The sequence below is a fragment of the Grampus griseus genome, assembly GCF_964374135.1.
Source record: "Grampus griseus genome assembly, chromosome: 14".
NCBI classification, from domain to species: Eukaryota; Metazoa; Chordata; class Mammalia; order Artiodactyla; family Delphinidae; genus Grampus; species Grampus griseus.
In genome coordinates this window covers 29704051-29964537 of record NC_139008.1, presented here as the reverse complement: position 1 = coordinate 29964537, position 260487 = coordinate 29704051, and the positions used below count along the sequence as shown (strand labels likewise).

At 48.1% G+C, this 260487-nt stretch overlaps 3 protein-coding genes across 3 annotated transcripts in view; 1 reads left to right on the top strand and 2 right to left on the bottom strand.

Annotated features, from left to right (window-relative positions):
- Positions 1 to 187, top strand: part of RMI2 (RecQ mediated genome instability 2) — a gene marked incomplete at both ends in the record, with an annotated part of 3617 nt that extends 3430 nt beyond the window's left edge. Inside the window, one exon of the mRNA XM_082670613.1 lies at positions 39 to 187. Coding sequence (XP_082526739.1) covers positions 39 to 187 — 149 coding nt within the window. The remainder of the gene's footprint in view (positions 1 to 38) is intronic.
- A 40039-nt stretch (positions 188 to 40226) lies between these two features.
- On the bottom strand, positions 40227 to 184998 carry LOC309832696 (uncharacterized protein; the record flags this gene model as incomplete). Its single annotated transcript, XM_082670680.1, has 73 exons — positions 40227 to 40916; positions 41000 to 41141; positions 41286 to 41402; positions 41643 to 41752; positions 42500 to 42680; positions 42810 to 43015; positions 45649 to 45833; positions 48049 to 48146; positions 48228 to 48412; positions 49694 to 49898; positions 50050 to 50142; positions 50368 to 50552; positions 50971 to 51139; positions 54009 to 54173; positions 55535 to 55696; positions 56319 to 56447; positions 56542 to 56655; positions 58092 to 58232; positions 58820 to 58941; positions 61183 to 61345; positions 63991 to 64128; positions 67485 to 67566; positions 68604 to 68716; positions 70148 to 70314; positions 72926 to 73133; positions 74731 to 74847; positions 74941 to 75084; positions 75973 to 76104; positions 78049 to 78402; positions 79631 to 79990; positions 80862 to 81215; positions 81974 to 82048; positions 82319 to 82432; positions 83192 to 83269; positions 84479 to 84708; positions 85370 to 85678; positions 99147 to 99331; positions 101031 to 101248; positions 104758 to 104850; positions 105976 to 106095; positions 106191 to 106328; positions 108528 to 108614; positions 108731 to 108893; positions 109914 to 110053; positions 110474 to 110662; positions 112289 to 112500; positions 117618 to 117798; positions 123554 to 123712; positions 124912 to 125045; positions 125447 to 125602; positions 126675 to 126861; positions 131190 to 131269; positions 131500 to 131659; positions 133739 to 133902; positions 135223 to 135314; positions 136430 to 136612; positions 137521 to 137705; positions 138296 to 138451; positions 144613 to 144807; positions 147330 to 147454; positions 148260 to 148418; positions 150753 to 150897; positions 152409 to 152561; positions 152689 to 152874; positions 160080 to 160245; positions 162453 to 162556; positions 168688 to 168818; positions 170721 to 170892; positions 171559 to 171702; positions 171779 to 171944; positions 173747 to 173817; positions 178892 to 179052; positions 184944 to 184998. The coding sequence occupies 73 exons, from the start codon at positions 184996 to 184998 to the stop codon at positions 40849 to 40851; spliced, it is 11430 nt and encodes a 3809-aa protein (XP_082526806.1). The 3' UTR covers positions 40227 to 40848.
- Positions 184999 to 214943: 29945 nt separating this feature from the next.
- LITAF (lipopolysaccharide induced TNF factor) lies at positions 214944 to 245505 on the bottom strand. Its single transcript, XM_082671191.1, has 4 exons — positions 245471 to 245505; positions 222249 to 222473; positions 219561 to 219717; positions 214944 to 216532 (listed from the first exon to the last, which is right to left on the bottom strand). Exons 2-4 carry the CDS (start codon positions 222466 to 222468, stop codon positions 216424 to 216426), a joined length of 486 nt encoding a protein of 161 aa, XP_082527317.1. The 5' UTR covers positions 222469 to 222473; positions 245471 to 245505; the 3' UTR covers positions 214944 to 216423.
- Positions 245506 to 260487: the final 14982 nt, after the last annotated feature.

Here is a 260487-nt window from a genome sequence, read left to right as displayed (position 1 = left end):
TCAATGTGAACTTTACCACTGAGCTTTTCTTCTTCTAGGAAAGTATGTGATGGTGATGGGAGTGGTTCAGGCCTGCAAACCGGAGCCATGCCTGCAGGCTGTGAAGATGACAGATCTTTCTGATAATCCCCTCCATGAAAGCATGTGGGAGCTGGAAGTGGAAGATTTACACAGGAATATTCCTTAGAGGATGTTGGAAACGTCGATAAAAACAACCGAAATTCAGAAACAACTTAGGTTCTTATACCGTATGGATTTCATGGACATCACTCAATATGTATTTCTCAAAAGTTTATCAGAGAGCTTTGCTTCGAGGAGTCTGGATGTAGGATTTCTAAATGCTGGGACACTCCAGTGAACTCAGCCCCTGCTGCCCCTTGCTATGACTGTTTGCTGATGAAAAGCAGATGTTTTGTTCTCTTTTTCCTCTCCTTTTTTTTTTTGCTTTATGTGTGTTAATTCTCTCTCTCTAAAGCACACAGAAATCTCATGTTGCATTTTCCAAGTTTTACAAGTGATGATACTTTTTCCATTACCACTGCAACCCTACTTTACGAGGCAGAATTTGAACCTCAGTCATTGTCAGAAGAGAGTAAAGTGTGTGGTTATGGGCAGGAAAAGAGGCTGCATAAAAAAGGAATGACCTCATGGCTCGGCAGTCTTCTCCATCAACAGCTCCGTATCCAGTTTGCAAGTCAAACGGCATTTTCTAACTGCAGGCACTGGGGCCTCTCAAAGACACAGCCCTCTTTCTGCTTCAGACACCACTCAGCCCTAAATGTGTAAGGTCCATTCCCTGCAGATGCGGACGACGATGTCTGCCCTTCTTCCTTCACTTAGGGCTGTTGAAACACTTTCAGAATTTCTTGTTGAAACTAAAAATCAAGACTAAGAACAACTTCCAGGCATGAACTAAACTTCTGCCTCATAACTTTTGGTGAGATGCTGTGAGGAGGCAGCCTCCTGGTTAGAGTCTTTATGTTGTTTTTGGTAGGGAATGTCCTTCTGTTGTGATTGTGTTCAGTGTTGGGTGGCAGCTCTTCACTTCTTACACAACCTTCACTTTGCTGTAAATATCAAGGGGGTCGGGTTATGTTCCTCATTGCTATGGAGTTTTGCTGGATTATTTATCTCTACCACTAGTAAATTGTTTTCTATGCCGTATTTTTTAAAATAGATTTTATTTTTTAGGCGGCTTAGATTTCTAGAAAAACAAAAAAGATCAGAACCTATAGAGATGACCTTTACGTGCCCTCCCTCAGTTTCCCCTGTTATTAACATCTTGCACTGGTGTGGTACCTTTGTTAAAATCGATGAGCCAGCATTGATACGTTATTATTAATTAAAGTCCATTGTTTACTTAGGGGTCATGCTTTGTGACGTACAATAGGCATAATATCGCGTATCCACTGTTACAGTATCATACAGAATAGTTTTGTTGCCCTAAAAGTCCTCTGTGCTCCACCTAATCATCCTTCCCTCCACCGTAACCACTGGCAACCACTGATTTTTCTACTGTCTCCATAGTTTGCCTTTTCCAGGATGTTATAGAGTTGGAATCACACAGTCTATAGCCTTTTCAGACCAGCTTCTTTCAGTTAGCAATATGCATTTAAGGTTCCTCCATGTAGTTTTGTAGCTTGATAGCTCATTTCTTTTTATCCTAATCCTCCACTGGATGGATGTACCCTAGTTTGTTTATCCATTCACTTATTGAAGGACATCTGCTTGATTCCAGTTTTTGGCAATTATTAATAGGGCTGTTGTAAACACTCGTGTGCAGATTTTGTGTGGACATAGGTTTTCAACATACCAGGGTAAATGCCTGGGAGCGTGATTGTTGGTTACACGGTCAGCCTGTGTCTAGCCTTGTGAGAAACGGCCAGACTGTCTCAGACTGCCATAACTAAACACCATAGAGCTGGGGCTTAAAAACATCCGACATTTACTTTTCAAAGTTCTGGAGGCCAAAGTCAAGGTGCTGCTTCCTGTTTCACAGGTGGCTGTCCTCTCACTGTGTCCTCACATGGTACCAGGGGGCAAGGTTGCTCCCTGGGGTCTCCTGTAAGGGCACTGATCCCGTTCACCTCCCAAAGGCCCCACCTCTATACCATTACACTGGGGGCTAGGTTTCAACGTATGAATTTGGGTTAGGGAGAATACATATTCAGTCTATAGCACTTTGGAGGGGACATATTCAATCTGTAGCGCTATCTTCCAACGTGGCTGCACCATTTTGCTGTCCCATCAGCAGTGTACGGAGTTCTTGTTCTGCAGCCTCACCAACATTTGATGTTGTCAGTGTTTTGGATGTGCCATAGTTTTAAACTCTAGCATTTTCTTTTAAAGGTGGGGAAATTGGAAAGTGTGCACTGTTTTTTTGTTTTTATAATAAATTTATTTTTGGCTGCGTTGGGTCTTTGTTGCTGCATGTGGGCTTTCTCTAGTTGCAGCGAGCGGGGTCTACTCTTCGTTGCAGTGCACAGACTTCTCATTGCAGTGGCTTATCATTGTGGAACACAGGCTCTAGGCGCATGGGCTCAGTAGTTGTGGCTCGTGGGCTTAGAGAGCAGGCTCAGTAGTTGTGGCACACGAGCTTAGTTGCTCCGCGGCATGTGGGATCTTCCCAGACCAGGGCTCGAACCTATGTCCCCTGCATTGGCAGGTGGATTCTTAACCACTGCGCCACCAGGGAAGCCCCCAAGCCCTTCATTTGTCATTAAACTTGCTGTGTGACTGAGAGCAAGTTACCTACCTTCTCTGTGCTTTAGTCTCCTTATCTATAAAATGTAGATTATACTGAGCTCACAGCACTGTTGTGAAGGGGTGTGTAAACCCAAGCCCTTCATTTGTCATTAAACTTGCTGTGTGACTGAGAGCAAGTTACCTACCTTCTCTGTGCTTTAGTCGCCTTATCTATAAAATGTAGATTATACCGAGCTCACAGCACTGTTGTGAAGGTGTGTGTAAATCACTTTTACATGTGTCTGGCACATGGTAGGCCCCAAATGATTGTTGCTGGGAAGAGCAGTAAGTTCCTACTCACATCCATTAGTTGCCTCTTTAAAATTTTATATATTTTTATTATTTTTACTTTTTTCTTGTTTTTGGCCACACCACACGGCTTGTGGGATCTTAGTTCCCCGACCAGGAATTGAACCTGGGCCCTCGGCAGTGAAAGTGCAGAGTCCTAACCACTGGACTGCCAGGGAATTCCCTATATACTTTTAGAATAGCTTTAGATCCACAGAAAAATTGCAAAGACAATACAAAGAGTTCCCATACACCTGCACCCTGTTTCCTTTATTAACATCTTACATGAATATGACACATTGGTTACAATTAGTGAACCAACACTGAGATGTTATTAACCAAACTCTATCCTTTATTCAGATTCCCTTAGTGTTTTTCCTAATGTCCTTCTTCTGTTCCAGGATCCCATCCAGGACACCCTATGACATGGAGTCATCTTGTCTCCTTAGGCTCCTTCTGGCTGGGACGGTTGACCAGTTGCTTTTGATTACATTGACATTTAATTTTGATGTAGTCCATGGCATCTCTATTATAGGATTCTTAGGTCAACACTATTCCAAAACTAGTGTGGGTTTCCCAGTAGTAGCCCCTGAGCTGGGTGTGTGGTAGCCTCCCGAAGACCTTGACACCGAAGTCGACCCTACTGAGGTTCCCTTATGTGACGCCTGCTCTTCTGCTAGAAGACTGACCCAGGCTGCTGAGAACCATATCCTGCCCACTTCGTCCTCACCTAACTTCTGGTAACAAATGCCTGATTGAAAATCGCTGATTGGGCCGATATCGTCGCCTGGGCAGTGAACAACCTCAGGAGTGTGGGAGGTGGGAAAACGAGGGTGCCCCATGTTTTTCCGACAGTCCGCGCAGACTGCCGACGGCTCCCGGTGGCTCCGAGCTGGCGGTGTGCCATCTCAGCATGTTAGCTGTTAGCTGAGCTGTTGCGGTTTCCCTGAATATTAAGAACTCTCACTGTTTCGGCTAGCGTTTCCTCCTTGACATCACCAATGAAAATGCATCTCGGGCGGGGGTTTTAGTTTCCTGATGCCAAATCAAAGCTGGTTTATCAGCAAGCTCCCCTCACCAGACAAGGGCAGGCTGTGTGCTCTGGCTGCAAAGCTTCCCTTTTGAAATTGGCTCTTTTCTAAGAACTGAAAATAAGCACCCTGGGCTGTGACTTCACTTTTCTTGGAACTGCTTTACATTATAAGAAAAAAAAAAACAAAAAACCCTCATTTAGCTAGTTTTGGATCACTGAGTTCCCTAATTCTTTCTGTTGCCTATTCTTGTAAAGCTGAAGTTTTACCGCAAAATTCTTATGCATCAGGTGAAGCAGGAAGGAGAAGGAATGGCCACATGAAAAAGTCGAGTGTTTTGTCTCCTGGCCTGTTGTGTGTGATTTAATGGTGAGAAGGCAAAGAACCTGGGGAACACACCGCGGACAGAATCATCTTCGAACCCCAGGGATCCAGCTGCGACTGCACGGCCCTGAAATCCGCTGGGTCACCAGATGGGCTAGGCTGGTGTTACTAAACCTCAGGTCATGGTCCACATTCACTGAGCAGCTGCCTGTGTGTCAGGATGAGGGGAAAACACACATCCTCGGCCATAGTGACCTACATTTAGCAGACATCGTGGAGCCTGTGCAAAGGATGACTTTCAGGGGCCCCTGCCTGCTGAGGATGAGGGAGAGAGAGGCTTAGCCACACCTGAGCAGTCCTGGTCCTGCTCTTGCCTATCTGACCTTGGGCTTTTTTTTTTTTTTTTTTTTTTGCAGTCCGCGGGCCTCTCACTGTTGCGGCCTCTCCCGTTGCGGAGCACAGGCTCCGGACGCGCAGGCTCAGCGGCCATGGCTTCACGGGCCCAGCCGCTCCGCGGCATGTGGGATCTTCCCGGACCGGGGCACGAACCCGTGTCCCCTGCATCGGCAGGCGGACTCTCAACAACTGCGCCACCAGGGAAGCCCTGACCTTGGGCTTGGAGGTCAGTCTGTGAAGTGGATGGTACGTGGTAGGGTCATGGAAACTGGATTAGATGCCCCTTCCCAGTGCGGTTTGTAGACAGACACATAAATTGTTCTGAAATGTCTGTTAGTATCTCTGTCCCTGTCGGAGGGGCCTCCGGTGATGTGACTGTATCTTATTTATCTGTCTCCGTACATGCATAGCACACACGGCAGTCAGTAAATGTTCCGTGAATGGCTGGTTTTTAGGTAGGAAGGCAGAGGAAACACACGTGGAAAGGCACCATGTTCTTGAATTTACACTCAGCACTCCAGAGTTTCCAAATGCCAGGAGCCCCGTGACAGGCCGTCTAAGAGGGCCTTTTGAATCAAGCTTCTTTGGTAGTTTATAATTGGCCTGAGGGTGCATGCCAGAATGTTTGAGAGCCCTCTGAAGTACAAATAGGGAAGACTTGGTAAAAAACATAAAAGGAAAAGGAGAGAGACAGCTGAGTCAAAATAAAAGATTCATGTGGTTTGGGCAGAATCTGAAATTATAGTCCTATGAGAATCATGGAACATCTCTTGATAAAGAATGCAAATTCAAGCAAGGGTTGCACGCCAGGGACTGGGCTAGGAGCTTTCCCTTGTGTTACTTCATTCTGTGTCAGTGCCCCTGGGAGGTGCTTTCCCCCTCCTCTGGGAAAAGTGCCACCAAGGAATGGAGCCCTTTGCCCCAGGACATCTGGCCAGTAGGCTATGGCAGAGACGGGTCTCAGGCCAGTTGGTGTCCCTCGCCGTGGGAGAAGTGGCCAGGGCCTTCATTCTGAGAAACTCGTCAGATCCTCTGGGAACGTTAGGTCTTTACTCTTCGGTGCTAGCACCCTCTGCTGGTCTGTCCCGGGCAGAGCTGCCCCGTTCCATCAGAAACGGGCTGACAGCCAGTGACCTGAATGAAAAGCCACAGAAGGAAGCAAAGGAACAAATGGGGCCACGAGCAGTTTCGAGGCTGTCCACCCCGGCAGTTTCGCCCATTATCGCCAAGCCCTAATGGGGTGGGTAGAGTTTGGCAACCAGATGGGTTCTGATGGTCCCACTTTTGAATCTCAGCCCTGCTGTTTATTAACTGGGTGACCTTGGGTGAGTCACTTCACCTCTCTGAGCCTTATTTCTGTTATCTGTAGAAAAGGGATGGTTTGGGGTCAGAGAGGTGAAGTAACTTGTCTACGTGGCTGTTACAGAATCCAGTCTTAGCAGGTGCTCAAAACATTTTCACTTCACTGTTCTTTCTGTCACCAAGCACTTCCTGAGAAGTTCCAGGCTCGGTGACACGAAAAGTCACATGAACAAAAGACATGTGGTTGTCTCTCTGCCCTCCCACTCTGCCTCATCTCTCCTTCTTACCGCCCAAGAAATTTCCCTACTTTTAAGGACTGCTGTGATTAGATTAGGCTCACCAGGGCAATCTCCCCATCTCCAATCACATCTGCAAAGTCCCCTTTGCCTTGAAAGGTAATGTATTTTTACAGGTTCCAGGGGTTAGAACATGGACACCTTTGGGGCAGGGCATTCAGCCTACCCAGCCTGCCCTCTGCCCCACAAAGATGCACGTCCATCCCAAATGCAAAATACATTCACCTGGTCCCAAGGTCCCCGAAGATCTCATCCCATTTACAGCACAACTCAGTCCCACATCTCAGCCAAATCTCATTATCTAAATTATCTATGTCTGGTGGGGGGAGCGTCTGGACGTAATTCATCCTGAGAGCAGTTCCTTTCCATCTGTGAACGTGTGGATCCCAAGAAACAAGTTAATCTCCCAAAATACAATGGGTGGCAACCCAGAGGGGATGCAGTCTAGCTCTGTCCCTGATCCAAGGGGACCAGAGATGTGTTATGGGCCAGAAAAAGAAGAAGAAAGAAGAAACAATGAGGCTCTAGCACCTGAAAATAACAAAATACTAAGTAAGCTTCTCTTCCACCTGGGCAAGAAGGACGAGGAGAGGAGTTTCTCTGAAGGGTCTGTTAGCACCTAATTCTGTGTCCACTGAGGAAGAAGCAGAACCAGAACTTCTCATCAAACAGGTAGTGCTTGTTTTAAAACGTCAGTCAGACTCAGGCCCTGCCCTGGGGTCTTCAGGGTACAACTGCGCTGCCTCTGGTTGCAGACTTTCCCAGAGAACCGCCCAGCCTGGGCCTCCTGCACGGCAGCCTCAGGGCTGATTACCAGCCCCACTGGGCTGCTTTTAGCCTCTTCTCTACCCACATCTTTATTTATCTATTTAATTGAAGTATAGTTGATTTACAATGTCGTGTTAATTTCTGCAGTTATACATATATATTCTTTTTCATATTCTTTTCCGTTATGTTTATCACAGGATATTGAATATAGTTCCCTGTAGGACCTTGTTGTTTATCCATCCTATATATAATAGTTTGCACCTGCTAATCCCAAACTCCCAATCCATCCCTCCCCCACCCCACCCTCCCCTTGGTAACCACAAGTTTGTCCTCTGTGTCTGTGAGTCTATTTCCGTTTTGTGGATAAGTTCATTTGTGTCATATTTTAGATTCCACATATAAGTGATATCATATGGTATTTGTCTTTCTCTTTCTGACTTACTTCATTTAGTATGATAATCTCTAGGTCCATCCATGTTGCTGCAAATGGAATTATTTCATTCTTTTTTTAAAAATTTTTATTTATTTTTGGCCGCGTTGGGTCTTTCTTGCTGCACACAGGCTTTCTCTAGTTGCGACGAGTGGGGCCTACTCTTTGTTGCAGTGCATGGGCTTCTCATTGCAGTGGCTTCTCTTGTTGCAGAGCATGGGCTCTAGGCGTGAGGGCTTCAGTAGTTGTGGCTCATGGGCTCTAGAGCCAGGCTCAGTAGTTGTGGCGCACGGGCTTAGTTGCTCCGCAGCATGTGGGATCTTCCCGGACCAGGGCTCGAACCCATGTCCCCTGCATTGGCAGGCGGCTTCTTAACCACTGTGCCACCAGGGAAGTCCTTTCATTCCTTTTTATGGTTGAGTATTATTCCATCGTATATATATATATATATACACACCACATCTTCTTTCTCCATTCATCTGTGTATGAACATTTAGGTTGCTTCCATGTCTTGGCTACTGTATTGTAAATAGTGCTGCTATGAATACTGGTCTGCCAACGTCTTTAATTTGAATCCGCATGGGTGGGGCTCAGGAAAATATAAGCATTAGAAAGCTCTCCAGGCAAGTCTTATAATCAACCAGGTGTAGCAGCTGCAGATCTACAGCTTCTTAGCTTGGAGGCACCTGGCGGAAGTCAGAGCTGCCCCCGCACTCGTTGACTGCCGAGCGCTTTGCCTCCTCGGTTGGGGATCCTGCGTCCAGGGGAAATGGGCCTTGGCCAGAGGAAGGACAAATGAAGAACTCGGGAGCCCATAGGACCAGGACCAAGGGGGCCACTCACCTCCCAGCTTCCCTGAAGAGGAGGAGAAACAGAGGGTGGAAAAAGCCAACAGGGAGGAACTGGGCCGGACCACCTACAAGCACTCTTGGACGTCCTGAGGCACCCTCGGTGCTGCACTGCTGCTAATGATGTCGTAAGGTAGTGATATTCCGTTTCCTTTTTTTAAAAGTGAGCGCATTTACAGGAAAATGTTAAGTGAACGGTAGTGGGGGGTGGTACGTGAACAACCCATGTTTGGACAGCCTGTGTGCTTTGTCTTGATGCTGTCCACTATGGTAGCCACTGGCCTCAGGTAGCTACTGAGCACTTGACATGTGGTGGGTACCACTGATAGGGTTGCCAAATTTAGTAAATAAAAATACAGGATGGGCTTCCCAGGTGGCGCAGTGGTTGAGAGTCCGCCTGCCGATGCAGGGGACACGAGTTTGTGCCCCGGTGCAGGAGGATCCCACATGCCGCGGAGCGGCTGGGCCCGTGAGCCATGGCCGCTGAGCCTGCGTGTCCGGAGCCTGTGCTCCGCAACGGGAGAGGCCACAACAGTGAGAGGCCCGCGTACCGTAAAAAAAACCCCAAAAACAAAAAACAGGAGGCCTCCCACTCCTTAAGCACGGGCGGTGTGTGGTAATTCCATTCCAGAGAGGACACCGTCGGGGTGGGGGGAGGAGGATAAGAGTAAACACAGTGGAGGAAACCTGCCAAACACACCTCAACCAGGTGATCAAGGTCAACATCAGCTGTGGTAAGTCATGTTGAAAGCATGTGCCCTTTGGGAATTCCCTGGTGCTCCAGTGGTTAGGACTCTATGCTTTCACTGCAAGAGGCATGGGTTCAATCCCTGGTTGAGGAACTAAGATCCCGCATGCCGTGCTGCGTGGCCAAAAAAAAAAGGAAAGAAAGAAGGCATGTGCCCTTGGTCTGATGTGATGAAAACAGCACTTAACCTCTGTGATCTTCCTCCCCCAAACCCATAACCCCTGGTCTCCTCGTGAGAAAACCATCAGACAAATCCCAGTTGAGGGACATTCTACTAAACATTCTGCAGAACTGCCAAGGTCATCAAAATAAGGAAAGCTTGAGAAATTGCCATGGCCAGGGCAAGCTGGACTGCTCTGGATCCACACTGAGCACTACCACATGTGGCTGTTTAAATCCGGGGGAGCCTAAGGAGGCGTGATGACTCAAAGTAACATGGGATCGTGGAACAGAAAAAGGACACTAGGAAAAAACTAAGGAGATCTGAATAGAGTATGCACTTTCATTAATAATAACATAGTAACATTGGTCCATTAATTGCAACAAATGTACCATATGAATGTAAGACAGTAGTAATGGGTGCTGGGTGTGAGGTACTTGGGAACTCTGCTGTTGTCATTATTTTTCTGTAGATCTAAAACTGTTCTGAAAAATGAATTAGTAAAACAAAATAAGGCTGGCCAATTAAATTTGAATTTGAGAAACGAAAACTTCTTTTAGTATAAGTATGTCCCATGCAATATTTGGGACTTGGTTATACTAAAAAATGATCTATTTACCTAAAATTCAAATTTAACTGGGAGCCCTGTATTTTATCTGGCAAGCCAACTCACCAAACTGAATTTTTTTTTTTTTTTTTTTTTTTGCGGTACGCGGGCCTCTCACTGCTGTGGCCTCTCCTGTTGCGGAGCACAGGCTCCGGACGCGCAGGCTCAGCGGCCATGGCTCACGGGCCCAGCCGCTCCGCGGCACGTGGGATCTTCCAGACCGGGGCACGAACCCGTGTCCCCCGCATCGGCAGGCGGACTCTCAACCGCTGCGCCACCAGGGAAGCCCCTGAATTTTTAATTCTACTTAATTTTCATGAATTTCAATTTAAACAGCCATTTGTGGCTAATGGCTACAGGTAGTCTTGGGTGGCACAGGTGTAGAGCTGTCTGGCTCACCCTGAGGTCAGCAGTTAAAGCAGGTGAGGCCCTGAGAGGCTCAAGACTTGCTCAGAATTTTCTAATTCCAAGGGCAGTCCTCTTCTCACTGCACTTACCTGGTTCCTGCAGAAAAGAATGGTGCTCTAAGGGCCTGTGGGAGCCCGAAGGGGCAGCGTGAGGCCTCGGAGGCCTGGAGAGGCATTGAGCGTGCAGTCTTTGGAAGGTGTGACAGCCGGGACTGGTGCTCCAGGCCATTGGTCAGGGACTGTAGTGCCTCCTAACAAATCGGCCCAAACTCAGCAGCTTCTCTGATGCGGCACCGTTGCATTTGCAGGACTGAGGTCCCCTTCCCCTGCTGGCTGTAATTTGGGGACTGCTCTTAGCTCCTGGGCCATCCTCATTCCTTGCCATGTATCCCTCCCCATCTTCAAACCCCAAACAGTGTCAAATTCTTCTCGTGCTTCCAATCTGATTTCATTTGTCCTCTCAGCCCCGGTTTAAGGGGCTCATACGATAAGGTCAGGCCCATCTGTCTCAAGGTCAGCTGATTTGGGACTTTCATTACATCTCTAAATTCCCTTCACAGCCACACCTAGATTAGTGTTGGATTGAATGACTGGGAAGAAGATGTGTACACACCAAGGGTGGGACTCTTGGGAGGGGGCATCTTAGAATTCTGTCCATCACAAGGACCCACTGGATGCAGCAGCATAAGGGGTCAAGCAGGTTCTAGAGACAGACAACATGGTTTCAGCGCCCAGCTCCACCACCACTCAAAGTGTGTGTGGCCTGGGACACACAGCCTCTTCGAGCCTGTTTCCTCATCTGCAAAAGGGGAATCAGAATGACCTTGTTAGCTCACCAGGCGGCCTGTATCTGGCACTGATGCTCTGGCATTCCTGCTGTTCTCTTTCTGCTGCCAGAGCCGCCCTATCCATTGTCAGACCTACTTTGTAGACGTGAGAATGGTGTTTCCCCTGCTTTCCCCACATTCCCTGCCTTTCTTACATGGCTCTTTAAGGAGAATGAGCTCATGGCTTGGGACCTTGGTCTCCCCTTCTTGGCAGGCTGGACCAGACTTGACAGGGGGTAGAAATGTCAGCAGGGAACATCTTTTTAAAAACGTATGCGCATAGTAAAATGTATATCCAAATCCAAAATAAAGGTAATTGCACGCATTGGACTGTGTTAATAGCCCGAGGTGGGGAACATTTGGTAGGTAGAGGTTAATTTCCATCTCCTCCCTCGTTGCACGGCTCACAGAAGATGGGACTTTTGGCGTTGGGATTCTGGTGTAGGCATTTTGCCATGGTTTATTCCATGTTTAGTCCATGGTTATGGACCTTTAGTACCAAGTCTGCCTGAAAACCTTGTGAACTTACTAATGCAGAAAGAAAGAATGAGGAATCGTGGATAATGCATAAGCGAGTGGCCAGTTTTGCAAAAGTTCCAATATGGGTGGTTTATAACTAATTGGAAAAACATGCCTCTTCTCGGTTGCCTTAATCCTTTTTGCAGTGCTCAGGCCTTAAGTGTTCCCAGAAGGTTTAAGGGGGCCTAATAGGCTCCCAGGGTGGTCATTACGGTGAAAAAGGGGGCAAAGAGCTCATGCCTGCGTCTGAGAGTCCTGCAGCTATTGCCAGCTCGGTCTAGGGGAGCAAAGACCTGGTGGGTCACCAGCCTTCCTGGCGAGGGCCAAGGGGTAGGTGTCAGGCATAGTAGAGAGTAGGGGTTGATTCTGGCTTTAAAGTTAGCCTTTGGAACTGAGAAATCTGGAGGCAGAATTTGGGACCCAGACAGGAAGAGGAAACTGCCGACAGTCCTCTCTGAGCTGAGAAACCCCTGAGCCTTTGATCGTAAGCACAGTGCTTGCGTCCTTCCATTCTTTTACGAAGTTCTTTTCAGAGATGCAGAAGTTGATGGTCCCACGGTCACTTCCTTGCTGGATTTCTCTGTAAGAGAATGTTCCCAGGGACAGATGGTCTGGCTGGGCCCTGCCCCACCAGTGTCCTTAAGAGGGAAGCCTCTGTCAGCAGAGTGAAACTCAGCCCTGGCTGACACCACCGCTCCTCTGGTCCAGGTGCTGTAGAAACAAATGGCCCACCTCAGGCCCCCAGGTCAGAGAGACTCAGCATGTCCCTGTCCCGGCTTTGCTGGCCTCTCTCAGTGCCTGGGCTTCATCTCTCACAGCCACTATGGTGTTGCTTATAAGATGGGAGAATGGGGCTTCCCTGGTGGCACAGTGGTTGAGAGTCCGCCTGCCAATGCAGGGGACACAGGTTCGTGCCCCGGTCCGGGAAGATCCCACATGACGCGGAGCAGCTAGGCCCGTGAGCCATGGCCGCTGAGCCTGCGCGTCCGGAGCCTGTGCTCCGCAATGGGAGAGGCCACAACAGTGAGAGGCCCGCGTAGCACAAAAAAAAAAAAAAAAAAAGATGGGAGAATGACACCCTCCCCTCCCCAGGGTGGTTTCAGGATGAAATGCAGCACATGCAGCTCCCTCCCCCATCCCTCCACCCCACCCCCACCTAGCGTGTCTCTAGGAGGGGGCCGTGGGCCAAAAGGTGACTCTGCTATTAGAGTTATAAGGGTTTGTGGTTTCCTCTCTGTCTTCACTTCCTTCCAGAAGAGGCTTCTCGGGAAAGGAAGGGCCTTTCAGATCCCGGCACGCAGCTGGGAATGGCTTGGAGCCCAGGGTGACTAGGCTGGGTAGTGGGTTTGATCCACCAGGGCCACTGAGGCACAGCTGGCCAACCGCTGGGTGCTACCAGCTATCCTGCAAACTTCGCCTTTGTACACCCCTGAGAGGTGCTCCAACACAGATGAAGAAGATGGTCAGGTCTTGCGCTCAGGACATGCCACTTAGAGTAACACCATAAGGACAGACTTGGTCCTGGGCCTCCCAGGAATTTTTAGCATAGAACGCGTACAACAGGTCCTAGTCCTTTGGCACTGGCCCCTCTTGTTACTATTAATGCCACAGCTACGTGAAACAGACCTGCTCTTGCAGCGGTGGGCTGCCAATCTGAAAATAGTCTCGGGGTCGGTTACCAAGCTGTTTAAGGCTCCATTAAGAAGTGGCTCCGAGACAGTGATTCTAGAGCCAGGGATGGGTCTCCCTGTTGGGAGGGGTCCCATGGCTGGCCAGCCCCTTGTTTTATGGGCACTCTGACCTGTTCCAGTCACCTGAGGACCTGCGTTAAACAGCTCTGAAGCAGGACCTGCCACCAGATTTGGTGGGCCCAGTATAAAATGAAAATGCAGGGCCCCTCATTCAAAAATTAAGATTCAAGGGACTTCCCTGGCGGTCCAGTGGTTAAGACTCCACACTTCCACTGCAGAGGGCATGGGTTCAATCCCTGGTTGGGGAACTAGGATCCTGCATGCCACGCGGTGCAGCCAAAAAAAAAAATTAAGAATCAAGATGGTGACACAGAGCATGCAGGAAAGTGTGCACGTCCTTCTGCGCACAGGGCCCTGGTTGTATACTTGGCTCACCTGTGAAGCCAGCCCTGGTCTGGAGAGAGAGCACAAGGCAGGCAGCTGGTCCTCAGTACTCGGGTGACCACCCTACCCTTTGGGTGAGTGGACACGTCTCTTTTCTAGACTATTGGTTGGGGAAAGCTGGTGAGATGAGCAGAGCTGAGAGTTGGGCTGAGTGTGACATGCAGTGACAAAGAGGGGGCAGGGTTCCAGGCAGCGTCTTTTCTCTAGAACAGAAGGTCCCTGAGCGTGGACACCTGGTCTGATCATCTTTCCCAGGGTTCAAAGTAAAACCAGACAATGATGTGTTACAATTGTCACTCCCCAAGTCAACATTTTCCAAAACCACTTTTTTTTCCTAATTTGTCCTATCTGTGATTTTGGATTATGCATCTTTTTTTTTTTTTTTTTTTTAACCGCTACTGGAGAAAACAGACCAAATTGATGAACTTCAAAAGCAAATCCATTACTGCCAGACCTTACTAACCATGGGCATGGAAGGATAAACTAAAACACGGTAAAAGCACTTACTCCTGGTTTCCTTGGCCTTTGGCCCTCAGCCCTGGGCATTCCTGCTAATGCTTTGCCCATGGCCAACCTTTGTGAAAACCTCAACTTTTCTGTCTTAAGTGAGATTTCAAAATAAACTTAGATTGGCTGGAAAAGGACAGTTCACCTGGAGAGCAATTTGTATCTGAAGAGACTGGGTCAGAGGTTGCTAAGGAAACCATTGTTTGCAAAGTTTGGCATATATAAATTATTGGCGAAAAAGGAAAAACGAGTGCCACTTTATTCTTTCTTGCAGATGGTAAACAGGAAGGGAAGGCTGTTACTGAGTAAAGTGAGTCATTAGTATGGGAGGCTCAGATCTAAGTGGGGCTGCGGGACTCCTCTCTCTTTACTTGGGACCCATTTCTATTTTACCTGCTGGGCTCCAAATTCAAAGGCAAACAGAGGCCTTTTATCTGATTGGGTGGGAGCACACAATAGATTCTCTGGGTGGGTGGATGGGGGGATGAAAGAAGTCTGCAGAAACTGAAAGAGATTTCTTTTTCTTTTCCTTCCTCCTTCCTTTCTTATTTTTTTTTTTTGAAAATCCCTTGTTTTATTATGAAACCAAAATGCCATTTGCAGCCCTTTCCTTCTCCTACTAGTCTTTCTTAAAGAATCGAGGTATAATTCACATAATATACAATTCACCCCTTTAAAGTGTACAGTTCAGTGTTTTTAGTGTATTCATAAAGTTGTGCGACCCTCACCACTAATTCCAGAACATTTCCATCACCCCTGAAAGAAACTCTATACCCATCATCTCCCCACAGTCCTCCCATCCCCCTCATGCCCTGACAACCATGAATCTACTTTCTGTCCCTTTGGGTTTATCTGTTCTGGACATATCCTGTATACGGAATCATATAACGTGGCATTTTGTGTCTGGCTTCTGTTGACCTAAAACAATATAACAGCCGATTATTTTACCAGTAAAATAGGTTTATTAGGGAACAGCAAAGAATTGCAATTCAGGACATGCAATCCATGGCGAACCACAGGCAAGTATAGAGAACAAAAGAGAGGCAGGTTCTTGTATAGAGGAGAAAGGAGAGTTGGGAGGGGCTGTTATAAACAAAGAGTCCTTTGGAGGAAACTGGGAGTTTGAAATGTTGTGGCTTTTCACTCGCTGAGTTGTGACAGTCTCTCATTGGCTGGGCAGTTGCTGGGTGAGGAGAAAATCTTCCTTCTGCTGGGGTAGTAAAGTAGTACTGTGGAGATGCAAGGTACATCCCCTCCTATTGGGGTCTGGGATTGACATCCAGTAGCGAGGCATGAGAACTCCCCCTTCAGGCCTCCTGACTCCATTTTAAATGAGGTTTCTGGTTTAATTTTCACACTTCTTTCACTTAGCATAATGTTTTCATGGCGCATCAATGTTATAGCATGTGTCAGTGCTTCATTCCTTTTTATGATTGAATTATATTCCATTGCATGGAGAGACCATATTTTGTTTATTCATCAGTCAACGGGCAGTTGGTTGTTTCTAGTTTTTGGAAAAAGGGACTCCTAACACCTAATGAAACAGGAATCTCAGAGCTGTGCCTGGCTCCTAGGAAACAGAAACATTTACTTGGAAGTTAGGGAACAGATAGTATAGTATTTGGTATTCCTCATTAAAACAGCCCATTTCTCAGTTTTTAACCATTCCATCCAAAAGTACTGAAGGATAACAGAATATGCCACCCCAAAATATGTTTCTTTGACATAGGATTATTTTGAGCTGATTATTTTGAGAAATAGCAGATACATGAGAAGCTTTAAAAACAGAGCAGAAGTTACCCTTCTGTAGGGAAATTTACATTTTTAAAGGAAATCTCTATTTGTAAGGGTGCCTCCCTCTCTTACCCTTGTTAACTATGCTTTTCCTGGTAACCTCCCCACAACTGACTTCTCCACATCTTTCATCTTTAGCTGAGGATAGCATTTAAGCTGGTGGCTTAGGTCACCTGGGGTGTTAACTCATTTTCCCCCCCAAGTATCTCCCATGTTTACGTGAGGTAGACATATTAATAAACTTCTATTCATTTTTCTGTTGTTAATCTGTCTTTTATTACAAAAGTCTCAGGCAAGAACTAGGAAGGATAGAGGGAAAATTATGTTTTCTCCCCTTCAGTTTCTGGTGACCCAGATGAGACCCACTGGGATGCCCTACTTGCTCTGGAGCCTGAAGATGGGATTCTGAGTAAACTGGCAGAAGCCAGTGGACGATAAAAATTCTTACCAAAGTCAGCTCTTCCAGATCTCTCTGTAGTGCCCAGTCGAGAGAGGAGGGTAAAACTTCTTATCCTTTCCTTCCCAGTTCAGATTAGCAGGAGTAAAACACTTGTAAAAATCAGTTCTTTGGATTGTTTCTCATCCTGTTCTGCAGATCTGGGCTTCCACATAGGATCATTTCTCTTGGATGTGAACAACTTCTTTGTGTGTGTGTGTGCGGTACGCGGGCCTCTCACTGTTGTGGCCTCTCTCGTTGCGGAGCACAGGCTCTGGACGCGAAGGCTCAGCGGCCACAGCTCACGGGCCCAGCCACTCCGCAGCATGTGGGATCTTCCCGGACCGGGGCACAAACCCGCGTCCCTTGCATCGGCAGGCGGACTCTCAACCACTGCGCCACCAGGGAAGCCCTTTAACATACTTTAAAGTCCTTGTCTGCTAGTTCCAACATCTGGGTCATGCACGGATCTGCTTTTATGAACAGTGTGTTCCTGTTTCACACAGCTAGTAATTTGGATTGTATGCTGAGCATTGTGGATAACATGTAAAAATTCCAGATATGTTATTTTCCTCTAAAAAATGTTGAGTTTTGTTCCTGCAGAGAGTTAAATTAGTGACTGATCACCTTTGAACATATCAAGGCTTGGTTTTCAACTTTGTTAGAATGGGTTTCCCACTGCACGTCATAGAGTCTCATTGTATACAGGCATGGTTTAGAATTTGGCCAACGATCTGAGGATCCTCTGTGCAGATTTCTGTGCCTCCTTCTGTGTGGCTCCTTCCCGCTCTGTGCCTTGTCCTGGAAGTCTCAGATTCCCTAGCATCCTTGAACTCTGATCTCTATTTCCTCCAGTTAACAAGACTGCTGCTTTCTATTTGAACTGTACATCCTCACTCAGCCCTTTGGAAAGTGCTCCTTTCCAAAGAAAGCCTTGGTGAGATTTTATCTCATGTACTTCCCTTTTCTCAAGGATTGCAGTTCTGTGCTGCACTGCCCAATTCCTGCAAACAACTGGTATATATATACTGTTTACTTTTAGAGTTGTTTATGATGAGGGAGGGATAATCCTTTGGGGCTGGCCATGCAAACTTCTACAACTTTTTATTTTATATATATATATATATGATTTCTGGGTTTTGAGTCATGCTTAGAAAGGACTTCCCTAACAAGAGATGGTTTAAAAAGTTTCTTCTAGTACTTTTACTGTTTAATTTTTTATGTTTAAATCATCTACTCATTCAAAATTTATTTTAGTGGAAGGAATAAGGTAGAGGGACCTAACAAGTTTTACCCCAGACGCTACCCAGTTGTTCTAGTACCAGTAACTAGAGAGTGCCCCCTCTCCACTGATTTGAAATAAAGTCTTATTTATATACTAAATTTTTGAATGTATTATGTGTATTTGACTTTTTCTTCTGTGCCATTGATTTGTTATACATATGTATACATATACATGCATGGATACTTGTTGGTATGAAATTGTTTTAATTACTGTAGTATAATCTGATTTAGTACCTAGTAGGGTTAGTTTTACTTCATTATTCTTCTTTTCAGAAATTTTCTGGTTGTTTAAAATTTCATAAACTTTATTTTTTTATAAATTTATTTATTTATTTATTTTTGGCTGCGTTGGGTCTTCGTTGTTGCGCACGGGCTTTCTCTAGTTGTGGAGAGTGGGGGCTACACTTTGTTGTGGTGCGTGGGCTTCTCATTGCTGTGACTTCTCTTGTTGCGGAGCACAGGCTCTAGGTTCGCGGGCTTCAGTAGCTGCAGCACGAAGGCTCAGTAGTTGTGGCTCATGGGCTCTAGAGCACAGGCTCAGTAGCTGTGGTGCACGGGCTTAGTTGCTCCGCAGCATGTGGGATCTTTCCGGACCAGGGCTCGTACCCGTGTCCCCTGCATTGGCAGGTGGATTCTCAACCACTGTGCCACCAGGGAAGCCCAAAAGTTTCATAAACTTTAGAATCAGCTTGTCTAGTTTAAAAAATATGCACGAACATATACACACACATGCATGTATATCCCTGTGGGGTATTTTTATTGAGATCATGTTATTTGTATGTTAAATTTATGAAGTTAATTTTTTCTTAATTCTTTTTTTTTTTTTTTTTTTTTTTTGCGGTACAACGGCCTCTCACTGTTGTGGCCTCTCCCGTTGCGGAGCACAGGCTCCAGACGCGCAGGCTCAGCGGCCCTGGCTCACAGGCCCAGCCGCTCCATGGCATGTGGGATCTTCCTGGACCAGGGCACGAACCCGTGTCCCCTGCATCGGTAGGCGGACTCTCAACCACTGCGCCACCAGGGAAGCCCTGAGAAGTTACCTTTTTAATGGCTTTATTTTTATACTATAAAAATCACTCATTTTAAGTGTACGTTTCAATGATGTTTAGTGAATTTAGAGTTGTGCTGCCATCTTTACATATTTTAGAACATTTCCATCACCCAAGAAAATTCCCTGTGCCCATTTGCAGCCACTTTCTCTATCCACATCCTTAGGCAACAACAACCTATTTTCTCTTTCTGTCTAATTTCCTTTTCTGGACATTTCATATAAATGGAATCATACAACATGTGGTCTTTGCATCTGTCTTTCACTTAGCACCATGTTTTTAAGATTCATCTCTGTTCCTTTTTATTGCTGAGTGGCATCCTGTAGTGTGGACATGCTGCCTTTTGTTTATTCATTTAACAGCTGATGGGCGTTTGTGCACAAGTCTTTGTGTGAGTGTACATTTTCATTTCTCTTGAGTAGATACCTGGGAGTGGAATCATTGAGCCATATGGTAAATTTATGTTTAACTTTTAAGAACTTGCTAGTTTCCCAGGGTGGCCACACCATCTTACATTCCCACAAGCATGCGTGAGAGCTCCAATCCCACACACTCCCTAACGCTTGGTATTGATAGTTATATCTTTGTAGTGTTGAACCTTTCTAGATCAGAACATACGCAGTATGGCTTTCTTTGCATTTGTAGTGTTTTACATCCCTCGCAGCTTTTAATAGATTTCTTCACATAGATCGTACACATCTTTGTGCATTTATTTCTGGGAGGTTTACTGAGGAGGGGTGCTGTTGTAAGCGGGATATATTCTTCTGTTAACTTTTCCAGCTGCTTGCCGTTTGTACATAGGAAAGCTAGTTGTTTTGGTCGGTTACTTCTCTATCTGACCCCTTAGAGAAATCTCTCACTGCCTGCCACATTTTTGGTTGCTTCTCTTGGAGTTTCCAGAGTAAACATAATTATTTCACCTCTTTCTTTCTCCTTAAATTGCTTATTTTTTCTCTTGCCTACTTTCATCAGTTAGAAACTTCCAAACAAAGTAGTGGTGCAGGGCATTCTTTTGTTCCAGAGTCTCATGGGAACTTGTTGCTTCCAGCCATCACAAATGATGCTGAATTTAGGCTGGATGTGTGTGTGTTCGTTTGTGTGTGTAATTTTATCATGTTAATGAAGTATCCCTTTTCTGATTCTGTGAAAGATTTTCTAACAAATGGGTAAATATTGTCAAATGCCATTTAACATCTGTTACAATCATGATTTTTCTTCTCTAATATATTAATATAAAGTGAATTAAAAGATGTCCTAATATCAAACCGTCCTTGTCGTACTGTACAAGTCTCACTCGGTTCTGGTGATTTTTCCCTTTTGATGTTCCTGTGGATTTTATTTGCTAATCTTTTATTTTGGACCTTTGCACTGATTTTTACATAAATGAAATTGGCCTGTGGTTTTCCTTTGTTGTGCTATAGTTGTTGGCTTTTGGCATCAGTGTTCTACAGGTTCCTGATCAAGAATTTGGAAGTGCTTCTTCTTCTTCTAGGCCCTGGAGCAGTTTAAATAGCATTGGAGTTAGCATTTAAACTGGCTGACTTCACCTGGGAAACCATCCCTGCCTGAGATCAGGCTCTGTTCCTCACCGCCACCACCACGGGGGCTTGGGGGATGGATGTAGTTTCTTGTAGTCTAGTTAGATACTTTCTGTTTTGGTATTTGTGGGTACTTTTTTTCCCCCTAGAAAATATCCATTTCCTCTAAGTTTTCAAATTTTTTTTGCATAGACAGTCAGCCTTGGTTGTCCCCTTCTCATCTTGATGAGCTCAACACCCCCCACCCCCAATAAAACAACTTTTGGATTGACTTAAGGTCAGCATTTTTCTGTTCATTTATTAATTTGTGAAAACTTTTACATTCAGGAAATGGACACATGCTTCCAAGGAGAAATACACTAAGACACACATCACATCCCAGACCCCCCGGGGCAAAAGGAACTCACTGGAAAGCATCTTTGTTAGATAGTCAAGCGTCTTGCTCCTCTCCGGGCAGCTCAATTCCAAGTTTACTGGCCAGAGTGCTTCAGCGTGACCTCATTTCCACCCACTCCTTCCCTGTCTTTGAAAAGAATTGAAAAGCGAGGTTAGGTAATAAAAGCTGACTAAGTTTTTCATAAGATGTGGGTTGACTGGGTCACTTTCCTCCTCACTTGACAAGGGTCAACATGAACTGTTTTTCCTCTTCCACTTCTGTTGTAAAACTCAGGCTCACACTTAAACAATGGCCACCCTTTAATTTGGTCGTAACCCCAACACATGGCAAGAGTGAGACTGATGGTGGTGAAGGGGAGCAGAACATGGCACCCCAAAATATGCTACTTCGGTGTAAATTAGGTTATTTGGAGCTGAAGGCAGTTGAGAAGAAGCAGATATAAGAAAAGCTCTGCCCTCCCCTTATTCGCCTGAAAGCAGGACGTAATATGTGAATGTGTCTCCCCTCCTCTCTCTACCAGAGGGACAGAGGTTAATTACTGGAGACAACACTAGGCCCTTGTCTGCACAGAGTAATCTACATAACAAATCCTGCCAAAAACTAGCCTTTCTCTACCCCTAGCTCCCCATATATTTACCCTCCCACCACAATTTACTGCCCGTAGACGCTCCAAGTCCTTTTCCTTTATCTGGTCACTTTTCTAAAAATGTATTGTTCTTTTGTTACGATGCTACATAAGCCCAAGTGCTAACCACTCCTTTGAGCTACTCATCTCTGAGTGCTCCCATGTGCATGCCTGATGCATGTGCTAGCAAACTTCTGTTTCTGTCTGTCTTTGCTCAGTCTCATTTACCAGGGCCCCAGCCAATGAACCTAAGATGGGAAGAGAGAAAAGCAATTTTTCCCTTCCTTACACAAGTTTCTGCCAGCAAATGGCTTGCATGTTATTTTCCCTGAAACTAGAACTCCACCTTCAAGTAGGAAAGGGTATTTGCTTCCTCACCAAGCTGCCTCTACCTCCTTCCTCCTCCTCCTCACTCACTGCTGTGTCTACCTTCGCACACCCTCTAGGCTTCTGTCCCTATAAACATGCACTGGTCGTTGCTCCCCAGCCCCTCAATTTCAGAAAAAAAAATCCTTTGAGCCTCTTCATTCCTTTCTTTTTTCCGTTAAAAAAAATTGTAGTAAAATACATATAACATTTACCATTTTAAACATTTTTAAGTGGATAATTCAGTGGCATTAAATACATTGACGGTGTCGTGCAGCCATCACCGCCATCCATCTCCAGAACATTTTGGTTTTCCCCAACTGACACTCTATACTCCTTAAACCCTAAGTACCCTTCCCTCTCTCTCCTGCCCTGGCAACCCTCACCTACCTTCTGTCTCTAAGGGTTTAACTACTCTAGGAACCTCAGATAAGTGGAATTCTATGACGTTTGTCCTTTTATGTCTGGCTTACTTCACTTAGCATAATGTCCTCAAAGTTCATCCCTGTTGTAAGATGCATCAGAATTTTCTTCCTTTTTAAGGCTGAATAGTATTCCATTGCATGGAGAGACCACTTTTTTATTTTTAAAATTTTTATTTTATATTGGAGTATAGTTGATTTACAATGCTGTGTTAGTTTCAGGTGTACAGCAACGTGATTTAGTTATACATATATCCATTCTTTTTCAGATTCTTTTCCCATATAGGTTATTACAGAGTATTGGGTAGAGTTCCCTATGCTATACAATAGGTCCTTTTTGATTATCTATTTTATATATACTAGTACGTATATGTTAATCCCAACCTTCTAATTTATCCCTCTGCCCCACCTTTCCCCTTTGGTAACCAAAAGTTGTCTTTTTGGGTTTTTTTCCCCTAAGTCTGTGAGTCTGTTTCTGTTTTGTAAATAAGTTCATTTGTATCATTTTTTAGATTCTGCATATAAGTGTTATCATATGATATTTGTCTTTCTCTGCCTGACTTCCTTCACTTAGTGTGATAATCTCTAGGTCCATCCATGTTGCTGCAAATGGCATTATTTCGTTCTTTTTATGGCTCAATAATATTCCATTGTGTGTGTGTGTGCATGTGTGCGTGCGTGTGTGTGTGCGTATACCACATCTTCTTTATCCATTCATCTGTCGATGGACATTTAGGTTGCTTCCACGTCTTGGCTATGTAAATAGTGCTGCAATGAACATTGGGGTGCATGTATCTTGGTTTTCTCCAGATATATGCCCAGGAGTAGGATTGCTGGGTCATATGGCAACTCTATTTTTAGTTTTTTGAGGCACCTCCATACAGTTCTCCATAGTGGCTGTACCAATTTACATTCCTACCAACAGTGTAGGAGGGTTCCCTTTTCTCCAAACCCTCTCCAGCATTTATTGTTGGTAGACTTTTTGATGATGGCCATTCTGACCTGTGTAAGGTGGTACTTCATTGTAGTTTTGATTTGCATTTCTCTAATAATTAGCATTGTTGAGCACCTTTTCATGTGCTTTTAGGCCATCTGTATGTCTCTTTGGAGAAATGTCCATTTGGATCTTCTGCCCATTTTTTGATTGAGTTGTTTGGTTTTTTTTTATATTGAGCTGCACGAGATGTTTGTATATTTTGGAGATTAATTCCTTGTTGGTCGCTTCGTCTGCAAATATCTTCTCCCATTCTGTGGGTTGTCTTTTCGTTTTGTTTATGGTTTCCTTTGCTATGCAAAAGCTTTGAAGTTTAATTAGGTCCCGTTTGTTTATTTTTGCTTTTATTTTCATTACTCTAGGAGGTGGATCCCAAAAGATATTGCTATGATTTATGTCAAAGAGTGTTCTGCCTATGTTTTCCTCTAAGAGTTTTATAGTATCCGATCTTACATGTAGTTCTTTAATTCATTTTGAGTTTATTTTTATGTATGGTGTTATAGAATGTTCTAATTTCATTCTTTTATATGCAGCTGTCCAGTTTTCCCAGCACCACTTATTGAAGAGACTGTCTTTTCTCCATTGTATATTCTTGCCTCCTTTGTCATAGAGAAATTGACCATAGGTGCGTGGGTCTATTTCTGGGCTTTCTATCCTGTTCCATTGATCTCTATTTCTGTTTTTGTACCAGTACCATACTGTTTTGATTACTGTAGCTTTGTAGTGTAGTCTGAAGTCAGGGAGCCTTATTCCTCTAGTTCCATTTTTATTTCTCAAGATTGCCTTGGCTATTCTGGGTCTTTTGTGTTTCCATACAAATTTTTAAGATTTTTTTGTTCTAGATCTGTTTTAAAAAAAAAAAATGCCATTGGTAATTTGATAGGGGTCGCATCGAATCTGTAGATTACCTTGGGTAGTATAGTCATTTTGACAATATTGATTCTTCCAATCCAAGAACATGGTGTATCTTTCCATCTGTTTGTGTCATCTTCAATTTCTTCGTCAGTGTCTTATAATTTTCTGAGTACTGGTCTTTTTGCCTCCTTAGGTAGGTTTATTCCTAGGTTTTTTTTATTTTATGCAATGATAAATGGGATTGTTTCCTTAATTTCTCTTTCTGATCTTTTGTTGTTAGTGTATAGAAATGCAATAGATATCTGTGTATTAATTTTGTATCCTGCAACTTTACCGAGTTCATTGATGAGCTCTAGTAGTTTTCTGGTAGCTTCTTTAGGATTTTCTATGTATAGTATCATGTCCTCTGCAAACAGTGACAGTTTTATTTCTTTTCCAATTCGGATTCCTTTTATTTCTTTTTCTTTTCTGATTGCTGTGGCTAGGACTTCCAAAACTATGTTGAATAAAAGTGGTGAGAGTGGACGTCCTTGTCTTGTTCCTCATCTTAGAGAAAATGCTTTCAGCTTTTCACTGTTGAATATGATGTTAGCTGTGGGTTTGTCATATATGACCTTTATTATGTTGAGGTATGTTCCCTCTATGCCCACTTTCTGGAGAGTTTTTATTATAAATGAGTATTGAATGTTGTCAAAAGCTTTTTCTGCATCTATTGAGATGATTATATGGTTTTCACTTTTCAATTTGTTAAGCGGTGTATCACACTGACTGACTTGTGGATATCGAAAAATCCTTGTATCCCTGGGATAAATCCCACTTGATTATGGTGTATGATCCTTTCAATGTATTGTTGGATTTGGTTTGCTGAGGATTTTTGCGACTATGTTCATCAGTGATATTGGCCTGTAATTTCTTTTTTTGTGGTGGTATCCTTGTCTGGTTTTGGTATCAGGGTGGCTTCACAGAATGAGTTTGGGAGTGTTCCTTCCTCTGCAATTTTTTGAAATAATTTTAGAAGGATAATAAGTGTTAACTCTTCTCTAAATGTTTGATAGACTTCACCTGTGAAGCTATCTGGTCCTGGACTTTTGTTCTTTGGGAGTTTTTAAATTACAGTTTCAATTTCAGTGCTTCTGATTGGTCTGTTCATATTTTCTATTTCTTCATGGTTCAGTTTTGGGAGATTGTACCTTTCTAAGAATTTGTCCATTTATTCTACATTGTCTATTTTATTGGCATATAGTTGTTCATGATCCTTTGTATTTCTGTGACGTCCATTGTTAACTTCTTTTTCATTTCCAATTTTATTGATTTGAGCCCTCTTCCTTTGTTCTTGATGAGCCTGGCTAAAGGTTTATCAATTTTGTTTATCTTTTCAAAGAACCAGCTTTTAGTTTCATTGATCTTTTCTATTGCTTTCTTTGTCTCTATTTCCTTTATTTCTACTCTGAACTTTATGATTTCTTTTGTTCTGATAACTTTTGGGTTTTGTTCTTTCTCTAGTTGCTTTGGGTTTAAGTTTAGGTTGTTTGTTTGGGATTTTTCTTGTTTCCTGAGGTAAGACTGTAGTGCTATAAACTTCCCTCTTAGAACTGATTTTCCTGTGTCCCATAGGTTTTGGATCATTGTGTTTTCATTTTCATTTGTCTCTAAGTATTTTTTGGTTTTCCTTTTGATTTTTTTCAGTGATCCATTGGTTGTTTAGTAGCATACTGTTTAGCCTCCACGTGTTTGTGTTTTTTACAGCTTTTTTTCTTGTAGTTGATTTCTAATCTCATAATGTTATGGGAGAGACCAATTTTTTTTTTTTTTTTTTGCGGTACGCGGGCCTCTCACTGTTGTGGCCTCTCCCGTTGCGGAGCACAGGCTCCGGACGTGCAGGCTCAGTGGCCATGGCTCACGGGCCCAGCCGCTCCGCGGCATGTGGGATCTTCCCATGACCGGGGCATGAACCCGTGTCCCCTGCATCGGCAGGCGGACTCTCAACCACTGCGCCACCAGGGAAGCCCAAGACCACTTTTTTCATCCATTCATTCATTGATGGACACTTGGGTTGCTTTCTTCCTTCTTCCCTCCTTCCCTCCTTTTTTTTTTTAAAATTAATTATTTTATCCATTCATTTTTGGCTGCACTGGGTCTTCCTTGCACACGTGCTTTCTCTAGTTGTGGTGAGCAGAGGCTACTCTTCATTGCGGTACACGGGCTCCTCATTGCGGTGGCTTCTCTTGTTGCGGAGCACAGGCTGTAGTCACGCAGGCTTCAGTAGTTGTGGCTCGCGGGCTGTAGAGCGCAGGCTCAGTAGTTGTGGCACACTGGTTTAGTTGCTCCGTGGCATGTGGGATCTTCCCGGACCAGGGCTTGAACCCACGTCCCCTGCATTGGCAGGCGGATTCTTAACCACTGAGCCACCGAGGGAAGCCCCCTCCTTACTTTTTAATTTTTAAAAACTCTCTGGGACAAGAAGCATCATAATATTTATAAAGGAAATTTTAAAAGAAAAATAATCAGCTACAGTGTCCTGCCCTTCTTATATGAACTGTTTTCATTTTCCGCTATTCCCTACCAGCTTTTGTTCATATGCAGTCACTATTAGTGCAGATTTTTATGCTGTCTTGTCTTCTGCTTTACTTGGAGGCTAATCTTTTTTTCATGTTAATACATTGCCTCATGCTGAACTTTTTGACAGATGAGTTCAAGATAATGTTTGCAACTAATACAACTTTAAAAAATCATTTCCCTGTTGGCTGTTTTTAATTTTCCATTATTTTGAATAATGAAATTATTTTGAAATCTTTTGGAATCATTTATGTCTTCCTTCCCTCCCTCGCTTTGGATAAAGGCCCAGGAGTGGGCTTATTAGGTCAAAGGAATGAATGGTTTTAAGACTTTCAAAACATGCTACTGAGGTTGTACTAATTGAAACTGCCCTTTACAGAATTTGAGGGGATGGGTTTTGCTGACAGCCTCACCAGTTCTGGGTGTCATTATTTATGTATCTATTTTGCGGTAGATTAAGTTATAATCACTATTTTCATTCACATTTGATTACCAGCAAAATTAAATTTTCTGCCTAATGTTTACTCCTCAGTTGTATTTTTCTACTTTTGAATTGCCTTCTCCCACACTTTACCAAGTTATCTCATGGCGAGTCAATTTCAAAGAAATTTATCTGTACCTGCTCTTTGTTTGCTGTAGGTATGAATATTTATAGGTATTTTTTTTAACAACTTTATTGGAGTATAATTGCTTTACAATGGTGTGTTAGTTTCTGCTTTATAACAAAATGAATCAGTTATACATATACATATGTTCCCATATCTTTTCCCTCTTGCATCTCCCTCCCTCCCACCCTCCCTATCCCACCCGTCTAGGTGGTCACAAAGCACCGAGCTGATCTCCCTGTGCTATGCGGCTGCTTCCCACTAGCTATCTATTTTACGTTTGGTAGTGTATATAAGTCCATGCCACTCTCTCACTTTGTCACAGCTTACCCTTCCCTCTCCCCATATCCTCAAGTCCATTCTCTAGTAGGTCTGTGTCTTTATTCCCGTCTTACCCCTAGGTTCTTCATGACATTTTTTTTTTCTTAGATTCCATATATATGTGTTAGCGTACGGTATTTGTCTTTCTCTTTCTGACTTACTTCCCTCTGTATGACAGACTCTAGGTCCATCCACCTCACTACAAATAACTCAATTTCATTTCTTTTTATGGCTGAGTAATATTCCATTGTATATATGTGCCACATCTTCTTTATCCATTCATCTGATGATGGACACTTAGGTTGCTTCCATCTCCTGGCTATTGTAAATAGAGCTGCAATGAACATTGTGGTACATGACTCTTTTTGAATTATGGTTTTCTCAGGGTATATGCCCAGTAGTGCGATTGCTGGGTCATATGGTAGTTCTATTTGTAGTTTTTTAAGGACCCTCCATACTGTTCTCCATAGTGGCTGTGCCAATTCACATTCCCACCAGCAGTGCAGGAGTGTTCCCTTTTCTCCACACCCTCTCCAGCATTTATTGTTTCTAGATTTTTTGATGATGGCCATTCTGACTGGTGTGAGGTGATACCTCACTGTGGTTTTGATTTGCATTTCTCTAATGATTAGTGATGTTGAGCATCGTTTCATGTGTTTGTTGGCAATCTGAATATCTTCTTTGGAGAAATGTCTATTTAGGTCTTCTGCCCATTTTTGGATTGGGTTGTTTGTTTTTTTGTTATTAAGATGCATGAGCTGCTTGTAAATTTTGGAGATTAATCCTTTGTCAGTTGCTTCATTTGCAAATATTTTCTCCCATTCTGAGGGTTGAATATTTATAGGTATTTTTAATGGAATCCTTCCCTCTCTGTTTTTCTTTAAATGCCATACATGTGCATGCACACCCACCCACACGCCCCAAATTGCCAAGTGTTGATCTTAAATCAGCCTGGAGAAGGGAGGACTGCTCTCCCTCCTGGGGCACCCACTGTGCCCAGCCCACTGCTGGGTTCCTGGTAAGCATGTGAGGGACAGAGCTGGGAGGCAGGCTGGGAAGTCTGCAGTTTCCTTTCTGGACCAGAAATCGCTGAGCCATTGCACAGCTTTAGAAATCTACAGGTGGTTGCAGACTGTAGGCGCATCTATCTCCGGCCTGCTCAGGCCCCTGCATTCCAGTTTTCTCTTCCGTTGTCTCCTTCCCTCCTCCAGAGCCAAGTTCCCAGCAACAAGGCCTAGCACAGCACTTCAGACAGTTGTGGGTGCATTTCTGCTTGGGCGTCACACGGCTTATGGGCTGTTTTGATGCATATTAGGAAAGGATGAACAAGCACTACACATTATGGCTTGGGACAAGGCTAAAGTTAATTTGACTCTTTCTTAAAGTAAATGGCAGACTACAGGCACACCTCAGAGATACCGAGGTTCAGTTCCAGACCGCTGCAATAAAGCAAGTCACGTGAATTTTTTGGTTTCCCACTGCGTCTGTTATGTTTATACTACACTGTAGTCTATTACGTGTGCAATAGCATTGCTTCTAAAAAAACAATGTACATACCTTAATTAAACCATAACACATATAATAATAATGAAAACGTCTGAAATACTGTGAGAATTACCAAAATGTGACACAGACACGAAGTGAGCAATGCTCTGTGAAAAATGGCACTGATAGATTTCCTCGACGCAGCGTTGCCACAAACGTCCAATTTGTAAAAACAAAAACAAAAACACAACATCTGCAAAGTGCAATAAAACAAGGTGTGCCTGTAGATGGCACAATGCTGTTGAGAATGTAGAAGGCAGATGGTTGTTGTTGGGCAGCCTTGGGGATCAGCGCCAGCCTGGCCATCTGCTAGTTGTGTGACCTTGGGTACATCCCCTGGGCTCTCTGAGCCTGCTGCTTCTATTACATGGGGATCGTCCACTCCTCATTGGGTTATTATAAAGTCTGAGAGAAGAGCAAATGTCTTTCAAAGAGCAGTGCCTGTACTCTGGGATCTTCTAGTTGTAACCATGGCAACATGGCATCTGCTCAATCAATCATGACAGCCATCCCCTCCCACTTCCCTCCAGAGTGTGGGAATGAGCAGGACCGGCTCCCTGATTCCCATTCACTCCTAAAAACTCTAAAACTCTCTAGAGCTCCTTCTTCTAAACTTCACTGAGCATCTGCTGTGGCCAGGCATTTGCGTGTGGGGAGGCCAGGGGCAGTCTGGCGTCTGGCCCTCTGGTGGCCCCATGCCTCATGGCTGACACTTCACCCTTTGCTCTGGACTCTGGACTTGGTGTAGAGAGGGCCCTGGGAATCCCCTACTGGTGGGCAGGTTTCACAGCCACCCAACACCGCCCCCCCACCCCCTGCCAATCTCTCCAGTGATTGGCTAACCCCAGCAATCTAATGGACGTGTTCTTGGAATCTGCCAGCTTTATTTTTTCAGTTGAAAACTCAAGGGAAAAGCCTCCCCCCAAAGAAAGTGAACAACTTTTAGGGCTGTAACTCTTGGGGTCTGAGTGCCCAGGTGCAGAGCACACGTCTGTGGAAACCGGCCCCCTGGAGCATTCAGTCTTAGAGTCAGGCTCTACCCCAAAGAGGGAGGCACCCAACCAGGCTTGTGGTTAAGGGATTTGGGACCATCAGTTTCCCCTCAAGGATCCTCATGCCTCAGGGGAGACCCTGAAGAGGGCAGGGGAAGCCAATCCCAGGCTAGGAGACCCGGGGCAGCCTGGCTCATACAGCTGAGGCTTCCGAAACAGCAGCCAGCGAGTGACTAAATATCTCAGGCAGAACAGTTGCTGGAGTGGCTTCCGCTCTCCAGAGCTGGGCCCGGCAGGCCAGGCTGCCTCCTGGAATTACAGGGCAGGTGTTGAGGGAGGTGGAGCATTACCCAGACCAGTGTGGGCTTTACCGCCCCCAGAAGCATTCTGAAATCAATGCCTAACAGCCCTTCTTTCCTGGATCTGTGTCTTTCCTGGTCTTCTCTGAGTTTCTTGGCATTTCGTGCTGCTTGTCCTGCCCCAGACAGGAATCTTGAGCTTGCTGACGAGATGGGATTGTGGTAGGAGGAGAGGGAGTCTGAAATCTTTGGCAGCCTGGTGCTGGCTCAGGCAAAATCTCAAACTGCAAAGAAAAAAGAAGAGAAGTAAGGCTTTGCTGTGGGCCCAGAGGACAGGGAGCTCCCGCCGTTTCCTGGAAGCGAGCTGAGGGCCCCTGTTATAGCCCCTGGCGTGCTGTAGGCCCAGCAGGGTCAGGCCTCGAGTGGCCCTCATTAAAAGGACATCTCCCCCTTTGGAAGAGCAGTGGGTATGGTTAGATGGTTCCCTGCACTTGTGAGACATGCCCTCACCCCCATCCCAGGAGTTCCTGGCCTGGGAGAGGGCTGAACCCCAGCACGTGATGCTTTGGGAGCATGGAGGGTGCACCCAAAGTGGGGGGTAGAGGGGAGTTCAGGGGCTGAGTCCTGATGAAGAGAGGGTATCCAGGTCACGAAAGCAGCAGGGACATTCAGATGTTTCCAGAACATTTGGTGACATCTGAATGACTTCTCTTTACTTTCAGAAGGAGCCAGCCTTACCCCTTGGATATCCAGCTCACACTGAAGCAGGGACCTCTTCAACTTAGGGGTCACAGACCCAGGAAGACCCTCGGCACCTCTCTGGGCAAGGCACACCATCAGCAGGTAAGGCTTTTTTTGTTTTTTTTTAATTTATTAATTTTTGGCTGCGTTGGGTCTTTGTTGTTACGTGCAGGCTTTCTCTAGTTGCAGCGAGCGGGGCCTACTCTTTGTTGCGGTGAGAGGGCTTCTCATTGCAGTGGCTTCTCTTTGTTGCGGAGCATGGGCTCTAGGCGCACGCGCTTCAGTAGTTGTGGCACACAGGCTTCAGTAGTTGTGGCTCGCGGGCTTAGTTGCTCCGCGGCATGTGAGATCTTCCCAGACCAGGGCTCGAACCCATGTCCCCTGCATTGGCAGGCAGATACTTAACCACTGTGCCACCAGGGGAGTCCCAGCAGGTGAGTTTTAATCTCTGTACTTCATTTCTTTTTCTGGTCTTACTGAGTGTGATGGGGTCATCAATACAATATGTAATAGAAACAGAGAGAAAGAGTGTCTATCTCCTTGCTTCTGATGTTTCTCCATCAACTGTGATGTTAAAGGCTGGATACCAAATACCTCAAGTTACCAGGTTAAGGAAGGTCCCTCCTAGCCCTCATTTGCTTAGAGAATTTTTTGAAAAGAAAATATGAGCATTAGACAATCTTATTAAATTCCTTTTCTGTCATCTGTTGATACGATATCTTTGGTTCTTTCCAGATATGATATTTTTAAAATTTTCTAGTTCCCTGCCAAAATTTTTTTTAACATCTTTATTGGAGTATAATTGCTTTACAATGGTGTGTTAGTTTCTGCTTTATCACAAAGTGAATCAGCTATACATATACATATATCCCCATATCTCTTCCCTCTTGCGTCTCCCTCCCACCCTCCCTATCCCACCCCTCTAGGTGGTCACAAAGCACGGAGCTGATCTCCCTGTGCTATGCGGCTGCTTCCCACTAGCTCTTGGTAGTGTATATATGTCCATGCCACTCTCTCACTTTGTCCTAGCTTACCCTTCCCCCTCCCCGTGTCCTCAAGTCCATTCTCTAGTAGGTCTACATCTTTATTCCTGTCCTGCCCCTAGGTTCTTCATGACCTTTTTTTTTAGATTCCATATATATGTGTTAGCATACGGTATTTGTTTTTCTCTTTCTGACTTACTTTGCCCTGTATGACAGACTCTAGGTCCATCCACCTCACTACAAATAACTCAATTTCGTTTCCTTTTATGGTTCCTTTTGGTTTCCTTTTATATTCCATATATACGATGGAATATTAAATATTCCTTTAATATTCCATTGTATATACGTGCCACATCTTCTTTATCCATTCATCTGTCGATGGACACGTAGGTTGCTTCCATGTCCTGGCTATTGTAAATAGAGCTGCAGTGAACATTGTGGTACATGACTCCTTTTGAATTATGGTTTTCTCAGGGTATATGCGCAGGAGTGGGATTGCTGGGTCATATGGTAGTTCTATTTTTAGTTTTTTAAGGAACCTCCATACTGTTCTCCATAGTGGCTGTAACAATTTACATTCCCACCAACAGTGCAAGAGGGTTCCTTTTTCTTCACACCCTCTCCAGCATTTATTGTTTGTAGATTTTTTGATGATGGCCATTCTGACCGGTATGAGGTGATACCTCATTGTAGTTTTGATTTGCATTTCTCTAATGATTAGTGATGTTGAGCATCCTTTCATGTGGTTTGTTGGCCATCTGTATATCTTCTTTGGAGAAATGTCTATTTAGGTCTTCTTCCCAATTTTGGATTGGGTTGTTTGTTTTTTTGATATTGAGCTGCATGAGTTGCTTGTAATCCCTGCCGAAATTTATGGTCTGTGTTGGATAAACCCATTTCTGAATTCCTGTGGGTTTGTGTCTATTGTCTGACTCTGCTGGTTCTTGCTCTTAGAATTTTGTCTCCTTAAGTGTGTTCGTTTTTTATAATTACAGTGGTTATAAGTTCAGTGTTTAGAGTTGTATCACCATGCCTAGCATATGAAGTAGGTGCTCAGTAAAAATTTTTTAATTAAAAGATTCTTAGTTGTGGCAAAATATACATCACAAAAAAATTGACCATCTTAATAAGTGCACAGGTCAGTAGTGTTAAGTACTTTCACTTTGTTGTGCAACTATCACCACCACCCATTCTCCAGAACGCTTTTCATCTTGCAAAACTGAAACTCTGTCCCCATTAAACAACTGCTATTATCCTCTTAGACCAGCCCATGGCAACCATCATTCTGTGTTCTGTCTCTATGAATTTGACAACTCTAGGTACCTCATAGAAGGGGAATCATACAGTATCGGTCTTTTTGTGACTGGCTTGTTTCATTTAGCATAATGTTCTCAAAGTTCATTCATGTTGTAACTTTTGTCAGAATTTCCTTCCTTTTTAAGGTTGAATGATATTCCATTGTATGTATATATATATATTTGCTTATCCATTCAATTGCTGATGGACACTTGGGTTGCTTATAACTTTTGGCTATTGTGAATAATGATGCTATAATGGGTGTATAAATATCTTTGAGATCCTGCTTTCAATTCTTTTGGGGTATATACCCAGAAGTGGAATGACTGGATCATATGGTAATTTTATTTTTAATTTTTTTGAGGAACTGCCATGCTGTTTTCCATATTAGCTACACCATTTTACATTGCCACCAACAGTGCATGATGGTTCCAATTTCTTCACATCCTTGCTAACACTATTTTCTAATTTTTTGATAGTAGCCACTCTAATGGGTGTGAGTTTATATACCATTGTGGATTTGATTCACATTTCCCTAATGATTGGTGATATCGAGCATCTTCTCATGTACTTGTTGGTTATTTGTATATCTTCTTTGGAGGAAAGTCTATTCAAGTCCTTTGACCAATTTTATTTTTTTTATCAGAGTATAGTTGCTTTACAATATTGTGTTTGTTTATACTTTACAGCACAATGAATCAGCTATATGTATACATATATCCCCTCTTTTTTGGATTTCCTTCTCATTTAGGTCACCACAGAGTACTGAGTAGAGTTCCCTGTGCTATACAGTAGGTTCTCATTAGTTATCTATTTTATACATAGTATCAATAGTGCATATATGTCAATCCCAGTCTCCCAATTCATCCCCCCACTTCTCCCTTGGTATCCATACGTTTGTTCTCTACATCTGTGCCTCTGTTTCTGCTTTGTAAATAAGATTGTCTGTACCAATTTTTTCAGATTCCACATATATGCGTTAATATATGATATTTGCTTTTCTCTCTCTGACTTACTTCATTCTGTATGACAGTCTTTAGGTCCATCCATGTCTCTACAAATAACCCAATTTCATTCCTTTTTATGGCTGAGTAATATTCCATGGTATATATGTACCACATCTTTATCCTTTCCTGTTGATGGATATTTAGGTTGCTTCCATGTCCTGGCTATTGTAAACAGTGCTGCAATGAACATTGGAGTGCATGCGTCTTTTTGAATTATTGCTTTCTCTGGGTATATGCCCAGTAGTGGGATTGCTGGGTCATATGGGAGTTCTATTTTTAGTTTTTTGAGGCACCTCCATACTGTTCTCCATAGTGGCTGTAACAATTTACATTCCTACCAACAGTGTAGGAGGGTTCCCTTTTCTCCACACCCTCTCTCCAGCATTTATTGTTTGTAGAGTTTTTGATGGTGGCCATTCTGACTGGTGTGAGGTGATACCTCATTGTAGTTTTGATTAGCATTTCTCTAATAATTAGTGATGTTGAGCATCTTTTCATGTGTTTGTTGGCCATCTGTATGTCTTCTTTGGAGAAATGTCTATTTAGGTCTTCTGTCCATTTTTTGACCTACACTCTTTTTTTGGCTGTACGTGGCCTCTCACTGTTGTGGCCTTTCCTGTCGCGGAGCACAGGCTCTGGATGCACAGGCTCAGCGGCCATGGGTCACGGGCCCAGCCACTCCACGGCATGTGGGATCTTCCCGGACCGGGGCACGAACCCGTGTCCCCTGCATCGGCAAGTGGACTCTCAACCACTGTGTCACCAGGGAAGCCCCTCTTCTGCCCACTTTTTGACTGGGTTGTTTGGGTTTTTTTGATATTGAGCTGCATGAGCTGTTTGTATATTTTGGAGATTAATCCTTTGTCAGTTACTTCATTTGCAAATATTTTCTCCCATTCCATAGGTTGCCTTTATACTCTGTTGATTGTGTCATTTCATGCACAGAAGTTTTTAATTTTGATGAAGTCCAGTTGGTCTATTTATTCTTTTATTGCTTGTGCCTTTGGTGTCATATCCAAGAAATCAATGGCAAATCCAATGTCATGAAGCTTTCCCTGTTTTTTTGTAAGAGTTTTATAGTTTTAGTTCTTATATTTATGTATTTGATTTATTTTGAGCTAATGTTTTTATAGGGTGTAAGGTAAGGGTCCAACTTCATTCTTTTCATGTATATATTCAATTTTCCCAGCACTGTTTGATGAAAAGATTGTACTTTCTCCATTGAACGGTCTTGACATACTTGTCAAAAATTATTTGACCATATATGCAAGGGTTTATTTCTGGGCTATTTTATTCCTTTGGTCTATATGTCTGTCTTTATGCCAGTACCACAGTGTTTTGATTACTGTAGCTTATGTTAAAAGTTTTGAAACCAGGAAGTGTGAGACCTCTAACTGTTCTTTTTCAAGATTGCTTTGGCTACTTGGGGCCCCCTTGAGATTCTGTATGAATTTTAGGGTAGGTTTTTATATTTCTGCAAAAAAAGCCATTGGGATTTTGACAGAGATTGCGTTAACTCTGTAGATCAGTGAGTAGTATTAATATCTTAATGATATTAAGTCTTTCAATCCATGAACATGGGATATCTTTCCATTTATTTGTATCTTCTTTAATTTCTTTCAGCAGTGCTTTGTAGTTTTCAGTGTATAAGTTTTTCACCTCTTTGGTTAAGTTTATTCCTAAGTATTTTATTCTTTCTGATGTTATTGTAAATGGAATTATTTTCTTAATTTCCTTTTTGGAATGCTCATTAGTGTATAGAAACACAATTGATTTTTGTGTGTTGACTTACATTCTGCAACTTTGCCAAATTTGTTTACTAATTCTAATAGGTTTTTAAATTTTTTTAAGCTTCAGTATTTTCTACATATACATGGTTTTTTAGATATATATGATTGTGTCATTTGAGAACAGAGATAACGTCTTTCTTTCCAATTTGGATGCTTTCTGTTTCTTTTTCTTGACTAATGGTTCTGGCTGGGATTTCTGATACTACTTTAAATTGAAATGGCAAAAGTAGGCATCCTTGTCTTGCTCCTGATCTTAGAGGAAAAACTTTCAGTCTTTTACCATGGAATATGGTGTTATCTATGGGCTTGTCAAATATGGCCTTTATTATGTTGAGGTAGTTTCCTTCTATTCTTAAGTTTGTTGAGTGTTTTTATCATGAAAGGGTGTTGAATTTTGTCAAATGCTTTCTCTACATCAGTTGAGATGGTCATGTTTTTTTTTTTCCTTCATTCTTTTAATGTGGTGTATTACATTGATTTTCCTATGTTGAACCATCCTTGCATTTCAGGAATAAACCCACTTAGTTATGGTATATAATCCTTTTAATGTGCTCTTGAATTCTGTTTGCCAGTACAGTTGTTCCTCAGTATCCATGGGGATTGGTTCCATGGATACGAAAATCTGTGGATGCTAAAGTCCCTTATATAAAGTCCCTTATATAAAGTGACATAATATTTGCATACAGCCTATGTACATTCTCCTGTATAGTTTAAATCATCTCTAGATTACTTATAGTACCTAATACAATATAAATGCTATGTAAATAGTTGCCAGCATGCAGCAAATTCAAGTTTTGCTTTTGGAACTTTCTGGATTTTTTTTCAAATATTTTCAATCCGTGGTTGATTGAATCTGTGGATGTGGAAATCATAGATATGGAGGGCCAACTGTATTTTTTTTTTGATGATTTTTGCGTCTATATGCATCAGGGATATTGTTCTGTAGTTTTCTTGAAGTGTCTTTGTCTGGCTTTGGTATCAAGATAATTCTGGCCTCATAAAATGGGTTTGAAGATGTTCCCTCTTCAGTTTTTTTTTAAAAATATAATTTAAATTTATTTATTTATTTTTGACTGTGTTGGGTCTTCATTTCTGTGTGAGGGCTTTCTCTAGTTGTGGCAAGTGGGGGCCACTCTTCATCACGGTGCGCGGGACTCTCACTATCGCAGCCTCTCTTGTTGCAGAGCACAGGCTCCAGATGCGCAGGCTCAGTAGTTGTGGCTCACGGGCCTAGTTGCTCCGCAGCATGTGGGATCTTCCCAGACCAGGGCTCGAACCCATGTCCCCTGCATTGGCAGGCAGACTCTCAACCACTGCACCACCAGGGAAGCCCCCCCTTCAGTTTTTTGTACGAGTTTGAGGAGCCTTGGTTTCAATTGTCTAAATGCTTGGTAGAATTTACTAGTGAAGCCATCTGGTCCTGGGCTTTCCTTTGTTGGGAGGTTTTTGATTACTGATTCAATTTGCTTGCTAGTTATAGGTCTTTTCAGATTTCTGTTTCTTCATGATTCAGTTTTGGCAGGTAATATGTTTCTGGGAATTTATCCATTTCATCTAGATTGTCCAATCTGTTGTCACACAAGTGTTCATAGTACTCTCTTATAATCCTTTTTGGTTCTGTAAAAATCAGTTTTCATGTTCCCTATTTCACTTCTGATTTTACTTACTTGAGTCTTCTTTTTTCTTATTAGTCAGTCTAGCTAAAGATTTGTCAATTCTGTTGATCTTTTCAAAACACCAACTTTTGGTTTTGTTGACTTTCTCTCTTGTTTTTCTACTCTCTACTTCATTTATCTCTGCACTAATCTTTATGATTTCCTTCCTTCTGCTAGTTTTGGGTTTGATTTGTTCTTTTCCAGGATCCTTAAGGAGTAAAGTTAGGGTGTTAATTTGAGCTCTTTTTTAATGTGAGGATTTACAGCTGTACGTTTCCTTAGTAGCACTGCTTTCTCTAAATTCCATAGTTTTGGTGTGTTGTGTTTTTGTTTTCATTTGTCTCAAGATATTTTCTAATTTATTTTGTGATTTCTTTGACCCATTGAGTGTTTAAGAGTGTGCTGTTTAATTTTGTACAATTTGTGATTTTTCCAGTTTTCTGTCTGCTATTTCTAGTTTCTTTCCATTGTAATTGGAAAATAGTTTGTATGATTGCAGTTTTTAGAGGTTTATTACGACTGTTTCTATGGCCTAATATCTATCTATCTAATGTCTATCATAGAGAATGTTCAATGTACACTTGAGAAAAATGGATACCCTGTTGCTGTTGGGCAGAGTGTTCTGTATATATCTGCTAGGTCTGGTTGATCTTCAATGTTGTTCAAATTCTCTATTTCCTTATTGATCTTCTCTTTGGTTGTTCTATCCATTATTGAAAGTGTGCTCTCTTTTGGTTACTATTTGTATGGAATATTTTTTTCCATCCTTTCACTTTCAACCTGTGTGTGTCCTTAGATCTAAAGTGAGTCTCTTGAAGACAGCACAAATTGCATTTTTCAGCTCCAGAATTTGTTTACTGTAATTTCTACATCTTCGTTGATATTCTCATTTCTCTCATATAGTGTTTTCCTGATTTCACTTAGTTGTCTGCCATCTTTCTTCTCCTTCATCTGATTCAGCATATTTAAGACAGTTGTTTTAAAGCCTGTCAATAAGGGGCCTATGTTTCTTAAGAGTTAGTTTCTGGAGGTTTACTGTGTTCCTCTGAATGGGCCCTATCTCACGGTTTCTTTGTATGTCTTGTCATCTTTTGTTGGAACTGGGCATTTGAAAAGACATCCACCTCTCCCATTCTTTGCAGACTGTCCCTGTGCAGGGGAAGGCCTTCACTAATCAACCTGGTATGAAAGCTCAGGGTTCTCTCAAATACTTTCTATGGGCGCATCTTCCCTGGGCCTGAGTGTGTGCTTTAACTCCACATCCCCAGTAGACACAGCTGCTTTTAAATGTCCTAATTTCCCCAGCTTTCACCCCTGCTTCTTCTCAGGGGCTTAGATATAGTATTGTATTCCTCTGTCCAAAGTCTTGCTCCCAGTCACCTACAGGACTGCAGACTCCCTGCAGCTGCCTCTGGCAGCAGCACCCACTCCTGCTTTCAGCAATCACCCACATGATATCCAGACTATGCCACCATCCTCATCATCACTAAGTCAAGAGAGACCTGTTCCTCTGGCAGGTCCCAGACAAGTCAGAACATTGCAAGCAAGTTCCACTCCTTTCCTTCCCTCCCAAGGGACGAGCCAGGAGCTAGCTAGCTTCTTCAAAACTGTATTGTGGAAGGCAAGCACAAATGCCATGAAATTTCCTGCATTTAGAGTGAGACGTTTTCTCAATCAGGCAGTCACTTGGTTGTTGCTGTTGCTTAACTGGTTTCTAGGGTTCTCACAAAGCTACTTTGGTCCATATATTGTTCTATATTCAGTGTTTCCATGGAGGACTGAGGATTTGTAGATTCCTAGCCTGCCACCTGTTGATGTCACTCTCCTGTCTTCCCCTGGATTTTGATCCAGATATTTCCAATACCCCATTTTCTCTATCTTGTTTAACATTATTAGATATCCCACCAGAAGGACTGTTTTGAATTACCTAGTTTAAATTGCCTACTTTATTTAGTACACTGTTCTTAAATACCATCCTTGGGTTCCAGAGATTACTTCCAATTGGTTAAGATGTTTTCTTAGCTTATGTCTCAACATATTTTTGAATTTCACTAACAAACATATTAGTAACATCTACGTTCAAGTTTGCAGTTGGGCTTCTAACTTTCCCCTTGTGTTGTCCTTGGGTTTTTGTCTCCCATAAGATAACACTAACTTCATTAAAATGAGGTAGGAAGAGGAAGGTTTCCTTTTTATACTCTGGAACAGTTATAGTAAATTATTACAACTTGCCTATAAAACTGTGACTCTGATGTTTTATATTTAATTTTAAAGCCTTTTTATTTTAAAATAATTATAGAATTGCAGGTAGTTCAAAGATAGTACAGAGTGTCCTGTATTAGCTATACCAAAATTTCATCCCATTTCCCCCAATGGTTAAATCTTCCATAATTATAGTACAATATCAAAACCCAGACATTGACATTGGTAGAATGTGTGTGTGTATAGTTCTATGACATTTTGTCACAGGTGTGGATTCATGTAACCACTACCACCATCAAAATACAGAACTGTTCCATCACCACAAACATCTCCCTTTTCCACCCTGTTGTAGTCACACCCACTCCTCCTCCCAGTAGCTGCTACTACTAACTGTTCTTTTGCGAGGTTCATGAATAATTGCTCTGTTATCAGGGGGTCCACTGCCGTTGTTTGTTGCAGTCGCCAACTTCTGTGTCTATGTAGTGGGACTTCAGTGTCTATGTAGTGGGACTTCAGCTGTGGGAATCATGCACGACCTTGGTTTCAGGTGTGCCCAGGGGTTCCCAGACCTTGTAGGGCGTGTACATTCACACCCCTTAACAGCAAGTCTGTGGTTCTGAGTTTTCAGCAGCTGACTTCATAGCTGCCTGACCTCCCCGAGCTCTCGTCTCCTGTGCTGTATGTCACAGGGCTCACTGGACCTGGGGTGGAAGGTGGAGGTTGTGGCCCTCTTTTTCTCTTTCTTAATAAGTACTCCTTCACACATACTTTGCTTTGACTCTTAGCTCACTGTACAACAACTGAGTACCTGTCCTCTCGGCGGAAGCTAAGAGAAAAGAATTGGTTTTCCCTCTGGGATGGAAGGCAGAGGTCAACCTTCCGCCCCCAGGCAGGGGTCAGACTGCTTACCGCACTGTGGAGGAGGGTCCAGGGGCACGAAGCCCCGGGCACACAGGTGGATGTAGGCGGCCGCCAGGTTGCAGGCAGGTTGGCGCTCCTGGGTGCCACAGGTGTCCTGGACACATAGGCTGAGGAAGGGTGTGGGGTCCACCTGAAATCCAGCACCCATAGTCAGTGTCCTTGCCCACCACACCCTGGGGAGCAGCACAGAGGAGGGCTATAGGCTAGATCAGGGCAAGGGCCTTCTCTGTCCTGCAGTCCACCTGCTGAGTGGCCTCTGCAGCTGCACACTCACCACCCCGAAGCAGTTCCCCAGGCTGGAGCGGGGGTCCTGGAAGAAGGCCCGGCAGGTGAGGCTCTGTACCGGGCATGCCAGCCGAGTCTTCTCCATGGCCCTGCAGTCACCACCCACCTGGGGAGACGAACCCAAGACTCAGGCTCCTGCCTGGACCTCCTTTCTCCAGGCAGCTCCACTGGGGGCTGCAGCCCCAGGAGGGAACCACCACCCCCTCAGGTCCACGGCCAATCCACACAGAGGCTTCCCTCTCCGGGGCGCGCCCGGGTCACACCTGTTCCCCTCTCCATCCACAGCCACAGCGTCCTAGTGATGACGCCCGGCCCTGAGGGAGGGAGGGCTGGCTAGCCAGCTCACCTGCCAGGCGGGGGTGACCTCCTCCAGGCTGCTGGCCACCGTGCCGTCCGGCAGCATCAGCTCATTGCTTGCCTCGTTGTCGTTGGTGCCCAGAAGGCCAGCGGACAGGCCTGTGGGGCAGGAAAGGCTGTGAGAGCCTGCTGGCCAGGGTTGCCGGGGGGCATGGCCAGACCCTGCACCCTCCACGCCTGACCCCCCAACACCGGTCCTGGCTCTGAAACTTCACCAGAGGGAGAGGAGAAAAAGGACTGAGAAAAGCGTTTGTTCCCTCCCCCATCCACCAGCCCCATCCTGAGTGGTCGGGATGCAAGCTCTTTACAAGTGTTCCTGGGGCTGCCCAACCAGATCAAGGGGAGCGGCACGTCCCAGAGAAGGGGGCAGAACGTGGGCTCAGAGCTCTGGGCTCCAAGCCTGGCCCTGATGTTCGTGGCTGGAGGAGTGGGGGGGCCCGTAAATTAGCCTGAGTCATGTCACGTGTCCCAGGGGACAGCAGCGGGAGGATCACGTGAGAAGGAGCAGGCCGTGCGCACTACAGAGCCTGAAACGGGGCAGCGGCCAACCAGCGGGGCTGCAGCCAGAGTTGCGCTGCCGCTGGAGTAGGGGCTGTCCCAGCGCTGGACGTGATCAAAGCCGGGAGAGATGGCCTTTGACCCTCTTCCAGTTCTGAGCTGTTTGGGCTGTTCTGATACCCGCTCGGGTTGTCAGCCCCGAGGAGCAGCAGAGGCCCAAGAGTGTCCCCGGGCCTCCTGCCCACAGCCTCCCAAGGACTCGGAGTGCTGCCCACTGGGATCAGTCAATCTCAGCCCTGGAAGCTGACCGCACTGGCTCAGAGGCCGCCAGTGGGGGCCCAGACCCACCGTGCTGCCAGACGCTGAGAGTCAGGCTGCAGAGGCTGGCGTGGAGGTCACAGACCACAGAGACACCGTCCTCACTGGTCAGCTCGATCCTGGGGATGTTGTTCCTCCTGGTCTTGGCGGGAGGCAGATCCAGGTCCAGACAGCTCTCCCCAGGCAGGGAAGAGTTGTACAGCCTGTAGGTCTGTGGGCCAGACAGGGGCTGAGCAGGACAGGTGACAGTCTCCACAGGGCACAGGTGTGTGGACGTGACAGGAGGCAGGAAAGTGTCTGGGCGATGTGCCCCCCCCCCCCCCCGCTCTTGCAGGCTCACCTTCAGGCTGGGGTAGAGGATGAGGGTGGTGTGGTTCAACTCCACAGTCAGGGACGTGAGCCCCGAGCCCGCCCGGTTTAGCGTCAGCGAGAATGTGTCGTGAGCGAAGTCCTTGGCCAGCAGCAGGCTGCTGCAGCGGGCACTGATGCCCCACACCTGGCCGTCGAAGGTCACCACATGCCTGGTGCCGGCCACCACAGCGTGGTCTGCAGAGAAGAGGCCGGATGCAGGGGCAGTGGGGCCCGCTGTGCCCGGGACCTGAGCCCACGGGGCAGCCCAGCCTGTCCAGAGCCTGCTCCCTGGCCCATGTCCTCATGGGCAGCCCACGTGGGAAGTGGGGTCTGTCCCCAAGAACCTCTGGCTTCAAGATGACTTGAGCTCTAGGGGTCCCCTCAGGTGAATGAGGTGTGATGCACGCTCCAACACTGACGAACCTCAGAAACTTTACGCTGAGTGAAAAGCCCGTTATAAAAGGGCACGTGTTACGTGACTCCATTCATACGCGGTGTCCAGAACAGGCAAATCCACAGAGACAGAAAGGAGACTGGGGGTATAGCTGAGGGACGGGTACACAGAGCTAAGGGATGTAGGGTGTCTTTTTGGGGTGATGAAGGTTCTGTGATGGACGCACACTAGCCACTGAATCAGACACTTTAAATGGGCAACCTGCAGCCTCCCAAGGCACCAGAAATAAAACCAAAAATAAACAGATGGGACCGAACCAAGCTTACAAGCTTTTGCACAACAAAGGAAATCACAAACGAAAAGACAAGCTACAGAATGGGAGAAAATATTTGCAAACGATGAGACCAACTAGGGCTTAATTTCCAAAATATGCAAACAATTCATACAGCTCAATATTAAAAAAACAACCCAATCGAAAAATGGGCAGAAGACATAAATAAACATTTCTCTAAAGAAGACGTACAAATAGCCAATAGGCATGTGAAAAGATGCTCAACATCGCTAATTATTAGAGAAATGCAAATCAAAACTGCAGTGAGGTACCACTTCACACTGGTCAGAATGGCCATCATTAAATGTCTACAAATAACAAATGCTGGAGAGGATGTGGAGAAAAGGGAACCCTCCTACGCTGTTGGTGGGAATGTGAATTGGTACAGCCACTACAGAGAACAGTATGGAGCTTCCTTAAAAAACTAATGACAGAACTACCATATGACCCAGCAATCCCACTCCTGGGCATATATCCAGACAAAACTCTAAATCAAAAAGATACATGCACCGCTATGTTCACAGCAGCATTATTCGCAATAGCTAAGACATGGAAACAACCTAAATTGACTGATGAATGGATAAAGATGTGGTACACAATGGGATACTACTCAGCCATAAAAAAGAATGAAACGATGCCAGGTGCAGCAACATGGATGCAACTAGAGATTATCATATCACTTGTATGTGGAATCTAAAATATGACACAGGGACTTCCCTGGCAGTTCAGTGGTTAAGACTCTGCACTTCCAATGCAGGGAATGTGGGTTTGATCCCTGGTCAGGGAACTAAGATCGTACATGCCATGGGGCAACTAAGCCCATGCCCTGCAACTACTGAGCCCTTGCACCACAACTAGACAGCCTGTGTGCCGCAACTACTGAGCCCGTGTGCTCTGGAGCCCACGTGCCACAACTAGAGAGAAGCCTGTGCGCTGCAACGAAAGATCCTGCATGCCACAACTAAGACCCAATGAAGCCAAATAATAAATATTTTTGTAAAAAAGAAACAACAGAATGCCCCCACAAAAGTCAAATGTCTTCATTAAAAAAAAAAAAAAGTACGGCCAAAGGCTCCATCCAACAGGAGGGAGGTGCCGCGTGGGCCAGGCCCAGCCCGCTTCACGGTGGGCAGGAGGGGGCCCGAGAGAGGGTAGTTCGGACCCCCTGAGCCAGCGCTGCTGCGGAGCAGAGGCTTGCGTGGGGGTCGGGTAAGAGAAGCCCCACCCGTTGAACACACGCCCAGGCCAGGTACCCGGCAGCTGCTGGCCCGTGCCAGCCCATGATGGCCTCACGAGGAGGGCACTAGGAGCCCCTTGTCAGGTGTCAGAGCTGAAGGTCACAGGCCAGTCCCAGGTCGCACACATGGAACCCAAAGACCAGGCTGTTTCCAGTCGCCACGCTGCCTAGTGGACAAGTACCCCCAGACTGGGGGGGGCTCCCACCTGCCCAAGCCTCTGCGTTCCCACCTGTGAGATCACAAGACCTGATGCTTGCTACACCCCAGTCCTCGCCAAGCTTTCCCACTGACTTGAGACCCTGCCGGGCACCAAAGGCGCACGCTCGTTACCACACCGGTGAGCCACGTTGCCCCCTCCAGGTGACAGGAGAGGAGACTCACCAGAGCGCACTCAGGGCAGCGGATGCAAACTCCAGGGGCTCCAAGCCCCCAGGGCCCCCAGAGCTGCGTCTGGTCCCAGCACTGCCTGTGGCTCCGGGCCTTGCCTGACGGACAGTCTGGACTCAATTAGTGGCCTTGCAGCTGCAACTGGAGGTCTGCCTGGTGCTTCTCCTGCAGAGTCTGCCTGGAGGGAGCTGGCCCTGGCCCTCAGTCCCTCGCCACGCCTCTGCGCTGGGTTCCAGGCTCAGGCTTTTACTTTCTGGCCAAAAGCCTGGATCTGCAGCCCAACCCTCATCCTGTTTGACGTTGGGAAGCCCAGTAACCTCTGGAATCAGCCTGGGATCAGATGGGCCCAGCACTACAATGCTAAGGCTTCCCTGTACTACTAGGGGATGGTCCCACCGTCTATCTGGCCCTGCCAGGTCCTGCTGCCATGTTCCAAAGGGTAGAAGGGTCCCGGGGAGGAGGGCGGCGTAGGACTCACATCCAGAGGGGGCCCCCAGCAGACGGTGTTTGAGCCGGTGGTACTCGGCCAGCACGCTGGTCCCATACAGCTCTCGGAGTGGCCGCAGCAGCTTCTCCTCCACCAGGTGGCTGGTCACCCGGGCCACGTCCAGGGGCTCGTCCCCTGCAGGCAGCATCGGCAGTGTCACCACCACTGAGTGGTCCCTGGAGGGAGCACAGAGGAGCTGGGAGACCCCAGCACAAGTCGTGCCTGTTGGAGCCTTATTTTCTGCGGCCACAGGATGGCCATGTAAGGGTCCAGCGCAAGCTGACCTCCACGGAACGTCAGCCTCTTAGGCAGGGCACAGGCTTTGTTTGTGAGGTGGAGGCTGGGGGTAGAAATGACTGTCCTATTTTAAGGACGCAGGCATCTGATCTCCTGCCAGGGGCCTGAACGTATGTGCCTTGGCGGGGCCTCCGGCCTGTGTGGGGAAGGGGCTCCTCAGGCCTGTCCCTGAAGCTGGCTCTGCTGCTCCTTCAGGGCCAGTGACGCCTCCAAAACCTCCAAATTGCTCTACGGCCCAGGCCTCAGAAAGCTGCCTCAGTGGGGTGTCCTGATGGCGTCTCAAACTCAGCAGGTCGGAAAGAGCTCCGGACACCCACTCCCACCACAGCAGGCTGAGCGACAGCCCCAAAGACGCCCAAGTTCCTGGAACCTGTGACTGTGTTATCTTAGGAGGCCAAAGGGACTTTGCAGGTGTGACTACACTAAAGATTTTGAGACAGATTTCCAGGTGGCCAATGGAATCACAATGGACCTTATAAGAGAGGCAGGAGGGTCAGAGAGAAGATATAAGGACAATAGTCAGAGGGGAGAAGATGCTGCCCTGTTAGCTTTGAAGATGGAGGTGGGGGCCACGAGCCGAGGCAAGCAGGCAGCCTGCAGGGGCTGGGAAGGGAAGGGCTATCCCCTGAGCCTCTCGGAGGAACCTGCCATTCATTTTGAATTTCTGACCTCCAGAACTACACGAGAACACAGCTGTGTCGCTTAAGCCACTGAACTTGTGGTAATTTGCTGTGGTAGCCACAGGAAACCAACAGAGCTCCAAGCTGCTCCCTGCACACCAGTCATCCCCATTACTCCGTAGATGGACCCTCCATCCTTCCAGTCATCAAAGCCAAGACCCTGGGAGTCATCCCTGGCTCTTCTCTTTCACCACCTACATCCAATCTGTCAACCAATCCTACAGGCTTGTCCTTACAACACCCGGAACCTGACTGCCTCACAACCCCTCCGCGGCTGCCACTGCTTGGCGCAGCTACTCTCCCATCTCGCCTGGACCATTCTAAACTGGGCTCCCTGCTTCTATCCCCCTCCCTGCCCCCAGTCTTTATTCTCAACACTGGGGCCAGAGGAATCTTTTTAGATGAAAGGTAGATCATGTCCTTCCTCAGCTCAAAATCTCCTGTGTGTTCCCATTTCAGAGTAAGAGACAAAGGCCCCAGGCTGCCCGGAACACGTTACCCACCCACCCACCACTCCGCAACTCCTCCACTCCAGCCCCCTGGCTTCCTTCAGATTCCTCAAGCAGGAAGTACACTCCCACCCCTGGGCCTTTGCACCAGCTGTGCCCTCCGCCTGGAACGCTCTTCCCATGATGTGCACCCGGCTCACTCCCTCACCCTTCAAGCCCTTGCTCAAATGCTACCTTCTCACTGAAGCCAACCACAGCCTCACTCTTTATAATGCCCCCATCGGGGACTTCTCTGGCGGTCCAGTGGTTAAGACTCTGCGCTTCCACTGCAGGGGGCACGGGTTGGATTCCTAGTTGGGAAACTAAGATCCCACGTGCCCCCCAGCCAAAATAAACAAAAAGATTTAAAAAATAAAAATAAAATGCCCCCATCAACCCACATGTCCTGCCTTTTTTTTTTCTGTAGCACTTGGTACCTAACATACTAGCTCAGAGGTCAGTAGACTGTGGTCCGTGGCCGAATCCAACCTGTGCCCTTTGGAATGGCCTGCAAGCTAAGAACGGCTTTTACTGTTTAAAGGATTCTTAACAAAAACAAAAAACGAAGGCTACGTGAGAGACCATCGGGCTACAAAGCCTGAACACATCACTCTCAGGCCCTTTATAGGAAGGCCTGCCGCCCCTGAGGGTAGATAACCTGGTCGTTGTGTTCAGTGACCGTCTCCCTGCTCAGCCATGGCCCTCGTGAGGGCCAGGATCTATCCCACTCGCCGCTGTGTCTGCAAACCTAAAACAGCGCCTGCTCAAAGACAGTGCTCATAAAATATCCGCGGAATGAAGAATAAGCCTCAGTTTCCTTATCTGTAAAATGGGCTGAAAATGTCTCTATGGAAGGGCTGTCAGGGGAGCAGATGAGACGGAGGGTGTGCCTGGCGTGGGGCAGGACCGCAGAGGGGACAAGTTACCTGGCTGAGAAGCTGTACAGGTCCAGCAAGGGTTTGCAGAGCCGCCTCAGTGCCTGTGAGAACACAGCTTCAGCCCAAGACAGCATCTGGTGGGTGGCCTGGAGCAGGTGCGGGCAGTGAGAGCCGTCAGGGCCATCCCTGCCCGCAGGGCCGCCGCCCTCCCCCTCGCCCCACCTCACCAGCTCCAGGGCGCCCCTCGTGGCCTCCAGCACCGCCGCGATGGGCCCGGACCCCCAGGTCCCCGGCGTCCCGGACACCCAGGCCTGCAGCCGCTGCACGGCCTCCTCGGCCCGCTCCTGCCACACCTTGTCCAGGGGCTGCACTGTCACCTCCAAGTAGGCATCCTTCAGCGTGGCCAGGGGCCCTGCAAAGGCAGCCACCACCCACCGTGAGGCCTCCCGGTCCTGGTGGCAGGTGAGATGCCGCTACCCGCATCCCAGGCCCACAAAGGAAAACCAGCCCCCCGACAACCCGGGCCTCCAGGAAGGAAATAGGACCTGTGACCTGGAATGAGGTGGTGGCACTAGAGACTGGAAAAGTTAGCCCGGCAGGCCTGAGACTGCCCAACTGCAAGGCCTGTTCACAGGGTCAGCCCTGGCTGGATTCTGGGGGGTTCCCACCATTCTCAGACCTGATAAGAGGGCCTCACTGTGCCTGGATTGCACGAACAATGTGGTTTACATTGAACACCCCCTTTCCTTCTGCGAGTCTGGAATGTTGGTCTGTGCCAGGCAGAGGCTCATACGTGACCAGCCCCCAGTGAGAAGCCTGGGCGCAGGGTCTCTAACGAGCTCCCCTGGCAGACAGCGTTTGACACATGTTGTCACAATTCAAAGCTGGGGGAGTGGAGGGCGTCCTGTGTGCCCCACTGGGAGAGGAGTCTGGAAGCTCGTGCTTGGTCTCCCTAGAACCTCCCCTGCACCTGTCCCTCCGCCACCTGGCTCTGTATCCTGTCCTTGTAGCAAATCATAGCCGTGGGTGCAACTATGTCCTGAGAGCTGTGAGTCCTAGTGAATCACGAGGCTGGGGGTGGCCCTGGGATTCTGACAAAGGGACACAAGCAGGGGTGAGAGTACATTTAATAGCCTGTCTGGCCCGAGCACTGGCCAGTCAGAGGGACGGCCGCCCTGGTGCTGGGCAGGGTCCTGGGGCTCCCTGCTGGGCCAGCTGTCAGCCCTGGTGCTCCTGGGAGAGGCTGGGGGGGTCCCAGCACCGCCAGGAGGGCGCTCGGGACAGCAGCCTTCACGACCCGCACGGTCTCACTTGTGCTTATCACAGAACCAGAAATAGGCCCTAGAATCTACGGCAGTGGACCTAATAGAAGTAAAGCTATATGCCCAAAAGAAATCAGGCGGGGACTGAAGAAACTTGGGCAGCAGTTCCAGAAGAGGTAAGGCAGCAGGCATGAGGGATATGAGCTTGGAGACTGACAAGAATGGACACTGTTCCAAAAGTCTGAAGGCTCTAGATCCATGAGAAATAAGGCAGAGGGTCTAAAGGAAGTTGGGCTGCAGGCCTGCCAGAAATCAGGTGGCCTTTCTGGTTGAACCAGTAGCCCAGGCCGAGTGTGAGGGGCCTGGGGTCGGGGGCCCTGGGATCAGGTGTGGATCTGGGTGCACGGTCACGCCCTGACTCCTGCACTCACGTTCCAGCTCATCCCGCAGCTGCTCCAGCCCTGCCTGCAGCCTCTCCAGGTAGAGCGGCACGCGGTGTGTCAGCCCCTGCCTGGCCCGGCTCTGGTCCCACAGCGCAGCCACGGCCCGGCCGCTCTCCCGCACGGCCCCCAGCCCCGCCTGGCACAGCTGCAGAAGGGGGCCTGCCACGCCATCCAGGGCACCCGCCGGCTGCACCTGGGCAGGGTAACGGGGGCACAGAAAGCTCCAGCAGACCCTCATGTCCATGAGGGAGGCCCGGGACGAGCCAGAGGGGTGACCTCCCACAGCCTCACGCTCCCTCCCGTTCTCCAAGGGTGCCCCCGACAGCACAGTGCACTCTACCCACCAGGCGCTGGAACCTTCTCACGTAGGCGTCCAAGCCACGGATCTTCTCCTCCAGCCGGGCTTGCACCTGGGACCCAAGAGCAGCCACCCTGGACTGCGGACACAGAGGGACAGGCTGGGCCTCACGGGAACAAAGTGGACAGAATGCTCGGTGCCGGCAGCAACGCCCAAGGACGTGCTGGCCACGCTACGGGCTGTCTGCCTCTGGTTTCCTTGGTACTCCTGGACTTAGGGATCCTGGTCCTGTGGCCTCTGCCTGGGCAGGGTGGGGGTGGGGGGTAGGAACAACACCCCTCCCCCCAGCCCTTGGCCCTCTCACCTCCACGTGGCCCAGCAGGGTCCCCTGGCAGCCGTGTGCAGCCAAGCAGAGGCTCTGGTTGGCAGCCTGCAGGGTCAGGCGTCCCAGGGGCCGGATGGGCTGCCCGCTGTCCTGGAGCAGGGCCTCCACCTCCGCAGTCCGCCTGTGGGCACATGCCCGCAGCACCACACTCTCCTCTTGGCTCCCTGGGGCCAGGAAGGGACCCGCCGTTGTACCCAGGACTCGTCCCTCTGCCTCCCAGCTGCCCACTCCTCCCGCTCTCCACAGCCTTCTGTAGCTCCCCACTGCCCACAGGCAGAGTCTCAAAGGCCCAAGGATTTGAGGGCCTTGAACTGAGCTGCCTAAATCAACCTCCAAACCCCTGAGGCCTGGTTTCTGCCCCATCCCCCAGCCCACACCCACCTCTGGTCCAGACTTACCCAGCCTCTCCTGGCACCACAGGTGACCACAGGAAGCTCATCATCACCTCCAAGCTGGGGGTACCACCAAGTCCTACCAGGGTTTCCTCTGACTTCGAGCTCTCAGCACCCCAATCTCTGTCCACTCTTGGGCCAAGCTGGGGCCTTGGCCAGGCCGCTGAGCCACACCAGTACCTCCACTCACCTTCCTTGTGGGCCACCGAGGCCTGGAAGCAGTTCGGGGCCCGGGACACCAACAGCCTCACTTTCTCGTCCCCGTCGTCCACATTTCCCTCCAGCTGGACCATGCTTCGAGAAGCTGAGGTGGAGACCCGACCCAGCAGGCCAAACTGCTGAGCCTTGGGGCCGCGGAGCTGGGAGGCAAAGGGCAGAGGCCTGAGTGCAGCCTGGCCTCTGGCCTCTGTTGGCCCCAGGCCCAGGGAGAGGTGGCTGAGGAGGGTGAGGTTGAACCTGCAGGGAAAAGGCAATGCCCACCCGCCTCCACATCTTCAGGGGCACTGGGTCCCCCCACTTTACACCCCTGCCACAGGGCTCAGAATCCTACCAACTGCAGAAAATGCTTATTAAAATCCACATCCAGGGACCTAACCAAGCGCAGCGCACAGCATCCAAGTAGCTTAAAAATTCCTGCTGCCGAGGCCTCACCCCAGAGATTCGGACTTAACTGATTGGGGGAGGGGCTGGGCACTGGCATTTTTACGTTCCCAGTGCCCAGGTGTCTCCCCCTGCAGGCCAGGTTTTCCATGTTTGCATGAGAACCACTGCAAATGTCTCCACAAGTTCAAGGAAGACATTGTGGGTAGCACCTAGCATAAAGGCCGGCACTGAGCAGTTCATCCCAGCCCTTGCAGCCACCAGCCCTGAGGGAAGGGGACACAAGACAGGGGGGTTTCGAATGGGGTGGGGCAAAGGCAGGAAAAGCCTCAGAGGCCTTAAGAGAAGGAACCCTAGGGAGACCTTGCAGGGGGGAGGCCAATGGGCTGATTAAGAAGCCATTGTAGGGGAGGGGAGCCACCTCTGGCCTGAATTCAGCTGCTCTGTATTCTAGTCCAGATATTGCAGCTAACAAGCTGTGCAGCCTTGAGTAAGTGTGTTACCCTCTCTGGGCCTCAGGTTCAAAATCTATAAGATCAGATATAGAATGGTGGTTCTCAAAATTTATCAGGAATCTGTGTGTGTGTGTGTGTGTGTGTGTGTGTGTGTGTGTGTGTGTGTGTGTGTGTGTGTGTGTGTGTGTGTGTGTGTGTAGGAGGTGTGTTATGGGCTTATATTCCTCAAAAAGATCTGTTGAAGTTCTAACCCTTGGTACCTGTAAATGTGACGTTATTTGGAAATAGGTTCTTTGTAGATGAAATAAAATTACGATGACGTCATACTGGATTAGGGTAAGCCCTAAATCCAATAACTGGTGTCCTTATAAGAAGGCCACGTGAAGACAGAGACAGAGATTGGAATAATGCAGTCACAGCCAAGGAACGCCTGGATTGCTGGCAGCCCCCAGAAGCTGGAAGAGGTGAGGAAGGACTCTTTCCTGGAGCTTCTGGAGGGAGCATAGCCCTGCTGACACCTTGATTTTAGATTTCTAACCTCCAGAACTGTGAAAAAAGACATTTCTGTCGTGCTAAACCACTGAGTTGGGGCCAATTTGTTACAGCAGCCCTAGGAATCCAATTCAGGGTGCTCACTGAACATGCAGCTTCCTAAGTGGGTGGGAGGGGTGGAGCCCAGGAATCCTTAGGGGATTTCACAGTGCATGAGGTGAGCCTGAGGGGGGGGTCCTGCAGACCACAGCTGAGGTGTCCGTCCTAGTCACTGTCACTGAGTGGCGAGCGCCCCAGCAGCCGGGGTGAGTGCCTGACCTCCCGAATCTGTCCCTCTTCTCCACCGGGTTGGTGTAGAGACCAAACAAGGCTGTGAAAGGCCTCTCTCCACACCACGGACCCCAAAATGGGGCAAGCAGAGAGGGGGTGGGCAAGGGAGAAGCGGTTAGAACCAGCTGCGCACATGCTCGGGATGGAAGCAGGAGGACCAGCCACTCCCTGGCCGCCCACCGCGGGCTGGGCCCCACGGGGCTCACTCCCAGTCCTCCGATTCTGGGGAAGTGAGCCTTGGGGCACCCGGATTACAGGTGCGGGAGTGGCTGGGGGCCTGGCTGGCAAAACAGGGAAACGAGAGCCAGCCTTGGCGAAACTCAGAAAGGAAAACTCTTTTGAAACTGCCACCGCTCCTGGGCTCGGAAACAGGAGCTGAGTGAGCTCCAGACACAGAAATGCCTCATCCGGCGTTGGATGCTGGAAGGAAAATTCCATCTCATGAGCACCTACTGTGTGCAGGTGCTGTGCAAACTCTGTTTCTTTTCCTCCCAACAATTCTGCAAAGGACATGGGATTTGTTCCCATTTGACAGAGAAGACTGAGGCTTGAAGAGGGAAAGTCACAAGGTCAAGGTCACCCAGCCAGGGAGACACAGAGATGGGTGGATGACAGCACTTATGGAGCCCCTCCTGTATGCCCGTGCTGTGTGGGTGGAGGGGAGGGGTGCCCAGAACCCCACTGACCACCCTGTGAAATATACCTGATCCCCACTTACAGATGAGGAAATGGGGCTCAAAGAGGTCCCTTCCCAATAGCCCTTGGCCAGATGGGAGCAGAGCAGGTATTGAACCCAGCTCTGCCCCCTTCTACCTCCCTGGGCTGCTGGGAGGTGGAAGGGGTAGGAGAAGACTCGGCCAATAATAGCTAATAATAATAGCAGCTAATACTTACTTAGTGGCTGCTTTGTATCAGGCACTATTCTAAGCAATCTATACAAATTAACATACTTAATCCCTGCAATATTAATGCCATGGGAGGTAGGGTAGGTGCAATGATTATCCGCCACTTTACAGGCGAAGGAACTGAGGCACAGAGAGGCAAAGTACGTTGCTAGCCAGGAAGAGGTTGGGCTGGGATTCAAACCCTGGGAGTCCAGCCACTGCCTCTCGGTTATAGGAAGGGCTGATGTTGGGGCAGCAGAGGAGCTGCTCAGGGCGGGGGGCCAGCCACAGGGGGTCCCACCTACAGTTAAGCTCAGGTCCCCACTAGGGTGCCAGTCTGCAGTTCTAATACTGGCCACTAGATGGCAGAGCCACCCAGGCAGTGGTGGTCCACTGGGCAGAGAGAGACAGAGGGACATCAGAGTATCCTGCCTATGGGGTGGGCAGCCCCGACCCAGCCACCTTACCTCTAGCTCCCCGGAGAAGTCAGGCATCCAGGGCCTGCTGTGGTTGCGGAGGGTCAGGCTGAGGTGCAGGCTGTGGTCTGGGTCTGGAGCGAGGCCCAGCTGGCATTTGGAGTGTAGCAGAAGCCCACCGCTGCCCAAGGTGTGCTCCCCGGAGACCGAGAGGGCCTGGAACGAAAGGGTGGGGTGTCAGTGGTCAGGGAGGTGCAGGAGCACAGCTTCCTCTCCCTATGCCCTGGTCCAGGCTACTATCCCTCATGCCAGGACTGTCACAATAGCCTATCAGGTCTCCCAGCCTCCATTCCTGCCCCAGCCCACAGCCCCTCCTCCACTTGGCAGCCAGGCTAAGTTTTAAAAAAATGCAAATCAGACACTGTCCCCCCGGCTCAAAGCCTCTGCCTTCCCATTGCGCTTAGAGGAGAAGCCGGTCTCCTTGGCGGGTCCTACGGGTCTGCGTTATCTTCCTAACCTCGCCCTCTCGCTCTCTAAGGGCCACCCTGTGTTCCTCAAACACTCGAAGCATGCTCCTGCCACAGGGCCTTTGCACTGGCTGTTCCCGCTGCAGTTTGCATTCGTCAGCAAGGCCCCCTGCAGTCCCCTGTCCACTCTCCCTGCTTCATTCCTTCACAGCATTCACCACACCTGACTGCATATCGTGCATCTTGTCTGTTTTTTCTTCTTCTACCCACTGGACTGTGAGCTTCAGGAGGGCAGGCACCTCGTCTGTCCCTTTCACCGTCCTTGCCCCTGCACCTAGAACAGAGCCTGGCAGAGGTAAGACTTACAAATGCTTTCTGAATGGATGAACAGATTGGGGGTTGGCAAACTATGGCTCATGGGCCGAATCTGGCTCACTGCCTGTCCTTGTAGATAGATTTTTATTGGGAGTGGCCATACCCATTCATTTACATGTCATCTGTGGTGGCTTTCATGACACGATGCCAGAGTTGCAACAGAGACCATATGGTCTGCAAGACTTAAAATACTTACCATCTGGCTCTTTACAGAAAACGTTTGACCCCTGGGATGTGGGGAATGGGAGGATGGAGGGATGAATGGATGGAGGGATGGGAGGGAGGATGGGAGGGTGGGTAGATGGATGGATGGATGTTTGGATGGTTGAGACGATGGGTGGGTGGGTGGGCGGAAGGAAGGGTGGAAAGAATGCAGGAAAGACCAATCAACCAGCTAACAAACTCGGGGGAATGTTGGGGGGATAGGGGTCCCAAAACCTCCCCCTAACAATAATGACGAAAGCAGCAGCTTTTGTTTATGCGTTGAGCACTCTCCCAGTGTCACATCTTAAATTTCACAATCACCCTACATGCTGGAACCAACTGCATCTTCCATCCTTCAGATGAAGCACTGGATGTTCAGAGAGGAGAGAGCCCTGCCCAGGGTCGCCCAGTGGCATGTGCAGAGCTGTGATGACGGCATCCAGCTCCCTCACTCACACCCCTGACCTGGGCGGGCACCCTCCTCTCTCCTCACCACCAGAGTCCCTGGGCCTTTCCCTGGGACAGACTCACCCTGGGCAGGTGGCAGAGCCCCAGATGCAGGGAATGGCGCAGCCAGTGGGCATAGTCAGTCTCCACGACTCCCTGGAAACTCTGCGTGGTGCAGGAGGCCGTGAGGACGCGCTCCAGTGTGGCCTCTGCACGGATCTTGTCCGGGCGGGACGGCTGGTGCCTCTGGAAGGAGAAGGCACCGTGGGATGGGGGTTCGTCCCAGAAGAGAGAGTGCCCATGGCCAGCGGCAGTCAGGAGACCCTCACAAGAGGAGGGAGATGCCAGAAATGCCACCATCAGAGCCCTGGTCAGCCCCACAGCAGCCGTTTACACTCTGAGCAGGACTTCTGTTGGGAGACTGAGGGGGACTGGGCCTAAGGAGACCCAGAAGGGGCAAGGGGACTTCCAGGGCTAGCTGTCCCTGTCTCTCCATAGCCCATCAGGAGCCCCAGGCAGGTGGTGCTGCTGGAGAGACCTTGACCCTGACACCTCTGGAAACCTGACCTCCCGACCTCCCCCCACCCCTCCCCAGAAGCCCACTGGCATCACCAGCTCCTTCCCCGTCTGCTCCCCAAGTGCTTGCCTCATGCTGGGCACCTTGCTTTCCTTACCTCTCAGAGCTCTCACTACACTCGTCAGGAAAGATTACTGCACCCATTTCACAGATGAGAAAACCAAGGTTCACAGTGGAGAAATGAGTTGCCCGGGATCCACAGCACAACTAGCACTTACACCCAGGACCCTAGGGCCCCAGAGCCGGGCACTTCCTGAAGCAGGTGGGGACCCCCAACCCCCCAGGCCTCACCTCATACGTCAGGTTCTGCTGCACCCGGCGTCCGTCCCAGGACAGATCGAGCCACTCGCTGAACACAGCTGGGGTCTGTGTTAAGGCCCCACAGGCCCTGAGGGCGCCCAGGCCCCAGGTGTCCTGGAGCTGAAGAGGATGGAGGACGTGACTGGGGGGAGGGGGGGCAACACAGGGCTCAGAGAAAGGCCTGTGCCTGATGAGCAGGGCAGCCAGTGCCTACCTGCCCCGGGGAGGTGGCCACGCAACCATCCCAGGAGGTGCTGTGCGCCAAGGACCTGTCGGCCCAGGTGAGCTGCAAAGTCGCAGGCTGCCCTCCATTCCAGGCAAGCTGTACCTGCAAGGAGGTGGGGCCCGTGGCGGGCGGAGGAGAGAGGTGGGGAGTGGAGACGGTGCCTCCTCTTGCGTTCGTGTTCGTAAGAGCTTAGAGCCACGCTCAGGCTGGGAGGCCAGAGGCGTTCAGATGGAAAACTCCTCATTCTCAACACCCAGACTCATCATTCCCAAAGACAGAATGAAATCTGAGTCCCTCACTGGGGTTCGTGGGGCTGCTGTGGACTGACTCACATCACCCCACAAGTTCATATGTTGAAGCCCTAATCCCCAATGTGACAGCATCAGGAGGTGGGGCCGTTGGGAGGTGATTAGGGTTAGATGAGGTTTGGGGCGGGGGGGGGGGTCATGATGGAATGAGTGTCTTTGTAAGAAGGACCCCAGAGAGCTCTCTCCCCGACACGTGAGGACACAGTGAGATGGCTGCAGGCCAGGAAGAGAGCTCTCACCAGAACCTGACAGTGCTGGCACCTTGATCTTGGGCTTCTAGCCTCCAGAAGCGTGAGAAATAAATGTCTGTGGTTCAAGCCACACAGCCTGGACTATTTTGCTATGGCAGCCCGAGCCAAGAGAGGGGCCCTGCGGGCTGCCCCTCCCCTGACCTCATCTCCCCTCTCGCCTGCCCCATCGCTTCCCTGGTCCTGGTCTTAATTGCCTCTGGCTCTCAAGCACCCAGCCCGTTCCCACCTCGGGGCCTTTTCGCTTGCTGTTCCTCCTGCCTGGACTGCGCTGTTTCTCCAGCTTGTCACAGGCAGCTCCTCCCCATCCGCGGGTCCTCAGCTGACAAACCACCTCCTCCAGGAAGCCCTCGCTGTCCACCCCATCTAAAGCAGCCCCCCACACTCCAATGTTTCTCTCTCTTAGCACCCTCCTTACTTTCTTTATGGTGCTTACCACAACTCTTAATTTCTTTATTCATTCATTTGCTTGAGTTTTGGTCTTTTTGCCTGTTTTGCCTGGCACACACTGGCCTACTGTCTTCCATTTCACAGAAGAAAAAAACTGAGGCTTAGGGAGGTGCTGTGAGCTGCCCAAGGCCTCCCAGTCAGATGCAGAGTCCAGCTGCCCTGCTCAAACCCCTGCAGTGACTGACTGAACAAACGGACACTTCAGTGATGAACTGGACATGCTTGTAACTGTTTCTCCCACTAAAATGTGAGCTTTATCAATGCAGGGACTGTGTCTGCACCTCAACACTGCCTGGCACACAGTAGGTGCTTAATAAGGTACCGATGAAGGAATGAAGGAATGAATGAAGGTCCCTTTGGGGTTCCAAGCTTCAGGAATCTGTGATTCCAGAGATGTCCTTGTCTCTGATGAACAAATGGGATCCTCCTCCCCCACATGTGGTCCCAGATGCCCCACCCGTGGGCTCAGCCACGCAGCTCACCAACCCCCAAGACCCCTCCACCCAGGGCCCCTCAGATGCTCCCTGCTCACCTGCCGGCTCTGCCTGCCACCCCTGCTCTCAGCAAGGCCACTGGCTTCGGCCCGCCACCAGGAGAGGCTGAAGGGGTGAGCCAGGGCCAGGTGGGCGGCCAGCTTGCCCTTTCCCAGACGAAGAGAGGAGGACAGCACCACCTGGGGAGGGGACAGGCTGAGGGGGAGGGCTCCCCCAGAGAGGCCAACCCCCTCCCCACCACCCAGTGCAGGCAACCTTCTTCATCAAGGTCATGGGAGTGAGGGCTGCTGGCCCAGCACTGTGGGAGGCCCTCCAAGAGCTTCAGCCCATTTTGCAGAGGAGTAAGTTGAGGCACGGAGAGAAGCAGATGGGGACAAGCATATGACAAAGATGGGACTGGGAGTGACACATTGTGGTGGCTGGAGGCATTTCATGGGTTCAAATCCCAGCCCTGCCTTCCAGTAGCTCCGTGACTCTGGGCAAGACCTCATGCCTCTCTGAGCTTCAATTTCATCTTCTAGAAATGGGGCTGATGTACCTGGCACACAAGAGGCCTGCAGTATGCGTCAGCCACTGGTCTTCCTGTCCCAGGTGGTGCTGGGACCCAGGTTTCCTCCTCCCACCCAGTGCCCTTCCGATGGTCCCTTGGGGACTGGGGCCCAGCCCTGTTGGCCCTGTAAGGCTCCTCGGGCAGGGCAGCGCCCCAAGTGCCCCACTCAGGCCACAGGGTGGGCTTCCCAGGTATCCTTCCAGCCCCAACGCCTACCTGGTTTTTGCCATCCCAGCCCACGACCAGGTCATCCTGGTGGCTGCGTCGCGAATGCTCAGAGGCAAGGCGGAGGCTGCAGTGCCGAGGCAGGGGGAGCGGCAGCGGGTGGGTGAGCTCCACTGGAGGCAGGGACACGGGGAGGGGCGGGAACATGAGCTGAGGACATCGGCTCGAGGCCGAGAGGGTATAGGGGGCCACTTTGGGGCCACACGCTCAGGTAATCTGCACAAAATTCAGAAGCTACACCCTCACTTGGTCCCCATACCACTCAGTATAGTCCCTCAGTGTCCCCATGAGAACCCCAAATCTCTACTCCTGCAACGAGGCTTTGTACCTCCTCCATCAAGAGGTGGAATTTGTTTCCCTGGCCCTTGAACCTGGGTTGGCCTTGTGATTTGCTTGTAGAATTTGGTGAAGTTGACACTGGCAAACCCAGCCTAGGCCTAAAGCGTCCTCAGCTCCCACTGGCTCTCTGGGATCCCTGCCCAGCCACTGTGAGAACAAACCCAGGCTGGCCTGCTGGACAGTGGCACCACACAGAGGAGAACCTGAATGTTTCGGTCGAGGCTGTCCCAGACCAGCTGACAGGCAGCCAGCCCCCGAACACGTTAGAAAGCCCAGCAAAGATCAGCAGCACCACCTACCCAACTTGGGGCTGACTTTGATGCGTGAGTAAGACCAGAAGAGCTGCCCAGCTGACCCACAGGCCCATGAGCAGTGATAAATGCTTATTACTATAAGTCACTGAGTTTGGGGTCATTTGTTACACAGCAATAGCTGACTGATACAGTCTCCTTCTTGTATCACTCTCAGGTCCCTCACACTCATGGTTGCCCAGGACTCTTTGAATGTCCCACACCTACCTGGCCACACTCACCTGCGCTATGAACTCATTCCACCTTGGGGTGTGACACAGGTGGTACCTTCATAGCTGAGGCCTCACAGAAGACAGTCTCCTTGCCCTAGATTTTCTTCCTTCATCCCTTAAGGCTGAGTCCAGCTGCCCTGACCTCCTGCACCACTTGATCCCATCCTGTGAGGCCACCAACTGGTCCTGCCTTCCTAGACCCCCAGAGCAGGAGTCCACCAAGACCCCATTGCAGACAACAGCCACCGTGCTGCCCTCTGAGCCCTCTGGAAGGGGTGCTGCCTGTCCCCACACAGACTCTGGGGAGCTGTGCCCAGAGACGGTGGCACCACCTGGTTCTCAAGGCATCATCTGGTCACCAGTCCAGGGAGCACTGACCACATTTGCATGCCACATGCAGAGCCACACCCCTCATTCCCTCCACCCCTGACCTGCTGGCTCCTATGCTCTGTGAGCACCTGGCAGGGTCCACGGACTGCTCCGCCCACCCACGGGCCCCCGAGCACGCACACGCTCACACATGCACACGAGGGCATCACACATGCACACAAGGGCACACACACACCGCCCTGGCATGCTGAGGGTCTTCTCATTTCCTCTGCCTTGCAGGGCACATGTGTGGCAACCGTGATCATGGGGAACTCCACTGGGCCACTCAGCAAGCCGTCCCCCGGGGCCGGGGTCTGCACCGTGTCTCCCGCCTGGCAGGCCAGCAGGTCGGGCTCTGCTCTGTGTAAGGGGCTCCTCAAACACTAACTGACAGTCTGTGTGCACAGACCCTTGGGGACAGGGTTGTTTCCTGGAGGGCCGCAGGGGTCACGGGTGCCACCATTGGGGCTGCACTCACCTCCCCTGCCAACCTTCAGTCTGTCGGCCTCCGCTCTGAAGCCTCTCGGGGATGCTCAGAGTTGGCACACCTTCCACGCCCTGGCCCTACCCTCCTGTCTTAACACACTCAGGTAAAACCCCGACTCCTTGTCCGGGCCTGGGATCCTGTGTGACCTGGCTCCCCTGACCTCTCCCACCTCATCTCCCCCTGCTCCTCCCTTCAGTCCACTCCAGCCACACTGGCCTTCTGCTGTTGCTCCAGCCACAAAGCTTGTTCCCACCCCAGGGCCTTTGCACCTGCTGTTCCTTCTGCCTGCAATGATCTCCCCAGAGCTTCACCTTCTTGTCACTCGGGGCTCAGCTTAAACATCACCTCCTGAGACAGCCCTTCCCCGACCACCCCACCTGGAGGAGCTCCAGGCCCCCAAAGCAAGCCCTGCTTGTTTTCTCAGCCCTTCTCTCTAGGAGACACCCTGACGTTATCTTGTTCAGTATGTGTCCCTGCTCACAGCCTGCCTCCCTGAAGGCGGGGACCTGGGCCATCTTATTTCCCAGTGGATCCCCAGCACCTGGAACAGCACCTGGGATAAGCAGGTGCTCAATGATGGTGCTCTGAGTGACTGGGTGAATGGGCCACCCCTGCTGCAGCCACTGGGAGACTCACCCTGCAGGCTGAGGGTCCCGGTGGGCTTGAGGAAGGGCCCGGAGAGGCTCCCGTTGATGGCCATCTCCTGGCCATCCCAGAGCACCATGTGGTGCAGGACACGGGTGCCACGGGCTCGCTCGTATGAGGTCTGCAGGACCAGCTCCCCAGGAAGGGTGTGGAGCTGGAAGAGAAAGATGGAGCTGGGTCACAGGGGAACCCGGCCCATGTTCCCGCTGAGGGTAGGAAAGGAGAGAAGCTTTCAGAAGAGGAAACACAAGAAACAAAGTTCTAACAGTTTACTGGGCTGGGCAGATAATGTAAGGGAGGGGAGTGAGGGGGTGCAAGGGGTGTGACATAGGAGACCGACGCCCCCTGTAAAGAGGACAGCCGCCTCTCAGCTCCACTTCCAAGTTGTGTGGCCTTGGGCCAGTTTCCCAACCTCTCTGGGCCTCATTTCCTTGTGTATAAAATGGGGTAAGAATAACAGTGCCAACTTCGGTGATATAATGGGTGTGATGTGCTCAGCCCAGGGCTGGACCCATGGACAATGCCATGTGGGGCTGCTGCAGTTGGTAGTAGGATTTCTCAAACATTTAGTGAGCACGTATTATGTCCTTGACCCAGTGCTGGGGGTTGGGGTACAAAGATAAACAAGACTGGCCCTGGCCCTTCAGGGCCTCCAGGCTGGTGGGGAGACAGTCACAGAGACAGAAAATGGTGGGACAAGGTGACAAGAGTAGCCACGAAAGATATTAGAGGGACAAAGAAACACAAAGAAAATAAGTGGACAAAGCAGGGAAGGGCATTCTAGGCAGAAGGAACAGCCTGTGCAAAGGCTCAGCAAGGAGCACTCTCCCTGCTGGTGGGTGCCACAGGTGGAGGGTGGAGGGGACTTTTGGTGGGACGAGGGAAACTGACTCTTAAATGTCTCTAAAGCCCATCACTACTGCCCCCACCTCGGTCCAAGACATCATCATTCTGGCCCTGCCCACTGGCTTCTTCACTGTTGTCTCTGCTGTCCCCTGTAGGTCCCTCCCCACACAGCAGCCAGAGGAATCTGAAAGCACCCCTTGGATAGTGTCCTCAAAAGGCGTCCAATTTCAGAGAGAATAAAATCCAAACTCCTCCCTGTGGCCTGACATGCCCTGCATGATTGGATTCCCACTACTGCCCACCATTTCCCCCTCACTTACTCTGCTCCAGCCCAGTGGCCATTCCTCAAATATGCCAAATTCATTCCTGCCCAGGCCCTTTGCACGTCTTGTTCCCTCTGCCTGGAATGCTCTTTCACTAGATTTTCTTTTCTCTTTTCTTCTTTTTTTAACATCTTTATTGGAGTATAATTGCTTTACAATGGTGTGTTAGTTTCTGCTGTATAACAAAGTGAATCAGCTATATGCATACATATATCCCCATATCCCCTCCCTCTTGCTTCTGCCTCCCTCCCTCCCTCTCCCACCCCTCTAGGTGGTCACAAAGCACCGAGCTGATCTCCCTGTGCTATGCGGCTGCTTCCCACTGGCTATCTATTTTACATTTGGTAGTGTATATATGTCAATGCTACTCTCTCACTTCGTCCCAGCTTCCCCCCGTCTCACTTAGCCCTCCCAGTGTCCTCAAGTCTATTCTCTACATCTGCGTCTTTATTCCTGTCCTGCCCCTAGGTTCATCAGTACCATTTTTTTTTTTTAGATTCCATATATATGTGTTAGCATATGGTATTTGTTTTCCTCTTTCTGACTTACTTCACTCTGTATGACAGACTCTAGGTCCATCTACCTCACTACAGATAACTCAGTTTCTTTTTATGGCTGAGTAATATTCCATTGTATATACGTGCCACATCTTCTTTATCCATTCATCTGTCGATGGACACTTAGGTTGCTTCCATGTCCTGGCTATTGTAAATAGTGCTGCAATGAACACTGTGGTACATGACTCTTTTTGAATTATGGTTTTCTCAGGGAATATGCCCAGTAGTGGGATTGCTGGGTCGTATGGTAATTCTATTTGTAGTATTTTAAGGAACCTCCATACTGTTCTCCATAGTGGCTGTATCAATTTACATTCCCACCAACAGTGCAAGAGGGTTCCCTTTTCTCCACACCCTCTCCAGCATTTATTGCTTGTAGATTTTTTGGTGATGGCCATTCTGACTGGTGTGAGGTGATACCTCACTGTGGTTTTGATTTGCTTTTCTCTAGTGATTAGTGACGCTGAGCATCCTTTCACGTGTTTGTTGACCGTCTGTGTATCTTCTTTCCACCAGATTTTCAAATGGCTGATATTTGCTTGTCATCTCCGGCCAGCTCAAATGTCATCTCCTTAGTGGGGCCTTTCCTGACCACCTAAATAGCTCCCCAGTAATTCCCACTCATATCACCCCATTTTGTTTTTTCTATAGTATGTATCATCATCTGGTATATTTTCTTATTTGATTTTTTTGTTGGTCAATCTCCCCACTAGACTGTACACCTGGTGAGAGGAAGGACTCATCAATCCTGTTCTAAGCAACATCCCCAGTTTCTGGAATAGTGTCTGGTCTGGCACCTAGTAGATGCTCAATAAATAATGTGGAAGGAAGGAAGGAAGGAAGGAAGGAAGGAAGGAAGGAAGGGAGGGAGGGAGGGAGGGAGGGGAGGGAAGGAGGGAGGATGGATGGATACAGAGGCCAGCTGAGAATCCACTACCAGCAAATTTTGCCCATATCACAGCTCTGCCTGCATTGGATCCTCCCAGGAACCAGGACAATTCCTCTTTTCTCAAAGGGCTGCCCCAGGAGCCTCCCAGCCTGCCCTAGCCCTGGCTCTGGCCTCCTCCACGCACCTGGGGGAAGGTCTGTTCCAGCGTGATGATGTTGGTGAGACTGTTCTTAGCAGCCACCAGCCTGGAGCCAACGTGGAAACGATGCTCCTCCACCATCAAGGCAAATGTGCTCTCGGCTCCACCCTCAGAGTATCGTAGCTGGGCCAGAAGAAAAGCAAGTCAGATCTCCTCATCCAAGTCTCTGACGGAACACTGAGGAAGATGCTGGCTCCACACTAAGCAAGCTCGGCCTCCCAAAGCCCCGGGCCCGAAAGACGCACAGCTCCCTGGATGGGACAAACTCTGATGACACGAGGGTCCTGAAGCTCAGTTTAGACCACCAGGTGTGGCCATGACAACAATCTCCCTGTGCCCTTCATGCTGTTAACACTGACTTGTAGATAGCTACCAGCCTGGGGCGGGCAGGCAAGAATTCTAGTTGTATTACCATTGTGAACAGCAGGGGGCAGTCTACTGCAGAGGACAACACACAAGCATTGCATTAAACAGACCAGGGCCCCAATTCGGGCTCTAGCAGGTATGGGATGAATGACCTCTAGCTAGTTCCATAACCACCTTCACTTTCTTATCAGATAAATTGGGATAATGATCCCTACTTTATTAATGGGTTGATATGAAAACTATATGAAATAATGTGCTAACTTCCAGGCTGGCTGAATAGCAGAATCACTTAGGGCACCTGCCGAAAATATAGATTCTGGGCCCCCACCCAAGACCTATAAAAACAGAGCCTCTGGAAACTGGGTCAAGAACTGGTATTCTTAAGAGCTCTCCAGAAGCATCATTAATTTAGTGATGCCCCTGTCAAAAACGTTCAACCTGAATCATGTCTCACACAAACAATCTGACAAATTCAAATGGGGGATTTTTGCAAAACAACTGCCTGAACACTGCAAAATCATCAATGCAGGAGTTCTTTTGAAAACTTAACTATAGCGTATTTACAATATTGTGTTAGTTTCAGGTATACAGCTTCCGATTCTTTTCCATTATAGGTTATTACAAGATACTGAATACAGTTCCCTGTGCTACACAGTAAATCCTTGTTGTGCAATGCAGTTCTTCTTTAATGTGGTTAATGACAATGAAATGCTTAGGGGCAAGTATATCAATATCAGCAACTTACTTTGAAATGCATCAAAAATTAAGAAGGATGGAGAACTATGTGATAAAGTAGAGCAAAATATGAATGAAAAAACCTAGGTGATGGGTATGTGGGTGTTCACTATAAAATTGTTTTAATTTTTCAGTGTCTGAAAAGTGTAATAATAAAATGTAGGCAGTGGGAAGAGAACTTCTAGATCAGGGGTCAGTCTTTGGGCCAAATTTGGCCCACTGCCTCATTTTGTAAATAAAGTTTTATTGGAACACGACCATGCCCATTTATTTACATACTGTCTATCGCTGCTCTTTTGTTACAATGGTAGTAGTTGCGACAGAGAGGGTATCGGGTGTAAAGGCTAAAATGTTTATTATCTGGCCCTTTACAGTAAAAGTTTGCAGACCTCTGTTCTAGATTAAGAAACTAAAGAGATTTCGGATTAAGAAACTGAATTTCTAGATTAAGAAACTGAATACCCTGGATGATCCTGATCTGCATTCCGGATTTAAAACAAACAAAACAAAACCGCTCGAAAGAACATTATTGCAAAAGAATGCGACAACTGGGAAATTTTATGATGAACCATATATTCGATAATGGTATTATGTCACATGTTAAATTTCCTGAATTTTGTAATTCTGTTGTGTTACACAAGAAAATACCCTTGTTATAGGAAATACTCGCTGCAGTATTTAGGAGTAAAGAGATGCCTCCAGAAACAACTCAATATTAACTCACAATAATACAGAAAATACGTGTACGAATATACAAATGTATATAACATATGTAAGTATAAATAGAAAGATGTGGTAAGATATTAACACTTGGTGATATAAGATAAATACCAGGGATGTATGTACAGCAGGATGACTACAGTTAACCCTGTTGGACGGTATATTTGAAAGTGGTTAAGAGAAGAGAAAGGTACAAATGAACCAATTTACAAAACAGAAACAGATGCAGAAAACAAACTTATGATTACCAAGGAGGAAAGGGGGGGAGGGATAAATTGGGAGATTGGGATTGATATATACACATATATAAAATAGATAACTAATAAGGACCTACTGTAGAGCACAGGGAACTCTACTCAATGCTCCGTAATGACCTACATGGGAACAGAATCTAAAAAAGAGTGGATATATGTATAACTGATTCACTTTGCTGTACACCTGAAACTAACACAACATTGTAAATCAACTATATTCCAATAAAAATTAATTTAAAAAAAAAAGAGAGGAGATTCTAAGAGTTCTTATCACAAGGAAATAATTTTTTTTCCTTTTCTTTTTCTGTATCTCTATGAGATGATGGATGTTGACTAAACTTACTGTAGTTATTTCACAATAGATGTAAGTCAGATCAGTATGCTGTACATGTTAAAGTTATACAGAGCTGTATGTCAATTACATCTCAATAAAACTGGGGAAAAAACCGATTGGTAAATGTCCACTGTCCTACAATAACTTTTCTATAGGTTGGAAATTATTCAAAATAAAGATTAGGGGAAAACTAAGAGGTTCCCCAAATGATGGTGCAGTGAAATCTGGGGAGCACTGAGATTCTGTGTGATGTGTGGGTACAGGGCCTGGCACACAGTAGGTGCTCTATAAACAAAGGCAGCCTGGCCCAGGGCAGGGAGGGCTTTTAACAAAACTGGGTGGCTGGTGGGATAATGAAGTGACCAGCTGGTGATTGTAATCACTCACTCATTTACACATCCTGTCATTCATTCATTCATTCTTTCTTTCTTTCATTCATTCACTACACACACCTACTATGTACTGGGCCCTGTGCCAGGTGCTGGGCACACCCTCCAGGATCTCCTGATCTGGGGAAGAGGGGCAGACAGAAATAAACAATGGCAGCAGCACGGAGGGAGGGGGAATCATGGGTCTCATGGGTCCTCCTGTCTTCCCCCAGGACCTCCAGATGCTACACACAGGGCAGATGCATGAGTGCGGGAGATGCTGGGGGTTCCAGGTAAAAATGGGATTTGTGGACACAGGGCACGAAGACACGCAAAGACCCGTGGGAAGGCAGACGGGACACCTGGGAGGTGATGCTGGCTCAGCTCATCTGAGGCCGTGTCATCTGATCCAGCGACCGGGAGCGTGCCAGGCCGGGTGAGGCGGCACCAGGCACCAGGCGGGCAGAGCCTCCCCTGGCTCCTAAGGGTCTCGTGGGCCTGGCTGGGGGCCGCAGGGGCTATAGCCCAGGAATGTAAACCTGGGCCTGTTTGGGAAAGCTGGAGCCAGGGGTTTCCGAGCGTCGCCCACGGGGGCCTGTGCAGCCGGCAGACAGATGTGGATGTGTTAACACTCTCCACACCCGCCTAGGGCAGGGCACCTGGAACCAGTTAGGAGCTCGCGGGAGGCGGGGACACAGTTACCTTGGTTGAGGCTGAGGCTCTGCTGGGGCAGCAGCCTAGGAGGATGGGGAGGTGATGCCGGCCTGAGAGCCGCAGCTCTTTGCTGGAAAGAAAGAGGATGTGAGAGGCCTGGCTTGAGCGCACCCTGTCCACGGCCTCCAGGGCCGGGTCAGGACCAAGCCAACCTCCCCAGCAGAGGGGTGGAGACTCAGGAACCCAGCAGCAGAAGAGCCGATAAAGGGCTATTCACACGCCCCGAGGCCTGAGGGCCATGGGTTGTAATGGTCGGGGCTGCAGCCTGCCCCCAGGCGACCTGAGTTTGAATCCCAGCTTGGCCTCTGCCTGGTCCTGGGCAGGGACATTGGACAAGTCCCTCCGTTTCCCCTTCAGCACAGGGGCTGGGTGGTACCGGGAGGCACGTCTTCTGGAGGCCCACCGACGGGCCCCCTCGGGCTTGGCCAGTGGAGCCTCAGCAGAGTGGACGGTGGGATTTAAACCCGGGCTCCCTCCCAGCACCCCTTCCTTGCCTCTTCAGGCTGGGGTGCTCATGTCTCCCCACTGCTGCCAGCCCTGGGGGCTGTCCTGGCCCGGTGGTGCCTCTACACCAGGGTGTCTCACCCTCAGCGCAGCTGACACCTTGGGCCACACGATGCACTGTGGTGGGCTGACCTGTGCGTTACAGGGGCCTGGCAGCACCTCTGGCCCCCGCCCACTAGGAGCCAGTAGCATCCCATGCCGAGTCGTAACAACCAGACATTTCCCCAGACATTGCCAGACACTCCTGGGCGGGCACACTCGCCCCCAGGTGAGAACCACTGGCCACCTGACTTCATCTGACTGTAAGACCCCCGACCCCGGCACCCAGCAGGTCCCTGGATTGAAGAGCCGTAATAGTTACTAATATGTACTCGAGGCCTGGGATGCATTTAGTTTGTGAGACCAAGAACTCCTCATCCATGTCCTGCCCCCAGAGGTCAAAGATATTTTATCAGCTGTGTGACCTTGGGTAAGTCACTTGGCCTCTCTGAGCCTCCCTTGTCACACTTGTGCAGTGGGGCTGTAGGTCAGGAGTGCTCAGCTGTGGTCTCCCTCACTCATTCCTCTCCTCTCAGGGCCCCCAGAGTGTAGAGAACCCCTCACCTGAGCGCCCGGTTCTGGCCACGGATGTTGAAGACCAGGCAGGCTTGAGAATCACAGGTCAGCTGCAGGGAAGAACTCATCTCCTCCTCTGTCCAGAGCTCCCAGAACATGAGCTGAAGAGGGATGTGGGGGAAGGCTGTGAGGTGTGGGGAGGGTAGGGGCCTGAGGACCCTCACAGGCCAGGCCATGCTCCACAGCCCCAGCATGTCCCTGTCCCCCCCAGCCCGGCGTGGCAGACGCCTATCAGGCCTGGCCCCATCTAACAACCTCTTGGACGGTGAGGACCCTTGGGCAGGGCCTGGACTGGCTCCCTCACTGCAGCCCAGGTTGCCTACCGTGGGCCCCCAGTGCAGACCTGCGCCCCTGATGTCGGCAAAGAATGACCTCCCCACGGGTCTCCCATCACCCGGTCCTGAGGCCAGGAAAAGGGGATTCAGATGAAGTCAGGGTAGAAGGGAGCTCGGGCTGCTCCGTTGTGGGTTACAGTGACGCAGATCCTCTGCGTAAACAGTGACATCCTGGCCCTCCAGGACTCCTCCCACGGCAGAGTGCAGTGAGGGGCAGGGGGATTGCTGGATAGTCCAAAACAGGAGGTTGGAAAAGAGGCTTTGATGCGTGCGCTCTGTGACTCATGGGGGAGTGGGAGGGCCCAGCCAAGCAAGGTGAGTTCACACCACACGACAGTGGCTGGAACATGGCCCCATGCAGTGGGGCCACAGCACGTTTCGTTTCTCAGGGGTTGTTGGCGGGGAGCATCTCATGGAAGGGCCCCGTACCAAGCCTGAGTCCCTATCTTGATGTCTACTTGTTATGTGACCTTGGGCAGGTCACCTAGGCGCTCATGTGTGACCCAGAGATGATGATGATGATGATTAGTTACCACCATCATCATCACCACCAGAGCAGCAGAAGCTTCTAAAGCATCTGCTTCAGCCACACGCCGTCCCAGGTGCATTCCTGGTATTCCTCGCTCCATCCTCACAACCCCCACATTATCGACACAATTATTATCCCCATTTCACAGATGAGGAGATGGAGGGCACAGAGAGGTTAAGGAATTTGCCCAAGGCCACACAGCCAGCAAAAGGCAGAGCTGGGACTGACCTCCGGAGACGGCATTCCGTAACAACTGTGCCGCTCTGCCTCTCGCTGGGGTGTCAGGTGATGAGTCAATGCATATAAAACCCTTAGCATGGTGCCGAGCACGCAGTAGGTGCTCTACAAATGGAAGCTGAGCTTTGATTTTGCTTAAAAAGTGGAAGGGCGGAAAGGACACAGCATCAGGAACTGGAACACAGAGATGCAGGGGGCCAGTCCACACCAGCCCCACAGCTGGGAATACAGAGGTCACTCAGTAGACACTGGTTACAATTATTACTATTATTAATAAAGCCTTTACAAACTGTAAAGTGCTGGAGAGACACAAGGCAAGAGCATCCCGGTCAACTGTGCACACAGTGGTCCTCTGCTCCCGGGAACAGGATGGGAGTTGACAGAATTAGGAGGGAGCCTGCCCCCGCCCAGGCTGGCCACCCACTCCTCACCTGGCTGGCGAAGGGCAGGCCCAGCCTCCGGAGAGCGGGCGCCGTGTGGCTGACATTCACCACCAGCTCCAGAGGGCCGTTCACCGGCCAGGCCACCAGGGCTGCCACGTCCACGCTGATCCCGCCATCCCCACTTTGGAGGACCACATGGGCCTGGGTCTGGGTCTCTAAAGGCAGAGAATGGCAAAGGCTGCTAGAGACTGGGGTTCACCTCCCTTCCCAGTTTAGGGTCGCACCCTGAGGATACCAGTGGGATTGACCCTGGGCAAGTGTTTCACCTCTCTGAGTCCCAGTGACATCATCTGTCATGAGGCGTCCCCCAATCTAGGCCTGGCCAGTTCCTTCTCTCATTGGAGTCGCTGCTGACAGGACAACTCCTCCGAGGAGCCCCCCATGACTGCCCATCTAAAGTACCTCCCAGCGCTTCCTGCTCCCTCCCCTGCCAGAAGGTCAGCTCCATGATGGGAGGGCCTTTAGTCTGTTTCATTCCCTGCTATAACCCCAGCACTTAGCACAGCCCCAGCCAGACACATCATAGGTGTCCGGTACTTGTTGAGGGAATGAACAAACCAATGATGCATCTCTTCAGGGTCAATCAAATATCAAATCAATATCAAATAATACTGACCTGCAGCTTGCCTGGCCCAGGCTGGAGGGTCTCTGTCCCCTTCCACCCCACAGGGGCATCTCTTCCAGTCCCCTGCCTCCCGCTGGGCTGCCCCTCATCTTCGCAGCAGGTAAAAACTCTCCAGAAAAGGAGAGTCCAGGATCTGGCCCAGCCCCGTCACCTGCCACTTGGGCCTAGCAGGGTGGGTGGCCCTCTCTGGCAGACACAGACAAGCCTGGCAGCTCTGAGCCTCAGTCTCCTCACCTATAAAGTGGGCACAGCCCGCCCACCTCGAGGGACATTGCCAAGATCAACTGAGATTCCACATCTGCGAACACCTGTGCATGGGGCACATAGCAGGTCTCAGGAAGGGGTCATTTCCTTCCTTCATCAGGCAATGTTCAACCACGTGCACCTACTATGTGGGGGGGGGGGCATGAGGAACGAGGGGACACACAGTGAAGGGGACCAAGTCCTCTTGCCCGGGGAGGTTCCAGATTGTGGGAAGTCACCAAGAATGCTGATGCCAGGCAGAAAATGCCCCCCGAGGGACTGGGATGGCAGTGGGTGGGGGGTGAGATGTCACCCTGGCTGGAGGCCAGCACACCAGGCCTCCTGGCCCCGGGCAACTGGAGTGTGGAAATTATCCCTGGGACGACTGTCCCATTACTTTCCCCCCACACCCCCTACAAACCCTTCCTCAGAGCAGTCTGTGAGGTCAGCGCACACCGAGACAGTCGCCTGTCTGACCCAGACCCCGCTCACACCACAGGATGCTGAGAGCCGAGGATGGAAGAGTTTGAAACCAGAAGAAGATGACCCAAGGGACTCGGGGACACACAGGGATCCTGATCGCCACAATCTACACAGGGGTCAGAGGGTGGCTCTGGAGTCATACCACCTGGATTCATCATTAACCAGCTGTGTAGCCCGGAACAAGTGACTCAACCTCTCTGTACTTCTGTTCCTCCCTTGCAGAATGGGGATGGTGTTACTAACCCCTCTCTCATATGTTCACACATTCACTCAACAGATGATTAATTGAACACCTACTACCTGTCACTCTGCAAACAAACATCATCCCCGTCCTCGTGGAGTGTACATTCTAGTGTGGGGTGAGTGGAAGACAGGCAATGAGAAATAAAGATATTTAAAAAGTAAGTTACACGGTATGTTAGAATGACAAAGCCAGGGAGAGGGATGGGGAGAGCTGGAGAGAGGTGGGGGTGCAAATAAATAGGGGGAGCAGGCAAGGCTTCACTGAGGAGACGACATTTGAGAAATACCCAAAGGAGGTGAGAGAGTGACTGTGGGGAAGAGCATTCCGGGCAGAGGGAACAGCCTGTACAAAGGTCCTGAGGCAGGAGCAAGCCTCATGCGCTGGAGGCATATCAAGGAGTGGACTGAGCAGGGGCCAGGAGAGAGGTCAGAGGTTAGGGTGTGGCTCCTGAGGGCCCGAAGGCCCCACTGGGGGCTTCAACTTTCCCTTGGTGTGCATGGGATGGCTGAGCAGATTCCCTCAGCTCCTGTGTACTGAGGACTTGCCTGGTATGTACGCAGTAAGCATTCAATCAATGGTGGCTCTTATCACTGTCATCTTCCCTTCCTCCTCCAATATGGGTTAAACTGTTTCCCCCTAAAAATTATGTTGAAGTCCTCAGTCCCTGACCTGTGAATGCAGCCTTATTGGGAAATAGGGTCTCTGAAGGGGTAACCAAGCCAAGATGAGGCGCTAGATTAGGATGGGCCCTCGTCCGATGACTGGCATCCTCATAAAAAGAAGAGAAGAGGCAGAGACACAGGGGCAGAGATCACAGTGATGCGGCCACAAGCCCAGGAACCCCTGGGGCCACCAGGAGCTAGAAGAGGCAAGGAAGGATTTTCCCCTGAAGACTTTGGAAGGAGCATGGCCCTGACAACACCTGATTTCTGACTTCCGGCCTCCAGAACGGCGGGAGAATAAACTTCTGTTGTTTTAAGGCACCCAGTTTATGGTACGTTGCTTTGGCGGCCCTGGGAAGTGAATAGACGCTCCCTTAGGAGTGAGGCTCCAAGGCCAAGGGTGTCCTGGTTAGTCCTGGAGCTCAGGGTCAACTGGGCCTTAGGCTGGCGGGCAGTCCCCACATGGGGGAAGCCAGCTCTCATCCATGGGCAGTGCCTGGCGGCCTTACCGCGAGTCTGCAGCTCGGCGCTGATGCGGGCCTCTGCTGGGAACCCCGCCTGCCATAGGGCCTGGCTGTCGTGCTCACTCCAGCCAGAAAGCTCCAGGCGCCCATCGCGGTGATGGCAGCTCACGGAGTAGTTCAGAGACGTGGCCCCTGCCGAGACGCGTCCCGAATTCTCAAAGCCAGAGTCACTGTCGTGAACGTCCACGGAGACCTGGAATGACACCCAGGAGATGCTGGACCACCCTGCACAGAGAGCGTCAGCCCAGCCCAGCGGGCACCAGCTCCCACAAACCCTGGGGTTTTGTACCACCCATGCCGCTGGGATGGGAAGAACCGGGACCCCTTCAAGGAAGCAGGTTGGAGGTTACACGTGGCCAACTACACGTGTGCTGTTTTGCTGGTGGCGAGGGGCTCTGCCTGCTGAGGAGTGACTGCTACCAGGTACAGGGTTCCCATCTGGGGCGATGAAAACGTTCTGAATTAGAGAGTAGTCACACAAATTTATGAACGTACTAAGTGCCCCTAAATTGTACACTTTAAAATAGTTCAAATGGTCAATACATATTTTGCCACAATAAAAAAGTTAACAATAAAATTTTTTCAAATTTTTTCAAAAAGTTAAAAATACACACCTTGGCCCTCAAAGGCCTTTGAGTTCGCAACCTCCCCACCCTATGTACGTAAGTTAATCACTGGAGCCACGACAGCACGGCAGCCATCACTGGCCGAACACGCAGTGCGTGGCAACAGGTGGCGAGGCCCCTCCCTGCTTTATGTCACCCACTCTATAAAGTGGGAAGTGTCACTCCATCATTCAACGATGCTGACTGAGCACCTACTACATGCTGGGCCCTGTTAAACCTAGGGATGCTGTCATGCACACGACAGACAGAAATGTCTGACCCCGTGGAGCTTAAACACCAGCAGTGGGAGACAGACCAGGACAAGGTCAAAGGCGTCACGTGTCAAACAATGGGAAGATGATGGAAAAGAGAAAGCTGGGAAGAGGCTAGGAAGGGTGTGAAATAAGAAGAAAGATGTAGATATAGATGTCTCTGCCCCCGGTTCCTGCTAATGTTTGGTCTTTGACCCCAGTCCGACACAGAGCCCCTGTACCCTTGTAAATTCTTGAGTGATGGGGGTGACAGAAGCATCTGACGTGGAGCTCCTAAGTCCCTTAGAATTTCCTGGATGATAGGAGAGTCTTTTGTGCTAATGAGGTGACTCTTGGGGGGCTCCTGGGTGGAGGCTGGTCAATCCAGGTTGACTTCAAGGGTTTGACTGCACGACTGGAAGGATGGACGAGGTGCCATTTGCCGAGATGGGGAGACGGGGAGGGGCAGGTCGGGGGTGTTGGCCTGTCTGGTTTGGAACAGTCAGGTCGGAGGTGCCTGCCAGGCATCCGAGTGGAGATCCAGCAGGCAGGTGGGCCTACGGGTCTGGGGTTCAGTGGAGGGAGAAATGGGGGACATGGCAGTGCAGAGACGGCACTGGTGTGAGACTGGATGAGCGCATGAAGGGAGTGTGTGTGGAAAACGGGGAAAAAGAGGGCTGAGGACAAGCGCCAGGTCTGCTGGGAGTGCGAGGAGCTCTGGAGGAGGAGAGTGTGTAACAGCCCCGGGGCACATGGCTGGGCAAGAAAAATGAGTATTAGCACCCCCAATTTCCAGATGAGGAGACTGAGGCTCAGAGGGAGGTCCGAACCTTGTTCTACCATCCCCTTGTCTCCGAGGTATTTCCAGAAAGGTTTGTTGAATGAATGAATGAATGAATGATTTCCACTATCACTGGTACTTGCTCAGGCTGACCTGCAGGCCCAGCTTGTCCTCCACCCACAGCGTCTGCAGTGTGGGGATGTTGTGCTGGAACGTGCAGTCTAGGGAGATGTGCTCCGGCCACCTAGTGAAGGTCAGCTCCTCAGACACCTGTCAGGGTGGATGACCGTGGGACTGGGGCCATTGGGCTGGGCCATCCCCACAGCCCCCAGCCCTCCAAGGCCCCGTCAGCAGAGCCCCCACCTGTCTGCCATCCACTCCAACCTGCAGGGTGTGTCTGTAGCTGGGCCCGAGCCTCTCGGTGGTCAGGTCCAGCAGGACGTGGGCTGGGAGGGCCAAGGGCTGAAGCAGGTTGTGTGTGAGCAGCAAGTTCACCTCCTGCTGGGTCTACAATAGAGCAAGAGAAACCAAGACTCGTGTGAGATATCATGAAGAGATATTTGTACACCCGTGTTCATAGCAGCACTCGTAACAATAGCCAAAGGGTGGAAGCAACCCAAGTGTCCACTGATGAATAAATGGCTCAACAAAATCTGGTCCATCCACCCAATGCAATGAATGCTATTCAGCCTTAAAAAGGAAGGAAATCAACAGAGCTCGGGGGAGGGGAAAATGAGGAGTTATTGTTTAGTGGGTATAGAGTTTCAGTTTTGCTAGATGAAAAGAGTTCTGGAGATGGATGGTGGTGATGTTTGCACAAAAATATGAACATACTTAATACCGCTGAACTGTGTACTAAAAAGCGGTTAAGATGGTAAATTCTGTTATGCATATTACACCACAATAAAAACAGTTTTAAAATAAAATAAAAACACGTGTGTGATTAATTAATACAATAATATACAATAAGAAACTGGACACTGTCCAAGTGCTAATGGATAGGATAGATAGATGAATTGTGATAGAGGCACGCCATGGAATACTATACAGCAGTGAAAAAGGATAATCAACACAGAGTGGGGGAATCTCACGAACATAACGTCGAACAAAACAAGGCAGATGCAAAAGGGAGCACGCTGTGTGCTTCCATGAACGTGACATTAAAGAAGTCGTGTGAACGGTGGGTCCTGGGGAGTTAGGAAGGGGAGAGGACAGCTGAGGGACTTCTCCTTGGAAGCCTCATTCCTCTACTCATGGACCTTGACGCTCTCATATGCCAGGGTCCTCTTTGGAGCTCAGTGGGTATCGAAATGCTTCTCCTCGGGCCTCGGGGGCACATGGCCTCAGCACCCCTTCCCAGGCCACCCTGGGTACCCCACCCATCCACACCCTCACCTCGGTAGTATTGAGAATGAGCAGCCCCCGTAGTGTGTTGGCATCCACGGTGACCAGCACCTGGGCGTCCACAGCCATGGAGCTCACCATGATGTAGCCGGAGCCATCCACTCGACCCGGGACCCCCAGGGCCTGGAGGGGTTTAAGGAGATGGAAGCAGGGCTTCTTAACTAGGGTGGGGTCCCAAGTGGGCATCAGGGGTCCTATAATCCCCCTTGAACTGACCACAAAATGGGGCATGTGCCCATGAAAGTCTCTACAGGAGAGGGTTTGTGACTTTGATCAGGTTCCCAGAGTGCCCAAGGTCCCCACATCGGTAGCCCTGCACTGTTCAATGAGCTTCCCCCACCCCCTTCCACCTCCCCAAACTACGAGGATCGCATCTTTATACCCAAGAGAACCACATCCTGTGAAACCGACTGGCCAAGAGTCTTCCAACCACTGGCAGCTGTGAACGTGCATCTCCCCACCTCTCCTCCCCGATCCCCTCCGCCTTCCCAGGCGCACAGAACTCAAACACCTGCTCCCAAAAGGCAGACGGGAGCCTGTCCAGGAAGCAGCCTGCAAGGCTGGCCCATGTGGGCATCTCTCTCTGCTGCTCCCGCAAGCACATCCCAGAGCACATCGGTAGTGTGGTTTCATCTAATCCTGAGAGTGGAGGAGGCCTTTGCACCCCGTTTATGATGATGAAACTGAAGCCCAGGGAGGAACAGTGATTTGTTCAAGGTCACCAGAGACGGGGCAGAATTGCCATTCAGAGTCTGGCGCTTCCTGGCCTCAAAGGCGGCCTTCCCAGCACCCAGGTCGGCTGCCCAACTCTCCACCTGTCTGACACAGCATTTGACTCTGGTAACCCTTCCCTCCTCTTGGAGTCCTTTCCTCCCCAGCCTTCTCCCTTGGGGTTTCTCCTCCTCTTGGCCTGTTCTTCTTGGTACCCTTGGCCACTTCCTTCTCATCCCTCCAGCTGTGCAGCCTAAGCGCTTAGTCTCCACCCACCCCACAGCCATGTCAGCCAGTCTGTGGCTTTAAATGTGACCACTTAGAGGTGGAGCCCTCCAGTCCAGACCACAGCCGACCTCCCGACTCGAGAGCTGCCCCCAACATCTCCACTTGAGCGTTTAAGAGCCCTGTCAAATTTAACACATCCAAAATAGGCCTGGAGTTGGTGACACCACTTCCCCAACCCTCCTCCTCCATCCACCATTCTCCCCACTCGGAGAACAGCAGCCCCAAACCTCTCATCATGTACGACAAAAGCACAGTCGCCATCCGCTCCCCTCTTTTTCTCACACCCACATGCAACTTCTATCCAGTCCTCTGTGATGGATCCCGAATCCAAGTGTGCTCCCACCCCATGGGCTTTTTATAAAACAGGAGTCAGCAAACAAATGGCCCACAGGCCACATCCAGCCCACTGCCTGTTGTAAATAAAGCTTTATTGGAACACAGACACGCCCACATAGTGCATATCGTCTATGGCGCTTTGTACTACAAGAGCAGCACCGAGCAGTTACAACAGCGGCTGAACGGCCTGCAAAGCCAAAGATATTTACTAGATGAACTTTTATAGAGATGGGTTGCTGACCCCAGTCCTAGAGAATACCCTTCCCTCTCCAGCCCTGCCTCAGGGCCTTTGCACTGGCCATACTTAGAATACCCTTTCCCCAGACACAAAACAATGCTACTCCCTCCTCTCCTTCAAGTCTGTGCTCAAACGTCATCCTGTCTTTGGGGCCAATCTTGACCGACTATAAAATTGCAACATGTGCCCTGTTTTTTACGCCCCCCTTTCCCACTTTCTCTCTCCCCTTAGCCCTCACCACTGTGTGATACACTCCACAGTTCAGTGATGTATTCTGGGGGTTGCCAGTCTGCCCCAGGCAGGCATTCATATCTGCTTTGTTTATGGGCGTATGTCCAGGGCACAGAGGAGCTCCTCAATAAGTATCTGAGGAGTCCATCCCTCCAGGGTTCACCCAATCTCTCTGGTTTGGGCAGTGGTCAAAAAGGAGGCCCCTGTCCTGTCCCCTGGAGACTCTGGTGCCCACCCCTCCTGCTCACCCCTGGCACACCTACCTGCAGGGCCTCACAGGAGCTCTCGGACAGCACCCGCCACTGCAGCCAGGGGTCTAGCTGCAGCTCGCCGCTGCCCCAAAGCTCGCAGGCCCCCGTGTGCAGCTCCAGGCCCAGCTGGTGTCCGGCCTCCCACCCAAGCTGGACGGTCAGCGAGGTCTCTGGGGGAATGGAGTGCAGCGAAAGCAGCGTGTGCCTCATCTTCGCTCGAAGTGTGGCCTCGGATGGGTGCAGGGCCACCGCCAAGGTCAGGGAGGCAGTCTGGCCGGCCGCTGCGAGGACCCCTGAAGCTTCTGCTTCCCTACCTGAGGCCTGCAGGGAGCCACTGAGCTGTACCCCTGCTGGGAGGCCCAAGCCCTGCAGGACCATAGAGAGCGGGGTCGGAAGGTGGTTCCACATCAGGAGTGACCCTGATTCTCCATCTTCTACCCTCATACCCACAGCCCTGCCTACCAGCTTGTGCCCCTCCCCCGTTACGGTAACAACACACTGCAGCAGCAATCGTCATACACGACAATTGTCCATCGTAGAACACTTGGTACGTGCACAGCCTCATGCTAGGTAACTCACAAGAATGTCCTCTTTTCACGCTATTTGATGGCTCTGAAATGGGCAGGTAATATCCCCATATTACAGATGGGAAAACTGCAGCTCAAAGAGGCGAAGTGATTGTCCAGGGTCATATAGCTAGTAAGCAGCAGAGCCAAGGTTTGAACCTGATCTGTCTTCAGTCTAAGCTTCAGACTGGGGCTGGTTCAATTTAAATTAAAAGAAAGTAAAAGAAAGAATTCAGGTTCTTCTGTAGCACTAGTGAGCCCATTTTAAGCTACACATGGCTGGCAGCTCCTGTCCTGGATATCAAATAATGAAACATTTCCATCATCATAGAAAGTTCTAGTGGGCAGACCTGCTTTATCCCGTGATGCACTACTCTCTCATGGCCCAATCCTGTGTTGACCTGATTAACACTGACAGAGCATCTGTGGGCACCCAGCCCTATGCTCAGGGATGCCGAGTGGACCAGACCCTGTCCCAGTGCCCAGGAAGCTCCGTCAGGAGACAGGGGAGTGACCTGTCCCACTCGGACGAGGGCACCAGTCCTCTCTGCTGACCCAGACTCCAGCGTCAGGGATTCCCCTCCCCCAAACATCACAGGACAATTCTCAGACCATCTCTCAGCTCAGATAAAACGCAGCCTGTGGTTTTTAACAGGTTATGAAACCAAGATGTGACTGTTCCCCACTGTCAGCTGAGGACAGCTTCCGTCATTCCCTTCCTGCCCTCAGAATTTTACTAAGAAGACAGACTTTTATAAGAGTTTATATTCAGAATTTATATTCTGAATCTGTGGTCCTTTAGTTTCACAGCGCGCCTCTCATCTCTCCCAGCCTCGATTTCCTCATCTGCCGAATGGGAATGTGGGATTAGTGATAAGAGGAACCAAGTATCCGACAGGGTTTTTGGGAGATAGTAGCTGGGGTCTTGGGAAGCCCCTGGAGGGGAGTGCCAGCCAGGCTCAGGCCTCACGCTGACAGGGGCTCTGGAAGCTGCCTCTCCAGCCACTTTGCTGGCCCGCCATACGCACCTCCAGCAGCAGGCAGCCCGGCTCAGTGGTCAGTGTCCATGTGCTGTGGTTCTCAGCTTGCTGCTCCAGCACACCCCGCAGCTGGCACGGCCCCATCCGGAGGGCCAGGGAGCCGCGGCTGGTGCGGGGGCCGGGCCGGGCAGTCAGGCTGATGGCGCTCCCGGGTGGCAGGCCCAGGCGGCCCAGAAGGGGCAGGGAGTGGGTCAGGTGCCCCAGGGCAGAAGGCTGGGCCCCGCAGGTACGGGCCAGCTGCAGGTGGGCGTCTCCGTGGTCACTGCGGAGGCCTGCGGCCAGGTCGAATTCACAGGGTCCCCAGCTCAGGCGGCCCTCGGAGTGCAGGGCCTGTGGGATTCCAGTTGCCTGGAATATGGGGAAAGTGGTCAGGTTTAGGGGCAGCTCCAGAAGCCAAGGTGGGGGAGCTGGAGACGGGCCTGGGTGCGAAGAGGGCAGCGGTGGACCCACAGCCTGAACTCTACCAGCACCTCCCTCTGCAAGGTGACTGATACCAAGGGTATCCCATGGAGAGGTTCGGGCTCAAGTTCTGGCTCCACCACTAACCCAGTTGTTCCAACCTGCAACCTCAGCTTACCCATCTCTAAAATGGGAGTTGATTTATAGCAACATAAGTTGCTGGGAGATGTAAGAAAGTTAATACTTGTGAGCCCAGAGCCAGGCACCCAGAAAGCACCGGCTATTGGAAATACATCACTAACATCAATGTTCACTGGCTGGAGGGTAGACACCTTAAGCAACTCGCTCCCCTGGGGCCCACGACGCACTCCACATGGGGGCAGGGACCCAAGATGGGAATGAAAGGAGGGGTACAAGCAGCCCCTTCCTCCCAGGGCTGAGGACCGAAGGGGCCTCAGAGGGCACTCAGCGCACGTGCCTAACGAACACCAGCTGCTGCTTCGTACGATTCTCATTCTCACTCCCAGAGTCTCAACCCCAGGAACGGGGCAAGTGAGATGTGAGAACAGAATCAACTTGAGCCCCAGAAAGGAAGCGAACCGGTGTCTCAGGAAGGCCCTTTGCAAAAGGGGAGAAAATTCAGTTCTGGTCCCATCTTTGGCTCAAAGCTTTGTAGTCAACGAGTCCCCCAATTCAAGTGACAACGGCAAAAAAAGACTGAAGTTTCTCATGCTGAGTGCAGAGCTGGGCATACAGCAGGCGGTTAATAACTTGTGGAGGGAGGTGGGAACCTACATTGACCGGTGGGGTGGGGGCTTACCTCCAGCAGGGGGCAGTGATTCACCAGGGCCAGGGTCCAGTTGTGCATGGCGTTGGCCTCTGTCCTGACGTCCCCATGAGCAGTCAGGGTGCATGGGCCCAGGGCCACCTCCAGCTGGGCCCTGGGGGGTTCGTCTCCCCCAACGGACACTCGGATGTGGTTGTCGGGGGGCACCCCCAGCGCTTGAAGTGGAGGCCATGTGTGCTGGAGGCTGGTGTCCAGGCAGGCATGGCGGCCGCCGGCTGTGTGGACGTGGGCCCGGGCGAAAGTGTCCCCAGAAGATACCTGAGCCGCCAGGCTGGCCCCAAAGGCGTGGACCAGGAAGGAGCCATTCAAGGTAAGCACAGCTGGATTCTGCCACCAAGAAAGGCAAGGTGAGCCCGAGCGGGTGTCCCTACAACACCCCACCAAGTGTGTCCACCGCCTGCCTGTCCACAGGTGGTCAAGGGAGCCCCCATGCCCCAGGGGCACCCACCACCACCTCTTAACAGGTGATGCTCATGTGAAGCACTTCTCTCTGAAGAGCTGAAACCGGCCTCCCAGGGAGTCAAGAAATTCGACCGTTCAGAGCACTTTAGGGCCCCTGATGCCCGCTCCCCCGCTCCCCATGAGGCCTCTGGGTCCTCCCTCCCGTTTCCTCCTCTCTTTTCCATAATGGAACCTCGGGCCTCTCAACCTCTCTGGTCTGGACACGTCCCGCTTAACGCCTCGAATGGAAGTCACTGCATCTCTAAGTAGTGTACCTGGGGGTCCTGGAGTGTCTGCACGCCCGTGACAGAACCAGGAGCTGCTCTCAGCCCTTTCCTGTCACCCAGTGCTCATCTGTCCACCTGGGGTGGGGACGGCACCACTGACGACAGGGTGAATGCACGTATCACCCCCACCACAGCTAAATGGAGGCCACAGAGGAGCCACGGAGCTCGGGGTGGCCGCCCACGGGGCACAGCCCACGGATTCTCCCGCCTGGACGTTGCTGACCTGCTCTAGGACTAAGGAATGCCCAATTTCCAGCCCTTTCCTGGAATTCCAGACCACGGCTCTCGGAGGGAAGGGCCGTCCATTCATGGCTCTTGTCCTAACCTTCCCGCTCAGTTAGTCTTTTCCGAAGTCACCCTCGCGCCCAGCCCTGAGTCTTTCTCGCAGGTGTAGCTGCTAACTCCACGTGCCCCCTCGGTCTTAGGTTTCCTCTGGGGGGAGGCAGCCCATCTGTCTAGCTCATTAAGACCCTTTCAATCCTCATCCTCAATTCTCTTGGCTAACCCTCCTACCATTCGGGCCACTGTGTGACCTTGGGAAGGTGACTTCACCTCCCTGAGCCTCAGTTTCCACATCTGTAAAATGAGATCATGATTCCCTGGTAGCTGAAACCACGCCAAAAGAGAGGATACCAAATTGAGATGGGACCTGACATGCGCTGGCCCATTTCATGCTCGACAGTGCAAGGTAGGTGTTGCCACCTGCAGTTCACTGATGACGAGGCTGAGGCTCACACCAGCTCCCAGGACCCCCAGGCAGGGCCCCAGGCCAGACACCTTGCAGCATCCGCTCAGCACCTCCAGGCTCATGTCTGCCTGGCCCCAGAGCAGATCCTAAAGATCAGAAAAACCTCTGTCCTCCTCCTCCAGGCCGTCCTCAGGGCTGTGCTCACGGGCTGGCCCCCCAGAGCCAACTGCACTGAGAGCTCAGCTGAGCCAGGCCTACCACAAGCTGCCCACCCAGCTGCCCACAGGGCAGCACTGACAAGGTCTGCAGGCAACCCCAGTGGTCGCCCCACGTCCAGTTCACCCACAGCTCTTGGCCCAGGAGCCACAGGACCCCGCTGGAGATCAGGGAGTCCAGGCCTTGTGCTCAGGTCTCCCAGCCATGCCTTGCCTTCGAAGGAGAGGACCTACTATCCACCTGCACCCTGGCCCGGGAGAGCTCGGAGCTACTTAAGCTGTGCTGTGCCCCAGCCTGGGCAGCATGCGTGCCTGTGAGCCCCACGGTCTGTCTCCCTCCAAAGACCCAGATATGCCTGTCACCAGCCCAGCTCACAGCGGCAGAGGCTGGCTTGAAACACTTGGATTCTGGGTCACTGTCTAAGTGTGCTTACAGAAGGGACCACCCATCTGCTGTCAGGTTGGGCTGGGTCCCCTCAGGGCTGGGAGCCCAGATGCATGTTACTGGGGACGTGAAGGGCTTGGAGGAGGGGACCATGTGGGTCGGCCTGGCAGTGGCCACAGGCCCCAAGCCATCCAGCAGGCAGCCCCTGGTGCTCAGCCTGTGACCCCCCCCCCAGAGGCAGACCACCATCTCCCACCCTGCCCTGCCTGTGACAGAGACCCTTGTACCTCGTGAGGCCACCCAGTGACGTCCCCCCAGCAGAGCCCTGACATCTGGGCAGGCGAAGCGTCTCCACTGCAGTTGACCTAGGGAGACAAGCAGGGTGGGTAGGGGGCATGTGTAGGCATGAGGTGTCTCTCCCCGATCTTAACCCTGGACAGAGTACTGAGATATAGCTTAGCTTGACCCCATCTCCCTTTGTGAAGGCCTCCCTGGGAAGATAACCCCCAAAGAGAGGTTTGTGCAGACCTAAGTGCTAACCCACAGAATCGTCAAAAACAGAAGTAACCAGAAAAAAACAGAAGTAACCTGAGTGCCAGGTTCTAACTGGTTCCTCATCTGATCCTCAAGGTAAACGTGGGAGGCAGGGATTATTAACAGTCCCATTTTGCAGATGAGAACACTGAGGCACAGAAAGAGTAAGCAGCTGGACTAAAATTGCACAATTGGTAAGTGATGAAGCAGGCTGGATTCGGGCCGCATGGCTGGCTCGCTCACCCTGACACTCGGACACATTGGATGGTTTAGCCACACCTGTGCCAGGCCCAGAGGTGGTTTCCTGCCTTTTGTTCTTGAGAACAATGCAAAAGACAGCTGTGTGTGTGTTTCCTTGTCTAGTGCTCCGGGTTTCTCCAGGGGAGGTAACCAGGAACACGAGCTGAAGGGTGAGAGTCTCAGCAGTTTTCATTTTACTAGATAGACCCAGAGCGCCTCTGAGGGAGCTGCCTCAAATACACTTCCATTTATGAGGGCAGGGGAGGGAGCGTTGACAGAGGGACAGGAGGACAAGTGGACAGAAGACAGAGAAGAAGAGTAGAAGGCAGGGTGGGGAGGAAGGAAGGGAGGGTGGATGGATGGGAGGAGAGGGTGGGAGGAAAGGAGAAAGGATGGATGGGAAAGGAGGATGGGAAATTTGGTGAGAGGCTGGGAGGGAAGGTGGGAGGGGCTGGGACGGTGAGAGGGGCAAGCTGGTGGGAGGGGCTACGGAGGTGGGAGGGGCAAGCTGGTGGGAGCTGGGAAGGTGACTAGAGAAGTTGCATAGGCAGTGGGCCCCGCCCAAATGGGGACTTTGGGTCATTTACCTGCAAACTTGAGAGGCCGTGGTGCAGCCCCAGGGCCAGCCCCCAGCGGCCGCCGGCTCCCCTCCTCTCCAGGGCTACACGAAGCTGATCGCCATCCACGTTCACCACCAGCGCGACCGCCAGACTGGGTCCCACGCTCTGCGAGAAGCAAAGCTGTGGGTGTCTCTCAGGCCCACTGCCCCCACGGGGCCCGGGCCCAGCCCCCTCACCCACCTGCAAGTGCCCGCGGCCGTCCACGGAGAAGGGGAGGCCCCAGCGCCTGAGGCCGGGCACCGTGTGGCCAAGGCTGGCACGGAGCCGGCTGCCCAGGGCGCTGGTGACCAGGCCCTCCAGGCCAAGGGCAGCATGCAGCTGCCGCTCTGCACTACGCAGCATCACATGCACTGAGAGGTTGGAAGCCACGTGGCTGTGCAGTAGGAGCATCTCTGCCTGGGAGGGGAGTCCTGGGGATGAGAGGAACCAGAAGATGGCACACAACACGGGAGCCAGAACAGGGTCACTGACAGCCCTCCTTCTCTCTGGAGGGTCCCCTGAGCCCTGAGGCAGACAAACCCCCCAGCTCCCACCTACTACCTACAATGGCCACACCTAGCAAGTGATAGGCCCCGTGTCCCCTTTGGATTCCTACCTCCCCAAAGACAGGGCATGGGCTCTCAGAAAGCACGAGGGGAACAGAGGTCTGATCCTGTGCTCTCCTCTTGTTGCTGCACCTTTGGGCCCCCCCAGGTCCCGTGGAAATGTCCCCAAGAAGCTAGAGCTGGGGGTGTCCAAGCTATTTCTTAACCACAGTGCCGAGAACATCCTGGAGGCCCTGCTAGACCAGGCTTCCAAGCTGAGAAGCCAGACTGGGGGCAGAGTCCTGGGGGAGGGGCCAGTGGCAGGGGCGCCTGCCTCCAGTTTGGAGGTGTGTCTGTACTGGGTAGCAACCAGTATTCTGGCTGAATAACAGCCCAGGGAAGATGGAGGCACTGGGAGAAGCTGGTAGGGGGAGGAAATAGAGCTGGAAGGTGGGTTTGGGGACTGGGGGCTCCTTTAACTCCCTAGGCTTCAGGCCCTAGGAGTCTTTGGGGGAGGAAGCCATTGGGCCCTATCCACCCCTCCTACCTGCCTCACGCAAGGTGTTGATGTTGTGACTCAGTGTGACCGAGAGCTGGCTGTGCCCAGGGCCCCAGATGCAGACTCCACCCAGAGCTAGGCTGACCGTGTCAGCATGGAGGCTGGCCTGGCCCTCAAGGCTCCCCGTCTGGGCCTGCAGTCGCCCCCTCAGCTGGAGCTCTCCTGGCAAGGCCTGGCTGCCATTCTGGACAAGGATGCAGGTCACACTGTGCACACTGGTGCTGTTCCCTGCCTTCTCATGCTTGTCCCGCAAGAGGAATCCCAGCACAGCTGAGCCGGCAGTGACCTTGATGGTACCTGCAGAGGATGGGAGAGAACCCATACAAAAAAGGGGGTCAGCCCAGGGTACTGGGCTGCTTTGGGAAGGAAGGCAAAGAATCCTGGGGCAGGAAGTTCCTAGATCCATGATAAAATTCTAATTCATGTCGGAGAGAGCATATCTGGGAAATGGACCAAATTAAACCACCTCTCCTGCAGGATGCCCCAAGGACCAAGCAAGCTAATTCACAAATAAAAGAGATTTGGCCGAAAAGCAGCAAGCCTGATGAGGCGTGTCTGTTGATACCAGTGCTGAATCCTGCTCAGGAGAGTCACGGATCAACGTGATAGAAAGCCCCCATTTTACAGACAACAAAACTGAGACCCAGAAAGCCTCGAGGGGTCCAACCTGGAATTCTACGGAGAGAAAAATTGCTCAGAGGTCTCTTCCACCCACTTGAGAAAAAGATTCCACACCCTTAAGCTAGTCCCACACACCCTTAAGCTAGTCCCATTCCAATACATAACTCATGCATTTAGAGAAATTCTTGCTTTTATCAGAACCATTTACATCTCCTCACCCCATGGGGCTCCAGTAGGGTCTTGACATGGTTCAAATGCCCTCATACCTCTCTCCTTTCATTCAAGGTTTGACTCGGGGGTCACCACCTCCAAGAAGCCTTGCTTGGCCTTTCTGCACCCCCAGGCTGGGTTAGACACCCTTGTTCTGTGCTACCAGACATAGAGCTCTTGCTAACCTCTATCACAGAGTCCAGAGCACTTTCTATACAGACGGGAATTTCTCGCAGAATCTTGAAATCATCTTTTTCAAATTCCTTACATTTTAGGGCCCTATGTCACCATGCCCTACAAGATGTTAACCAGTGTGAAATAATGTCAATAGAACAGTGTGGAATCGAGGAATAGACCCATACACAAATTGTCAATTGATTTTTGACAAAAGTGCAAAGGTAACTAACCGGGAAAAGGATAGTCTTTTTAATAAATGTGCTGAATTGTTTGGAAATCCACATGTGAAAAAACTATCGTGAACTTTACCCAAACAGATACACAAATTAATTCAAAATTAACCATATAAGAAAAGGGAACCCTCCTACACTGTTGGTGAAAATGTAAACTGGTGCAGCCATTATGGAGAACAGTAAGGAGGGTCTTGAAACATATAAAAATAGAGTTACCATATGATCCAGCAATTCCACTCCTGAGCACATATCCAGGAAAGATGAAAATTCTAATTCGAAAAGATACAGGCACCCCAATGTTCATTGCAACAGTATTTACAATAGCCAAGACATGGAAGCAACCTAAGTGTCCATCAACAGATGAACGGATAAAGAAGATGTGGTGCATATATACAATGGAATATTAGCCATAAGAAAAGAATGAAATATGCTATCTGCAACAGCATGGATGGACCTGGAGATTATCCACATTATATTAAGTTAATTAAGTCAGACAGAGAAAGACAAATATCATATGATATTGCTTATATGCGGAATCTAAGAAAAAAATGATACAAACGAACTTATTTACAAAACAGACTTAGAGAACGAACTTATGGTTACCAGGGGGGAGGGTGGGGGAGGGAAGGATTGGGAGTTGGGAACTGACATGTACACACTACTATATTTAAAATAGATTACCAACAAGGACCTACTGTATAGCACAAGGAACTCTGCTCAATATTCTGTAATAACCTAAATGGGAAAAGAATTTGAAAAAGAATAGATACATGTATATGCTTAACTGAATCACTCTGCTGTGCACCTGAAACTGACACAACATTGTTAATATGCTCCAATATAAAATTAAAATTTTAAAAAAATAAATAAAAGAAAAGATACATGCACCCCAATGTTCATAGCAGCATTATTTACAATAGCCAAGCCCTGGAGGCAACCTAAGTGTTCATCAGCAGATGAATGGATAAAGAAGTTGTGGTATAACAGATGTCGAGGACAAACGTATGGACACCAAGGGGGGAAAGTGGCAGGGGTGGTGGTGGTGGTGTGATGAATTGGGAGATTGGGATTGACATGTATACACTGATGTGTATAAAATAGATAACTAATAAGAACCTGCTGTATAAAAAAATAAATAAAATAAAATTTAAAAAAAAAGATGTGGTACAGATATGCAATGGAATATTACTCAACCATAAAAAAGAATAAAATATGCCATTGCAGCAGCATGGATGGACCTGGAGATTATCATACTAAGTGAAGTAAGTCAGAGAAAGACAAATATCAATATCATATGCGAGCACTTATATGTGGAATCTAAAATATGACTCAAATGAACTTATTTACAAAACAGAAGCAGACTCACAGACATAGAAAACAAACTTATGGTTACCAAAGGGGAAAGGGTGAAGGAGGGATAAATTAGGAATTTGGGATTAACAGATACACACTACTGTATATAAAACAGATAAACAACAAGGTCCTGCTCTATAGCACAGGAAACTGTATTCCATATCTTGTAATAACCTATAATGGAAGACAATCTGAAAAAGATATATATATATATATATAAAACGAATCACTTTGCTATACACTTGAAACTAACGCAACATTGGAAATCAACTGTACTTCAATAATAAATAAATAAAATTAACCACACACCTAAACTTAAAACCTAATATCATAACACTTCTAGAAAAAAAATATGAGAGAAAAATTTGTGGCCTCAGCCAAATATTTCTACCTCCACTTTTCAAAAGACACCATTAAAAAAATAAAAAGACATAGATCAGGAGAAGATATTTTAAAACCCCTGATAAAGGACTTGTATAAATGGTTCCCTAATTCAATAATAAAAAACAAGCCACTTGATTTTTTAAATGGGCAAAAGGTTTGAATAGACACTTCACCAAAAAAGATTTACAAGTGGCAAATAAGGCAATGAAAAGATGTTTGACAAAATTAGTCATTAGGGAAATGCAAATTAAGACCAAAATGAGATACAACTACAAAAACAATTCGACTGATCAAAGAAACAAACAAACAAAAAAACCCAAAGCCAAAAACTGCCAGTACAAATTGCTAGCAAGGATGCAGAGCAACTAGAACGCTCACACATCGCTGGTGGGAATGGACAATGGTGCTGCTACTCTGGAAACAGTCTGGCAGGTTCCTATAAACATATACTTGCCACACAACCCAGCAATCCTACTCCTAGGTATTCACCCAAGAGAAATGAAACCATATGTTCCCACAAAAACCTATAGACCAATGATTATTGAAGCTTTATTCATAATTGGAAATTACGGGAAACAACTCAAATATCCTTCAGCTGTGAATGGATAAACTGCAGTATATCCATAGAATAGAATATTACTCACCAGGAAAAAGGAAAAAGAACTACTGATACATACAACTTTGATGAACCTCAACCACATTACGTTGGGCAAAAGATCCCATACTCAAAGCTTACGTGTTGTATGATTCCATTTCATGTGACATCCTGGAATAGCCCAAACCATAGGGACAGACAACATCTCAGTGGTTGCCAGGGACAGGGGGTGGGGGAAAGGCTGATGACAATGAGCAGCAGGAAGGAAATTTTTGGGGTGATGGAACTATTCTGTATCAGGACTGTGTTGATGGGTACACAACTGTATGAGTTTATCAAAACTTGAAGGGGTTTTCCCCATATGTAAATTGTACCCCAAGAAATTATACCTTAATAATTGCCTTCAAAAATGTGGGCCTCCCTGGTGGCGCAGTGGTTGAGAGTCCGCCTGCCGATGCAGGGGACACGGGTTCGTGCCCCGGTCCGGGAGGATCCCACATGCCGCGGAGCGGCTGGGCCCGTGAGCCGTGGCCACTGAGCCTGCGCGTCCGGAGCCTGCGCTCCGCAGCGGGAGAGGCCAGAACAGTGAGAGGTCCCCGTACCGAAAAAAAAAAAAAAAAAAAAGAAGCAATGTGGGACTTCCCTGGTGGTCCAGTGGTTAAGACTCCACCCTTCCACTGCAGGGGGCACGGGTTCAATCGCTGGTCAGGGAACTAAGATCCCACATGCTACATGGCATGGCCAAAAACAAAAGAAGCAATGTGTGTTAAGAGATCAGCATGAGGGTCTGTTAGTTATCAGCTGCAAATGATAAACTTCAGAAAGATGAAGGGGAGACCATCGTGTAACTCAAAGTAAACTTGAGGAGAACAGCACGCTGCTTGATTGTATTTAAATTTTTTCAAACCCATGTCATTTGATCTTTAGACAGGTATTTTATTATGCAATTTGGTTTTGCCACAATTTAACCAATTAGGAATTAGGAGGGTCAGTGTTAATATTAAGATTAGAGAATGACACTATTCCCCCAAGGTAGGTGGGAAAGCAGAGTCTTTAGATTCTGAAACACAGGGCCCTGGACAGATGTCCAGCTAGGGTGCTACGGTCAAGGATGCTTGGGCAGAAGATCCCATTTTGTATAATTCTGACTTTTGGAAACTTGTTAATGTTTCACATAATCAAAAAATAAATGCACAAAATCAGTAAAGATAGGGGGAACCTGAAAATGGAATACAAACAGAAACCAGTGAACCAACTGTACTTCAAATGATTTACAACATCACACGGGGTGGGTGGGAGATTAACTCCAACTAACATTTAAACACCGTGTTTGCGGACTTTCCTAGCGCAGTGGATAAGACTCCACACTCCCAATGCAGGGGACCCAGGTTTGACTCCAGGTCAGGGAACTAGATCCCACATGCACGCCGCAACTAAGAGTTCTCATGCCACAACTAAGGAGCCCGCCTGCTGCAACTAAGGAGCCTGTGTGCCGCAACTAAGATCCAGCACAACGAAATAAATAAATATTTAAAAATAAATAAACACCGTGTTTAGATTTATACCCTCAGGCCAAAGACAAGAAGAACTCTAAACAAATATTGAATTCTAGTTAAAAGGGTTTATTTCCTCAAAGGTATAGGTTAGTAATTCTGACTACTTTCTATGTATCCTAGGGCTGAAGAAATAATTAAATATGTTGTGAATAATTGGAGCCAGGTTTCTTACTGTTGAAGAAGGGGATAAGAAATATGAAAAGGGGGAAGAAACAGAATGAGCTTTTTGATGATGGACTGGAATTAAGGACTAATGGTTGTAAACTTATTTACCTGTAGATAGACAGATATAGTTGTGTGTGCATGTATGTACACACATATATTTTCTTGGTCTGTCCATTGAGAAGGCCTAGAAAGACAGATACTTCAGTAGGAGTAAATACACCTAGAACCCAGATCTTAGTTTCTAAATACCGTTTTGCACAAAAAGGAACCAGGAATCCTTGGAGAAATGACTTATTCCATCTCAGGGAAAATACAACATGAGATTGAAACATCTTTTTGGTCATAAAGGAAGGAAGTGGTCAAGGAATGATAGGGACATGTCAAAAGGACACAGGAGGAGTTCTAGTTCCATGAATGGTGGAGACACTTAAATGGACCAACCCTCCCAAGGTAACAATTGTACACTCTGGACAAAATATATGAAACAGTTACCTGAAGTGGCTGGAGACTGACCATAAACAGGCAGACAGTGGAGGGGAGTTAAAACTTGAAGGAAAGGACCAGCAATAGTTGAGTTGTATGTTTTTACTCTTTTTTGGTGCCATGCAGGGTGAAGGAAACTCACACAGAAATCTATGGTCTTACTGATTAAAGAATCAAAGAACAGAGTTCAAGGTGACAATAGCAAATGGAAAGTGAAGTGGGAAATTCCAGAGAGAGCCACATGGGGGAATCCCAAATTCTACCTATAAACTCTCTCCAAAGCTAATCCTTGAACTTCACAAGGGTAGTACAGACTCCAAGCAGACCAGCTAAGATAAAAGAGCTGAAAATTATTTCCACTGCAGCCCACCAGAGGAAAGACAGAGTTTGGATTTTGAGCCCAGCCAAGTTAACTGCATGCTAAAATTTTTAAAAATAACAATACTCTTTAGAGAAATATAAAAGAATCAGAGTCTTAACATCATTCAAAATGTCTAGAATACAATCTCAAATTACTAGACATACATAGAAATAGGAAAATGTAACCTATATTTAAGAGAAAGGGCAATCATCAAGGGAGATCAACCCCAAGATGACCTAGACATTGGAATTAGCAGATAAGGATTTTAAAACAGCTCTTACAAACATGCTCAAAAATATAAGGAAAATATAAATTAATAAAAAGAGCCTAGTGGTGATTTTAGAACTAAATAAAATACATAAAATCTGTGATTGAAAAGAAATTATTGGATGGTCTTAACATTTTTATTGGCTGGTGTTTGGAGAAGAAAGATTAAAGAGCCAGTGAACTGGAAGATAGATTGATAGATATCTGAAGAAAAGAGAAAAGAGACTGAAAAGGTCAACAGATCCTCAGAGATCTGTGGAACAATATAGAAACTTCTAAAGCACATGCAGTTAGAAATCCCAGGAGGAGAGGACAATGAGAATGGGACAGAAAGAAATCTTTGAAGAAGTAAATATGAAAAACTTCTAAATGTGTTAAGAGATATACATATGCATTTTTAAAATATCCTTCAAGAATCAGGGCAAAATAGAACATTTTCAAATAAATGAAAACTAAGGGAGTTCATTGTTGTAAGCCAGACTTACAAGAAATGCGAAAGGTGATCCTTTTTTTTTTTTTAATTTTTATTGGAGTATAGCTGCTTTACAATGTTGTGTTAGTTTCTATAAAGGTGATTCTTTATACTGAAGAGAAATGATACCAGAAACTGTAAGTAGAATGTGAAAGAACATACAGAAACATAGTTGAAAGAGCAACAGATAAATTAACACTGAGTTCTAAAATTTTTTAAAAATCAGCCAAAAGAAGGCAAAAAAAGGGTAACAGAGGAACAAAAAAATATATGGGAAAGTAGAAAACAAAACAGCAAAATAGTAGACGCAAATCTAATCATATCAATAATTACATTAAAGATAAATCAAGTAAATACCATAATTAAAAGGCAGAGAGGGCTTCCCTGGTGGCTCAGTGGTTGAGAGTCCGCCTGCTGATGCAGGGGACACGGGTTCGTGCCCCGGTCTGGGAAGATCCCACATGCCGCGGAGCGGCTGGGCCCGTGAGCCATGGCCGCTGAGCCTGCACGTCCGGAGCCTGTGCTCCGCAACGGGAGACGCCACGACATTGAGAGGCCCGCGTACCACAAAAAAAAAAAAAAAAAAAAGGCAGAGATTGTCAGACTGGAAATAAAAGCAAAATCCAACTGCATGTGGGCTACAAGAAATGTACCTCAAATATAGGAAATATATATTTGAAAGAAAAAGCATGGAAAAATATATACAGTACAAATTCCAATAAAAAACAAAAGTGGCAACGTTAATATCAGACAAAACAGACTTCAAGACAAAGAACTGTGTGAGAGAGAAACAGTCCACTTCACAATGATAAACAGGTCAATTCATCAAGAATGCATAATAATCATATTTGCTTATGCACCTAATACTAGTACATCAACATACATGAAGCAAAAATAGACTGAAAGCAAGAAATAGAGAAATCCACATAGCTGGAGAGTTTAACACACTTCTCTCATTAATTGATAAAATAACCAGACAAAAAAAATCAGTAAAGATATATATCAGAGCAATACAACCAAGGACCTTGACTTAACATTTATAGAACGTGACACCCAACAACAGCAGAATACCAATTCTTTTTAAGTGCATAAGGTATGTTCACAAGATAGATATAGACTGGCCCATAAAACAAGTCACAGCAAATTTTAAAAGACTTATCCTACAGAAGAGATCCTCTGATCACAATGAAATTAAATATTAAAAAACTGTCTAGAAAAATCTCAAATATTTGGATATTAAGCAACATACTTCAAATACATGGGTCAAAGAAGAAATCACAAGTTTGAAAATATTTCAAAATAAATGATAATGAAAACACATGACATAAAAATTTGTGGGATGCAGCTAAAGGAACTTAAGAGGAAAATGTATGGTTTTATATGCTTATATTAGAAAAGAAAAAAGGTCTAAAAATCAATGGCTTGAGGATCTGCCATAAATAAACTGTAAAAAAAGAGCAAAAGGGTCTTCCCTGGTGCCGCAGTGGTTAAGAATCCGCCTGCCAATGCAGGGGACACGGGTTCGAGCCCTGGTCTGGGAAGATCCCACATGCCGCAGAGCAACTAAGCACATGCGCCACAACTACTGAGCCTACGCTCTCTAGGGCCTGCGAGCCACAACTACTGAAGCCCGCGTACTCTACAGCCCATTCTCTGCAACAAGAGAAGCCAGCGCAATGAGAAGCACTCTCACCGCAACAGAGTAGCCCCCACTCGCCGCAACTAGAGAAAGCCCACGTGCAGCAATGAAGACCCAACACAGCCAAAAATAAATAAATTTATTAAAAAAAGAAGAGTAAAGTAAACCCAAATTAAGTGTAAGAAAGGAAATAATAGAGATAATGGCTGAGATCAATGGAACTGAAAAGAGACAAGAGAGAAAATTAACAGATCCAAAATTTGGTTCTTTGAAAGGATTAACAAAATTGATGAAATCCAAGTTAGACTAATAAGGAAGAGAGAGAAGAAACACAAGTAACAACTATTAGTGATGAAAGCAAGGGTATCACTATAGATCCTGCATACATGAAAAGGATTATAATACATATAATGAACAACTATGCCAATAAATTAGACTACTTAGTGGAGATGGACAAATTCCTTGAAAAATATAACTTACGCAAACTGACGCGTGATGAAATAGAAAATCTGAATAGCTTTATATATCTATTCATTTTCAAAAAAAAAATTTCCACAAAGTCCAGATGGCTTCTCTCCTAGAGTCCATCAGACAATTACGGGAGCATTCACACTAATCTTATACAAACTCTTTCAGAAAATAGAAGGGAAGAAAGTACTTCTCAACTTGTTTTATGAAGTTAGCATACAAAGGGGAAAAATGCTTAACAGTGAAGAAACTTCGCAGACATTACCTTAATCAAGTGATCAAAACTGATGTCACCAGTAGCACTGGGACAAACTGACATCAGGTGGTATTCTGCCAACGAGGCTTTTTTGAAAATAGTCATGAGGAAGCATCTAACAAAGCCCAAATGAGGGATATTCTACAAACTTTGAAATATAATCATGAAAGAGAAAGAAATACAGAGGAACTGATCCAGAATAAAAGAGACCAAAGAAACAATACGACTAAATGTAATGCACAATTCAGGATTTTCTTTTACTATAAGGGACATTAATGGGATAACTGGTGGAATCTGAATAAGGTTTGTAGATAACAGCCTTATATAAATGTTAATTTTCTGATTTTGAGAACTGTACTGTGGAATGTAGGAGAATGTCTATTTTTAGGAAATAAACATTGAACTATTTAGGGGTGAAGAACTATCATGTCTGCAGCTTAGTACAATACAGTTCAAGAATAAAAAATTTTAGGGACTTCCCTGGCGGTCCAGTGGTTAAGACTCTGTGCTTCCATTGCAGGGGGCGCAGGTTCGATCCCTGGTGGGGGAACTAAGATACTGCATGCCTCATGGCTTGGCCAAAAAAAAACTTACATGCAAATAATAATGTCTTATACACACACACATACACACACACACACACACATACACACACACACACACACACACACACACACACACACACATAGAGGGAGACAGAAAAACAAAGAGAGAGAATAAAAATGATAAAGCAATTGTGATAAATGTCAATAATTGGTGAACCTAGGTAAAGAGCCTATGGGATTCCTTGTAATATTCTTGCCACTTTTCTGTAAGTCTGAAATCATGTCAAAATAAAAAGTATTAAATGTAGCCACTCTGAAAAACAATATGGAAATTCCTCAAAACGTTAAAACTTGAACTACCATATGATCCAGCAAATCCACTCCTGGGTATTTATCTGAAGAAAATGAAAACAGTAATTAGAAAAGATATATGCACCCTTACGTTCATTGCAGCATTATTTACGATAGCCAAGATATGGAAGCAACCTAACTGTCCATTGACAGATGAATGGATAAAGAAGATGTAGTGTGTGTGTGTGTGTGTGTGTGTGTGTGTGTGTGTGTGTATGTCTATATATATATATATAAAATGGAATACTACTCAGCCATAAGAAGAATGAAATCTTGCCATTTCCGACAACATGGATGGTCCTAGAGGGTATTATGCTAAGTGAAATAAGTCAGACAGAGAAGGACAAAAACTGTATGATTTCACTTATATGTTGAATCTTAAAAAAAGAAACAAATAAGCCAACAAACATAAAATGGAAACTGAGTCACAGATTCAGAGAACAAACAGGTGGTTCCCAGAGGGGAGGTGGGGGGGGGAGGAAGAGAGAAATAGGTGAGAGAGATTAAGAGGCACAAACTTCCAGCTGCGAGATAAATGAGTCACGGGTCTAAAATGTACAAGGTGGGGAACAGAGTCGACAACTGTGCAATATCTCGAGATAAATGAGTCATGGGTCTAAAATGCACAATGTGGGCAACAGAGTCGATAACTGTGCAATATCTCGAGATAAATGAGTCATGGGTCTAAAATGCACAATGTCGGGAACAGAGTCAATAACTGTGCAATATCTTTGTATGGTGACATATCATAATTAGACTTATCGTGATCATTTGAAACACAGAAATATTGAGTCACTATGTTGTGTAACAGGAATTAACACCGTGTTGTACTTCAATTATACTTCAAAATTATACTTCAAAAACAAACTCATAGAAAAAGAGATGACTTCAATAAATGGTGGAAAAACTGGACAGCTACGTAGAAGAATGAAATTAGAACACTCCCTGACACCATATACAAAAATAAACTCAAAATGGATTAGAGACCTACATGTAAGGCCAGACACCATAAAACCCCTAGAGGAAAACATAAGCAGAACACTCTTTGACATAAATCGTATCAATAGCAATATTTCTTCGGATCCGTCTCCTAAAGCAAAGGAAATAAAAGCAAAAATAAACAAATGGGACCTAATTAAACTTAAAAGCTTTTGCACAGCAAATGAAACCATCGACAAAACAAAAAGACAACCTACTGAATGGGAGAAAATGTTTGCAAATGATACGACTGATAAGGGGTTAATATCCAAAACATATAAATAGCTCATATAACTCAATATCAAAAAAAACTCCCAAAACCCACAAACAACCCGAGTAAAAAATGGACAGACATTTTTCCAAAGAGGACATGCAGATGGCCAATAGGCACATGAAAAAGATGCTCAACGTCATTAACCATCAGGGAAATGCAAATTAAAACCACAATGGATATCACCTCGCATCTGTCACCAAAAAGAACAAATAACAAATGTTGACGAGGACAAGGAGAAAAGGGAACCCTCGTACATTGTTGGTGGGAATGTAAATTGGTGCAGCCACTATGGAAAACAGTATGAAGGTTTCTCAAAAAGCTAAAAATAGAATGACAATATGACCCAGCAATTCCACTCCTGGGTATATATCCAAAAAAATGAAAACACTAATTCGAAAAGATACATGCACCTCAATGATCATAGCAATGCTATTTACAATGGCCACGATATGGAAGCAATTCATCCATCAACAGATGAATGAATAAAGAAGATGTGGTATATATATACAGTGGAACACTACCCAGCCATAAAAATGTAATGAAATTTTGCGATTTCCAGCAACATGGATGGACTTGGAGCGTATTATGCTAAGTGAAGTAAGTCAGACAGAGAAAGACAAATACTGTATGATGCCACCTCTACGTGGAATCTAAAAATTAAACAAACTAGTGAATATAACAAAAAAGAAACAGACTCACAGATATAGAGAACAAACTGGTGGTTACCAGTGGAGAGAAGGGGGGGGGGGGCGACGGGCAAGAATGGGGTAGGGGATTAAGAGGTATAAACCATTATGCATAAAATTAAAAAGCTACAAGAATATATTGTACAACACAGGGAATACAGCCAATATTTTATAATAACTTTAAATGGAGTATAACCTTTAAAAATTGTGAATCACTGTATTGTACACCTGTAACTTATATAAAATTGTACATCAACTCGAGTTCAATTTTTTTAAAAAAGATCAATTTGTAGTTACCAGAGGTGGGGGATGGGCAGGGATTGGATGAAGGCAATCAAAATGTACAAACTTCTTGGTGGGAATGTAAGTCGGTGCAGCCGCTGTGGAATACAGTATGGAGGTTCCTCAAAAAACTAAAAATAGAATTACCATATGATCCAGCAATTCCACTGCCGGGCATATAGCTGGACATAACTCTAATTCAAAAAGATACATGCAGCCCTATGTCCACAGCAGCACTATTCACAATAGCCAAGACATGGAAACAACCTAAACGTCCATCGACAGATGAATGGGTAAAGAAGATGTGGTACATATGTACAGTGGAATACTACTCAGCCATAAAAAAGAACAAAATAATGCCATTTTCAGCAACATGGATGCAACTAGAGATTATCATGCTAACTGAAGTAAGTCAGAAAGAGAAAGACAAATACCATATGATATTACTTATATGTGGAATCTAAAAGATGACACAAATGAACCTATCTTTGAAACAGAAACAGAATCATGGATATAGAGAACAGATTGGTGGTTGCCAAGGGGGAGGGGGTTGAAAGAGGGATGGAGTGGGAGGTTGGGGTTAGCAGATGCTTTTATATACAGAATGGATAAACAACAAGGTCCTACTGTATAGCACAGAGAACTATATTCAATATCCTATGACAAACCATAATGGAAAAGAATATTTAAAAAAAGAATGTGTATATACGTATAACTGAATCACTTTGCGGTACATCAGTAATTATCACAACATTGTAAATCAAGTATACTTCAAAAAAAATTTTTTTTAAAAGGTACAAACTTCCAGTTATAAGATAAATAAGTACTAGGAATACAATGTACAACATGATAAATATAATTAACACTGCTCTGTTATATATGAGAGTTGTTAAGAGAATAAATCCTAAGAGTTCTTACCATAAGAAAAAAGTTTCTTTCTATTTCTTTAATTTTGTGTCTATGTGAGATGATGGATGTTCACTAAACTTATTGTGATAATCATTTCCTGATGTATGTAAGTCAAATCATTATGCGGTACACAAACTTATACAGTGCTCCTTGTCAATTACATCTCAATACAACTGGAAGAGAAAAAAGTGTTAGAAAAAATTTGTTTGGGGAACACTGCACCCAACTCTCCTACCTGGATATTTCCAACGTCCATTAGCATGTTAAGGCTCTGACAAGTCCTGCACAAGGAAGCCTGTTTGGTATTTAGAGAGCAGAAGATTCACTTTGTCTGAACGGGTATTAATTTCTGACAGAGGGGTTTCGCCAGTGTGTCAGACACTGGAACAGAGCATCAGTGGACTTGAAAATGTATAGGATTTCATCTACGCTGTGGACCCGCAGAAAGTATTTGCCAGATCCCCACTGTCCCTGCCCCATGGCGTTCCCCAGGCTCTCACCTTCTGTGAGTGTCTCCTTCTGCTTCAGCACACCTGTGAGGGTCAGAAGACGGGGCACGGCTGCCCAGGTGTGCTGGGCTTGGCTCTGCAGGGTCAGGACCTGGCCTCCCCTCTGCTCTTCAGATGCCTTGAAAAAAAGCTGCACTGTGTTCTGGTCTAGCAGTGCCTTGGAAAACAGCCAAATCCTAGGAAGGAAAGCGATGGGGGCATGGAAAACGTTGGCATCTATCCCTGCAGGCAAATGGTATTTTTCCTCTTCAAATAAGCAGGCCAGCCCATAACAGGTGCATTCCTGAACCCCACTGTCCAGACCCATCAAGGGACTGCCTTACTGGCCCTCAGCCCACAGGGATACAGGGTAATAGGGGGTTAAGATCATGGGCCTTGAGGTCAGTCAAACATGAATTCGAATCCCAGGGCTACTGCTCACTCACTGTGTGGCCTTGCACAAGGACATGACCTCCCTGAACCTCAGTCTCGTCTTCTGTAAAGTGGAGGCAAAAATGGAACAACTGATGTTGATGAGCTGACACTGCTAATGAGTTATCGATGTATGTTGTTAGGGTGAGGGACAAGGGAAAAAACAGCCCCAGGAAGCCTGCTGTTAAACTTCCTGGAGCACTGGAGCAGGGGACATGGTCCCTATCATCCCTGTGGTATGTTATTGACAGGATACCATAAGAGATACTTCCCTCAAGTACCAAGACCAGGAACAAGGTCAGCCATGCTTTCCTTGGTGAACATTCACACAGGTATGTGAGGGGGCGTGTGTTTTCCCATAAGGAAGGGCACTGTTTGCAAATAATGCCATTGGTTGGTTTCTCTTTTTGCACTGGCTACTAGGAAGCCCAGAGACAAATCTTCAGCTCCACTCTAGAAAATGGCATTTGTTTACCAATGCCACTTTGAGCACCTTCCCATTTTTCCTTCCCTTCACCCTAATTTCCTTATGTATTTTTTTTAAACCCAGAACAAGAGTTGGCAAGCTATGCGCCTGTGGGCCAAAACCAGCCCACCCCCTGTTTAGTAAATAAAGTTTTATTGGAACTCGGCCACACCCATTCATTTACATAAGTACTTGCAACAGAGACCACATGGCCCACAGGTCCAAAAGTATTTACCATCTGGCCCTTTCCTGAAAGTTTGCTAATTCTTGACCTAGAACAATATATATTTTCACATCTGCCTCAAACCCTTTTTAGATTGGGAATAAGGATGTGCAGATGGATGAATAGGCAGGTGGACACACAGGCGTAGATGGTAATTCCAGGGACAGGGTTATCTAGGACCATGTCCAAAGCCTTAAAGCAGCTCTATGGCAGCTGGAAGCGAACGTTCTCGCTGGCCAGAAGCTGGTTTGGAATTCACACGTGCTGTCCAATTAATTCTAGGACAACCCTAAGAAGCAGGTTGAGAAACTGAGGCACAGAAGGGCACAGTGTCTCACCCAAGGTTCCCGAGGCAGCAATGGCAGAGCTGGGATTTGAACCCAGGCTGGCTCCCTATCCCAGGCCATATCATAGTGAACATGTCATTATGTGAAAATATAGTCAGAGATGACAAACTGGAGGGAAATACACCAACATATTCCCCATGACTGCCTCTAGTGATTTTTGGTTTACTCCTTATTCATTATTATAATCTTTCAAGTCATCTAAAATGAATGCTGTTGTAACTAAAAAAGAAAACAGATCAAAGTGGAAAACTGAATGCCTCCTCCCTTCCATTCCCTCAAAGCCTTAAAAATCAAGAATGGCACAAACGGGGGTAATTCAGGCATGGTTCCAGAGGAACCTCTGGATGATGATTTTCCATCTCCCAGGACGCCAGGCCTTTGACCTCGGAGGCCCCCTCACCCCTCACAGGCCACTTGGGGATGGGTACCTGTCTGGGGTAACCTTGCCGGACAGCTGCAGCTGAACAGCTCTGGGGGCACTAAGGACCTCCTGGCGGAGAAGGACGTTCATGCCCCAGCCCTGGCTGCTCCTCCAGGTATCCTGGCTGGCAGTGGCCTCCAGCAGAACGAGCGCCTCACCAGACACGTGCACAGACAGGGAGCCGTTGAGGTTGCGCTCTTTGTAGCGCCCAGCAGCTGCCTGCACCTGCAGGGAGGCAGGAGAGAGCTCAGAAGTGGAGGGGGGACAGGAAGGGTCTGTGGGAGCTGGGAATGCAGAAGGCCCCTTCTTCCAGGAAGTCTTCCTGAGCCACTCCAGCTCTGAGCATCATCAAATGCAGCAGACTGCAAACACTCAGGAAGAGAAATGAGACAGAGAGAAGAATAGGGGACAGCCTTCCCTGACCCCAGCTCCTGGACCAGGAACAGAGTCTCATCTTGTCCTTTCCACCACATATCAAGTGGGATTACTTTCTTACAAATGGGGGAACTGCAGCTCAGAGAGGGTCACATATTCAACCTGGGCCTGCCTGGCTCTAAAACTCATGCTTGTGCCTGAAAGGGGGCTGCTGGAGAAAGCAGAGGACCCCTGTGCAGCTCAGTTACAGAAAAGGATGCTCCTAACAGTGTGCCCTGGGGCCCAGAGGACCCCTAGAAGCTCTGGAGGTCAAAGGGGAGAGTGCCCAGTGCATAAGGAGAGGGCCACACCTGGGGTCAGGCTTGACCAGGGCAATGGTCGGGGGGCGGGGAGGAGTGGGGGTGGGAGCAGCGAGGCCCACTCCTCCACCAGCTCTGCAGGACCTGAAGCCCCTTTCCTGATCTGGGCCTCAGTTTCCCCATCTACGGGGTAGAAACTGGCCTAGCCCGGTCTGCACATTACAATCACATGGGAAGCTTTTATAAGTAAGCCTGGTCCCTCCATATTTGAATTGATAAACTGTAGATCCATGCAATGCAATATTATTCAGTGATAAAAAGAAATGAGTTATCAAGCCGTGAAAAGACATGAAGGAAATGTAACTGCATATTCTAAACGAAAGAAGCCAATCTTTTATTTCAAGGCTACATACCGAATGAGTCCAACTGTATGACGTTCAGGGAAAAGGTAAAACCAAAAAGACAGAAAATGGCTCAGTGGCAGCCAGAGGTTAAGAGAGAGGGAGGGAGGAATCGGTGGATTGAGAAGGACTTTTAGGGCAGTGAAACTACTCTGTATGATACAGTAAAGGCTGATATACGATGTTATGCATTTGGCAAAACCCACAGAATGTACGACACAAAGAGTGAACCCTAAACATGAACTATAGACTTTAGTTAATAATAAATTAACACTGGTCCATCAATTTTAACAAAGGTACCGCACTAATGCAAGATGTTAATAAGACGGAAAACTGTATTGTGGGTAAAGGAGGTATATGGGAACTCTCCGTACTTTCTGCTCAATTTTTCTGTATACGTAAAACTGCTCTAAAAAATGAAGTTTATTAATTTTTTAAAAAGTGTGTCTGTGACCCCCTGACTAATCAACTCAGCATCTCCAGGCTGTGGTCCAGGTAGGTATGTTCTAAAAGCTCCCCAGGTGATTCTTTTTTTTTTTTTTTTTTTTTGCGGTACGCGGGCCTCTCACTGTTGTGGCCTCTCCCGTTGCGGAGCACAGGCTCCGGACGCGCAGGCTCAGCGGCCATGGCTCACGGGCCCAGCCGCTCCACGGCATGTGGGATCTTCCCGGACCGGGACACGAACCCGTGTCCTCTTCACCGGCAGGCGGACTCTCAACCACTGCACCACCAGGGAAGCCCTCCCCAGGTGATTCTAACATGCAGCTTGGGTTGGGAAGGTCCAGGGTACACCGTTCCCTCTGATTGGCTTCTGTGGGCCTGAGGGGTCCTACAGAGTGTGCGTTCTCAACAGGGGCAATATTGCCCTAAATGCATAATTGGTTCTTAGCAGGTAGGTTAAGAAAAACAACAACGTCTTATATAAGGCATAGGTATACATCAGCACATAACAGAAATACAGGACATCTGTGGACTTAAGTTTTCATAAAAGGGACGGTTAGAGGAAAAAAATGTCTAAAAAGTCTCCTTGGGCAGGGAGGCAATAATGAAAATTAGGTTGTGAAATACCAGTGGAAAGATACCCCGGAGGGATTTCAAGAGGGAGGATGGGGTTGAGAAGGCCAGGCTCCTGCCCCCATCCCCAGCCCCCATTCAATCACAGAGATAATGTGAGCAAAGGATTCTGCTGCTTTAAAAAGTAATAACAAAGTACAAACCCGTTAGGTGACCCAGCATCCAAGCTTCCAGCAGGACCACCCACCCACCACCTGCCTTGAGTGCCAGAGGCTGCATGGGCTCTGCAGCCAGACTGCTGGGTCCCCATGCAACATCCTGCACTTATGCGCTCCATGACCTTGTACAGGTCACGTCCCCTCTCTCTGTCCCAGAGTCTCATCTGCAGAATGCCGAGACAGCAGCACCACAAGGCATCCGTGAGATGATCCACATAAAGGGTTTAGAACAGAGCCTGGCACACAGTAAACACTCAACGGACATCAGCTCCCGTTACAACTGATGACAGCGACGGCACGGTTTCAAATCCTAGATGCCAGCTGCCCTCAGATGTGCCATGATTTTATATATTTCCTTGAAAGTGAAAAGGCTGCTAATGAAACAATGAACCAGCGTGGATTTGAAGACACATCTGATTTCACAGATGCCGACATGTGAAAAAACGTGCCTCTGAGAATGATCAGTTTCCATAATTCAGAGCCCTTCTCAGGCTCCACTCAAGTTTTCAAAACCCACAGGCACAGCAGGCATTTAAAAATTGCTATCGAGGGCTTCCCTGGTGGCGCAGTGGTTGAGAGTCCGCCTGCCGGTGCAGGGGACACGGGTTCGTGCCCCGGCCCGGGAAGATCCCACGTGCCGCGGAGTGGCTGGGCCCGTGAGCCATGGCCGCTGAGCCTGCGTGTCTGGAGCCTGTGCTCCGCAACGGGAGAGGCCACAGCAGTGAGAGGCCCACGTACCGCAAAAAAAAAAAAAAAATTGCTATCGAATTCCAGTCCTCATCCCTGTTGGGATTACCCATCCACACCTCCATCTCCCCAGCCCACGGCCTAATTCCTGCATACACAGCACACACAGCTTCCTTAGGGAAGCAACCGACGTGGGGGGCTTTCTAAGGAGCCAGCCCTGGAAGAGCAGAGCACAACCTTCCCACCTGGTCTCCTTTCTCTGCCCCTTCCTTTCCTTGTAGAGTGAAACCCTTTAGTGTTTCTACCCCACACTGGGTAAAATACTCTGGGGTTGAAAAAGCCATTCTGAAGGATCATACAGCTTCTCCCAAATCCAGCTACAGGACAGGGTTTGAGGACAATTCTGCTTCTCTCCATTTTCAAGGGTGAAATGTGATCCTTTCTCTCTCTCTCTCTCTCTCTCTCTCTCTCTCTCACACACACACACACACACACACACACACACACACACACACACACACACACACACACACACTGAAAACCCTTCTTGCCTGGACAATCACTTCCAAATGTGGAGGGACTGTCTGGCTAAGCTTAACATCGTGATGTGGCCCTCCCTCTGCTCCCTCCCCAGGGTCTCCATCCTCCTTTCCTTCCACCCCGTCTCCCAGCAAGCTGGCTGCTTGGAGACAACACTTGGCAGGTAGTTGAGGTCATCCCAAAGGGACCACCATCCATACCTGTAAGTTTGGAGGAAATGTTGGTCTGTGGGGATGTCTGAGCTGGAGGGAAAACACCAAGTGGGAGTCAGACCCGTTCAGCTGGACTGAGACCTGTTGGGAGGGGGAGTTGGAGAAGCACGGTCAGAGGGAGCAGGAGAATGAGATGCAGAATCCCAGAAGGTAGCTCGCTGGCATGGAGGAGGAACAGGTCATCCCAGAGTCTGCCCCAAACCCGGGCCCCACAGCAGATGCCAGAAGCCACCATCCTCCCTGGATGGTTCTCAGCCTAAATCTCACTGAGGCTGCATTACTCGGAAGCTTGAGAAGTGAGGCCCAAGACACGGGGCTGGGAGGACAGCTCTGGGACCCTGCACCCCCTCCTTCACCTGCCATGGTGCCTGCTCGTGCCTCCCATGTCCACGGCTGCCATTTATTTGACCCTGGCCATGAACTAGGCACTGGGAAGCTGGCTTTACAATTATCGTCTTATTTAATCATCACCCCTGCTCTCATATGCTGGTATTACTATTCCCATTTCACAGCTGGAAAAACTGATGCTCAGAGGGGTTAAGTAATTTACCCAAGGTGACACAGCAAGTCAGCAGTGGAGCTGGGATTTGAACTTGAAAGTTCCTTGGAGATGGGAATAGAAACACAGTCATCTGTGCAGCCCTGGTACATCACACAGAGCCTGGCACACAGCAAAGACAATCTGTATATGGTGAATTCATGAATAGACCTACAGTGGCTGCTATATATTTACCAAAATGTATTTCCTTTCCCTCCAGGACACATGGCTAAAATTACATTTCCCAGCCTCCCTTGCAGCTGGGTGAGGTCATGTGATGAGTTCTGGTCAATGGACTGTGGGCAGGAGTGGCATGGACTACGTATGGGCCTGGCCAATGAAAACCTCCTGCATAATTCTCACCCTCTTTCTCACCATCCACCAGCTGGGCAGAGCCACAAGGTGGAGGGAGCCTGGGTTCCTAGTTGACTGTGGAGCAGAGCCACACTGAACCGTGACGTGACTGGGGAATAAACTTCCACAGTAAAGCAAACTTTTATTACAATAGTGCATCTGATTCATCACATGCACACTGCCAAAATAAGGTCTGTGCTGTCAGTTTGCCAGGGCCACCCTGCCACCTCCTGTGCTGTCCCATACTGGACACCTGCTCGCTAACATTAAAGCCCCTCCTCCCTCAGCAAGGAGGCAGAACTCGGTCTTCTGACCTGGGACGTGACATTGTGGTTGATGGCAGCCCGTGCATCCACACCGCAGTCAAATGCTCCCTGGTGACTCCGCCTGAAGACAATGTCCCCATCCAAACTCAGGGCCTGGGGGAACCTCAGCTAGGAAGGAACAGACAGTACCCTTTACTCTCACCAACAGTCAAGTTCTGCCTGGAGGCCACCAACCAGCATTTGCCCGATGCGGGGATAGGTACCTGGGAGGAGTGAGCCACCTCCAGGGCCAGGCTGTGCCAGACTTGCCCACGCCGAGATCGGTCATGGTGCAGACCCCTTAAGTGCAGCAAGACTTTCTGGTTGACTTTCAGAGTGACCTCAACGTCCTTGTTCCTGGCCTGGGTGTACAAGAACCAACGGCCCTGAGAGAGGGGACTTCCCATCGCTGAGTGCCCGCAGAGGCCACCCATGGAACCCAGTTAAAGTGGTTCCCAAGATTGATGGGTGAAAGCACAGTCTACACTGTCCTGCTCACAGGAGAGGAAGTGCAGGGCAGGTACACATGGAGTCTTTGAACAGGTATGATAAACTCCAGAGCCCACAGGTAGGATGAGTGGGGTGGGCTTGAGGGCCTGTGTCTCATTCACAGGGAGTGTCCTGGTATTAGTCTGTTCTATTCACTGCTATATTCCTAACACTCAGCACAGGACCTGGCACATAGTAGGTGCTCAATAAATATCTAGAAGAACGCAGAATCACTAGTTGTAGTTGTAGCCTGAAACCCCAAAGCCACGCTAAGTGGAAGAATGTTTAACTCACAGTGTGGCAGGCAGAATAATATTCGCCCTCCCAAAGACATCCATGTCCTCAACCCTGGAACCTGTGAATTTGTAACCTTACAGGGAAAAAGGGACTTTGTGGTTAAGGATCTCGAGATGGGGAGATTATTCTGGATTATCCAGTGGGCTAATCACAAGGGTTTTTTTTTCTTTGTTTGTTTTGGGTGTTTTTTTGGCCATGCCATGTGGCATGCAGGACCTTAGTTCCCCGACCAGGGATTGCACCCGTGTCCCCTGCAGTGGAAGCGTGGAGGCTTAACCACTGGACTACTAGGGAATTCCCATCACAAGGGTTTTTATAAGAGGGAGGCAGTAGGGTCACAGTCAGAGAGAGTGGAAGATGCTACTCTGATAGCTTTTAGCAAAATGGACCATGAACCAAGAAACATGGGTGGCTTTTAGAAGCTAGAAAAGGCAAGGAAACAGATTCTCCCCTGGAGCCTCTAGAAAGAATGCAATCCTGGCAACACCTTGATTTTAGCCAAGGGAAACCCATTTTGGATTTCAGATCTCCAGAAATGTAAGATATATTTGTGTTGTTTTAAGCCGCTAAGTTTGTGGTAATTTGTTATAGTAGCAATAGGAAACGCATACACGTAGCTAATCACTTATTCACCCAACAACCATTAGCTTCTGCGCACACAACGTACAAGTAGCAGGTTGCCACCTTTTCCCATCTGCGCTGACTGAGAAGTTAAAAATTTCTTGCCACAGAATTTTATCATTGGTGTACATCTTTAAAAGAATACACAGCTTTATTTTAGAGCCTGGATGGAGGGAGAATAAACAAAGGTCCAAGAGAAGAGAAAAATGTGTGTCATTAAACAAAGACAGGGTTTTTAAAAGAACGGACAGTCAAATTAAACTACATTAAAGGATCCCCATCTACTTGGGTCTAGCCTGTTGTTGGCGGGTGGGTCAGATCTTCCAATTTTTTTAAAATTAGAAGCAGAGATCCGGGTTTTACTCCCAGTCTTCTGATTTTAAATGTTGATAATTTATTATTTTTTTAATTTAAATTCTGACCAGGCCAAACAAAACACATCTGCAAGGTTGGATTCGGCCCATGTCACCATTTTGCAATGTCTGGTTTAGAAAACAGTACACATCACTGGGAAACATTTCTGCAGGTGTTCTGGGTGGCCATCCTGCCCGCTGTTTCCCCTCAGGAGCTCCAAGAACTTCAGCTCCTAAACCTGGAGGCTGCTTACAGCCCACTTTAACAAGCGGGGAAGTGAGGTCCCAGAAGCACAGGTCTCCATACTCAACAGCTGGCCCGGTTTCACCCTCAGGCCTTTGGATATCCCACAAGGGAGAAACCACCACTATCTTCCTTGTCCAGGGCCCAGCACACAGTAGGTGCCAATAAATGCTTGCTGGAGAATGGAGTCACCTCCCAGAGATGCTACTCCTAGAGGGGTCAGGAAGGAGACTTGGATGAGGGCCTATGGCCATGTCGTAAGTACTGGAGAGAGATCACTGTACTACACTTTGATCCTCAGAACCACTGTGTAAGAGGGTTGCTGTCTCCATTGTACAGACGAGGAAACTGAGGTCCAGAGACAGGAGATAATTTGCTAAGGACACAGAGGCAAAATGAGTTTCACTCCTAGGAAGACTAATGTCAAGTAGGTTGGATCAGGCAGAGAAAGTGGAACAGAAAACTCAGGCAGGGGAATGTTTTGTTCATCCAGCTGAGAGATGACAGCTTGAACTGGGGACTGCTGGGGTGAAAAGGTCTCTGGGATCCTCACTTACGATGTGCCGGTTCCACGTAACCACGCACCCCTCCAAGTTCCTGGGGATGGCCTTGCCGTTGTATGGGTGGGTCAGGCCCGCGCAGACCTGGGAGGGACAACCACACACACACACATACACACACACACAGATGGGTCAGAGGCAGGTGGGGCCCTCCCTCCCGCTCTCAGGCCCCTTCCCACTGCACCCTGGAGCCCACTCACGTATGGGTGCCCGGCCTGGTAGCCCAGGACTACGGTCTGCAGGGTCTCCTCCTGGCCATCCAGAACAACCCTTGTCTCCAGGGAGTAACGCTGGTGCTGCCTGTCCGCCGTGAAGGTCTCTTGCAGGAGGATGCTTTGTGGGATGGGCAGAGTCCACGGGTGCCTGTTGTGGAGAGGGGGAAACAGGCTGAAGTCATTAACAGGCTGGCAGGGTCAGGGGACAACTGTGGCCCAGGGACTCAGACTGGGCCTGTCACTGTCTTGCAGAGTTAAGACTTTGTCACAGACAGGAGAAGAACATCAGGACACACATCAGCCCTGTGCGTTACATTTGCCAATCAACACCCATTCACCATCCCGCTGTGTCCTCTCGACAACCCAGTGAGCTGGACACAGCTGGGGTCACCACTTGGCAGCAGAGACCCAGGGTCCAGGCAGCACATGGGGTCTGGGGTCACACAGACTGGGGCTGGAATCCAGGCTCAGCCTTTCACTAGCTCTGTGACCTTGGGCAGCAAAGGACTTGATTGACTTCTCTGTACCTCAGTCTTCCCATCTGTCAAGTGGGGGCTAAAATAATAATACCCAACTCACACAGCAGTGGAGTTATTAGGGATAATGTATGTGCCATGAATGCAAACACCCTAGGGGCAAGGATTTCTGTCCTTTTTATTCTCTGCTGTTCTCCACAGGCCCAGAAAAGTGCTTGGCACATACTAGGTGCTCAATAAATATAAATGAAATAAAGAAATGAATGAGACCTTTGCAAATGACAGTGGCTGTTAATTTTGGGTTATTGCTGTTGTTTTGACAGTAGATGGCTAAGGTCCCTCAGCTGGTCAGTGCACAGCTTGGACTTCAGGCTGTTGACTCCAACCCTGTGCTGTTCGCCCCCCACAAAGAACAAGCTTTTTAACCCCTGTGCCTCCAAGAACTGAAATGGTTCCCCAGAGCAGCTTTCAGGCTGGGGTGATGAGACTGATTTCTGTGCCCACCGTAGCACACTAATGGAAGGGGGTGAGGGACATGGGGGCAACTCGTCTCTGAGCTCTGGGTTCTGTCTGGGCCCCTCTGGCAGCACTGCACACCCTGCTCCCTGGTGATCCTCCATGCTGGAGAAGGGGAGACCCAGGCCGGCACCGCACCTCAGGGGAATCGGTCTGGGGGAAGGGGCCAAACATACCTAAGGAAGAAAGTCCCCTGCTTCTGGTACAACCTCCTGTCTTGCATTAGCTCCTCCAGTTCGCCCTCCAGCTGCAGGCCCTGACGCTGGCCCCCGGCACTGGCCCCCAGAGCCGTCAGCAACAGGTAGCTCTTCCATGGCTGCAACGAGGACCAGGCGGATGCAGAGGGATGCCCGCAGGGTCCAAGCTGCTAAACACCCTGCGCTGGGGGTCACCAGGGGCAGCTCCCACTGCCCGCTCATCACCCTGGGGATGACCACCCGAGAAGGGCTGCTGCCTCCACCTCATCGGACCACGAGGTGGCACAGGGACACTGCCATGGCCAGACCTCCCCAGGTGCCCAGCAGGAACGAAGGACTTGGGCTTCCAGCTCCAGGTGGCTGACCTTTGCTCTGAGGTCTGTGCTAATATGGCTGGGGCCCATTTTACAGATAAAGAAACTGAGGCTCAGGGAGGCCCAAGGTCATAGGCCAAGCTAGTAGCCCTTTCCCATCCCAGGTGATGGATCTGGGGTCTCTGGGTGGCAGAGCCTCCAGCACGGGCCGCCTGGACCCCTTACCTGCTCTGTATGCCTGTAGGCCACCGTTAAATTCAGCTCCTGCTGGGGGCCCTTCAACCAGCCGTGAAGGATCTTCCGGTCCTGGCTGTTCTCGGCATGGATCTCACCCTGCCCGGCTGCACTCCAGGCTGATTCTACTTTACTCCAGCTGCGAAAGAGGCTCTGTGCCACGGCTGTCACTGTGGAAACCTGCAGTGAGGGTGAAGAGGCTGACCAGGGTCTTTGTACACCCTATTTCCTCCTCCTGGGATGCCCTTTCTCCCCAGTCCCACTTGGTGAACTCCCACTCATCCTTCAAAACCCCTCCAATGCCATCTCTGCGAGGTCTTTCCCGATGGGTCCAAGCAGAATTGGTTGTTCCGTACAGGGTCATGAGGAAAGAGGAAAAACTGCTCTCTCTCTCTCAACCCCGAACAGAGAGTGAATCTGAGTTATCAGAGAAGACCATCCCTTCCTCTCTCTTCCCTTCAGCTCAAGGAAGGAATAGGATCTACTGAGCCATTGTTATGAGCAGGCAGGGTCTCTGTGTCTTGAAGGGCACACGCCTGCAGGTGGCTTTCTGTCCCTGCATCATCGTCATGGTGTTCAGAGCCCTGGGAGGAGTGTTACTTTGGCTTGCGCTGGGGCTGGGGGAGGCACAGCACTTCAGCCCTGTGCTGTGCTGTGTACCCCAGCACAGTGCCCTTGGCACAAGCCCTACTAGGAACATCAAGGTGCCTCGTGCCCGGCTGGCCTCTGTCCCTTGTTCACGCAGCTCCCTCGGGGGACTCACGAGGAGAGGTGACAGGGCCAAGATGGGCTTTGGGAATTACTGAACCTCCTGACAAATACTAGAACTCCCCAAGACCTTACCCCCTATGTCACCGACCTCAGGTCACCCCCAGAACCTGCAGACCCTTCACTGCTGGCTTCCCCATTTCAGCAAACGGCACCTGCTTCCACCCAGCTGCTTGAACCAAAAACTTGGGGTTACTCGTCTTTTCTTCACCCCCTCCCCCAACCAATCCATCAGCAAATCTGTCAGCAAATCAGTCAGCTACACCTTCAAACCACCAGGCCACCATCTGCCCCTCCCTGGGCTGGGTCATCTGAAGGAACAGGCTGGTCAACCCCACCCTGTATCCTGTCCTGGGTCTATCTGTCACACAGCGGCCTCCTCAGGGTCCCTAAGCTTGCCAGGAGTCACCTGCTCCTTCCGACTCCACTGGTGCCACCTGGCCCCTGCCTCAGAGGGGACTGAGCTGTCCCCTAGCACGCCCACCGAGCTGCCTCCTTCTGGGCCCCAGGCCTGGACCACACTGTGTCCGCTCATCATCCCAACACAGGGAGAGGCTTGATGTGCCAGGTTCCCATGTGTGACACCAGGGAAGTCCTTCTCTGGTTGGTTTTCTTCCAAACTCTGTTATGCTTCTATGGCCAAACGATCAAATGTGTGCAAAGAAGCAGACTTACACTGAGCAGGTGGTGGGAAACTGACCTACATCCTTGAAGTTTCCATTCTGGATTTAAGCAAAAGCCTGATGTCTACCTGTTTCCGAGGTACCACTTCAAACTACTTTAATATTTTACTTTATCAGCTGCTAAGCAAGAATATGGGAAATTGAGATTTATTTTGTTTCCCTCTCCCAAACTCACTTGGCAACAAACTCTGAAGAATGTTAATAGCGTGAGCCAGATGTCACACATCTGCGACCTGTTACCGACCCCGGACCTCGGTTTTAACCCCCTGCACAGAAGATCTAAGCCGCAGGAAATCAGGCTCCCTGTCTGCGGGGGCGGGAGTGAGGGGCAGGTGGTGTGGCCCAGCATGCTCACCCGGAGGTAGGTGGTAGCTGGGGTGTAGACGTGGACCTTGCCCTCCCTGTGGAGGCCCTGGCTCTTGCAGGCCATGTTCATCACCAGATTCTTGAGGGTCCAGGCCTTGCCCAGCGTCAGCTCCACAACAGCCTGGAACGTGGCTCGGTGGGGCCAGTACAGCCTGTGAGCCGCCGAGACCATCAGCCATGGACTATCCAGGTTCAAGGCTCCTGAGAGAGGCAGAGAGGAAGAAATGGCATCCCCGGCAAGAGGGGAGCTTTTGAAGAAGGGTGCGCAGGCAGCGAGCTAGAGGCTCCCATAGTCTCATCACGGTCACTCTGGGTGTATCTCAAAACTTGGAATGGGACGGAGCATGAGGGAACTTTCTGGAATGATGATAACGTTCTGAATTTTGGCAGGCGCTTGGGTTTCACGGGTCTGTGCACCTGTCGAAACTCATCAAATGGTACCCTGGAGATGTGTGCAATTCGCTCTAGCTAATGATATAATACTGAAATGTGTAGGGGTGAAATTGTACTGAAGTTTACAACTTAATTTGACCTGCACCAACAAATAAGATGGATGGATAAGTGGGCAGATGTGTAAGAAGGCAGGTGGAGTAAAATGTTAATGGTAGAATCTAGGTTGAGAGTATGTTGGTGTTCAATGTACAACTCTTTGCACTTTTCTGTATGTTTGAAATTTTCTCATGATGACATATTAGACAAAAGAAATGCTGGGACAGTTGGAGAGGGGGCACTGGGGTGTGGTAATCAAGAACATGGCCTTTACTCTTCCAAGCTGTGTGACCTCTTCGAACCTGTGCTTCCATCATCTGTAAAATGGGTACAACAGTACTGATCACTGGGTCTTGGGATAGAGGAAGCACCCATTCAGAAGAGTAAAGACCAATCGTCACCATCATCAAAAAGTTGACATTTTGCGGGCTTCCCTGGTGGCGCAGTGGTTGAAAGTCCGCCTGCCGATGCAGGGGACACGGGTTCGTGCCCCGGTCTGGGAAGATCCCACGTGCCGCGGAGCGGCTGGGCCCGTGAGCCATGGCTGCTGGGCCTGCGCGTCCGGAGCCTGTGCTCCGCAACGGGAGAGGCCCGCGTACCGCAAAAAAAAAAAAAAAAAAAGGTGACATTTTGCATCAACTTTTGCCCTTCCATGATGAACTAAAACCAGGTTGCTGGACCCCTCTCATATTTTGTAATAAATATTCCCAATCACTCAAGGACTAACTCAGTAAATATTGCTCGAGACACTTAGGACTCGGCAGTGAACAGGGAGGCATAGTCACTGCCCTCGTGGAACTTGCAGTTTGGGGGTGGTAAGGGGATGCGGGAGGGATCGCGAACAAATAAACATACACTGAGACCCACCTAAGTAGAAAATGCTGAGTGCTAGGAAGGAAAAGAAAGAGGGAGTTAGACTAAGGTCAGGCAGGTCAGTGAAGGCTCCCATAAACACAGAACCATTGAGCTGAGCCCTAAATGAGAGGCAGTGGAGTGTGTCAAAGGGAAGAAACCCTCCCTCACCTCCTGCTGGAGATGGGAGACTCACTATGTGGGGAAACTGAGGCGGAGAGGCCAGGATGCAGGGAGATCCAACACAGTGAGGGCAGTGGGTGAGCTGCCAAGTTGAGAACAGGGAGATACTGAATAGAGAGCAGCTCAATGCCCTGCCCTGAGGTACCAGTCCCACAGGAGATGGGAAGGTTGCTCCACAGAAGAACAGAACAACTGAAAAAAAAAAAAAGGTCCACAGATATGGGCCCCAGGTCCTCAGGGAGAGCCAGGACCCCACCCAACCACGCAACAGGGAAGCCCACCAGTCAACAAGAGCACGTCCACACGTACATATATACGACGGAATACTACTCAGCCATAAAAAGAATGAAATAATGCCACTTACAGCAACATGGATGAACCTAGAGATTATCATACTAAGTGAAGTCAGAAAGAGAAAGACAAATACCATATGATATCACTTATATGTGGAATCTAAAAAAATGATACAATTGAACTTATCTATGAAACAGAAACAGACTCGCAGACACAGAGAACAGACTTGTGGTTGCCAAGCGGGTGGGAGGTGAGGGAGGGATGGACTGGGAGTTTGGGACTAGCAGATGCAAACTATTATCTATAGGATGGATAAACAGCAAGGTCCTACTGTATAGCACAGGGAACTATTCAATATCCTGTGATAAACCATAATGGAAAAGAATACGAAAAAAATGCATATATATGTATAACTGAATCACTTTGCTGTACAGCAGAAATTAACACAACACTGTAAATCAACTACACTTCAATAAAATAAAGTTTTTAAAAGACAGCACCACCCCCACACACATAGAGCATCCTTCCAAACAAGTTCCAAGTGACCAACTCTTAAACAAAAGCACATATCCAAGTCTTGCCTGGCATGTGGGAAAAGCCACTAGCAGGAGCTTCAGAAATAAAAAGAAAAAAGAAACTCAGGGAGAACAGACCAAAGCCCCCCAGTTCTATAACTTATGCTCTCAGAGAAGAGAAGATAATGCATTCATGGAGCAGGACACTCTAAGAAAAGAACTTTCAGGAACAAAAAATGAGCTCTTGGGAATATAAGCCAGCTAAAATTAAAACAACAGTACAGGGGCTGGCAGATGAAGTTGAGGAAATCAGCCCTCACAACAGAACAAAAGGGCAAAGAGACAGAACAAAGGAGAGAAAAGAAAGAAAATTAAAGGCTTAGTTTGAGGAAAACATCTGACCAACAGGAATTCCAGAACACAGAAGGAAGGAAATTACCAAAGAAACTGTACAAGAAAATTACCAAGACCCAAATGGCGTGTCTCCAAATGGAAGGGCCTAAGTGCTCAGTACGGTGAATGAAAAGAGATTCACGCCAAGGCTCATCATCATAAGATTTAAAGACACTAGGAATAAAGAAAAGCTCCTGGAAGCTTCCAGAGAGTGAGAAAAGGGTCATAGACAAAAGATGATGGATCACAAATAGCACCAGACCTCTCAACTGATTCAAATCAACAGTGGAGCAATGTCTTCAAAAATCCCAAGGGAAAATAACGTCCAGCCTAGAATTCTCTACTCAGCCAAATCAAATAAAGACAGTGTAGGGACCTCCCTGGCGGTCCAGTAGTTAAGAGTTTGCCTTCCAATGCAGGGGGTGCGGGTTCCACCCCTGATCGGGGAGCTAAGATCCCATATATCTCGCGGCCAAAAAACCAAAACATAAAACAGAAGCAATATCGTAACAAATTCAATGAAGACTTTAAAAACGGTCCACATCAAAAAAAAAAAAAAAGAGTTTAAACATTCAGGGTTTCAAAATGTTTATATCCTGTTATAGGTTGAATTGTGTCTGTCAAAAAGATATGAAGTCCTAACCCCTGGTACCTCAAAATGTGACCTTATTTGGGAATGGGGTCATTGCAGATAAAATTAGTTAAAGTAAGATCATACTGGAGTAGGGGAGGCCCTAAATCTGATATGAGTGGTGTCCTTATATGAAGAGAGAAGTTTGGACACAGACACACACACACAGAGCACCATGTGACAACAGAGGCAGAGATTAGAGCAATTAGAGCTACAAACCAAGGAACATCGAGCATCAGTGGTCACCACTAGAAGCAGGAAGAGGCGGGAAGGATTCTACCCAGGGTCACAGAGAGAAAGTGGCCCTGCTGACACCTTAATTTCAGAATTCTAGTCTCGAGGACTGTGAGAGAATACATTTCTGTTGTTTAAAGCCACCCAGTTTGTGGTAATTGGTTAAAGCAGCCCTAGCTAATGAATGTATCTCCCATGTACCCTCTCTCAGGAAACTACTGGAAGATGCACTCCATCGGAACAAAAGAGTTAACCAAGAAAGAAGATGACATGAGTGCAAGAAGCAGGGGCTGTGACCCAGAGAAGTGGAAGGCACTTCCAGGATGATAGTGAGGGGATGCCCTAGGACTACAGCTGTGCAACTGGTCTACACTGGAGCAGCAGAACAGAGGCTCCAGGAAGAGGGTCTACAAGAAAAATATGAGAACCGATTGAAGCTGATAAGTGATCTGACGTGTTCAACAACCTGGAGAAGAATTTTGCATTGTTGCTAAAAATTCTGGGAATAATCAGTAGGAGGAAAATAGAAAACTAATCAAACAGGGAAAAAAGGCTCTTATAGCTCCAGGAAAAACAAAATGTTAGAATCCTAGTATACCATGTGCCTCAGCTGTGAGGGACATTTATCACCACAATGATGTAAACATTGAATATTAACAAACTATAACTCTTTTAGGGGGATGGAGGGAAATAGGCATGTGAAAAGGGCTGGTGTAAGAGTTAAATTTTCTTCCTCTCTAGTAAGAAATATATTGAGAATGCCTATGAAAGAAAAATCAAGAAATAAGTGTGGGGCTTCCCTGGTGGCGCAGTGGTTGAGAGTCCGCCTGCCGATGCAGGGGACACGGGTTCATGGCCCAGTCCGGGAAGATCCCACATGCCGCAGAGTGGCTGGGCCCGTGAGCCATGGCCGCTGAGCCTGCGCGTCCGGAGCCTGTGCTCCGCAACGGGAGAGGCCAGAACAGTGAGAGGCCCGCGTATCACAAAAAAAAAAAAAAAAAAAAAAAAAAAAAAAGAAGTAAGTGTGATTATTTTAAAAGATGGAGGGTCTGACGAGAAACAGCAAAAAGAATTTACAGTGCTTGCCATTTTCAGCAAAATTTGGGATTGGAAGACGTGAAGCAGAAATTACTGTATTTGCTATAACTTTAACTTTTAAAAACTTAAAATTTTTTCAAGTACATATTACATGAACACAGAGAATATTATGAGCTCCCATATAACACTCAGCCATCTTCAACAATTACCAAGTCATAGTCTAATTCACTTTTTAAACTATGTATTACTTCAATAAAAATAAAAATTAGTTCAAAAAATTAATTCAAGGATAAAACCATGGTAAATTCATTTTCTAAAGGAGAGAAAGAGTGTTCCAGGGAGAAAGAACAGCAAGTGCAAAGGCCCTGAGGTATGTCTGGGGAACAGAAGAGAGGCCAGTGGGGCTGCAGGATGATGGGCAATGGGAAAAGTAGGGTGAGATAAGGTTGGAGAAGTAGGCAAGGCCCTGTAATGTAGAGCTCTATGGGTGAGGGTAAGAATGTGAGGGTAAGGACGTGAGGGTAAGGATGAGAGTTTAAGTTTCCTGGGCCGCATGTGAGGTCTGAGTCTTGAATTACCCAGGCAAACAAAAGGGAAGGGTGTTCCAGTTAGTGGGCATGGCTTGAGCAAAGGCTCAGAGGGCAGAAATCTTCACCACTAGCCAAGGACACTCCCTAGATGACACTCACCTTCCCACTTCCACAGGGTGGCCCTGGATGTGTCCTTCCACTGCAAGCCTGCCACAAAGGGCAGCCGCCCATTGTACTGCACCTTCAGGTATGTGCTGCTCTCCACGTGGGGCTGGCGGAGGCTCAAGTGGTGCAGCTGCGTATGGAAATCCACCTGCCTCGCGGGCACCTGCAGCACAAACTGGAGGAGACCCACACCCAAGATGCAAATCAGATCATGCTGTTCCTGACCTAGAACATTCCATTGGCTCTCCACCGCAACCTGAGATCCCTGGCTACCAGGAATTGCCCCACCCCACCCCACCCCAAAAAGAAACCCTGCACTCATTAGCAGTCACTCCCCATTGCCTCCTTCCCGTAGACCCCGGAAACCTTTAACCTACTTTCTGTCTCTCTGAATTCACCGATTCTGGACATTGCTTACAAATAGAATCATACAGTCTGTGGCCTTTGGTGTCTGGCTTCTTTCACTTAGCATGATGCTTTCAAGGTTCATCCATGTTGTAGCAGGTGTCAGAAGTTCATTTTTATTACTGAATAACGTTCTATTGTGTGGATAAATCACTTTATTCATCCATTGATGAACATTTGGGTTGTTTCTCCTTTTGGGTTATTATGAATAATGCTGCTATAAATGTTTTGTGTGGACATAAGTTTTCAATTCTCTTGAGTACCTAGGAGTAGAATTGTTGGGTCATATGGTAACTCTGTGTTTAACATTTTAAGGAAACACCGAACTCTTTTTCCAGTCACACCATTTTATGATCCTACCAATATGAGTTCCAATTTCCCTGCATCCTCACCAACACTTGTTATTGTCTTTTTTTTTTTCTTCCGTTTCAGCTATGCTAGTGGATTTGAAGCAGCATCTCACTGTGGTTTTGATTTGAATTTCCCTACTGACTAATTAGGTTAAGCAACTTTTCATGTACTTATTGGCCACTTGTGTACCTTCTTCAGAGAAATATCTATTCAAATCCTTTGTCTTTTTCTTGTTGAGTTGTAAGAGTTCTTCATATATTCTGGATACAAATCCCTTATCAGACATACGATTTGCAGATGTTTTCTTCCCTTCTGTGGGCTGTTATTTCACTTCCTTGATGGTGTCCTTTGAAGCACAAATGTTTTTAAGTTTGATGAAGACCAAAGTATTTTTGTTATTACTTATACTTTCAGTGTCATATCTCAGAAACCCTTGCCTAATCCAAGGTCATAAAGATTTACTCTTATGTTTTCCTCTAAGAGTTTCATAATTCTTAAATTTAGGTCTACAACCTATTTTGAGTTTGTTTTTATATATGGTATGAGGTAAGGGTCCAACTTCATACTCCTACACGTGAATATCCATTGTCCCAGCACCATTTGTTGAAAAGACTATTCTTTCCCCTCTTCAATTATCTTGGAACCCTTGTCGAAAATCAACTAACTGTAAATACGAGGGTTTATTTCTGGATTCCCAATTCTACTCTGTTGGTCTATATGTCTATCCTTACAACACTGCCATAATACTGTCTTAATTACTGTAGATTTGAAGTAAGTTTTGAAATCGATAAAAGCGAATCCTCTAACTTTGTTCTTCTCTTTCAAGACAGTTGTGTCTACTCTGGGTCCCTTGAAATTCCACATGAATTTTAGGATCAGCTTGTCAATTTTAGCAAAAAGATAACTCGGGGTTTGATAGGAATAGATGGGGACCATTGAATCTGTAGATCAATTTAGGAAGTATTGCCAACTTCACATTAAATATTCCAATCCAAGTACATGGGATGTCTTCCCATTTATTTAGCTTTTCTTGAATTTCTTTCAACAATGTTTTGTAGTTTTGAGAGTATTAGTTTTACCTTCTTTTGTTAAATTTATTCCTAAGTATTATTCTTTTTGATGGTAATGTAAATGAAATTGCTTTCTTAATTTCATTTTCAGGTTTTTCATTGCTAGTGTAGAGAAATACAACTAATTTTTGTATATTAATCCTGTATCCTGAAACTTTGATGAACTCATTTATTAGCTCTAATAGATTTTTAGGTGAGTTCATTCGGGTCTTCTATATACAAGATCGTATCATCTGTAAATAGAAATAGTTTTACTTCTTCCTTTCCAATCTAGATGCCTTTTCTTCATTTCTTTTTTCTTTTTCTTTTTTTCTTTCTTTTTGGCCTAATCACCTTAGCTAGAACCTCCAGCACAATGTTAAATACAAATGGTGAAAGCAGACATCCTATCTTGTTACTGATCTTAGAGGGAAAGTACTTAGCCTTTTGCCGTTAAGTATGATATTAGTTGTGGGTTTTTCATAGATGGCCTTTATCAGGTTGAGGAAGTGCCCTTCCATTGCTAGACTGTTGGGTACTTTTATCATGAAAAGGTATGGCATTGTGCCAGATACTTTTCTGTGTCTATTGAAATGATCATGCGGTTTTTGTCCTTTATTCTACTAATATGATGTATTACCTTGATGGATGTTCAAATGCTACCAACCTTGCATTCCTGGGATAAACCCCATTTGGTCATGTTGTGTAATCCTTTTTATATATTGCTGAATTCAGTTTGGTAGTATTTTCTTGTGGATTTTGCATCTGTATTTGTAAGAGATAATGGTCTTTAGTTTTTCTTATGATGTCTTTCTCTGGTTTGGGCATCAGGATAATAATGGCTGCATAGAATGAACTGGGAAGAGTTTTCTCTTGACAGATCATTTAGTCCATTATTTTATAGTAAATTTATTTTATAGTAAATTAAGTCTGGCACTATTCAGTCCAGCCAAGAGCCTGAGGTTTGAAAGGAGGCAGACTGGACTTTCAATCCCAATTCTGCCACACAGTAGCTGTGAGACCTCAGCTAAGTCTGTTTACACCATTTCTCTTCTGTAAAGTGAGAACAGATAATTCTTGCCTCACAAGGATTAAATGAGATAATACAAACAAGGCCTCTGACACATAGTCTGGCAATAATTAATGGCTCACCATTGATCACTCTGCCTTTCCCTCTTCTACTCACTGTCAGCTTCTTAAAGATAAAGATTATCTTACTCATACCTGTCTCCCCAGAACCTAGCATGGTGTCTGCCACACTTATGAAGGCTTGCAGAAATGCTGCCACAAACCTCTAATCTCTTCACTAAAACCCTTGAAGCCAGATGTTTTCCAGAAATAAGAAACTTCTTCTGCTTCTGTTGACAGAAGCAGGGCATGATCAGAGGTAGGTAAGGTTATCCAAGGATGGCTTCAATCAAGAATATGATTCAATAGGGGCTTCCCTGGTGGCGCAGTGGTTAAGAATCTGCCTGCCAATGCAGGAGACATGGGTTTGAGCTCGGATCCGGGAATATCCCACATGCTGCGGAGCAACTAAGCCCATGTGCCACAACTACTGAGCCTGTGCTCTAGAGCCCGCGAGCCACAACTACTGAAGTCTGTGTGCCTGGAGCGTGCTCCGCAACAAGAGAAGCCACCGCAATGAGAAGCCCGCGCACCACAACGAAGAGTAGACCCTGCTCGCCGCAACTAGAGAAAGCCCGTGCGCAGCAACGAAGACCCAACGCAGCCAAAAATTAATTAATTAATTAATTAACAACAACAACTCGTGAAGTTCTCCAAGGTCCATTGCTAAAGGACATACAACACGACTCACCAAACAAAACTAAGTGCTTGTGACAGCTCCACAGAGCAAACGTATAGAAAAAGATCTCCTTTCCAGTTCTCCAGATTATAACCATGGTTCTCTCCAGGCAGCTGAGGAGGGGACCAGGAAAAGGGATGGTAACTGTGAAAGGGAATTTTAGCCTTACTTTAAATGTTATATTTTTTCACAAGGAGAATTTATTCATGGAGTATTGGTATGATTTAAAATCAACGTAATACTTAGGAATGAAGTTAAGCAGGGAGGCAAAAGACTTGTACACTGAAAACTACAAAACATTGCTGAAAGAAATTAGAGAAGACATAAATAAATGGAAAGACATCTTGTGTCCATGAGTTGGAAGACTTAATATTGTTAAGGTTCAATACTACCCAAAGCAATCTACAGATTTAACGCAATCCCTATCAAAATCTCAACGGTATTTTTTTGGAAGAAATAGAAAAGTCCATCTTAAAATTCATATGGAATCTCAAGGGACCCCCAAATAGCCAAAACAATCTTGAAAAAGAAGAACGAAGTGGGAGGTCTCACAAAGCTACAGTAATCAAAACAGTATGTTGCGACATAAACGACAGACGCATAGACCAATGGAATACAATAGATTGCCCAGAAATAAACTCTCACATTTATGGTTGGGGGAAAGGACTGTCTTTTCAACAAATGGTGCTGGAAAAACTGTATATTCAATGCAAAAGAATGAATATACACAGTTTAACTCAAAATGGATCAGAGACCTAAACATGAGAACTAAAACCATAAAACTCTTAGAAGAAAACATGGGATTGAAAAGCTTCGTGACATTGGATTTGGCAATTGATTTATTGAACATGACACCTAAAACACAGGCAACAAAAGTAAAAATAAATAAGCTGAACGACATCAAAATTAAACATTTTTGTGCAACAAAGGATGCTACTCATAGAGTAAAAAGGCAACCCACGGAATGGGAGAAAATATTTGTAAACTATATATCTTATAAGGCGTTAATATCCAGAACATATAAAGAACTACAATTGAACAACCACAACAACAAAATCAAACAACCTGATTCAAAATGGGCTAAGGATGTGAATAGACATTTCTCTAAAGATGATAATTAAACAGCCAATAAGCCCATGAAAAGATGCTCAACGTCATCAATCACTAAGGAAATGCAAACCAAAACCACAAGATCCTCATACGCATTAAGATGGCTACTATAAAAAAACCCCAGAAATTAAGAAGTGTTGGTGAGGATGTAGAGAAACTGGAACCCTTGTGTGCTGATGTTAAGATGGTGAAATGGTACAGCTCCTATGGAAAAGAGAATGGAAGTTTCTCAAAAAATTAAAAGTCGGATTATTGTATGATCCAGCAATTCCACTTCAGGATATACACCCCAAAGAATGGAAATCAGGGACTCATACAGATATCAGTACACCCATGTTCATAGCAGCACTATTTACACAAGCCACATGTGGAAGCCAAGTGTCCACTGATGAATGAATGGATCAAAAAAACGGGGTCCATCCATACAATGGAGTATTACCCAGACTAGGAAGGAAATTCTGACTCATGTTACAATGTGGATAAACCTTGAGGACATTATGCTAAGTGAAATAGGCCAGATGCTATACCATGGTATACCATGGAATGCTATACCATTCCACTTATATGAGTTTACCTAGAGTAGTGAAATTCAGAGAGACAGAAAGTAGATTGGTGGTTGCAGGGCCTAGGGGAGGGAAGGATGGAGAGTTACTGTTTAATGGGTACAGAGTTTCAGTTCTATGAGATGAAAAGGTTCTTGAGATAGATGGTGGTGATGGCCGCGCCACATGAGGGTGCTTAATGCTGCTGATCTATATGCCTAAAAACGGTGAAAATGGTCAACGTCATGATACGTATATTTTACCACAATTAAACATTTCAAAAAACAATTGGGAAACTCAGAAAGGTAACGTGTGCCTTATAAGAGCACATACCCGTTCAGGGGCTAAGTACTCAGTTACTCCTGATTTACCAAAAAGAGCTCACCCTCCAGGAAAACCTGCAAGTGAACCGTTTCCAAAATGCATTTTTACGCTGGAAATCTGTATTTCCCAAGCCCCTCTTGCAAACTGCCCCTTGGCACACCAGCAAATGTTTAACTGCCCCAGGGGCGAGGGGGCTGGAGATGCCACAGGTAAGGTCTCTGAGCCTGAGTTTTAGCTCCTGCGTCCTTGCAACCAAGACCTGCAGGGACAGGCAGTGGGGCTGCCCAGCTGCCATGTGCAAGCTGAGCCCCAGGGACGCGGCTCTGCGGAGGCTGGACTCACCTCCATGAAGTAATTGCTCAGGGCTGGGCCCGAGTCGTTCTGGAAGGTCTGGTTGATGCGGAGGTGCCTCTTGTTGCGGCTGTCATCCCAGTGCCTCCCATAGCTCGCCTCCAGCTCCCAGTGGAGGTGGCCTGAGCCCTCCTCATGCCTCAGCTGGACCTGGGACACCCCACCAGGGAGACCCCCAAGGAAGCCTTGTGTACGCAGACCTGAGCCTCCTCACAGCCACCCGCCCTGAGATGCAGGCTTGCTTATCTGGGGTGACAGCTCTGTAGGAAGCACAGATTTTTTTGCACTGGCTTTGATCTTGTAAAATATTGCGTTAGAATACGATTCACCTTCACAGTTTCTGGTGTCCCCTTAAATTCTTAAATTCCCGAGGTGAAAAGCTAACCTGCCCCACGCTGGTCCATGCTCTGATAGGGAGTAGAAAGAGCCAGCTGCCATGGGAAGATGACTCCTGATCTGCTTCATATGAACCCCAAATCTCCCCCTCCCCTCACTCTACCACAGCAGCCTCCGGCTCCCTGGACAAATCCTCTGTGGATCAGGCCTTCCCACCTGTGGGCTCCTGGCAGCCACTGTCTCCTCCTACCTCTGAACCACAGGTCGAGGCAACACAGGCTCATCCATTTATTCACTCACTGAACACGTTTTCCCCCAAGTACCAAGTAGATACTTCGCTGGGCACTAGATAGCCAGGAATGAAGAAGCCAGAAGCCCCCTCCCTTGTGGGGGCAACAGTTCAGGGGGAGAAGCAAACTTGTAACAATTAACAAAGGAACAGTCACTTCTCCCTTTTGCTCACCCCACCAGCCACTCTGATGAACTACCAGTTCTTTAACCGCTCCAATCACCCTCCAGCCCCAGGACCTTTGCACTTGCTGTTCCCTCTGCCTGTGGCACACTTCCTTGGGAACAGAACTATCTCGTATTTTAATTTTCAGCTTAAAATTCATTTCCCCCAAAGAAGCCTTCCCTGCTGCCCTGTCCAAATTAGACTCCCCTGTGCTACGCTCTCTCGGCCTCTGCCCTGTTTACCACCCATGGCACTTACGTTTCCCTTGATTTGGTCCATGTCTCTTGCTCTCTACCACACACCCTCCCCCAGCAATGGAATGGCAGAGACTAGGTGCTGTCTTAAGCACAGCTCTCCCCCAGTGCTGGGCATAGAGTAGGTATTTAATAAACACCAACTGAACAGGGGAAAGATGAGACTAAAGTTCCAATTCCTAATCCGTTCCCATTCACAACCTTGAGTAAATACATCTCTCTGAGGATGGGTTCAGGGTGCTCACCCACCACTTCCCTAACCCCGGGGGCTCTCTCCAGACCCCCCGCCCAGCCCCGGCACCCACCTTGTGGCTGAATGCTGGGATCTGCGTGCAGTGGAGCTCGTGGTCCAGCTCCAGCTTGTAGGTGGCCTCTGAGCCACTCTCCACCCGCAGCTTCTGCCTGGTGCTGCACTCCTGTGCCAGCTGCTTCGCCTGACCTGTGCAGGGCAACCCAAAAACCCCTGCCCTTCCTCTGCCAGGTAGCCCTCCATCCTCATTCCAAGCAGAGGAGCGTCCAGTACAGCCCAGCTTCAGCCAGCCCCCTGGATCTGCCTCACCTAATGTCACTCATTGGAACCTGCCGATGGGGAAGTTTTAAGAGACAGATTTATGTCCCCCCCCAACACACACACACACACACACACACGTAGTGTTTTTTGTTTGTTTGTTTTGGTTTTTTTTAACAGGCAGGTGCTCAGCTCCACACAAAGCCAGTGGAATGACTCACTAGCTAAGGAGCCTCACGGTGAGGCCAAAACACCCGAGGTGACAGTGGCACCTTAGCCCTCGGAGCCACAGCCCCAGGAGACTCGCCTGCAGCCAGCATGCGGTGCCGTACCCAGGAGGCCGTACTTGATCCCCAGGGAGCTGGTCCAGAGGCGGGCCCGCTGCTGCAGCAGGCCTTGGGTGCGCAGCCCCACAAGCCCTGGCACGAAGAGCTCGCCACCCAGGGCCACCACCTGCTGCCCTTCCTCCGCCTTCTTCTCCAGCAGTGCTGCGGGGAGAGCAGGCATGTTGTGGTCATGGCCTGCGCCCCAGAGACTGACACCCTACCCCCAGCACCGGGTGAGGAAAGGAAGTGGGAACCGCCCAGGTGGGTATCGCGATAGAACCAGTGCCTGAGTCTCCGCCAAGGAATGCTGCCATCAGGGCCACTGACGGTGTTTTGCACTGTCCAGGTGGCAACCCCAAAAGTCACTTTTGTGGGTCCAGACCAAAAGTTTTAAATAAAGTAGAACAAAATAGAATGGACCAGAACATAAATGACAGTGTATCAGGATCAGGTAAATTTCACCTTCTGAAACTTGTTTCTGCTACACTGATATTCAGCCAGATCACACAGGTATAGCCATGAAGGTTAAAATATCAAAAATGCATAGGCTTCCCTGGTGGCGCAGTGGTTGAGAGTCCGCCTGCCGATGCAGGGGACACGGGTTCGTGCCCCGGTCTGGGAAGATCCCACATGCCGCGGAGCGGCTGGGCCCGTGAGCCATGGCCACTGAGCCTGCGCGTCCGGAGCCTGTGCTCCGCAACGGGAGAGGCCACAACAGTGAGAGGCCCACGTACCGCCCAAAAAAAAAAAAAAAAATGCCAGCTAGTCAACAGCCCTAGCCACTCACATCACTCCCCTGGAATCTCCGAGAACACCCCACAAGCAGCATCGCCAGGAGGGCTCCAAGCCAGCTCTGGCACCAGGGTGGGCATCTGGTCAGATTGGTCAGTACCCAGGCCAGGCTGTGTGTTCAAGATACAAACAGTGCCCCATGCAATTCGGGTCAAAATGCGAAATGTGTTTTTTACACATTGTGTAACATGTAATATGGGTCAGAATCCAAACACCCCAAAAGGTGCTGGTGGACGGTTCCTGCAGAGCAGTCGAGCGCGTTGTAGGGGCATCTGGGGGACTCAGGCAGAAGCTGCGAGCAGATACAGAGCCTGGATTTTCCTTGGATGGAATGTGAATACTGGGGGATCGGGTGATGGGGACTCCAAGTGGGGCACTCCGCCCTCCCCTCCCCAAGCCTGGCCATTGAAGAAAAGTGGCAGAAAGGGGTCCCTCCTCCTACCTGACACGTGGGCCTGGTCACTCAGCAGGTTGCTCAGTGACATGGAGAAGGCCAGCCTGCTGCCTGCCTGCCGGCTGAGGTTCCCGGCGAGGACCACAGGGCTGCCCGATGTCACCAGTTTCACCTCCAGCTGGGCCTCGATCCGCTGAGCCTCACCACCTGCTGCTGGCCACAGGTTGCTCCGGCCCTGGAAAGGCCCCATCATCCCTTGAGGGGACAGGCTCTGCCAGCAGGCTCCACCCGGACTGCAAGAACCAGGACCGGACAGAGGGCAGGAGACACAGCCTGGCTAATGGGCTTCTAGGCTGATCCTGCTGCAATTTCTTAAGCTCAATATTGTTCAAAATAGGTCATCTCTGTTACAAATTCAGACGTAAGTTTGAAGGACCCTTCCTCCCTATCCCCCCAACCTCAACACCCCGTCCAATCTATCAGGGACTCTGGCCAGCTCTCCCTGCAGAATATTCAGGGACCCGACCACTTCAGCCACCTTCACCACTGCCCCGGCTTGAGCCCGCTCATCGCCACTGTGTTCCTGTGACATTCTTCTCCCGGCTCTCCTGGCTCCCACCCTGGTGACCAGGGCAAGCCCTTCCATAGGATCATGGCACACCTCTCTTCCTCAGGGTAAAAGCCAAAGTCCTTGCAAAGACCAACAAGGCCAAGACTTTCTCTGGAAGTCAGCAGTGCAGCCCTGGCCAGACGCAGGCAAAACTGCCCACAGACACCGGGAGGCAGGACACACAGATGGCCCCAAACATGCTCTGTGTCTCCATCATTGAGGTTTTCCAGAGCAACTACAGCCCATAGCAATGGCACCTGTCATCTCTGACGGCCACCCTAACTGTAGACCAATCCCAAGGACCTCTCTGCTGCTGCCAGCTGATCTGTTTACCCAAAAGATGTAAAAACGACCTCACTATTTCCAGACTGTCCACTACTTTATACTCTCTTGTAAATCCTGTTTTTGCCTTTGTTGCTTGACAACGGTCACAAATCACTCTCTTCTGATTACTCTTTGGCAAAGCCTTACATGATCTGTCCTCCCACCTTTCTGTCCCTTCTCCTATTCCACTCCAAGCACATGGGGGCTCAGGCTGTGCTTCTGTGCACTTTCCTGCCCCAGAACCTTTGTACATGTTGTGCTCTTTACTTGCAATACCCTTCCCCCAGAGAACCACATGGCTCTCTTCTCCACACGCTTTATGTCTTAGCTAAAAGCTATCTTCTCAATCAGGCTTAACCTGTCAGCCTATTTTAAACTGAAGCCATGGGACTTCCCTGGTGGTCCAGTGGCTAAGACTCCACACTCCCAATGCAGGGAACCCGGGTTCGATCTCTGGTCAGGGAACTAGATCCCACATGCCGCAACTAAAGATCCCGCGTGCCGCTACTAAAGAAAGATCCCACATGCTGCAACGAAGATCCCGCGTGCTGCAACTAAGACCCGGCGCAGCCAAATAAATTTTTTTTTAATAATAAAAATTTAAAAAAATAAAACTGAAGCCAACCCTCAGACCCTTCTTCTCACATAACTTCAGACCCCTGGATCCAGCTCACGGATTCCCTTTTCCTATAGTGCTTACACTCACCTGTCACGACAATTTGCTTATTTATTTTACTGATTATCTCTCCTATGAGAATGTAAGCTCCAAAAGGAGAGAATTTTGTGTGTGTATCTCTTTTGTGTGCTGTCTTCCCTGCACATCGTAGGTGCTTGATAAACAGTCGTTGAATAAATTAATAAAGACAATGAAAAATATAGGTTTCGTTCCCCTTCTTGGTCTCCCAGTCTCCCTCAAGGCAACCACTGTGTCCACTTCTTGGACATCTTCCAGAGACAGCATGGGCCTATACGTATGAGTCTGTATGTATGTGTGTATATGTGCGTGTGCACGCACGTGTGTGTACGTGTGCACTCCATCACACACGTGCACATTCCCTCTTACTCTGCACAAAAACAGATGCAGGCTCTCCACTCTCCTCTGCTTCTCTCACTTAATGGTGTGTCTTGGAGATGATTTTCTCTGGTTTGTATCAGAAGCTTCTCGGCAGTAGCTGTAATTGTTCTCAAAGTGCAGCCCATGAACAGGATGACTGTAGAATTTCTCATCCAAACCAGGACACTTAACGGTTAAAGAGACCACTAATCATATTGAGCTGGGTCAACGGTAAACTGGGGCTCTCCAGGTAACCTGGGACTTGGGGATGCTCTATCATTGCACCCAGCGGAGGGGGCACTGAAATCTAACACTTTCCTCCACGCCATCCTTAAACCCCATAAACACTCAGCTGAGTCGAACCCAGCTTTGCTGCTTTGTATTCCTGAGCTCATCTGCCTTAGTTTCCTCATCTCCTATGGGCTTACCAAGAGGACTAAAAGAGGGACCCGGGGTCAAAGTCACCCGTGGCCCCCCACCCCGAGAACAGGCTTTGGAAAGTTCCAGAGCCCCAGCTGTTACCGTTAATCATGACGGCTCTGAGGCAGCTAGAACTGGAGTTTCTCTAAAGGCCAATGTTTCCAGGCTGCAGACAGCCCTCTGGAGAGCGGCAGGCAGGTCTGCAGGGAGGTGCAGGCAATCAGCACTTGTGCGCTTAGTGAACAGGGGTTGCTCCGAGGGCTCCCGGGAGCTCTGAAAATGATTTGTAGTCTCGGCCGTCAAGCAGCTGGGGCTTTAGGGGGAAGATGCTCTCCCCTGATACTTGGTCTTCCCACCCGGACAGGAAGCAGATCTAGGAGCTGAGAGTGTGTTTATGTAGCAAAAATTCCAGCCCTGGCTCCAGATTTTCAACCCAGACCTCTCTGAGAAATCGCTGGAGACCGAGGCAGAATCATCAGACTCACGGCCAAAGGGGCCCAGAGGTCCTGCTTGGCAGGAGCGAGTCTACACCTGCTGTTTTTGTCCTTTTTGGAGTCACTGACCTGCTTGAGCATCAGATGGAAGGTCTAAACCCTCTCCCCAGAAGGGGGACAGACACAAAACTTCTGCACAATTGCAGGGGCTTCAAGGGACCCACTGAGTCCCATCCAGGTCCTCCTGGTTGAGAACCTTAAAAAGTACCTATAACGAAGAGAAAAACGCACACACCTTTGCTCCAGGAATTCCACTGCTAAGAATTTACCCTGAAGATGGAAGGGTGATTTATAAGACCAAGAACCCGGGAAAAACTCCAGAGCCCTCCACTACGGAACCAGCTAAATAAATTCCATCCCATTGACTATTATGCGGCCATTCAAAATACATGGTAGACATTCTTGTTTTTAAAATAAAAGATGGGGGGGGAAATATATTGATATCTATTTGGGGATTGTGGGCATAGACGATTTCTAAGAGGAGTCCCAGAAAATGAACAATGATTGGCTTTGAGGAGGGGTGTAAGGGAAAGTTTTTAACTCTATACCTGTGCTGACCCATAGAACTTTCTACAATGATGGGAAAGTTCTAAAAAGTGGCCAGTGCAGCTGAGAAACCATATCTTTAACTTTCTGTTACTCTGACTCACTTAAATAGTCATGTGTATAGGGGCCATCGTACTAGACACTCAGTTCTATGCCCTTCTGTACCTTTTGAACTTGGAATCATTTAAATGAATTACCTATTTTTTTAACTAAATTAAATTGTACCAGTATGTGCTGGTACAAAAAGATATACTTTTGACTGAAAAAAAAAAAAAAAGCAGCATGCAAAGAATAAAACAAAAACTAAACTCAAAACTGAAAGGTTTTATAAATCTATGAACTGTATTATGGGTTGAACTGTGCTCCCCCTCAAAAGAAGTTGAGGTCCTAACCCCCAGGACCTGTGAATGTGACCTTACTTGGAAAAAGGGACTTTGCAGATGATCCAGTGAGGTCATTAGGATGGACCCTAATCCAGCATGACTGGTAAACTTACAAAAAGAGAAATTTGGACACAGATACCTACAGAAGGCAGACAATGTGGAGATACAGAGAGAAGACAACTATCTACAAGCCAAGAAATGCCTGAGGCTACTAAAAACTAAGAGAGAAGCATGGACTAGATTCTCCCTCACAGCCCTTAGAAGGAACCAACCCTGCCAACACCTTGATTTTGAACTTCCAGCCTCCAGAAGTGCGAGGGAAAATTTTCCATTGTTTAAGCACCTCCAAATTTGGGGCACTTTGTTAAGGCAGCCCTGGGGAACTCATACAGACTTCTTGGTGTGTGCACTGACATTTCTTCTGGAAATCTGGGGAGTGGCACTCTTTTACTTACCTTTTTATACCTTTCTCTACTCTGAATTTTTTAAAGCATGCTCCTGTGTTACTAATATTATCAATTTATGACATCAATAGTGGTGAGATTTGAGCTCATTTTTTTCTTCTTCCTACTCTTCTGGGTAACAAGAAGTCACAAACGTTATTGGTAGGTGAAAGGAGAAGAACAGCTAAAACACCAAAGGAGGTGGTGATGAGTAAGCAGGGACTGGGGCTTGAAATGCCCAGGGAGGTGGCAGGAGCCAACGCCGGTGGGCTGAGGACAGGGAACAAACCTTGACGTAGTAGACGTCCCTGTCGTCCAGTATCAGTTCCAGGTGACCCATGCAGCCACTTTGCAGAGTGTCAATCTTTCCTGGGAGACAAAGCGAGAGTTTAGAGACCGGGGTTCAACATCCTGGATCCGCCCGTGTTCACCAGGGGATGTCCTGCTGGTTTCCTAATCTCCGAGCCTGTGGCTCCTAGCCCATAAAACGGGGCTATATTTAGTGCCGACCTCAGAGGGTGGCTGAGGAATCCACAGTGAGCGGGCTGCATCTGGCACATGGCCGAGGGCACGGTGATGGGTAGGAACACTGTCATTACCGTCCAACTCAATTTTCTTCTTGGGATGGAGAAGCTTGAGCCGGAACTTCCTCTGGGGCCAGCTGTAGCTGACATCCACCCCGACGTCCCTGGGCACTTCCGACCCGGGCGTGCCCATGAAGACGTGGGCTGAGGCTTCTTGAGGGAGCCAGCAGTCCTTCTGGAAACACAGCAGAGTCCTCAAGATCAAGAACCCATCCAGGCCCCCCACCTTCAAAAACTTGAGTTCTTATGCTTATCCTTGTCCTGCTAAGAACAGATAAGAACCCCCAAACCAGGAATTTGGGGATCCATATCCTGGAGGAGAGTCCTACAGGACAACTCAGGACCCCAGGGACAGGATCTCAGTTTGTTCAGCAAACAGCCAGGGAAGGAGGCTTATCGTACACCATCGGCACCCTGCCCAGATCCCCTCGGACCCTTGACCAGCTCAGCATGCTCATCTCCCAGCTTCCGTGCACTTTGCTCTTAACCCCTGGCACCTGGGACCTCCAGAGCATTGCCCTCTGGCACAGGAGGGAAAAACATCCCGGCTCCTTAGCCTCAAGGGGACCAAACTCTGAGATTAACTCCTGCTCCAGGGCTGCCCAGGGATCACGCTGAGGCTGCCACTGCACCTGCCATCACTCCTGCTCAGCTTCTTCCCCTTCCCTACCCTATTTTCTCCACCCTCTTCCTGGGTCCTCCTGGAGTCTTTTCTTCATCCACACTTTTACCCAAATCCTTGGCTCCAGTCTGCTTCTGGGAAAACACAGCCTAAGACACGGGCCCCCTTTAAAAACCTGCATCAGGGACTTCCCTGGTGGTGCAGTGGTTAAGAATCCACCTGCCAATGCAGGGGACACGGGTTCGAGGCCTGGTCTGGGAAGATCCCACATGCCGCAGAGCAACTAAGCCCATGCGCCACAACTACTGAGCCTGCACGCTAGAGCCCATGAGCCACGACTACTGAGCCCGCGTGCCACAACTACCAAAGCCCACGTGCCTAGGGCTCGTGCTCCGCAACAAGAGAAGCCACAATGAGCAGCCCACGTACTGCAAAGAAGACCCAACGTAGCCAAAAATAAATAAAAATTAATTTTAAAAAAAACCAACCCTGCATCATCGTCATTCATTTAGTACCAATAAATGTTGACTACTGTGTGTGAGGCACAGTTGCAGGCACAGGGAATGCAACTGAGTGTTAGACACAAAGTCCCGCCCTCTTGGCACCTACATTCTAGAGGGGGAGGCACAGGACCTCCAGACACAGAAGTAGGTAAGACAGCAGCTCACCACCACCAGCTGCTGAGCGCTCTGCTGACAAACTCAGAGGGTCAGGGGCCCCGACAGGGTCATTGTTCTGGACTGGGTGGTCAGGGAGGGAAGCTGCCTCTGAGGAGGGGGCATTTGATGAGACTTGAAGGAAGCAAGGAAAGGAGTTGAGTGGATGTCTGGGAAAGACTGTTCCAGGCAGAGGAAACAGACAGTGCAAAGGCCCTGGGGCAGCAATGCACTTGGCATTTAATAAAAAGGAGGTCGGTGTGTCTGGAGAGCGGTGAGCCTGGTAAACATTTGCGGAGATGGGGAGGAGAGGCCGGCATGGCAGGATCACTGAAAGCCTATGGGTCAGGGTGAGTGGGTCCTATTCTGAGAGGAATAGGAGCCACTGGAGACTTCTGAGCAGGGGAGGGACACAGTCATTTTGGGATTTTGGAAGGTCTGTCTGGCTGCTGGTGGAGAACATATGGTAAGGAGACAAGAGCGGGAACTGGGAAATCAGATAGGGGGCTGCTGAGTGCCCATTCTGTGCCAGGTGCTGGGGACACAGGGGTGAGAAAAACAGGCACTGTTCCCAGGAACTGAGTGACTAGTGGGGAAGACAGATCTTAACCAATTGGTTTCAGTAATGAACACAAATGTGATCTAAAGGGAAGGAACATGATCGTACTAGAACACTAACAAGGGAATATGACCACTTCGGGGTAATCAGGGCAGGCTTCACTGAGGAGGTGACCCCCCTAAAGTGAGCTCTGAAGATTGATTCAGAGTTACAAGTCATCAAGCCAGGGACAGAGGATCAGCATGTGCAAGGGTCCTGAGGCAGGAGGGAGACTACAGCAGGACCAGCCCAGCTGGTCCTGCTCCAGGGAGGAGGCCCATGTCTTTATGAGTGATCCCCAAGGCTGAGGCCTGAGTAGAAGACCTAGAGAGACCCAGAATCTGGCTGGGAAAGGAGGAACCATTCCGTAGGGCCTACCGGGGGGTGGAGGGTATAGGCAGCTTCCAGCAGATAGCGTTGGAGCCCCCGGTCCTGCTTCTTCAGCAACACAGCCGCAAACACAGGCACCGAGAGCAGGTAGGGCTGCCCGGCTGGAGGCCAGCTCACTTCAGTGCACAGCTGCCAGCCCCAAGTGCGGGACGCTGTAAGAAAGGGAGCAGGCAGCATGGTCAGTAGAGAGCCAGAGGGCTCGAGGCAGGCCATGGATGCGTCCATCAGCAAAGAAGGAGCATCTCTACATTCTTTTGAGAAACAGTATTGTGTAGACATTAAATGTATGAGGCGGTACTGTGTAGACCAGGGTTTCTCAGCCTTGGCGCTATCAACACACTGGTCTGGAAAATTTCTTGTTGTGGGAAGCTGTCCTGGACTCAACCCACTAGATACTGGTAGCACCTCCCGCACCAGGATGACACCCCAAAATGTATCCAGACATCGCCAAATGTCCCAAGGGGCCAAAAATTGTCCCCAGTTGAGGACCCCTGGTGTAGACTATCAGAGTGTCAGGCAGTACTGTGTAGGACACAGGCTCTGGAGCAAGAATGCCTGGATCCACATTCCAGTTCTGCCACTTCCCAGCTGTGTGACCTTGGACAAGTTACTTAACATCTCTGTGCTTTGGTGTTTCTCATCTGTCAGCTGGGAGTGATAACAGTTCCAGCCCCATGGTGTAGCTGTGAGGATTAACAGCTCAGCAAGCATTTAGGACAGAATTTAGCCTAAAGAAATCATTTAAGTAGGCCCCTCCCCCACCTCAGCCCCAACATGACTGCAAGATCTGTGACTGTTTGGTATACCTCCTTCCCCTCTGTTTTCAATTTTGTTGCCTTTCACCTGATGTTATTATCAAAAAAATTTTCTCGTGCTATTAAAACATGTCCTTCATTACAGAGCTTAAAAGTTATGGGATATCTCAGTACTTTACTAAACCAGGAATTGGCAAACGTTTTCTGTAAATGGCCAGATAGTAAATATTTGAGGTTCTGCTGGTCACACAGTCTGTTACTCAACTCTGCTGTTGCTGAAGAAAAGCCACAGGCAACGGGCGTGGCTCTGCACCAATAAAACTTCATTTATGGACACTGAAATATGAATTTCACAAATTTCTCATGTTATGAAATAGTCCTTTTGATTATTTTTCTGCATTTGGAAATGTAAAAGTCTATTCTTAGCTCAAAGGCCCTTACAATAAGCCATTCGCCTACTGTTGGATATTTGAGTTGCTGCCTATTTTTTTGCTCTGTAAATAATGACGCAACGAACATCTCTGGGCACAGGGCATTTTAAAATGATTTTGGTTTATTTTCATAAGGTAGAGTTCTAGAAGCAGCATCATTGAGTTAAGGGGCTTAAGTACTTTTAGGGCAGAAGAGTAACTCTGGAATTTGGACCTTGCATCTTAGCCCTCAGCCCCCAGGACAACCATCTCGGGACAATGACACGGAGGCCATGCTGGCACCTACCTTCCTTGTCGGTACAGGATCGGGCCTCAGAAGGGACGTGAGCATGACTGAGGCTCCTCATGCCATCCCCAGTGATGAGAAACAGCTGAGAGCTGGGTGGGAAAGGAAGAAAGGGCCAGGCGAGCTGTTTTCACTCAACCATAAAGCCACCAGGGCAAGGCACTAGGGCAAATCCCACTATCAACAGGACAGGCCTTTGGGGAGTCTGCACACTGGTGGGGGAGACACTCCATGAACACAGAGGGTGACAAGCACTATGAAAAACCTAAAATGGGGCACGGCATGGGCATAGGGTCTGTCCTGGAGACAGAGCAGGACGTTCTTCAGCTCAGGGTTTGGAAAGGACTCTCTGTAGGGGTAACATTCGGTCAGAGAATCAAAGGATGAGAAGGAGCCAGCACTCCAAACAAAGGGAACAGCAGGTGCAAAGGCCCTGGGGTGCGAGAAAAGGGGGCTCTTTGGTAGCACAGATAAAAGGGTGGTGAGAGGGGGTCAGAAGGGAAGGGGGTAGCGAGGGGCAGGAAGGAGTGACAGGAGACAGGTGAGGGGGGTGGGCAGGGCCTCCATCGGGCAGGAGAATCATGTGGAGCTGGGTTATCCTAGAAGCAAGCAAGGGATTTTAAACAGGGGAGGGGGGAGCACGATAGGACTTAACTGACATTTTAAAGGACCCTACTGGCTGCTGCCGGGAGAGGGTCAGGAGGGCAGCAGCGCCTCCAGCAAGGGTGGGACACAGGGAAGGAGGCAGGTGGAGGTGGGGGCAGCCTGGCTTCTCCCGTTTCCTTGGAAATCACTGTTCTCTAAGTGTCACCTCTCGAGGGGGCTGGGGACAAGCAGGCCTCAGGAGGGACCCCCATAAATTGCTGAGGAGTGTGGAAATCCCCACCTCTAGGCTGCCCTCAGTCCCTGTCACAGACACACCCACCCCACCTTGACACATGTGCACACACACGCACGCCCACGTGTAGCCCACTCACTGACATGCGCACACACTCTCACAAACACGCCCACAGACACACATTCACATACACAGACTCACAGGCACATCCTTAGGCACACACACTCACAGATACACGTGGTCAGACACAGGTGCACATGCAAGGTGATCGTGCACACACTCTCACAGACACATGCACCCACACCTGTGCCCAGCCTGGCTCGCACACAGGTGCACTCACGGGCTCCCTCTCCAGGTGCGGGAACCCACCTGAAGCGGAGCAGCTCCACAGCCTCCTCGGGTGTGTTCAGATGCACCCTGAGGTCCTGGCCCTTCTTTATCCGGATCCCTCCATCCAGGCTGGCGGTGCCACGGACGCCGGTCACCCACCTCAGCCCAGCCTGCCCCAGGGTGCCCACTGTGCCCATCTGCGCCGAGATCTGGAGCAGGGCGCTGAGGAAGAGGCACACAACTGCATCCTGCCGCCCCAGGCAACGGCAAAGCCAGCACCAACCCACCCGGCTGCTCTCCGTGGTCCTGAGCCAGAGCTGCCCTTCCACCATGAACACCACTGACACGCACTCCATGTGTGCCAAGCACTCTACACATCACCATCGAACTCTCACCATCACTAGTCTCATTTTACAGATGGGGAAACCGAGGCTCAGAGGTGACACCAGCTGTGTGGGTCCCACAGTCGGGACATGGAACAGCCAGTTCTGGAGCCCAAACCCAGGGTCTCCATGCCAAAAAGCAGCCGTCACAGGACACCCACATACCCCACATCAGACCCAGAAACCAAGGACAGGTCGGCTTAGTGGCTGGGACAGTCGCCCAGCAGGCCTGGGAAGGTGAGCATTGTCAAATGCTGCTCAAAATCCTTCGTGCCATGTGGCCCTGGGTCAGCTGTGCACGCATCCTGAGTCTCAGTTTCCTCAACCCTTAGTGGGAAGAAGGAAAGCGTCCACCTCGTGAGTGGCCATGTGAGTTCAGTGGACTCAGAGCCCGTGTGCCTTAAATGCTTTTCCCTCTCTCCCATCTCCCCTCCCCTCGGAGGCAGAGGGGGCAGAGGGAAGAGTGGAGTTGTGGCACGAGACGAATCTCAGCTGCCTCGCACTGCTGTGCCACCTCGGGCATGGAACCTCACCTCGCCAAGCCTCAGTCTTCTCACCTGTAAAGTGGGTGTAGCCGCCCAGGTTCTCCTCAAAGTCTCTTGGCACAAAAAACACTCCATCAACAGTAGCTGATATAACAGGTGGTCAGCAGAGCGGGGCTCCCCTCCAGCCCATGCTGATGCCCCAGCGCTCTGCAGGGGGAGGCCCCCACCCACCCACCTCCCCCAGCTCTGAGGAGCCAGCTACCTGGGCTTGACATAACCATTCACAGAGAAATCCGAGCGCTGCTGGAAGTTGGCTGTCCCTCCGACCTGGATGTTGATGGCAGCCGAGGCGTTTAGGGTCAGCTGGGCTAGGAGTCCAGACATGGTGGGAAAAGTGAGCTCCTCCATGGCCAGGTTCAGCCTTCGGTTCACCTGCACTTCCTGCCCCTGCAGTCAGAGAACCATAACAGTGCATGTGACGGCCTCACTTAACCCTCACATAGCCCTCAGAGGGGACCTTATCATTGTCTCCAGTTTCCAGATGAGAAAACAGAGCCCACAGACAGATAAAATAACCCGGCCGAGCCCATGTAGCTAGAAACAGGAAGAGCTGGGGTTTGAACCAAGATAATTTACCAAGGGACATGGTCAGAGGTCAAGCATCCAGGGTCAGCCAGGTAAGGAGGGGTGTGGGCCCTGCCTGCGGTACAGAGCACTTAGTATGTGCCAGGCACACTCTAAACGTGTTGTTGCATTTTTACTGCATGAAGTCACTTGATTCAACAGCTCTATGAAGTAGATATTATTATACTATTACTATTCTATCATTCCCATTTCACAGATAAAGAAACTGAGGCCGTGGCAAGTTCAGCAACATGCCCAGGGTGGTAAGTGGTGCAGCCAGTTTTTGAACTTGGGCAGTCTGGCTCCAAATTCCATGCTCTTAAGTCTGAAAGTACTTTAGTATTTCCCCAAAGCATCAAAGGAAACATCTTCAGACCAGACGACAGGGAGGGGCCGAGCCCAGCCTGAGGTACCTTCAGAAGCTTGACAGCAAGCTCGGCCAGGTTCAGGGACTGGCGTGTCACATGACTCCCCATCGCCCCGCAGTTCACAAAGCTCAGCTCATGCCCAAAAACCTTCATGCTCAGCTTACACTGCAGCGCCCGCCGCTCCCGATGCCTCTGGGCCACCTGTGACCAGGAACAGGTCTGGGTTAGCCGGGCAAGGTACCTGGACTTTGGGAGGGGGAAGGGGCACCTGGAGAGAAAAGTGAAGGGCTTGTGGGGTCCAGAGCAGGGCTTGCAAAACTCACGGCCCAGAGGCAGAATCTGCAGATGTGTTTTCTTAGACCTGCACAGTCTACTCAATGCCCAGTGCAGTGTGTGTGTGTGTGTGTGTGTGTGTGTGTGTGTGTGTGTGTGTGTGTGAGTGAGAGAGACAGAGAGACAGAGAGACAGAGACAGAGTTTTAGCAAACTTTATTTTGGAATAATTTTCGACATACAGAAAAGTTACTTCCCCAAAGAAGACATACAGATGGCCAAAAAGCACATGAAAAGATGCTCAACATCACTAATTATTAGAGAAATGCAAATCAAAACTATAGTGAGGTATCACCTCACGTCTGTCAGAATGGCCATCATCAAAAAAAATCTACAAATAAATGCTGGAGAGGGTGTGGAGAAAAGGGAACCCTCCTGCACTGTTGGTGGGAATGTAAATTGATATAGCCACTATGGAGAACAGTATGGAGGTTCCTTAAAAAAACTAAAAATAGAACTACCATATGATCCAGCAATCCCACTCCTGGGCATATATCCAGAGAAAACCATAATTCGAAAAGATACATGCCCCCCGGTGTTCATTGCAGCACTGTTTACAATAACCAAGACATGGAAGCAACCTAAATGTCCATTGACAGATGAATGGCTAAAGAAGATGTGGTGTACATATAATGGAATATTACTCAGCCATAAAAAGAACAAAATAATGCCATTTGCAGCAACATGGATAGACCTAGAGATTGTCATACTAAGTGAGGTAAGTCAGACAGAGAAAGACAAATACCATATGATTCGCTTACAGGTGGAATCTAAAAAGTGGTACAAATGAACTTATTTACAAAACAAAAATGAGTTACAGATGTAGAAAACAATCTTATAGCTACCAGGGGGGAAAGGGAAGGCAGGGATAAATTGGGAGATTGGGACTGTCATATACACACTACTATATCTAAAATAGATATAACTAATAAGGACCTACTGTGCAGCACAGGGAACTCTCCCCACTATTCTGTAATGACCTATAAGGGAAAAAAAATCTAATAGAGAGTGGATATAGGTATGGGTATAACTGAGTCCCTTTGCTGTACACCTGAAACTAACACAACATTGTAAATCAACTCTACTCCAATAAGAAAATATTTTTTGAAGTTGCAAAGATAGTACCGAGAGCTCCTATGGACCCGTCATCCTGTTTCCTCCATTGTTAACATCTTACATGACCAGGAAACATGGTGAAAACTAAGAAATCAACACCGGCATGTTATTAACTAAACTCTGGACTTTATCGGACTTTTCCATCCCATCCTCTTTCTATTCCAGGATCCAATCCAGGTGCCACATGGCATTTAGTATTGTGTCATGTCTCTTCAGTCTGCCCTGGTCTGTGACAGTTTCTTGGTCTTTATTTTTCATGCAGTGTGTATTTTTAAATTTATTTCTAATATTTAAAAATTAGGAGATTTTCTATAAAATCCACATAGCCAGCATCTCAAAAAAGAGAAATATTGGCCTGTCTCCCCCTCCCTCCCAGCCCGCACTCACAACAAGGGGCAACAAGTGTTCAGAGCTGAGCAGTGGCTGCCACCCTGAGCTGAGGCCTGTGCTACATGCCTGACTGCCATACTCCCCACCATTCCCTGCTGTCTCTCCAACACTCAGGCCAAGGACTGTTGCCATTCGTCACTGTGCTTGTGCAAAATATATCTTGGGATGTGAATCTATCACAAGGGAGAAAACAACAGACCAAAGGGATTGTGGATTCTAAGAAAAAACATTTATATCCAGCCCACCGCCCTTATTCAAGTTACTTGCTGGCCTCAGATCTGGTCCAAGAGGCTTTTGATGGTAGGGACCACGTCCTGATCATCTTTGTGCTCCTGGGCCCTGGGGTCACAGTTGGTGGTTAGTAAACGTGTTAATGTTTGAACAAATGCCCCAGCCACCACCTTGATTACCCCCAGATGTATGTGTAAATGACATTTATAAGAGCAAAAAGATGCTAACGATTTCACTGTCTATTGTTGGGGCAACGGTTATGTAAAGTGAGATCCCCACCCACAGAAAGGGTGTCAAAATGTATGCGTACAATGAGTTTTCAGTAAGAAAATCCTCAAGTAACAATATGAAGTGGGAAACCGGGAAAGCACACACACACCCTAGCAGTTGCACTGCTGGGTACACACTGGACAGAAATGTGCACATATATTCACCAAAGAGACATGCACAGAATGTTCACTGCACTACCCATAATAAGCCAGGAACTGGAAACTACCCAAAAGCCCACCAAAAGTAAATGGATAAAGAAACTGTGTTATATTCACACCATGGGATGCTACACAGCAAGGAGAATGAACAAGCTGGAAGTACACACAGCAACACAGATGGATCTCATGAACACACTTTAAGCAAAAGAAGTCAGACACAAAAAAAGAGGATGCGAGCAGCATTATTCACAGTCGTCACAAGATGGAAACAAACCAAAAGTCCATCGGCAGATGAAGGGACACACAAAACGTGGTCCATCCATACAATGCACTGTTATCCAGCCTTAAGAAGGAATGAAGCACAAAGACAGACATAGAGATCAATGGAACAGAATAGAGAGCCCAGAAATAAACCCACACACCTACAGTCAGGTAATCTATGACAAAGTAGGCGAGAACATACAATGGAGAAAAGACAGTCTCTTCAGCAAGTGCTGATGGGAAAGCTGGACAGCCGCATGTAAATCAATGAAGTTAGAACACGCCCTCTCACCATACACAAAAATAAACTCAAAATGCCTTAAAGACTTAAACATAAGACATGACACCATAAAACTCCTAGAAGAGAATACAGGCAAACATTCTCTGACATAAATTGTAGCAATGTTTTCTTAGGTCAGTCTCCCAAGGCAAAAGAAATAAAGGCAAAAATAAACAAATGGGACCTAACCAAACTTATAAGCTTTTGCATAGCAAAAGAAACCATAAACAAAACAAAAAGACAGCCTACGGACTGGGAGAAAATACTTGCAAATGATACAACCGACAAGGGATTAATTTCCGAAATATATGAATAGCTCATATAGCTCAATATCAAAAAAACAAACAACCCAATCAGAAAATGGGCAGAAGACCTAAGTAGACATTTCTCCAAAGAAGACATACAGGTGGCCAAGAAGCACATGAAAAGATGCTCAACATCACTAATCATTAGAGAAATGCAAATCAAAACTACAGTGAGGTATCACCCCACACCAGTTAGAATGGCCATCATCAGAAAATCTACAAACAACAAATGCTGGAGAGGGTGTGGAGAAAAGGGAACCCTCCTACACTGTAGGTGGGAGTGTAAATTGGTACAGCCACTATGGAGAACAGTATGAAGCAACCTTTAAAAACTAAAAATAGAACTACCATATGATCCAGCAATCCCACTCCTGGGCATATATCCGGAGAAAACTCTAATTCAAAAATATACATGCACCTCAATGTTTACAGCAGCATGATTTACAATAGCTAAGACATGGAAGCAATGTAAGTGTCCACTGAGAGATGAATGGATAAAGAAGATGTGGTACATATACACAATGGAATACTACTCAGCCATAAAAAAGAATGAAATAATGCCATTTGCAGCAACGTGGAGGGACCTAGAGATTATCATACTAAGTGAAGTCAGAGAGAGAATGACAAATATCGTATGCTATCGCTTATACGTGGAATCTAAAAAAAATGATATAAATGAACTTATTTACAAAACAGAAACAGACTCACAGATATAGAAAACAAATTTATGGTTACCAAAGGGGAAAAGGGGTTTCCGGTACACCGGAAACTATCACATTATAATCAACTATACTTCAATTAAAAAACTATTTGTGCAATAGAAAAAAGAAAGGAATGAAGTACTGATACATGCTACAGTACAAATGAACCTTAAGAACGTGCTCAGTGAAAGAAGCCAGACACAAAAGGCCACATATTGTATGATTCTGTTTATATGAAATGTCCAGAATAGGTAAATCTATAGAGACAGAAAGCACATTAATGGTTGCCAGGGGCTGGGAAATGAGGGAATGGGGCGTGACTGCTAATGAGCGTGGGGTCTCCTTGGGGTGATGAAATGTTTGGAACTAGACAGAGGTGGTGGTTGCACAACATTCTGAATATACTACGTGTCACTGAATTGTATACTTTAAAATAGTTAATTTTATGTTTACGTGAGCTTCACCTCATTTTTTTAAAGAGTACACGGTGAATGATTCCATTTATATTAAGTTCACAAAAGAAGCTGGATGTGACCTCTGCTGTCAACCATATTGAAGTAACAAGGACTGGATTTATCTTCCCACGTGGAGCAACAGATGAAACAGAAGAAACAAAAGTTCCCAAGACATTAGACATCAGGTAATGTGAGACGATGAACCCAAGAGATGGGAAATAGCAAGGTGAGCCCCAGCTTACTGCCTGGAGAGAGCTCAGGCTGAGGTGCAGGGAGGGGAACAGTGGGGCATGACAGACTCTCAGGGTTGAGGATCTGGGAGTCCAGGGAAACCAAGGTAGCTGGACTTTGCAGGGCAGAGTACAAGAGAGGAAAGAGCCACACAGAGAAAGAACTCTGGAAATCTCCAGAGGGTCCCAAGGATCTCTGTAACATTGCATTAGGCAAAGATTTCTTAGATGTAACACCCAAAACTTTATGCGTAAAAGAAATGGATAAACTTGAGTTCATTGAAATCAAGAACATCTGCTCTTCAAAAGACACTGTTAAGAGAATGAAAAGACCATGCCATACACTGGGAGAAAATATTTGCAAGTCACATATCTGATACAAGCCTTGTGTTCAGAATAGAGCAGGAATTTTCAAAACTCAGTCATAAGAAGCCAACCGAATTTTTAAAAAAGGATAAAATATTTGAACGTACACTTCACCAAAGAGGTATGGATGACAAGTAAGCACCTAAAAGATGCCCAACATCAGTAGTATTAGGAAAATGTACTTTAAAGCCCCAAGATACTACGACAAACAATTAGAATAGCAAACACTAAAAAGTCTAATCCTACCAAGTGTTGGCAAGGATGTACAAGAACTAAAACTCTCATACACTGCTGGTGGGAATGCAAAATGGTACAACCACTTTGCAAAACAGTTTAGCTAGCTCTTACACAAATAAACATACAACTACCGTATGATCTAAGCCATCCCATCCTTAGATATTTACCCGAGACATGAAAACATATATTTATATGAAGATTTGTACACGAATGTTCATAGCAGTCCTACTTGTAACAGCCCAAAACTGGACATAACACAAATATGCACCAACAGGTGAATACACACTGTGGTTCATCCACACCATGAACCACTACATGGCCACAGGAAGAAATAAACTATTAGTATACTCTACAACATGGATGAATCTCAAAATACTTACGCTGAATAAAGGAAGCCAGGCCAAAAAGGAGGACATGCTTTAAAAACAAAAGTATACGCTGCATAATTCCATTTATGCAACATTCCAGAAAATACAAACATCTATTTTGACAGAAGAAGCCTATCACAACAGGGAGCAGGAGGAAGGGATTAAGAAGCACGAAGAAAACTTTGGGGGTGATGGATATGTTGACTTAGTTGGTGATGGTTTCATGGTATATACATATGTCAAAACCTATCAAATTGTACACTTTAAACACATACCATTTATTGTAGTTTGATTATATCTCAACAAAGCTGATTTTAAAGTAGAGTTCATTGATGCACTTAGGGGTCAGAACAGTGGTTACCCTTGGGTATGGGTGGGTAAATCAGAAGAGGGGGGCCGAAGAGGGTGTCTGGGGAGCTGATGAGGGTCTGGGCGCTCGTTGTAAAGATGTGTTCCACTGGGGGAAACACACGGGGTGTGCACTTCTCTATGTATGTGATACAGCTCACTACTGAGATCTGGACCGGAAATTTGCTTCTGTAAGGGGGTGGGAGGGCGGGGTCAGAGTTCATGGACACCTGGGTCCCCCAGTCCCAAAGCCCAAGCTGACACCTCACGGCGTAGAGGAGTGGGCGTGAGGTGGGCTTGGGCGCTTCCCTTACCTTCCGCTGCAGGTCTCTCATCTTTCTGGACCTTTCTCCTGGACAGGCGGGGTTGGCTGGCTGCGGTGTAGGCCCTGGTCCTGGCTCTGGGGGCTTTTCCGCCTGGGCCTGTCTCTCCTCTTCCTGCCCCCAGAACGACTTTGGGCCAAATAGCCTGCCGGCTATTTCCTCAGCATTTTCCAGCCGGAGCCCCAGCTAGGAAGGAAAGCCAGGGGCTCAGGGAGGAGTATCCCAGTCACAAGGTTGACCAAGAGCTATGGGGTTGGGAGCTTGAACAGGGGGCCCTGGGCTCCCCAGGGTCCATCCAGGCCCAAGGGCCAAGAGGTACAATCTTAGAAAGTCATCAAGCTCCAGATCTACCTGGCAAGGGCCACAAAGCAAGAATTCCTACTGATTCTTTAAGCCCTGGTTCAAAGGTCACCACCTCTGGGAAGCCTTCCCTAAATTCCCATATCACTCCCTTCACACAGTCCCCCTCCCCTCCCCCAGCCAAATTTATCACTCCTTCCTCGAGTGTCAAGCACACTACTCCAAGGTCACACTCAGACTAATTTGTGTCTCTCTTGCAAGATCCTGAGTTCCATGAGGGCAGGGACCTGTGTCTCATTCACTAAGCACACTCAACCCCTGGTGGTATGGTTAATTCTGTGTCTACTTGATTGGGCCACGGGGTGCCCAGGTATTTGGTCCAACATTATTACAGGCGTTACTGTTAGAGCATTTCTGGATGGCTTTAACATTTTAGATCAGTAGACTGAGTCAAGCAGATTGCCCTCCATAATGTGGGTGGGCCTCATCCAATCAGTTGAAGGCCTGAATAAAACAAAAGTCTGCCATTCCTCCAAATAAGAGGGAATTCCTCCTGCCTAACTACCTTCAGACTGGCACACTGGCTTTTTCTTGCCTTCAGACGGGAACTACACCATCAGCTCTCCTGGCTCTCCAGCATGCTGACTGCAGGTCTCGGACTTGTCAGCCTCCATAATCCTATTGAAATAGTTCTATGTCTCTGGAGAACCCTGACTAACAGATGAGCTGGTTGATTCTCAAAATCTGATGGATGAATGAACAAGTCCCTCCTTCCTTCCATCTGCCCATCCATCCACCCATCTGTTCACTCACTCTTGCATCCCTTCTTTCCATCCTCCCATCCAAGTGTCTCTGAGAGCATTTGCAGAGAAATCACCAGAGGGTCAGCCTTGAGCCCCGCGGGCAAATTGGATGATAGGTTCCCTGTTCTCCATAAATTAGAAAGGGTTGGGATACGGCACAGAGCACCCTCCCTCAGACAAGCTACAGGGACCTGGGGGGAAGAGATGGAAGGGTCCCAAGTCAATCCATTACTTTAAAGTTTGCTGGACAATAAAGAAAAATCAACACTTGCCAGACGCACACACACAAAATAAATAAAAGTAACGTTTGCTGGACATACGGCCTCAGAGATTTTCCCTCTTCCGCTGCTGCCCCCCACAATCCATTTTCCACACAACAGCCAGAACGTTCAAGTTATCACTTGCCAACTCAAAACCCTTCCTCGACACGGCCCTACTCCCTCACTGTGCTCCCACGTTACCATTCTCCTGCACTTACTGTTCTCTACTCTATTTCTGTTCCTTAAACACACCAAGCCCTTTCTCTTCTCAGGAACTCTGCACATACTGGGCCCCCTCCCTGGAAGGCTCTTACCTCAGCTTTTCACATGACTGCTTTTGTTCATCCTTCAGATCTCAGCTGAAACTTCACCTCCCTAAACACACTACTTAAAGTTGCCATCGTTTTATCAATGTGTCTACTCATTTCTTATCTGTCTACCTCTCTGGGCTGTGAGCACCAAGCGGGCAGAGATCATGTCTCTCTTGTTCATCATCATATTCTCAGAGCCCAGCACAGGGCCTGGTACATGTCAGGTAGAAGATGGATATTGTCCAATGATGACAGGTGGATAGATGGATGCAAGGATGGATAGATAAGTGGGAGAACAGATGAAGAGATGTGTGGGTGAGGAGACTGATAGATAGATGTATGGGTGGGTGGAAGGGTAGGTGAATAAATAGGTGAATGAGAGAGTAGATGGAGAGATGGGTAGACAAGTACATAAATGAATAGATGGATGAGGACAGAAGGATGGATAGGTGGATGGATGGACAGAGAAGAGGTATAGACGTATGGAAGAGCAGGTGGATGGATGGGTACGTGGGTAGGTGACTAGGTGGATGGAAGGGGGGATGACTGAGAGAATAAATAGATGATTGAGTGAAAGTGTAGATGGAGAGATGTGTGGGAGGGTAGACGGATGAGAGGGATTAATGAGATGGATAGATGAATAATGGATGGATGACAGATGGGGTGTGAATGGATGGGTGGGTGGGTGGGTGAAAGGATGGATAGGTGAGTGGACGGATGATAACTGGAAGAATAGATGGGTAGGTGAGAAGGCAGATGGAGAGACGATGCAAAGTACATAGATGGACGAGATGGATGAGAAGGAGGGAGGGAAGGAGGGATGGGGTGGGTGGTAGTTGAATGGATTTATGTATCAGTCAGTAGGTGGGTGAATAGATGGGTGGATAGGCAGACAGACGGGTGGGTAGACGTCAAAAGCTGGAAGTATAAGATGTGAGAGTAGATCTATAGATACAAGAGGTGATGGATGGAAAGATAGATGAATGGCCCCAAGCCCAGGAGAGGCCCTGAGGAGAAGCAAGGCCCCCTCTTACCTCTAGGAGGTTGAAGGCACGACCAAGGGCATGGACAGTCAGGTTGGCTGTGGCAGAACGGGGAAGGAAGGAGGCCGGAGAGAAGAGAAGGGTCCCCTCCAGGTTGGCTCCCAGGCTGCCCGATGCTAGAACAGACAGAGGATCAGTATACACCACACCGTTAACCGGGTGGGAGCTGGCCACCAAGGGGCCATCGCCGGAGACAGGGCCAGACACACAGTGCATCCTCTTGGCCAGGATAGGAAGCTCAGACCTAAGCCTTACCAAGGGCAGAGGGAAGGTCAGAACAGAAGGGTCACAAATGTACCCACACCTGCTGATAGGCAGAGAGGGGGCAGCCAGAGCACCCCACCCCCAGACTTGCTGAGCAGTTGAGGGGGTTTGGGTACCTAAGCTAGAACAGGGTCCCTTTTTGATTCTGATTAATTACAAGGAGGCAGCTGTCTCTCTTCGATGCTAATCTCCTTTTTTCACCCAGGAAAAAGCAGTTCTCAAATTCACAGCCCTCGGCAGGCAAGGATCCATGAGAATTGAACAACAGTGTTTCACGGATACTGCATTTCTTTTTAGGATAACCCTATTTTTACAGAGTTAAACTGATCTTCCACTAATGGTAGGAATAAAAGGTTTCCTTTTAGAATAAGTGTAAGTTTAAAAGAACCAGTTTAGAGAAAAAATGGAAGCGCTATTCAGTCGAATGCTATGAAGTGGCTCACACTTAACTATTTTTTAACTCTTCCAACAAAAATGGCAGGTGCTATTTTGGATACAGCAAAAAGATAAAAATAAAAAATCAAGCAAGTGGCATGTGAATATTTGACATTTGGGAAACGGTATCTTTGATCCACATGTCCTCAGGAGTTAGAATTCCCAGGTCCCCAAGCCTTTGTGGTCCCAGAGCAGGACAATACCTGCCCAGGATGCCCGTACCTGAGCGGAAGGTGACGTCAGAGTAGGACGAGTGTTTCCAGGTCTCTGGATGGAACTCTTGGCTGACAATGTCCTCAGGGATGGCCTCCCGGAGGGCCCGTTTCAGGGGGTCGCCTGTCTCCAGCAGCTGCAGGAGGTGACTCCACACAAAGGAGCCCACTGGAGTCCCAGCGCAGCCAGTGGGGAGGGGAGGGGAGGGGGGAACGGTGAGGGAGGACCCGGAGCTGGCACAACCCAGAGAAAAGACCCTGCAACCCCCCTTCCTGGGTCCTGCTATTTCCACCCACCAGGGGCTTCTCAGGAGCCTAGCTACTGAGAACCACGTCCTCTTTGAAGAAACGGCGGCAAAGAGCAGTGCCTTAATGGAACTTAGAAATCTAGCCTGTGCAGGGCATTCTGACATGCTTTCCAGAAGGAAAAGGGGGGTATTGTGGGCAAAGTCCTGGTTTGAAAGTCAGCCCCGAGTCTGAATCCCAGTTCCACCATTTATGAGCTGTGTGACCTTGGGCTGGTTACTCCACCTCTCTGAGCCTTAGTGTCCTCATCTGTAAAATGAACTATAATGACCTATCTCTCAGGGCTGTTTGTGCAGATCAGTCAAGGGCAGAGCCTGGACCTAAAGGACTGAGTATCTTTCAGTGCTGGGAAAGGGGTGACATGCAATCCACGATGGGGACCCTCTGAGGCTCTCTAGAGTGGTAAAAATGAAATGAGAGCACCAATGAGAAAGTCCAACAGAGGGTATTATTCTAACTGGGAACCCCAGTCCTCTTGCCTGTCCCAGAGGATGTCTCAGAATGCCCAGCAGGGAGCTTCTGGAAAAATCCACATGGAACAGAGCTGAGTCTGCCTTTTGTTTCCATCAGGCAACATGCAAGCCTGATACCCCAGGGCCTCCATCGAGGCTGTCCCTTGGCTGATCCCCTCTGAGGGGCTTGGCCCAGTGGCCTATTGATGCAGAACAGGCCCCTCTCCCACCCCCATTCCACCCCTGAACCTGCCAACAGCGGGCTGCAACTTCTAGTAGCACCATTTCTTTTCCTTTTGGCAAGGGGGCGGGGTTTGCTGTTTCTTTAGAAGGTAGTTTAGCAGTATCACTTCAGACTTTTAAATGTGTGCCCCTGGGCTTCCCTGGTGGCGCAGTGGTTGGGAGTCCGCCTGCCGATGCAGGGGACGTGGGTTCATGCCCCAGTCCGGGAAGATCTCACATGCCGCGGAGCGGCTGGGCCCGTGAGCCATGGCCGCTGAGTCTGCGTGTCTGGAGCCTGTGCTCCGCAACGGGAGGGGCCACAACAGTGAGAGGCCCGTGTACCGCAAAAAAAAAAAAAAATGTGTGCCCCTTTACGTTGACTACTTTTCCTCTGGCTAGATTAGCACAAGGGCCCAGGAGTGGATATATAGAGAGATTCATTTTGGTTGTTGTTCCTCATGGCAGAAGGCCTGAAACAATCTAAGTGCCTATCGGTGGGGCTGGTAACGTCGATGACGGTTAAGCTCCTAGTGGAACACCGAACAGCTGTAGCTCAGAGTCCAAGTGTGCCGATGTGGAAAGAGCCCCCAGATGCACTGAGGAGCAAAATGGCATGTATAACATGATCCTGAGTTGCTACTGCTGTTAAGGAGATACACGCCCATGTTCATACGTACACTACACGTTCTGATGGGACACACAAGAGAACTGGTCACGGTCAGTACCTTCAGGAAACAGGACTTAGGGATCAGGAGACATGGAAGGCAGACTTTAACTTTCCATTTATATTTTGCCATCTGCTTTGAAATTTTGGCTACATAGTAATAACAATGGTGATAATAACATTAAAAGTAACAGCTGTGCACACAGCTCTTACAATATTCTAAATGTCTTCCTGTACCAACTCATTTTATGCTTCCTCTGCGAGGGAGGTATTGTTATTATGCCCATTTCACAGATGAAGATGGAGGCTCATAAAAGTTTAGTCACTTGTCCAAAGGCACACAGGTAGGAAGTGGCTGACCTGGGATTTGAACCCAGGCTGGTAGGCCCCAGGCTCTCAGCTCACTGAAAATTATGTCAACTCACTGTACATTATGTAAAAACTTTTTGAAAATTAGTTGAACCTATTTTTTGAAGTTCCACCCGTTTAAAGGGAACTCTCTGACCCCACAAGGGATCTGAGATTCGGAGACACTGTCCCTCCTCTGCCTCGAGTCTCTCCTCCAGGTACTGTGCCATGACCTGACCAGGGCTAGAAGGGAACTCAGCGACTTCCACCCCACTTTACAGATGAGGAAACTGAGGACCACAGAGAACCAACTTCTCCAAGGTTGTTCAATTGCCACGTGGGGGAGGGGAGCATGCAAAGCCACTTGTCCAGACAGTGTGCTAAGAGAAGGGGAACGGGAAGGGGACAGAACACCTGACGGATGGAGCGTGAGCATGCCCCTGAACCCCTGCACCCACCAGGTGGCACCAGGCCAGCCCCAGCCCCCCAACCCCGACCTGCAGCTGCTCACCCTGGGTGGACGGCTCTCCTGCCTGGGTGCGCCGCACCTGGGCAAACACCTCCTCGTCCGGGCACCTCATCAGTGCCAGGTAGGCATTGATGCGGATCTCAGCATCCTCCTCGGGGCTCTGGTACAGGCTGGAGAGCACGGATCGCTGCCTCGGGCAGGGGGAAAGTCATCACTCAGGGACCACCCACCTCCACCCAGGAGGACGATGTCCCCTCATCTGCACTGGCTTCAGCAGGTGGCCCCGATGCCCTGCCCCAGCTCTCCTGACGTCTCCAGAGCTGCTCTAGACACTCTCACCTGTGGCCCGGTTGTGGGAGGTGGGAGGTTCCCCAGTCACTGCTAATCCCCATCCTCCCACAGGCCAGCCAGAGCCTCATCAATTTCCACAGGTAACAAGGGATAGACAAGTGGGCGTGGCTGCATTCCAAGAAAACTTCATTTACAGGAACAGCACAGCACAGCAACGGACACACAGGAGGTATTCCCGACCCCCCTTCCTAAGCAAGCCACCTCCCCTACCCCGTGATTCTCTGCCCCATCACCTGTTGGTTTCCTTCATAGCACAGCCATTTACCCATCCACTCATGCAGCAATATTTACTGAGCACCCATTATGTGCCTGGCAAGGTGCGAGGTGCTGGGTGACAATTATGAACAAGACAAACCCAGCTTTTATCCACCTGAAGCTTACATTTTAGTGCAGAGACAGACACTAAATAAGGTTAATATGTGAAATATATAATACGTTAGGTGATAATAACTGCTAAAGAGGGAAAAATAAAATGGGGAAGCCGGAGGCGTGGGGGGCTCGAAGAGGTCCATTTCAGGTGAAATAGCCAAGGAAGACTGACAGCAAAGTGATTTCTAAGTAAAGGCCTTCTAGAGGTAAAGGAGTAAAGCCTGGGGATATACAGGGGAAAGGAATTCCAGGAAGGGAGAACAGCACGTGCAAATGGCCTGAGACAGAAGGAAGCCCTGCAGGCTTGAAGAACAACAGGGAGACCAGTGTGGCTTATGAGGAGTCGGGGGGTGGTGAGGGAAGTAGGAGGTGAAGCCAAGAGGTGCTAGTGGGTCAGTGGTCAGACCACAGGTCCTGATAAGTCATTATAAGGACTCTGGCTTTGACTCTAAGTGAGATAGGACCCGCTAGTACAGGGGTCAGCAAACTTTTCCTGTAAAGGGAAAGAGTCAATTTTTTTTGGCCTTTGCAGGCCATGCAGTCTCTCTTGCAAACTACTCAACTCTGCAGTCGTAGCAAAAAAGCAGCCCAGACTGCACATAAATGAACAGGCACAACTGTGTTCCAACAAAACTTTACATACAAGATCAGGCAATAAGCTGGACATAGACAATGGACCATGTCTTGCCAACCCCTGAACCAGAGCGTTTGCAGCACAGGTGGCTTATATATAGTTTGTTTGTAATCATATACTTATTTGTATATTTATTTGATAAATATATGCCTCCCACATAGACACAGGCTCTATGAGAACAGAGACCTGGACACCTGTTCACGCAAGTACCTACTACAGTGCCCAGCATATAACAGGTGCTCGGTACATGTGATGAATGAATGAGCAAATAAAGAAGTGAACAGTGGTTTGAGACCCACTACTGCCCAATGCCAACCACAATGAAATAACATGCAGAAGCTCACGTTTGCAGAGCAGGGAACCCTCCGGAAGGCCTGGATGGCCCCCAGCCGGATCTCAGGGGGGCAGCTCCTCAGGGACGCACAAGTGCTCAGCTTGGGGGTGAGAGCTACGGCCGCCAGGCCGGCATTGCCAATGGCCTTCAGCACGAGCTGGAGCTGAAACAAGATGGTGGTGGGGCCTTGAGGCCTGATGGGTACGCCCAGCCCACCCATTCAGGCTACAGCTCGCCCACTTGACAGGGACCCCATCAAGGGGCCGTGCCCAGGATGGGGCTGTCCTCACCTGGTCAGCATCTGAGGGCTCCTGGAAGGTGCAGTTGGCACCCAAGGCGTCTTCCAGGATCCTCATGAGGGAGCCAACACCAGGCAGCTGCCCGCAGGGCCCGTCCAGAGACACACAGAGGTTATGCACCAGAGCTGAGATGCCCAGGAAGGCGCTGGGGCTGGCCTCTGGGGTCTGAAGCAGTGGCTGGGGACAGAAACCGGCCCCCCGACCCCAGCCGAGAAGCCTGGTAAGGGGTCCTTCACAGGTCTCGCCATGTGCAGATCTAGGGTGCTTCCTAAAAATACAGAGGCCCCGGCCCCCCACCCCTGAGGGTCTGAATAAATTGTCCATGGTGGGACCTGCATGAGGCATTTCTTAAAACACCCCAGATGACCATTCATGTGCATCGAGGATGGAGAACCACACCTCAGGGTGTGGGGACAGGGGACATTTGGCAACGTCTAGAGACGGGATGTTGTCACAGATGGGGGACAGTGCTGCTGGCATCTAGTGGGCAGAGACCAAGGATGCTGCTAACCGTCCTCCAAGACAGCAGACAGCCCCACATGTCAACAGTGCCAGGGCTGAGAGACCCTGGGCTACATCACCAGTCTGGGGGAGCAGGGTGGGGGTGGTGAGGTTCTTCTGGGTGGACTATGGTGAAGAACCTCCGACAAAGTGTCAGGACCCACCCCGGGTGGGCGGCACGGCTCTGCCACCTCCCAAGATGTATGAAACGTGTAAGAAATAAAACCAAAGTTCTCTCTCTGTGATCAATGGGCAAAACAAGTAAGCCAGCTTTTTATGCCCTTCTGTAAAGCCGCACGAGAGACCAACCATCTCTTCTGGGACCATAGGATCCCCAAGTAGTGGCCACAGTCCCCTGTCTACAGCAGGGGAGACGGAAAGCAGACAAGCTGTGTCCTGCCGCCCAGCCAGGCTGGTTTTCTCCAAACAGCATCACCCGCCCCCAGTTCTGGGAGTGAGAGGGATGAACGGGCAAGGGCTGGGACAGCTCCCAGGCCACTGTACCTCCCGCCTGTCAGCTGGGGCGACTGGGACCACGCTGTCCTGGACCTGGTGGGGGCTTGAGGGCACCCAGCATTGGCTTTGCTCTTCTCCCAGGGTCTTGATAGGAAGTTGGGCAAAAAGGTGGAAAGAGGAAAGGATGTGCTCTGAGTGGAGACTGTCTTTAACAGAGGTGGCCCTGGGTCCAATCCAAAAGAACCCAAATGGAAAGGCACGGCCAGTAGCATTAGTGTAAATGGTGAGCAACTGCCCAGCCGACCTACTGACGAAAGCAGCTCTTTTGCCCCTTTCCTGTTCACCCATTTCTGTCCCCCCTCTAACCCTAAAAGCCTAATTATAGGAATGAGATCACTAAGCAGTTAAAACGGACTCCGCCTGACTTACGCTTTTCTGAATGCACACCATGCCTTGCCTAACCTGTCGATTCTTTTCCTAGATAAAAAGAAGTAAGAAGAAAGTAAGAACAAAGAATGACTAGCTCTCTACCCCCAACAGCCCCCTAAGGAGTCCGGCAAGCAGATCACGCGGGCAAGATAACATCTAAAGAGAGAGTCAGCCAGTCTGCATGCACAGAACAATGCAGAACCCAATCTCCTGCCCCAGTGATTCACTGAGATTCTCCCCCCGTGTTTCCCTTTAAAAACTGTCATGGCTGAGCAGAATCTTCAGAGTTGGTCTCAACACACAAGTCCACCTTCTCCCCAGACTGCCGGCTTTTCTGATTAAAGCAACTTTCCTTTCTACTGACACTTGCCTCTCAAATTATTGGCTTTTTAGTGGTGAGCAGCTGAACCTGAGTTTGGTAACAGACCCAGGAAATAAGAAAGTCCCTTGTGTATAGTGCTTGCCAATTTCCATGGTGTAAATGCTCCCACCCTGGCGATTTAAGCTGAGTCACTACAAGGGATCTGGGAAGAGATGGGGAGTCAGCAGCAGGCACATCTCCTGTGACTGGTCCACACACGACACAAGCAATGCAAATAAGCCTGAGGGTGTGGACACGGGACCGCATAGTTAAGAGCATTAGAAATTAGCCATCTCTCGGGGCTTCCCTTGTGGCGCAGTGGTTAACAGCCCACCTACCAATGCAGGGGACACGGGTTCAAGCCCTGGTCTGGGAAGATCCCACATGCTGCGGAGCAGCTAGGCCCGTGCGCCACAGCTGCTGAGCCTGCGCTCTAGAGCCTGCGAGCCACAACTGCTGAGCCCGGGTGCCACAACTACTCAAGCCCGCCCACCTAGAGCCTGTGCTCCACAAGAGAAGCCACCGCAATCAGAGGCCCGCTCACTGCAACAGAGACCCCATGCAACCAAATATAAATAATAAATTATCCATCTCGTACCTTTATTTTAATATGATTTCTCTAACTGCAAGCTTAGCTCATTTAATTTTTAATAATGGCTATGTTTATCAATCAGCTCGAAAACTACCTGAAAATCAAGACTCTCCCACAGCACATGTTGGGGCCCTTTTCGGTCTGGTTCCCTGAAGAGCAGGAGGAGACCCAGCCCTCCTTTGGGGGTCAGATTGCCCAACCCACCCAGCTCAAACAGGCCCCTCTCTTCCGGGGGCCTCACAGTGGCAGGGACTCAGCCCAAGCTGAGTCGGAGGAGGGTCATTCCAGCTGCTCAGCAGAGCTCTCCCAGACGCTCAGCCACCCTTACCCCAGGGCACTGAAGCTTTCAGCTGAGAGGAAGACAAAAATGGGGGGGTGGGGGGCTCAGAAGAGGGGAACGCTGGTTCTAGGTCTCTCGGAGGAAAACCAAGAAAGACGTATTTTATTTAATAAACACACAGCACTCCCTATGTGCCAGGCTCTGCGGTTAACAGGGCACACATGTCACCTGCTTAGAGCCTGAGACACAGAGAGGTTAAGTAACTTGGCTAAGGTCACTCAGCCAGCAAGTGGTAGAGCCAAACTTGACCCTGTAGGGTCTGGTTCCCAGGCTGGGCGCTCCCCCTGCACTCACTGTTTCTCAAAATACATATTCTGGGCTCATTTGTGAAAACCAGACCCGGGCACTGGGCATCAGACAGTGGCCTCGATTATTCCTACAGCCCAGAGCAGGGACCGCCTGGCAGCCTGGGGGAAATACAGCCTCTGCACCAGCTGTTCTTCCCTTGGGTTCATGGTCTTAACCAGGTCTGTGTGTCCACGCAAGGGTATCTGTGTGCGTGCATCTCAGTGTGTGTGTGTTTTAGAATCGCAGTGTTTGTGGGTGTGTGCATTCCTGGGTAGGTGTGCACGTGTCTCAGTGTACATGCATATCCCAGGGCACATGTCCCAATGCGTGTGTGTGCACTCATTCGAGTGTGCCCTTATGTGTGTGTGCACATGTACTGACGTGGGTGTGTCCCCGTATGTACACATGCAAGTCCCAGTGTGAGAATGCACACTTGTCCCAGTTTATCCTGGGGGCGGTGTCCAGGTGTGGGTGGATGTCCCTACTTGTCCCTGTGTGTGAGTGTCCTGGTGTGTGTGTGTACATGTATGGCATGTCTGTGTGAGTACGTCTGCATGTCCAGGTACACGTGTGAGCCCTGGTGTGTACGTCTCAATATGTCTCAATATGTGGGTACGTGGGGATATGTGTCCCCCTGTGGGTGTGTGTCCCCATATGTTCCCACGTAACCATCTTCAGGGTATACGTATGTGAGTCTTGGTACGTGTGTGTGTGTATGTGTGTGTGTGTTTCCTTTGTGGAAGGAACGGGGAACGGGGACCTGTGGCTTGGAAAAGCATGTGCAATGTTATTCCAGATTTGGCAAATGAAAACAAACACTCTGTTTTCTTAACACAGAGGAGGGAAAGCAGGGCTCGGCTGGGATGCAGGGGTTATGAAAAGATTGCGAGAAGCCACTCAGACCTGCGGGATGAGGGTTCCTGCCTGCCAGAGGCCTTCACCTCTGCCCGCTCTGCCCCAGGAAGGCTGCCAGCAGGAAGGCAGGGCAGACTTGGGCCCTCCCAGGGCCAAAGATGGAGCCAGAAGCCTGGGAGGGCTCTGTGGGGAGGGCGGGACAGCTGGAGCCACTTGGTTTGCTGGGAGCCAGGCCCCACCTGGGAGCTACAGGGCCAGGACAGCTGGGCCAGTGTCAGGCCTGGGCTCTGAGAGAGTCCAGACAGCAATGACCCTGCTTGTTTGACGGCTGCCCTGGGGGTCTGTCCAGAACTGCCAGCCTCCCTCAATTTCACAAGAGTCAGAACACCAGATCTTAATGCCAAAATCTCTGACTTAAAAAGGTTTGGTTCGGGAGCTTCCCTGGTGGCACAGTGGTTGAGAGTCCGCCTGCCGATGCAGGGGACACGGGTTCGTGCCCCGGTCCGGGAAGATCCCACATGCCGCGGAGTGGCTGCGCCCGTGAGCCATGGCCGCTGAGCCTGTGCGTCTGGAGCCTGTGCTTCGCAACGGGAGAGGCCACAACAGTGAGAGGCCCACGTAATGGAAAAAAAAAAAAAAAAAAAAAAAGGTTTGGTTCGGGACTTCCTTGACGATCCAGGGGGTAAGACTCCACACTCCCAACGCAGGGGGCCCGGGTTCGATCCCTGGTTGGGGAACTAGATCCCGCATACATGCAGCAACTAAGAGTTCGCATGTCACAACTAAGACCCAGTGCAGTCAAAATAAATAAATAAATAATAAATAAAACAGTATTTTAAAAAAATAATTCAATTAAAAGTCTGCTTCAAATATTCAACTCTTTTTTTAATCTTTAAAGATGGAAAGATGAAATCATCCCTAAGCCTATGACCACTTTTCCAATGTGACTTTAACACCCATTCATCTTGTCCCAAACCCAGTTCCTCATATCCAAACCAACCCTCCCCAAAACGCCAAGCAATTAAGCTGGTAGGAAAAAAAAAACATAGGAAGCACCATGACCTTGGGGAGGTGAAGCACTAGCTGGAAAAGACTGATCAGCTGGACTTCACCAAAATGAAGAACTTCTGCTCAGCAAAACACACCATTAATACAGCCCAGCAACAGAACAAAGTCCCGACACACACGTGTGCATGCACACGCGTCACGGACAGAATCTCACAGAGAACATGGGAGAAAGAAGCCAAACTCCAGATGCACACGAGCCCATGGGTGTGAATGTCAAAAGCAAGCAAAACCTAGTGATGGTCAGAAAAGTCAGAATCACCGTGACCTTTGGGGTCACCGACTGGGAGCTGGAAATGTCCTATATCTTGTCCAGGGGTGGTTACACAGGTGAACACGGATGCGAAAACATCAAACTGGATACTTAAGAGCAGGGCAGTCTCCTGAATGTATAGTTTAAGATGTAAGAACACACACACCCTAACTGTAACGTAGGACCCTGGGCGGGACCCTGGAACAGACAGAGGACATTAGTGGAAAAAGCAGTAGGATCTGAACAGCTGGAGTTGGTTAACAGTAAGGTAGCAAGGTCTGTTTCTTAGCTGTAGTAAACACTTTCTGGTGATTTAAGATGTTAATAATGGGGGAAGTGGGGAGGGGTGTACAGGAACTCTGTACTATCTGCAACTTTTCTGTAAATCTAAAATTATCCTAAAATAAAAAGTGTATTAAAATAATCTCTTGCTGGGCTTCCCTGGTGGCGCAGTGGTTGGGAGTCCACCTGCCGATGCAGGGGACACGGGTTCGTGCCCTGGTCCGGGAAGATCCCACATGCTGCGGAGCGGCTGGGCCCGTGAGCCATGGCCGCTGAGCCTGTGCATCCGGAGCCTATGCTCCGCGGCGGGAGAGGCCACAACAGTGAGAGGCCCGTGTACCGCAAAAAATAATAATAATAATAATAATAATAATCTCTTGCCTTCCTCCCTCCCCCTCCCTCCTCCTCCCCCTCCCTCTTTTTCTTACCCCCCTCTCCCTTCCATCCTCCCGCTTCAGGCTGCACAAAGCAAGCCTGCATCCCCAGCACATGCCCAGCTCAGCACATGTGCATCCTTGTGACAGGTTGAGAGAACAAGCAAATACAGTCCAGAGAGGTGCAAGCTCTGGTCTTGCAGGATGAGAACCTACGAGAAGCAGGTGAGAGAAGATCCTGGGCTCCGAGACAGCCGAGACTCCCACCTGCTCTGCTCACGGCGTGTCCCTGGCAAGTGGTCACAGCAGCGACACCAGTGCGTACATAACACTTAGCCCACGTCACAACAACTATTAGTCTGCACCATCACCCTGCGAGTTACTCCCACCGCACAGACGGGCACCCGAGGCACAGAAGAGTGGAGCATCTTGCCCAAGGTCGTGCTGGTAGGGACAGGGTTGGATTCTGAAGCAGAGGGATCAGGCACCAGAGTCTGTGCTTTTGGCCACTGCATTCATGCCGAACAAAGAAAGAAGGAATAGGGAGCCCGACCCTGCCCAGCACTGGCTGAGCCTCCGCAGGCCCTGGATGGCGCTGACGTCCCTATGGTCAGAGTGTCACCTGCTAGGCCATGAGCTATGGGTGATGCCCCTTGGGGCCTGGCCCTCGTCTGGCTCCAGGTCAGTGCCCGATTCCCTAATGAATGGAGCCAACCACACAGCCTAGAACAGCCCCACTGCAAACTCTGGAGGTGTGGGTCAGGGGTCAGGCCAGGGGTGAATGCTCCCTACACTCCAACTGGAGAGCGGCCAGAGCCCCTCCAGCATGAAGGACTGAAAGATCCTGCTGGAGACCCCCTCATCAGCCAGCACAGGGGTCCAGGGACCCTGGCTGGCCCATCACCGCTTCCACTCCCCACTGGTGACCTCTGAATCCTGGCCCACTACCAGTCTGGGACAGCAGGGTGAGGACTGACAAGTGACCCCACCACCAGCTGAGTGCGGACACCCCCCATGGTCCAAGGGAAAGGCACAGCAGCTGCATCACCCAGCTACCCAGCCTCCTTGGGCCTCAGTTTCCTCATCTGTAAAATGGGAGTAATAAAAGCACCTACTTCATAGAGGCAACGGGCGGGTTAAATAAGACCTCCTTGTGCTGTCAGAAATTATTGGCCTAGTTTCACATGCTTTCCTAATCTCAAGATTCATTAAATATGCTTGATTACAGGAATAATAGCAGCTCTAATTTAAAGCGCTTGGACTCTGTGCCAGGCATCGGGAGAACTGCTTCACATTCAGCATCTCATTTCTCACCATGAGCCCAAGAGGGAAGTACTGCTCCATCCCCACCTTACAGATTGGAAAACAAGCTCAGAGAGGTCAAGTCACTTGCCTAGGATCACATAACTGGGAGGGACACTGCTGAGACTCAAACCCGGATTTCTCTGACCTGCCTCCACTGGTCCCACGAGGCACCAGCACAAAGCCCGGAGGACAGAAGTTTCCCCCACCCCTCCCCACCGCATCCAATCAGCAGTGGAGCAGGGGAGGGATGACACGGGGCGGGGTGGTATGCAGAGGCTCACCAGCAGCGCGTGGACCATAGCATCTGTGGGCTGCGGGACAAACGCCAGTGACCAGAGCCACGCCTCTGTCTCATCTGCCTCCAGCTCCCCGGACACAATGAGCTCCGCCATGAGGCTCACGCAAGGCTTGGTTCCACAGGAGGGCAGGGCATCCACCAGCGGTCGCCTGAGATGGAGAGAGGTCCAGGGAACATCATCATGGCGGCCCACACACCCCAGGAGCCTTCCAGGACATCTCTTGTGAAGCCTCAGGTCATCCGGGAGCGATCAGAGGCTCGGAGAGGTACAGCAGGGACCTGTCCACACTCACACCCCCGGGAAGGGGCTGAGCCAGGCCTGGGAGCCAGGCATCCTGGCCGGGGGCCTGTGCTCTTAGGGCCACAGAGACACCAGCAGTCCAGTCTAAACCCTTGCAGTGCTGCCCACCCTGGAGACACAGCGGTTTGGGGCGACATGAGTCCCTGCCCACTGCTCTCCAGAAACCAACCATGGTCACCATGTAGGGTGAGAACCCCTTGCATAGAACAGGAATCAACAATTAGCAGGTTGCCTCCCATTAAACCTCTAATGCTCTCAGCCCAACATCAGGATCTTTTCCCTTTTTTTTGTTTTTAAGATTACCGAAAGGTTGAGAAGTTCCAGAAAGGTTTCCAACCTTTGCACAATGATAGGTCTAAACAGGAAAATGATGACTGAACGGGGGTGGGTGCATAGGTCGCAGTAGAAACGGGAGGTTCCCAGAGCTGGGGTCACACGAGGCAGCAGGGCACACGGTGGGGGGGTAGATTGGGACCCCCCCCCACCCCATCAACCCTGATGAGTGGCATCCATGGCCACAAAGGACCAGGCACCCCCACTGCCCCGCTCCACACACACCATCTGCCCATAAACAGTCTCTGGCCTCAATTTGCTCATCTATAAAATGGGAATGCTGATGACAAGACCAGCCCCAAGATGAGCGTGAGCCCTCAGGAACACAGGCCACTTCATCTGAGGAATGTCCTACCTGTCCTTCCCATCTCTCGCCCTTGTGTTTCCTCTCTTTTCCTCATAGATTTGGGCCTTGGAAAACCAGCCTCTGGGCAGAAATGGAGGAGGAGGTGAGGGCAAGAAAAATCTCTCAAGAGTGTCAGTCCTCTTGGAAACTTCTAGAGCTGGGGAGGGTCTCCCCTCTCCCTGATTCCCGACATCTAGGTAGACAAGTGAGACACAGGGGCTTGTGGGAAAATCCCGAGTGACAAGTAGGGTGAGGCAGCTCCCCAGGAAAACTCAGGGGCCCCTTCCTACACCAAATATAATTAAAACGTCCCCGAGTCAAATATCATTTATCTTTAAGCCCATAAGAATTCAATGGGGAGGGTGGGAGGGAGGGAGACGCAAGAGGGAAGAGATATGGGAACATATGTATATGTATAACTGATTCACTTTGTTATAAAGCAGAAACTAACACACCATTGTAAAGCAATTATACCCCAATAAAGATGTTAAAAAAAAAAAAAAAAGAATTCGTTGGAGCAGCACAGACCACCTGGGTCAAAAATCCCGACTCTGCTGTGTAACCTTGGGCAAGTGTCCTAACTGCTCTGTGCCTTGGTTTCCTCCCACAGCTGTAACATAGGAATAATAAAACCACCTACCTCATGGGGTCATCGTGAGGATTAAATGAGTGAATAAGACATAAAACGCTTGGAAGGTATCTGTGCCTTATTAGTTACTAAGTTTGGTGGTCATTCAATTAGCCATTTGGTAATGTTGATTTGGGGATGGGGGTCTTTCATAGTTCCAAGTCGACAAAATTTTTTCAGGTCTCAAAATCTTTTTGAGAGCCTTTGAAAAGCTCACAAGCCTGAAATCCGGATCTCAGGGGTCCAGTGAACGGCTGGACTCGGGGAAGGAGCCACAAGCTTTCCCCTGCACAGCCCTCAGCCGATGGAGTTAGGTCCTCAGAGGTTCCCCTCCACGCTTGGGGGTCTCTCTACACCCCTTGCTGGCCTCACATCAGGCAGGTCCCAGCCCTGCCCAGCACCCCTCCACCCCCAGGAGAAGGGTACCCAAGGCGCATTGGAATGCTAATTCCAGCTCTCAGCAAGAGGGTTCCTGTGTGGGGAGGGAACAATGCCTGTCTTTATCCGGCCAGGTCCTACAGCCTCTAGTCTCCCGAAGCCCCCGTGGGAACCCTCCAAGCTCCCCTCTTAATCGCCTTCTTGGCAGACGTCCCCAGACTGAAGGACGACAAGTCAGTATCACAGGGATGAGCTGAAATGTCGCCATCCATCTCTCAATGGGGACCTAGGACAGCATCAAGACTACCCAGCCCACCAGGACCCCCAGGCAGCTCCTGGCCCAGCCCCCGACTCGGGGAGAGGCCCTTACCAGTTGTCTCGGCATTTGAAAAAAGAATGTTCCCAGAGTTCCATGAGCTCATCCGCAGAGAGGCCCCGGAGCTCAGACACCAGCGTCAGGAACAGCTCTGCGGCCTAGAAATCAGAGAGGAAAGTGTGAGGCCCCAACCGCAAGGGTCACCTCATCCATCTCCTTGCCTCCAGGCATGGCTGGAAACACTAGGATCTCCTGCCTACGGTGTCACAGACCCAAAGAGAGGAGGCTGCTAGTCTGGGCTTCCTTCCACTGAATCCCAGCTCCTGGCACACAGGCTGGCCCATTCTTTTTCTTTAATTTAACAAGCATTTATTGGGCACCTACTACATGCCAGGCATGCTTTAGGGGCCAGGGATGTGCGGGTGAAGAAGAGACACGGCATCTGCATTTGTGGGCTTTATACTCTAATAAAAGCTCAATACATGTTCACTACGATTATAATCTAGTTATTATAATGAGTCAGCATATTTCACAAAGTTAGTGAGATAGCCATCTTTTCTGATATTTTTAATGAAAAAAATATGTGAACGTTTTTCAGAGTTATGAGCAGTGATGGCTAATCAACAGGGGTTTGCAGTTTTTGCCCCTTGTCTGCAGGTCTGAGCAGCACAGTCACCAAGTCTCCAAAAACCCAAGGAAATAAAGGGCTCTATTCAGAGCCCGCACCTCTCGGGTTTCAGGAGATGCTTGGCTTGGGATGCCGGCCCCACATCCTGCCTTCCCTCCCCGGTGCCTCTTCAGTCTCAGATTCGTTGCCTCGGCCCGAGCCCAAAGCCACAGAAAGAGTGACGAGGTCCTGGCTTCCCGCTGCGCTTGGCGAAGGCCAAGAATGAGCCCTCACCCCACCCAGTCAGGGGCCCACTATTGCTGGGACGGGTTTGCCTCACCTCAGGCCTCCTCCGCTCTGAGCAGCTGAGACTGAGTCCCCGTGCACAGAGCTTGACCTCAGCAAGACGCAAACGCGAAACAGGCCCCTCACAGGCCAGCGTAACCCACCCTCCCCTCCCTTCTCACCAGCACGTCTGCCCCCAGGGTCTGGGCAGCATCCCCATCGTATGCCTTCTGCCGGTGGAGCCGATGAACCCTTCGTTCTGCCTTTAATTCCTCATGCAGGACACACAAGCAGCCCCCTGTCGGGGCCGACCACCACCTTTAGAGTGGCCCTGGCCAGCATCGGCCTAGTTTGGGGCAGCTACCCCAGGAGCCCTGCTGCCTTCCGGACAGGCTCGGGTGCATTTCCCTCCAGCTGGTGGCTGCCTTGCCCGGGCATCATCTGTGAATCCCTAGACTCGGAACACATCTGCTTCTAAGACCTCCAGCACGTGTGCAGCCGCCGGGCTGGCTGGGCATCCGCTCAGGAGCAGGCCTCCTGCTCTGGGAGGCCTCAGGCTGCAAGCGTTGGCTTCAGGAACAGCTTTCCAGGGCCAGACACAGCAGGAGGGGCTGTAGCAGCTCATCCCGGAAGGCTTGCGGGTGGAGGAAGGAGGCTGTCATTCCTGCCTCCTGGGCGAGAAGCCCGTCCCCACCATCGCCACTAACAACATCTATGCAAACGGTAATAACAACGGTTACTTTGTCTGGAGCCTCAGCTGTGTGCCAGGTGCTGTTCTAGGCACTTTACAGGGACCATTTCATTTGACCTTAACCCTGTGAGGGGCCGTCATTATCCTCACTTAACAGAGAGCATTTAAGTCAGGTGCCAGTGGACACAGAGCTACTAAGTGGCAGAGCGAGACTTGAACCCACACTCTTAACCAGGATCCTACACTCAAGGCCATGGGAAAAAAAAAAGCCAGCCCTGTTTGCCAGTTTCCGAGGTGTGAATACTCCCACCGCAGCCCATCACCAGCGGCCCATGTGCCATCACTGAACGCAGACGTGGGAATCACTGTGCAGAAGCACAACACTGCATCACAGTTCCACCCTGCAGTAGATGCAAATAACCTCCAGTGCAAAGATTAAAATGTAGTAAGATAACTAGGTAGTGATGATTTTGAGCATTCATTACCTTTGTTTCGAGTATGATTCATTTTCATTGTAAGTCGGTATAACTTAGTCTCTAGTAATGTCGGTTTAACAACCAGTCTGCAGGATTTCTGGAATCTAACCATTGGCTCTGGCAAATCGGTACAAGCCAGCCTCGCACACCACAGTCCACACTTCGCTGTACACAGTCGGTGCTGAAGCAATATCTGTGACTTGGGTGTCCTGTTACGAGCAACCTGGATGGTGGTCAGGAGCTGTGCCCTCCCCAGGCGTCCTCCCTGGCAGCCCTGGGAGGGGGTGGGGCCCGACCCGCCTTGCTTCTCTCCCCATCCTCTCCTTCACTCCATCAGGCTCTTGGCCATCCCAGCCCGCTGCCCCCCACGTGGAAACTCGGGGGGCCTCTCTGCGGAGGGGTCAGGCTGGGGAATTTGCTCTCCATTGAGTCCTGAGTCCTGGTTTTGTTTCCAGACTGAAAAACCAATCTTGTCTCCTGCCCATCAGCAATGGGGAGGGGGCAAAGGCATTCTTAGCTGAAGCCCACGGGGTCGGTCCCCCCGGTAACCGACGGGCCCTCAGTCCTCCCGGGGAGGACAAGACACTGCTTGATGTGCACCAAAGCATCCCTGAAAAGCCATTTTCAGGAACAAGGTCCTTGGTAATTCACCCCCAGCCCAGGGGACCTCCCTAGTGGGAACAATTTGCTTCCTTGTTAGCATTATAAATACAGGGCAGCCGCCCTGCACCCTCTGGGGCCGGCATTGCCAGTCTCCAGGAGGGGAGACACAGGCCCACAGCACGCCTGGCCCCGAGCCACCTCTGTCGGGGGAAATGCCCAGTCAGGGGGCCAGATGGGAGGAGGCCGGTTAGGACACAGGATGTAGAGCGGCGGTTCTCAGTGGGGGTGACCGTGCTCCCCAGGGGACGCTGGCAGCCTCTGGAGACACTCTGGGTTATCATGACTGGGCTGCGGGTGATGCTGGCATCTGTGGGTAATGGTCAGGAATGCTGCTGAACATCCGACAGTGCACAAGGCGGCCCAAGGGGTCAGGAGGGCCAGGGTGAGAATCCCTGCTGTGGGCTGGTTTGCCTGGACTAACAGCCCGCTCTGTCAGCCACTAGCTGGTGGGCTTGGACCGCACCTCGCAGGGCTGAGGGCCCTTTCCTTGGGGCTGCTCTCTGACTCCCGCGAGGCCCACGAGATCAAGGATTCCAGAGAGCGATGAGCATGGGGCTTGGCTCCCTCCCGGTCCCTGAAACAGTGAACAGCCAGCTGCACACGAGTCTCTGCTATACACACGCAAAATGTGTGATGTGTGTGTACATGTGTGAGTGTTCAATAGGCATTCGGTATGTGCATATATACTAGTCTATATTTACTGATGACATATTCAACATATTTTATACATATTCAACATATTCTTAGATATGTTTTTTTCCACGTTATATCTGAATCTGATTCTTCTCCCCACCCCACCCCCGCTATCACCCCAGACCAAGCCTCCTTCTCCTCCTACCTGTGTTACTGTAACAGCCTCTTAGCCTGTCTCCCGACATCCCATTGGCCCTCAGTCTATTCTCCACCCGCAGCCAGAATGTGAGCATTGAAATATACATCAGATCACAACACCCTCCAAGGTTCCTCATTTACCCTGAGTAAAAGCAATCTGGGGAATTCCCTGGCGGTCCAGTAGTTAAGACTCTGTGCTTCCACTGCAGGGGGAGTGGGTTCAGTCCCTGGTCGGGGAACTAAGATACCGCATACCGCACGGTGAGGCAAAAAAAAAAAAAAAAAAGCAATCTGTGTGCCCCCCTAAGGGGGCGACCCTGTCCCCTCTCACCCTCCCACTCCGCTCCAGTCACAAGGCCTCCTTGCCACTCAAACTGGTGCTGAAACTCGCTCACCGTGCAGCTCCTGCCCTGGCGCACGTGCTGGGCCCGCCCCCTCTGGCAGTCCCCCCCCACCAAACCCCTATCCACCCCACTCACTCCTCACCTCCTTCTGGTCCTTACTCAACATCACCTCCCCCGTGAGGCCTTCCCAGGCATCCATCATTTAAAACTGCATCCCATGCCTCCCCCACCTGCCCCCTTCACCCCTGTTCCCCTCTCTACTTGTCTCCCCAGCCCCCTGGGGCCCATGATCCCAGGCGCAGTGGGACCTGGCTCTGCTTCCTGCATCTGAGCAGGACACAAGTGTCTGAGCCATCTCAGCCCAGCCCCCCAGGGACCGAGGGGGGCTAACCCCAGTCTGGATGCCCCCAGCCCTGTTCTCTTCTGAACTAAACGCTTCGCCTCACGCAGCCAGAGGCATCCATGAGGGCCTCTGGTGCTGAGAATTCCGGATGGAGACATTTCCAGCAGTAAAGGCACTCCCGGATCTGAGGCTGGGGCTGGACGGGCACTGGCCTCACAACATCCTTCTCCACTGACTTCACGTGAGCTACACCAAGAAACACAAAGCTTTGCACCCAGATGCCTGGTTCCCAGCCCAGACCTGCCAGGCCAGGACGTCAAAGGTTGGGGTCTGGGCATCCATATATCTGACAGGCCCCCTACCCAAGTGCTGCCCGGAGGGCAGGGGGTGTGCCTGGCACACCTGGCACCATGCCTAGAAGTGGGGCCGCACCCAGCCCTGTCCACACCTGGAACGACCTATTTCTGTCCAGCTAGGCACATGACAGCCCCCAAGTCCTCGGTCCTATAAAAGCAGCCAGTGAAACAGGCATTTATAAATTTGCGGCATCCCAAATCAACAAGCAAGTATACTTTGAACCCTCCCAGGCTGTTGTGGGATCAAAGTAAAAACACCCCATGCTTCTCTCCTTGGCACACAGGCCCTGGGACTTGAATCAGAAAAATCCCAGCATCTTTAATGCCTTCCAGGAAAGGCTAGGGTTCTCACGCTGAAGTCATCAGCAATGCTGAGATGGGCAGAAATAGTGGACACCGTGAAAGTCCCCAAAATGTCACTGGTGACATCCAGCCCTGAGCTGTGGATGGCAGGGATGTTACAACAAAGATTACTATGGGCCTAGAATGTTCTGGAAGGCATCCTGACCACGAGGCCCTGCAGGACCTGACCCCACCGGTTCTCACCGTCGAGCTCCAGCCAGGCTGAGCTGCGTGCTCCCCAAACACGCCCAGCGAGGTTCAGACTCAGGACTTTGGCCCTGGCCAAACCCTCCTTTTGGAGCACTAGTCCCCTGGATTCCCAAGGGACCAGCCCAGGTCTCAACTCCAGTGTACCCTGCTAGACCCCTGGCCTAAGGTGGCCACTCAGCCACATCCCCGCTCTGTTCTCTCAGTGCCCATCAACAGCTAAAACCCTTGTACATTTGCAGTGGTTACCATCCATCTCCCCCACGCTGGATCTTAGGCTCTGGGAAAGCGGGGACTATTTCTGTCTCATTCGTCATAAGGGCACAGAGTAAGCCCCTCATCTTGCTGAACAAACCGAAGAGTTCACAGCCTAGGCAAACCAGGGCCCTGCCAATAGGAACACTGTTCCTGTGATGTGGACGGTCCCATCAGGAGGAGAACGTGGGAAGGCAGGCTCCACACGGAGCCCAGATGCATCATTTTCTTTCCCCAGGGAGGGCGTTAAGCCTTCCTCAGGGCTCTCTTACAGGCAGGTGGAGGGCTCTGTCTCAGAACAAAACAGGCAGGGAGAAGGCACATCATCACAGCATGGCCTTGGTACTCTCAGAAACACTGTCATCAGGCACAAAGGAGGGAACCAGACAGATATCTCAGAGACCTCTGAAACTCTCTGAGCTATGAGACCTCGACATCATGTCCACCCCTTGACTTTAAACAGCTGGGAATTCCAAGGAAGGCCTGGGCCATGTGTTTTTGACTTGGTGGAAACTCCTCAATGCTGAGGCTTGGGTATGGCTGGAGATTTCCTGAGAGACCTCTAGGACAGGCCAGGTCCAGAAGGTTAGTCCATGAGCCCAAAAGGACCATTTGCCCAAAGACAGACAGAGGAGAAAAAGGCCTCCTCTAAGCTCATATCCAACCTGCACTAGGCCAAGGCTTGCACACACCAGCTAGATTTCTTCCCCTTCTTTGCTTTCACAACCAGGCATAGTTGTGCAGTGCATAACCTACCCAACAGTACACAGCAGTCCTGATACTGAACATCTGAGCAAGTAGACCGTAAAGGATCTGGTAGGAAGAGGAAGGTGTCCCAGGGAACCAGGCCCCAGGCAGACTCTGGCCTGTGGCTGGAGAAGCCACTTACCTCGAAGCTTGTGGTCTGAGCCAGGCACAGCTTCCTCACTGATGCAGCCACCATGGCCACCGTAGCCTGGGACGGTGTCTCCTCCCATTCGTACAACAGGCTGCTTGGGGTTAAGTCTCCATCGTCTGGATCTGAGATGGGAAGTGCTGGCCAGGGATGACCGCATGGGGGACATGCCAGAGTGAGTAGAAGGACCCCTGGGAGCCACCCCCTCACCCTGCCAACGCTTCCTTCAACATGTTTCTGGCAACAGGTGAGGGGAACATGCATAAGGAAAATCATGGCAGTGTTACTGCTAACAGCAAAAGACGGGCAACAGCCTATGTGCCCATCAGTAAGGGATGGCCAAATAAGCTGACTCCAAAGCCCTCTTGGGATTGACAGAGAAAACATGAAAACTTCATCCATGCAATGGAGGGTTATTCAGCTGTGACACATGCTACAACATGCATGAACCTTGAAAACATTCTGGGAAGTGAAAGAAGCCAGTCATAAAAGGCCCCATACTGGGAACTTCCCTGGCGGTCCAATGGTTAAGACTCGGCACTTCCACTGCAGGGGCCACAGGTTTGATCCCTGGTCGGGGAACTAAGATCCTGCATACCACACAGTGCGGCCGAAAAAAGAAAAAAAAAAGTCACATACTATATGATTCTATTTACATGAAATGTCCAGAATGGACTAATGAAGAGAGTAGATTCGTGGTTGCCAGGAGCTGGGGGAACAGGAGGTGACAGCAAATGGGTGCAAGGTTTCTTCTGGGGTGATGAAAACGTAGTAAAGTTGATTGTGATGACAGATGCACAACTCTGACTCTACTAGAAGCCACTGAATTGTTCACTTTACTTTTTTTTCTTTTTCTGGCCACGCCACACGGCTACGGGGACCTTAGTTCCCCAACCAGGGATCAAACCCAGGACCCCAGCAGTGAAAGCACCGGGTTGTAACCACTGGACCACCAGGGAATTCTCTGAATTGTTCACTTTAAATAAATGAGTTGCACAGTATGTGAATTACATCTCAACTACAGCTGTTTAAAAAATGTATGTATGAAAAGGTCATTCCACTCAACGGGGAACCACCAGGTCCTGACACTAGATGTCCCAGTCACTGCCAGTGTCTGTGCCTGAGGGAGGGCTCAGGGGGCAGGTCAGCCTGGGATCTCAGCCTGGGCTCCGTGGAGCCAGAGGGAATGCTGGGAAGACCCAGGGCTTCAGTCCCCACCTGCTGGGTTCTCCCCAGGGTGGTGCAGGCAGGGAGTCTGTCCTCCGAGGCAAACATGATTCAACCTACCAGGGCTACAGAAAAGACCCCGGGGGTCCAAGTCCCAGCTCTCATTAGCTCTGTGACTTCAAACAAGTCATTTTATCTCTTGGAAACATTTTCCTTAAATGAAAAATACAACTAATAATAACAGTAACTTCCTAATGGGGTCATGATGAGAATTAAATTAAATAAGCCCCATAAAGCCCTCAGCACAGATACTGGCCCACAGTAAATCCTTCCAAACTGTCGGCAGTAAGAACTAACTACCCTTATTTCATTATTCAGGGAAATAGCCATTTTTCCATCATGGAAAACAAGAACAAAAACAAACAACTCTTTTCCTCAGATGCATGCCTTGCTTGTTTCTTTCTGTGCGAAATCATAGAAGGGATCCAAGCTCCAGGGGAGGCTACGTGTTGGCAGGAATTTTCCAGAAAATCAGGAAACCTGAGTCAGTTTGCCCCCAAAATGGTCAGGTTGAAAGGTCATCAGATGTAAGGTGGATTCTCCCACAAAAGCTGGGAACCAGAAGATTCCATCTCCACTGAGGACCACCCAGGGAGGAGGCCAAGACCAAGCCTGGGCCATGTGAGCCGAGAGAAACTTCTAGAAAGAGAGGCTCACTCTCCTGACGATGGCCACTTTCAGAAACAGTTCAAGAGTGTCCAGACAGGGACAGAGGGATGGAGCCTAGGCTTGCTTGAGCCCCTCTGGCCAGGGGAGGCTGTGAGGCTCAACTAAGGGTCCCTGTACCCACCCTCATTCACCTGCGACAGCTGGGTCCTGGGGCATCTCATACAGCAGGGTGAGCGAGGAAAGGGTCCGCATCTGCACAGCACTCGCCTCCCCGGAGAGGGGACCCACGGTGTCCAGCTCCATGCAGGATGCCTCCCCCAGCACTCCGGCCTGGAAACTCTGGACACAGGTCAGGCGGAAGGCCTCCTGGACCATGGGGGGAAGAGGCGGAGGCTCAGGCCAGGCCTTGGCAGTGAGGGAACCCCCCCCCAGGGCCCCTGAAACCGGCAGCAAGGGCCAAGGCTGTGGGGGAGCCCGCTGCGGGGGAGCCCTCTGGGGGCTACCTTGGAGCTTCAGCACCCCCCTCCCCATAGAGAGAGGTGGAAGGCCAAGAAAAGCAAGAACGTGCAGTAAGCAGTAACCTCAAGGAGAGGAACGATAAAGCCTCAGCTGGAAAATGAATAACAACACCAGAGTGCAGTCCTGCATCAGCCTCTAGATGCTGAGGCTTTGTCCAATCGTGTTAGCAGTGATCATCCCTTATCCTTATACAGTTGCTTACTATTTACACAACACTTTCACCTGCAGGGAGCTACGGACCCAAGAGGAGGAGAGGGGAAGAGGAGGGGAGAAGAGGGGGTAGGGAGAGGGGTGGGGGGAGAGGAGGATGAGAGAAGAAGTGGAGGGAAGGGAAAGGACAGAAGCAGCGGGAGGGGAGCAGAGTGGTGGGCAGAAGGGCTGAGAGATGGAGGGGGGAAGGGGAGCAGAGAATAAAGAGAAAAGGGAAGGGGGCTAAGGAGGGAGGGGGGCTAAGGAGGGAGGAGGGGAAAGAAGGCGGCACTGCAAAGAGGATGGGAGGGTCTCGGGCACAGTACTCACCTCCGCTGCGGGCAGGGCCTGGGAGCGCAGGGAGGCGCGCACCCTGCGCAGGGAGCATCGCGCCAGGTCCTTGGTCTTGTGCAGCCTGGTTCCGCGTTGCTGGTACATGGTGGGACACCTGCCCAGGATATCCTCCTGGGCGAGCGGGGCCCAGTCAGCCCCCTGCTCCCCCCTCACTCGACCACCCACCCCCTCCAGGCTCGAACCTCACCTCCTCGACGGTCTGGGGGCTGCGGGTGCCCGGGCGACCCTGCAGGAGGCTCAGCACAGCGCGCTTCACGTTCAGCGTCCAGCGCGGCTCGGGGTGGCCAGGACACAGGCGTGCCACGCGCCCTGCCTGCAGGACGAAGCGCAGCGGCACGCGGCCCAGAGCGGCACTGCGCGGGGACCAGGCGTCAGGGGGACCCCTCCAAGGTCCCAGGCCACCTCTTCCGCAACAGGGCCAGAACATCCCTGACCCTCCTGCGCACCACCCCATAGGTCAGTCCCATGGGAAGCACCCAGGTACCCCCATATCGCCCCAAATGGTCTCGCTTCCCCTCCTCAGCTCAGCTCTCCAGCTACTTCTCAAACAACACAGGAGGCAGCCAACTCTCTGCTCCAAGCTGCTCCCAACCTTGCGGCCACTTGGACGAAATGTACCTGTGTCAACCCAGCTTGAATAAGCAAAAAGCTGAGCTTCCAAGGGCATCCTGCATTGCAAAGCTTCTCATTCTCCCAGCTCACCAGGGAGGAAGCAGCCCCCACTCACGCTGTATATGAGGAAGCTTAAGGCTCAGAGTGCACAGCTGGGATTCTAACCCGGGCAGGATGGCTCAGTCACAGGTCTCAGGAACCCTGAGCTGGAAGTGTCTGAGACTCCAGTACTGTACAGAGGAGGAAATGGGGTGGAGGGAGCTACTGGAGGCGATCACACAGCCAGTCTGCGAGGAGCTGGGACCAGAGTTCAGCCCAATACTCTCTTCCCGCCACCCCTAGCCTGACAACAACGAGGTATGCAAGCCGGGCAGCGTCTGGTATGGCCTGGTGAGGGAGGCTATGGGGCAGGTCGGGGGTGAGGGCTGGGGGAGTGCCCACCTTTGCGGACAGTGGATGGAGGTAGAAGAGAGAGGTGCCCCACGATAAAGGGGAAACTGCTAAAACCCCAAACCCCATCAGCTAGCCAGCAAGCAGAATCTTGAGGGATAAAAGTGGCCCTATTGAATCTCCCAGGGGAGGCTACCACCCCCTCTCCAGCTCCCAGTGGAGTCTGAGGCCCCCAACCCTACCCCCACTGGAGGCAGCCCCCAGGGCCTCAGGCTAGAGAAATGCTAATGGCGCCCGCCCCTTCCAGAATAGCTAGTGTCAGTCTGGTCTCTCAGGAGCTGACAGCCCTGCCCACTCGCATTTCTGATGAGGCGTCCAGGGACAATAGCCCAGGCTGTCCCCTCCGAGAAGACCACCCTAAGCTTTTCAGTAGGCCTCCATCTGCCCCCACAGCGGCACCCCCCACCCCTGTATGCCCACACAAAGGCTTTATTTTTTCAACAAATGAATTTGCAATAAAAAAGGAAGAGGAATCTGTGGAGATGGGCTTGTCCTCAGGCTGGTGGCTGGACTGAGCTTTGAGGCCACTGAAGCCGCTGCCGGGAGCCCTGGGAAACACAGCCCAGGGAGAATTCCAGGCTTGGCTGGGTCACAAAGGGGAGCTTGGCTTGGGAAGGGAGAAGCTATGGGTCTCCAGGAAAACCCCCATCTTAGCGGGGGTGGGGAAGGAGAAGGGCAGACCTCAATGGGTGCCCAGTGTCTTCCAGAATGTTCTTAAGGATGAAGGCCAGAGGGTGCTGGGCAGACACAAAATCTGGACACGCTGGGCGTGACAGCCAGGAAAATATGAGGTGAGTTCCCTCCACCAGATGAGGGAAGGCCGCGTGAGGCAATGTGGACTCATTCAAGGCTCCCACATCACGACAGCTCACAATGGTCCTCATCAATGGTCTGGTCTGAGAGTTTACACGGTCAAAACAAAGGTGGAACCCTCTTTGAACTTCAGTCCGAGACAGCCTCTTTCTGCTGCAGCAGGGTCACCCGAATCGGGTTCTTCCAATATAATTTGATGCACCCAGTGCCCGGCGGCCGTTGGAAGAGGGAGCAGGGCTCACATATCCAGCCCCATCGGGAGCAAGACCCAGCGTCTTACCTCAAACTCTCTGACTCCTTCAGAACTTCCACCTTGGACCCCAGGATGGATGTCACCTGGAAGTGTTGGAGCTGAAGCAGAAAGCACGGAGAGCTGGTGACCTCTCCTGGGGAATTCCAGGCCCGCACCAGCACTGGCACCACCTAAAGTAGTTCTGGGACCTAGCATGACCCATGTGGAGGGTTAGGCAGAGAGATCCATCCCTTGAGCGGAAGAGTCTAGTGTCGGGCTGGTAGATGCCGAATGTCTCTAGGGATAAATAATTTAAATAGCCAGGCACCTCTGCTCCCTACTCAATGTACAGAAAGTTCTCATTAGCTTCTCGTTTTGCCCCAAAAGGCCCTGGAACTTTGAGAGATTCATATGGCTCCACGGTATAAACAAAACTAAGTTAGGATTGCAAAGCAAACCAAAAAAAAAGCGTTGTCATCTTGAATAAAAGACTTGGATGTCCCAGTACAACCATGGTTGCACGTGTGTGTTTGGGAGGGTGAGTGTGTGTGTGTGTGTACTTATTGCAAAAGATGGGCTCTCTAAAGATGAATAAAATCACCCCTAAAACCTGCATCCCTAACCTGACTGGTTTCATTTTTTTTTTAATTAGAGTATTTTTAGAGCAGTTTTAGGTTCATAGCAACATTGCGGGGAAGGTGCAGAGATTTCCTGCCCCCAAAGATGCACAGCCTCCCCATTACCAACATCCCCACCAGCGTGGAACATTTGTTACAACTGATGAACTTACACTGACACGTCATCATCACCCAGAGTCCGTAGTATACATATGGGTTCCTTGGTGTCATACATTCTATGGGTTTGGACAAATGTATGATGACACGTGTCCACCGTTATAGTATCACATGGTTTCACTGCCCCGTGATTTCACTTCTTCAAAGTAACTAGTCCTCATTCATCTTGTCTAAAACCTAATTCCCCTGTCTCCTCAACACCAGCTCCCCTCCCCCGACAGAGGGTCTGTCACCTCCCCAGTAACCCAGGCTTGAAATCTTAGGGTGAAATACAGTTCCACTTGACACTGAGATGTGGTCCAGGACAATGAATCCCTCGGCCACATTACCAATATCGCTTATGACTGACCACTTGCTTGAAAGCTATCCATGATAACTGTATTTTTAAAGCATATGTTTTAAAAGTTTAGTAGAGACAGGAGAGAGATTTTTTTTTAAAAAAACTACTGAACTGCACACTTTAAAAGGGTAAACTGGGGCTTCCCTGGTGGCGCAGTGGTTGAGAGTCTGCCTGCCGATGCAGGAGACACGGGTTCATGCCCCGGTCCGGGAAGATCCCACATGCCGCGGAGTGGCTCGGCCCATGAGCCATGGCCTCTGGGCCTGCGCGTCCAGAGCCTGTGCTCCGCAACGGGAGAGGCCACAACAGTGAGACGCCCGCGTACCGCAAAAAAAAAAAAAAAAAAAAAAAAAAGGGTAAATTGGGATTTCCCTGGTGGTGCAGTGGTTAAGACTCCACGCTCCCAATGCAGGGGACCCGGGTTCTATCCCTGATCCAGGAACTAGATCCCACATGCATGCCACTACTAAGAGTTCGCATGCCACAACTAAGGAGCCCGTGTGCCGCAACTAAGGAGCTCACCTGCCACAACTAAGGAGCCCATGTGCTGCAACTAAGAAGTCAGAGAGCTGCAAATAAGGAGCCTGTGAGCCACAACTAAGGAGCTTGCCTGCCACAACTAAGACCCGACGCAACCAAATAAATACATAAATAAATAAATATGAAAAAAAGGTAAACTTTATAGGGTTTTTACAATAAAAAAATACAAACTAATTTTTTAAAAGGGAATGAAGTCCTGGGGACTTCCCTGGCAGTCCAGCGGTCAAGACTCCATGCTCCCAATGCAGGGGCATGGGTTCGATCCCTGGTCGGGGAACTAAGATCCTACATACCATGTGGTGTGGCCAAAAAATTTTTAAAAATAAAACTATACACTTTGAATTAAAATACAACACCAACATATTTTAAAAATAAAGGTGGGGGTGACTTCCCTGGTGGTCCAGTGGTTAAGACTCCACACTCCCAATTTAGGGGGCCCAGGTTCTATCCCCGGTCAGGGAACTAGATCCCACATGCATGCTGCAACTAAGAGTTCACATGCCACAACGAAGAAGCCCGCATGCTGCAACAAAGACCCGGCGTGGCCAAAATAAATAAATAAATATTTAAAAAGAAACAAAGCTGGGAAGTATCATATTAAAAAAAGGGGGGGTAATGACGTTCTGCTACATGCTACAATGTGGATGAACCTTGAAGACCTTATAAAAGGTGAAAGAAACCAGACACAAAAGGTCACAGGTTGATCATGAGTTGTTTGTGATAAGTGACTGCACTTACATGAGACCTCTGGAATCGGCAAATTCATAGGGACAGAAAGTAGAATAGAGGTTACCAGGGGCTGTGAGAAGGAGAAAAGGGGAGTTAGTGTTTAAGGGGTACAGTGCTTCTGTTTAGGATGATGAAATGTTCTGGATACGGAGAGTGGTGATGGTTACACAACATTAGGAATATACTTATTGCTACTGAATTGTACACTTGAAATGGTTAAAATGGTAAAGTTTATGTTATGTACATTTTACCCCAATAAAAAAAATTTTTTTTAAATCAAAATAAAAAGCAGCCAGGCACAAAAGAGAATATCCTGTATGGTTCCATTAAAGAGAAGTTCAGGGACTTGCAGGGTGGTCCAGTGAGTAGGACTCTGAGCTCCCAATGCAGGGGGCCCAGGTTCGATCCCTGGTCGGGGAACTGGATCACACGTGCCATAACTAAGAAGCCTGCATGCTGCAACTAAGAGTCCACATGCCGTAACTAAGAAGCCCACATGCCGCAGTTAAGACCTGGCCGCAGCCTAAATAAATAAATAAATATTTAAAGAGAAGTTCAAAGGCAGGCAAAACTAATCTATGGTGCTAGAACTCGGGAGAGCCTTTGGCAGAAGTGACTGGAAGAGAAAATGAGGGCGGTTATGGGGGTTTCGTGATCTGGGGGTGGCTACAGAGGAGTGTTTAATCAGTGAAATTCATTGTTCTCAATACTTATTTTCACCCTTTTCCCTCAAAAAATATATTTAATTGATTGCATCCTGAGTGGCTGTAAATTTTCCATTTACGTCACAAATAGATTTTTTTGTTTTTTGTTTTGCTGCACCACGTGGCTTGTGGGATCTTAATACCCCGACCAGGGATTGGACCCCTGCTCCCTGCAGTGGAAGCGTGGCGTTCTAACCACCGGACTGCCAGGGAAGTCCCTGTGCCACAAATCTTTGAAATGAGCCAATTCTTTCTACCCTTGCCAACATTAGACATTATCAATTTTATTAATGCTAAAAACAAAGCAAACAAGCAATTAAAACCGCAGTACACGATTTGCCTTGTGAAAACTGGCCCTGCAGAAAAAACAACTACTAGTGTTTTGATAGACATTAAAGGACAGCAAAGACTAGTAAAGTAGCAGCTCTGACCAGGACTAACATTTTGGATAGTTTAAGAATTCAGAGGCAGCTCAGAGCCACCCCATAAAAGACCCCATCCGGAGGTCTACATGAAACATAACAAAAGAGTTTGGGTTTTGTTTTTTGTTTGTTTGTTTGTTTGCCATGCGCCGCCCGGCTTGCAGGATCTTAGTTCCCCAACCAGCCCTGGCAATGAAAGCGCCAAGTCCTAACCACTGGACAGCCAGGGAATCCCCCAAAGCAGTTTTGAGAAACTCTTGTCAGCAAGTGCTCCAGCCAGCTCAAAAACGCTTCCCAAGTAGGACATAAGACTTTAATGAAAACTAAGAGACCATTTAGGCAGGGTGGGAGGGTTTGTCCAGGAAACACATGAGAGTCATCAGAAAGGGGACAGAGAAGAATGGGCAGGCATTTCCACTTGCAAGAACATGGAGGAGCTTCAGGAAAATCTTGATGAAAAAGAAACCTACAACCACCAAGAGAATCTAGCTCATAATTCCACCTTGACTGAAGCCAGTACTAACACCACCACTGCCCAGTATAGGCATACCTCGTTTTATTGTGCTTCCCAGATATTGCTTTTTTTTTTTTTTTTTTTTTTTTTGCAGTACACGGGCCTCTCACTGTTGTGGCCTCTCCCGTTGCGGAGCACAGGCTCCAGACGCACAGGCTCAGCGGCCATGGCTCACGGGCTTAGCCGCTCCACGGCACGTGGGATCTTCCCGGACTGGGGCACGAACCCATGTCCCCTGCATTGGCAGGTGGACTCTCAACCACTGCGCCACCAGGGAAGCCCAATATTGCATTTTTTATTGTACAAACTGAAGGTTGCATCAAGCAAATCTATCAACACAACTTTTTCCAAGAACATTTGCTCATTTTGTCTCTGTGTCACATTTTAGTAATTTTAAAAAGATTTCAAACTTTTTCATTATTATTTTGTTAGCATGAGCTGTGTAAGTGATCTTTAATGTTACTATTAGATAGTACAACTCACTGATGGCTCAGATGATAATTAGCATTTTTTAGCAATAAGATACTTTTTATTTAAGGCATGTACTTTCTTTAGACATCATGCTATTGCATACTTAACAGACTACAGTATAGTGTGAACATAGCTTTGATATGCACTGGGAAACCAAAAAACTTGTGTAACTTGCCTTATTTCAATATTTGCTTCGTTTCAGTGGCCTGGAACCGAACCTGTAGTATCTCCGAGGTGTGCCTATACAAAGGAACCCAGGGGAGGCCTGGAGGCCCCAACCAGGTCTTCGGTGTCCACCCTAGTCTGCTCCTTTGTCTACAAGACCTTAACTTGCTCTGACTTTGCTCACCCCTGGGACTTGCAGCTTCCCCAGTTGTGACTCTCAGTCCTCCCAAGGACACAGCCTGTCCCCATCCTGTGGCTCTACTTGCTCCAAGAAATACCCTTCACTCCTTCTTTAACCCCCGCTCCTCCCCCCACTGGACCTACCATGGTACCTCCTCCAACCAAAATGACACCACGTTCTCATGTTACTCTAGAGCCCCCACTCGCTGAATTTGAGATTCCTCAGAAAGCTCCTCTCCATTTATCAGACAAATGGGAAATTTCAGGGGACTGTGGCTTCCCCTTGGCCGTCCCCCATGTCAGTGTGACCTCCTGGTTACCCAAAGATACTCACCCGTAAAGCCATCTGGCAGGGGCCAAGCACATCAAGGGTGACCAAGCCTTGGAGACCAAGGCCACTCCCTTCCTCCTGGGCCCCCTGCAGGCTGGTGCTGGTGTTGGTGGAAAAGTGATAGGTGTATCTGGTGCCCAGGGGGAGGTGGGGATCAGCTGAACCTGGAGGGCAGAGGACGCAGTGTCACCTTGACAATCCAAAACCTTTTGAGACTCAACTCCACCTGGACTACTTAGCCATCCTCACTGCCACCTCCCTCTCTCCTTTGGTCTATGAGCTGCCTGCTCCCAGCTCAAGGGAAGGCTGGGTGGCTGCAGACCCCAAGAGAGTGAAGGAGAAAATAAAGATAATAACAATAAGTGCTTAATAAATGTTACCCAGTGTTTCATGTTCTAGGCCCTCTTCTGAGAGCTTTACACACATCAGGGTTTTCCAGCCTCGGCAGTATTAATATTTTGGGCCGTGTAATTCTGCTGTGCACTGCAGGATGTTTAGCAGCATCTCCAGCCTCTACCCCCTGGATGCCAGTAGCACACCCCAGTTGTGACAAGCAAAAATGTCTCCAGAATTTGCAAAATGTCCCTGGGAGATACAATCATCCTTGTTGAGAACGACTGATCTATTTTATATTAACTTATGGAAGCCTCATAACAACTCTGAGGTGGGCACTCTTATTTTGTCCATTTTACAGAGTTGGAAACCAAGGCTAAGAGAGGTTAACTAACTTACCCAAGGTTGCACAGCTGAGATCCAAACCTTGGCAGTCTGATTCCTCACCTACTGCCTTGGTGGTTATCAGTGGGGGCAGGAGGTGGGTTGGAGAGATTAGCCTGATCTTTACAGAAAACAGAGCTGTAGGGCTGGACAGTCTGGAGGTATTGGGGAGGTGAAGTAGGTGCTCTGGGGAAGATCAGATCTAGGGAGCAGTCTTCCTTCCTTCCTTCCTTGCTCCCTCCCTCCCTCCCTCCCTTCCCTCCCTCCCTCCCTCCTTCCCTCCCTCCCTTCTTTATTTTTTTAATTGAAATCTAGTTGATTTACAATGTGCCCATCTCTGCTGTACAGCAAAGTGACTTGGTTATACACATATAGACATTTTTACATATTCTTTTCCATTATGGTTTATCAGAGTCTATGATTCTTGAACCTTCTATTTAGACCAGCGGACCAATTGCAAAATACTATTAAATTACTAATTATGACACCTCACCCTTTTCCTGGGCTTGGAATTGAATTAACATATTCATGTTAATTTCTTTGTGCTCAAATATAACCACATCTCACACATTACCAAAATGCTTCTTTCCAAACAATTTGCCCCAAGTTTCTCTAATCTACTCCACCCCAAGATGCAAATAGAATCACTTGGCTGAAGTCTTTTACTCCACCTGGAGACCACAAGGTATGAGGAAAAAGCCCAGGGGCCTTAGGGCTGGGATGGCTTAAGGCCATTTTAAGCTGAGGGTGCTATTTGCTTCTCTAAATGCTGGTGACTTGGTGGCCTTTGCAGAACGGGTCTTGCTCCTCCCAAATGGCCTCCCTGGGAATGTGGCCAAGGCCCTCTGGGGTTGTCCCTAATCACACCTGGCAGTGGTCAGCTTCGCCTCCCCAACCACCTACCGGCCCTGTCTCAGGTTCAGGGTCACCAGAAGTGTGATAAGGTCTCCGGAGAGACTTGCTCACCTGAGCATGAAGTCATGCAGGAGGCCGCCTGCTCCACCGGCGAGCCTGGAATTTCTGAAATCACAAATCAGATGGAAGCAGGGCAAGGCCAGGAGGAGGCATGCGACCGCCCCACCCCGTGGGCTGCTGACCTGCTCTTGAAAGAGGACATTTAAGGGTCCGGCGGCCAAGGGGACAAAAAGAGATAATTCCAGCTCTCCTCTCTCTCATGGGGCTGGGAGTGACTCCCTGCCCCGTCCCCACCCTGCTCTTCCCCATCTTGGGCACTGGCATCACCGTCACCCCATTGCTAGAGCTGGTACCTGGGAGTCGTGTGTGCTTCCCCTCTTTTCCCTTATCATCACCCCAAGTCCCATGTGCCAGCAAGTGGTGCCAATTCCATCAGGCCTCCCTCCCTCCCTCCATCCATCCCCCCCTCCCTCCACCTACCCATCCATCCCCCCCTATTCATCCCTCCCTCCCTCCATCCCCCCTCCCTCCACCTATCCATCCATCCCCCCTCTATTCATCCCTCCCTCCCTCCCTCCATCCCCCCTCCCTCCACCTACCCATCCATCCCCCCTCTATTCATCCCTCCCTCCCTCCATCCATCCCCCCTCTATTCATTCCTCTCTCCCTCCATCCACCCCTCCCTCCCTCCATCTACCCATCCATCCCCCCCTCTATTCATTCCTCCCTCCCTCCCTCCACCTACCCATCCATCCCCCCTCTATTCATTCCTCCCTCCCTCCCTCCATCTACCCCTCCCTCCCTCCATCCATCCCCCCTCCCTCCCTCCATCCATCCCCCTCCCTCCCTCCATCCATCCCCCTCCCTCCCTCCATCCATCCCCCCTCTATTCATCCCTCCCTCCCTCCATCCATCCCCCCTATTCATTCCTCCCTCCTCCCACCTACCCATCCATCCCCCCCTCTATTCATTCCTCCCTCCCTCCATCCATCCCCCCTCTATTCATTCCTCCCTCCCTCCCTCCCTCCATGCCCCCCTCTATTCATTCCTCCCTCCCTCCATCCATCTACCCCTCCCTCCCTCCATCTACCCATCCATCCCCCCCTCTATTCATTCCTCCCTCCCTCCCTCCATCTACCCCTCTCTCCCTCCATCTACCCATCCATCCCCCCCATTCATTCCTCCTTCCCTCCCTCCATCCATCTACCCCTCCCTCCCTCCATCTACCCATCCATCCCCCCCCTCTATTCATTCCTCCCTCCCTCCCTCCATCCTTCTCTCTCTCCATCTCCATCACCATCACTCTAGGCAAAGCCACATCTTCTCTCACCTAGACAACTGCAGCAGCCTCCTAATTATCCCCCATGTCTATGGTTCATCCCCCACAGTTAGTCATGTTTTAAAAGTCTAAATCCAGTCACATCTCTCCCTGCTTAACAGCCCCTAAGTCTCTCACCCCACCCACCCCAACCCATATGCACTCATAATAAAAGCCTTCCCATGAGAGCTGGCCTCTGTCTGCCCCTCTGGCCACATCTCACCCCCACTCCTGACCTCCAGCCATGCTGGTCCTTCTCCAGCTCAAGGCCTTTGCACATGCTGTTCCTTCTGGCCTCAACACTCTTCCACCTGCTCTCACATCCTAGGCTCCTTCAGGCCTCAGCATAAACATCTCTCCCCGGCGACTTCCCTGGTGGTCCAGTGGCTAAGACCCGCACTCCCAGTGCAGGGGGCCTGGGTTCGATCCCTGGTCAGGGAACTAAATCCCGTATGCCACAACTAAAGATCCCACATGCCTCAACTAAAGATCCCACATGCCTCAACTAAGACACAGCACAGCCAAATCAGTCAATCAATCAATCAATAAAACATCTCTCCCTGACCTCACCTCTCAGTGTCTATCTCTGATACAGACCTGGTAGTCTATCTTAGCATCCTATTCTCTTCATAAGGCTTGTGAAACTTTAATGATTTCATTATTTTGGTCACCTTTGTCAAAATTGTATCCCCCAGCTCCTGATCCCCAGGACAGACTGGAATGATTAAATGAATGAATACAACTAACACTTGCACAGCAGTTACCGTGCGCCAAGCACTGTTCCAAGCAATTTATACATTAAACGCCTTCAATCTCCTGAGAGTCCCCTGAGGTAAGGGCAAGTATTACTCCCATTTTACAGATAAAGCCACTGAGGCATAGAGACTGAGAGCACACAGTTAGGAGGGGAGCCAGCATTTCAACCCAGGCACCCTGAGTCCACAGCCTTAACCACTACATTATCATGAAGGAATGAGTGAGTGAATAAAGGAACAGGTGAACCAACAGTGGCAAGACCCAGAGGCTACAGCAGTAAAGGACGGTTATCTAGTTTGGTTCCCCAGCAGATCTCGTAATACCTCATTTAGCCACCATCTAAGCTGCAGAACAACCAGAGTATGAACAGAACGGCCAGGGACCTCCTCAGGCTGCTGAGGACACTCTGCAGGGGATCCTCAGACCACCTGCCTGGGAAGGGTCAGCATCTCTCCATCTGCCTGTCCCAACGTCACCTGAAAGCCTCCCCCTTTCCACCTACTGTCAACTCCTCATCTGTCCTTCCTTCCAGCCACACGCCTGGGCATTTCCTGGGCATCACCCATACCCTTCCAGAACAGCCTTAGCCAGGGGTCCATCTGCAGGCATTTTCATACAATGACGTTCCAATAATACCATTTCTATCCTCAAAACCACCCCACTGTGCCTCAACTGGTAATCATTACATATACCACCCTGTTTAATCCCTTAAGAAAAACACACTTGCCCAGAATGGGGGGAAAGTGCATTTTATACCATTCCATTTAAACCCTTTGAAATAATAGAACATGTTAGGGTATTTGGCAGGGTTTCCCCCCCCCCCCGAATGTTTTGGCTCATCCAACAAAATGCTCTTTGCATTAAAGTAGAATATCAATGGCTAAAATCACATTTCAAAGACATTTCAGTCAATCAGTCTCCCTTTCAACTTTCTTTCAACTCTGATCACTTGGACCCGGGGCGTCAGATTGAACATGTGTGTGCATAATCTTTAAACTCCCAGTTGTGCACAGACCCAGCCTTCTGGCTTCTTTGCTCCACCGAACCTCTACATCTGCTTTTCAGCCCTGCTATGCGAGGGCAGTGATGCCTACAAGCCCAGGTCCAACACGAGCTCCCAGGAGTAAAGTGTGTTCTCAGAGCGTTCTGCTCGAACCAAGTCTGTTTCCCCTCCATTTCTCAAGCACTTAAAAAGACATATCTAACGTTTAAAAAAGGTTTCAGAAAAACAAAGACCATTGGATGATCCTACTAAATAAATCAACCAAGAAGGGAAAAACAGTGAGCGCTGGGAGGTAATAAATCTTTCCATCACCTCTAGGGAGAGATCTGAAATGGATTGAAATTGATGTCATCTCATTTCAGAAATGAAATCAAGTCTCATTTCAGCTTTCTCAGATGTCAGTTGTGATCCCCGTTCATGTATATATCCAGCCAGCACAAGATTCACTAAACACCAGCTGTGTGAGAGGCAAATAGGTGAAAATACAGTGAGTAAAACAGCTGTGATCAGACCTGCACTGTCTGGGACAGTAGCCACCAGCCACATTTCACATGTGGCTGGTGTTATGAAGAAACCTTTAATTAAATTTAAATTAAAAACTGTGCTCAAGTCAGTTATTGGAAAATTTTAAGTATGTTTGAAACAACTTAGTATACAAAAGTACTTTTTCAACTTGAAATTTTAAGAAATCTAAAAAGAGATCAAGTATTTGCAATGAAAATTTGGCATCCAAATTGAAATATGTTCTAAGTATAAAGTACACACTGGGTTTCAAGGAACAGGAAATACATCTTGTTAATACTTTTTATATCGATTACATTTTCTAATGATATTTTAGATATATTGGGTTAAGTACAATAATTATTAAATTAATTTCATTTGCTTTTTTTTTTTTTACACTTTTTAAGTGTGGCTGCTTGAAAATTTTAAATTACATATTGGCTTGCATTGTATTTTTAATGGATAGCACTGTCCTGTACCCTCCTGCAGTAAATAGACAACAAATTAAAGTTCATTCCACATTGTTACCCTGCATCGGAGTATTAGTATCCCTGCAGACAGCTAAGCATCCCTGCACCCAGGCTCAGGAGCCTGGAAGTCAGCATTTCCTCACTCAGGATTTCAGATCTGGTCTCAGTTTCCAGAGGATGTTGGTGAAAGTTGGGAGTGAGAGATGAGGGATCCACCTGTAATCTCTCCCTCCTTTTCCCCATGAAAGGCAAAACCAAGGGAGGCAGCAGAAGGACAGGTAAACATACATTTGGCTATAAAAACACTGTCCCCAGTGCATCTGGGCTGCCGCCATTCCACCCCGGAAGGAATAGGATTGCAGCAGCTTTACTTACTCCCTGAAGTCGCGGCCGTCAGCACCCAGAGCAGGACCAGACCAAGGAGCCCCATGGACGCTGGCACTGCCGCTGGCCCGAGGGAGACACAGCCAGCCTCTCTCTCCAGAGCGGCTCAGAGCAGCCCAGAAAGGAACCTTCTTTCCCGAAGCGGAGGGCTTAGCTTCAATTCACACTCCCAGCACAGGAGTTGGGGATGGGAAGGGGCGGAGGTGGCTTCCAGGGCGAAGACCCAGCCAGTCGAGAGCCTCCAATAAAGTTCTTAGCACGGGGAGGGAGGGAGGGGCTTCTGACCAGTGAGGGGGGAAAATCCCTTTTCAGCCTGGGGGAAAAAAAAGGGTTTGCCTCTTCAAGCCTTGGAAATGAAGCTCTCAGGGCAGAAGGCAACATAGCATCGTTTACCTTTTTGTGTGTGTGGTCTAATAGATATAAAATTTACCATTTTAACCATTTTAAAGTGGCGATTTGGTGGCGTTGAATACATTCACAGCATTGTGCAACCGTCACCACTATCGAGTTCTGAGGTCTGATTTTGGGCTTGTCTTTCCCAGCACTCATGGTGGACGAAGCAAAGAGAAGGGCCAGCCCAACCTCGGAAACGGCTCTCAGCAGCTGAGGGGTGTTTCAATCCTTCAGGCCCAAGGCCTCCCTCCTGCACACATTAGGACCACCAGCAGAGAAGGGATGCAAGTCCTCTGGGAGGCCGGGGGTCCTCTCACACGTGATCCCAAGCCCCACATCTACCTGCACCCTTTGGTGTTTAGGTTCCAGGCAGCAGAGTTCCTCAGCCACCACCTCCGTCAGGCCCTGCAGGCCTCGTGGACCAGCCCCTCCCCTCTTATGCACCTGCTTCCCACAATAAGTGTGCTTTTTTATAAACCACTTTATTGAGATAATATATCACACAATTCTCCCATTTAAAGTACACAATTCAATGGATTTTAGTATATTCGCAGACTTGTGCAACCAACACCAGAACCAATTTTAGAATATTTTCATCACCGTAAGAGATAATCCCACCCCCCATAAGCAGTCATTCCTCATTCCTGTCACCCCAGTCCCTGGTCACCACTGCTCTGCTTTCTGTCTCCATGGGTTTACCTCTTTGGGTCATTTCATAGAAATGGAATCATTCAATACGTGGCCTGTCGTGTCTGGCTTCTTTCAGCGAGACCATGCTTTCAAGGTTCAGCCATGCTGTAGTGTGTGTATTTCATTCCTTTTTATAGCTGAATATTGTGTCATCAAATGGATAAGCCACATTTGTTTGTTCGTTCATCCCTCAATTAACAGTTAGATGTAATTTTGTTAAAGTTAAATTAAGACCCACTTGACTGGTTGACACATCATGTCTTATGGAAATAATTAATTATGCTTTGTCTTTTTTTTTTTTGGCCATGCCACGTGGCTTGTGGGATCTTAGTTCCCTGACCAGGGATTGAACCCGGGCCCTTGGCATTGAAAGCACTGAGTCCTAACCACTGGACCACTGGAGAATTCCCTAATCAGGCTTTTAGACTTGGGCCATTTTCTTTTATATTTTGAAACCAGTAATTTCACCTTCCCATCCTCCAGCTCAAATATCTTCACTGGCTGAGCGCAGAAACCCCCATAGGGCTGAAGATTCAAACAGCCCTTCAGCTTACAGCTGCCTGGGGGCCCTCGATGTGTTCTGGGGGGCTACTAAATGCTTTGAGGAAAAGCAGAAAACTACATCTGACAGGGCTGGCCTGGAGGAGCTAAAATTCTTGAAGGGAAATGAGATGCACGTGCAAAAAAACAAGAAATGTACCAAGGAGAGCTCTGGTTAGAAAGGAATGGTTATTGTGTGGGGAGTCACTGGGAGCAATTTACAAAGGAGAGATTTCCCTGGGACTTCAAAGAATAGATAATAATGTTACTAGAAAACTGTATACTTGCAACTAGGAGAGAAATAAGTCCTGGAGACCTAATACACAGTACAGTGATTACAGACAACAAAATGGTATTGTAAACATTGAACTTGCTAAGAAACTAGATTGAATTTTTCCCAACACTAGATGATAATTATATGATGCAAGAGAGGTGTTAGCTAATGCTACGATGGCAACCGTATTGCAATATAAATGTATCAAACTAATATGTTCGAGGCCTTAAACTCACATAATGTCATATGTCAAATATATCTCAATCAAAAAAAAACTGGGGGCTTCCCTGGTGGCGCAGTGGTTAAGAATCCGCCTGCCAACGCAGGAGACACAGGTTCGAGTCCTGGCCCGGGAAGATCCCACATGCCGTGGAGCAACTAAGCCCGTCCACCACAACTACCGAGCCTGCGCTCTAGAGCCTTTGAGTCACAGCTACTGAAACCCTCACACCTAGAGCCTGTGCTCCGCAACAAGAGAAGCCACCGCAATGAGAAGCCCGCGCACCACAACAAAGAGTAGCCCCTGCTCGTCGCAGCTAGAGAAAGTCTGCACACAGCAACGAAGACCCAACACAGCCAAAAATAAATAAATAAATAGATTAAAAAAAAAAAAAACTGTATGGGTACAGGGCAAAGCACTCACTGAATATCAACTCATTCAGTCAAACCTCCCCGCCTGCCCGCCCACCCCCACTAACAACAATCTGCAAAGTTGAACTAGCAGCATCCCATTGTACAGACAAAGAAGAGACACAGAGAGGTTAAGTCACTTGCCCAAAGTCACACAGCTTGTGAGGATTTTAAACCCAGTGCTGCTCCAGAGTCCCTGTTCTTTTGACTTAGGCAGCTTCGCTCAACGGTTATCACTTCCTCCATCTCTTCCTCCTGGAGACTCTGGTCTCTGCCCACAAGTCTGGATTCCTTCTCCTTTCACAGTCAGGAATCTGAAAGAAAACCGTGCAACCTTCCATGTGGTGTTTCCCAGTTAATACAGCGACATCACAGTCTAGGCCTGGAAAATCAGAACCATGGTGGGGGGCGCCTCCCCCCAGGCCCTTCTCATGACCATCGGGGTCTGCCGATCTACCGGAGTTGACGGGGGTAGGGCTCCGGGCATCTCTGGCCTCCCTTCCCCGTGTCTGTCATTACTGGACAAAAATCTGATGCCCTGATAGGATGGAGCTCCGGGACTCGAGGACTTGATTCACAATCAGATCCTCCTAGACAAGCCTTCCCACCTCTTCATCCTCCGACGAAAACTGGGTCCTGCTTCCTCCTTGAAAGAATTTGCAGGATTGGGTTGGCAGACAACTGGAGGCTGGGCTTCCACTTCTGAAATAAGGCAGAGGATAAACTAAGGTCCATCACACCCAAGTCAGAGTTACCAAAAATAAGAAGACTTCTTTTTAAACCATCAAAAGACGCTTGATTTTGCAGAGCTGCCTTGAGAGATGCCCCATGGCAGAGAAGACCTGACCAGTAGGGGGCGCAGTGAGCTCTTCTTACATGGGTAGAGGATTTCACAGAAGATTTTGTCCTTACAGCCATATTTTGTAAGACCTTATTCTTCAGAGCAGTTTTAGGTTCACGGCAAAATTGACAGGAAGGCATAGAGATTTCCAAAATACCCCGTGCTCTCGTGCACGCACAGCCTCCCCCATGGTCAGCATCCCCCATCAGAATGGTATTGTACATTTGTTACCACTGATGAACCTACACTGACACATCATCATCACCCCAAGTCCAGAGTTTACCTTAGGGTTCACCCTTGGTGTTGTATATTCTGTGGGTTTGGAGATATGTATGATGACATATATCTACCATTATAGTATCATACAGAGTATTTTCACTGCCCTAAAAATCCTCTGTAATCAGCCTCTGCATCCCTCCCTCCCCAAGTCCCTGGCAACCACTGATCTTTTTACTGCCTCTGTAGTTTCGCCTTTTCCAGAATGCCATATAATTGGAATCACACAGTACATAGCCTTCTCATATTGATGTCTTTCACGTAGCAATATGCATTTAGAGTTCCTCCATGTCTTTTCATGGCTTGATAGCTCATTTCTCTTTAGAGCTGAATGATATTTCCTTGTCTGGATGTACCACAGTTTATTTCACCTATGGAGGGACATCTTGGTTGCTTCTAAATTTTGACAATTGTAGATAAAGATGCTATAAACATCCATGTGGAGATTTTTGTGTGGACATAAGTTTTCAATTCATTTGGGTAAATACTAAGGAGCACTATTGCTGGATCATGTGGTCAGAGTATAAGTAGTTTTGTAAGAAACCACTAAACCCTATTCTAAAGTAACTGTACCAGGAGTTGGCTGGTGGCCTAGTGTTTAGAATTCTGGGTTTTCAGTGCTGTGGCCTGGGTTCAATCCCTGGTCAGGGAACTGAGATCCTGAAAGCTGTGCGACTCGGCCACAAAAGACAAAAAACAAAGTAGTCTTACGATTTTGCATTCCTGTCAACAATGTATGAGAATTCCTGTTGTTCTCCATCCTCACCAGCATTTGATGTTGTCAGCTTCAGAGCCCAGCCACTTAAATAAGTATGCAGTGGTATTCATTGTTGTTTTAGTTTTCATTTCCCTGCTGACATATGATGTGGGTCATCTTTTCATATGCTTATTTGCCATCTGTGTATCTTCCTTGGGGAAGTGTCTGTTAAGGATTTTGGCCCATACTTTTTTTTTTTTAACATCTTTATTGGAGTATAATGGCTTTATAATGGTGTGTTAGTTTCTGCTTTATAACAAAGTGAATCAGCCAGACGTATACATATATCCCCATATCTCCTCCCTCTTGCGTCTTCCTCCCACCCACCCTATCCCACCCCTCTAGGTGATCACAAAGAATGGAGCTGATCTCCCTGTGCTATGCGGCTGCTTCCCACTAGCTATTTTACATTTGGTAGTATTTATAAGTCCATGCCACTCTCTCACTTTGTCCCAGCTTACCCTTCCCGCTCCCAGTGTCCTCAAGTCCATTCTCTACATCTGCGTCTTTATTCCTGTCCTGCCCCTAGGTTCTTCAAACCAATTTTTTTTCTTTTTTTAGATTCCATATATATGTGTTAGCGTATGGTATTTGTTTTTCTCTTTCTGACTTACTTCATTCTGTATGACAGACTCTAGGTCCATCCACCTCACTACAGATAACTCAATTTCATTTCTTTTTATGACTGAGTAATATTCCATTGTATATATGTACCACATCTTCTTTATCCATTCATCTGTTGATGGACACTTAGGTTGCTTCCATGTCCTGGCTATTGTAAATAGTGCTGCAATGAACACTGTGGTACATGACTCTTTTTGAATTATGGTTTTCTCAGGGTATATGCCCAGATAGTGCGATTGCTGGGTCATATAGGAGTTCTCTTTTTAGTGTTTTAAGGAACCTCCATACTGTTCTCCATAGTGGCTGTATCAATTTACATTCCCACCAACAGTGCAAGAGGGTTCCCTTTTCTCCACACCCTCTCCAGCATTTAATGTTTCTAGATTTTTGATTATGGCCATTCTGACTGGTGTGAGGTGATACCTCATTGTAGGTTTGATTTGCATTTCTCTAATGATTAGTGATGTTGAGCATCCTTTCATGTGTTTGTTGGCAATCTGTATATCTTCTTTGGAGAAATGTCTATTTAGGTCTTCTGCCCATTTTTGGATTGGGTTGTTTGTTTTTTTGATATTGAGCTGCATGAGCTGCTTGTAAATTTTGGAGGTTAATCCTTTGTCAGTTGCTTCATTTACAAATATTTTCTCCCATTCTGAGGGTTGTCTTTTAGTCTTGTGTATGGTTCCTTTGCTGTGCAAAAAATTTTAAGTTTCATTAGGTCCCATTTGTTTATTTTTGTTTTTATTTCCATTTCTCTAGGAGGTGGGTCAAAAAGGATCTTGCTGTGATTTATGTCATAGAGTGTTCTGCCTATGCTTTCCTCTAAGAGTTTTATAGTGTCTGGCCTTACGTTTAGGTCTTTAAACCATTTTGAGTTTATTTTTGTGTATGGTGTTAGGGAGTGTTCTAATTTCATTCTTTTGCATGTAGCTGTCCAGTTTTCCCAGTACCACTTATTGAAGAGGCTGTCATATCTCCATTGTATATTCTTGCCTCCTTTATCAAAAATAAGGTGACTGTATGTGTGTGGGTTTATCTCTGGGCTTTCTATCCTGTTCCATTGATCTATATTTCTGTTTTTGTGCCAGTACCCTACTGTCTTGATTACTGTAGCTTTGTAGTATAGTCTGAAGGCCAGGCGCCTGATTCCTCCAGCTCCATTTTTCTTTCTCAAGATTGCTTTGGCTATTCGGGGTCTTTTGTGTTTCCATATAAATTGTGAAATTTTTTGTTCTAGTTCTGTGAAAAATGCCAGTGGTAGTTTGATAGGGATTGCATTGAATCTGTAGGTTGCTTTGGGTAGTACAGTCATTTTCACAATATAGATTCTTCCAATCCAAGAACATGGTATATCTCTCCATCTGTTTGTATCATCTTTAATTTCTTTCATCAGTGTCTTATAGTGTTCTGCATACAGGTCTTTTGTCTCCTTAGGTAGGTTTATTCCTAGATATTTTATTCTTTTTGTTGCAATGGTAAATGGGAATGTTTCCTTAATTTCTCTTTCAGATTTTTCATCATTAGTGTATAGGAATGCAAGATATTTGTGTGCATTAATTTTGTATCCTGCTACTTTACCAAATTCATTGATTAGCCCTAGTAGTTCTCTGGTAGCATCTTTAGGATCCCCTATGTATAGTATCATGTCATCTGCAAACAGTGACAGCTTTACTTCTTTTCCGATTTGGATTCCTTTTATTTCTTTTTCTTCTCTGATTGCTGTGGCTAAAACTTCCAAAACTATGTTGAATAATAGTGGTGAGAGTGGACAACCTTGTCTTGTTCCTGATCTTAGTGGAAATGGTTTCGGTTCTTCACCATTGAGAACGATGTTGGCTGTGGGTTTGTCATATATGGCCTTTATTATGTTGAGGTAAGTTCCCTCTATGCCTACTTTCTGGAGGGATTTTATCATAAATGGGTGTTGAATTCTGTCAAAGGTTTTTCTGCATCTCTTGAGATGATCATATGGTTTTTCTCCTTCAATTTGTTAATATGGTGTATCACATTGATTGATTTGCATATATTGAAGAATCCTTGCATTCCTGGGATAAACCCCACTTGATCATGGTGTATGATCCTTTTAATGTGCTGTTGGAGTCTGCTTGCTAGTATTTTGTTAAGTATTTTTGCATCTATGTTCATCAGTGATGTTGTTGGCCCATACTTTAATTGGGTTGTGTGTTTTCTTATTGTTGAGTTTTAAGAGTTCTTTGGGTATTTTGGATAATAGTCCTTGATCAGATGTATCTTTCGCAAATGTTTTCTTCCAATCTGTGGCTTATCTTTTCATTCTCGACAGTGTCTTTTGCATGGCAGACATTTTAAATTTTCATCAATTCCAGCTTATCAATTTATTCTTTCATGGATTATGCTTTTGGTGTCATATTTAAAAAGTCATCATTAAATCCCAGGTTATCTAGATTTTCTGTGTTATCTTCTAGGAGGTTTGTTGTTTGTTTGTTTTTGTCTTTTAAAATATTTATTTACTTATTTGGCTGTGTCAGGTCTTAGTTGAGGCACGAGGAATCTTCATTGCAGAGCGCAGGATCTTTGTTGCAGTATGAGTGATCTAGTTCCCTGACCAGGGATCGAACCCTGGCCCCCTGCACTGGGAGAGTGGAATCTTAGATACTGGACCACCAGGGAAGTCCCTTAGGAGTTTTATAATTGTGTTTTACATTTAGGTCTGCAATCCATTTTTAAATTTTTTTTTGGCCATGCTGCGTGGCTTGCAAGATCTCAATTCCCTGACCAGGGATTGAATCCGCATCCTCAGCAGTGAAAGCACAGAGTCCTAACCACTGGACTGCCAGGGAAGTCACTACAATCCATTTTGAGTTAATTTTTGTAAAGGGTGTAAGTCCTGTGTCTAGACTTTTTTTTTTCACATGTGGATGTCCAGTTGTTTCAGCACCATTTGTTGAAAAGGCTATCTTGGCTCCATTGTGTTGCTTTTGCACCTTTGTCAAAGATCAGCTGAGTATATTTATGTAGGTCTATATCTGGGCTCTCTATTCTGTTCCATTGATCTATTTGTCTATATTTTCACCAATACCACACTCTTAAATTCTGTAGCTTTATAGTAAGTCTTGAAGTCAGGTTGTGTCAGCCCTCCAGCTTTGCTTTTCTCCTCCAATATTGCATTGGCTATTCTAGGTCTTTTGCCTCTCCTCAAACTTTAGAATCAGTTTGTTGATATTGACAAAATAACTTCCTGGGATTTTTATTGAGATTGCATTGAAACTATAGATCAAATTGGGAAGAACTGACATCTTGACAATAATGGGTCATCCTATCTATGAACAAGGAATCTCTCTCCATTTATTTAGTTCTATGATTTCTTTCAGAGTTTTGTAATTTTCCTCATGTAGATCTTTTACATATTTTGTTGGATTTATACCTAGGTATTTCATTTTTGGAGTGCTAATGTAAATGGTATTGTTTTTAATTTCAAGTTCCACAGGTTCATTGCTAGTAGATAGGAAAGCAATTGGCTATTGTATATTAATCTTGCATTCTGCAACCTTGCTATAATAGCTTAATAATTTCAGAATTTTTTTGGTTGATACTTTCAGATTTTCTATATAGATTATCATATCATCTGCAAAGAAAGGCAGTTTTATTTCTTCCTTCCCAGTCTATATACTTTATATATCCTTTCCCTATATTTTTGCATTAGCTAGGACTGCCAGTATTATGCGGAAAAGGAGTAGTGAAGAGATGTTCTTGTCTTGTACCTGATCTCAGGGGAAAGCTTCTAGTTTCTCACCATCAAGTATGACATAAACTGTAGATTTTTATAGATTATCTTTATCAGTTTGGGGAAGTTCCCCTCTATTCCTCAGGGTTTACTGAGAGTTTTTATCATGAATGCATATAAGGTTTTTGTCAAATGCTTTTTCTGCATCTATTGATATGATGTTGTGATTTTTCTTCTTTAGCCAGTTGATGTAATAAATTATATTAATTTTCAAACGTTGAACCAATCTTGCGTAGTTGAGATAAACCCGCTTGGTCATGGTGCACAATTCTTTTTATACATTATTGGATTTGATTTGCTAATATTTTGTTAAGGTTTTTTGCATCTATATTGATGAAAGATACTGGTCTGTAATTTTCATTTCTTGTAGTGTCTTTGTCTGGTTTTCATAGTAGGGTAATTCTGGCCTCCTAGAATTAGGGGATTATTCCCTCTGCTTCTATCTTCTGAAGGAGAGTGTACAAAATTGGTATAATGTATTCTTTAAATGTTTGGTAGAATTCATCAGTGAACCCACTGGGCCTAGTAATTTCTGTGTTGGAAGGTTATTAATTATTGACTCAATTTCTTTAACAGATATAGGTCTGTTCAGATTGTCTATTCCTTCGTGGGTGAGTTTTGGCAGACTGTGTCTTTCAAGGAACTGGTCCATTTCATCTAGGTTATCAAATTTATGGGCATAGAGTTGTTTATATTCCTTTACTATCCTTTTAAAGTCCATGGGATCTGTAGAGATGTCTCATCCCTCATTTCTGCTATTAGCAATTTGTGTCCTTTCTCTTTCTTTCTTAGTTAGCCTGGCTACAGGCTTGTCAATTTTACTTATCTTTTCGAAGAACTAGCTTTTGGTTTTGTTGATTCGCTCTGGTTTCCTGTTCCAACTTCACTGGTTTCTGCTCGAGTTTTTATCATTTCTTTTCTTCTGCTTTCTTTGATTTGCTCTTCTTTCTCTAGTTTCCTCAGGCAGAAGCCTATTGATTCTAGATATTTCTTCTTTTCTGATATATGCATTCAGTGTTATAAATTCCCCTGTAAGCACTGCCTTTATTGAACCCCACACATTTTGATAAGCTGCATTTTCATTTAGTTCAAAATACTTAAAATTTTCTCTTGAGATTTCTTTTTTGACTCGTGTTATTTAGAAGTGTGTTTCAATCTCCAAGTATTTAAGGATTTTTCTAGCTGTCTTTCTGATATTGATTTAGAGTTTAATTCCATTGTGATCTGAAAGCAGACACTGTATGACTTCTATTTTTTGCCATATCTTTTGTCTTTGAAATAAAGTCTGCTCCATGTTGGCTGTTAGTGAGACTGGAAACGCCAGGGTTTGAGGGGAGTGCTAGCTCATCTCTTTACTTTTTCAATTAGCTGTGTGATCTTAGAAAAGTCACTTGATATCTCTGGACTCATTTATTCATTGGCAAAATGAAGGGGTTGTAAATTACTGCTTAAGTGTCTTCTGCCTCCATATTATGTTCAAGTGGAAAAGAGAGAGGCCAGAAAGGAATCAAGTACACATGGGAATTATCACGTGATGAAAATAGCATCACACATAGCTAGAGAGACAGATTATTTAATAAATGGACAAAGTATATGAGCATCCTGTTCACAGAAAACAGTGCATAAATAGATTTTCATCCAACGAAAAGAGGCTCAACCCCAGGCATAAAAGAAATATAAAATAAAGCTACCAAGTGAGTTTCTTCAAAAGTCAAACATACACCTGCCATTTGACCCAGCCACTCCATTCTGAGATATTTAACCAAGAGTAAAGAAAGCACATGCCCATGCAAAGACTTGGACACAAATATTCATAACAGCTTTGTTTGTAAAGCTCAAAACTGGAAACAGGGCTTCCCTGGTGGCGCAGTGGTTGAGAGTCCGCCTGCCGATGCAGGGGACACAGGTTTGTGCCCTGGTCCGGGAAGATTCCACATGCCACAGAGCGGCTAGCCCCGTGAGCCATGGCCACTGAGCGTGCACGTCCGGAGCCTGTGCTCCGCAATGGGAGAGACCACAACAGTGAGAGGCCCGCATACCGAAAAAAAAAAAAAAAAAAAAAAAACTGGAAACAACCCGAATGTCCATCAACAGGTAAATGGATAAACGTATTTAGTACATCCATACAATGAAACACTATTCAGCCATAAAGAGAAACAAACTTTTTTTTTTGGCCATGAGACATGTGGGATCTTAGCTCCCTGACCAGGGATCAAACCCACGCCTCCTGCAGAGGAAGCATGGTGTCCTAATCACTGGACTGCCAGAGAAGTCCTGAGAAACAAACTATTGGTACATAAAATAACATAGATGAACCTCAAAATAATTATTCTGAGGGACTTCCCTGGTGGCGCAGTGGTTAAGAATCCGCCTGCCAATGCAGGGGACACGCATTTGTTCCTTGGTCCGGGAAGAGCCCACATGCCGCAGAGCAACTAAGCCTGTGTGCCACAACTACCGAGCCTGTGCACTAAAGCCTGTGAGCCACAACTACTGAGCCCACGTGCCACAACTACTGAAGCCCACGAGCCTAGAGCCCGTGCTCCGCGAGAAGCCACCGCAATGAGAAGCCTGCACACCAAAACGAAGAGTAGCCCCCGCTCATCACAACTAGAGAAAGCCAGCACACAGCTGCGAAGACTCAACACAGCCAAAAATAAATAAATAAATTTATTTTAAAGAAAAAAGTTATTATTCTGAAAGAAGCCAGGGCAGGGGCAGGGAGTACCTGCTGTATGTCTCCATTTATATAAAATTCTTGTCTTTTGAAGTTTTTTTTTTTTAATATTTATTTGGCTGTGACGGGTCTTAGCTGCGGCATGTGGGATCTAGTTCCCTGACCAAGGACTGAACCCAGGTCCCCCTGCATTGAGAGCGTGGAGTCTTAGCCATTGGACCACCGGGGAATGGGGGTCCCTATATAAAATTCTAGAAACTGAAAATTTGGAAAGCAGATCACTAGTTGCATGGAATGGGGAATTTACATAACAAAGAATGCGGAAGCTTTTGCAGGTCATGAGTATTTTCCCTACCTTGATTGTGATCATGGTTTTACCAGTATAAACCGGTCAAAATGTATCACATTATATTCTTTAAATATGTGTGGTTTGCTGTATGTCAATTATATCTCAATAAACTCTTTTAAATCTACCGTGTGATATCCTGTTCATCCACCAGATAAAGATAAAGCACTGTGACAAATGGTCTTCTGGCTGCACTGTGGGGAAACAAGCATCCCATGCACTACATCAGGGCAGAAATCAGCGCAAACTTTGAGGAGGAAATTTAGCAGCTGCTAAATTTAAATATACTTACTTTGGACCCACTTTTAGAAAACATTTTTTTTTTTTTAGGAATTTACCTAGTTTTTTTACTATTGCTATAACACATATTACCACCACTCGAATGGCTTAAAACACCCGCTTATGATCTCAAAGTCCTGGAGGTCAGAAGTCCAGGTGCAGCAATAGCTCAGCTGCTTCAAACCTCACAGGCTGAGATCAAGCTGTTACTTGTCCCTGGTGGACCCTTCCTTCCAGGGAATTTTACACGTTGACAAGCAAATCCTTGTATTTTCTCTCTTCCTTCTGTCTTGTCTTTTAACATACAATGGTGCCCTAAAATATGCAACACTGTGCCTGTTTTTTCTTTAATAAAAGATCACAGATCTGACTTGTTCTTTTCTGCAGCTGCGTACTACTCCACCGTGTGCTTCCATGTGCCATTTATGTAATCCGCCAAGGACTGTGTTCCTTTCTGGAGGCTCTAGGGATTGTCGATGAAAAATTAATCAGTTGATTTAAGAAAGAAATGGACAATTTTATTCAAGCCAAATTTGAGGATTATAACCCAGGAAGAGCATCTCAGAAAGCTCTGAAAATTGTTCTGCCTGTTAGAAGTCAAGGCACAGTTATATAATATTTTTTTTTGACAGAGGGCTGTACATCAAATGACATATTATTGACAGATTATAATCCAAATCTAAGCATCATTGTGGGTCATGTGACCCCTTACAAGATTTCGAAGGAATGTTATCTTTTAAGGAGTTGTCTTGGTGATGCTGGGAGCATGTGGCTTTTTATGGTTGAGCAGGTATTCCTGCTGATGGGGGAGGTTTGGTTGAAACACAATGCAGATACACGACGCACTGCAGGGAGAGAGGAAGCCAAAGGACAGAGAAGAATATTTATGCTTGAATTTTCTGGTCTTGCCATAAAATATGAATTTTATTTCACTGGATGAATCTGCTTCCAGTCTCATTCAGGTTGTTGACAGAACCCGGTTCCTTGTGATCGTGGGACTAAGGTCTCTGTTTCTAGCTGGGAGCCTGGCTTTTCTCCCAGAGGTTGCCCACATTCCTTCTCAGGCCTTTCTCGTGGCCCCTCACATGCCTTGATTATTTCCTTCCATTACATCCTTCTGCTTCCAGCCAGAGAAAGTTCTCTGCTTTTAAGGGCTCATGTGATAGATTGGGAGTATTCGTTTCCTATGGCTGCTGTGACAATAAATTACAAGAAACCTAGTGACTTACAACCACACACATTTATTCTCTTACTGTACTGGAGGTCAGATGTCTGACAAGGATCTCACTGGACTAAAAAAGACCAGGTGTTGGCCGGGCTGATACCTTCTGGAGGCTCTGAGTGGAGAGAAGCCACTTCCTTGTCTTTACCAGCTTCTGGAGGCTTCCTACACTCCTTGGCTTATGGCCCCTTCCTCCATCTTCAAGTGCATCACTCCAATCTCTGCTTCAGTTCTGGCACACCTGCTGCTCTGATTCTGACTTCTCCTGCCTCCCTCTTTTAAGGACCACTGTGATGACAGTGGGTCCACCTGGATAAGCCAGGAGACTCCCCCATCTCAAGGTTTTCACCTTAATCACATGTGCAAAGTCCCTTTGCTATGTAAGGTAACATTCACAAGTTGGGGAGATCAGAATGTGAATGTATTTGGGGGCCATTATTCAGTTTACCACATTGAAACCACCCAGATAATCCAGGAGAAGTTCCCTGTGTTAAGGTCTATAAACTTAATCCCACCTGCAAAGTCCTTCTGGCCTTGGGCCATGACATATTCGCAGGCTCCAGAGACCCGTGCGTGGATATCTTCAGGGGCCACCTCCCCACCACATTATCCTACAACTGTACTTGCTTGTGGGGAAAACAGGAAACCTGTTACCCGAAAACTGGGTTCGCCTCTTGGTGGGCATCAGGCCAAGAGACACAACCAAGCCAAAGAGCAGGAGAAGGATTTATGACTTTATCAAGTGAGGAGAACACCAGGGATCTTTCTCAAAGCAGTGTCTCCCGAAGAGCAAAATTGGAGAAGTTTTAAACTGAGGGTACCTGCATATTCATGAAGGGGCTTGAGCAGAGGAAAATTCAACATAGAATTCCTCGACAAGAGTCCAAGCTTTAGCTGATTGAAATCAGGAGGGTCAACATCATTCCATCCACCACATGGGTGGGGGCCTTAGTTCCTACAGAAATCAAAGACTATCAGAATGTTACCTACCTCCCTTGAGGAAGAACTAGGATTCAGTTTTATTGCTGAACTATCGTTTCTTGACTACTTTTGCTTTGTTCCTGCACTTCTTCACTTCCCTTAAGATGATTAATTACTGAGACCTGTTCAAGGGCAAGTCTTGTGGTCAGGCTTAGATCACAAAATGGCTTAGGCCAAAAATGGCTCCTTTTATGTCAAGACAGCCACGCCTGGTGCTTTCTCCGGGGACCCACTATCCTATCTGCTTACAAATCCACAAGATCTTTCACAGCGTTATTGCCTGTGATAGCCAAAGACTGGAGACCATCGCCATGTCCTTCGTACGAGGTCGGGTGAATTACACAAAGGACATGTATAGCCACACAGTGGAGCTGTATGTACTACAGACAAAAAATGGGCCAGATCTGTAATATTTTGTTAAAGCAAAGAAAAAGCAGGATTCAGGGTGTTGCATGTTATCTGCCACCATTGTATGTTAAAAGATAGAAGAGAGAAAATACCCTTGTTAATGTACAGAACTCTCTGGAAGTGAAACAGGAGGGAAGGGGGCAGGGCACAACCTTTGAAAGAATGACAGCCCGAGGACATGACATAAACTGATCAGAACCAAATGGGTCCAAGATGGCGGACGAGTAGACTTCCACTAGACCTGGAGCCTCAGTGTACACTCACTGTAACACATCAGCAAGCGAAATGACACACCCACAGACGCCATGACAGTTCCAAGGCCGACCACAAAGATCAAAAGTGGGCACTGGCCCAATTTCTGGAAATCCCCGCCCCTTCCACTAATACTCCTCCCACACATTAGCCTATAAAATTTCCCACCCCTATAAAAACTGACAACCTCATACCCTGGGGCCGGTCTCACCTTCTGAGATGGCCCATGCTCTGTCTGTGGGGTGTGTTTCTCTCTAAATAAATCCACTTCTTACCTACCACTTTGTCTCTCACTGAATTCTTTCTGCCATGAGACATCAAGAACCTGAGCTTCATTAAGTCCTGAAACCAGGCGAGTGATCTCAGTTGGAAGACCGTGGGTTTTGGCCGGGTTCGAGTCCCAGCATGTGGGTTCAAGTCCCACTGTGAGTTGCACGGTTTCAGAAGGACCCACCAGGAACTGGTAACAGTGGTTTTGTCTGGGGTAAAAAACTGGATGAGGGGCCAGAGGTGTAAGGGAGTCCATCTTCACTGTACTGATCTCAGAGAGGGAGAAGTGAGCCGTGTTGCTAAGCGAGATCTTATTTCCCTGCCCAGGAACTGAACCTGCGTAGCCTGGATGAAAACCAGGAATCCTAGCCACCAGGCCAGCAAGGGCTAGAGGCCAGAAGCTATTCTTCCCTGGCTCTTGCCCCCAGTGAAAAATTCATTTCTCATGGAGGCAAAAACTGTAAAAAACAGGTACAAAGTTTATTATTAGAGACACAGCACAACAACTAGTGGGAGAGCACACAGAGAAACAAGTTTGTTTAGCTAAGGTAGAAGCAAGGCAGAGACGCACACCTAGAGAGAAAGGGCGTGGGCGTCCTCCCTAATGAGGGGGAGTGCAGTAAGGAGGCGGTTAAGTCATTTATATAGGGCAGGAACTGACACAAAGGCATCTGGAAGAAGCAGGACTCATTATGGCCCCCAAGGAGCTTTCCTGCACACGTGTGGTGTCTCCCTTACCCCAAGGTGTTGGGGGGGGGGATATGTGATCGCTTGATCCTTTACTCAAACAGGGTTTTGCCCCTGTTCCTGCCATGACTGTTATATTAGGGCATCCACAAGAGACAAAGCCTGGCTGTTTACCCTGTTTCAGTGGTTACTTCCATTTTGGAGAGCAAACAGGAGGCTGATGGTAAATGCCTTACCGGGAGCCCACCTATCTCCTGTCTCAGGAAATGCAAACAGGAGGCTAGTTGTGAGTGTCCAGCCTGAAGCCCACTTTTCCTGCCCTATGAAATGTAAGGAGGCCAATTATAAATGCCTCGCCTGGAGTCCGTCTATCTCCTGCCTCAGTACCATTTGAATTTTGTTCTGGGGCATATGATGTTTATTCAAAAATAAATTGTTAGGACTTCCCTGGTGGCACAGTGGTTAAGAATCTGCCTGCCAATGCAGGGGACACAGGTTCAAGCCCTGATCCAGGAAAGATCCCACATGTCACGGAGCAACTAAGCCCATGCACCACAACTACTGAGCCTGCGCTCTAGAGGCCGTAAGCCACAACTACTGAGCCCACGTGTCACAACTACTGAAGCCCACACGCCTAGAGTCCATGCTCCACACCAAGAAGCCACCACAATGAGAAGCCCACACACCACAACGAAGAGTGGCCCCCGCTCGCCACAACTAGAGAAAGCCCACATGCAGCAACGAAGACCAAACGCAGCCAAAAAAGAAAGAAAATTTTAAAAATAAAATTTAAAAATTTTTGTAAGTGAAAGGGCCAAGACGTCTGGATGTAATATTGGCAGCTCCTGAAGGATGAGGACACAGTGCTATCAGGGAAAAGAAATGTGAAAAGGTGTTTGGACGTTCTGCAGGTGAAAGTGGGGAGGCCCATAAAGGCCATGGATATGAAACACTTGACAACCGACAGTATATCTTGTCAAGGGCGAAGCCCACCCCTCCCTCTAGTATTCCTCATCACAGGGTCAATTGTGATGAGAAAACAGCTGTTTTGAGTTGTTGCCTAATGCCGACTGAAAAAAAATGCACAAACTAAAAGTTGCCAGTTATGTTTTATTGTGGGGACTTTACTAAGGGCTGTAGCCCAGGGCAGATAGCTCTGAGGAACTGTTTCAAAGAGGTAAGGGAAGAGCCAGGATATATAGGAGTTTTTGCTGAAGAAAACATGTAATAGAATATCAAAAGATTATTGCTAATCACCAAAAGCAGACATCTCAAGTTAATGATTTTAGTACTTTTCTATATATGGGAAGATGCAAGTCTGGGCTCACTGAAATTATTCCTTTGATATGCATCTTATCTAGGGCCAGTGTTGTAACAGGGAAGAAAAAATTTTACCCCATATTGGATCTGTTTCTTTTACTTTAACCTTTGTATTCTATTACTTTAGCTACAAGTTAATCATGAAAGAGATGTTGCCTATAAGCTTAAATTACAATGGCCCATCTCTGGGAACCCTGCTCCCTTGTAATGAGCCTTAAGCTGTAACACCTTTGTTTATCTGGCAGTAAACCTCCTGACCAGGCCCACCTGTGAATGGCTGCAGGAAGAAAGAAATTAACAAGTCCCCTCCGGAGCCTGAACAGAACCAGAAATTGACCCTCTCCTTTTTTAGTATAAAAGAAGCCTGAATTCTAATTCAGGGCAGATGGCTTTTGGACACTAGTTCACCATCTTCTTGGTCTGCTGGCTTTCCGAATAAAGTAAAGTCGCTGTTCCTTGCCCCCCAAAACTCATCTGTTGATTTATTGGCCTGTCGTGTGTGGAGCTGATTTTCTCCACCCTGAATTCCCCTCGGGGGCAGCTACAGTGGCTGATAGCTTGGCAGGGGGCAACATTCTCTGTTTAATGAAATAGCAGGCAACATTTTTTTTGTCCACACCAAACTTTTTACAGCATGACAACCCTGCTCACACCAGGAGTCCAGCCTTGTAGGATCTGAGTTTAGGATTCCCCTCCCCTACACCCACCAACCCTGCCAAGCTCCTGCTTTGTTTCTCCCAGGGTGCTTTGAAAAATAACCACTTAAGAGTTGAGCGTGAGAAAAGTGAGTGGCCTTTGCCCCAACCACAGGCCGTAAGTCATAGGTGCTCACGGTCTATCTCCCAACCCCTCTGACCTGGGATGGAAGACTGCCCTCCCCACAGCTGACTGCAATATCACCTCCCCCACTGTTTCTGTCAATAATACATTTGTGACTTTACTTCCTTGGTGTGAAAGTACTGAAACTGTCCCTTTAATCAAAACGACCCTGGGGTTTTCACTTCCCTAAAGTGGGAGCTACCTGAGGACCCAAGTGGGTGGCTTGTGCCAATTTCAGGCAGTCACAATCTGCATATTCTAAATTCAATACACCAGCTCCGTGCCACCCCACCCGCAGACATCATTGCACAATCAAAGATGCAGCAGCCCTTCCAGCTGATGTCGGGAGCGCGCGGCTTCAGTTTGCAGAGACCTGGCGAAGCTGCCTGGTGTCAGAGCAGCCAATTCATGCAACAAGCCCAAAATGAAAGGAGTTACACTTTGCGTCACTTCCTACAGTGGGGAAAGCGCTGACTCCCTTTGTTCCACTTCCCCCCAGGGAACTGGCACCCGTGGAGGATCGGGGGATCAGCCCAGACGTGCGGCTTTTCTCACTTATTGAGGGAGCCTCCCAAAAAGTCTATGGCAGTTTTATGGACCCTGAGCTGGCGGGGGTGGGAAGAGGAGTGGAAGAGCATCTTCAAGGGTCCCCTCCTCCCCACCTATAGCACAGGGAGGCCTCAGCAGGGACACCTGAAGGAGACCACCGCCTGAGGCCTCAGATAAAAAGACCTAGGAATGCAGGTATGCAGAGCAGTGTTGGGGGGCTGGGCCCTCGTCTGCAACTCCCCTCAGAGGCTGCAATTCATTGGCTGTCACCAAACACGCCAGGGAGGGCAGCTGCCTTCCCCCCTCCCCCGGCAGGGGTCGGGGGCTGCCAGGTACAGCCTTTGAAAGCACTTGGCCAGGCCTGAAAAAAATCACACTTAGGTTTCTCGAGGACCCTGAATCCTCAGCCCAGGGCCCGCTGAACAAGGCCATTCATCATTCTCACTTGGCCCAGGAATGAGGGCATCTGTACCTCGGGTTTGCCCAGCACAACCCTGCTTCACAGGTGTTGCCCAGTATAATCATACATAGCAGCCCCTTTCATCCTCCAAAGTTCCAACCTTGATTTGCTACCATAATAAAAGATTTTCAAAGAACACAGAAGGAAACTAATAATCATTTTACGGACAAAGGGCGCACAGCTAATTCTTTCTTGAACAGCCACTACAATGAGTAGCCATTTTAGAACCATGAATTCCTTAGAAAAAGGTAGCTATCAACAGACGAACGGATAAACAAGATGTGATATATCCATACAACGGAAGACCATCTGACCGTCCAAAGGAACGAAGTACCAGTACATGCTACAACATGGATAAACCGCGGAAACATGCTAAGAGAAAAAAAGCCAGATGCAAAAAAAACCACACACTATACGATTCCATTTATATGAAATGTCCGGAGTGGGAAACTCCAGAGGCAAAATAGATTAGCGGTTGCCTAGGACTCGCGGGTGGTGAGGTGGGGTAGATGGGTGGATGATAACTAAAAGGTATGGGGTGTCTTTTGGGGGTTGATGAAAATGTTGTAAGAGGGGTTGTAGTGATAGTTGTAAAATTCTGTGAATATACTAAAAAACTACTGAATTGTACACTTTAAATGTGTGGATGGCATGGTATGTGAATTTTATCTCAATAAAGCTATTACCAAAACAAAAAAACACATAAGTTCTTACCTAGAAGCCCTTTTTCAGTGGCTGTTGGCAGAGGAGATTCTATAGTGGAGTCTGAGCACGTCTCTGTATTTGGAGGCCTGCTTCTCCCAGAACCTTCTCCCCCGATGCCCGCTACTCACAGACCCACCAGCCACTGCGCCGGGGCCTCAGCTTTATATAAACCTGCTTCCAAGCTCCACCGCCTCCAAACAGACACACCTGCCCAATATTCCATTCACATCCGCTGCAAGGTAATAAGTGAGCTCACGTGAGGACTATAAATCATGCCCAAGCATTCATTTGCTCCTGCTTCCAAGGAATGGGCTCCATTAATCATGACCCAGGGAAGAAACCCTTCACCTTGGGTCAGTGAAGGTAAGAGAGTCACTGTAAACGTGGCATTCTCGGGCCAGCCAGGGAGGGAGGCGGCCCCCATGACCCCCCCTGTGAAAGGAATGCGGGGGCTTTCAAATGGCTGCAGAGGTGCCTTCATCCCCATGGTAAGCCAGGCGTGCTGACACAAATGCTCACACCTGGCGGCAGACGGCAGGAAGGGGACCCAGGTGCCAGTTCTTGTGGTTTAGTCTCCCTGCTTGGCTCTTCTGATCCTGCTTATCAAAGCTGGACACTGCCCAGTCCTAACTGAGACTCTTGGATGCCAAGCCTGTGTCTTGATGGGTCTCCTGGCTCGCCCAGGAGTTTGCCTCTGATACCCCCAGAAAGCCAGCCCCTGGAACGTTCCAGCATGTTGGGGCATGTTCCAGACCCTTCTCTCTGATCTGCCCATGTCCCAGCACAGACGTTTAGAGCTGGAAGGATCAGCCTGCCTCTTTTTAGAGAAGAGAGGACCTCAGCCCGGGAAGTTGAAATGATATGCGTTGGCCACACGGCAGGTTGCGCGCCCCAGGCTCAGTCAGGTTCTTAATGGAACTGCCTTCAGTTCTTTTTGCTTCTCAAATTCATCAAGCTCACACTGCATACTAACTCTCACCCAGCATCGTACCAGTTCCAAAGACAATAGTACTGATGTCCAACCCTCAAAGTCTACTCTTGCTTTTAAAATATTATTTATTTGTATGTTATGTTCTTATTATACTTGTTAATGGTTATGACCTCATTTAAAGGTCCAATTTACGCTGCATTCACAATTCACTCCACCCTCATCTTACCAATTGTCACAGTAAATTATACAAACTGGCACTTTTTTTTTTTTTTTTTTGAGATATACGGGCCTCTCCGGTTGCGGAGCACAGGCTCGGGACGCGCAGGCTCAGCGGCCATGGCTCACGGGCCCAGCCGCTCCACGGCATGTGGGATCTTCGCGGACCGGGGCACGAACCCGTGTCCCCTGCATCGGCAGGCGGACTCTCAACCACTGCGCCACCAGGGAAGCCCTCTCTGCCTTTTAGTTATGGTATTTACTTGATTTATCTTTAATGTAATTATTGAATCACTATGTTGTTCACCTGAAACTAACTGTAAATCAACTATATATACTTCAACTAAAAAAAAAAAAAAGACAGGCCCTCAGCGAAACTAGGGAAAGAATCCCTAAATCACATCATCACAGGCAGCAGTGATCAGATTCAGCTGATGAAGCCGATGAATTCAGAGCCTCCACCCGCCACCCCTCCCCCACACCCTCCCCTACAGCTGCTGGGAGCTCCTTGTTGTGCTAAGAGTTTCAAGTTCAAGCATGTACAGAAAGGGGAGACCTCAACCCACCACCTCCCCATCAGGCTTATGATAAGCTTTTTTTTTTTCTACTACTTTAATTTCAGACATGAACAAGAAATGCAAATTATGGCTTAGAAAACAACCCTAAAGAGCTATGAGCATTTTTTTACCATATGCTCCTTTCCCGGTTCTCTCTGCTGGGACAGGCCCCAGCCCTAGAACAAAGCAAAAAAAAACAATCTCCACTGAAACAAAAAGTGATTGTCAAATGTTTCACTTTCCCTTTCTCCACAGTGTCCTTGCTGGGGATGCTCAGATGAGCTCAGGTTGGAGAGGGGATCACCGGCAGACGCCTGGGAAAACCCTGTGGCCCGCCAGGCAGATGGAACAATTTCTACTGACCACACGCACCTGGAATCCACCCACTTACTTGAAGTCAGCCTTGCCCTTCCTGCTTATCAACAGGAAATCTGGGGACAAGAGCTAGAGTAAAGGATTAGGTTTCACTCTTCCAAAGAAAATGGAAGGCATCCAGGGATTCCCCCCAGAGAGGGAGACAGAACAAATGACATCACATAAAGACACAGAACAGAAATGAACTTTCCTAACACAGTTTTCAGACTCATCAGGTAGTGAAACCTAAAGGCTGCCCCCTAAGCAGGTGAAAACATCAGAATGACTTGATAATTTGAAAGGATGAGGTGCCCCTCCCCCAAAATACAATCACTACAAAAGTATCTGGCTACCCTGCTTGCACACTCCCCCTGTAGCTGATATACTGAGCTTGCAGCATTCATTTTGCCACAGTCCCCACCACTCCCTATCATCACACACTAGTCCTGCTTCACTCACAAATGTCCCCTGCTGACCCTTTAGGCAGCTGGTTTTGTCATTTCGCCTTGTTGAGGTTCCTGAAAGATCCTCTGATCCAGACTAGAAAATTGAGGCCCAGGGGCTGGAGAGGAGAAGGGGTCACACTTCAAGTGGGGTCACACGACTACAGAGGAGGCAGATTTGGGGTGGGGACCAGGTTGCTTGACTCCTGTCTGGTTGACTTCCTATGACCCCAGGCTTCTTCCTGTGTGAATTGTTCAGAATTTATTATCGTGCCTGACACCAAAAGTGACTCTCTGACCTTGCTGTCAGTCTACTCCCAAACAGGTGTGCATTAAAACACGGGGCAAAAACAAAAAATAAAACAATGAGGGGCATAGGGTCTGAGACATAAAGGCTGGAGCCGTTGGGGGCCAGGACGCTTATTAATTTGAACGCTATTGTATTCTCTTTCCCAATTCCGCTTCACTAATTCAGCAAAACCAAGTCCAGGAAAAGTATAGCAAAACCTCAACAGCAATGCTCTAGGAATGTGAACTTCCTGGGGATTTTTCACTTTCTGGTTAACAAGGGTGATCTGGACGTCCTTTTTTTGTTTTTAAACTTTAGAATCGTAGGATGTTTCTTGAGTGAATGAATGAAGGAATAGGTGGAGCTCGCGAGGGCCTCAGGAGGTGAAACTTTCAACCACCCATTTTTTCAGAAGAGAAGGCCCAGAGAGGCACAGTGACTTGCTCACAGTCACACAGCAAGTTAGAGGTGGAGCCGGTACCCTGTTCTCTTCAGAACTTCCAGACCTGTTGCAGGAAACCCTCAGCCCACTTTCTTCCCCCGGTTAAGGAGAGCTGAGGGGTCAGACTGAGCCTGTCTTTGCTCTCGATGACTTTGAAGGGCCGAGAGTTGTACCATCTGGTCTGGGAATGAAGGTGGCTATGGATTAGGACACACAGGCCTGGCATCGAGCACCTGGCACGTGCCAACACCTGTGCTGGGCACTGTGGCTCCAGCAGGGACTCTGCCTGACCGAGTCCTGCCTTCACAGAACTCACAGCCACAGCTGTCTGTCAAACAACCCAGGGAAAACAATTCTGTTTCACTGAGGAGTCAAATGAGATTTTAATAAATGGGCTTCAAATGTACACTCATCTCTTGAAAAGGTGAATTTGCAAGGTCTTCCTTTACTCAACAGCTGGTTCAGAAGGGGCACCGGGGTCTGAATTCCCTGAAGCTGAGCTCCGCCTGCTCCACGGGGACCCCTCCACCCTCCTCTCTGCCTGAGCAGCATCCCCAGGCCCTGCTGCAACCCGGGCTTCTGCCCCAGGTCTGTTCGCCGAACCACATCATGTCCCCTCACCGCTGAAATCCACTAGCGGCTTCCGAAATCTTTCCCAGCTTCATTGACATGTAAACGACATATTTAAGAAGTACAGTATGATCAGTTTTAACATATGTGTCCACCCAAGAAACCGCAACCACTAATCAAGATAGTGAATGAATCCATCACCCCCAAAGTTTCCTCACCCCCTTGGTCATCCCTCCCTCAACCAGGCACACACTGATTAGTTCGTGGTTTCTAGAATTTCATATAAATGGAATCATATACCATGTGCCCCTTTTTTTGTCTTGCTTCTTACACTCAGCATATTTGTTCTGAGACTCGTCCATGTTGTCGCATTCATCAATAGTTGGTTCCTTTTTATTGTTGAGTAGTCCACTGTCTTTCCCATTGTGAGCTGAATAAAAGTCAGGCCTCTGACTGGCGTTCCACAAGCCTGCACCGTCTGCCCTCTGCTCCCCTCCACAGCCTCAGCTCCTCCTCATTTCTCCACTCACTATGTGCTGACCGTCCTCTATTTTTCTCCATCCCTTAACACACCCAGCTCTGCCTGCCCCAGGGCCTTTGCACTCACTGTCCCCACTTCCTGGAATACTCTGTGTGTGTGTGGATGCAGCTTGTCATTCAGGTCTGAGCTCAAATGCCACCTCCTCAGTGAAGCCTGCCCTGGCCGCTCTACCTCACCTCCCATCTCTGTGACTGTCCCGTTACCTTGTTTTACATACTTCACAGAACTTATCACCACCTGAAATCCACAAGAGCAGGATGAATGAATGAATGAAACTATAAACAACCCATGTCTGTCATGATGTTTAGGTGTAGGTTAAAAACTCCAGTACGATCCCAATAAGACAAAGACGAAATTATCCATCAACTACAGAGTTTGAAGAAACCTCAGAACATCTAGTTAGATGTCCAGACTTGAGCCAAGTAGTGCATTTAATTCCCACTTCGGGAAGCAGTAAATAAAGAGCGGTAACCTGAACCCTCCCCAGACTCAAACCCAGCTCTAGGGCTTTGTTCACTCCTACTGCCTGCCATCTTATACTCAAAAGGCCTAGCTTCATCCCACTGAGATGATCCCAGAAATGTGACCCTTGTGCCCCCAGGATCTGTTTCCTGGGACACCCCCCCACCTCCACATTCTCCCTCAGTTGTGGGTTTGATGATGCCCACCTCATGGCCCACACAAGGGTCAGCCAACCTGGAACATGGGTTCTATTTATCATGTCATTTTATGGAAGTGGAAAGTGAGGCCCAGAGGGGTTAAGAATCTCACCCATAGTCACACAGTGAATACATGGCTGAGGCAGGATATAAGACCAGGTGTGTGACTTTAGGGTCTGAACCGCTGCCCCCAGCCTCCCAAATAAGAGAAGAGCTATTGTTTAGAGTGGACCTAGAGTTCAAGAGGGATCTTGTAAGGTCATTGGCCAATCACCCCCTGCAGAGTAGTCTAAAGGAGCAGAGGACCCCATAGCCTTACTCTCCAAGCAGCTGACCTGGGGGGACAGCATTTCTCTGTTCTCTGCTAACAAATAGCAGTAATAATAATAATAATTGGAGATAACATCTTCAATGCTTGCGAGATGCCTTACAAACACGCTCTCGGAACGGAACTCATTCTTATGTAGGGGACTTACTGTACGCTGTTTTCCTGCACTTTTCCCTCCTGGTTTGTAACAGGTTGGAAATGTTAGGTTTTCTTATTTGGTGTCTCTCTTTCCCCTTCCACCATCAATTCCATGAGGGAGAGGACAGTGTTTCCCACTTTACTGTTGTATCCCAAGCTGGGCATACAGGTAAACAAAGGACAAACAGTTGAACACCTTAGAGGGTCCACTCAGAGGGGCCGAGATGCACCATCCACCCTTCCTCATTTTTCAGGCTCAGTGGGACCCCCAGAGGATTGAATGGGGTTCAGATCAGCTGAGGAGTGTGGGCAGGACGGCAGGGGGAGCAGGTCTTCCCGCTCCAAATCCAGCTCTGTTGCCACCAGGCTGCTCCAAACAGCTCTCACTGCAGAAGAGGGCAGAATTCTCCAGGGCGGGGCGGTTCCAAATGGTAGCCTGTGCCAGATGTGGCTTTACAATAGGACACATTTCTTTGAGAAGCCATCGGGCAGCTCCTCAAAGAGTTAAACTGAATTACCATGTGACCCAGCAATTCCACTTGTACGTATATACCCAAGAGAACTGTAAACATACTCTCACATAATAACCGGTAAACAAATGTTCACAGCAGCCTTAATCACAATCACCAAAAGGTGGAAATGACTCACATAGGCCATCCATAGATAAAGGGATAAACAAAATGTGGCATGTCCATACAATGGAATATTATTCAGCCACTAAAAGGAATGAAGCCCTGACACATGCTGCACTGTGGAGGAACTTCAAAAACATGGTGCTCAGTGAAACAAGCCCAACACAAAATGTCACATATTATGATTACGTGTATATGAAATGTCCAGAATAGATAAATCCAAAGAAACAGAAGCAAATTGGTGGCTGCCAGGTGCTGGGGGTGGAGGAATGACTAGTGGCTGCTTAATGGGTGTGGAGTTTTATGCTGGACTGATGGAAATGTTTTGGAACTCGATACAAGTGATGGTTGCACAACCCTGTGAATCCACCAGATGTCACTGAATTATACACTTTAATGTTACATGATGGAGGTTGAGATTGACATATACACACTACTATATATAAAATAGATGATCAACAAGGACCTACTGTATAGCATAGGGAACTCTATTCAATATTCTGTAATAACCTATATAGGAAAAGAATCTGAAAAAAAATAGATGTATGTATATGTATAACTGAATCACTTTCCTATACAAGTGAAACTAACACAACATTGTAAATCAACTATACTCCAATATAAAATAAAAATTAAAAAAAATAACGTTACATGAATTTTAGCTTAAAACAAAGAATAAAGAAGACACCAGAAATGTTGGCAGTGTAGTTCTAGGCCCAGTGCTCACTTTTCCCGGGCAGGGCTGTGTCTGGTATCCAAGCTATACAATGCCTTGAATACAGCAGGAGTCAATCAGTGGTACATGAAAACCACAGATGTGCCAGACCAGAGGTTCCCAGATGTCGCCCTTGGCACTCACTTTGCACTGTGAACCCCCTGTAACAGAGCAATCTTCCCAGGACATACCCTCATGTCCTCTGCCTGCCTCTTGTATATAGAAAAACTTTGGCCAAGGAATACATTTAATCAGAGAAGCGAGAAACTACAGAAGCAAAGGAAAATAATCAAACAAGACAAAATATTGGGTTGGCCAAAAAGTTCGTTTGGGTTTTTCCATGATGTCTTATGGAAAAACCCAAACGAACTTTTTGGCCAACGCAATAATAATAGTTTAGCCATTAAATGAAGTCAAGGACCTTTAGTTTCTCCTCAAGGGCTATCAATAATATTCCGAGCCATATCCTTTGAGCTGTTTTGCAGATACTAAATAAAACCCCCACCAGGTGGGTTAACTACATGATGACCAGACTGCAGCCGTCACATAAGCTGCTCCATCTTACACAATCCTGAGAACTGGCCTCATAACAAACCGACCCTGGAATTAAAGATGAACTGTACCTAAAACAACCGTGATGACGCTGATCAGGCCACCGCACGACTAATTTCAAAGGGATTGTCGGAGCTGACTGTGCTGTTCTGCATGTAGCCCCCTCCCCCAACCCAGAAACACCCCCTTAAAAGCTCTTGCCCCCGATTGACAGTGGGGAGTTGGTTCTTTGGGTCATGAGTCCACCTTCTCCCCAGGATTACCAGATTCCTCAATAAAGCTATCTTTACTTTTACCCAACACTTGTCTCTCAGTATTGGATTCTTGAGCAACGAGCAGCCAAAGCTGAGCCCGGTAACCACCCCCCCCAACACATACACAACTATATAAACACAGGTTTCACAAACAATACTGTGCTCTCTGATGACACTGATGTTGGACACACGAGCTACATTGATGTTGCCCATTTGGGAAACCAGGTACCACATCACTGAGACACTGCAGTACTGAGAACAGTATAGGCACTTACATGTATGGCACATCCAAAGGGATATTATCTGAATAATAAAGAAATGAACTACCCAGCCATGAGAAGACATAGAGAACCTTAAATGCGTATTGCTAAGTGAAAGGAGCCAATCTGAAAAGGCTATGATTCCTGTATATATGCTTCCAACTCTGCATGATTCCAACTGTATGACATTCTGGGAAAGGCAAAACTATGGAGCCAGTCAGATCAGTGGCTAGGGGCTAGTGGGGAGGGAGGGATGAATAGGCAACACATAGATTTTTAGGGCAGTGAAATTATTCTGTATGACGCTATGATGGTGGATACATGTCATTATACATTTGCCCAAACACACAGAATGAGGCAGTCCAGTGGTTAGGACTCAGGGCTTTCACTGCTGTGGCCCCAGGTTCAATCTCTGATCGTGGAACTAAGATCCCAAAAGCTGAGAGGCATGGCCAAAAAAATAAATAAAGAAACACAGAAATGTACAACTCCAGGAGTGAACGCTAACGCCAACTATGGACTTTCGATGGTGATCAGATGTCAATGCAGGTTAATCAATTGTAACAAATGTAGGGGATGCTGATGATGGGCAGGCCGTGCATGTGTGGGGACAGGGGATGTATGAGAACTTCTGTACCTTCTGCTCAATTTTGCTATGAACTTAAAACTGCTCTAAAAAATAATTTAAAAGGGGGAAAAAAAGGTATTTCAACGTGTGAACACTTTCCTAATACTGCAGAGAACAGTCACAAAACAGTTAAACGCACTAGACTGTATACTTGGCCATGAACTTTTTTTTTCCTTCTTTTTTTAAATCTTTCCAAGCCTCAGATTCTTGTTTCTTTAAAATTCTTAAGACAAAAAAAAAAAAAAAAAAAAAAACCTCCGGGTTTCTCTCTTTCATCGCCCTTGCTGGATCTACTTTCAATTCACTGGTGTGCCCATGAAAAACAGACAACTCATTATAAACATCTGAGTCATAAATGCAGGAGATAACTTTAATAGGATCCAAAATGCAAATCAGAATTCTGTTAGTAAAATTCCAACGTCTACACTTACTCCTAAACAGAGATCTTTGAGCTCAAAATTCAGAGAAGGATTTTAATATCCCAAACACGAGAGGTTTGTTACTGGGGAGAAAACTGAGGCCAAATTGTGTCTGAGTATATGAAGCCACATTTATAAATAGTTCAGGGCCCAATAGAAGTGTTCTCGGTAGCAACTGGGAAGCCAGTTGTCCCAGAGAAAACATTTTCATGGGTAATGTTGTGGTCAGCCAGGAATCAGTCATGTGCTCAAAGTTGGCTTAAACAGATGCAAAAACTGAATTCTTTTTGATAACAAGACACAAACCAACACTTGTATGTGTACAAGGCCTAGATGGACTAACAGTGTATAAGATGTACAGCCATTTTGGGTTTGAAATTGGTAAATATTCTTCTTTGAGGTCCAAGTAGATATAAAATAAAGCTCTCGCATTAATTGAATGTGATTCAGTGTTTGCAACAAACTCCAAAGTCCCCAACAAACAGGGGAAGAACAAAAGAGCCTTTTAATTTGTAAAAATATATGAATAAGTCCGTATTTCAAAGAATAAAATAGAATATCTGACGAACACTTCATGCTCCAGGCATCTGATGTTATTTTTAAAGTTTCCCAGAGTATATATATATATATATATATATGTATGTTACGGTCCTCGAAACAGGGCTCCTGTTTTGAAGACTCTGCATATGTAATTGATAACAGCTTGAGACCATTTATACGCCACCATCTGAGCAAAACTGCTAAATATGCATGGCCTTCAATTTTGTCAAATGCAAGAAAAACACATGCTCAGGATCGGCTGAGGGGCAATTTTTTAAGACCAGAAGTTAGGGTTTAAATGACAAAGTCGCACCAAGGTAGCATGATTTTCCGGCACCTTCCAAAATGAAGCTTTATCACCAGGTAGGAAAAGAGGATGACATTCATATTCCCGGCGAGTTACAATGCCCTCCTTCTAGCATCTCGCATCTACCCGGATCAATTAACAAAGCATGTTTTGTTCGGAGCATGAATGAGGACGGCTTTCTTCTGTGCATTTTATTAAAATTTGAAAGCTATGGCTTGCTGCCACTGATGACGCCTATTGGGTTCCAACAGCCTAATGTTCAAATACGACTGGCTAGCTATCCACCCAACTCAACATCGGTCATCTTGACATCGGGGGATATTCAGCAGGCCTGTAGTTTTTATCATGAAGGATTTTCTACCGTTATGGAACAAATAAAGGGTTCTTTGTACCAACGGCTGGAAACACAACATGAGACCTTTCTTCACACCGTAAGAATTGATGAATAGTTCACAGAGTGAACAAAAGACTTTATTTTTGAAAAGCAGATAACACCAAAGTACTATGTAGTATCCATAGTCATTGCAAAAATAATTACTGGAACTTCCGAAACATCAAAAGAATAAGCTGAATCAATGGGTTACGACTATAATTTTGAACCAATATACAGACTTTCGATCAAGGCCTAGGCTTGATTTCTACATAATATTATTCACATGCATTCCCTGTGTCTATTTAGTATCAAAACGGGGACTCTTGAAAGTCGAGCCCGGCTTTGTCTTGATTTCAAAGATGACACGGCAGCGCACAGAGAACTCTGGCTTGCTGCTTCAGTCCTAGAAATCATGTCTTCGATGTTATACAACAAATTGATTTCTGAAAAATAAAATCCAGACTTCAGATGCCTTTGAAACAGTCAGGTCCCCACACTTTTCAGCACCATGATACTCAGACGTGCTCAAACATGCTTTCCTTCATCTTTCCACATATCCACCAGGAACCCAAAAGGGGACCCGCTTTAAGAGTTCCATTATGGAGGTCTTTAGGAACAACACTAAACCCAAGTAAAGGCAGTAGACGAAATTATCCCCGTTACTTTTTCTGTTAAGAAAAAAAAAAAAAAAGTGAGAGTGCATTGGCAAATGGGAAAATGATACCAGTCATACATATGGTTAGGGATAACAGTTCGATAAATCCCTCCTTTCAAAATTATGTTCAAAGGTGTTTAAGACCAAAAGGAGGTCACAAAAACTGTTAATACAAACAATTCCTCTACCAAAAAAAAAGCTCTTTGTGGAAAGTGGCTGAGGATCTGGTCCAAAGAAGGCAGATCAGTGAAAAGACCCAGCCTTCTACTCCTAGCCTGCGTTTATGACCTCATGGCTATGCGTCTGATGGGTGTGAATGACCCCCCCCGTACTTAAAAATGAATTAAGAAATTAAAGTGAATTTGTGTGCTATTTAAAGGCCTGCAGTCACAGAATCTGAGAGCCAAGCCCTTAGACTGTAAGGCAAGATTTTTGTCATCAGAAGTGGAAACAGATGGCTAGGACGGTAGGCACTAAAGGTTGGTTCAGCCGTTCTAGGGCCAGAACAGTTTAAAAACTAAGGCAATCTGGGGCTTCTCAGTTTGAGACCACCAAGAGAAAGGCCCACTGAGGCCAAAAAATCAGTGGCAAATCACCAGAAGATACTCAGGACAATGGTCACAGCTGGATGGGGTGACTTGGGGTCACAGACGGGGAGGCAGGAAACCCTTGAACCAGCACTCAAGGAGAATGTCTTTGCATGTCCTGTGCACGACACCAAGCAGCAATTTCTGGGGTTTGGAGGTGTGTTATTTTTGCGACATTTTCCCCCCAAGAGAAGACACGAAGGTGGAGACCCTGGAGAGATGAGACCACCAAGATGGAGCCTTCACCAGGGGTGGGGCTGGGTGAGAGTCGGAAAGGCCTTCCTGCAGCACACGGCTCCCTTCAGGTCTGGCTGAGTCCTACAAACGCTTGTAGGTGCCCAGGAGAGCTTTGCAGTTGGGACAGTAGTGGTCCACATCCTGCAGGGCGTCCACACAGAAAGGGATGAAGCAGCAGCCCACGACGCACCTAGAACAAAAAAGACCACACGTGGAGAGCGTTACAGACTGTAGTCATTTGGATGACAGCCGCCAACAAGATATGTCGGAGTCTTAATCCCCAGAACCTAGAAATGTGACCTTATTTGGAAAAAGGGTCTTTGCAGATGTAATTAAGGATCCCAAGATGGGATCTTCCTGGATTATGAGGGTGGGCTCCTTAAACTCCAAGACAGGGATCCTGATAAGAAGAGAAAAGGACACACAGAAATACAGAGAGGGACAAAGCCCACGTAAAGACAGAGGCAGAGACTGCAGTGAGGCACCACAGCCAAAGAACACCCAGACTACCAGAAGCTAGAAGAGACAAGGAAGGATTCTGCCCTTAGAGCTTTTGGAAGGAGCATGGCATCTTGATTTTGAACTTCCGGCTTCTAGAATGGTGAGAGAATAAATTCCTATTGTTTTAAGCCACCAGGTTTGTGGTAATTTGTTATGGCAGCCCTGGGGAACTAAGACCCCAGCCATTGCCAAGGCTGCTCCCACAGACAGACTGCTCTGCGTGTATTATCAAGTCTTGGGACACTTAGGCATCTTTCAAAGTGTTAGATTGGAATCGGTGAATTTCTTTTGTAAAGGGCCACAGAGTATGTATTTCAGGCTACATGGGTCTTGTTCTGTCACTGGAGCATGAAAGCAGCCACAGATAATCCGTAAATAAAGGGCGTGACCTGTTCCAATAGAACTTAAAATAGGCTGGATTTGGCCCTGGGGCTGTAGTTTGCCGACTCCTGTCTTGGACTGATCACTTTTCCAGACAGCCTGCTTCTCACAGAAACAATCATATAAATTTCCACAAATCACGTCTCTGAACCTACATAATCCATCATCAGCGCACGCAGGCAGGACCTCTATACAGCCTGAGGTGTAAGAAGAAATATATTTGGTCTTTGGTTCTCGGCACAGAGCTCCAAAACCCGTGGAACGTCCTGAGTGACAGGAGTGTCTTCTGTTACTCACAAAGAGCCCCTTTCAATCACACCTGAGTTTATGCTAGTGAGGTGACTAGGGTGGGTCCCTACACAGGCTTGGGATGGGCTGGTCACCAGAAAGACCAAGTGACTAGAGGGCTGGAACTTTCAACCTCGACTACAGACCTCTGGGGTGGAATGGGGGGATGACGATTGGGTTATAAAAATACTTGAACAGCTAATTTGGAGAGATTCTGGGTTGGTGAATCCGGCATTTATGTGCCGGAAGGGTGGTGTACCCCAACTCCAAGGGGACAGAAACCCCTGCACTCAGGACCTATCTGGATCTCGCCCTGTTACCTCCTCACCTAGCTGTCCATCTGTCTGTCTCCTGTATGATAAACCTGTAAATGTAAGTAAACTGCCATGCTGAGTTCTGTGAGCCATTCATTCTAGCATATGATCAAACCCGAAGAGGGGATAGCAGGACCCCTGATCGGTCAGAAGTTCAGGGGACCTACGACTTGTGCCTGGCATCTGAAGTGGGGGGCAGTCTGTGGGACTGAGCCCTTAAGCTGTGGGGTCTGCAACTCCAGGTAGTGTCAGAGCTGAACTGAAACACTGACACGCAGCTGGTGCTGGAGGCTTGGCCAGTGTCAGAAAACACCCCACAGCCTTACAACCAAAGTTTGCCAAAAAACATAGTTTAAAAAAAAAAAAAAAAAAATCAACATTTTACAGGAAGACACTGATTTATATAAAGCAGAATCAGGAAATATCCTGAAGAGAATACTATCTCATGAATGGAATTTCCTATTGCCTAAGCTTACCTGAGTTCAAATAAGGGCAGCCAGTGCATTTAGCGATCATCCTATCCTCCCGCCTGACAAGTGCGGGCATGGCTGCAAGAGGCGATGCACACACAGCCACCTACTTTATCCTCAACACCCCCGGAGGTGGGCGTTAGTACAACCCAGTTTACAGATGAGGAAACTGGAGCACAGAGAGGTGAAGTCACTTGCCCAGAGCCACACAGCTGTGAGAGGCAGGATCTGAACACACAGTACTGCATTTAAGGAAGAAAAGGAAGAACGGATAGAAAAAGCTGCCTCAATTTGAAAGCGAGAGGCCAATATTCGACAAAAGTTTCCATTTTGTCCTTCCCTGATTTCAAAGACAAAAGTTAGTTTTAACAGGAAAGTCCAAAGGACGATGAGTTTTTATGTAATGTTTTCTGTCTCCTTTCTTCCCCTCTGAATGCAAGTCCTCAAGAAAGTTAATTAAGCTCTCAGGGGCTTTGAGCCTCTCTTCAAAATTAGGAAGAGAACCATGATTCCCCCTCCACCTAAGTCATGAGCAGATAATGAGGAAAGAGCCAGGCAAGGGCCTCTGAAAAGAAACCCACAAACACGGTTGCCTTCGAGGAAGCAAACGGAGCACTTATGGTTTTCTGAGTGACTTGCATGGCCAGGAATAAGGAGGCTGCCTTTATCTGTTTGGAAAAAAAAAGTTAAATGGTGCTTCCTCAACTTTCTCCCGGAACAGAAAGTATTATCTCTTTCAACATAATACCCTTGGTGCAGACATAAATTTATTGACACATTCTCCTTGTGTAGGCAACAGAAAACTACTGGGGGTCCTAAAAGGGTAAGAAATTTTGAAGAGATGACTATAAAATATTTTAATGTACAGATTGTTTAAACTTCTCTTAGAGTCAAGCAAACATTATTAATTAGGTCATGAAATTCTACAAAAAGAAATCCCCAAGGGTATCGCTGTACACAGATACAAATGGCTGCTATGCTTGTCCCTACACGCAGGGAGTGGTCTGAGAAGAAAGGATGGGACAGCAGCTTCCAGGCGCTGATATGCTCGAGGGCAGTGGTTCTCAACTGGGCATGATTTCCGGTTATGACAACGGGGGCAGGGGAGCTCCTGGCATCTAGTGGGTAGAGACCAGGGATGCTGCTCAACACCCTACAGGGCACAGGACAGGCCCCCACAACACAGAAGTAGGTGCTGAGGCTGAGAAATCCTACAAGAGAGGAATTCGGGAGAGCCTGGGGTCTGAGTGGACCTCAGACTTACCCCAACAGGCACAGGCTCCCGCAGGAGAGCCAGGTGAGGGCGCCGGCATTATAGGACAGCTGAGTCACGATCATCTTGTTGCAGGAAGGACAACACATCTGGACTGGGCGGTCGAAAAAGGAGATGGGCTGCTGCACGTAGACTGTCTGCACAGCAACTGATGGAAGGAACAGAACAAACCGGCCAATCAGTAAATGAGGAAGACATTCATTAAATGCAAAACAGTAGAGGCAGGATCTGGACAGATATTTGCTCACCCACGTTCAGGAGAGCACTGTTCACAAGAGCCCAGAGGTGGAAGCAACCCAGCGCCCATTCATAAATGAATGGATGAACAAAATGTGGTCCATCCATGCAACGGGTTATTAGTCAGTCTTAAAAAGGAAGGAAATTCTGACACATCTTATAACATGGATGGACCTTAAGGGCATCAGGCTAACTGAAACAAGCCAGTCACAAAAAGACAAATACTGCTGATTCCACAGACAGGAGGCACCTAGAGTAGTTGAATTCATAGAGATAAAAAGTAGAATGGTGGGTGCCAGGGGCTTGGGAGAGAGGAGTGAAGGGGAGTTGCCATTTAATGGGTATAGAGTTTGTTTTGTATAATGTAAGAGATGGAAGGTGGTAATGATTGCCCAAAAATGTGAACGTACTTAATGCCACTGAACTGTACGCTGAGAAATGCTTAAGGTAATCAATCTTATGTTATGTGTTATTTTACCACAATAAAAAAAATTGGGGATGGGTGAGGAGGGAGAAAAATGACAAAAGGGGAAGAAAACAGTGGCAGATTTCCAGAATTACCACTTGAGGGGCTCTGGAAACCTCCACACACGAGATGGGGGAAAGGACTGTGTGTTTCTGGAGGCGATTTGGCCCAGCTCCACCAGGCTTTCAAACGCAACTGTCTCTGGACTCAAGTGCGGAGCTTATTAAGAATGCAGATTCCCTGGTCCTGCCCTCAAGACCGTCTGATTCGGCAAGTCTGGGGCAGGGTCCCCAAACTGCTTTTTAAGCTCTTGAGTGGTTCTACAAAGGTGGTCTGCAGATGGTAATTTCAGAAACAGTGATGTGATGGGTTTTAGCCTCAATTTTCTTCATCCGTAGATTAGTGGTTGCCGGGGGCTGGGGGGATGGAGGGTGACGGGGGTTTCTTTCTGGGGTGATGGAAACGTTCTGGAATTAGTGCTGATGGTTGCACAGCTCTGTGAAGATGCTAAAACCACTGAATCATATACTTTAAAAGAGTGAACTTTATGGTATGGGAATTCTATCTCAATAAAGCTGTTTTTTAAAAAATGGAATAATAAGGGTTGTCGCTAGGATTAAATGGGACAAAGGCAGTAAAGAACCTCACCCCGTGCCTGGTACAGAGTGAATCCTCCATAAACAAGCCTGCATTTCACACGGTCTCCTTAGCAAACTCCAATGCCCAGTAATAAGGCTGGCGTTTACCAAGCCAGGGGATACTGGCCCAGTTCTTTACAAGTCGGGGGACCATACTGATACACGCAGTGGGTATATGAAATCGTGCTAAAAGAGAAAACTATGTGAAAACACACGCGGACATGCACAAGCATTAGAAGAGCACCTAGGGTGATGGAAATCACAAAGCCCTTAGAGCTTAGCACATTCTTTTGGTTTTCGGCAAAGTTGTTTAAGCTCGTAGTTCTGTCAAAGTGACTTTTTTCTGTTTTTATGTTATTGAGATGCCATTTCTGTGATCTTTGTATTAGGGGACATGAACTGTTACCCAGAGCTAACCAGACAATATTCCCAGAAAGACCTAGAAAGCACCCCCACCCCCTGCAGAAGAGAAGCATCAAAGCATAATTCAGCACTTACACGTAAATTTTAATAAGGGTTATGTGGGGTACAAGAATGAGTTATTTATTGATCAGAGTGTGATCTAAAAGAGTCTGAAGTCGTTATCTTGTCCTCTTCCATCTCAAGGAGTCAAAGTCACTTGAGCACAATGACAACAATAGTTCACATTCATCCAATGATTACTCATGGAACCTTACTTAATCTTAACAGCCGCCGGTTGTAGGTACTTGATGGGCCCCATTTTACAGATGGGGAAACCGAGGCACAAGGAGGCTGGTGAACCCAGGCAGTCTGTCTCGCGGGCCCGCTCTCTGAGCTGCCTGTAATACTGAATCAGCTACATACCTGGGTGCAGACGGGCAGCAGGAAGTACCAAAGGGCAAGGACATGAAGAAGTTGCTGGAGGGCAGGGGAGTCACCTGCACTAATGTTGGGCTGGGGGTGGGTTTCAGCTCACCCATTCCTCACTCACGGCTGCATCCTCTCCCTCTCCTACTCCAGCCCTGGCCTCGGGGCAGGGGTTCTCCCGCCAAGCCTCAGCAGGAAGGGCAGGAGCCCCCGAAAGCAAACTCCCATTCCCAAATTTCTCTGGGACGGTTCGTTGTGCCTCTGTGATAAGCAGCAGAGGCTCGGTTTACAGTGGACGTGGGAAAGTTCATACACTGTGCTTCATTATGGAAAAAGCAAAGCCTCACTGACAGGGAACCCAAGACTAGATGTGACATTTCAGGACACGGGGGAAAGTTGGACTGACTGGCACTTTGCTTAGACTGTGGGGCACAGTCACTACGGCCACTCTCTGGAGTCCCAGGGCTGAGGGCCAAGGAGAGGTAAGGGGGCCAGGGAGGCCGTACGTACTTGCATTGGCATTGGGGATGGGCACTGGCTGGGTGTAGTACCCAGGCGGATTCATGCCCTTTCCATCTGGGCCCGTCATGAGCCCCGTGGTCGGCCCAGGCATGGGTGCTGGAGGTGTGGGGTAGTAACTGTTAACAGAAACTGTCTCTTCATAGGATGGGGGCGCAGTTGGCACCGAGGAAGGTCCAGCAGCCGCCTGGTAGGATCCTGGAGCAGACATTTTACCTAAAGCAAAACCAGAAGACACCAGATCAGAAATTCAATGGACAGGGGCCTCCCTGGTGGCGCAGTGGTTAAGAATCCACCTGCCAATGCAGGGGACACAGGTTCGAGCCCTGGTCCAGGAAGATCCCACATGCCGCGGAGCAACTAAGCCTGTGTGCCCCAACTACTGAGCCTGCGCTCTAGAGCCCGTGCTCCGCAACAAGAGAAGCCACAGCAGTGAGAAGCCTGCGCACCGCAACGAAGAGTAGCCCTGGCTCGCCGCAACTAGAGAAAGCCCGTGTGCAGCAACAAAGACCCAATGCGGCCAAAAATAAATCAATTAATTAATTAAAAAAAAATTCAATTGACATCTCCCCATCTCTCTTTTCCACTCTCAATCCTTTTTTTAAAAACATCTTTATTGGAGTACAATTGCTTTAAAATGTTGTGTTAGTTTCTGCTGTACAACAAAGTGAATCAGCTATACTTATATATATATATATCCCCATATACTTCCCCACCTTGAGCCTCCCTCCCACCCTCCCTATCCCACCCCTCTAGGCCGTCACAAAGCATCGAGCTGATCTCTCTGTGCTATGCGGCTGCTTCCCACTAGCCATCCATTTTACATTTGGTAATGTATATATGTCAATGCTACTCTCTCACTTAGTCCCAGCTTCCCCTCCCCCTCCTGTGACCTCAAGTCCGTTCTCTACGTCTGCATCTTTATTCCTGACCTGCCACAAGTTTCATCAGTACTGTTTTTTTAGATTCCATATAAATCTAAATACCATTACCATCTGGTATTTGTTTACCAGATATCTGGTATTTGTTTTTCTCTTTCTGATTTACTTCACTCTGTACGACTGACTCTAGGTCCATCCACCTCATTACAAATAACTCAATTTCGTTCCTTTTTATGGCTCAGTAATATTCCATTGTATATATGTGCCACATCTTCTTTACCCATTTATCTGTCGATGGACATTTAGGTTGCTTCCATGTCCTGGCTATTGTAAACAGTGCTGCAATGAACATTGTGGTACATGTATCTTTTTGAATTTCTTTCATTTTCTAACTGACAAACAGACAATTAGGAAATGACCTGTGTCCAGTCTTGTCCAAAAGCCAGAAAGGGAGTTAACATCATCCCTTCCAGACCCAAGAATGAGAACCTTAACAAAAGATTCCCTACATAAAGGTAAAAGGTAGGGGGACATCCCTGGCGGTTCAGTGGTTAAGACCTCAAGCTTCCACTAGAGGTTCAATCCCTGATTGGAGAACTAAGATCCCACATGCCGAGTGGAGTGGCCAACAGAAAACAAAGGATTGCCTTGGGTATTGCTCACCCTTTGCATTTCCATTTAAAAAAAAAAGAAAGAAGGTAGATGATGACAAGAGAAAATTACCCAAATCCCCTGGGCAAACATCCACCAAATGTGAACATAAATTTTTTCACACTTGAAACCATCACCCAACCAAGACCTATCTTTCATAACTAATGTTTCTTCTTTTCTTTTCTTTCCTCCTTTTTTTTTTCTTTTTTTTTTCAAATTAACCGCTGCAGTTTTTACTAACAGTGTTTCAAGTGACCAGAAAAGACAAAGGCCTTCAAAAGCCAACCACAAACTATGGCAAATACTAAGCAAAACAAGCCAGAGGCCAAGAAACCCTCCCGGTGAATGCCATGTACCCGAAGTCCAGAAGCAGGAAAAGGAATCTTGGGGGTGTAAGTTAAGAAAACGGTTACTCTTGGGAGGGGAAGGAGAGTCTGGAAGAGGCTGGTGGGTGAGGGTGTCTAGTCATGTTCTCTTCATCTGGGGGTGGTTACACAGGAATGTCCACTTTGTGAAAATTCGAGTTGTTCAATTAAGTTATGTGCCCTTTTCTGTATATATGTTATAGTTTTTAAAAAGTAAACACACACAGGGACACACAAACCAACCAGTTCTCATTTTGAAAAGTGAGAATCAGAGCAGCCAGGCACATATTTCCTTTTGTGAGGGCAAAGAACCGTTTTTTTTTTTTCCCTGCAGAACTGATGCCCGCCTAGAATTACATGGCCTGGACCCAGGGTGTGTTCCTGTCTGCGGTCCCATGCTCGGCAGCCCCCGGGCAGCTGGAGAAGGACACAGTGCCGTCCTTTGTCTGCTTCTGTTTTTCCAACGGGGCAGGGCTAACGCTGCATTAGAAGATCCATTCAAACCTGTCTCAGGAGAAATGGAGCACGGAGCTCTGAGGGCAGCGAGCCACAGTCCGGGGGCTTGGCCGGGCCTGTGCTGCTTCCCACGCACCATGCCTCCTCTTCTAGATCCCGTGGGAAGCAGAATCGATTCATTCTGCTGTGGGGAGAAGGGGAGAATCCTTCAAGGACGCTCTGCCTTTCAGCCCAGCCCGAAAGAGGAGATTTCTCTGGGGGAAGAGATGAAAGGGCTTTCAAAGTGGAAAGAGAGGCATGGGAAAACGACCATGCATAAAACAAAATCCATAAATAAAGCCAGATAGGTTGGAGCTGGGTTCTAGAAAATTGTGGAAGCCCTATGGAGATGTTTGGATCTCATTCTATAAGCCTGGGGCTGTCCAAGGGAAACTTTCCAGAAGGATGGAAATGGTCTCTATGTGGGCTGTTCAATATGGTCGCCAGCAACCACACCACACCACACCGCCAAACACTTGAAATGCGTCCGAGGAACTGAATTGTTAAATTATATTTATTTAAATTGAAAATCGAATACAGGGAATCCCTGACGGTCCAAGTGGTTAGTACTCTGTGCTTTCACCACTGAGGGTCCGGGTTCGATCCCTGGTTGGGGAACTAAGATCCCACAAGGAAAAAAAAAAAAAAAGAAAGAAAAAAGAAAGAAAGCAAATCAAATACACAATTCATTTACTGGAACATTTTTATGTAAGTCTGGGACTCCTTGGGTATGTGAATCTGCTTTCTCAACAGCAAATTTAAGGAACTCTGAATTGAGATCAAATGTTTTTGATAAAATTTTAGCATCCAATTTGGGATATGATGTCAACGTAAAATACACCTTGGATTTCAAAACATTTTTAAAATGTTAATGTGAAACACCTCGTTCGTAATTTTTTATATCGACTCTAGATTGAAATGATAATACTTTAGATAGCCAGAGTTAATATGCTGTTCCAGTTCATTTCACTTGTTTCTTTTTACTTTTTAAAATGTGGTTACTAAACAGTTTTAAATTGCCTATGTGGCTCCCTTTCTGGTTCTATGGGACAGGAACCATGGGAGGTTACAGAGAAAAGGAGAGGTCCAACCCTAGACAGGCTAGATGAAGCAGAAGGTCTGGAAAGGAAACAAGAAGCAAAGCTCGGAAGGCCCCTGTGTGGGGGTGGAAGGCCCAGGGTTGGGGGGAGTCCACAGTGGGGGGTTGACCCCAGAACATCTTTGTGAAAACAGGCTCAGGGTTTAAAACAGACTGACTGTGAAAAGTGGTTAAGGTATATAACTGTGTCAATTTCCTCTCACCCACAGGAACAGAAATGCAGAAGTAGGAGGGAAGACGGGCCACAAACATCGGCCCCAGGATGCCTCTCTACCAGGCTCACCTCCAACGCTGGCTGCTGTCCCCTCCCGGCTTGCCCCAGACCTCCCCACATCCGCACACTGCGCTGGAGGAGACTTCAGCTGGGGGAAACACGGCCGCCTCGTGCTCCCGGGTATTTTACATCCGTGCAGAACGTCAAGGACTCACTGTCCCTTCCTGTCTCAGGAAAGGCAGACCCAGAGCTGCCAACACGATTTATTATGAAAACTGAGTCATATAAAAAAACCCACAAGAGCAGAAAGCACTATGCGTCCAGAAAGCCTAAAATAGCACAGTTTGCTGTGGCTGCAAACGGAGCGCTTCGGGAGGGGAAACAGAAGGTCCTGGGGTGCCCCAAATTCTGCAAATAGTTCGGGTCAAACCATTGCCTCTCTCCTCCAAAAGGGAAGAAACTCAGAGATTGTGAATTGTGCTGCTGAGAGCGAACACACAGGTGTTAGGAAGCTGGGGGGAGGTGGGGTTCTTGCCAAGACATCTAAAGGAAGGAAGGGTCTGAGCTTCTGGTTCTGGAAATTAATGTCTACCCACCCCTGCCCCTGTTTTAATTGACCATCATCATCTTTCTTGTGGTCACATCCTATTTTCTGGAACTTCAGGACACTCTCTCTCGGGAACATTGCTTTTGGATCAAACAGACACATAAACACGCTCATAATTCTGAAAAGAACAAGAGCAACAGTCTAGAATGGTTTAAGGAAAAGAAGGAAGGAAGGAAGAAGGAAGGAAGGGAGGAAGGGAGGGAGGGAGGGAGGGAGGGAGGGAGGGAGGGAAAACATATAACCAGCTGCTTTGAAATCTTTCTAAATAAATTCCACAGCTTGCCTTCCCCCAGGCCCCAGGCCAGGAAATGCCACTTCAGTCAATCCCATTTCTCTCCCTCTCTTTTTTCTTTTCTCTCCCCACCCCCATTTCTTTTTAATTTGGTTTCCCCCAGGGGCAGGAGGCCCACCTAGCCAGCCACTAAGCCACCCTTCCAGAAAGGATGTGCTCAACTGGCCTCCACACTCCCCTCCTCACCCCCACAATGTGAAATTCTTAAGGGCAGACACACATGTGGACACAGACACACAGACACACTCCACTGTCAGCAGAGAACCCTGCATCCCTCCAGAGCCGCCTGTGTGCTGAGGTACTAGCACAGTTCCATCTAATACTTGTGACCCATTTTTCTGGGACAAACTGGAAACCACAGGAAAGTGTCTTTTAGTTTAACAAAACAGAAAAGCCACAGTTTTGCCACGTAACAGCACAGCCTTGAGAATCCTTTGGTGGCCCTGGGTGGCTGGGGTGCAGCCTCTGCAGAACCCAGGTTGCCACAGTTACGGGGAGCTTTGTGGGGGGAAATAAAGGAACAAACAAGGGGGTCTCCCTCCTCCCTCCCCAGTTGTTTAACTTTCTTATTAAGCCCCTGAGAGTGGCTTTTCTCGACTGTCTATTGAAAAGGACACATTGAAGGCGATTCTCCACCCACCTTCCACCTGCCCCCGCAGGAATCGAGGAAATGCTAAGGGCTGGAGATTTCTGTTTCCACCATCTCATAATGACTCTTATTAGCTCCTTCCAAATGCAGAGAGAGGCATTCCAAACCCCTTTTTTTAAATATGGAAAATTTGACCAGGGCTGACCTCACGGGCATGTGACCCGTGTAGGCCCACGGGGCCCTACACGCAGAAGGGCCCCCCAAGCTCCGTTGAATGCTGCCGCCATCTTGAAATTCCAAATACTTCTCGAACCAGAGGCCCTGCCTTTCCACGCTGCACTGGGGCCAAATGTTAGGTAGCCAAATCGTGACCATTGGTTACAGAAAAGGAAAAGGAGGCATTTCTGATGCAAGAAGAACAAGGCTGGGCTTCCCTGGTGGCGCAGTGGTTAAGAATCCGCCTGCCAATGCAGGGGACACGGGTTCGATCCCTGGTCCAGGAAGATCCCACATGCCGCGGAGCAACTAAGCCCATGCGCCACAACTACTGAAGCCCGCGTGCCGCAACTACTGAAGCCTGTGCGTCTAGAGCCCGTGCTCTGCAACAAGTGAAGCCACTGCAATGAGAAGCCAGCGCACCGCAACAGAGTAGCCCCCGATCGCCGCAACTAGAGAAAGCCCGCACACAGCAACGAAGACCCAACACAGCCAATCAATCAATCAATCAGTAAATAACTGAATAAAAAAGAACCAGGCTTGGACTTGGAAGTTGGCCCATGACCAGCTGCGTGATCCTGGGCCCCACTCTCTCATCCGTAAATATGCCAATTGGAAGTTTGGGGTCCCTAGCTGAAAACATCCCTTGTTCTGAGACAACGATTCGCTGGGTGAAAGATGTTCTCTTAAATGGGCAGTGAGGGCTACACGGATATTTATTCCTGGGCAGGCCTACGGGAATGAGTCTGGGAGTAGCTCCTTCACTGAACCCAGTATAAAACAGGATTTCCCAATCTTGTTTTCATTACAGCCGCCTCCCTCCCTCCCCTCCTACCCCTGGCCCCCAAGGAAAAAAATTAAATTATATTTAAATTCAATTAATTAACTTGAATATAATTTAATTTCTACCTAACAAGAAAAATTAAATGCTAAGAAATAAGATTTTGTTGGGCAGGGTTGAGTTTTGGAGGGCCACACACCACTGTAATAGTTCAGATTTTTTTCACCTCTCCCCTCCCCCAAGAACCAATTTTCATTCCCTTGGATCCCCAGTGAGAACTCACTGTTTGGAAAGAGGTAGTTGGGCCCAATGAGTTCCGCCAATCACCCACATTTGTTCATTGAGTATTTCTAAATTATGACTCCTCCTTTCTTGGTGTCATAAACGCAATTGTCCGAACTCAGTTTTTAACCTTTTAGGGACCAAGTCCTAGGATCCCTTATATCTGCATGTTCTTTTCAAGGCATGCCCAGCCCTCTCGCAACGTAATCTCATGAGCCACAAGGGAGGGAGGTGGACAGGGGTAGGGTGATCAGACGGAGGGACACTTCCTTCTGTTGTACTGGGGCCAAGCAGGGCTGGGCTGGCATCCACTTCCTCCTGCACCCATCACTCCTCTGGGTCTTGAATCTGCTGGGTTCTCACTCCAGGAAGAAAGTAAAGGGTGCTCAGGGGTTCCAAAGACTGTTTACACCTTATTTTGGCATCTCAGAGTCCAGACGTCCTGGCCTGATCAGAATCTACTACTCATCTCACAACTGCTACTCCGCACCCCATCCCAGATTCACAACTGCATTAAGATGAACCGTAACGGGCTCTTAACTTTACCGCAGCGGGCCCTGTAATTCACGCCCTTACATGCATCATCCCATGTCATTCCCACACCACTGAGTCAGAAATTATTGTTGTCATCAACCCGATTCACAGATGAAAAAACTGGGGCCCAGAGAGGTTGAGCGGCTTATCCAAATTTACACAGATGGAGTGGTTTGAACCCATGCCCCTCAGACTCTGGAGCTCTTCAGAACTCATCAGAATACCTCCCAGGCTGGGAGATCCAGACACAATCAGCAACTCGTTTTGCACACTTTGCCCCCCGCAATGAAACGTGAAAGGAAAAATCAATTCTCAGTGGACGCAACATATCTGAGCCCAAGGCGACAGGTCACCCCCTTTCTCTCTGCCTTCCTAACACCCATGAAGATGCATATACACAGACTTTCACACGACACACCCAAGACAAGATTTAAAAAACGACCTGCCCATTATGGACTTCAACTAATTTTGTCATGAGGACTTTGCAGTTCAAAACGATCTACTTCTTTAATGAGAATCAGGGGTCCAGGAGGTCAGTGATCAGCCAGAGTTAGATATCCACAGAGCAATTCCCGCTCATCTGGGGGACACAAGCAATGAAGGGAAGATCTCAGAACTTCTGAGATGCCACATTTGCTTCAAGCAGCAGTGGGAGGCTGGGATATCTCTGCCACCTGCTGCAGCTCCCAGGGAAGAAAAGGCAAAGGCCATGCCAACCGAGTCTCAGAGCAGGCTTTTTAATATCGCTGTTGAAAGACTGTCGCAAAAAGCCCTCAAAATCCTGGAGAGAAGCCACGCCGGTGGGCGCAGTGATCTTCGCGCCTTGAGCTGAGATTAATGAATTGATCCTGAAACCTCGAGACACAGGAAAAAACTCCAAGTCACTTTCAGCAACAGATTTGTTCCTAAAAAAAACTCGGCCTAAACAGTCTTAGAATTCCCGGAAACACCCCGGTGGAGCTGCTATTCCGGGCCCTCACACAAGCTCTGGGAGTCGTCGTACTCGGTCTGAGCCTGCACCAGTGTTCACTGGATAACTTGGGGTCCCAGCCTGGCAGCGTTTGCCTGGAATCCTAAATGCAGAGGCAGGGGGCTGACTTCCGGGAAGCCTAGCGATGGCTGGCCGACCAGCTCGATCACTGATACAGCGGTTCCAAAACATCGCTGGGATGAACCTCGAAAACATGATCCTAAGTGAGAGAAGCCAGACGCGAAATCATCGTATGATTCCATCCATGTATACGAAATGTCCAGGATAGGTAAATCCAGAGACGGAAAACCAATTAATGGTGCAGCAGCTGGGGGTGGGGAGGGGAGGGTACTGGGAGGAAACAGGTACGGGGTTTCTTTTTAGGGTGATGAAAATGTTCTGGAACTGGACGGAGGTGATGGTTGCAAAACACTATGAATGTACTACTTGCCACTGAACTGTACACTTTCAAATGGTGAATTTTATGTTTGGTGAATGTTACCTTAATAAAAAGAAAAAAAGAAAGAAAGATAAAAGCAATTTGAGTCTCCAAATCCACCACTAGCCTTAGTTCAATGCATTCAGTGGCCCGTTTACCTAAAATTGAGACCACTGGGGTGTTTCTGACACCGGCCAACGTGTCCCTGACTAAGGTGACCTAAGGTCCTGAGTTGCCTGGAATGGAGGGGGTTCCCAGGACACGTTGAACCCCTAACTCCCCACCCTGCCTCTCACTTCACCTCCCACCACAGTTGCAAATTGATGTGTCTGCAGCCTGGCTTGGATGTCCCCAAACATGCCCCAAGCATGCTCTTTCCTCTTTGCCCCCTGTTTCCTTCCTTCCCTATGGGTTTGCAAATTCCTCTCACCCATCATATCCCTGCTTGGCTGCCACCTTCTCCAAGAGGTGATCTCTGGCTTTCCCAGAGGAGAACTAATTCCTCCCGAACCTCTCTCTACACAATGCGGAAATCAAGGGTGCAGGGTCTGGAGCCAGACAGCCTGTGGTCGCATCAAAGTTCCCCTGGGCATGACTTTGGTGCCTCAGTTTTCCCATCTGTAAAATAAGCACACTGGCAGCTTCTTCCTCATGAGGCTCTTGGGAGGATTAAACGAATCCACTTGCGAAGAGGACCCAGAGCCACGAGAGACAACATATGTCCTCAGCACGTGCTAGCTGTCATTAACATACCTTTCTCTGCTGTACTTGTCACAGGGCACCTTTCTCGTCTAAGACGTCTTCCTAACCAGTCTGTGGGCCCTTTAAGGGCAGGGATTGAAATTATTAAAATCTGCACCCCCAGCACCTAGAACTAAGCTCAAAGCATCATGGGTGCTTCATAGGGTAACCCACTGTCCCAGGTCGCCCAGGAAAGACGGATTTTCCCGGATACAGGATTTTTTGGTACCTAAATTGGGAAAGTCCCTGGCAAAGACCAAGACAATTTGGTCACCCCGATATTTCCACAAATGTTTGGAGAAAATGATACCTATGTGTAAAAAGGACACCAAGACCCATCTTGGATGGCATCAAGATTTGGAAGCAGACATAAATGGGAGGGTCTTACCCTAAGAGCCTCAACTTAGAATCTGACAAAAATGAAGTTTTTTTTTAATAGGAAGATGTTCCTAACAACAGGTCTCAATAACAGATGGCCTCGCAGTTCAGCTCACGGCAACATGAGGGTTTGGCCAAATGTGCTCCAGAACTGGAATCACTTAATGGGTCTGGAATCCTTTGTTGCCTCCAGAATGCCCTGGGGAGAATGGTATCTCTCAGCAGGGCACTCTGTGATGTCCAGGCAGAAGGTCAAGGTGTGGGTGGAGGGACTTCCCTGGTGGTGCAGTGGTTAAGAATCCACCTGCCAATGCAGGGGATACGGGTTTGAGCCCTGGTCCAGGAAGATCCCACGTGCCATGGAGCAACTAAGCCCATGTGCCACAACTACTGAGCCTGTGCTCTAGAGCCTGCGAGCCACAACTACTGAGCCCGCGAGCCACAACTACGGAAGCCCCCGCCCCTACAGCCCGTGCTCCGCAATAAGAGAAGCCACCACAATAAGAAGACCGCGCACTGCAACGAAGAGTAGCCCCCGCTCGCCGCAACAAGAGAAAGCCCACGCGCAGCAATGAAGACCCAACATAGCCAAAAATAAATAAATAAGTTAATTAATTAATTAAAGAAAAAAAAGAAAGAAGGGCTGTCCTCACACCCTTTGGGGAAAAAAAAAAAAGATGTGGGTGGAAAGAACTTGAAAAGGGAAGCCTGGAGGCAAGTAAACACAAACAAGACAAAATCAGAGACAAAAAAAGCCACAGTCTCTAAACTTCAAGATCGGTTCATTTTTACTCTTTGATGCAAGTTTCTGAGGCTGCTCGTCCCCGGGCTCTGCAGAAGGCATCCCTGAATTTTGCCGACAACCACTGCTGGTTCTTGTTGGGGTTTCAGAAGAGAGCGAGAAGGAGGTACTTCCTGCGGCTGCACCATCCGTCCAAGATCTGAACTTATTAGCAGGCTCCTCGCTGCCACCAGCCCAAACTCAGTAACACCTGTCACTCCGTGTTCATCACCTGGTCCTTGGCATGGCTCTGAAGCCACTTGTTCTACATGGATGGTGTGTCAACCATTCTCCAAAAATGACAATCTTTTCTCATGGGTGTCAAAAAAATTCAGAGGCTCTAACGAGCTTCTACCCCAAGATGCCATAAACATCAGCAACTGCTGCTGACACATGTGGACAGGAAGTGGGGGGGACGGAGTTCACACCTTTGCAGCATTCCACCCTCAGTGCTTACCTACAACCAGCACGGATGGAAGGGGGACTCTTAAGGAGTCTCAGGTGACTTTTTTCTCCCCACTCCCAATCCTTTCTGGTGAAATGACCGACAGGCAGGCAGGGTCCAAAAGCAAAGGAGGAGGAGGACAGAGAGGTAATGCCCGATGCTGAGAATTCTCCTTGGGCAATTGTACAAGACACATGGGCTTCACAGGCGACTCTGATCAGGAACTGACCTGGTGGAGAAGCAAGGCCATGGCCACTGAGCTCAGAAATGTTACAGGTGGGATGTCTCTGCCTGGTACCCAAGATACGGTTGCATGTGGGGTTTTCAGAAACACCTGTGTGTGTTGCCTGTCATTTACAAGCATGGGCGGGCACCACCCACCTCTCAGGGGTCAGTAGGAATGACGTGGACCACGACCTGGCCTGCTGAATACCCAACAGTGATTTGGAGAAAAGAGAAGACATGGAAGAATGTGAGCAGATGGGGCACAGAGAGGGGAACAAAAAAGGCCCAAAGAAAATTAAGACAATAGGATTTTAAGGTAGGTTGAATGTTTAACAGCAGTAACTGGGACCAAACTTCCTTGGTTCAAATCCCAACTCTGCCATGTCTAGGCTGTGTGAACTTGGGTGAGTTGCTTCATTTCTCTGTGCCTTGGTTTCCTCATCTGGAAAATGGGCTAACAATCGTACCCACACCTTCACAGTGTTGCAAGTTGGATGTGCCCAGAACACTGGGCACGTGGGTCACTACGAAAGCATTAGTTCTAATTACTTACAGGGAAGCAGAGTAAAATCCGGGGAGGGGGTCACTTGCCCTCAGTGACACAAGAGGTCTCACTGCCAGGAGGCAGGAGGACCCAAGCACAGACCCCATCACACCACGTGCCCCTGTTCTGAGGCCTCTACCTTCACGCCTTTACTTGTTTGTCCAAACCCCCTACAGTCTGACCCTCCCAGCCCCACCTGCAGTACATAGACAGAATAATGCCCCTTAAAGCTGTCCACACCCTAATCCCCAGAACATGCCTTAAATGGCAAAAGGGACTCTGCAGCTGTCATGAAGTTAAGGCCCTTGAGATGAGGAGATGATCCAGGTGGGCCTGAGGCAACCACAGGGGTCCTTAGAATAGGGAAGCAGGAGGGCCTGAAAGAGAGAAGAGGCCCATTGACTTTGAAATTGGCCCACGGAGCCATGAACCAAGACATGCAGGCGGATGCTAGATGGATTCCGGCCTAGAGCCTCGAGGAGAAATGCAGCACCTTGTCACCCAGTGACACCCATTTTGGACTTCTGAGCTCCAGACTGTAGGATAATAAACGTGTTATTTCAGCTACTAGGCTTGTAATTTGTTACAGCAGCCAGAGCAAACAAACCTGCCCCCTCCGAGCTAGGTTGCCCAATCCCCCTCTGGCCCTGCAGACTCCCAAGGGGGCTCTCCCCCTCCCATGGGGGGTGCCCCCCACCAGAGGCCTGAGCCCCTCAACCTCCCACCCCAGCTCCCAGGCATCTGTCCACCCACCCTCGGTACTGAAGGAGCCCTTCTCTGGTTCAAACTCCACTTAAAGTCCACAAGTGTGGCCACCCCGCCACACCCCGCCACGTCCGGGAGACTTTGCTCCAACAATGACCCCTCCTGCCAACCCTGCCCTCTCAGCTGGCTTCTCTCCTGATCTCTAGGCTGGTTCAAATCTTTCCTTATTAAAAGATAAAAACCAGGGCTTCCCTGGTGGAGCAGTGGTTGAGATGCAGGGGACACGGGTTCGTGCCCCGGTCCGGGAAGATCCCACATGCCGCGGAGCGGCTGGGCCCGTGAGCCATGCCGCTGAGCCTGTGCGTCCGGAGCCTGTGCTCCGCAACGGGAGAGGCCACAACAGTGAGAGGCCCACGTACTGCAAAAAAAAAAGTGAAAAAAAGGTAAAAACCAAAACCCCTCTCTTCTCTCAGCCTGGGTCCTCAGTCCCTCTGGCTCCCTGCTTCTCTTCCGTGTCCACGGATTCACCCCTGACCACCAGCCTCCCTCCTCCCTTGGCCATGACCCCTCCAAGCCCACTTCCCGTTTCCTGTCCTCTTCTCCCAAGGCTGCTGGCATCTCCTCTGGAAGGACTGCCTCACTGGCCTGGCCCTGCACCTCTACCTTCAGGGGCTGTGCCTCCCCGTCAGCCCGTCCACAGCAGGTCCCCGGGGACTCGGGGGTCTGCACGCAATGCCCACGGTCCCCTGAACTCCTCAACCCCACACCCATCATGCTGACCACGACCCACCCCTGGACAGCTCCCCCCCACCCCACCCCACCCCGGCCAAGCCAGTCTTCATACAGAAAGATGCTTGTCTCTCTCTAAAGCAGGGAGATGCAGTTAAAGCGACTCAGGGACAGATGGTCAAGCTTAATATCATCAGTGAGGAGTCATGTGGACATCACGCACCTGCTGATCTGACGGAGTGAAAAGGGCACTCTGGCTTGGTGGTCCTGCTCCCCAAAACCCCTGACCCCAGGCTCATCACAAGAAAACCTCAGACAAACCGAAATTGGGCGACTTTCTACAGGGGACCAGGCCAGAACTCAAAACAGCCAAGGTCATGGAAAAAGGAAAGCTTGAGAAACTGTCACAGACCAAAGGAGAATGACAGGTGACAACCAAACAAAAGGTAGGATCCTGGATTGGACCCTGGAATGGAATCCACTGGAAAAACTGGTGACACTCAAAACGTCTGGAGCTTGGTTAACAGGAAGTCACCAATGTCAGTTTCTTAGCTGTGGCGAATGCACCCTGATGATGTAAGATGCTAACAGTAGGGGAGGCTGGATGGAGCATACGGCACCTCTGCGCCGGCTCTGCAACTTTCCTGTGTATCTAAAACTATTCTAAAATGAAAGGTTTGATAGACAGAGATAACAAACTTACGGTTACCAAAGGGGGAAGGTGGGGAGGGATAAATTAGGAGTTTGGGATTAGCAGGTACACACTAATATACACAAAATAGATAAATAACAAGGACCTACTGTATAGCACAGGGACCTATATTCAATATCCTGTAATAAACCATAATGAAAAAGAATATGTGTATATATGTATAACTGAATCACTTTGTCACACGCCAGAAACTAACACGTTGTAAATCGATGATACGTCAATTAAATAAATTAATTAATTAAATGAAAGGGCTGTGTTTAAAAAAATCCACAACTGATACCCAGATCTTTTTCACCCATCATTAGATTTGCCATTTTCACCCTGGCAAAGAGCAGAATGTTTGATTGTACACAGAGCTGGCCTGGACGTGGATGAACAGGCCTCTCTCCCAGAGCCGGTAGGAAGGTAACCTGAGTCTCACACAACAGAAGCATCTACCAAAATTTAACATGCATGAGTCCTTTAACCTAGCAATTCCTCCTCTAGGAATCTGTATCAGAGCTGACCCCATGCCTGGGTGCAGTGACAAAACGATGAGCACACAAGGGTACTCACTGCAATGTTGCCAGAAACCACCTAATTGTCCATCAGCAGAGGCCTGGGTAGACCAGTTATGGCGCATCCACACAAGGGAATAGTATGCAACCATCAAGAAAGAATGAGGGGGCTTCCCTGGTGGCACAGTGGTTAAGAACCCACCTGCCAATGCAGGGGACACAGGTTCGAGCCCTAGTCCAGGAAGATCCCACATGCTGCGGAGCAGCTAAGCCCGTGTGCCACAACTACTGAGCCCGCGTGCCCAAGAGCCCGTGCTCCGCAACAAGAGAAGCCACCACAATGAGAAGCCCGTGCACCACAACGAAGGGTAGCCCCAGCTCACCGCAACTAGAGAGAGCCCGTGCGCAGCAGCAAAGACCCAACGCAGCCACAAAAAAGACAGAATGAGGAAGTTTATGTGCAGAAACGCAGTTATCTCCGAGATGTATCAGTGCATGACAAAAGCCCAAATGGTGTTTATCGTCATAGGCCATCATTTGGGTACAACGAAGAAGGATATACGTATTTCTTTGTAAAATATACATAAAATGCCTCCAAATGGATACACAAGAAACTGACAACTGGGAATTCCCTGGCGGTCCGGTGGTTAGAACTCAGCGCTTTCACTGCTGCATGATGTGGCCAAAAGGAAGAAAAAAAAAGAAAAGAAGAAACAAAGAAACTGGTAACAGTGGTTGCCTGTAAGCAGAGGGGGCAGGTGCACTGGGGGATGCAGCCAGACGAATGCTTTTCACTCTTCTACCCTAAGTTGATCTTTTGTATATTGAGCCATAGCAAGATTACAAAATCAAAAAATTAAATTAAGAAAAAATTAATAAGTTAAACATATTTATAACTTTAAAAATTTACAGTTCTATAATCTATAATTTATTTATATTAATTATGATGTATTTATAAAAAATAAGTTTTAAAATTAATGAAATTTAAAATAAAATACACTAAATCTTTTATTTTAATAAATTTATTTTATTTATTTATTTATTTTTGGCGGCATTGGGTCTTCGTTGCTGTGCACAGGCTTTCTCTTGTTGTGGCGAGCGGGGGCTACTCTTCATCGCGGTGCGTGCGCTTCTCATGGCGGTGGCATCTCTTGCTGTGGAGCACAGGCTCTAGGCGCGCGGGCTTCAGTAGTTGTGGCACGCAGGCTCAGTCGTTGTGGCTCACGGGCTCTAGAACACAGCCTCAGTAGTTGTGGTGCATGGGCTTAGTTGCTCTGCAACTGGCATGTGGGATCTTCCCGGACCAGGGCTCGAACCCATGTCCCCTGCATTGGCAGGTGGATTCTTAACCACTGCGCCACCAAAGAAGTCCCAAAACTTCTTTTTTTTTTAACGGGGAAAAAGAGCCTCTTCTGCAAACCCATATTTGCCCTCCCCAGGTTGGTCTCTCTTGTCCTCCCACCTCTGGGTGAAATGACGTTATCATTAAAGCTACTGATGACTTCTCTGGTGAAAAGCTGTGCACTCCACCGTTTCTGCTGTATCAGCCCCAGATCTGTACTAACAACATCCTATTGGCCAAAATAAAATTCTTCTCTTCCCATTTTACGCTATGATCCATTTTTCAGGCGGGAGGTTCTGAAGGCTGATGGCGGATGTGGGATTGGGGAGGCATGGACCCTCCCTCACTGGGCTTAAGGAACCCATTTAGGGAGGCAAAGTTAACCAACATGGGGAGATATGGGAGCAAACGCAAAGGGGAAACTGAGCCCAGATTCTAAGGCAAATGGAGGGTCTAAGACAAGAAAAGGACACAGGCAAGGGCAGAACAGGAGGTGGGTGAACAGTGTGGCAGAAGGCACAGAGGCAGGCACACCTGTGTCCTGTGGGGGCGTGAGCAGTGGTTGTACCTGTGTCCTGTGGGGGCGTGAGCAGTGGTTGGCCAGGAGGGTGGGGTCGGGTTACAGGAGCACTTTCTACATCAAGAGCCTGGCCCTGGGACTTCCCTGGCGGTCCAGTGGTAGACTCCGCGCTTCCCACTGTAAGGGGAGCAGGTCCTATCCCTGGTCGAGGAACTAAGATCCCGAATGCCGCACAGCACGGCCAAGAAAAAAAGAAACAAAGAGTCTGGCCCAGGTGAGGTGGGGACCAGGCTCCCAGGCTGGACCTTCTGGGGAGGGACCCCCACGCAGGTTCTGTTTCATTAACCAGCAGCCCAAAAGTGACTTGAAAAGCCCCCCAAAGTTTTCAACCCCTGCCAGGGAGAATTCAGATTCTAAAAATAAGCCTCAAAACCTAGAATACCAGGAGAAAGCAACCAGAGCAGAAGCCATCCAATAACTCCCCATCAGTATAAACACACATCCAAGGCCCAAAGACCCGTAGCCAAGGGGTCCTCTCCCCAGATCACGTCTCAACACAACAAAAACTCCAGTCTCATAACTTCTGGTGTTGCTTCATTCTGATCGAGGCCCCTTTTTCAATATCTCTCCCCTGAAAATCTCTTAACCATTTTCTAAAATGATCCCCTATTATTTCTCTCTGCCTTCTTAAAGTCAAGAAAGAAAGGAAGAGAGAGAGAAAGAGAGGGAGGGAAGGAGGATAGGAAGGAAGGAAGGAAGGAAGGAAAGGAGGGAGGGAGGGAGGGAGGGAGGGAGGGAAATGCTTGTGTCAGCATCTTGTGGTTCTGTGATACCCCAGGCTGCTGGCAGCCCCCATCCTACTCCTCCATTTGCTGCTTCAAAGCTTCCGAGGACTGGAAAACCAGAACCCAGTGTGTAAGAACTCTGTGTAAAGTAAGAATTACTAGTTTCCTTCGGTGCCTCCCATGAGAAAAGTAAACAAGCTTGGGCATTTATCTTGATGATAAATACCTGCGTTACTTGGGAGACTCCTATTTGCTTATTTTCTCAATTCTGGCCATAGTCCAGATGACTGTAGGTTTTATAACTGTCATACCTTTGAAAGTTATACCACAGTCTTGCCTTTAGCAAGACTTAAGGTGAGAACAGGGTGGTAAACATTAGCTACTGCAGTCTTTTAAGGCATGCCCCGCTTCCCCTTGCCTATCCTATACAACCCAGCCCTGGATGACAGAAGCCTTCCCACTGTGTCCTAATTGCTTCCTGTCTGCAAATTAGATTCTGTTTCTCTAACTGGACTGCATTACACTCCTCCAGGGAAGGGCTATCTTCCATGTTTCTCTGGATCCCCCAGAGCTTTAGCGAAAGCAATGCACAGACAACCTCCTGGCAGAGCTGAGATTTCATGCGAACATATGGCGTATATATATCCCATATACGATGGGGGAATCTATAGTGCACGCTCTTTGAAAGAGTGTATTTTTTGGGGGTAGTTTTCGTTTCCAGTTTGAGATATAACTGACATACAGCACTGTGTAAGTTTAAGGTGTACAACATAATGATTTGCCTTACATACATCACGAAATGATTACCACAATAGTTCAGTGAACAGGCATCCTCTCATAAAGATTCAACACTAAAGAAATAGGAAAAAAATTCTTTTCCTTGTGATGAGAACTCTTAGGATTTACTTTCTTGATAAGTTTCATTTATAATGTACAGCCATATTAATTACCTTTATTATACATTTACATCCCGAGTACTTACTTATAACTAGAGAAGTATTTCCTAAATAAAGACAAATCTTCCTTACAGAAGAATTCCAAATGATATGTGTAGAAGCCCCCTCCCTCCAGGAGGTGGAGATTAATCTAGCCCCTCCCTCTCCTAGGTGTGGGCTGGATTTAGTATCTTGCTTTTAAAGAATAATCTAGGAAAAGAGAAGAAGACTATCTACAATGGAGAAAGCTGGCAAACACCACCTTAAGCTAGAGACAAAGGTTAACATCATTAGCAATGTCACATGGGTATCATGTACCCCCTGATGTGATGTGATGCAAAGAGCCCTTCATCTCTGATGCCTTCTTCCCCCAAACCCGTAACCCCAGTGCAATCATGAGAAAAACAACAGACAAACCCAATGTGAAGGAAATTCTATAAAATCTCTGCCCAGTGCTCTCCAGAAAGTCATGAAAAACAAGGAAAGGAAAGACTGAGAAACCGTAGTAGACCGGAGGAGACTGGGAGATGGGGTGGTTCAATGCAGTATGGTACCCTGGGTGGGATCTTAGAACGGAAAAGGGACGTTGGCGGAAACACTGGTGAACTCCAAATAACGTCTGGAATGTGCTTAACAGTGAGCTACCAATGTCAGTTTCCTAGTTTGACAAATGTCCTGTGGTGATGATGTAAGATGTTGCGGGGCGGGGGGTAGTTGGGACGACTGGGTGAGGGGTAGATGAGAACTCCCTGCCCGAACTGCCACTTTCCTGCAAACCTAAAATTAAACTATAAGATGAACTGGAGCAGGCAGGCCTCACTCAAAAGCATTCAAGTTCAGTTTTTAAAAACAAAAGCAAAAAAATGTTAAGGTTTACTTTTTTAAGTTTTTTTTTTCTCAAGTGTATTTTGGTTAAATGGGAAAGGTTCAGTGGAGGTGGGGGTGATGATCAGGGTTTCTATTATTTCTCACTGAGGATGAGTGGATGGATACTTACCTAGGTAGATAGATAGATACCACCATATTTAAGCAAATGGGCCTTAGAGTTGAATGAATCTCCAAACCTCCCAGCTGAATGCACACTGATTCTCGGCCACAGATCTGTACCCCCTCCCTTAAGATAGATTTAAAACTCTCACAAAGTGGTTTTAACCACAGGTAGGTGATAAACTCTTCTAAAAATATATCCTCCTGTTTTCTAGATTTAGGTATCAGATCAACATACAAAAGGGCAAAGCCTTCAGAGAGAAGATAAAGCAGCTTTTTCACCACCAACTTAATCCTCTAAGATCAGTTCTTTCAGGAAGAAAAAGAGGAAGACTATTCAATTCCACTCTCTGCCCCCACCGTGCGGCCCCAGAAAAGAATCTTGCTCCGGGTATACGTGCATCACAGAAATGACCCCAGGATAAAAAGGCATTCCTTCAGCAAAAGGAGGACACACACACACACATGCAAATTGTCAGGTCCCCTAAGAAAACAGTGTAGTTTGTAACAAGGTGGAGAACCAGCTGAGGTCAAAGAGAGCTGGTCTTTCACAGTCGCTAGAGAAAAATGTTCTTTACAATAATGTGAGCACAAGTGAAACCTGATTTCAAAAACCCTAACGAATTATCTGACTTCTACATTTAGTCCATCAAATATTGTTCAAAGTTCTTAAACTAAAGGCCACTGGCTAGCAATCTTTAAAATACAAAGATTCTGCGACGCTGTGTTTGCTGTAATGTAATTTAACCCGTATACGGCACCAGAAAACGTCCCAGGCAAATGGTGCTTCTTAAGCTCTCAGTCAGTAAGGAGGAAGCATTTAGACAAAAGGGGAAATTGGGATCTCCAACTCTCTTTGGGAAAGGAAGTGAGAAATTACACTAAGGTTCTTAGGCTAATGGACCCCAAAACACATTCAGATTCGGTCTCCCTCAGTTAAAAAATACCAAAGCTCACAGGGAAAGATTTCAGAGACATGTTTTCAAATGACATCTTCTAAATTCAGTCTGTTTCACAAGTCAAAGATAAAGTGACCACAATCTGAGAGCCAGGTTCAAAGATGGCATAACTACAGATTACAGTGATTTGTAGAATGGAAAATCCTTCCACTGGGGAGCTGGGCTGCTCCCCCACAATCAGAGAGGGCAATTTCCCCCTGGATTCCTGGTGAAACCACATCCCCAGTTTCCACATGAATGATAGTTTTTGATGAAACAGCACAATGAGAACATTAATGGGACTCCATCAGGAGACAAAATGACATGTACCCTGATTACAACTTCATAAAAAAACAGGCACCATGACAAAAGATAAAACGGCCAAATAAGGAAAACAGATGCTAGTTGTTTCATTCACAGGGTGAGATTATACCTGATAATCTTCTTTATCTTTCACGCTTTCTGTAATATTGTTATTTTTTACATAACTTTAAAAGCTATCAGTGCAGCCTTTATGAATAACCTCCCTGGACTCAAGGTTAGGGCAAGTCAATGCTAAGCTCTTAAACTGACCCCAGGAACACTGTCAATTCTAAAACTCCACGAGCTAAGTAAGCTTCAATTCTCCATCGTCATTTTCCCTGAAGTTACCTTCTTCACCCACAAAGAAGAAAGTGCCTCTGGCTTTTCCGATCTTGGTGAATTAACCTCCTACCTACTAGGTGAACAGGGAATCACCACACAGACACCCTTGATATTTCCTTTCTTCTGTCCAGGTCTTAAACCCTATGAAACGACACACAGTTCTCCTACTGAAATAACCTGCGGCTAAGGGACAACTTCATTAGCTACGAAAGTGTTATCCTGACTGCCCGGAGTGCAAACAATAAGATGAAATTGTGAGGACCCGGGAAAGTACCACTTAGAACTCAAATAACAATGTTAAGATAAGTAAACACCAGTCCAGTTCAGAACAGGCCATACGGGGGCCACATGGGCACCAAAGACACCATAAACACGTCAGTACTAAGTCTGGCAGAGTTAAGGAGGACTTATTTGCATGTTGAGATGGACCACCTCGCCCACTGAGCTATTTTTGTTGCAGTGAAAGCACAAATAAGGACAAGTCACCGTGCCAAGACTTTGGACTTCGTGTCAGATCTTGCTTTTTCCACCATCACTGTAGCTGGGGTTGATTGATCTTCGGTGGGAGAATTTTAAGTCCCTGAGGGCATACTCCCGTTCTCACAGTGGCACCATAGCACCTCTGGTTGTGGGTAATGGCAACAAATCATGCCCTATCTCCTTGAAAATGAACTTAGGCCTTCCGGTTCCTTTGCTCTCAGTGGTTCCCCTTTTACTGTTCTCAGCTATGGGCTAGTCCGTGCCTCCTCCGAAGCTTTGCTGAGCCCCTCCTGCTCATTCGGAATGCTGCCCATCTAAGTCCACATGTACCTTCTGCTACCTGTACTCAGGCCTCTGCTTTGCTATGAAACTTTCCCCGACTAACCTGGCCCCCAGCTCACAGCTCCCTCCTTTCCATTCCTTTCAATCCTTCCAGAGTCACAGGGGCATTGCTGAGCATTGGCTTTTCACCTTTGTGTGTTTCCATTTTCCACCCACAGCATAAACCCCTCAGGACCGGGAGCCATTTCTTCTGTGTCCTTTACAAGGCAAGGGTAGCACTTTATTTCCCCACAGCTATCGCGTAAAAGCGACCACAGGAACAAAGGGAAGTTTACTCGCCAGAGCCAGCGAAATGACTTCTATCTAGTATTTTAAGAGACTTCAGAAATTGATTCTCCATCTCAGATCAATCACCGAGTCACTTAATCCACGAAAACATTACAACAAGGATACTTTTACAAATTTGAATAAAAGCATATATTATTCATGCCTTAAAGTAACAGGAAAGAGAGAAGATGGACCTCTCCCATCGTAGAGCTACAATAAATGTTTCTTAGAGAGTCTGGTGCACATTTACATTCCAGAGCAAGGACTGGCTGAGAGGTAAGCCAAGTGCAGCATGGGTGTTATTCTATGCCAGGTAGAGCAAGTCACCTGCTCGCTGGACTCCGAGCCAATTGTGATAAAACCAAACATGCTGGTCGAGTCTCAAATACCAGTTCATCCCACTACACGGCATCCAGGTTAGTCCCATTTTAGAAGAGTCACCCAGAGACGTCTTGGGGTGGGAGTAGGAAGGTAAGGGAGGCAGTCAAGCACACACTAATGCAAACCATGTCTTTCCTTAAAAGGGCCCCAGGGGAACGGCAGGGCCAACCTGCATTCCAGACAGCGCCTGAACCAGGGCCAGCTCACCAGGCCAAGGATTTATTCCCCTTGGGAAGGACGGGTGGGAGAGTCTACCCTGACGGGCTAAGATGGGAAGGTCCTGTGGCTTCCAGAAACTGGATTTCCCAGCCACCAAAGCTCGGTCCAACAGGCAATGACATCAGCCCCACTTATCGGAAGCACAAAAGCCACCAGAAAACTATTCAAAGACCAGCTGGCCTGATCCCTGGAATGCACAGCCCTTCCAGAATACACCCATTTCCCATCACCTCCTCTCCCTGACCCTGACCAAGGGCTTCTGGCACAACAATTACCCCACTGCCCAGATCGACAGGGGCCTGTACAGCAGACGGGAGGGGGCAACCTGCCTATCTTGGTAGGGAGGGGCGAGGTCCACCTCGCCGGCATGTGCCACTGGCATCCATCCAGCACCGGCAGTGGATGGGGTCCCGGCCCAGCCCTGCACTCACAGGGTGCCCACCTTACCCCCCCATGAAGGGGTAGCCAGGGCCCAGGCTCCCTTTGCTCTGTGTCCCGGATTTTCATCTGCTGGGGGCTCCCTAGGCCCTCGGGTGTCCACACAGTCACCGGCTGAGAGCCGTCCTGAATCCTGCGGGGAACCCCCGGGGTCAGGGGAAAAACGCAGATGCCGTGGCCCCTAGAAGTCGAATTTCTGGGACCGGCGTCCGGAAATTCGTCGGGCTTTTTTGTTTGTTATTTGGTTTTGTTTCTGAATCACCGGCTGATGATTCTGGAAATCTCAACTTTGAGATAGCTGCCACCAGAGCGAGTTGAGACTTTCCTGAAAAGCCTCGGGGAGTTCTCTCCGGGGAGGCGGCCCCGCGAGTAGGAAGGGGCGCGCTTTCAGGTTGGGGCGGGACGACCCCACCGCGCGCGATCCGCGGGCGATCTGCCCACTTAGCAGAGCAGGAACGGAACCAGCCTGTCCCGCGGCGGGAACAGGCGCCGAGAGGCTGGAAACCCGGCCTCACCGGCGCCGCACAGAAGATCGAGGCGGGACCTCGACGCCTTCCACCCCACCTCGACCCCGGGGACCCGTCAGGGTTCCCGGCCGCCACGACCCGCGTGGAGCCCGGAGCAGGTGCTCGCGCCGCACGGAGCCCGCTCGCTCCCCACCGCCGGCCCGGGGTACCCCCGATTCGCGCCCCGGCCGCTGCCCGCCCCCATCCGCGCCCCCCACCCGCGCCCCGACCGCCAGCCCTCCAGCGCTGCACTCACCGCCGCCCGCGCAACCAGTCGAGCCGGGAGGTCTGAGCTGGCGGTACGGGCTGGCGGGCTGGCGGGCGGGCGGCGGGGAGGAGCTCCCGGCGGCGGGGGCGGGAGCTGGACCGGCCGGGGCGGGACGCTGCGGCTTCGGCTTCCGGCTTCTCCACGCCTCCGCGCGCGGTCGGGACCCGCGCCCAGCCACCTGCGGGGGCCGCTAACCCGGGCCTGAGAGCCCGCCAGGGACCTGCGACCCTCCGGCTTCTGCCTTTCCCCTCCACCCCTCCGATCTCCCACTACCCTCGAAACACCCCGGGTTACACCCCAGACCCCGTTCACTCCCTGGAACCCCCAGTTTCAGCCCAGACCCCACTCGCCCTATACTGGTGTTTCCCCTTTCGGATTCTGCCCCTGCTCGTCGATCCCCGCCACGTGCCCGGACACCCTTGAATCTCCCCTCCTGATTTCCACCCCCTGCTCTCCCCGGTTCGCATGGGTCCCCCATCTCTGGCATTCCTTCTTCCCCACCCTCAGACTATGCGGACCCCCACCCTCGAGTTCCAGATCCCGCGCCAAGGGATCCAGTGCTCCCTGCCCTCCGGAGGGCGGCCCTTCTCTCCCCATAACAAATTTCTGTACATTCAGACGCATACAGACAGCCCAAGATGCTCTATGTGCCTTTGGCCAAGTGCCCACTTTCTCTGAGCCTCAGTCTCCTCTCTGTAAAATGGGCATAACAGCGCATATCTCATAAGATCTACGGCAGAATTAGGTGAGCTAATGCAGGCAAAGCATTTAACACAGATTGCGTTAAATAAAACTTACCCTATGTTATAAAGCAGAAACTAACACCATTGTAAAGCAATTATACTCCAATAAAGATGTTAAAAAAAAAAATTACCCTATCTGCTAACTATTGTACTTTGTATGCCCCCAGGGTGGCCCCTGGCCCCTAGGTACTTTCTCACTCCATCACTGAAAACTGGAAATCAGTAACTACTGTTTCAGCAAAACCCTTTGCCCCTAAACAGGTGCTGCGTATCTGATAAGAGCCCCCATTATGCTGCTACAGTAATAATAGCAGCCCTGATCCAGCAGGCCCCCCTGGGAAGTCATTACAGGGTACTGATGAGCTGATGTGGCTTTGAGAGTACAGAGTCCTGGAGAATGGGTGGAACCCTAATGTGGCTATCTAGAGAAATGCCGGAAATTCGTCGGGGTTTTTTGTTTGTTATTTGGTTTTGTTTCTGAATCACCGGCTGATGATTCTGGAACCTGGGCGGGGAGCCTAAAATCCCCCTTGCGGATTCATAGACCTGGATCCCACAACTCCTCTGGTGGTGGAACCCTCCCCCGCTTTACACTGAGACCCAGGCAGAGAGTGACTTGCCCAATGTCTTATAGTAAACTGTCCCCTTCTTCCCTGCCCAAAGCTCTTACCACCTTTCACCACGTGGACCCAGCTACCAGCAGCCACGTATTACTACCAGCCCTGGACGTATTACTCAATTAAAGGAGGGGATTTCAAAGTTCTCCCCAGCATGAGAAGTTGCCACGTAGATGTTATTAGTGATGCCAATCTTTTCTTGTTTTAAAACTATAGAGAAAGCTGGATTGTGCCCAACACCTGATGTCTTGACATTAACCCAGAGTATCACAGACCATTGATAGCAAGAGGTGAGCCCTACAGAAAATATTTCAGAGCAAAATCTTGAAGAAACAGCCTTCCTGCCTTCCTTCCTCCCTCTCCCCCATCCTCTTCTTTCCTTCTTCCTTTCTACTGAAGGAAAAGCAATCGCACACCTGAATTTCCATCTCTATTACTCATTGCTAAGCCATCTTCATTCGTTTTTCTCCCCCCAACTGCTGAGCCACAGCAGGAGCTGGTTTTGTTTTCTCATCTGTCCTAAACACTTACTGCATCCGTGAGTTTGCAATTATTTATGGGGAGAGCTATAAAACTGTAACCCTTTTTTGACCCCTGAAAAAACCACAGAGTTGAAATTTCCAACCCAACGCTTCCAAAAAGGGAAGAAAAGTAAACCAGCCACATGATCATCTTTTTCTGTGTCATCAATAGACACAGAAAAAGCATATGACGAAATCTGAAACCTTTTTTTCAGTTTTTGGCCATACCACACGGCATGTGGGACCTTAGTTAGTTCCCCAATCAGGGGTCAAACCCGCACCCCCTGCAGTGGAAGTGCGGAGTCTTAACCACTGGATCGCCAGGGAAGTCCCCCAAATCCAACACCTTTTCAAGGTATAAAGACACTCAACAAACTTGGAATAGAAAGACACTTCCACAACCTGATAAGGAGCATCTACGAAAATCCCACAGCAAACATCATCTGCATGGTGAAAGACAGGATGCTTTCACCCTTGAGATCAAGTACAAGCAAGGATGTCTGCTTTCACAACTTCTATTCAACACTGTACTAGAAGTTCTAGACAGAGCAAGTAGGCAAGAAAAAGAAATAAAAAGCATCCAGACTGGAAAGGAAGGGGTAAAACTATCTCTGTTTGTAGATGACATCATCTTGTATATAGAAAATCCTAAGGAATCCACAAAAACTTAGTACAAATAAACAAGTTCTGTAAGGTGGCAGGATACCAGATCAACATTTAAAAAATCAGTGGCATTTCTATACACTGGCAAGGAAAAATACAAAAACAAAATGCAGAAAACAGTTTAACTAAGGAAGTTGAAGACTTCTTCACTGAATGTTGCTGAAGGAAATTAAAGAAGACCTAAATAAATGGGAAGATATTCATGTGGTATATCGGAGTTCTATCAGAGAAATGGAACCAGAGATAGATAGATACATAGACACATAGATACACAGATATAGATACGAAACTCCTGAGCAGGAGCTGAAGCTCTAGTCCATAGGTGGAATTCTTCTGGGAAACCTCAGTTTTGCTCTTAAGGCCATTCAACTGGTTGGATAAGGCCCAAATTACCTAAATAATCTCCTTAAAGTCAACTTGTTGTAGAAGTTAACCACATCTACAAAATGCCTTCACAGCAACACCTAAATTAGCGTTTACTTGAATTACTGGGTACTAGAGCCTAGCCAAGTTGACACACAAAACTAACCATCATGGATGGTAATACTCCCCAAACTTATGTAGAGATCCAATATAATCTCTATCTAAATCCCAACTGCCTCTTTGGCAGAAATAGATAAGCAGACACTAAAATTCATATGGAATTGCAAGGGACTCAATAACCAAAACAATTGTGAAAAAGAACACAAAGTCGGAGGACTCACACTTCTAAATTTCCAAAGTTATTATTCAGTACAAACCTACAGTAATCAAAGCATGTGTTATGGGCATAAGAATAGACATATAAACCAATGAAATAAAATTGACATTCCATATATAAACCCATACATCTGTGGGCAATGGGTTTTTGAGAAAGATATCAAGACCATTCCATGGGAAAAGAGTCTTTACAGCAAGTGGTGCTGGAACAACTGGATATTCACATGCAAAACAATAAAGCTGGGGCTTCCCTGGTGGCACAGTGGTTGAGAGTCCGCCTGCCGATGCAGGGGATGCGGGTTCGTGCCCCGGTCCGGGAAGATCCCACATGCCACGGAGCGGCTGGGCCCGTGAGCCATGGCCGCTGAGCCTGCGCGTCTGGAGCCTGTGCTCCGCAACAGGAGGGGCCACAATAGTGAGAGACCCGCGTACCGCAAAAAAAAAAACCAAAAAACAATGAAGCTGGATCCCTACCTCACACTACAGAAAAAAATGAATTCAAAATGGAAAAACTATAAAACTCTTAGAAGGAAACAAAAGTGTAAATCCTCATGATCTTGGATTAGGCAATGGTTTATCAAATATGACATCAAAAGCACAAGCAACAAAAGGAGAAAATAGATAAATTGAACTTCATGATGATTAAAAACTTTTGTGCATAAAAGCACACTAACCGCATACTTCGGCTATATTATGGGTTCAGTTCCAGACCACCACAACAAAGTGAATATTGCAATAAAGTGACTCACACAAATTTTTTAGTTTCCCAGTGAATATTGAAGTTATGTTTACACGCTACTATAGTCTATTGTGTGCAATAGCATTATGTCTAAAAAAAAAAGTACATACCTTAATTTAAACATACTTTATTGCTAAAAACTGCTAACCAAAAAAAGAAAAACAAAAAAACTGCTAACCATCATCTGAGTCTTCAGCTAGTCTTAGTAGTAATGTCAAAGATCACGGATCACAGATCTCCATAACAAATATAATAGTAATGGAAAAGTTTGAAATATTTCGGGAATTACCAAAATGTGACAGAGAGACACAAAATAAGCAAATGCTCTTGAGAAAATGGCTTCAATAGACTTGCCTGACGCAGGGTTGCCACAAACCTTCAATTTCTAAAAAAAAAATGCTATGTCCACAAAGCACAATAAAGCAAAGAGCATAAGATAAAGTACGCCTGTATCAAGAGAGTGAAAAGACAAGCCACAGAACGGGAGAAAATATTTGCAAATCGTACACTTGATCAGGATCTAGTATCCAGATTTTATAAAGCACCCTTACAAGTCAACAACAAAAAGACATCAACCCAATTTTTTTTTTTTTGCGGTACGCGGGCCTCTCACTGTTGTGGCCTCTCCCCTTGCAGAGCACAGCCTCCGGATGCGCAGGCCCAGTGGCCATGGCTCATGGGCCCAGCCGCTCTGCGGCATGTGGGATCCTCCCGGACCGGGGCACGAACCCATGTCCCTTGCATCGGCAGGCAGACTCCCAACCACTGCGCCACCAGGGAAGTCCAACCCAATTTTTTAAATGGGCATTGGGATGGTGAAAAAGTTCTGGAGAAAGGCAAAACCATGAAGCCAGTAAAAAGATCAGCAGTTGCCAGGAATTGGGGTGAGGGTGAGGGTCAGGCTGAAATGAATAGGCAGAGCACAGAGTAATTTTAGAGCAGTGAAAATACTCTGTATGATATTATGATGGATACATGTCATTATATTTGTCCAAACCCATTGAATGTCCAACATCAAGAGTGAACCCTAATATAAACTACGGACTTGGGTGATGATGATGTGTCAGTGTAGGTTCATCAACTGTAACAAACATATTGTTACCGATCAGGTTCTTGGCCTTCCCTAATCGATAGAAATTGATAAGAGGCCAGACAAGAAATTTAGGTAAGGCTTTATTGGGGCTCCTGCTGCAGCAGGAGGGAGTGAAAACAAGTAACAGATGCCCTTGGTCGCTCCCCGAGGTGGGTGGTAGGCTGATTCCTGCTCTGGGGTGAGGGTAGGGGCGGGGCCAGGGGTTGGGCAGAAGGAGTAGCTTAGGTGGTTTGCCCACGCTTTTGGTGGTGGTGTGTGCAGGGTGCATGCACAGTACGCTGTTTTTTCTCAGGACTCTTCAGAAGTGGCAGTTGGGTTTTTGGTCTTTTTGTATCTTGTTGTCCATAATTTGCCCCAAGTGCACATGCACACAGCTAATTTTAGTCCCATATAGTTTCTTTGTATTTTGTTGCTCAAGGAGACGTTTGTCCAGGTGCAAGCACTGCAGCAGAGGGCCCCAAGTCCCAGGCCCCAGCCTGTCTCAGTACCACTCTAGTGGGGGACGTTGATAATGGGGGAGGCTACGCATTTGTGGGGACAGGGGGTATAAGGGAACTTTCCGTGCCTTCCTCTTAAGTTTGCTGTAAACCTAAAACTGCTTTTAAAAAATAATCCTTTTTTTTTTTTTGGCCGTACGCGGGCCTCTCACTGTTGTGGCCTCTCCCGTTGCGGAGCACAGGCTCCGGACGCGCAGGCCCAGCGGCCATGGCTCACGGGCCCAGCCGCTCCGCGGCATGTGGGATCCTCACGGACCGGGGCACGAACCCGTGTCCCCTGCATCGGCAGGCGGACTCTCAACCACTGCGCCACCAGGGAAGCCCAAAAATAGTCTTTTTTTAAAAAAAAGTTTTAGAGATGGATAGTGGTGATGATTGCACAGTATTGTGGATGTACTTGATGCCACTGAACTGTACACTTAAAATGGTTGAAATGATAAATTTTATGTTATGCCTATTTTATCTCACACACACACACAAATTTAACTTAAACAAAAAACTGGCCAAGAACTTGAATAGACGTTTCTACAAAGAAGATATACAAACACCAACAAGCACATGAAAAGATGCTCAACATCTTTAGCCATCAGGGAAATGCAAATCAAAACCACAATGAGAAACCACTTCATACCCACTATGGTGGTCATAAAAAATTTTTGTTTGTTTTAATGGAAAATAACAAGCGTTGGAGAGGATGTGAAGAAATCGAAACCCTCAAACATTGCTGGTGGGAATATAAAATGGTGCAGCCACTATTCTACGCCTGGTATATACACAAAAGAATTGAAAACAGGTATCCACAATTTGTACAGGAATGTTCACAGCATTATTCACAATAATCAAAAGATGGAAGTAACCCAAATGTCCACTAACTGATGCACAGATAAACAAAATGTGGTATACCCTTATGATGGAATATTATTTGATCATAAAAAGTGAAATACTGATACCTGCAACAGTGTGGATGGACCTTGAAAACATGATACTAAGTGAAAGAAGTCAGACACAAAAGGTCACATATCATATGATTCCATTTATATGAAATTTCAAGAATAGGAAAACTCTATAGATACGGAAAGCTGATTGGTGGTTGCCAGGGGCTGGAAGGAGTGGGGTAATAGGTATGGGGTTTGTTTTGGGGGTTGCTAAAAATATTCTGGAAGCCAATAATGGTGAAGGTTGTGCAATATTTTGAATTGTGAAGTTTACTGAACTGTATAGTTTAAAATAGTTAAAATGTTAAATTTTATATTATGTGAATTTATCTCAGTTAAAAAATAGGGCTTCCCTGGTGGCACAGTGGTTGAGAGTCTGCCTGCCGATGCAGGGGACACGGGTTCGTGCCCCGGTCCGGGAGGATCCCACATGCCGCGGAGCAGCTGGGCCCGTGAGCCGTGGCCGCTGGGCCTGCGCATCCGGAGCCTGTGCTCCGCAAGGGGAGAGGCCACAACAGTGAGAGGCCCGCGTACGGCAAAAAAAAAAAAAAAAAAAGTAAACCAGGCATCTTACGTGTGCTCTGTGAGGACATAGCAGAGGTGGGGCAGTTATACATACGTCTGTGACTGTTTCTCTTCCCACTGAAGATTTTGCAGCTGTATTCTAACCTGAAAGGGCCCAGAACAAGATCTGGGAAGTGGACACATTATATGCCAACACCCCTGGCATCACATAAACCAAACAGAAAGGGGGAGATGTCCTCTGGGTATATTCTGAAATTTCAGCAGCCAGGGGAGAAAAACAGTTTGCATGAAAGAATGCAGGCTATAATCCCATTTTTTGTTAAAAAGAAAAAAAATGCACACACATACACCTGGAAAAATGTCTTCACACTTTTTCAAGGATAAAAGAACGTGATAAATAGTTGTCTCTGAGTGAGGAGAATTAAGGATTTTTCTTCTCCTTTTGCTACTTTCCATTTTCTAACTTTTTTTTTTTTTTTGCGGTACGCAGGCCTCTCACTGTTGTGGTCTCTCCCGTTGCGGAGCACAGGCTCCAGACACGCAGGCTCAGCGGCCATGGCTCACGGGCCTAGCTGCTCTGCAGCATGTGGGATCTTCCCGGACCGGGGCACGAACCCGTGTCCCTGCATCGGCAGGCGGACGCTCAACCACTGCGCCACCAGGGAAGCCCATTTTCTAACATTTTAAGAACAAACACAAATTGCTGGTTTAGGAAAACTAATTTTCAAAAAAGGAAACCAGTTGCCAGAAACAGCCTCCACTGACTGGTCTGTGTTATTCATAACAATGAATTCTGGTAACTAATGTTTCCATAACACCTTTTTCATTTCCAAAATATGTTTCCCACATACATCACACGATTCATCCTTGCAAAAGCCCTGTGCAGCCAAGGTTCTTCCTGCTGAGTTACGCAGATGGGGAAACTGAGGCCAGGGACAGGCGAGGCCCTCCCCGTGCCCAGATCCTAGCTCACTGCCCTTGCCTGGGCTCTGGCCCTGGATAAGCCCTTTGCTTCTGCTGCTGCCAAGATAGAGCTGAAATGGGGTGAATTCAGGGGCAGAGAGAGGCCTTGGTAGAGTTGCCAGATGCAGCAAATAAAAACACAAGACTCCCAGTTAAATTTGAATTTCAGATAAACAGCAAGTAATTGTTTAGTATAAGTATGTCCCGAATGTTGCAGTGTTGCAGACTTGTAATATATTCTCAGCATTGTACAAGACATACTTAAACTAAAAAAAAAAAAAAAAAAAAAAAATCACGCGTTGGTCTGAAATGCACATTTAACTGGGCGTTCTCTATTCTATCTGGCAATGCTACCTGCCTGGTGCACCAAAGCGATGGCACCTACAGACAGTGGCCCAGGTGGAAGCCCGGGTGAGTTTCCCCAACCCTTCAATTACGTGGGTCAGCCTTTCCCCTGGAGGTGTGGGAGACTGTCCCCAAACTAGCTGGGCCTCTGTCTTCACCAGGCCCAGAAGAAGTAGCAAGTGGGGCCTTTCCGGGCCTGCCTAGAGTGAGAACTTTGTTACCTGCTTGTGGGGGTGGCCCATTAACTGCAGGGAAAAACAGGTCCTCAGGATGAGAGGCCTGATCCCCTCAACAACACCACCTAAATGACACGCTGTGTGCCTGTGGTTCTATTTAACAAGATATACCCTGACCACAGCAATGGGCCAAGGATGCAGAATAAACCCCCAGTGCAGAAGGAGGAGGACGACGATGATGATAGTGATGGGAAACACTAACACTAGCCCTACCCCTGCTGGATGCTGGACACTTTTATATCCATTATCTCCTTTTCTTTAAAAAAAAACCTCCTGTTTTACAGATGAGGCATCTGAGGCCCAGAGAGGTTAAGTAACAAGCCCCAAGTCACAAAGCAAGAAGGTGCCTGGAGATGGGATTTGAACCAAGTCCAGCTGACTCCTGAGACTGTCGCACAGCCTTCTCACTCCCTCAGCTGATGTGTCCTGGGTGCCAGGACTGTTCCAAGGCCAAGAGCTGGGGTAACAAAACAAAGGGCAAAGTCCTAACTCCCCTGGATTTTATGTTCTGGTTGGGAGCAGGAGCTAGATAATGAATCAATAATGAGTACCCTGTGTCTTTGCAATCATCCCTGGCTCTTTCTAATTGCTGTAGCTTCCCAGAAACAAATGTTTTCATGGCACAAAAGAGCTTCGTTCTCTGGGATCCATTCCAACAGCCCTGGGTGGGGAGAAGGGGCTTTGTGGGTGGAGCCTGAATCCTAGAATCATATTTATTTAACAAATGGTGCTCCCAACAACCCTGTGAGGGAAGTATTATCATCTCTACTTTACAGATGTAGCCATTGGAGCCCAGAGAGATTAAGCAAGTTGCCAAAAGTCACACAGCTAGTAATGGTAGCAGTGGCAATTTGAACCCAGGCTGGCTGGCTCCATGTTTAGTCACCACGCTGTGGAGAGCTTCTTGGTGTAGAGCCTTCTAGATCACCCAGACCTGTATCTTTCAGGCTGTTGAACCTCAGAGTCTTTCCCTCCAATGCAGCCTCCTACAGAGCCACAACCCACAAAACAAAAATAAGCATTTCCAAGCAACACCTGGCCCTCCCCAGTCTGAAAGGGAACAGCCAACTTCCCACCTCCACCCCCCAGCCAAGGTCTCCATGCAGGTTCCTCTCTTCCCTTGGAGCACCCACAGAGGCCCTTGGCCACTTTTCCTTAATATTTTTGTATGGAGATGTAACTGACATATAACATTATATATTAGTTTCAGGTGTACAACATAATGATTCCATATTTGTACATACTGCAAAACGATCGCCACAATAAATGTAGTTAACATCCATCACCACACATAATTACACATCTTTTTTCTTCCTTGTGATGAGAACTTTTAAGATCTATTCTCCTAGCAGCTTTCCAATACACGACACAGTATTATTAACTATAGTCACCATTCTGTACATCGCCTCCCCAGGACCTATTTATTTTATAACTGGAAGTTTGTACACTTTGACCACCTTCACCCACTTCACACACACCCCACCCCTGGTTTCTGGAAACCATCAATCTGTTCCCTTTTTCTATGAGTTTGGTGGGTTTGTTTTTTTTTTTTCAAATTCCACATGTGAGAGACTTCCCTGGCAGTCCAGTGGTTGGGACTTCGCACTTCCAATGCAGGGGCGTGGGGAGGCGGGGCGCGGCCCTGGTTCAATCCCTGGTCGGGGAACTAGGATCTGCATGCCGCACGGCACAGCCAAAAAAAAAAAAAAAAATTCCACATGTGAGTGACATCATATGATAGTTGTCTTTCTTGGTCTGACCTGTTTCACGGAGGCCCTCCATGTCTTGCACCACTGTCTTTCCAGGTGCCCCGAACACCAGAGCCACCTTTCCATTCAACTTTCAAAGGGACTTCCTCATTTGGGGTTTTCTCCCGGGCACATTGCTGGACTGATTCTGCAGTTCCTGGAATTTGAACCTAAATGCCAGTGTTCGTCCATCAGCTGGTCTCTCTTCCGGCCAGAAGGAGAAGTGCAGGCCAGGGGCGGTGACTGTAGGTCTGGGAAGCCTGGAATTGCCCAACCTCCAGAGGGTCAGACCAGGGCTTGGGGGTGGGAGGTGGGCAGTCAGGCGCCCTCTGTTGAGGAAGTAGATGGATCAGTGGTGATGACATCAGGTCTGACACAAGGCCTGGGTCCCAGTCCCCGTCTTGGCTCCTTCCCGGTGGCTGGACCTCAGCCAGCCCCTCCTTCCAGACTCTTTTCTCTGCTGCCCCAGCATCTCCAGTGAGGTCGTGACAATGAGACGAACTCGTGAAGGGCAGTGGCCTGGCACATAGGAAGGCTTCAGGTGTTCATAACTGCTATTATTATCGTGTTGCTGTTGCTGCTGCTGTAGTTGTTTTTAACTGAATTGTAGTTGATTGACAATGTTGTGTTAATTTCTGCTGGACAGCAAAGTGATTCAGTTACACACATACATACATTCTTTTTCATATTCTTTTCCATTATGGTTTATCACAGGATATTGAATATAGTTCCCTGTGCTATATGGTAGGACCTTGTTTTTTTTTTTTTGCGGTACGCGGGTCTGTCACTGCTGTGGCCTCTCCCGTTGCGGAGCACAGGCTCCGGATGCGCAGGCTCAGCGGCCATGGCTCACGGGCCCAGCCGCTCCGCGGCACGTGGGATCTTCCCGGACCGGGGCACGAACCCGTGTCCCCTGCATCGGCAGGTGGACTCTCAACCACTGCGCCACCAGGGAAGCCCAGGACCTTGTTTTTTATCCTTACTATATGTAATAGTTTGCATCTACTAACCCCAAACTTGTTGCCGTTGTTTTTAAGCACCTCTTCCATCAAAACCAAATACCCACAAGGCCTATGAGCCCTTTGTTTCTGGAATCACACTTTAGATCTGCTAGCAGCAGCCACAGCTCCGTGATAAGAAAATAATCCCACTCAAGCAAATATACTCATGACCCATCCTGAGCTCCTGACTCAGTTTCCCCACAGTCTAGAGAGGTATCAGGCCCTCCCTAAGGCCTCCAGAGCCCCACGTGATCTAAGCCTCACTACTTCTCTGTCCTCGTCTCCAAACACCTTCAATCTCACTCACTCTGCTTCAGCCACACAGGCCTCTCTGCTGTTCCAGCACTGTCCTGCCTCAGGGCCTTTGCACTGGCTGTTTCCCCCTGCCTGAACCACTGGCACCCCAGGTATCAACACGGCTGGCTCCCTCCTTCAAGCCTTTGCTTAAATGTTACCTTCTCAACCAGGCCCACCCTGACCACCCTCTCTGAAATTACAGCCCCTCCCTCACACTCGACCCCATCCCCACTTTTCTGAAACACTTACTACCCTTTCATGAACGACATCGTGTTTATTATTCCACATCTGATGGTGTGCTGCTCACGGATGTGTCCCAGATGCCCAGCACAAGCCTGGCACTGGAATAAAGAGAAGGCAGGCTGGAGGGGAAGTGGGGAACACCTTGATGTCCATGACACCCCCCATTTCCCTTTTCTGCACCCCACCCCCAAGCACATGTAGCCCTGAGGCCCTAACCTGGGAGCATCCCCAGGAAGCCTTATTTCCAGAGCATCTCCGCAAAAAAGACAAAGTACACCGCTTCCCCTTTCACCTCCCCACCCTTCCGGGATGGAAGTTGTCTCCCCCACCCCCATCCTCCCCTCCTCCACCTTCCTGAGCCGCTGAAATGAGACACTGAAATGTGGAAGAAACACTTGCGAAGAACCCCTGAGCAGGTGCCTCTACGATTTCTTCTCCCTCCTGAGCTAGTCAGAGCCAGGGCTAAATGTTCATTACCAGACTTACCGCATTCCGAACCAAAAATATCCTGTCTAAAACTGTCATTTCTTTTAAAAAATTTGATCATTTACTACATGCCAAATCCAATAGGAGCGCATTTAGATCCATTATCTTTTTTTTTTTCTTTGTTGCGCCGGGTCTTAGTTGTGGCATGCAAACTCTTAGTTGCGGCATGCACGTGGGATCTAGTTCCCTGACCAGGGATCAAACCCAGGCCTCCTGCATTGGGAGCTCAGAGTCTTAACCACTGCGCCACCAAGGAAGTCCTTAGATCCATCATCTTGTTTAATCTTCATGACAACCCATCATTCTTAATAAAAACAACAATAATAAATGCATAGCCAGGCATCAGCCTAACATGTTTATTAACTCACTTAATCCTTGCAAGAACCCTAGGAGGTAGGTATTATTATTCTCCCCATTTTACAGATGAGGAAATCAAGACACAGAGAGGTTACGTAGCTTGCCCAAGGTCACACAGTGGGTTAGTGTGAAGCCAAGATCAGAATCCAGAGAGGCTCTTTCTAAAGTCCCTGGTGGTCCAGGGGTTAAGACTCCACACTTCCACTGCAGGGGGCACAGGTTCGATCCCTGGTTGGGGAACTAAGATACCGCAAGGCACAGCCAAAATAAATAAATAAGTCTGTGCGCTTACCCACAGACTTATTCTATCCTGTTTCCCCGAGCAGGGATTCTAAACCCCATTTTATAAATGATGAAGCAACCAAGACCCAAGGCTTTTCCCACTTGTAAGTGTCAGAACCAGGATTTGATCCTAAGACAGGACTGCAAATAAAGCGCCCATTCTAATGCACTGCAGCTGCGGGGTCCCAGTCCAACTCATGTACACACGTGCATGGAACCAGCTTTGACCCCCTGGGAACTTACTGCCCAAGTCACACAATATAAAAGGCCCAAGGACTCCAGACAGAAAAGCCATCGATGTGGAAGAGCTTTGGAATCAGGATTGAGGAGGGTTCCCTCCTCCAAAGCCCTCGAGTGACAAAAGAGGAAGCAGAGGAGAAAGCAGAAGTGAATTGGAACCCAACTCATTTCTAAAACCCACATATGTATTTCCCAGCATCGCAAGCAGGGTGTGACACAAAACAAAATCCTGTGCGGTCATTGGGTGTAGGGGACCCTGGGGGAGCAAAGTGTCCTCTGTGCCCCTAGACGCACACTTCAATGAACCCCCCCACCCCAGGCCATTCCCAGCAGCAATCGTGATGTCTGAGGGGTTCTTTCTTCCTGACCTGCGGATCCCATGCTGGGAATCACTGTGCAGATGCCCCTGTAGCTGTGCATGGATGGGGCATCCCCTCCCCCAAACCTCGCTGATGACAGCCCAACGTGGAGACAAGGCGAATGGCTGTTAAAAAGGAGCTGGACTGGGGCTTCCCTGGTGACGCAGTGGATGAGAGTCCGCCTGCCGATGCAGGGGACACGGGGTCATGCCCCGGTCCGGGAGGATCCCACATGCCGCGGAGCGGCTGGGCGCGTGAGCCATGGCCGCTGAGCCTGCGCGTCCGGAGCCTGTGCTCCGCAACGGGAGAGGCCACAACAGTGAGAGGCCCACGTACCGCAAAAAAAAAAAAAAAAAAAGGAGCTGGACAAACACCTCGTGAAAAACCAATCATGATTTTTCCTCTGCTGCCATTAAGGAGGAAGAAATAGTGCTCTATGTGCATTTACGGAAAGTGGGCTGTAAAATCCTCAAGTGCGAAAAGCAAGTCATAGAACGAGGAGTCGAGAACAATGACGTTATGTGTTAGTAACATCTACAGTAGGGGACTTCCCTGGTGGCGCAGTGGTTAAGACTCTGCCCTCCCAATGTAGGGGCGCGGGTTCGATCCCTGGTTAGGGTACTAGATCCCACATGCATGCCGCAACTAAGAGTTCACATGCTGCAACTAAGGAGCCCGTGTGCCGCAACTAAGGAACCCAAGAGCCTCAACTAAGACCAAGTGCAACCGAATAAATAAGTAGATAAATAGATATTTTAAAATAAATAAAACAAAAACATCTACAGCAGTAGTTTCACTGACGGTCACACCAAGGCATGTGAGACATGAAATTATGTGACTGGGTTAAGACCAGCCACCTTTCTTTTAAAGGAAATGGGATAGAATGGAATAGACTGTCATAGAACAAAACAGAACAGAATAGACAACCCCAGCCAGCATTCCTTATAATAAGCATCATTGCATAAAACTTCTGTTCTACCTATATTCCACTGTCCGTGTGTACTGGGTTACAATGCAAAATCTATTTTTTCATTGTGGCTCATAGCTAAACAAAAAGTTTGAAAACCCCTGATATGGAACATATCTAAAAGAAAGGACCCAACGAACCAACACAGTTTCCCTCTGAAGAGAAGAGGGAGGCAGGCAGGGGCTTTATTTTATACAATTCTATACTATTTGGTTTTTTCTTTTTTAAACAATGAGCATGCATTGCTTTTGCAATAAAATAAAGAACTTTTTAAACCTTTTAGTAAAAATAAACATCGCTGCCTCAGTCTCCAGGAAAGAGGCTGTGCTGTTTGAGCTGTCAACAACTTTTTGATGTGAAAAAGACCAAATCCCTACCCCGAGGGGCTGTGCCTCCCAGCAGGCTATAAGGGCCTCCCTGGTTTTTTTCCACCCGTCCTTCTCTTCCCC

Excerpts from the sequence above, each read along its gene's own strand:
- LITAF (XM_082671191.1), bottom strand. The coding sequence starts at position 222,468 with ATGTCTGCTCCAGGATCCTACCAGGCGGCTGCTGGACCTTCCTCGGTG. Across the intron at positions 219,718-222,248 it reads CATCCCCAATGCCAATGCAA|TTGCTGTGCAGACAGTCTAC; the intron begins GTACGTACGGCC and ends TCCTTCCATCAG. Across the intron at positions 216,533-219,560 it reads GGGAGCCTGTGCCTGTTGGG|GTGCGTCGTGGGCTGCTGCT; the intron begins GTAAGTCTGAGG and ends TTTTTGTTCTAG.